At 46.1% G+C, this 249,628-nt stretch overlaps 5 protein-coding genes across 19 annotated transcripts; 1 reads left to right on the top strand and 4 right to left on the bottom strand.

The window, feature by feature from the left end:
* Positions 1 to 10,373: 10,373 nt before the first annotated feature.
* On the bottom strand, positions 10,374 to 143,577 carry TTLL5 (tubulin tyrosine ligase like 5). Of its 9 annotated transcripts, none has more exons than XM_055716167.1 (34): positions 143,445 to 143,577; positions 142,845 to 143,008; positions 140,122 to 140,231; positions 138,145 to 138,227; positions 137,212 to 137,318; positions 136,544 to 136,674; positions 135,898 to 135,980; positions 133,787 to 133,856; positions 133,410 to 133,494; positions 118,016 to 118,117; positions 117,797 to 117,888; positions 115,598 to 115,705; positions 106,049 to 106,130; positions 104,512 to 104,573; positions 103,677 to 103,768; positions 101,176 to 101,217; positions 97,873 to 97,986; positions 97,401 to 97,492; positions 96,721 to 96,783; positions 95,731 to 95,769; positions 94,833 to 94,978; positions 93,535 to 93,826; positions 89,997 to 90,117; positions 88,129 to 88,275; positions 85,766 to 85,866; positions 82,077 to 82,210; positions 81,360 to 81,473; positions 80,556 to 80,966; positions 79,703 to 79,893; positions 64,227 to 64,381; positions 34,883 to 35,060; positions 26,706 to 26,926; positions 19,571 to 19,656; positions 10,374 to 11,715 (listed from the first exon to the last, which is right to left on the bottom strand). In XM_055716167.1, the coding sequence occupies exons 2-34, from the start codon at positions 142,919 to 142,921 to the stop codon at positions 11,675 to 11,677; spliced, it is 3,972 nt and encodes a 1,323-aa protein (XP_055572142.1). In that variant the 5' UTR covers positions 142,922 to 143,008; positions 143,445 to 143,577; the 3' UTR covers positions 10,374 to 11,674. The 9 variants fall into 9 exon arrangements, 7 of the variants coding, with proteins under 7 accessions (XP_055572142.1, XP_055572141.1, XP_055572143.1 ...); XM_055716166.1 differs by having other exon boundaries at positions 142,845 to 142,992; positions 143,445 to 143,564; XM_055716168.1 differs by lacking the exon at positions 115,598 to 115,705 and having other exon boundaries at positions 142,845 to 142,992; positions 143,445 to 143,564.
* Positions 143,578 to 143,736: 159 nt separating this feature from the next.
* ERG28 (ergosterol biosynthesis 28 homolog) lies at positions 143,737 to 146,189 on the top strand. 2 transcript variants are annotated; one of them, XM_055717188.1, is made up of 5 exons: positions 143,737 to 143,971; positions 144,091 to 144,181; positions 145,373 to 145,491; positions 145,659 to 145,757; positions 145,897 to 146,189. In XM_055717188.1, exons 1-4 carry the CDS (start codon positions 143,839 to 143,841, stop codon positions 145,736 to 145,738), a joined length of 423 nt encoding a protein of 140 aa, XP_055573163.1. In that variant the 5' UTR covers positions 143,737 to 143,838; the 3' UTR covers positions 145,739 to 145,757; positions 145,897 to 146,189. The 2 variants fall into 2 exon arrangements, with proteins under 2 accessions (XP_055573163.1, XP_055573162.1); XM_055717187.1 differs by having other exon boundaries at positions 143,738 to 143,971; positions 145,659 to 146,189.
* A 549-nt stretch (positions 146,190 to 146,738) lies between these two features.
* FLVCR2 (FLVCR heme transporter 2) lies at positions 146,739 to 188,223 on the bottom strand. 5 transcript variants are annotated; one of them, XM_027812558.2, is made up of 12 exons: positions 187,613 to 188,223; positions 174,051 to 174,192; positions 172,689 to 172,829; positions 167,789 to 167,856; positions 166,925 to 167,028; positions 160,127 to 160,237; positions 159,389 to 159,494; positions 158,807 to 158,918; positions 158,294 to 158,349; positions 156,440 to 156,537; positions 149,373 to 149,438; positions 146,739 to 148,175 (listed from the first exon to the last, which is right to left on the bottom strand). In XM_027812558.2, exons 1-11 carry the CDS (start codon positions 188,105 to 188,107, stop codon positions 149,405 to 149,407), a joined length of 1,467 nt encoding a protein of 488 aa, XP_027668359.2. In that variant the 5' UTR covers positions 188,108 to 188,223; the 3' UTR covers positions 146,739 to 148,175; positions 149,373 to 149,404. The 5 variants fall into 5 exon arrangements, with proteins under 5 accessions (XP_027668359.2, XP_014139626.2, XP_027668361.2 ...); XM_014284151.3 differs by lacking the exon at positions 149,373 to 149,438; XM_027812560.2 differs by lacking the exon at positions 156,440 to 156,537.
* Positions 188,224 to 198,660: 10,437 nt separating this feature from the next.
* BATF (basic leucine zipper ATF-like transcription factor) lies at positions 198,661 to 204,280 on the bottom strand. The gene is made up of 3 exons (XM_005444176.4): positions 203,936 to 204,280; positions 202,046 to 202,150; positions 198,661 to 199,325 (listed from the first exon to the last, which is right to left on the bottom strand). The coding sequence occupies exons 1-3, from the start codon at positions 203,999 to 204,001 to the stop codon at positions 199,119 to 199,121; spliced, it is 378 nt and encodes a 125-aa protein (XP_005444233.2). The 5' UTR covers positions 204,002 to 204,280; the 3' UTR covers positions 198,661 to 199,118.
* Positions 204,281 to 220,432: 16,152 nt separating this feature from the next.
* JDP2 (Jun dimerization protein 2) lies at positions 220,433 to 240,139 on the bottom strand. 2 transcript variants are annotated; one of them, XM_055715573.1, is made up of 4 exons: positions 240,005 to 240,139; positions 227,156 to 227,379; positions 222,362 to 222,466; positions 220,433 to 221,485 (listed from the first exon to the last, which is right to left on the bottom strand). In XM_055715573.1, the coding sequence occupies exons 2-4, from the start codon at positions 227,354 to 227,356 to the stop codon at positions 221,300 to 221,302; spliced, it is 492 nt and encodes a 163-aa protein (XP_055571548.1). In that variant the 5' UTR covers positions 227,357 to 227,379; positions 240,005 to 240,139; the 3' UTR covers positions 220,433 to 221,299. The 2 variants fall into 2 exon arrangements, with proteins under 2 accessions (XP_055571548.1, XP_055571549.1); XM_055715574.1 differs by lacking the exon at positions 240,005 to 240,139 and adding an exon at positions 237,954 to 238,224.
* Positions 240,140 to 249,628: the final 9,489 nt, after the last annotated feature.

The raw sequence follows: 249,628 nt of genomic DNA, 5'->3' as shown, positions 1-249,628 counted from the left end.
TCCATTTGGATATATATGGTCTGCCAGTAACGTACATACAGGTAAATAACACACCCCTCCCCCCAATTTACCATGGACATTGCAGATGCTCATAAAAAGCTCACAGATACTGCCCAGGCAAGAAATCAATGTACTCTTTTTAAAAAAAGTATGGGCTTTTTCAGCTACAGATACTCCCGAGGGTAAAAATCTCCAGCACTTGCATGCCACGTGACGCTCACAAGGCTACCTCTCTGACTCTCCAAACCACGGCTACTTCAAAGTCATGCTCAGGAGACCACAGAGGTTCCTCCCTGTCCCCTCCCAATTCCTGGCCCCCAGTAACTGCGTGTAAAAGGACACCTCGCTGGTTAATCGCTTGTGGCCAGGGCTCTCCATGGGCAGCTCAGAATCCAGCTCCTCCTTCCAGCCCTTCACAGTAGCGGCTGCTTCCATATACCTCATGTGAGGCTGCCATGACATGTAATCTCAAACATCTTAATAAACTGTAAACAACCCTTCCTGCACCATCACCAGCTTGCTAGAGGTCAGCAAGGATGGGTCAGTGGAGCGAGCCTGCCGACCTGTGTAACCTGTGTTTTTGGCTGGGGCACGCACGTTCTGATAGAGGCACTCCCCAGCGCTTAGCTTTATCCGTTTCATCTCCCTGGGGCTCCTTGACCTGTCATGGGTGCCATGATGAAAGGTGCAGCTCTGATCAGTCCTGCAGCACTACTGCGTTCCTGAGCACTGGGCAGCTCTCCCTACCCGTGCTTCAGGAACAAATAAATGCATTATGACTGTACTACCATGCTGATAGATAGGCCAGAAATTTAGTGGCTGCAGTGGGGGGTGGGGGGAAATCCAGATGCCAATTGGCCTAGGAATTCTTTCTAATCTCCTTTTAGCAGCAGCCCCTGGGGAGGTTTTGGTTTACAAGCTGCAGTCTGTTCTTCGGTCGTTGTTCCTCCTGAGCCCTGGGCTGGCTCTGCTGCCCATCCAATTGAAGGGCTTCCTTGCTAGTAAAGGAGGGGGGGGGGGGGGGAACCACCATAAAAACCCAAACCAAGGAGGGGGAGCTGCAAAGGGCTGAGCTAGAACACTTGCACAGCTCACAGTCCTACGTGGCACTTGGAGCACGTCAAAACCACCCACGGATTAACCCTGGCAAGCCCCTTGAGGTGGGTCTGGTTTACTAGCCCTTGTTCACTGCTGCTCCTCAGTGGCAGGGTGGGTGGCAGAAGGACCAAACCATTTTGTCTCCTTTCCAAGGAGCAATGGAAAATCAGGGGAGAAGAGCCTTGGGGTGTCCAACCAGTAAGTACACCAGTAATCTCATGGGACACAGGTAATCTCATGGGTACAGTAATCCTCGAAGTCTAACAGGCACACTTCAGTTACTGCTTCTCTGTCCAGCCTTCTGTTTCCCTAGCAACATTTGATAATTAGATTTGTGAGATTCAAATTAAATAGGATTTGAATTCATTTTCTCACAATTAAAATAGCTTTTCTAGGGGTGTTTTCACTGTAATTCAGCAACAAACTACACTATCTACATGGGGTTAATAACAGATTGAACACAAACCTGGGTGCAGGCTTACCAAAACACTTCAGGGCTCTCGTATGAGAAGGCAGAGGGCAGTTCTCTATATGCTGTTACTAGCTGGCAAATTGAGGAAGACAATGGGAAAGAAAAAGTGGGATCTTCACTGCCAACACTGAATACAGCTCCCAACAGTTCCCTTTTGTTGTTTGCAGGAACAAACAAAAGCTGATGAAAACAATCGCAGCACACTTTCTGCCTCTAACAAAGATCAATGGTTAGAAGGAGTGAAAAAACCCTATTCTGCACTGCCGTAAGACAGACCCTACACAGATGATCAAATGACCGTCTGTGTAGTCCCTGCTGCTCTCTGGCATACTCTGTTGTAGCACGCAAGAGGCCTAGACCTTGACTTTGTTTTCCAGGCTGTAGTGCATTGTAAAGCTCTGCAAGGAACACTGCTTCAGCAGTACAGGAACAGACACTGGTATTTCAGCAAAGAACGGTCTTTGCAGACTAAGTCAGTCTCTCTTCCCTGGTCTTGGGTGCCCAGCTATCTCACCGCACTTACAAAAAGCAGTAGCACATCCCCATTACCACTGTGTGAACTGGAATATGCTGCTTTGTGTTTCACCTTTCCATAACCAACAGACATCAATACACACAGTAAACAAGATAGACCGTGTCCAAAAGTAATAAAAGATACAAAAGACAAACATACCTGTCCACTCCTCTGGCAACATCATAGCTCTGTTCTGCTCTGTCCTGTGATGTCTCACGTCTCTGTTATAGCTACCACATGTCTATTCTCTCAGTTGACATCCTTTCTTTATCTTTCTGTGCTGCTCTGAAGCTTTCCTTACCTGTCCTCATCAGACAGAAACGCAGGAGATCTCCAGGCTCAGACACATTTGTAAATGAAATCACTAGAGCCATCCCATGACAGAAAAGGATCTATTGCAACGTCTTAAGAGGCAGACGCCTTCAGTATGGCCTGAAGCCCAGTGCAGAGCAGGTTCAGCACCACACGGTGAGCAGGATGCAGCCCTAGGGCCAGCTCCATTGTGCAGAAGTTTCTTGCCCTCTACAAGTGCTTCTAGTGGCATGCAAAACATCAGCTCTGTAGTACTGGGGTGTCTTCTAGTAACAGGTGATTGAAAGGCAATGAAATACATCAAGAAAATACAGTTTTCAATACATATGGAGGTAACAGTGTGGTATCTACACACCTGCAAAACTATACTGATTTGTGGTAGTGCAAAATAATAGAAGGTTGTATGGGCTGCCTAAAACCTCCATTAATTGCGGTTTAGAGTAACAGCAGCAATTTGGATACAGTGCAAAGAGGAAAACGTGCCTTCTAAATCTTTAAAAATAAGACCTACTAATTATAATTTTTTTTACATTCAAATTCACGAGACTACATTGGTCAACAGCTGTACAAAACAAATAACTAACATGCACACTATGGGGTTTAGTAAAAGAACACCTGGACTTTCAGGTCTCTGCTTTACCAATATTTTTTTGTGTATACAGGGAGGTCATTTAAGCCCTGGTTCATTTTTGATGCAGCTCCAGAAGTGACAGATGGAAGGAACTAAGCTCAGTGTCTTTTGTCCTCTCTTGAAAGAGGCTTCAGATGCCCTGTACAAATGCAAGATCCTTTATCATGCAACAAGTCAACATAGAAGAGACGAAACAGTTTTACTCATTGGGAAATAGATTGTCTTCGAAATTAATTCAGATACATCAACAAGAAATACAGCAAATTAAAATTGCTGATTAACGGTTGCCATTCTCTTACTTCTCTAAGTGACAGTAAGGCATTTGAGATGCTACTTATGCCCATAATTTCAGAAAGAATATGGTACGGTACCTTGAATGTCACGTGGTGTTTCCAGAAAAGACTAATTTCAAAGATTACAGACCTCAGTTACTCGGCTGCTTTTAGAACATTCTTATCTAGGGCCAGGTTGCGTAGGGAAGATGGCAGAGATGGCCTGAAGGCATTCAGCCAAGCAACTGGGCCTTTTCCAGTACGGGGTTATGATTTCATGGAAAATACACTTAGGGATAAGGACTTTTATATCTAGTACAGAATAAAGCTTTCTTTCCAGCTATAGTTTGTGGCAAAAAAACCCCACATATTATTGGTTTCCCACATCCTTAGTGGGAAGCAGACTAGTGAACATCTTTCAGGCAGAAACTGTCCCCTGTGGTATGTGCTGGCACTGCTGAATTATACCAAGGAATACCAATCTTTCAAGTGGTATCTTCCAAAGACAAAGATTTATTTTTCCTCCTTTCAGAGGGGTAGTGGTCTTTGTGCAGGGTGATATTCTTCATCTCTCATTCCACTCAGTTGTCTAGGCAAGATGATACCTCACTGCTGTCCACAGAGACTGACAGAAGCAGTAATTACATGTAGGGGTTACACATGTTGCAGAAAGCAAAGGTGACTTCCTTTTCTGGTCTGCCAATGCTCAGACATTCCTCACTAGCTGTTTACAGATATTCATTCATCACATATAGAAATCAGCATGAGGCATTATCATAATATATCACGGCCAATGCATGTACATCACTTGATGAAAGAAGCCAGCTGGGTCATACCAAACCAAAGATTTGCTGACATTCTTCAGGAAGGATTTCTTTTTTCTCCTGTAGTTATTATCCTCTTCAGGAAGCAGACAAAACAAAGATTTGCTGTGCAGCCAGGGGCAAATCTTACAGGATTTGTTCAATACATGTAGAGTAATGACTGGGGAATGTCTTGGTAACCATGTTCTGGTTCTTTCTTGAAACAAAAACTTACTGTCTTGAAGTGTGGAAACCCTCTTGCAGGTAGACTAGATGCTTGGGAGATGTCCACTGTTTTAAAGAATTTGTAAGAAACTCCACTTGTGGGGGAATGCAGTAGCAGACAGTCTGACTCACAACAAGAGTCTCTGGAAGACATCCAGCTTGCAACAAGCTGCCTTGTGCCCCCTCAAAGAACACTTGCTATAGAAATCTCTACCTATACTTTAGGATCTGAAGATCTCACTTGGATACTACCAAGCTAAGTTCTCTATGATACTAACCTGAAGAACTGGAAACAAACAAACAGAACAAACAAAGAGGAACAAAATAAAGGAGATGGCAATAAAATCTCAGGAAAGTATGGTGTGGCAGCAGTTACAATGTGCTGCACACATTTTAAATTATCTTTCATTTTTATGAATTTCCCCTGCCCTCATTCAAAAGACCTAAGAAACGTGCAGAGCCACAATTTGGCAGGAGGATCCACCAATCTTTATTCTTAGATATTTTGCATAAGAAATTTTCAGTAGACATATGCAGACATGAGTTTTGTAGGTCTGTCGATAAGAAAAAAAATACTAGCTGATATCATAGACAAAATGTATTCTACATTGAATTTCTGGAATTAGAAATGGTGGAAAGAACACACTTTCAGGAGGGAACACAACCTTGATTTGAATGGGGGAAGAAGCATCATGCAACTGGAAGCATAAGTACTGTAACTAGTAGCACTGATGGGATGCCTACAACTTCATTTGCCCTCCCAGCAGATTCCCAGCTGTCCTTCTGCCCACCTTGAAGAATGGCACAGACATCCGAGATGTATTAAATACATCTGAGACAACATGACCTTTTCAGAAGCTCATACAAATAAGCCAAAACCCCTTGAAAAATGAGGTGAATCCTATGTAGTAATCGGAAACAAAATTCCTTGTCATTTTTCTTCCCCAATCTCAGAAAAAAATAATTTTATAGTAGAATAAGGGAGTGATGACAGTCAAACATTTGGACTTGCAAGTAGAGGAACTTTTCAAAGATCTCTTCCTGACTTTTGACATGGTAGTACTCAAGACATAAGGATTAGATCTATAACCCCGAAACATTTTTTTGAGGAGATTTTATGACTTTTGAACACAACTACGCTGATTACAGTAACTTGTCTCCTCTTAGTCTGGCAAGAAGGAGACTACAATTTAACATTGCTATAACTATGGTGAAATGAGATTTTCTAAAATACCATTGCAGGGACACCAAATTAAACTAATGTTCTGGAGTTGCCTTCTATTTCACATCCCAGAAGACCAGTAGGTAAAAGGCCAAATACAATGCTGAAACTGCTTTTAGAGAGAACAGCACCTCTTCCACCTGCCCCAAATGACAAAAATTCTGGTAATAAAAGATACACATTTAACAGCCCCCAAATTGTTGACAATTGCATCAAATATGTTTTAAGGCCAATTCAATCTTTTTGTCTGATAGGTCAGATAAAGAAGCCACTCCTTTTCAAAGAATATAAGATTTCTCAAGCTCATTGTGTACGGTGTAGGCATGGACTTGTAGAGAAGAGGCCCCATCAAGTCTACTCCTTTCCCTAGGGAACTGCTATGATTCACTGAATACCACTGGCAAAGGCTTCACACCAGGGTCTCCACAGTGATCAGCGATTCTTTCCTTTAAATTGGAAACAGCAGTGAAAACTGTTTTTCAATGAGGGCCAGTAAAATCCTTTTTTGGTAAGGTAACAGACAGAACAGACTCCTCAGGGCAGACTCGGTGTCTTGTTTGTCACCTTTAATTCAGTAGAGTTTGTCCTCTGTGTTAAAACAGCACAGACAAGCTCTTTCAAAAACTTGGAATCCAACAATTTAAGAGAAGATCAGCTTGTGTTTCCTAACTACTCATCTCCAAGGCAGCAGGGAAACTTAATGCCATTCTTTGGAAAAGGGCAGCAGGGTTCTGAAGTGGGAAGGAAAGCAGTTACCAGGTACTGTGGTTCTTTAAGATATGCTGTGGTTGTGCACATTCACCCTCAAGGTGCTCTGCACTCTAGCACTTTGGAAGACAAAGATGGTAAGAAGTGAAACGTGTATGAGTAAGATAACTTCAGAGCTTCAGTTAGTGGCAAGTATTTTCTTTCCCACATTTAAGCGATTAAGCATTTACAAACATAACATGGATGACTTCCATACAGCAACCTACTTCCTCCTCAAATCATAACTGGTGGATCTTGGTGTCCTTTATGCTCTTGCAAGAGCTTCATCATTCTGAGACCCTCTGCAATATATAGTGCCCACCCTGGTGAAGGTGTAGACAAGCCGCATGTGACAACCTGGCAGATGTCAGCAATGGAGAACCCAACACCACACAGTGAATTCTGGGGGAACATGCCACTGTCATGAAAGGCAGCTTTGCCTTGGCTATTCCAGTAGGCTGTGCTGCAACTGTCAAAATGAAACATCCATACAAAGTCAGACTACAAGAGCATCTAGCCCACCTCTCGTCTCTGACAGTGGTCAACAGCACATGACTGACAGACAAGCTAAAAATTGGAAAAGCCCATTGTGATTCTTCTCCAGAATAGTCACTTGAAAAGTCTTAGAAACTTCCTGCTTGTTTTCAGTTTTAGTATTTAATATGCCCTAACAGATTACTTTTTCATGGATTTGACTACTTGTCTTTCCAAATCACAAACACTGGTGACAAGGAGTTCCATAGTCAATTACATACTATGAAAAAAATTTGCATACACACATCCCCCCCTTTTTTTTTTTTCTTTTAATCAGATACCTGTTAGTTTCATTTGATGCTCCTGCTTCTTCTTGCGGGCAAGACTGTGAACAATTACTGCCCTTCCACCTTCTCCCTTACACTCCTCACCCATCTCTTTTCCAACTAACCACTTTCTGCATGCAGAGAACTATGAATATTAAGTTTTGTGCTCTTGGTATAACCGATCTCAAGGACTGTTTGACTGACTGGATTCTGTAAGGATAAAATAAGGTCCTCCTGATGTTTGGCATAAACAGAGATGTCTTAGCTCTAGAAAGAAAAAAAGGTGGTCAAGTCCCAGGTTTAAATAAAGCTCAGAAGCTTCTTTTGGAAGAAACTCTTGACAGATCCACAGGAAGAATGTGTCCAGGAAGGAAACAGTATGAAAAGGATCAATCAGCCAGTTACTGCAACCAAAAATATCTATTTAAACATCAACAAATAACCCATTCAGATTCAAACAACGAGCCCAGAATTATCATGAGCAGCAAAGGTAGGACTGACCGAGGAAAAAAGTCCTTGGCAATTTGATCAAATAAACCTTAACAAAAAAGTCAGGAGCCAGATGACTTTTGTTTCCAGCAAATAACCCAAAATGACTGGAACTGCTGTATTAGTACAAGATACGGACCTGAAAGGTGGCAAGCTGAGAATCCAGTCTGTTCTGTGAACTCATCTCTAAACTGACGATCTCCTTCACAGGTACAGAAGAGGAATGGTCCAGCACTTCCAGCCATTCCACTCCATGCACACCGAGACTATCCGTATTCCAGTATGAGGAAGAGGCACAGCATTAAGATTCCTACTAGTAAACAAAGGTCTCAATACCAAAACCTCCTGCCACAGTATGGAACCAGTACCAGAGATAGGTATGTTGACGTTCCAGGCACCGTAACAAGGAACATTTTCAACAAACCACGATTGTCCAAAAGCCCATCTAGTCTTGAGAATGAAACTTCAGTATGTCTCACTGACATCTAAGATTAAGCGTTCTATCTAGTTTCACATGATCTCCCACTGATGGTACTCACATGACTTGTGAAGCTGTTTTAAAGGCCAAGATGAGCCATGTGAAAGTGAACTTAATACTTCATGTACTGGGTACAACTCAGCTGCTTCTGGAGAGGGGAGAATCTAATCTCCTTCCCTTAATTTTTTACGTTGTGGTATACTCATCACCTAAATAGAGCACAAAATGCTTCTGTGAACTCTGCATTACCTCTGCCTCAGTGACTCTGATGTGCACCTTACTCCTTTCAAGACTAACAAAAGCCTGATTCTCTGTCATTGGAACAGGCTCCTTAACTTAGAAGTGATACAAACATCACTGTGTAGGAGAGAAGACAATGACCCCTTGGTTATATTATCTAGTCTCACTACTGAAGTAGATGCTAATGGATGTTGGGGCTCTCTCTTAGTAATTTTCTTTTCTCACAGTAAACAAAGGCACTTTTGATGAAACTCATTGATGAATAAAGGGAAGAAAATGTCATAAAAGCAGAGAAAACTAATCCCCACTTGAGGTGCATGTATATAATTGTACTTCCCTCACATGCAACTATGATAAATTCAAAATGGTTTGCTATTCTCCTGCCCTCCCTTCTACTAGAAAACACTTCCTGTAAAATGCCTTCTCTCAAAGATGTGTGGGAAACGCTTCTGTGCCTCCCCACTGAATCTCTTCACTGAAGCACTCTCTGAGAGGTTTTTGAAAAAGGGACAGACATGGAGGTAGCAGAGCTGCAAACAGACAACATAGATATGCTATCCTTCAGCACATAGTATCCACCATGCAAAAAGGCATACACGGTCCCCAGAGTTAGGAGTACAGGGAGGTGGAAAAAAATAAGATGCTGGAATCACAGAATTTGTTCCTGATTCTCTACTGCGTATGTTCCCAAGCATTTGTGCTCAGAGCTGGGACCAGCAGACGCCCAAGGCAAAGGAATACTGCTATTTCCTTGGATGCTCTGGCTGCCCTAATATATCCTGAGGCTGAACAGGACTTCAAGGTCTAGGTGTTTGGCTTGAGGTGAAGGACCAGCCTTGATATCTGGGTGGGTTTTTATTTGTTGGAGGCAGAAGAAAAATTTTCCAGGGACAAAGGATGCAAGACTTCACTGCTACTGAAGCTGAAAAAATTAATCCCTTTGAAATGAGGGCCTTAGATTAAAATGTGTATTTCTCTGAGTAATTCAAAAATCTTAAGAGACAAGATGTCTGACATACTGCTACTAAGTCAACACAGTTACAGATGTGGTGTTGGCTGTACCTAACATGCAATGCAAAGAAGTTCAGAAAACATGCTGGCTATAACTGAGTACAAATCATTATCCCAAAATGAGCAGGTGGGAGACTGGCAGAGCTGACAAAAGAATTAATTATGTTTATAATAAGCCAGCACTAGTTGGTAATTTGCCAGACAAAAATGTAAGAATGCTGTTTCTGCCAATAATCCTCTGAAGACAATCACCTTTCCTGGGCTAACTGTGCATTTAAATCTCTATCCTCCAAACTTCTTTATACTTTTCAGTGGTGGCTGTGACAACCTGAACAAAGAAACTAGAGAACAAAAGCAGAGATGAGAGTTCCACAAGAATGTATTTCCCATAGCTACTCAGTCCTGAACATGAAACCCAGTGGAATAAGGGTAACTCAGATCCTCTGGGAGGAAAAAAGGAATGGAATCCATTATTTACTGAAGCTAAATCTTACAGGGAAATAGCCCCTCCAACAGTTCTGGAACAGAGCTGGGTGCTACAGCCAATACCACATGTAGCAGAGCAGGCTATGAGAAGACAGACCCAAGGTCTTGAAGCCCACAGGTGCTGAGGACGTGCAGAAGTTTGAAGTAACAACTTCTGCAACTAAATTTTCTAATCATGAGCTGACAACTTGATACACCGGTAGAAACATGTCTGAGATACATGGGTGGAATTCAGTGATTACAGACAGCAGGGACATGATCTGAAAGTAACTTACAAGATTCTACAAATCTCTCGGTCACCGATATGTGACGGCAGCACAGGCAGCAGAAAAATGCTGTAGAGATTCTTGAAGAACAGCTGAAAAACGCAGAGAAAGTGAACAGGGTGATTATGACTATCTAGGAAATGAAAGATAAGCCGATGAAGAAAGGGAACAGCTACATCAGAGAACTGCATTTTGGACAACTGAAGCATTCAAAGTGTGTCATATGTGCACATGGAACTGCAACAGAAAAATGCATATTCTGTTCTATGAATTCATGCCTGGAGCAAGCAATAGCAAAACTACGAGGTATGAGCATAACTTTTTCATCTTCTCACAATTTATCTGGTCTTGAAAACCAGAAAATATGCACAATCCAAGAGTGAATATGAACACAATCATTTCAAGAAAAAACACTTTCCCCCTCTGACTCTGTTTCTTCTGTCAGCCATTTGGGTTGATCATTATCTACTTGCCAACACATAAGAACAACCTCTCAACACTGACTATACAGGCTAGAAATGACAGGGGAGCTGTGGAGCATGAAAACAGATCAATCAGTCTGTTAGAATCAAATTTCTGAGGGCTCTGATACAACCAACAGGAGATTTTGTGCCCTTTAAGAATTACAACCGTACCACTTGCTGTTTGACAAGGCAGGAGCTGCAAAATACTGAATTTTCCTTTAACCTGGCACCGACAAAGAGCCAGAGCTGAAGCTGCTTCCTGTTCGTTTTAAGGATGGGTGGATCTTCTCTCCAATACATTTCCCAGCTGCTGATGTTGTTTTCTAACACAAGCAAATTAATTTTCATAGCATTAGGCAAAATTTAACTGGAGTGCTTCACCAAGCCACTATTGCAAATGACAGGAGCCACCTGGGCCTTAGGGTTCATGCTTGGGTCTGAAAACATCAGCCAATTAAAAAAAGTTTATAAAGCCTAAACAAACAGAAATCAAAATACAAAAATAAGCCACACAGAACATAAGCATCCAACAGTGAAACATAAAGACTGATTTCAAATCCTGTCCAATATAATGACAGCAAATATTTTGGGGGTGTGAATTAATAACTGAAATTATAACCAAAACAAACAAATGAAATTACTTTATTAAAACCAATAATTTCTATGGCTCTGTGCCAAAATGCAAGATGGCAACCAACAAAGATGTCTCCAGTCATATGTTCTAATATTTTTCTCTGCTGATGGTTGCCATGCAATGACAGCAGAGAATCTTGGCTGTTAGCAGGCTGGGACAGACTGAAACGGCTGAGCAAATAAGACTACGTTCAAATTTGGACCTTAGGAAGAATAATACAGACAGCTAGAGAAGCTCCGTCTTACAGGAAGATCTCATGGTTTAGTGATCAGGAAGAGGTGGAAGGAAGGGACTCCAAGAGTCAGCAGCAGAAGCGCTCAGAGGCAATCATTCACCTCAGCTTGCAGGCGTATCACCAGCTTCCACAGATGTCCAGGTACTCCCCTCAGTGGGTTGTCCTCTTTCCAGGGCCTCCTTTCTACGCTTTCCTGGGTGTTACGGGAGCGTGGCAGTATGAAGTCACTGCTGCTTCTTCCTCTGCCCCACACTTGAAGCAACATTCTGGATTCCTCACCTGGTGTTCAGTGTCAGTCCTTCTCTACGAGCAGAGGCTGGAAAAAACACAAAGCAAAGAATCTGAGTAATCACAGGGGACTGTTTTGTGGGAAAACCTGCTGCACTACTCGGCAAATCTCAGTGATCACCAGAAATGTGGACCTCCCTATCACACAACCTCTCTCTGCCATAACAGATGAGATCACAGATGAGTATAACAAAATCTAACTTAACAAGCTACTGGGTGAAAAAGTACGCTTGGCATCTCTCTCAAGGCCTACAACACCTTCTTCACTCTTTGCCTCTGACTGATGTGACTCATCTCTTCACATGCTCCTCCAATAGCTCTAAATCCTTCCCCCATATCAGTATGCTTTGTCTCTTTCTTTGTCTCTTTTACTCATTTGCTTGCATAGGTGTCTACCTTCCTACTCCAAAACACGCTGAGGACCTTGGTGCAGGAGAGATGGGGGTGTGAAAAGGCTGATCTTTGAAAGAAACAAAACGGGCACAAGGGAAATTTTTTTTCTTCCTGTTACTATAGAGATAGATTTTAATTCCACATACTGTGACATTTTCCAACTTAGGCGTTATGGGAAAAAGTCAATGTCATCTTCATTTCTTTTACTTGAAGATCCGTAGACAGTCTTTTAAAAAGAAAAATCCAAAACACTTCGAAATGTACCAAGTTTATTTTGGACAGTTTGCATTTTACAGCTAATCTAGTAGGTAAAGCTTGTCCTGTGTATTTAGCACATCAGCTTGCTCCTAAATGTGACTGACATTTGTTGAGAGCCATTTATTAAAAATATTGCTATATTTTTAAAAATACACTCTCCTTGAAAGCCCAGCACAGAGCCAAACATCACACAGCAGAGAGGATCTGGAAAGATGTTTAGAAAGCGGGATTGCCAGCTATGTCACTGCACAGAGAGTTTGGAACCTGAATTAGGAACCAAAATGTCAACCATGTGTATTAAGATAGGGTACCAGTCCAGAAACCTATCCCTTGGCAAGATGCTGAAATTAAGGAAACAAAGGCACATGAGAGAGGCAGCCAACTTCAACCTCATCTTCCTGTTTTGAAGAGACTTTTGAGCCTTCCTTTTCCTACAGAAATGCACAGTACATTTTGCCTTTTCTCACAAACAAAGTAACTTTATGTGAGTTTCTCTTGTATGGCTACCCTGAGGACTCAACACAAAGAGCGGCGTTCTTACCTTTACAAGTAAATACATAGGTTTCTACCATGAACGCAGTTCATGGCCAATTTGATCATTTCATACATGTTCATGTATATCATTTATGAAGTTTTTTCTCATTTCAAAGCTGCTGGCAAGCATTCCACCTCCTTCTGGTTGAGTAGCACGGACAAAAACCCCCTCGTTCCTGCCAGCAGCCAACATTAAGGGCTGATTCTCCCCAGTGATAAGTCATTGCAGTGAATTACCACGTACAACAGAATGGATCTCCTTTATTCTCTGCCTGCCAGGAGATGTTAAAGTATCTGCCTGTACGTTCACATGCTTACATACTATTATGTCATCCATGACCGCACTTCAAAACCTTTAACGCTTTTGGACTTAGAACAGTTACACAGGGGGAAGAAAAAGAATTACCTCTATTTTACGGACATGATTCTGAGTCACAGGAAAATCACAGGAGCTGTGTAACATCACGTACGGGACACCTGCACGCTAAAATTCAGTGCCACATAGACATCCCAGCAGAGATGTACATAACCGTGGTCAGCCACCATCTACTCTGCTTCTAAGCTGCAGGAATGAGAGCAGAGCACTAAGCTAGATGACGGCACTGGGTCAGGGACCCATGCTAACATATTTAGAGCTAGTTTGGGCTGTTTCATCATACCCACAGCAAGAACTGAGAAGCACGTTGAAGCCTCCTGAATGTAGTGTTGAAAACTGGAACTTTCTTTCTCCCTGAAAAGCTCTGATAATCCTAGAAATTCAGGGGTTTTTATCCTAGAGCAGAGGGAATTTCTAATCCTAGAGTGATGCCCAGCATTCTCTTGATAATATATAGTGCAACTAAGGCAATAAATAGATGGGGTTTATTTATATCCATGTGTGAGTGACACTAGCAAGCCAGGACAGCTGACAACAGAAGGCCAGCCTTCCCTCCCCCATCTTTTAGGCACAATTTCAAGTTGGCTTGCTGGACCAGGAGGCAAGGGAAAGCAGCAGTTCTGAGTCATGAAAATTGAGTTAGGGGGGGACAGGGGATGAGATGACACACAAACAGTACACACAACTGTATTCAAATGAAGTCTCCCTGCATGGAAAGAGCAGTGGAGCCTCCTCATTAACAAGTGGAGCAATAACAGCGGAAGCCAACATGAGCCTTCCTGCTCCCCACGTTACAGAGAAGACACTGGGTGCGCTCCATAACCTGACTGATAATGCCTTTCTGTACATGACAGCCTTCATTCTGATTTCTCTTATTCAGCACCCTCCTCCCTGATTTGTTGTGGCTCTCTCTTCTCTGGCTCTTCCCCACATTTCATTTCATAACTTCAGACACTCCTTTACCCTATTCACACACATTTTGGCTTCTATTTTTAGTCTCAATAAAATAACGCCAGATTAAAACAAAATCCAATTTGGATGGGCAAAGTCATCTTCTCTATAGGTAGCTTAATGCCAAAGGGCCAGATGTGAGACAGAAGCAGCCAAGATATTATATAACCTCTCCCCAGTCTTTGCACACCTGATCTTGAATGACATTTCCAACACAGCAAGGAAATACAGGCAGCTCGCCATCACCTAACTACCGAGAACAAGCAATGCTCAGCCTCCAGTCAGGCAAAAATGCCAGCTGCCTGAACTCATTACTTAGCCTGCTTCGGAGTTTTCTTTGAGCCTGTCAGAAGTGAAGGCTCTTAAAATTCAAGCTGGGTTCTTAGTTCTTCAACAGGGAAGCCAATTTCTAGAGACCGTCCTTGCATTTTTTTCCTGCTTCCCCAGTGGTCTTGAGGCTTGGAACGTCCTTTCAGTGGCATGAGACCTGTAGCAACAGGAAAAAGCTCCTTCCTTTCATAAAACAAAGGGAAAAGGTTGACTGAAGATGTGAGAGGCAGACTGCTCTCACAAGTAAAGGAATAAATGTCATTTGTGAACATGAGAAGTGAACACTGACCCTCAGCTCTAGCTGAGAGGTGACGGCTGAGTTGGACATTATCTTCTTAATCATGTGAGAAGGGCCTGGAATGCTGCTTTTGGGAGAGCTTTACACTCCGCCAGGATTTAATGAGACTTACATACAGTTTTCTGATAACTGGATAAATTCAAACATAGTCATTCCCTGTTGATAACTTTTATCTATTTTAAAGGTATCCTTTAGACACACCAGTATCTGCTCATTGCTAGTCATACAGTAATGGTTCCCTGTTCCTTCAAACAGTACCAAGTAATATGGTAAGGAGGAAGTCTCTTTACCCTTCTTTCCCTTCTGGTCCATCTGACTGCTTGACACGCTGGAGGGAAGGGATGCCATCCAGAAAGACCCTGACAAGCTTGAAAGGTGGGCCTGTGTGAACCTCATGAAGTTCAACAAGGCCAACTGCAAGGTCCTGCATGTGGGTTGGGGCAGTCCCAAGCACAAATGCAGGCTGGGCTGAGAAGGGATTGAGAGCGGCCCTGAGGAGAAAAACTTGGGGCTGTTGGTGGTCCTGAAGCTCAACATGGCCCAGCAATGCGCACCTGCAGCCCAGAAAGCCAACCATATCCTGGGCTGCATCAAAGGAAGCGTGGCCAGCAGGTTGAGGGAGGTGGTTCTCCCCCTTCACTCTGCTCTCATGAGACCCCACCTGCAGTACTGCACTCAGCTCTGGGACCCTCAACATAAGAAGGACACGGACCTGTTGGAGTGAGTCCAGAGGTGGCCACGAAGATGATCAGAGGGCTGGAGCACCTTCCCTATGCAGACAGGCTGGGAGAGTTGGGGTGGTTCAGCCTGGAGAAGAGAAGGCTCCGGGGAGGCCTTATAGCAGCCTGCCCAGTACCTAAAGGCAGTCAACAAGAAAGCTGGAGAGGGGCTTTTTGTAAGGGCATGCAGTGCCAGCACAAGGGGGAACGGCTTTGAACTGACAGAGGGCAGATTTAGATTAGACGTTAGGAAGAAATTCTCTGCTGCAAGAGTGGCGAAACACTGGCACAGGTTGCCCAGAGAAGCTGTGGATGCCCCATCCCTGGCAGTGTCCAAGGCCAGGCTGGATGAGGCTTGGAGCAATCTGGTCTGGTGGAAGGCGCCCCTGCCTATGGCAGGGGGGTTGGAACTAGATGATCATTAAGGTCCTTTCCACCCCAAACCATTCGATAATTCCATGATCTGGTGCTAGGGGCTTGTCTGTCATTATCTGACCTGGAACAGATGCAACAACTGGAGCAGGGAAAGAAATTTCTTTCTCCCCTCTGCCTGCTTGCCCTCTTTATGAAACTGTGAAATTCAGCAGGGGAAAGAGAGAAAAGATCCAGGATGTTTTTGTGATGTGTGAAAGAAAGAACAATAGCTTTAGGATGATAAGTCTGAAAACAAATGTGAGACCAAATACCCTCCGTTCTAACTGATTCTTTGCCCTCCCAAAAAGGTAGGCACGATAGTAGGATTCACCTCAAGATCCACTGCTTTCCAAAACATGATAAAATGGACTGATTCCATTTCTTAATAACCCTTTCTCTGTATGGAGATGGCACTATAGAGAGAGATGCTGACAGGATGTTATTACTGCTGATGACAAAGGCTGTACGGCTGCACTGAAGAGGTTTGATGCCACGTGCTGGATATCACACTACTGTTCCCTTTCAGTGACCCACCCAGAGCTTCTCAGCCAGACGGTTGGTTCTGGAAGTATTTAATAGTGGAAGAGCTCATCATTACTCCATTCCTCGACCACGCTAAGTAATGAGGTGACATCAAAAGTTGCTCTTTTGCGTCATAAGATATCTTGTGCCTGTGTAACCAAAGTAGTCTGAGGCAGAGGTTACTCGAGGTGCCCATTTGAAGGTCACCTTTCCAAGTCAAGACCACTTGTGCAGTCAGTCACAGCAACAAGAGAGAACCAGGAGGGTGGCAAATGAAGACTGGAATTAACAGGATTAGCGGGAGGGAGGAGGCGTACCAGCAATGTGCTGTGCAGAAACCTGAGTGATTTCTTTTCCCAGCTGCTCCTGATGAAGGATTTGGACAGTGTGGTGAGACCAGCTGAAATCATAGCCACGGTTCCTCTTGAGAATGTGGTAACGACATAAAAATAAATACATTGGTGTTCAACAATCTTCTGCCTTCCGAGGCTGCAGAGGAGCCTGGCAGAAGCTGAGGAAGCCTGGACAAGGCTGGGCAGCTGGGAATTCCACCCTACTGTAGCAAACGGCTGCAAGTCTGACACAGGCCATGCAGAGTGGCAAAAGTACATACCCCATCCCCACCCTTTACGCTCCAAGAGAACTGAGAGACGCTGGCTGATAAAAGAATCTCCAAATCCTAGGCATTTTCTTTTTTTAGATCTGGCAAACAATACAAAGTGATTGTATGCATCTTGTTTAAATGCCTGTTGTGTTTACTTGCCTTCTTTTTTTATTTTCCCTTTTGCTGGTGCAGGACAATTTTGAAGCTTGTACTTTTGCATACCTGCTAAAACAATCTCTTCTATTCTTTCCTTAAGCTTATATAAAAGAGACTGCATTTCAGGAATAATGTTATTCAAGCAGCGGGTGGACAACAGCCAGTCACAGTTTAGCACCTCCAACTTTAACTCTATTTCAGGTCTCCAATAACAAGACATACATGACCTTAAGAAGGACCATACAATAATCTTGGACAGGAAAAGCTTTAGAAAAACACACTCTACTTGCAGATTTCCTGTGAAAAGAAAAAAAAAATCTGGAGCATGCTAGATGCAGAGAAGAGTAAGGGCATAATTGCTCCTTACTATCACTAGTTTGCATGCAGGTTCCATTCATTGCTCTATACTGGAGCACACCGCTTGCACATGCATCTTATTTGGATGGCGTTCAGACACTGCTCTCCACCTTAGCCTAAAGAAGGAAATCACTAGAAAACTAAGAACAGCAGCCTGCCTTCTACATGGATTAGATCCAAACCAGCTTATTAATCCTCATATTCTTCAACTAGTCTCTTAGAAGTTCAGGATTCTGTTTTAAGCCCTTACAGATAACGATAAACTTCATTCCAAAGAGTTGCGTACCTTCAGGACTTGGCATTCATGCAAATATGGGGGCCAGGTGAATGTCCAAAGTAAACAGACAACTGTGCATCATCCTGCAACTAAGCTTAGATACAAATCTGGGAATTACAGGGAATAAAATCAAGTCTATACCACCTAGTTCAAGAAGTTTCCTCCCTAGCTTCAGATTCAGTTTTGACATTTGTCCTATCAGGATGAGGGGGAATGGCTTTGAACTGACAGAGGGTAGATTTAGATTAGACGTTAGGAAGAAATTCTCTGCTGCAAGAGTGGTGAAACACCGGCACAGGTTGCCCAGAGGAGCTGTGGGTGCCCCGTCCCTGGTAGTGTCCAAGGCCAGGTGGGTGGGGCTTGGAGCAACCTGGTCTGGTGGGAGGTGGCCCTGCCCATGGCAGGGGGTTGAAATAGATGACCATTAAGGTCCTTTCCAACCCAAACCATTCGATAATTCCATTTTTACATTTACTTGTAAATTTATGTGTAACTTTGCTTTATATATCCCACAAAAAACACAACTTGAACTATACGGTTGATCAGAATCTTTGCCTCAACTATACATATACTACAGTGTTGACAATTTTATTTATTTTGATAATCCCATTATACTCCATTCCTACACTGTCACATTCCAGTGTGCTGTAAGGTCTTTTTTATGGACTATAGCTATTCACCCTATAAAATTTCTGGTAGGATAACTGGAGTTTTTGGCTTGTGGTAATGCGTAGGAGACAGTTTGGAACTGTAAAGTAAGTGCATTAGCTGAATGTGCTAGAGGATCAGCAATAAAATCACTGACATTAATAATGGAAATGTCATCTTTAAGTTTCAGAGCTAAACATCCAAGAGATGAATTGGGTAGTTCACCCCTGTGCAAATTTTTCTTTCATCCTGTGAAAACAGAGATCACTGCAGTAGCAATACTCAAGTCATGCTTTCATAGCAAAACAAAAGGTCAAAACTGTATTTTTTAAAGCATTCTAGACCATAATTTGTCCATAAATTCCATTACAGCACCATCACAAATTACTGTGGGCCATGGGTAATATGGGTTCATCAATACCACATTCTACCTGCTAATAGGTCTGCATCCATGAAAAATTGATTGGGTCCTCATTTACTGAGACCTTAACACCAAATAAACCTCTTTGAATTAATTAGCCACTAGGGAATGATGAAGATTTGATTCTGTAAGCCTCAGTGATTTCCCCTTGGGAACTTTCACCTCTACTGATTGACTTCACTAAGCAGCTGATTCACAAGTCTCAGCTATGTCTTTCTGAACTAAGGGGCTTTTCTGCAAGACTGAAGAAAAATGTAAAGAATGTTCTGGCCCTTTATTACAGGCCAAGCTTAAACAACAGAGCATCTTTGAGCCAAAGCCTAAAGCAAAGGAGCCATTTTAGCCAAGTTTTTTTTCCCAGCCACATTTTTAGGGATCTTCCTCTTCCAACTCTATGAAACTCAGCCTTTGCTCCCTTCTGTTTAGTCTTTTTAATCCCAGGAGAAATAAATTCCCTGCACAGCTGAACCCAGACTGTTACCTAGGAACCACTACATGGAGGTTAGGCAGCTGTGTTTCTTCTTCTTGCTGAGAAAGTTTTTTCCCTGCCAGTTCTTGAGAAAGATGAAAGCATCCCAGCATGCCCCCCCCCCCGACTTTCCTAGTCTTCATCACTGGCACTCACCTGTGGAATTTGTCCCTGGCTCACAGGATGCAGCACTGTGAAGGCTGTTCTGGAATCCGTTCAGTTGCCTTTCAGTGGAGGTCACCCTAACAGGTAAAAGCATCAAATCAGAGAGAGATAAGAAGGGATATACCAAGGAAGAATAAAAGTCTCAAACAAACAAACAAAAAAAAGTGAATTCTCCCAGTTCACGTAATCCAGCAGAATTGTACCTATGTAGCTGTGCCTGAGCATGGCATGAAAAAGGTAGTGACAGCAACTGACTCCAAAAAGGCAAAGCAAGACAGGTGAACACTCAAGCCACCAGCAAGACTTCGCTATGCCTAAAACACTTAATTGTCCCACGTGCCTTGGAAGCTGATTCTAGAGCATAAAGGAGATAGTAAACGGTATTAGACCACCAAAGCACAATTCAACTAGTAATGCTAGTGGTTATATTATTCCAATGATTTGAAGTAAAATGATTAAGCAACCTTAAAACAGAAATGCACATGCTGGCAAAAACACGCTACATTCAAAAGTTAAGTCCTTGCATCTTGTCTGCGCAGAGACAGCATTTAGGCAACATTTCTCACTTGTCTGGCAAACTGAGACTTACAGGATGCATTTAATCTCCAGCAGTCCAGTGCCAACCTTCAAGCAGATAGTTTATGCAAATCTTCCTGCATTTATCTTAGCATTTGAGTTACAGCAAAACTATATTCTGTGGAGGACAACTGCACTTCCTTTAACTGCCACGCAGATTCATTACCAAATGGAGACATGCCCTCCTATATAAAAAATGGGTCTACTCACAAGGTGAGTGCAAATTATCCAGCTGCAATGATCTATTCTGTCCTTAATATCTATATAATGGATCCATCCATTCCTGGTTTGTCCTCTCCTCCCTTATCCTCTCCTTGCCTTCTTTCCTGCCCAGCTCTACTGTGATTACTCCAGACTCGTCTCTGCCAGAGCTCTTCTCCTTCGCTCATCCAGTGTTACCCAGAGACCACTGTAATCGTCAATCCCCATCTGATGCCCTGATGACTAACAGACCCAGGTACATGCATGCAGTTTCTACAGTTTTGTCTGAAACCTTTTGCTTTTCAAGTCAGCAAGTTGCCAGTAATCCAGGTGCTCCTGGCAGCTAAAAGGCCAGTGAGGGACTCCTGTACTTTCTCTCCATTGGATTTTAGTGAAATAAATTGGAGCCCGTAGAGGAAGGGAGAGGGATGCAGATACAATACTTGCAAAACACAACCCCTTACTTCAGTCAGCCACAATTTGAAATGCTATTGTCAAACGAGGTGCCTGTTTCTATGTTTATTGTCTCTTGGAGATATTTTTGGATCTGTACTTATGGTTTCTTTTGTTGCTGATACTGCACAGTCCTTCTGGGAGCTGAGAATCCAGATGGATCTTCAGGCTTCTTAAATAGAGATTCCATGCTCCTAATTAGCTTGTCCGCTTTGCTAATACAGCACAACTGACAGCCAAATTCACCTCACCCTTCTGTAGGTAGAATACAAAACTAGTGATTGAAAATGTCAAGAATACCATTAAGTATAGCAACAACCTACCAACCCAAACAGACTATAGTCACATTTCTACCTTGAAGTGTGGTATATGTTTAGAGAATCTCTTTCTACAGACTTGCCCTTCTTTTCTGCCTACCCATTTCTTCTCTCCCACCACACTACGCTCACCCCTCAAGTTCCCTCTGCTGTCCTGAATGGAAGCTTCAGTGCCAGAACATACTCACTGACTAAACTTAATTAATCTCTTTCCACTTTCTTCCTCCTTGGGTTGGCTGAAACCCTACTGCCTTTCTCAGTTTCCTGCTTTTAGTATCTCCATTGGTTTTGCTTCCACTTCTCCAATGCAATCCATTGTTATGTTCTCCATTCCTTCTTCCTCAATACTAACAAAACCACTGCCCCCCTCCACTTAAGTATCTGTCATTGTCCTTTTCTATCTCTTACACAGCTAACTCCTCCTTGAAACCGATACAACTGCCTTCATTTAGGCACTAAACCAGCCCTAAGTTGCCCAGCCTTGGACTGCAAATTTGGAGGACGCTCTTGTCCCACAGGTGACAAAGGAATACCTTGACTAAATTTTGAACACCTTTGTTTTAACAACCTATTCCTGGGATGTTATGAAGGCATCTAATGATCGGGGGGACACACAGAACTGACACTAATAAATTCACATCACAAAAAGCCCAGGTTTGACGAGAGGACAGCAACAGATGTGAAGACCCAGAGCCAGGGAGGATTGTTCCAATTTGTTGCTCTTGGACAGGGTATCTCTGCATGTGTATCTGTGTGTATGATCTGAGGCTAGCCAAGGGCTAAGAGCTCTACAGGCCTAGTGAGTCCAGCTGTGTCAGGGTGTTAAATCAAGGCATGTCTCTCAGATGCACTACTTTTGCTGCCAAAAATGTCTAAGGGTCAGGCAGCCTGATTAACCCAGATGCTCAGGAGCTAAAAACACAAGCATGCCACAGCACAGCAGTAGCAAAAAAGTGAAAGGGGTTCCAGTAACAGTTACGTGCTTGCTCTCCTGCTGCCTGTCCTCTTTTCAGTGGGCACTCAATTTGTACGTGTGATGTACCCAGCTCACTTACAACACTTCACACATGCCTATGAATAAGCACACATGGACAAGACAGGATACAAACCAGAATCATAATGTTTTACAGGGCTCAATCTGTGGCCATCATTCTACTTTTGGCACATTTGCCAGGCTTGGCCAGCCTGTCTTAGAACAGCTGGCTACTGCTGTATCCAACTGCAGTCAGAACTCCACCCCGCTGTGGGATGGATTTCCTGAACCCTAGAGAAATGCATCACCTCTACCCTATTTCTGTGCTAGTTACAACAGAGCAGAACTTTGGCTCTTCTGCTGCTGGCACCATGCAAAACAAATATACAAAAGAAGAACAAGGTAGAAAGATTTTGTGCTGTGGTGTTGGGACTTGAAGGGAATATTCATTTCAAAAGGCCTCCTGAATAGAGTTGTTGGGAATGACATTTACAGACAAGTTCAGTACAAGAAATCATGCCACGTTGATCAACATCCCCAACATTTTGTGATGTTCCAGTGTATTGCTAGTAAACTTGGTGATCTTCTTGGGCTCTCTCCCTCCCCGATAACACCTTGAACCATACGCTCCTTTACCTGGCACTTCCTCTCTTCATATACAGTGGTCTAACATTGGCAACTGAATTTTTCTGACATCTTTCCTTTGACTGCTAGTTCTGTTCACAGCCTGTTCAAGGTCTTGCTCTACTTGGTGCTGTCATAGTTAGAGAGCATGTTTCTGAAAAGTTACTACTGGAATGACAGTGCAGAAATTTGTATTGGTTGTGCCTTAGTCATTCCTAAAAGCAGGAAGATTTTCTACCACCTGTATCAGTTCACTCTGGGTTCTGACAGTTGAGCTACTATATTTTTCTACTTTGCATGCTGTCATTTGTAATGTGAAGACTTGATACACCAAATGCTGCTTCCAGGGACATCTGCTTCATTCCACAGCTTACAAATACTACATCTGTGATCTCTATCTCAAAATGTTGCTCTCAGCTATCAGCAGGTCTCTTCGTGGTTCACAGACCTGACAACAGTAGTGGCAACACAAGCCCTGGAAAGGAGCCAGTCAGACTCTTAGAACAAAAGAAGAGCTTTTTGTGTTAGCTGTTCAAAAACTATCTTTCCACTTGTGATACAAGCACATTTAATCAAAACTATGGAGCCTCATGAGACCATTTTACGGGGCTACATTTCAGTGTAGAGCTACATATTAAACCATTTCTCCCAGTTAGTCTTTTTCCACACCTTAATATGGGCCCCCAGTTTTCCACTCTGTTAGCTTAAGCAAGGAGTCTGCTTTGGACACAATCCATTATAAAGTCAACCTACCACCTTTTACAAGTTGAGAGACTGAGAAAACAAGAGAGGCCAGGAACTGAAAAGACAAGACTGAATTGTCTGGCTGTTCCATTACTTTTTTCCTTTATGTTTTAACCAGGGAAGTGTCCAAGTTACTAGATAGTTTTTGAATTAGTCAGTAATGTTCATCTTTAGCATCTCATTCTGTTTGTAGTTAGTTTTCTACTTGGTACTGTCTTCTTCCTCTTCTGGAAGCCACGTGTGCTGGCTGGGAGAGAATTGATAACGCATGCAAGGAAGAGACAGGTCAAAGAGACAAAGTTGATTTTAGTTTGTCTTCACAATCCAATCTCTGGAGAAATCCTACATAGAAATTTTAGAAAGATGATCTTTATTAAGATGTTAAACAAAAGCCAGGTGGTGCAAGAGCAGACAGGGAAATAAGGTCTGGCTTACTGAAATATATGGGGGAGAGAGGGGAAGACACATGAGAGCTTTAACAACAGAATAGCAGTCATTTCAGTCAATCTTGTGGAAATAATATACAGCACTGAGATCTTCTTTGAGGAAAGAGATCAGGAAAATAGCCAACTCAACAACTGTTAGGGGGTGAGAGTGGGCACTGAATCAAAAATGACCTGACAGAAAAATGAAGCAGCCAAAAAGCCAAAATCATATTAGATGTTACGTAAAGGGGTATTTGCCATGTCATAACCTAAGAATATGGTAGTCCCACACTGAAAAAGTACAATTCTGTGTGCTACAATGCAAGCACCCTGACAAACTGAAGCAAATACAGTAAATTCAAGACAATTAAGGACTTGGCAGGTGGAAGTAATACCTGAAGTTAACAAAACCTCAACAAGTCTAAGCAACAATAGGAAACTCCAAGAAGTAGAAGGATATTCAAAAGATGGAAAGTATCTGCAAGGGAAAGTGTCTAGGGAAGTTCAAGAAGAAGGAATGAGATATAACAGGATGAAACAAAGGAAAAATTCAGATTGTGCATCAGGAGAAACTTTCTGATAATAAGATTGTCTAGATTCTTCTATAATAGTCTTCTATAGCACATGGTGGGGTTTCTGCCACTGGAGTTTTTCGAAAGCAGACTACACACAGTGTTTGAGAATACTTTGTGAAGAATAACTAGGGACCATAAGGAACGGGCTGAAGCATGCAAGACATCTTTTTCTTCTCTAATCTATAGTCCTTTGAGGCTTCTCTCCATTCACTCTCCTCTATCGATGCATCTCTGGTCTTTTCCTGACAAAAATGAATGGATTAAATTAGACTGAGACATAGAGTTTTTAAATTATCAGCTCACAGTATGCTGGAAATTTAGCCGGGCACTTCTGTTTTCCATGTAAGTGAAAAAATGTTCCTGCAAGATCCCATGAATGGCAAGAATGGGTTTGGAGCCTCATGTTGGAGACTGAAAGGCAACTTGGAAAGTATTTCCGGAGTGGCTCCTTGCAGCCTTCAATACTTGGATTAGTTTTCTGAAATTTTGAAGGAATCTTTTGCTTTTTTTCCCCCTTCTGTGCATTTTTGGTGCTGAACTTTTTCCGGTTTTCCCACACTCCTGCCTGTCACAGAGCAGAAACCACAAAAATGCAGCAAAGTAAAGTCTGTCCAAGGAGCTGCAATTCCATCTCACAAGAATAAACATTTCCTCTGCCAAGAAGTGAGCACAGCACACCGGCATCTTCAAATACACATCCCTGCTGCCCGGCAGAGAAACCCACTGACATAGCCTGTCACCTATACTAACATGAGCTACAAAACATAAAAGAAATCAGATAGCAAACCCACCAGCATATACCTGGCCAGACCTGATGCACACATCTGCATTTGCTGAGCTGACAAAGTCTACTAACATCTTGTTTTCTTTTTAAATAGTTTTGGGGGATTAATATAGTGTGCTATCTCTTAAGATAGCAAGAGCACAGGCAGGAAATACACAAGCTTCCCCAAAGCAGTTCTGTCCAAGCTCCTCAAATATGCCTTGCAGTTCTAGATTTGAGCTACACACACACTGACAGTGCCGTAGCATCTTCATAAGCTGTCTTTCATCAGTAATCTTCTACTAAAACTTCTCTCTCTAAACAGTTAGGGAACACAGACTCAGGAAACCTCACAGGAACCTGCTGTGAAAGCTTTACAACTCTTCTGGCTGTACAGTAAGTGTAAGGAAGGAAGTTACAAATGCAATTTTTACCCTTCAGTATTCAAGAATGAAATAAGTCTGAGGATATATGAGGAAAAATCTGATGAAGAATTTAGTCTAAAGCAGTTCTGCCATTTTAAAGGACATAAACAGAGTTAAGGAAGCTACCAAGAAAAGTAAAGGATAAGAAGAAAGCCCAGAAGTCTTGCTCACATTCTCTCATAATGCATGAAAGAGAAGACACACCAAGAAATGGAAAGGAAGGAAACTTACAACCAGTAAGAAACATTTCGTGATGATTTTTTTTGCTTTTAAAGGTAACATATGCCAAATCCATCTACCTTAGAACGGCAAGCACTGTATAACTAAAAGCTTAGTAAAAGTTAAAAGAAAGTTTTCTACAGGTAATAAGGAAAGCTATCATTACATTAGACACAACACAAACACTTTAAACAAAATAAACACCTGTGCTTGAAGATGTAAGTCAATCATTATGTGTTACATTTATGGAGAAACTCAGCTCAAGGGCAGATTAGCTTCTTAAGGATATTGTTGGGGTTTTTTTGGCAGCCTTTTCTGACCCACCAGATTCTAGCCCCCATCAAAGATTAAACATGGAAGGAGTGACTCAAGTGCCTAAATATAGATGTCTAGTACCATACTTGGTACTGTCAAGTTGAGACATCTGCACAGGAATGGCAGATACAACACAAGATCTGAAGAAGACTTGTGTCTCACCCGGAGATCAGGTGGAAGAGCCCTGGGCATCAAAACATCACTAGCAACCTGTATTTAGGTAAGTGAATCCCACCCTGGATCAGATGCTTCTCTAATTCAATCTGGCAGTTCCTATGTCCTTATGTTTGCCTGATGTTACAGTCTTACCTACCTTACCATTGTGAAACACGAAACTGCAACATAGCGCGCACCTACTTCAGTACACACTGCTCAAGTTGTTCTGCGATTTATCTTGGACAGCATCACCAAAAAGATCAATGTCAGTCTCACATGGAGACAGGTTCTTTTCCAATATTCCTTCTTGGGGGAACCAGTGCCAATTCCCTGTTATGGATGGGAACAGATCAAACTTACTTGGAAATCCTCTGGGCTGCAGCCTTTCCGACCACTGCCTGCCTGCTGTTTGGTGGAGGCTTTGGAACCAGCTGAGAAGGCGTACTCCGGGATGGCATCACTTTGTGCAAACTGGCTGCCTTCTGGATACTAGAAGTGGCACTAGATGTCTTGTGGGCATCAGAGCCAGCTGGCACAGATATATGGCTGGTACTGGACTGTGAGTAGTTGGCAAAGAGAGCCTGGGTAAAAAAAAAAAAGACAACAAAAATATTATAGTAGCTGGTTACTACCTCTCTGAATATTGCTGAGAAAGCTGATGGAAGTGGGTGACATTTTTGAGAGGGATATGCCTGGTAAAGGCACCCCAGAGCTCCAGGGTCAGTCCCAGCCATAAAAAGAAGAGTTAAGTGGTCAAGTCAGTGAAGCAGTTTTTAAAGCTGAATTTTATACCCTCGGAAGCTGGGACTAGCTTCTAGGTAGGCAGATGAGCTTATTACTGCCACAGAATGATACAATTCTGGGTTGAAAAACAAGAGGTCCTATCCACGGTCTGATCTTGCAGCGAGCAAAGTAGTAAAGCTTTTATCACTTTGACTTTCTGCGTGTATCTTGCTAAATTATTCTTTGTATGGGAGGTAGCATTGACATACAGTTCTAGGAAAGAAAAAGATTGTGGGATTGACATACAGTTCTAGGAAAGAAAAAGGTTATGGGGAAGATGTTACAATGCCAGTTCTTCGGTCTAACGCTGTAGGTGCTTGGAATAACAGAAAGGCTCTGGGGTCCCTTCTCTGAAAAAGGAACTTCAGATCAGCTGCTGAGAAAAAGGAAATCCCCAGTAATACCAGGGAACAGAAAATTCTATTCCTGTCGCAGGTGGGAGAGTAAGTAAGTTGGAGATTTGTCACAGGCAACAAAAGCATCTGCATGTTATGAGACACTGGAGAGCTGAGCAGTGGACTGGCAAAGCAAGGAGTGGGGAATGGCTCCCTACGGGAGCTCTGCAAACTGCTCAACTCTTTTCAGAAAGCAGCAACCTGCTGGGAGTTCTGCCTTTCCTCCAAGTCGGTCACATTCCCAGGGCAAAGAGGCCATACCGTAACCGTGTAGTCTGGCAGCTAGAGGTCAGCGATAGGAGACAGGGGAACAGCTGCGCACTCGCCAGTCACCTCAGCGTGACCCTGGGAGCAGTGCCCTTCACTGGGTTTGTCCTCAGTTCCTTCTCTGGTGCAAAACACCCAAAACCACAGCAAGTGGGCTCCAGGCTCCAGAGAAAACCACAGTCTGAGGGCTGGCTGAGTCTCAGCGCACAGACAGGAAAAGCCCCTCTCCCCCGCAATTCTCTGGCAAATGGCAGGGCAGTGGTGTGTGGGAAGGCGTTTCTGACAGGCAGAGCTCTAGGGAGAAAAGGAAGCGCAGGAGCCAGAACAGGCCTGTTTCCTAACTAGACCTCACTGACAAGATGCCCTTGAGCTCCCAATCCTTCTTAACCTCTCCCTTCCCCGAAGCTCTACCTTCACCGCAGCTTTCAGATTTTGAATAAGTAGCTGGTACAAGTGCAGAAGTCTGGAAAATAGCAGTCACACCCCCCTCCCCCAGCAAAATAAACTAAAATGGAACTTGGTTTAGTGTCTTGCATCTTAAGAGTCTGACAAATCATGAGGTTGGGATGGAGACCCTCAAGCCACTGCACCCCCTTCTTATTCAGAGTGACATGTCATTGTGCTCTCTTTGATGTTATGCGTATTTCCTGTAAGTTCTTTTTCTTGTTATTAAAATCACTAAGATCCTGGAGTCCACAAAACATAGTCTTAGCCCCTTCCCTGTGTTAATGTGCATAGTCAAGGAGGTCCGTGACTTTCAAGAAACAGCAAGCGTGGATGCTCTAACAAAGTCTGATCAGCAAAAGCTGGGCTGAGACCTGCCTAAAGAAAGGTCATGGATGTTTTTCTTGAGGAGGATAATGTACTTCCAAAAAGGCCTTTGTCTCCACACTGTGCTGACATTCTGGCTGCCTTCCAGGCAAGGATGGGGAGCCTGGAGGCTGACACAGACCATGGCTTCTGGATTCAGCTACCAAGTATATACTGCCCTGCTGTGAACTCCATGGGGACAGGACAGGAAACCAGGAGAAGCTACCATGCAAACGAAGAGGGCAGCTGGGGAGAGCAGCCCCTGACCACACAAAGGGAGGGCTGGGAAGAGGTTTCAGCACATCTAAGAAGCAGGAGACAGGCCTCATCACTCAGAATTCTGAAGGCTTAGGCTCTAAGCACAGCACAAGCCTAGACAAACGCTGACAGAGGCAGTCCTGAAGCAGGTAGCACCCTACAACTGTTGCTGCTGCACGTAAAAAAACTTTGAACCACACTTCACAGGCTGGCAGATTTAACTTTGGTGCTGAGGAGACATTTGCTTCCCTAACAAGTTCTTAGGGCTACAAATCTGAAAAATACTTAGAACACTATGAGACTTTTTTAGCTAAAAATCACGTAAAGCATTAATGAGTTACTTCTCTTACGTAATTCTCTGGGGAGGTAGGACAGCATTAACCCTGTCCCACACATGAACAATGTTAGCACTGGCAGAGAAACAGAATTTCCCTAAGACACAGGCTGAAGCAATATGAAAACCTAGGTTGAGAGCTCAGATAAGATTCTGACTCCCAATCCAATATTTGCCTCATTAGATCACACCTCTCCTTGCTTCCACATCTACACATGAACACCATACACAAAGTGTTATCTGTACAAAACCAGTAGTTTTTAATTAGAAAATCTCAACATGTACAGCTTGTCAGTAAATATGATGCACATCTAAGAGTATTAGCCAGTAGCTGCTGAACTTGGGCTGCTCATGATTAAAAGCAGGGAGGTACTGTAGTACTTTGAAGAAAAGCAGATATATTAAGATCTTCAAAAACAGAAAGAATGTTCCTGGCAGTTAACATCCCTGTATCTAACACCCATCCCTAGCACAGTAACGGAACAAATGTTGCAAGCAAAAACATGTTCATTCTGTGACCAGAGGAGGTAATGAAGCTCATTTCCTGTGAATCTGTCTTGGGGCTGAATCGTACAGTATCTAATATAAAGCATGCCCCAAATTCTGCCTCCTTTCATGGGTTTGGGGCATTCTTCTGTTGATTTTCTGCTGTCTAATTAGGAATGGCCCCCCTGCTGCAGCACCTTTGCCTTAACGGGAACAGCAGTTTAATCCCCTTTCCAGATACATAATCTTTATTTTTATGAAATTTACAAGAAACATAGCTTTGAGATTTTGAACCCATAGCCATTCAGTTTACATTGGACCAGCAAGTCTGAAAACAATGAGAGCCAGCAGTGCATGAGAACAGACAGACAGATGCACACACTCATCTGCTGCATAAAGATCTGTGCAGCGAGTTCCAAATCACTAGCACTGGAAACTGAGATGCTTCTAAGCAATAAAAAATGACAAAGATTTAAGTAAAAAAACAAAAAAAAAAAAAAGAAAAAAAAGAAAAAAGCAAACCAAACAAAATAAAACTTGCCACTTCTGAAAAGCAACTGCATTTCAGATGACATTGAAAAAACACAGATAATTAAAAGGCTTGGAAGACCTTTGGAGTCATATAAATTGTTTAGTGGAGATTCTTTCAAGCACGTATTAATGAATTCAGTTAAATTAGTTTGCATGCAATAATCAATTGAGTTGCAAATTCTCAAAGTGGCAAAAAAGAACAGGCTCAAAATGTACTATTCACAGTGTTAAACACTGCAGTAAGAGGAACATCTTGGGGTCATCAAAAAACTTAGGAAGAAAAGCAAATTCATGGTATGCAGAGACTGTCCTGAAGCATGTCTTCCTTGGTAAATTCTCCAGAATTAGACTAAAATATACTAAAATAAGTTGACTTGGTGCCACCTTCTTTGTCTCTCTTTTGGTACCGGGAGTTCTCGCTTTCGGTACTGGGAGTTCTCTGGGGCAAGGATTGGGCTATATCATTGTATTGGAAAGATACTTAATACATCTGGGAGTTACCATAATTCTAATAATAGTGACAGGATCAGAAACATGGGGACAAAATCTCAGCTGGTATAAACCAGCAGACTACTGCTTTCAGAACAGTTGTTCTGCTTTACTTAGACTGAGACTTTGACTCATCAGTATCACAAGACTCAAATAGGAAAAATGGTAGCACATTTAGTGGGAAAACAATCTGAGGGAGAAAGCTGCAAAACAAGAATGAACAAGAGACTTAAGGGGAAGAGAGACTGCAAATCTGACAGCAGTCCAATACATAATAGTTTAGAAAACCGTTTAATGATGTTTAAGCCCACAATCAAATAGGCCCTGTGTCCTCGGGCAGGAATAATGTTACTTCTAGCAATACTAGGAATATTGTTCTGAATACTCAGCATTCCCAGTCAGATCTAAACAAACTGTATGGAATTCAGAAGAGAGTCACATACATTCAAAGAAAAAATTTTGCTGAACTTCATGAACTGGAAAACATTTCACAGAACGTACAATTTTTAAATGATTGAGAGGAGAGTTATCTAAGATTAACTTAGCCCAATGTTTTATAACATAAAATCTAGTTAAACTTCTAATTGAAAATGTGATCATAACTGACCACACAAGTCATTAACATGATTTATGTCTTTTTTAACATGAGCTTTTTTTGATATAAGCAGGACTGATGAGGATCATTCCACTATATGACTGTACTTCTCTTGTTTTAGTTTAGTTTTTTTTCCCATGTGAAATGTTTGGCATAAAATTCTAAACCCAGTAGATGCTAGGCTAAGCAGACAGAACATAGCCACACAGAGAAGGAGGAACCTCCCTAACAGCTAATGGCATTTTTCCAGTACAGGAAACAATTAGAGAATAAACAATGATGGTATATTAACTGCCTTGCCAACTGTAGCAGTGATACTAACATCTAGGTCATAACGTGTCACATGAAGTCTCCTTTAAACATTAAAAATACTGCTATAAGCCTGTTTTTCTTGTCTTTGGTTTGATTTTGTAATTCTTGTTCCTTGATTTTGTTGATATTAGATTTAAGCTTCTTGTCTCCACTTTCAAACTCTGCCCCTTTCTATTTTTTTTCTCTCTTCTCAGGCTCTGTATTGCCTCTGTTCTTGGGCCCTACCACTGCATCCATTTGTTTGTTAGATTCTCATCCGGTCAGTTTGGTGTTTTTCTTTTTGTCCAGGGAATGAAGCACCTATTCTGGCACCAAAGCTCTGTTTCCACCATACTACACTGTGTGAACTAACTTCCACATACAATGAGTGAAAACTGTTGGTTATTATTCCTCTTCCTCTACATACACAGAAGAGAAACCATCATTCCTAAGTGTCTGGAAAATACTCAGCCAAGAGTGGGTGCTGCCACAAAGAAGTATGCAATAAGTCTTCATAATAAGACACATCCACTGCGTGGCAGATGGGGGTATTCCTATTACACAAACACCTGACTAGGAACTTCCATGCTTTCCAACGCATCCACCTCAACTCCAACATATCAAACTGTTTAATGTCCAGGCAGAAGCATTTGCCTATATTATTAATTACAGTGCTTCTGTTATTTGTTCACATGCTATCCATATACATATGACCAGTCCATTTTTCACAGAGAGAAGGAAGGACTGGCATCTAGTCTTGTTCTATGATCATGCTATATTCAGGATGTGCCTTTAGGTACATTAATAAATGCACTTCACCTACTGACAGATGGCTAGCCCGCCTTCCAACCGTAACAAGAACTTCAACCATCAGGTGAAACAGGCTTGGAGATATCCTTGCACGTGTTCTCCAAAGCAGAGAGGTCATGACACCCTTTCAAGTGATAGGCCTTTGGGTTTTAGGCATATATTTCTTCTGTTGAGAGAAGGTTGAGGGTCTTGAACACAGCAGGCAAGACAACAAAGGGTGGAGAAGATCTCAATGTGTGGGAAGGAACAGAAGGGAAAGAGCAGGTGACAGGAGATAGGTGGCTTACGTGACACTGACTAGGAAGTGTGGTAAAGCAATGCAGGCTAGGATAAGCTACATCAGCGTGGGGGAAAAGAAAGGACAAATGATGGCCCGCAGGAAGTTGTGGGATGGAAGCTGAAGCAGTTTGAGCGGAAAAGAGATGTAGGGCATGGAGTGTGTAAGCAGCAGCAAAGAGAAGGCAGTTGTTGGAAAGGCCAAGTTAAAGGACTGGAGTCTGAGAAGCTAACCAGCAGAAGGAATTGCTCGGTGACAGGAAATAAAGACAGAGCAAGGGATAGACAGATGAAGATGAGGGTAGTGCAGTGATTGGGAGGGGCATCAGAGGATCGGTGCAACTGTGACTGGAAGGGGAGGTCTGGCTGGCTCCATATAATGTCTAGTGGGAGAGGAAGCATCCAAGAGACAATAATTTTATTAAGACCTGATTTTCACTACAGAAAGTTTGAAAGCCCCCATGTCCAGCAAATACCTTTCTTCATTAACGGCAACTTTGGCACAGCCTGAGCCCTGCGGCATGGCAATGGCCTCAATACTGCAACTCCAAACTGCTTGGCTCAGAAGGAGAAGGGAGGGTGAGAAAGGAGGGGGACGTTGTGGGGGTTAGAGGAGGTTTAACAAAGAATCACTTTAACAGAAACTCCTGAGTAATGGCTCTGCCCCAGGCCAAGAATAACATCAGCTCAATGTCAGCAATTAGAAGAGGGCTCAGCCAGGCCCCATGGCCAGCTCCAGCCTCCTCACAGGCACAAGCCAGCTTACAGCCCTTTCCTGAGCTCATGAGCAGCCACAGCTGCCCACCCAGAGCCCCTTGGATAGAGATGAAAAGAAGACCTCCTGCTCAGAGCGGGAGCAAGACAACTGTAAGTGAGGGAATTTAAGGATGGAAACCGCATAGCTAAGTGAGGGCCTTGAAAGGAGGAGTGCAAGGAGCAAAGGCATAAGGGCCTCTTCGCTTCAAGATGCTCCCAGAAAAGGATGAGGGCAATCTGCCTATAACCTATTCTCAAGGATCCTGACTAGTGACTCATCTGCTTCACAGGAGGGAGCGTGGGTGTTCAGACCTCCACATGTTAGCTCTATTCACAGTTTTGTTGTGAGTCCAGTCCTGCCCCACTGCCCAGCAAACAGCTCCTTCTTAACAGAGACCAATCTCTTTTGAGTGAAGGTTTGTTCACCCAAAGACTTCTTGGACATCACTCAGAAGAACCAATACACATCTCTCATCATAACAAAGAACGGTAACGAGTGCATCGATGAACTCATTGTAACCTTGGAAGATTCCTCAGGCAGGATGGAAATGCTGTTCCAGCCACCGTGGTCCCCACCCTGGCATCTAGATGTTGTCCAGAACATCAATAATACAAACCCTTTTTCATATTTCCTCTAGCTCTTGGACAATTGGCCCATCCTTTCTCCTTGCAATTGTAACAAAGAAGTCATGTATCTTGTCAGACAGTTCTGTGCAAAGCACTGAAAGAAGATCTTAAATGTAGTAATAACAAAATGCGTAGGAGGCCTGGAGAAGATTTTCAGGGTTGCAGAGAAAATTTGCATCTGGCATCAGAGTCAGTGGCCATGCCTCCTGCACACCAAAGACTCTTAAAAAAAATATGTTTGCTCAAAAGAATGAAGATTTTCCTAAATAACTTTTGAGTCCCCTTAACATAGTGCTCTTTTGGTAGCTACATCATATGAGAAGACATCCAGGAGGAGGAGAATTTAGTCGACAAAGCCTTGATGGGGTCTATTTGCCACAGAGGACACAGCTGCAAACACAACCTCAAGACCCTATGTTTAGAAAGGCTGAAATACAACAGTGAGCCAGCTTGAAGCACCGCCCAGGAAGAACTCAAGTCAAAGCATCAGCGACGAGACTAAGTGACAATGAACTGTGCAAACCACAGACAGTTCCAAGGCTGTCTGAGGAACGATAAGGGGCTGCCCTGAACTGGTGCAGGAAAGCAAACAGCAGCATGCCAGTGGCCAAACAGAAGAGGATGCCAATGCAGTGAAAGAAGCCTTTGGGAACTACAGCATCAAAGTGCTATCAAAATCAGTGCACGTGATATCAGTTTTGTTGCAACCTACTTGAAGAGCTACTGCCTTCATAAGAGCTGTGCCATATGTACTGGCTCTGGGGTGGTTCTGCACATTTAAGACTCGCGCAGCGCTGCTGCATCCCAGGCAGGATTTTTTCTTAGTTACCTGGTGCCGGACTTGGCTTTGCTCCAACAGCTGTTGTGACTGAAGTTTCTGCTGCTGAAGCTGCTGCGCAGCAAAATGGAGCTGATAGTTGGGATGTGGCAGTGGACTTCGTGTCACCTTGTTGTAGACACTGTTCTCCATCTCTCCTTCCCGGGCAAAATGATGACTTTCTGGAGCCCTGAGAAAAGAAGAGCCATCATGCTTTCACCACTCTGCATATAAGGACTTCTGCTTACAAAGGCACTGCTGCTTCCTAAAATAATACTTAGCCAGCTACAAATTTGTATTAAGTGGCTCCAGCAAGCACAACACCTGCTACAGGTGTCATGTGCCAAATGCCATCTTTCTAAGGAGTTTCTTGAATTCCAGGCTGGCACTGTATTACTAGCCATAAAACCATGTTTGAGAAAAACAAAGGAAAAAACAAGAAAAAAATCTGAACTGGAGCATGTCTGTGGCTGATTAGCATTTAAGAGAGACAGAGTTGCAGCAGGAAAAGAGCTAAGGACTCCCATCACTAATGAGATAATTATTTATTTGGATTTGTAGAGATTTTGTTAATACACTAACACAAGGCTTACAGGAAGCATACACATGCTGCAGTGAGAATGGAAGAGAGACATTCAGTACAATATTCAAAGAGAGGATAAAGGACTGGTAGGGTGAGGTTGCAACTAGGGCACATACTGACTCTATACAGTTACAACCTAAAAGACCTGAGGGGACTGAAGATAGGCTCATTTCTTCATCGGAGTAATGCAAGCCATTCCCAGAGAAGAAAAGGCCTCCTGCAAAGAGGCAGGAGCTCTTACAACCCAGGCTTTTACAGTGGCAGTTCAGCTGTGGCCTGCAACATGATAAGTACCAACAGGAGCTCACTGGCATGCTTTAAAGTTTGTAAGCCTCGGTGAGAAGGCAGCACCAACACACTTCTACACAAGGCCGAGGGGCTTTGCACAGAGCAGGTGGCAGACTGACAGGACCACAAGGTGTCCTGAAGAGGTTACAGTGGCCCAGCAACGCACACGTCCTGTGCTCACAAGGCGGGATGCCATATGACCCACTGAATCCTGACACTCTGGCTAATAAAACCTTTGAGGCCCAAGTTTCTGCTGATCTCTGTCATGTTTCTCTCAGCCAGTCTTTACAAATATTTCCTTTGGATTTCAAGAGCAAACTTCCCTTGTATTTCCTACATATGTCCTTAGTAACTGGGATGTATAAGATATTTGGTATCTTTCACGCCACATTTTGGAATGCAGGGTCATGCTTTTGGCAAGGGAGTTCACTGCAATCTCTTGCTTCAGGGTCCTATCAAAACTTACAACCTAGATCCTTTGAACATGTCACAGCCTCTCTTGAATGTGTTGCACCTTCCCCCACAAGCTTCATCATCACAGCAAACCCTTAAAATATTCAGAAAGCTGTTTCAAACAAGACCAGAAGCAACTGCCAGCCCTATGCACTTTCCCTCAAAAATAACCTAATGCATCCCTTTCGAAGCAAATAAGAGGACAAGGACAAGGGTCACTCTCCATACTCAGCTCTTCAGCAACAGAAGAGTAAGACAACCCAGTGGAAAAGGAGTTCAGCTACCAGCACCTCCACCCAGCATCCTCTGGGCCTCCTCCTGCTTGGAGCATCACTACAACTTTCACTCTTACGGGCCACTAGCTGCAGGTAGATTTCCCTAGACTCTGTTCAAGGGATCTCACCCATGCTTCCTCAGTCCTTTGCTTTCACTGTACCACACTGCAACACTAACTAAATGACTCTCACCCCCTGCTCCCTTTTGCTACAAGAGTCTCAGTCTTTTAGCTCTTTCCCCTTTACCAGTGCTTGGAAAAGTGACAACCATAATGCTGCTAACAGTACTCAGGCCTTGAAACCCAAGTTGTATAGGTCTGAATCTGGTTTTGTGGTTAACCTTGGGAGAGCTCTTCCCTCTTCCAAACGTGCCTTCCCCCTTCTGCCCCCGTAACGAGGTCACCACCTTCTGCTGCTGTGGTTTTACCTGCAGTTGCTCAGCTCTCAACCCATGGATGCACATGTGCTGCTAGCCGACCGGCACTGTCACCTACTGGGCACAGGATGCCACAAAAAGCATTAACTTCAGAGGAGGACAAGACAAGACACAAGGAATCTTGGAAATGATCGCCAGCTGTCCTCTCTCCAATCCCACCAGCTCACCACACAGGTTATCAGCAGGTTGCTGTCACCTGGACTCAACTCCCATCCTAAGGGTAGTATCTGCTCCTTCCACTGCATAGATACAGGTTCCACCATCCATTCAGATGTTAAAGCTCACTAGACTTCTCCTTTGCACGAAGCAGCTGGAGTCTCTGTTACCCCTCCCAGTAAAGTCAAGTTATGCTGATAGCTGAAAAGCACAAAGGACTGTACTGGGAGTAGGATGCACCCTTCGGGAGATAGCTGGGGGACACTGCAGACCAGCCCTTGAAACAAACATCAACTGTACCAGATACAAAGCTGAAGAGCATTCAGGAGCTCCATCATAGTCATGTTGCTGCTTAGTAAACAGCCCGATTAATTCCTCATCAGTATTACTGAAAGATTATGATATTCAACACCTCTGTTTTGAACTAAACAATTGGATTTGTCCATTTGCCTAGACTAACTTTTTCACACCAGCAATTTCTCAGTTGAGGAAATTTGGTAAGTTCATTCAAAATGCTCCTAAATAGCATAAGCCAACATCGGTTAAAGGGGTTACGTCTCATAGATTTCATAACTAGTTAAAACACATGAAACCAGAGCTAGAATAAATGGAGAGTTTCCAATGGAGGCAAATTACCACTGGGGTCCCACAAGAATCTGTGCTACAGTCTCTGCCGTTTGAAACATTTGTAAGTGATCAAGGAGGGGGTAAGGAAATAAAGAAATAAAAATAAGTTTGCTGCTGAAAAGCTGAAAGTCACTGAGAAGTACGAATAAAAATAAACACATCACTGAATCATCAGACATTAAGGTGGCAGATAACATTCAATTTAATAACTATGAAGTCATGTACCCAGGGAAATGCAATCCTAGTTTTACGCAGTGATGGACTTTGAACTACTTATTTCTATTCAGGAAGGAGATCTTATAACTACAGCTATCAGAGATTTTTCTATGAAAACATGACTAAAATATTCTCAAAAGCAAACTCAAGTGTTAGAAATTATTAGGAAAGGTATAGGGGAAAAAAAACACTACTATGCTAACATATAAACCAAAATTGCATCCACCTCTTGCATACTGAGGATAGTTCTAATGCCTGTGCCTCCTCTCTTCTCAAAAAGCATACAGTAGAACTGGAAAAAGTACAAAGAAATGCTGTAAAGATGATCAAAGGTATGGAACAGCTTATATACTGAGGAATGACTAAATAAATAAGGACTCCAGCTTGGAAAAAGGACAACTGAAAGGAAATATGAAAAATATCTATAAAATCATGAGCTTCAAGGAGAAGGAGAATAGGGAACAATTACTCACCTCTCACGATATAAGACATAGGAAAAACCAAATGAAGTCATCAGGTGGGCAGGTTAAAACAAACAAAAGGAGGTAGTTTTTCTCATAACACATAATTAAACTGTGGATGCCTTCTTACTACGGGAAGCTAAGGATGCCAAAAATTTACAGGGGTTCAAAAATTATTAGACAAACTCACAGAAGCAAAAGCCACTAACACTGTTTATATACAAAGATACCATCTCCTGGCCAGAAAAATCACTGATTATTGAGTCCCAGAGAGTACTGGGGAAAGTATCACCATTCCGTAACATCACCTACTGCTCCTCCACGGGCCACTGTCTGAGCAGGACATTGAACCAGATAATCCATCTCGTCTGTGAAAATGCAACTAGTATCGTTTATGCATCAGGGGTTTGAAACTAAACTTGTCTCAGGTCTCAGTCAGAAGTCAGAGAATTCAGTCAAACACTCTTTAAAGTTTTTGAGTTACACAATTTATTCTAGAAACTAGTGTCTGTTCCAACTTCTCTTGTATCTACCTCCAGCTCAGAATCTATAAGGCAAAAAATTTATCCCTTGATCCAAAAGAATGCTTGGGAAGCTAAAGACTGAGTGATTTGTTCTAAAACAGAAGTAAGACAAAATGCAGGAGATAAAACTGATGTAAATGAAAACTCCACTAAAGTTGGGCCTGCTGATAGCCAAACTGGCTTTGTGCCACAGAGACGATGGACTGTGACTGCAGTCTGTAGTACTGTGACAGCCACTAACTGAATGGGAAAACTTCAGGATCATTTCCTTGATCCTCATTTCTTTTGTTTTGAGATATCTAGCAAAGGAATAACAATCATGGAAATACAAATACTGAAGACTGATGGTCCAATTTTTAAAAATGCACTGGGATTGCTGCCTTGCTCCAACCTTCATCCACTTAATTCTCAAATGCTTTCATTTTGTTTCTAACCCATTTTAATCTACTTTTTCTGTTTTAACCAATATATGATCTAGAGTCCAAAATAAATTCTTTAGTATATAATATTGCCCAGATAAGCTTGGTTTAAACTACCCAGGAAAACACTGTTGAAACTATGGTATTATATCTTTAGGAGGAACTAAATAAATAAATTTAAAAAAACAAAACCAAACACAAAGACTTTGGCTAACATCTTTCTGCAGCATAGACTGTCTTGTATACAACTCCCCGCAGTTCCAATACCTCCTCTCCACACAATGCAGCACAATAGAACTTACTTTTCTGTAGATACTATATTGAAAACACTGTTGCTTGCCTGAGTAGATTTTACTCTCACGGCCTGCAGAATCCTTCTGGACTGAGTATGCTTCCGTTAGCTTCCATACTTCTTTATAGATGGAAATCAATACAAATTCATTATACATCACTTCAACCTTTTCCAATATAAGCATTAAATATTTCACAACAGAAAGCCTGCATATTTACAAGTCTTAGGATCACTTTCACAGGAAGATGTTTCATCTGCAGTTTTGGAAAGTCCCCATGTAACATGTTATCAAGTTGCTGCTATTACATCTAACGTAAAGCTTGCCCTGGTACAGAACATGGCTCAGGATCTGAGACTCAATGTGCTGCTGCCAGAGACATACTCCAGCTCTCCATCTATTTGCCATGCTCACAGGAATGAATGCATCATGGTGCAGCTTCTATTCTCAGTCTCTGCCTGTTGGATGATTTATCCAAGGATGACAGCACCTTTGCTCCCTTCCTGAAGTTGGCTCTTCTGCTTAAGGAATTCTACAAGCAGCTCAGCATAGTAATGAAGGCTGGAAAAAAGCGGTAAAGGACCTCACACCTTAACAGATACTATAGAGTTCACATGGAACCGAGACTACATAAATACCCCAAACCAAAGGAAAAGCTTTTTCACAACTCGCACCATTTTAGGCAAAGCCAAAAATAACCAGAAAACCCCACACACCCCCAGTAGAAATGACGATTATAGAGTCAGCACTCACAGACCTGCTTGTTTTCATTTCAGTGCTTGAACACTAATGATTGACTCAATATTCATTTGCTCACATGTACAGATGACAGATATAGACATAGATGCACCTACATGTAAATGGGAAAGAGAAATTCCTGCCTGTGCCACCAGAAGAGATTGGGTTTTGTTCTGTCAGCCAGGCTGGTTGTGAGCAATCTTCTCACAGCTTGCTCAGGATTATTTATGAGTTGCTTAGTTTAGAGGACCTGGCCAGGATTCAGGCCTTCACTATGTACAGGAAATCTCAGCCTTGGCATTATGGCCCATCCTTTGTAAGCAAGACTCTGTCCTTCCAGCAGCTCTTAGGGCTACTCAGTATTTTTGGCAAGAAACCCACAGCGTTCCTTTCTTTCAACTGTAGCTTTCATAAAGCCTGGGCCAGAATTCCCTCTTCCTCTTCACCGACAGCATAGGACCTCTCTGCAGCATTTTGCATCACAAAAGACACAGGTTTGCTTCTGAGACAGACTTCAACAGATCTCTGTGCTATTACGATCACAGCCCAGCCTAAAAGTGCTAGAACACCATGCACTCATCTCCAGGTTTTCTGGTTCCAAATTCCCCTTCTGCTCTAGTTCTCTCTTCCAATTTATTAGCCCTTTTCTGATGTAAGCAACACTTATGCAATCAACTGCTTACCCTTTACTAGAAACTAATGCTAGTGCACTAAAATACTAAATGCTAATAAAATATTAATACTTTTGTTCGTTGACTACAGGGGAAAAAAAAGTCTTAATAAAATCCAGCCTCCATACAGAAGGGATGTGGTTATCACCTCTTACAGAAAGGAGAGAGCTGGTTTCCGTTCCCACTTCAAATGGATTTGAAGGCAATACCAGGGACCGAAGCTGTAGACAAGACCAGACCACAGAACACCACTCATAGAATTCTTTGTAACTATGAGATTCTATCTGACAATCAGCAAGTCTGTACTAAAAGACTGATGCTGGTAGCTACTAATGATATAGCTCACGCTTCTCCTAGCATCCATCATCCCTAAGTAACTCATTCAAACACCTGACAAAGCAAGGTCTACTACCACACCACCACCGCTGAGATGAATGATACCATACAATAAAAGACAGTATCAGAGGACAGGGAAACAAAAAATCCTTACTAAAGTGAAACTACAAGGAAATAATCGAGGGAAGGGACAGCAATGCAGGAGTAGAAGGGATCCAGAATATGTTTTCTTAATGTGTAATTTGGATATAAATTGGGTTTAAAGCTTCCACTGTTCCCCCCCCCAAAAAATTAAGGATTTTTTAATATCATAAATATTACACATAGGGCTTTCCTTTATATTTCAACTGAAGCCTTCTTCCAATGGCACAGCTGGGCACTTGTTTGATACCAACTCCTCTGTGGCAGGCAACAATACCAATTATGACGTATACTGACGTTCCTCGTATATTGCTCACTAAGCAGGCACTTTTGAAACATTTGAAATGTGCCTACATCCCATTGAAAGGCAATGCAAACTAGGCTCAAATTACCTGTCAAAATGATACTTCAGCATTCTTGAAGAATACTCATCTATGTTTAACCCTGCTTAGTTTGTGAGAACTGATAGGATCATAGCAGGAGTAAGTATAGCTGGAGGTCTAGCAAACTGAGAAAAGAATTATCCTCCTCTTAAATGAGGAAACAAGCTGACAGCGAAAGTACTTTGCATCCTTTCCTGTAAAGGCCAGAGCTAAGGATGAACAAGGGCTGTTACTGGCAATAAGTTGAACCCAGTACATTTATAAATCAGTGTTCCCACCTTGCCACGGAATGCAAGACAATCTTGGGCAACATTTTCTTTCCCACAGGGCATTCAGGCGGTATGACAAGTCCAGGAAGCTTTCAGTACAAAGTCTGGGCGAGCACCAGCTGCTAGAAAGTAGTTGGCATAGTAACTGATGATTCTGTCTAGTATGGCAGCTCCCAGTATCCTGCTGACTTATGTTCAGGCACTCAGAAAAACACAGAACATTTTCTTTGGCACACTACATGCTTCTACCATCCCTAACAATAGGCCCTAGATTGGGGCTGGCTATGGAGCAATGATAAACATAGTGGGACAAAGCCCAGGATGCTGGGGGCCTGGCTGGGATGCAGGACTGTCGGGCCTCTCACAGCGCCACTTGCCTCAAGGCCTTTCTTTGTCTTTTCTCCCTCTTTCCCTCCCCTCAGCTTCAAAAGCAATAAATTAAAAACTGAAAAACAGAGCAACAAGTCTTTGAGGATGGCTTGCTCCTGGCTTCTACTGTTATCAGGGGCATCTACAAAAGAGTGACTTTGCTGTAGATTAGTCAGCAAGAGTTTGCATTTTAGCATGGTCTGTAGTTCGGACTGCTGCAATGTGCAAGCCCGTAAAGCATCCAGCGGCAGCTATGTTACAAAGGTAAAGGTAGCTTTTCAAAAAACAGGGGGGAACAAAGCATTTTTAATATCCCTAAAAGAGCTCAGCCTAGGACTTGGGAGTCATCTGAGGCCCAGGGAGCTGTCCAGAACTCGCCACGGTGCAGGCACTTGAACAGGGAAAGGGCAGGCAGGAAGCAGCTGGCCTGTATAAAACAAGGATGCCATCACCTGGCCTGCAGTCTGCTTTTGAGCTCTGCAAGAGAAGTCAAGGAAAAGCTTTTAAAGTTAATGAGCAGCCTGTCAAGGCTGCACTGGCATAATAAACATGTGGAACTGCATTTTGGGTTCAAATCCAGTTCAAAGTGACAAACACAATCTCCTGTGGTGAAGGTGTTGCAGAGATGTAGGAGTTATTGTCCCAGACCATCAATCAAACTTTCCCTCCTTAGTGATCAGGCACAGATGCAGGCATCTTGTAATAGTTCCAGCCTTAGTTCTTCAGCTCCCTGCTTGCCCAGCAGCTCAAGCTACTATTACCTACACAGAGGCTCTTACCATCAGTATCTTTGTGCCATGAGACAACAGAAGATGTACAAGGTCCATAGGAAAAGCCTTGGGACTAAATTGGTTGAGGCAAAGAACACAAAAAGTTCCGTGGACTTAACTACAATCTCCAGATCCATTCACAGGTTAACTGTAACAGCTACCAGAGGCATCATTCAAGCATCCGAGGACGTTTTAATGTGCATAATTACTAGCAAATGCCAGGAGTCCCCTTCTGCTATTCTCACAATTCCCCCTTTCAACTGAAAGAATTGATGTTGTTACAAGAATTTTATTCAAAAACAAAAATGTGAACAAAAGCATCCAACTCATCTCCTTGTAGTGCAGGATTAGCACATGTTTCAGTGGCTGGAAGAGTTCATGTGTCACACTCTCAGCTGCATAACTCCACAGGCAGGTACAACAATTTTCCCTGAGATTCCTAATTAAACTTATATTTTCTGTGGTTTATTGCATGACCTTCCTCTTATTTCAGGTCTAAACCTTCACTGCTAGGGCTATGCCTCCCTTGAGCTTAGCCAGCCTTGGCACACTTACCTTCCTTCATCTTTTTCCTCATTTCAGTCCCTTCTGGCCTTTGCTTGTATATTGCCTTTCTCTGAACTTCTTCCACTTTATCAGTGTTTGGGGCTAGGCAAGTGCTCAAAACTGAGCACATTATTCCAGATGTGCATATACAATAGCTATACAGGGAAAGCCCACTGCCTTCTTGCTCCTTCACTTTATAAGTACTATCAAAGTTCATGGGCCTCCTTTTCTGGTATATGGTGCTGTATAATTTATTTCCTGCTCCCTGGCTTCTGAAAATTTTTCCTCCTATTTCCCTGCCATTGAGAAACCTGCCTTTTGGAGCAAAAAGATTTTCTTATAACAAAGGCAATGTAGTGCCTACCCAGTTCTGCAGATCAAGAATTAAGTGCATTTTAGGTCCTGGGTCCCCATATACAGGCACATTCATGAGTGTAGCAGGTTAGCAATGGGGTGCATCAAAGCAGCCTTTGACAGTCTAGGAGGGGAAGGGCAGGTGAGATTATGGAGCACTGGAGAACCTCTGCAGGCAAGGCCTAATCTACCTCAACTATTCCCAGATTTAGCTAGCATTATCAACCTTTTACTTCCAGGAGCACTAAACCTGCCAGTCTTAGCAAATGAATTATTTACCCTTCAGTGGAGCCAATTTCTGTTGGGCCCCTAGTAGCATCCTTGGCTCCATGTCAGTTACAAAATACTGTCAGTCTCTCTGATCTGGAGAATACTTGGCAGGTAAACACCACTGTATTTTTTTTCTTCTCTTTACATATGGCAGCTTTGAAATTCACTAGCAGAAAGGCTAAATCAAGAAAACTAACAGCCAGCTGGCTGCAGAGTTCAATGCCTTCGTCCTGTTGTGGCTCATCAGGTCACTGGAGAAGCAATGAAGGCATCTGAGCGTATCTCCTCCATGTAATCTAGATTACTGAGCACATCTCCATGTGATCGACATTAACAAAATCATATCACCCTTTCTACCCTCAATTAGTACAAACATAGGGGTGAACTTTACTGAAGTGGAAGGTGGTTCTGGCTTCATGTTTCCTGCACATATAGTGCAAAAGTATTTTAACAAGATATAGATACAATAAGATTGACACAGAAATCTGGTATCATTGTGGTCTCATAAGAAAACCTTGGGGAAGATTAGCTGCTTAAATCTGACATGCAACTGCCTGAACAGTGTCATGTGGTGTGTGTCCCCATCCCGCCAATTTTAAAGTATAATTAAAGTATTAATTAATGAAGTTCAGACAGAGCAGGAAGAGTCTGAGTGAGGTTACTTGACTGCACTGTCTAGCTGTGCTTTAAGATAAGTAATTCAGACTCAGACAACACGTTAAGTGCCACCTTGAATTTGATCATTTGTCTAGCCCAGGCAGAGTTTCTGGGGTGATTATACACAATCCACAGAACTCAAAGTACCAGAAACTTAAGATGGAATACTGCACCATTTACAGAGATGGGAAGGGTATTTCTTGCTGCACAGTTTCCACTGTAAAATGCTACCATGGATCAAGTGGATCAACAAAAAACATGACTTGTACTGACACTCTTCTACTTTTCTGCTATCAATGTAGGCAAGTCTATTGAAAATCAAACTGGAAAAGACTGATAGGCTCTATTTATTCCTAGCCATATATTTTTTTAGTGCTTTAGCCAAGCAGATTTTGCATTTTATGGGTGGATAGCAGCAGTAGCACATAAGGATGGAAACAGTAAATAGACACTGCTATCTGTCTAGAATAGGCTTATGACTGGGTCTGTAATTGAAGTCACTAATCTCTCCTGGAAACCGATATTCCCTACCTCTCTCCAGAGAGGCAAGGGTTAAGTCAGGACCAGTAAGTTAGCCCTGCACCCTGTAATGCCTCCTTTGAAAAGCCGATCACACAGTTTACAGGGAAGGAGTGAGAGTGCAGCTGCTGTCCCAGCCAACATTTGGTTCCTATTACAGTGAGTAAGTCTCCCTCTCCCCCTTTTCTACTCTTCCCCCCCCCCCCCCTTTTTATATTAAAAGTCCATCAAACACATTTTTTCTCCTTAATATTTTCCATGAAGTTTCCTCCTGCATAGGCTTTCCCAGAGTGTGGTGCTCTTTGCTATATGTGCTCAAGCAGCAGCTGCAAGATCCCACTTGAATAAGAGAATGGGGAATGAAGAAAGCAGCTCAGGCCCCCTGTTCAAGTCTCAAGAGGCAAGCAAGAAGTTACAGTTGGGCTAACCTGGTGAAATCTAGAGCATTTGAGAAGAATAAACAAACAAACAAACAAAAACCAGGCTGTTGAGTTTTGTAGGGTTAGGATTCATGAGACAGGGTAGAGTAGTCAAAGCACACTGGCCCAGCTCAGAGCTAAATGCTCCTGCCACCATCAGCCTCCCAGAAGACATAGCACAGGATGGTGTTAACACTACAGGGCCTTAAGGGTTCCTCCAGGGTTGTGCTGTCCAGGTGTCACACCACTTGAGGCCCAAATGAATTTTTCAATTGTGCTGTATGACCATGGAGTAGAGATGTCATATGCTCCTAGCTTCAGGTGTTTTGTTGTCCAGATATTTAATACCAAGCACATAAAGAAACCTCTGAAGAACGTGACAAGCCTCTAGGTTCCACAAAATTTCCACTGACGTTCGCTAAAGCAACCAGCTTTGCTTAGCATCCAGTACACCTATCATCTTGCTATGCAGTAGATGACCCTCCAACAAACATCTCAGAGAAGACTTGATAAATCTGAAAGCTTAAATGGTCTGTCTATGGGGATGAAGCATGCTGAAATATAAAGTTCCCTGGCATCGCAGAACTTCACAAGAGAAGTGACACTTCTACACTTGCAATCTATACCTAAATATACCTAAAGGGAAGGCCAGAATCTGTTCTGCACTTCCAGAGCAAAGATGTACAAATTCACCTAGTCGGGGACTGTGGAAAGTGTCACCTGGAAGCTAGCTAGGCCAGTCACGTTAGGAGAAATGCTCAAGGTAAGCAGCAGAGTAGCACGGCACCAGCAAGATGCATCTGCTGCTACCATGCGGTAACACAACTAAATCTGTATAACATCTAGCTGCTGAAATGCAGTAAAATAAGAAAAAAAAACAAAACAAAAAAACCAAGAACTAAAGGTCATTTCTCTGGGTCCTTGCCGTGAGGCTGTATGCTTGTGGTTAACAGACTCTTGGTTTTGGACAATTCCCCAAGCATCTGTACAACGGCAGAGTAAAGGTCCTCAAGAGATCTTTTCCCTTAAACAACTGAAACTTATCAACCTAGCTCCAATGTAATGAAGCTAAAGGAGTTTCCCAATAAACAGAAGGTAAACTTACGCAGCCTCCTAAGCCCAATGGCATTTATAAGCTGGCCAAAGAAGCATCTCTAGCACTCTTATCCTCCTGACGTTATAAACTTGATTCTGTATGCAGCTTCTGCTCTCCTTGTCCCTCAAGTGGGTTCAGATAAGGTAAGAACACGGGACAAGAAACAGACTGGATTCGAGAGTGATCTCCCACCTGTTACACAGAACATTTTTTTTCCTCCTCATGTTCCTTTTGCTGTTATGTTATGCTGGAATTAAGGGAGAAAATGTTTTTACCTCTACCTCCTGCACAAAGATAACTCACCTGCTGTGGCTCCCTGAACTTTTAACAATGGGATAGAGAAAGAATAGGAAGAGATGACTGTGCCTGTGTCAGCACACACTTTCTAAAGTCTGTAACAAAGTGAATACATAAAATGTAATTGGGGTAAGGGGGTGGGTGGAATACGCTCAGATCCACAAAGAAAGAATACTAGTATGAGTTACTACCTATTGCAGAAGCTGACTCAGGAGCTGTGTATGCTGCATAGACAAGACCATCCTATCACAAAACGTTGCAGAGAAAAAAAAAGCAAGCTACTGATAGAGAGAGACCACAGACAACATAAACCATGACATATAGACTTATGGCCAATGGCACATTGGCACCAAAGCAATCCCAGGGCTGTGGTGCTAGTTGTTTTACAGCTATCTTTTTTGGAATCCATGCAAGCCTCGTGATGGCCACACAATGCTGTATTTGTATTGTAAAAGTTAAATACTACTTTTCCCCTCTCTCCACTGGTCGCCCAACTTCCTTAGACATAACAGGAGATGCATTCTGGAATTGCTTATTTCAACCAAGACAGTGTAAGTTTCTAGCAATGGTCTTCAAACTAAAACAGACAGAAGTTTTCCAGGTCTGTAGTGTTCCTTCGCAGAATCCTCCAGATATTCCCTACTTGCAGCAAACTTCTTTTCAGAAAAGAATTCTGCCTTAAAAATCCACAAGGTATTTTTCGAACAAATTTGCTGTATTTTGTTGACAGCTGAAGCCTACAAAATACCTTCAGAACAGAATGACAGGTTCAATTTTCAATTACATGTTATAAATTTTAAATATGGAAAGAGAAAATATTTTAGAAAAATCCATAGCCAGCACCAGAACAACAACAAAAATACCCCCAGCGCATCTCCTTCCCAAAACTTCTTGTGTATCCATCCCTCACTACTGCCTCCAGAAAGCTGTGGTCACATACCAGGACTGGATTATAAAGAACTACAAGAAAAGAGTGGAAAGACTTTCTTTTTATAAAGACTCACCTGAGAAAGCAAGCTCTTCAAGTACTGCAGCGCAAGAATCTCCCCATTTATTGGCAGTCTGTCCTCAAAAGATTAATACCACAGAAGCATGTTGCCTTGCCAGAAGAGACTATTCAGTTTACAATTTTAGCCTCCTTGCTGGTCTTTTGTTTTAAGCTCTACAGAATACAGTCCCCATGCCACTCTAATACGTTGTTCCATAAATTCCCACCTCCTATTGGGATCAATCTACTTTACCTGAGAACAGAGCTCAGCTTGCAGCATTTCCAGTAACCCAATGTTTCAACAAGAAAAATCATGGAGGAGTTCACCTTATCCCAAAGGAGTTCAGTATTCAATGGAGTAAACCATGTTACAGCATCTTGTTTCTGGCAGAGAAGACTTAAGTGAGTAAAGGGGAAGCTCCCAGCTAACCAGTCTCCAGCAGATACGGCAGTGAGTAGCGTCTATTCCTGCTTTAATGAAGCTTTAGTTTAGCCACCACATTTCTCTCTCTCTCTCTCTTTCCTTATTGGAAAGATGATCTGGTCCCTCTAGTCTCCTCAAGAAGTTCTGGGGCATCAAGGATGTAAATCTCTGCCTATTTCATGTGGCCATTACAGAACAAAAGATTCAAATTACTATGATTATATTAGGAGGGGGCAAAGCAGAAGAACCATGAGGAAGCAGTAATTAGGAAGGCAGAGAAAATCGAAGTGAAATAAATTTATTACTCTAATAGGCCCAAGCAAGTGCAAGGTGCTTCACTGACACGTGGCACAAGGCACTATAACTCAAAGAGTAAAATATAATAAAGCAATACTATTGCTAATGCCCACATACTTGGTTTAATTAATTTAATTTTATTTCCCTCTCTCTATCCTGGCACTGTAAAGAAGAATGCAACACACGAAGGCTGGGGGAAGAAGTGCTGCACAGGGCTGAGGCGGCATACCTGGCAGCTGCTAAAACAGAACTTCAAAGTCTCAGCTCCTTTTGAAAACCCATCAGGCAAGAACCACTCCTCCCCTTCAGCTTCTTTAGGAGCTGGTACACTTAACCACTTCAGCATGTTTGGCAGCTCTACAGCCACTTCCAAAGCAGGTGGTGGAGTGGAAAATTGTGGGAGAGCCCCAAATCACTCAGTTGTCTCCCTCTTTCCCCAGCAGGCAGCGACACATGTGCTGACCAAGCAGGCCAGCTGACAAACCACAATTAAGCACAGAGAACAGGGATTTTGTGATTACACCTCTGAAACTACAGAAAAGGCCCAGACTTACTTCAGTAAGCTGGGTCAATGATATCTTTCCCCAAGAAACTGTAAATCTGATGACAGACAAAATCTGTCATTAGAGGAAGATGAGTAAAAGGATGTTCAGATAATTATACTGTATAGTACAAAGAGCTGGCACACTCTAAAGGCAGTTCCCAGACTTGCCTAAGATTTGTTAAAAGATCCCTCTCTGTCAGATCCCGTCTGCTGAAGATGCTCAAGTTGTACAAAACTTACTTGGATCACCCAGAGCTTGAAATCTTTTAAGTGAGATTTCTGCCTCCATCTACAACTACAGCTAGGAGGTAGAGACTGTAAGCACTGGTTTTATTTGCAGCACCTAGGAAAAAGCTTTTTGATTCTGTCCATTTGAACAGGCACCCATATTTGTGATGTTTCCTCCTCCGGTGTGACAGAAGAGTCTACGATGCAGTTGCACCAGCTCTGCTGGTCATCCCCACTGCACACTATATCCATCTTTTCCCCTTGGGATTTAAGAATAGGAATCTATGACAGTGCTGCTTCCTTAGGAACGCAACTTTGCTTGATTCCTTAATGACTGATTATGGGTAGGCCTTTCGATTGCTAGGTCTTCTGGACTGTATATGGGTGTTGAATATTTCTAATGACTCTGAAATCCAAAAGCCAAGAGTAGGTATCTTCAGAGGAAGTGCAATAGCTTTCACAGGAATTTGTGGTTAAAGATGAAAAAAAGTTATGCAATTCTATACTCCATTCCAACCCAATCCCTTTTTCTAGAGCCAAAATGGAATTGTTTCCTACAGTGTACAGAGAAAATTGTATAATTAGTCAGAAGCTCCCAGACTCAGGAACACAGATGGGAACCATGGAATCACTACCTCAGGAATTTCACCAAGTGATTGCACATAAAGCTAAGCATGAGCACATCAAAGATGCAGCTGCAGATACTAAACCCTTATAAGGACAGGCTAAAATATCCCAGCCACTTGGTAGAATAATGTCCTTTCAAGAGTCCCCTCCTAACATAGATAAGGCACATCAAGAGAGGACAATAACAATAGTGTCCACTGTTGGATCAAGACATCTCCATTATATGTCACTTTATACTTGATGCCTTTTCGTGATGATTCAGCAAACATTCTAAATAGAGTAGACTTTTCTCACAAAGGCCACAACTGATATATTTCACAGAAAATGAGTCTATAGTAAAGGCAAATATGAGTGCAAACATGGCCTCCCAGATGGCTTGAGCTGAACACAGGAACATTTACAAAGAGGTTAACCTTCACGTTGTGTACTGTTTATGGCTCTCTAGAGACTGGTTGGAGTATAAGACAATAAGCAAGCTCTTGCATAAAGGTGAATAACAGACATTAGAAAAAAGCTGAAAGTAAATGATGAGAGTAGTTGTTACCTGGTTTTGCTACCTAACAATATACACTATAAAAAGAGTGAGATTTTGATAAGCAAGATGCAAAGAACCATGCATTCTGCAGCAACAAGCAGAACAATTCAGTCTATGAAGTTACATGCTATCAGGAATTTAGATAATTTCAGAGTGAGACATGCAAACAACAAAATACCCAGCACCATAGTTCTCTTGCCTTTCACAGAAGTGCTCCTGTAACACAAGCCTAATGTATACACTCATATATTCAGGTTCTGCAATGCTTCAGAGGTTATAATATGTTAACAAAGATTTTGTTCTGTTTAGAAAATACCAACAAAGAAAACCACTGCACTACATGAATCTTACTCTGCCCCCTATGCCTCAAAATGACCTAGAAAGTCACGCATAGCTTCATAACTTCCCTTGTCTTCACATAGATAAGTAGAAGATACTTTAGTATTTATATAATTTAGGTTATCAGCAGCAGCAAGAAAGTGGAATTTCAGAAACAAATGAAAACATGACTCTGACCTTTGAAAAAACCAAAATCAGTTATGCAAACAATGTCCTGAACAGGACAAAACACTTAAATGACTAAAACTGGATTAGATCCAAGTTTCTTGAAATCTACCAGAATAATCCAATTATTAAAACTGGGCTTTCAAAACTATTTTAGCAGTATCTATTAAGCTATTTTATTTAAGAAATAATTTTAAAATGTTTGATACGCATTTAACTACATTAAAGTATTTGTGAACTTTAATAAATAACAAAGAAAGTTATTGTTCCTTTGGATTTTTAATGAAATTAATTCCACATTAAAACACAGCTCCTTCTTGAGGGTTTTCAAATTTGAAGAAAGATTAGTGAGTTCTCCATATTCAAAACCAAACTCTATGAAAGGCAGCTGTTCCAAAAAATCTTAATAGGCAGCTTTTGTTGGAACTGTTCATAAGGGATAGGCTCTAAACTTGCTTTTCTTTTTTTTTTCTTTTGTAAGGAAATTTGAAAACAGAAAGCTAGGGTGATCAGTGTCAATAGGAAACAAAATCTCACTCTCTTGGAGAATATTCTGGAGATATTATATGTGGTTCTTTATTAGAAAGAGGTATGTTTAGCAACACACCTAATTTTAAGAACAGCACCGTCTCTGAAGAATCACTTTCGGGGTGCTCAGAGTTTCAAGAGCCTGTGCTTAGACCTTACACATGGTTTTCTTTGCTGATTTCTTCACAACAGATGAGATTGTGTTCTCTTTGCCATGTTGACTGCCTGAGTTGGAAAACCTTTAACTGCTGTTCAAATTATCATCTACCAGAAGGTATTTACAGAGAAGCCAAAATCTGTAGCATCATGAGATTGGCAAAGATTCTTACACCCAAGTGTCTTCTAGTGGAGCTGCGATCAGAAATATATTGAACAGAACACTTTTTAACAAGTCATTTCAAGTTTTTTCTAACACCACAGTTTGAGATTTTAAGAAACAGCCATGGGAAATAGAAGTCAGTATGTTGTCTTTAATGAGTATTGGAAAGTTCTCATTTGAAATTCAGATTTTTTTGTAAGTGACAGAAGTCATAAATCCTAGATACTTATGTATCAGTACCATAGAAGACCAACATAGGTGTCAAACCCAAGCTTCTGACTAAAGAGTATTATTCCATTTATGCTGTTCTGTGGCTAAAATCTCAGGAAAGAAAATTCCCTTAAGATGCTGTATTAGTTGTAATAATAGATGTGGATCCGAAAGTTCAAACCGTTTCTAGGAATGCCAAGCCTTTGTTGGTATGACTGTTACCTCCTTGCAGATCTACACTCAGTCATCATAAGCAAGAAAGAAAATTCTTAAAACTTACTCATTTCAAGTCTTGGTATCTGCAGCTTTTTAAAACGCTAAGTGAAGAGAAGCTGACACCTTTTTACTCATCAGCATCTTTATCCCAATACCAAAAAAGAAACAGAAGGTCCAGACTTGAGGTTTCTTCCTCCTCTTCACATGGTCTACCAAACTGAACGTTTTCTGAGCTGAATTTTGCAGAAAACTCAGTTTTCAACACTGAAAATACTCACAGCCCAACTTGGCTTCATTCTTCACAGAGAAGATTATAATATTTTTTTTTCTCAGGAAGAAGCAAATAAAGAATTCTTTATGCATACAAAAGATTTAGACCACATAAACCACAGTCCTTTTGCTCCAAAGGGTGACTTGCCCAGGCTAAGCATCCATGACCGACAGCTGCCAAGTAGCGTGTGCAGCACTGCCAGATAACAATCTTCTTATACTAACTTTTCAGTCAAGTGCCATGTGCCAGACAGCAGAAAGATAGAAAGGGTAGTGGAAGACATTTACTGAGCCAGATGCAATCTGAAATTCAAGCAAAGCTGCCACGCAACATCATGAATGCCAGCAGTTGGAACATAAACAGAGTCTTTGATAAGGCTCTCACACTTTGAAATTCCTTCTACTAAAGGTTATTGTCCCAGAGCCAGTTTTCAGTAGACTTGGATCAGCCAGGCTGCCTTGGCCTCTCCCCACCTGGTTTGCTGTGGACAGTAATTGGATGAGAAATGTTAATAAGAGTTCAGTGAATACAACAGGAGAGTGTCTGGAAACTGTGGTATCTTTAAGCACTACCTATCATTCCCCCCCCACCCTCTTTTTTTTTTTTCTCTTTCAAAAGAGGATATCCATCTTTCAACTATTGTTACAGAATGAAGCCCTAGAAATAACTGCTTGTGGTAAAGGACTCTGGATACGTCGGTGTTTCCACCCTGACATTGCAGAGCCTACCTTTAACAGAGCACTTAAACTTTGTAGTTGGCACTGGTTATGGACAATCCAATAACCAGCTTTCTTGAGCCACCAAAACGCTTTCTTACTCATTACCAACCAAGCCCTCTCTTACTCAGAGCACTTTGTACTATCAGCCAGTGAGTAGTTTGACCAGTGTTGGGTAGACTAAGAAAGTACTACTGAGCACAAATGTTACTCATTATCGTAATTCAGACTATTCCCTAAACAAAAAGCTGGCATTCCACAGTGGCATTCTGGTTGCCCATCTTATATAATATATATACCCTTCAAAAGCCTATGAGCTAATCAACAGGATCACCAAGCAAAGCTGTCACCACATGCATAGGGAAGCTGAAATACTTGCTGCTTTACACTTTTTTTCCCCCCTCTCCCCTTTTTCAAAAGAGGTTTCTGTTAAATGCTGGAGCCTTGCAAGGCTCACAAACAGCTGCTGCTTGATACCTGCAGCCCAGGGAAGCCCTGGAGAATAACAGGCTGTCATAGAGCCAACAGCATACAATTCACAAACTCTTGTGTCAGCTACAAAACTCCCCCAGACTGAAAGGTGGGGAAAATTATGTGACAAAGGATCTTCATTGTAAAGGCTGACTAACACTTTCAGGGATAGAAAAGGGGTGTCTGTGCTTTTGGCAGGGAATTCCCATTTATATCACAAGATAAAACACCAAAAAGGGCACCATGCTCATTCTGAGCAAGCCAAGCTAAAGTGTGACCTCAGGCTGGATGGAAAATTTGAATATGCATTGGTGGTGGAAACTTCACTGTACAATGGAAGGTAGCCATGAAGCCTAGCAGGAAGGAAAACCTTTTGGCCCCTTTTGCAATGTCCTGCTCTGGCATTTGTACTTGGTCACTGAAACCCTTAACTCAGCATGACTTCAAGCCCTTTGGCTGCTGACTTCAGAGTTGTCCAGGGACTGCCCCACATGAGGGCTGCCTTCTAGAAAGGTTTTCCATGTGGATCTCAGATCACACTCTGCTCCCAACATCTGACAGGCTTACCGAGATAGCAAAATAATCCTAATTCAATTTCTCATTCTCAGCTGTACAACACCAGTGTCTTCAACTCAGCTGTTCAAGACCTTTACTCTCACCAGTAACCAAACCTCCTTTCTAACACAACCCTCTAGACACCTCCATTTTCCTGGAGTGAAAAGGTACATGGCAGGCTTGGAAATCTCCAGAATATTCACAATGAGTTCAACTTCAGGACAGCCCTGGACAACATGAGGCAAATGAAGGAAAAGTTGCAAACCTGCCTTGTCCTTCATAAGCCTGGCTTACAAAGGGGATTTCCATTTTTACAAAGCAGCATTCTGTTGTGTGTCTGGTAGGGAGGATACAGAACATGCAGCTCTGAGATTTCAAAGTGGTTCACTGTGACCCACAGGAATAGCACAGTTCAAAGATGGACCCATTCAATCCCTCTGTTCTTAGGCCAGATGGACCTGCCCTAAGATCAATGCCAGAAAGGACGCTCTTCTGGGAAGCTTCCCAATGCCCTTCTCAGCTGCACAACTGTGAACCAATTCCAACAGCTATGGCATGGAAGCCCAACTTTCATTTCTACCTCACTACCTGCAAGACCAATCAACGGACAAAACTTGAGGTCCTTGTGTGGGGAAGAGCCAGGGATAGATAAAAATACTGCTCAAAAAAATTAGGAAAGGGGAGAAACCAGACATTCGTGGGATTCCCTGACAGCTCTGTGCAGAAGGAAGGGCTGGGCTGGAAAAAACAGGGCCCCAGGTTCCTGCCAAGCTGTCTGAGGCCCGTTCTTTCCAAATAGCTCAAAGAAACAGCCAAGGCTTCCTCGTAACCCTTTCAGAACTCCTCTAGAGAGAAAGGCTGCTGTGGCCAGAGCTGTTCCCACAGAGCACCAGACTACAGGAGTCCCTGCATTCCTAGAAGGCTGTAAGCAGCAGAGTATCTCCTCCATGAGAGCTACTGAAGTGAGAGCTACAGCCACCTTAACCCTCTGAATACCACTCTGGAAAGCAGCTATTTTAATGGTGATCAAGAAGTTTAAATAAGAAGAAAGGGAGATCTGCCAGTCACTTTGCAATGTGAAATATCTGGAACCTACACAGGATATTTCAAACAGATTTAAGATCAGAGATGGCTGGGGAGAGGTTATGAGTCAAGTAGCGCAAGACATTAAAAAGATTTCAACTTGTTCTATACTGAATTAGATGCTTATTAGAAAACAGCATGTGACTTCCATCACAGCCAACAAAATCCACTGGTGGCACCTGAAAGTAGGAAGAGCAAAGTTCACCGGTGAGGGAAAAAGAATATACTGTATCAGCATGAACTTGTGTTAGCATGAGCTGCCTATACCTGTTCCCCAGTTTTACATTTACTGCAATAACCAAAGGAAAACAGCTGCATAATAATAAAAAATTCAGTGTTTAGCATGGTCAGAAGCCAGCAAGATATTAGCATATGTAAGTTATGAGTTAGAAAATACAGATACAATAGCTTTACTTACATAAAACCAATGTTTTACTCCTACTTGATGTACTGTTTTCATTTCTTGTCATCTCTATAAAGACAGCCAGACAATTAGAGGGCTGGGAAGATTTCCATTTAGAACTTGAAGGGGACTGTTTAGTTTAGGAGAGACAATTAAGAAGAATATGATAGAAACAGAGAATAAACAGTGCAGAAAATAAATCAAGCATTCCCGTTTGTCTTTAAGTAACAAGGGCGTAGAGACTTTTGTCAAATTTTGGGGAAAAATAAAAAAAAGGAAATTTTTGCATATTATGTAATTCACCTGTGGAACTCATTGCTACAGCTCAATGAGACTACAGTTTTTCCAGAATGTAAAGTTACATGACTAATGACAACATCCACACTAGACTATGCAGAACAGGGAGTATTGTGAGAACTACTAGCCAGCTCTTAAGAGTTGGAGGGTAAAAGCAAGCTTGCCCCCAGACAGGGAATTTCACCGCTGCTCATGGGAACGCTCTCTGTTTCTACTGAAGATGGTGGTGGTAGTTGCTCTGAAGCACAAGATGGGCAAACTAGACAGATCAGCAGTCCAGTCCGGGATGGCAAATCCTGTGTGTACATTAGGGTAGGGTCAGTTTATGCAGGGAGCTGAAAGGAGAAAACCCAAAACCGTTACACAGTATCAGCTTGGGGAAAGGTACGAAGCCCCTGCCACTCGCCTCCACCTACCAACATGGAGTGCTTGCTGGGAACAGCGGGAAAGATCCACTTATCTTCTCAGAAAGGAAGTCACACAAAGACAAAACACGTCCCCCTCAAATTTCAAGAGCTATTTGCAGAAACCGTAATTGCCCAAGGCCAGCAGACACATGTCATGCCGATGTTGTGACCCCTGGGCTCAGCTAGAGCCAGTCCATGGGAGACCCCAGGCTGCAGCTCTAGCAAAGCCTCCCAGACATAGCTGAGAGGCCATGCTTGCACAGGCCCGCTGGTGCCCCGCTCTGCCCTGCTGAGAGGCCCCAGCTCTCGCCTCCGGCTCACGGCCCCAGCACTGGCTCCTGCAGCCTCCCTGCACAGAGCCCAAACCCCCTTCGCCTCTGGAAAGGGTCCTGTGATTAATCTCACTTATTACCTCGGAAAAGTAACAGCGCAGCGGCTGCCAGCCAAGTCCGACTCAACAGCGTCTGGGGAGCTGAGGCTGCAGGGCCAGGCCTCAGACTGTCTGGGCAAGTCACGAGCTTTCCGCCTTTCCTTTCCTGGAGGCTCCAGGCAGACAGAGCCAAGGCCTAGCTGTGGGAAGCAGGGATCCTTCAGGACTGTGCCAACCCATGGTGCTGAGGCTCAGGGCGATTTCCAAGCAGGATGAAGAGTAATTGGACCTGCCATCACAAGTTTCTTTAGTGTGACTAAAATACATATAGGAAATAAAAAAAAAATATATAACAAACAAGGCAAGCCATGTATTTCTGAAGTTTAAGTCAGCCAGTTCACTTCCACAGTTAACAAGTTGTCACCAGTGATCCTGGGAGACGTGTTAAAAGAAAAAAAGAGGTAAGAGGTTGCCGGGGCAGGGGAAGGCTGTTACAGACACAAATATGCATGAGTAGAGAAGAACATGCACAAACTAGAGACAGGATGAGCTGCAAGAAAGTACAGCTACCCAGGCAGCACGACAATTTTTTGCTCACCCTTCTTAAACCTCCTCTGAGCAGAAGGTAGTGATAGACTCAAACACTGCTTCTCAGGGACCGCAGGCAGAATTAGCATGATAGAGTTGCCGAGGACCTGCAGACGGGATCAGTCATAGAAAAATCACCGTACCCACCATCAATCACTTCTCCGCCTCAAATAAAGAAACCGAATTAATTTAGGCATTAAGGTAGAGAGAAAAGAGAAGAGGACAAGCAGTATGAGGAGCAACGAGCAGACACGTGGCTACACTAGCACAGGGCCGGACTCAGTGCTGTTGGTCTGCTGCTGCTCTGGCACTTCTGTGCTGCTTAGCTAGGGAGGTGTTAAGGTCAACGCAGTTTGCTCAAACCAAACTGAAGGCCTATTGTGTAACCCTCTGTGCCTTCTGCTTTCTCCTGTCATTTCATCCAGAGCCATCAGCACAGCACAGTCTCCAAGTCAGCTTGCACCTAGATGCTGTTCAAACAAATAGGCTCCAACCACTTGGCAAGTGCGGCACGCGACAGCAGCCAGGCAGCCTCTACCTTGCAAGAGACTTCAGGGAGCTTGAAACAAATTATTTGGAAGAGAATAAAGTCACTGTCAACCCTTAAGATGCAGAACTACAAGGCAACACATACATAACAAAGACAAATAGATTTATTCTTATGAAAACTTGGTGTTAGCTACCAAGATCCCTGGAAATTCTCTCCTCGTCACTTCTACCTACAAACCCATATGTAATTAGCTCTTTCTGACAGCCCCTACTGCAACATCCTTGCTGCTTCTGCCATGCTAAGCCCACCCTGGCCTGGCTCATGAGCCTTGCAAAAAAGCGAGTGTGCCATCAACTGTTCACCCTTCTATCATTGTGAGAATCACCTTGCACGTTTAGCACATCCCTTCATTACTCTAGTATCACTCTTCTCATAGGTCTTCAGAGGCTGTCTAGTTACGGTCCAAGCCTGATTTCTTATTTTACATTCCACACCTGCAAAATTTAAAATAAAACTGAGGAAACAATGATACCACTTTCACCTTCCATTTACATCAAACACATCAAGCTGCCCCTTTGACATGAAGGATCAAGACCAGTGAATCACAACTAGCCTATGATGGTTGTCTGGAATCTTTTGGCAAAACTCAAAAGTTTCAGTGGAAATATAGAAGCCACTTAACACCTGCACAAAACAAACTCTCAAAAGAGGTCAGAGGCTCTTCCACATCCTCACAAGTCCAAAGGATATATACACACACTTAGTATGATCAGAGCAGAGCATCTGAAACCTAGAACACATAGTGCATCTAGTCCAGCAGTAAATGAAATGGCATGAAGCAGTAGCAGGCACTAGGTGAAGGAGGAAGATATTACGTATCCACTATCCAGCCAAGGCTAAGGAAGGCCAGTGATTAAAAAGAAGGTCCTGGTTTGGGAGACTGTTACAGCAGTGTAAGATTGTCAGGGGATGCAGTACAGGAGTCTTAACTTGCAAGCAGAGGTGTACAGGAGAGGAGTGTACAGTCATTTTCCTGTGTAGAATTTTTGGGATAAAACAGGCACAGGAAGCTAACATTTTAAGTGGTACTGGGTTTCCTGCACCCTATTGTTCAGTTGATTTGTACGTGAGCAGTAAATACACGCAATGTGACCCAGAAGCACCTACTATGTGAATGCTCTAACTATGCTGTGAATGGGCACAAAGTCCAAAATACCTGCAGGGTTCCTACACATTAGGTATTTCCAGAACTTCCAGACACGAGGCATACTGTTTGGGGTTTCTGAAAGCCTGAGATGGCAAATGTCTGGGCAGCATCTCCTAGTTTTCCATCCCATTCGATACATTCAGGCAAGGAAAAATAAAAACGAAAATACACAAAGCAGAGCCTGTTTGGGAACCTGAACATATGGCAGGTATGTGCACACAGCCCATGAAACCCTGAGCAGTTGCCACTGCTACTACCACTGAGAACGACACCAGAGCAAATTAAACTTAGAAACGCTTAGATCAGAAAATTGATTAGACAGCCTGCCAACAAAACATCATTTTTTGATGAACCTGAGCACCTTGGCTGAAATTATGAGCTAAGAAGTATTTCAGGCATGTCAAGTAATGAGAAGAGGAGAATCCCTTCTTTCTGATTGCAGTAGCCCTCCCAGGGTGTCTTATAATTTGGACTGCCATTCTACCCTCTGATTGATGACAGGGAAGCGTGCTTGCCTGCCTGTGCTAACAGAGTTAGATAAATCTGTCAGAAGATCCCAGGAAAAAAATACGCAGAGTACTTTAGAAGCACTAGGTTAGTCTTGTCTTCGGATTTGAGAAAGATGTTATGAAAGAACAAGCTAATGAAACAGAGGTCTGAGAAAACACTGTCCCTTTCACTGCTGAATTCTTGCCAACTGACTGTGCATGTGAGTTCTAAAAGATGAATCTGAGCAAGGTTGGCTGCTGCTGAATCCAAGGTGCCCACTGAGAACACAAAAATCTGTACCAGTGAGAAAGAAGTCTTTCTCACTAGCTTTGCTCCAGGTCTTGGAGACTAAGTGAACCACAGAGCCCAAGTTATTCTCTGAGGAGAAACTCACTTTTTTTTTTTTTTTTTGGGGGGTGGGGGGGGGTGGGGCAGGAGGGAAGGTAAAAAAAAAAAAAACCAAACCAACAAAGAAACAGCTGCACATTCCAGTGCCAGAAGAGAAGCTTCTAGGAACCTCTACCACCATAGGGATTATGCAACTATTTCCAACAGGTACTCAAAAGTTAGTTTAGGTTTGATTCAGCAGGCTTCATTCTCCTAAATGCCTGACTTTTTATCTTTATTATGCAGCTAAGAACACTTTCAAGAACAGTTCTAGTAAGGACTTGGCTTCAGTGATGAGAAATTAGTTTCACTGGATAATAAGGAATCACTTTCATATATGTTGTCCTTAGATTACAATACTAAAGTTGTGATTAAAATTATGTATGAGACTCTTAAATACTTCCACTATAAAATATGTAACCATGTTTAATGCCTTGACATCAGAACGTGAAAGGGTAACAATCCTGCATGATGGATAGGGTAAGAAGCTGAGACAGAACTGAAACAGGGCACTGAGACAAGATCAGAGTTAATGGAGGAGCCAGCAGATTTGGCACAGCCTCAATGAGCTTCAGAGGGCAACAAAGGCAGGGCTGCAGCAAACGTGGCAGAGGCCAACAGCTGACTGCCATGTTACAGTAGTCAGAAGGAAGCCCATATACAACTGGGAACATTTCACCTCTTGTGTAGCCCTGCAGGCTTCTTTGTCTGGGGCACAGTGAAAGCCTAAATCATCATTTAAGTGGGAATAACACTAATGCTTATAGAAAGTGACAAAAAAAATAAATCTCAAAAGGCACAGCAGTACAGATTAACACATCCAGAACTGTTCTCTGTCTCTATATTACGAACTCAAGATCTCCTTTGCTTTTTGGTGAGCAGACTACCAATTTGGCACCTCATCTCTTACAGCCAAAAATTCAGCAAAAGGGAAAACTTCTTTTGAGAAGCATTTAGAGAAGTCAGTACTGGGAGAGTGGGAACTAAAGAGGCACATTTGTCAGTAAGAATAGTCTGAATCCTATAGATTGCAAGCATCTAAACAAAAATTTTTCAAACCAACATCAGCACCACTAAAATGACTTAGGTTTACCACAGAGGCATACAAAAAACTGAGTTACAGAGGCAGATGTTTGAAGTGGAGCCAAGTGCAAGCCAGATAAGAGATCCATTTACAAAATATTTCCATCCTTGCCCAATTCTACAACTGATAGACCAGAACCTTAATGGAACAAAACAGGAAGCTTTTCTTCAGTCATCCAGCACTGAGCACAGGCTGACATCCATCAGATGACTCTCTATGAATTTCTTGCTCCAACACAGCAAAAAAGACATTTACAATACAAGATAGCCATCTCCATATATCATGACCCAGATATTCCTTTTGGAACCCTCTCATTAAATAAAAGTTCACAGCCTAAGTAATCCAGCACTGCCTCGAGAATCCCTTTTTTTCATTTCCAGATTTACATAAAACCTTTAACTCCTGGTATTCTGGCCATTTGATACAAACAGCCATGAAGATAAAGTCGTTCAACAAAGCGTCTTAATACATCTTTCTGTCTCTTGCTCTGAGGATAAAAATAGAGCAACTGAAGTACTAAAAGACTAAATGGTTCATAAAAGGTTTGAAGATGAAGTCTTACACCAGCTGTGGCCAGAGAATTCTGAAGTACTTTTGGACTGCTGTACAAAATAAAACAGAATTCTTAAAGGCACTGAACTATGCATACAATGCTAGATGAGCTACAGCCCTTGAAGTCATTCAGAGTAGAATTCTGGGCATTAAATGGAGGGTTCTTAGATCTACAGGTAACGTGTAACTGAAATGGTTTCAGAGCAACATGGTAATGTTACAGTGACATCTGCAGAGTTCTGCAACAGAAGATTTTGACCATGTGTAATCATTTTCCGCCTATTTTTGAGTGCAGGCAGAGGTGCAAACAGAGCTGAGAAAGGAACAGAGGCTCTAGGACAGCCTGCATTCTGCTGCTTTCTCAAGCTATGTTGGAGGGGAAGGCAGTTTACACCTGTTGGATAGGTTCTTTATTTGGATTAGGTAATAGCTCACCTGGCTGGGCTCCAACAGCAGAATCACCACCACCTCTCAATAACTCTAAACCCCAGAGGCAAACATTGCGCTGGAAGAGAAACAGGCCAGGAATTCATTTCTCACATTCCTCTTCTTCAGGCAGGATGAAAAGCAGTGACTGATGAAATAAGAACAATTTCACTTGAGCTTTCCAAATCCCATTCCAATTCTCCTACTGAAGGATCCATTTGGGAAATGATGACCACTCAGGTCACATGCCTTCTGCACTATGTGTCTGCCTCTCTCACCTCCCTCCATTTTCCAGTAGCTTTCAAGCACCACTGAAAAGAGTCAGTATTTTCATGTATACAGTGCCTCCCAGTCCTAAACTCATGTACTGGAGAAGCTCTGTCTCATTATTCTATTTGAAAAGACAAAAGTAAAGGCTTAGGCAAAGGAATAAATAATATTTACTGAAGTGGCAAAGGAAGAACTCAAACCCCTAGCAGTTCTGGGCCTGTATCCAGCCTAGGCTACTGCAGCAAGGTCGCCTTGCTCCCAGCTTCCAAGATCCAGAATCCTTAGGGTAAATCTTACTGCTCTTTCAATCGCAGGAAGAATGCTTTTACTGCAGAATCACAGTCCTCTGCCCTGAGTCCCATGAGTATAAAAGCCATAAATAGAAATTCCAATGTCCAAAGTTAATAGAGAGCATAAAGAAGCCATTTGAAAAAGAAACACTGCAAGATGATGCTCTATCTTTGAACAATCTAAACTTGATATTCAAGGAAAAAGCATTAAGATGAGGCCTTAGTGGAGGTTTCTGCAGTATCAGGTATAAGTTTGCATTCTACATATATGTCTCAACACCAACAAACCTAAACTTACAGATGCATGAATGAAAAATGATCAAAAAGAAACAGACATTTCCCTTCTATTCTACACACTCATTCATGCCCTTATTTCACTGTGAACCTGCCAGCTCTGGGAACACAGCTCTATTTTCACAGGCCTAGTTTCTAGGATAGGCCTAAGAAGAACCTGTACTAGGCCCTTAGATAGATTCATAGAATCATTTAGGTTAGAAAAGAACTTTGAGATCACCCAAGTCTGTTAACCCAACACTGCCAAGGCCACCAGTAAACCATGTCCCTAAGCACCACACCTGGATGTCTTTTAAATACCTCCAGGGATGGTGACACAACCACCTCCCTGGGCAGCCTGTTCCAGTGCCTGACCACCCTTTCAGTGAAGAAGTTTTTCCTAATACCCAATCTGAACCTCCCCTGGTGCAACTTGAAGCCACTTCATCTTGTTCTGTCATTTGTTGCTTGGAAGAAGAGACTGACCCCCACCTCGCTACAACCTCCTTTCAGGTAGTTGTCGAGAGCAACAAGGTCCCCCCACAGCCTCTTTTTCTCCAGGCTAAACAACCCCCCCTTCCTTCAACTGCTCTTCATAAGACTTGTGCTCTAGACCCTTCACCAACTCCATTGGCCTTCTTTGGATGTGCTCCAACACCTGAGCAAGAAGCTAAACACAAATGACAAATGAGCTCCTGAGCGCATTGCATTCTTCAAAAAGCCACAGCAGCAATTTAAACTTACCTGACTGATGAAGAGACAGATCGTTTGTCAGCTATATGAGCATCTGACTGAACAGCCCACAATGACCCTCTTTTGTTGAGTGGTGACCGGTAGCTCTGTGGGATGGCTGCATTCCCCTTGCTTATAGCTCCACTTCCCCAGGTCAGGTTTGTTAACTAAACGGGTAAAAAAAAAACCAAAACAATAAACCACTGTCAGAAACAATTAAAAGCCAAGAGAAGAGCAAAAGGTGTCATTAAGTAAACTGAACAGAGTATGTACTAAGAGAAGACTGCTAGAGAAGGGAAATCTTTAGATGCAGAAAAACCATGCCAGTTGCATAAAGCAGCAGGAGAGACGACACCAACAATTCAAATGCCAGCATTAAAACTACAACTCTCTGCCTGATCCCTGGAACATGAACTAACATTGCAACTGGCAACACAGTTGCCACTCCTTCCCCGGTTTAGTAGCCCAAGGCATCTAAGCATTTTTGTAAATTCAGTCTTAACTCCTACTTCAAGTTCTGGACAGGATTAAATTGTAGTGGTTATGCACTAGGCTTCTGCCCACTTCTCCAAAAGCAACTGGTTTTGTCTCATCACTTCTCAGCTCTGTCCCTTCCTGTTCTTATTCCTTGCCTGTGTGTCATTATTCTCACCCAGTCAGTCCCAGCTTCCACGTTTCAGGTGTTACTGTCTTTATTCCACCCATTCTAGTTTCATTCTTACAGACTGCTAGCACTGGCCCACCCACTACTTCTGGCCTGGAACTTCCCACAGAAGTAATCCGATTTGTCTTCCCACACCTCTCTTCTTAGTTCCTCTCCTGGTTGCTCACATGCCCTATGTCCAAATGGTTCTAGTTTTATTCCCCTCTCCAGCCCACTCCTTTTGCTAGCCTCTTTGCTCATCCAGTACCAGAATGTGGGCTCCTCACTGGACCACCACACTGCCATTCCTTCTATTTCTGCCCTTTCACCCAAATGGTTCCCAGTGTCCTCTCCCAAATTATGTCCAGGTCCAGTTTCACAACCTACTTATCCTAGCTGTTCTCCATGCTTTGGCAGAATGCAGAATAAGTGGGAATTCAAGTCAGATAGGCTCCCAAACCCAGCACACACCAGGTCACTGAGAACACAGAAGAACAGGGTCTCAAGCCTCAGTACTCTAGACATGCAAATACAGAGATATTTAGTTTAGCATCCTCAGTATGGAGGGAACCTCCAAGTAGCTGAGAAGCTCTAGTAGGCGTTGCGGAGTATATTTCACCTGAAGCTTTTCAGATAGTTACTGTGCAGTCAAGCTTGGACAGAATTTTAAATTCCAAAATGCTATTCTGAAGCATAGGAGATCCAGAGACTTAAAAGAAAAGGTTTACACATATTAAAACTCACAAAATATTATTTTTTTTATCCAGCCTTGGTTTTGGCTGGAACACTTCACCTTGCCTGAAGTGTTCCAAAAACTGAACATTAAACACAGAAAACATGCATCCAAATGGACAACGTTTCAGAACATTACAAGCAATTTAAAACAAGGTCTTACAGTGGACTTATCAGGCAAGCTTAGTAATGGGCAGTGCTGCCTACCTGATACGGAAAACAGCATTAGGTGTCACTTTGGAGCCTCTACCTCACCCTTAAAAATGTGTTGCCTTCTGTAGAATTTAATTAAAATGTAAAGCATTTTCATTGCAATAACAGAAAGCTTCTAATTACGTTTAGCTCTGACTGTGCCAGGCACTATACAAACACCTAACAATGACAGTTTCTGGCCACAACGAGTATATTGTCTGAAAAGAAGCAAGAATGGCAAATGAGGCAAACAGAGGCCAACATGGTAAATGAAACAGGATATACACAATTCTTAGCTTGTCAGCAACAGCGATCACAACTTTGTTAACACATCCAATGGTGAAATGAAGATGACTTCATCCAATTTTCTCTCCTCATCATCTTGATACCACGACCCACTTAGTCTGATGAATTACCACCTCACCCCTGCTCTATTAACACAATATGCTTTACTCTCTAATACTGTATCACTGTTTATTTGAAAGCTGTCTTTCTAAGCAAAGCAGGTGAGCAAATAGCTTAGCATGGGTAGTAGAGACATTTCACACATTCCAGATAGACAGGTGTTTAAACTACAGCAGGATTAAACACAAGCAAAGGATTCAGAATGAGGGAGAGAACACCAGCAAGAGTGTTAAGGTTTAGCTGCAGCCAGCCCACCCAGATGGGTGTTCCTGCTTGTTACTGTGCCATGTGCTGAGATATTTCAGCTGCTATAATTAGCTTGCCAGGATGTTGCCTTGGTAGATTGCCGGGGCACCCCCAACACATCTGTGCTGAGCCGAGTGGCTTCATTTTCTAGTGATTAGTCCTCCTGTGCACCTAATGAAACTCTATTCTTCCCTTCATACAGGCAAATACTTAGCAGCAAATCAGTTGCTACTTTGGTTTGAAAGAAGGTAACATACAACACCTGAACCAAAGCAGGTACCAAAATTTCCATAAAGAATAGCTTTTGCAGCCTCAGAAACTGCGGCAGTGGAAAAAAACCCAACCAACCAAAAAACCCAAAACACAAACCCCAAAACCCAGGTTAACCAAGACAGGTTAGTGGGGCTCAGCAGGGAAAGTGTTTCTTGGTGTGGATTTACTGGAATAAAGTTTTCACATTGATTTGTATCAAGACAGGTTCAAACTCTCCTGCTTGGTAAGGTTCCTGTTTCTCATTAGCAGTGAGGGACTTCAGAGTATTTTTTCCTGACACTGACAGTATGATAGGAGACATGTGTGCTGCACTGCACGCTTCAAGCATCCCTATTTTCAAACACCTCTCCTCACACCAATATGTTCTACGTGGAGCCTGTAAAAGGCAAAACAACACACAGCTAGTATCTTTCATGATAGAATGATTCATAAAGTTTTGCCCCATTTTTTGAACTGTTGGGGACAGCAAAAAGGTCACAAGCCGAAAGGAACATGCTGAGTAAAGAACACAATGGGATAGTAAATTCCAAAAAGCTCTCATGGAATAAGGAGAACCCACTTGATGTACTTCTATTTATTATATAACATCAAGAAATAGGGGAGGGAAGAACGCGTGAGTTGTCACAGCCATATCAGTAAACAGAGCCTTATCTTAGAAAACCTAACAGCATATATATGTACTGTTATAGTTAGTTCAATATAATGGCAATAACCAAAAGACAAATTATGGCATAATGCCATAATTTATTGATTTTTTTAAGCATTATAAGTTAAGTTTATGACTGCAATACACTTGCCTTCTTGACAGCAGAGACACATAAGCTTAAAAGAATTGGTCTCTATGGTCTTGCTTTGTTCAGAGAAATTTCTGAATAAATTTAAGATTGAAAACAAGGCCAAAACAAAGAATGATAACTGAAAGTGCTGGATATAAGAGCTGAGCGGTTTGTTTTTGTTAGTCTCCTTTATAATTTAAATAAGAAATATGAAATCTCCAAATACAGATAGGAAGAAAGTCAGTCCCAGGATAGAACTTGTTTCTAATGAATAGCACCCTACAGATAAAGACCCGTTGTATAGCAAGTTTAAGAAATCACAAGCAAGAGTCAGAAGAGGAGCATAATGTCTTTTCACATTCTGATCTACACTGTACTATCCTTTCAGTAGTTTCCCATTATCATATTCAAGAATCTTTTTTCTATAATAAAGTATTTTGATCTTGTCTAATGTTTCAAATAAGCTAAAGCATCAAATGTTAACAATGTCCAAAAATAAAAAGAATAACAATTAAAAAAAAAAAAATCAGTGCTGCAGATCAACCCTCATGAACTGAGGAAAAGCCTCCTAAAAGCCTGAGTATGTCTCTTGCTAGTTTGCAGGAGTCAACCAGGGTGAACAGGGACACATCATCGCTAGAAGTTGTTATTCTGCTCCTCTTGGCAGAGAGTGGAAAAGTGACTTAAGTTTTCACTAGCAACATCCTGAACAGCAGATCCTGAGTTTCACTGGTCAGTGTGTGACAACACTGGGGCAGCAACACAAAAAATAAAAAAAAAAATGCCTATTTCACACTCCCCAGCTGGAAGTTTTAGTATTTTTCTGCCAGAGGTCAGTCACATCCTGTCGCCTACAAAGCACTCAAGTTCAGTCTGAAACAGGAGAAGACCTAATGCCACAATGTTTTTGGCACAACATAACCTATCAACAACTTTCAAAGGTATATACGAACATAAACTGTTCACCAAGAAACCTTTTCATATAAAGAAAGATTGGACAGGGATCATATAAGACACACGTTAAGATCACTGCTCCTCTACCTTGTGAGCAGAGCAGAATCTTTAGGTTTTGATGCTTCACACAGGACAAGATGACACTGTATCATAAGCTCAAAAAAGGAAACATTCCACTAGAAAACCAACAATGTGCAAAATGTCTCAGCATTTGTAAGATCTTCTTTGCCTTTTGATCTATTTCTTCCTGTGTGCTGTTTGACTCCTTCAAGATCCTTCAGTCAATCCTTGGTTTTCCATTTTATTACTTACTGTTCATTCAGCAATGCCATCTTCATCCAATAGCTTGGAAAAGAAATGTTTCTTTTCTTCCATGACCTGGCTTCCACAGTCAATGTATTTTCAACCACCAAGCCTTCCTCAGACACATATACCCCTGAGGCTTTCGAGATCAGTAAAATATTTATATTCGCAGGAACAGAGAAGAGCAGCTAACAACTTGCCATGAAAAAAAAAAATAAAAAAATTTGCTGCATTCTTTCACTTATGTTTTTCTTCTTTCAACCTTCAGAGATCACTATGACTAGATACTACAACAATACAAATACTCACTGTTCATCTGCCCTCTCCTCAGTCTGTGTGCTGCATTTTCTGGGCTTCACCACAGAGCTCCCATGTACACCTGTGATCTAGCGCAGGCTAGCACGGCTTGGCCTAACAGAGAACCCAGGTCTTCCAGTACTATTGGAAACAGTCCACCTGCCTTGCCTGCCTTCATACACTGAGATACTGGGATGCAACAGGCCATGCTACTGTGGGAAACATCACGGGATCTTAAACTACCTCTTCCCTTAAGAGGCCAAGGAAATCCCAAACCACAAATCTCTAATACATACGCTTTCACTGTCTGAATAGTGGCACAAAGTATACCTAAAACAAATTCCTTGAAGAAAACATATAATACAAACAGATTTTTTTAGGGACATTTTTGTTACCCAGGCCAGCTCGCTAACCACACCCCATATTACAACACCTTCATTTTATGTACAGATTTGAATTTGCAGGAGCAACCAGACAGAAGAAGGGAAGAATTGGGGCTAACAGGCTGGGAAGTGTGAAAACTGTGTGTGCACCAAGGCTGATCTGGCCAAAGGCCTGTGACATTCCTTCTCTGCTCGTGGAGCTTACCAGCTTACAGGATATACATATGCATACAGAGCACAAGTGTTCCCGTCTCCAGAAAATGTTTCAAAGACCTGCCAGAGACATTCCTGGGAAACCTGACAAACTTGCAAATTCCTTTGTAGTGTCTCCAGCATATGCATCCATTTAACAATAACAAAAAAACCCCGAAAAACCCCACCAAGTTAGAGCTGCTGCTGTGGATGGCTGAACTCCTCTATTCCTTCTCCTGAAAAAGTCAGGCTTTCATTTAGACAATCTCTGCCTCAAAACTTCCCAGTGGGAGTAATTTTGATAAGGCACAGTCCTGCCAAATGTTTGATGATCAGGGCGTAATCTTTCCCATAACATGAGTTCTAGCTGCTCAGCCTGGCCCATTTGGTGACTCTCTGCAGATGTTGCTGCATCCTAACAAAAGCCTCTGCTCCCATTCCCTTTGGAGCCTCGGAGCAGAAGGGGCTCAATTTGAGTACTGCAGAAATTACACTGACATTTTCGCTTCCTACCACCTCTGCTGAGACCAGTTATATTCCTGCTGATGCCACAAATCAGTAGTGTTAAAAGTAATTCTAGATCCTGTGTGAACAGCATGGGGATGAGGAAGAGATGGGGCCCTTCAACAGTACAGAGCTATGTGAGAGAGGAAGGAAAACGTCACTCAAGACTTCACCTCCTGGCTTCTTGCTCCTCTTCCTAGTTACAGTGAGATGCTTTTTTCCCTTACACTTCCCTTCCTCTCCATCAGTGGAGAGGTAAAAGCCCACCAAACAGTAACATAAGGAAAATAAGTCTGATTAAGACTCGGATGAAGTGGGCTGAGTCAAGGTAAGGGACTAACACGGAAAAAAACCCTTTAGTGGGGAAAATATTCCCACCGAATTTCTGCAAATATCTGCTGTACCCTGAGTTTCATGGTCTTTCTGCAGCCACCATGTTGCACTGCTGAGGTCTCGAACTGAAAGAGTTGATACCCACTGGCCCACTGGGACTTGTACAGTGTGTTTTGGCACATGAGCAGTTCACTTTGTGGCACTTTTCCTCTGCTGAGGACAAGGCAGGCCAGAGTACCGCACCGTGTAATTGAGACGGGTAACTAAGGAGTGGTGTGGGTTTCCATATTGTTGTAGCTGATGTTAAGGTGAAGCTCACTGCTTTGGGATTCCTGTGGCATATTATCCCCACAAGGTCACTCTGGGGCACTGTAAAGTACCTGTTCCAATTCTTCCTCTCTCTCTGCCCTCATCCTAAGGTTTAGCAAACTTATCTACTTCTTGCTAATTTCCACCTTCTGTCCAAGTGAAAAATGTAGAATGAGAGAAGTACCCCATCCTCCTATGAATCTGTCCACATGTTTGCAGGAATCCTGGCTGCCTAATCTTGGGCACTGACTAGCTGCATAGCAGAGATGGAGGCAGCTCAGTATAGCCCTTGCCTGGGTGGTCTGATGTTATCCCTGTGATTAAACTCCCTGGCTAGAAGAATTGGAGCTGTTCCTAATGATAGCTGGGTCCTGAAATCTCACACTCTCCTTCACAGAGAGGGGCAGAGCTCCCACCAGGCCTCCCCTCCTCCACCTCTTCCTCCTCCTCCTCCTGGCGAAGCTGGCCAATTCAACCACATTCTTCAGCTCACTAGCATTAATAACTACAAAGTACTACAGCCTGGTACATATCAGCTGCAGCCCCATACACCAGCCAGTGATAGGGACCCCACACAGATCCAGCACTGCAGAAGAAAACCTTCTTTTTACCTTACAGCATATTTCAGAGAGAAGTAGCACGCTATTTACAAAGAAAAAAATGCATACATATCTAGGATCCTGCCACCTGGCTTCGGATCTACACACATGCTGTGCATTTTAATGCCCTGCCTGTAGAAAGTCCCACAACGCAAGTACAGAGAAATATTTTATGCTAAACATACATGAAATAAAGACTTCAGGATTAATGCCTGGTAAGGAACACAGCAGAGGGAAAAGAAGCCTGGATTATTTTGGTCACAGCCTTCATCCATCTATCCATTAGGATAAGCCAATGGCTAACAGTAGGTACAGGCAAAAAAACCCTCCTAGTTTATCTGTCCAGAAGTAAAATAGTAGCCAGCAAGGTCCCTATAGCACAAATCAAGACAAGAAAAACAATTAGTCCCTATACAATGATAGGAACTTAATTGAACTGCGTCTTCAGGCTTCATTCCCCAATTCATCACCAATGTATCTGCCTTGATTCTCCAATAGTACTGTTACTGTCTTAGGCTTATGCTAGGCAATGGACAAACAACACAAAAATCTCAGGACAATTGAAAAATTCAACTGAGTATTATTAACACACTGACAACACTGCAGGCAAACAATGACAGTACACATACTGACAGAGACATCACCACTTTCAAAAATAATTACCCATCATCTGCATGCCATAACTAAGGAAATTGCTAATTCTAGATATTGATTTCCTCACAAGTGTCTCAATAACCCACTTACCATAAAGGAAAAATTTAGCTTGACTACAGTAAAGCAATGTAGTAAAGAAGTCATAAATATGGAAGCAGCAGCATAGCACACGTTCCTTAATATTAAAGACAAAAGGTCAGTTCAGAGCAATGGCCCAGCAAACTTGCTATCCTGCCTGACATATTTCAGAAGATAGAAAAACTTCTACTTTCCATGCATCTAACTGAACATCTTATTGCTAAGGAAAATTAATTTGTTGTTTCTGTATGTTAAAAGCTAGGGATCTATCATTTGCAAAATGATCATTATTCTGTCTGAGGTAGCAATGGCCTGTTAAGCTTTCTGCCTTAATGGTACCTTGCTGTAGGAAGTTTCAGAAAGTATATTCTGTGAAAATAACTATTCACTTTTAGAACCAGTTTTTACTCTGATGTCCTTCTACTAAACTGAATATCCCCTTCTTATAAGAAACACTAATAAAGTGAGCTTTATTTACCTTGTCATCTGCTGCTCTGCATAATCCCTTCATACCTACTTCCTCCCTAAACCTACTTGGTATTTTTGCTTCCTTGTTAAAAATGCATTTTGCAGTTAATTGTTATAGTCATTCACCTGTGAATCCCAGTTATTCTTCTTACATTCACTTTAGGAATGGCAACCAGAACTGAAACCATTTTCCAAGGGAGGGCATGTAATTGCTGCTTACATAATTACATACTATTTCCTATCCTGTCCTTTAAACATGCTGATAATTTGTTTGTTGCCTTTACTGCTTGACTTAGAACACTTACCTTCATGGAGCTTTCTGGAACAAAACTCATTTTTAATTCCCTAAATTATTTATTTGAAGCTTATTACTTTAAATGGTTTAAATTATTGCTTGTCACATCATCAGTTATTTGTAAACACCGGACTTACTCTGGACAAGACGAAGGCAGAGAATGTAGTTAAATTTCTCTTTGTTAAATTAGCTTTTCTCATACTAATCAACAAAAGAATACAGATGTACTGACAAATAACCAGGAGGTAGGCTCAAGTTTAAGTTTACAGCACACGCATAGCTTGACACTGGTTGAACATCTGGACACTTGTAGCCCACATTGTACTGAAGGTAACAAGAAGTTACCTTATGTAGTGAACATGAGCTGCACAAGCATCTGTTCACACGGATGAATACTATGGAGTAGTTAATCTACTGTAAATTCACACCCCTTATTACCTTAAAATAACTTGCTTTTATATTCATTCTTTAGATAAAATTCGCCAGTCATTATGAACCTCCTCCTTGCAAATCTTTGATGTTACACTACAGCATGTGTATTCTGAGTTTTCAGTTATCCACTTGCTGGCCAGTTGTTGGTTTTGAGAGGGTTTCTTTGTTGTTGGCTGTGTGGTAGGGTTTTCTTTTTGGGGGGTGGTGTGGTGTTTGGGTGGTTTGTTTGTTTTCTTTTTTCTTTCTGTTTTTCATCTGTAACAAAACTTTACCTCCCACCTTTCAGAGACCTGGCTTGCTTAACAGTCCTTGCTGAAAGCTTGTCAAAAACTTTTTTGAAAGTTTGAACTCCACTTCTACTAGATGCTACTTTTTTCAGTTCCAATTCTAATAGATCAAGACACAGGTTGGGTAGTTTGGAGAGTTTTTTTGATCTGAATTATGTTTATCTGGGTGAACTAAAATTCCATTTTAACATCAATTTAATATATATCTGCTAGTGGAGCGAGATTCACTGCTTTAATTTACAGGAAACGTTAGGATCCTTATTACAGGTAAGTGCATTTATTGCCTTTCTGTCCTCTTACACCAGTTTTACCACACCTTTCAGTAGAAACTTTGTCACTTCGTGGTTTGTTTCTGAACCTACATGTACACTGTCCAGCCACAGAAGTCTCACAAAACATTTTTTTGCTCATCGTTGCTCCTAGGAGCTTAACTTCATTACCTGGAAAGAAAAATATTTCTCTTCTGTACATACTACAGTGAAAAATAATGCACAAGATATTTAGTATCTCTAATGCCCACATCCTCTAAAATTTGTTTCTACAAACCTAGACTATATCCCCCCTAAACGAGAAATTAACCTATCCATAGCATATTTAAGGAAATCTGATTTCCTGTGCCATTCCCACACATCTCCCTGGCTAATAACTACATTATTCACAAGTCTGTTGCATATTATATTTTGAAGATCTTTCCTCTCTATGTTCCCCCAACTCACAAGGAAGTAGCAGCACATGTTGCATCTAGATCCAAATTAGAAGCCTGTTCACTGCTAATTAATATATGCATTCTGACTGGCTAGGCAGCTGTCCAGCATGTTGAATTCCCCTTGATTTTAGCCCTCGACGGACACATTCTCATGGGCCTTGCACTTCTGTACACTTAACATTTTTCATAAAATGGAAAGATGTTACAGGTAAGATGTACTATCTTCAAGACGGATTTAGTTGAAACTTGGGGAATTTGGACAGGGGCTTTTTCTTCCTTACATGTTTTCTTAAGACCTTTTGAGCTCAGATACCTCCTTATTATCCTACTCAGCCATGAACTTATCAGGTTAATACTGGATCCTCAAAGATACACGTTTTCCATAGAGATCCCTGTGTTGCTAACTCCCAAATGTCCTGGGTAGTTAACTAGAGGAACACCTTGTTATTTTTGGATACTATGGAGTACTATAGTTAGATGGTGAGTACTGCAAAAATCAGACAGTGTTTGAAAGACCTCTTATGGACAGAGGTACATAACTCTCACTTTGTCACAAACTTAAAATCAGCTTTTTTATTGGACTTATGTAATCACAAAAACATTGTAAATTTGTGGTTTTAAGTAAATAAAATGGAATAAGATTCCTCAGAAGTAGAAACTAACATTCCTTCTTAACAGTTATATTTAAAGATTCTCCCTAGCAGCTTCACTGCATTTATTAATATGTAATGCTGAATATTTTATCTTTCTTATTTTGACTGCAGACTGTCATACTCCAGTGTGTCCTCAAGGCAACACCTTTCCTGCACTTACTATTAAAGACAGCTACAAAAGTTACCCAAACAGCTGCTCCTTTTCTAGTCTAAGATATAATACTGCTCCTCTTTTCTCTCTATTCATCTCTCTTTCATTCCTGCAACTGGGCAGTAAGGCATCATACAGTGAGGCAGGAGATTAAAGTAATGACTTACAGGTTTCAGACCAATATTTCTATTGTGTAACACTATGAAGGCACCTTTGTTTTTCCATCCATGTTATAAGCCTGTAGATGCACTGTGAAATTTTATAATGAAAAATATTTTTCAAAAATACAAATTAATGAAATGCCAAATGTTCTCACACACTTTTTGAGACAGCCTGTGAGGACTGAAAACTGTGTACAAGGGAATGAAATCGCACTTCAGTAAGGCTTTACCTTCCTACCGTCTCCACCTCCCACATTATAAGAACTGTTCATTTTATGAGTATCACTGTGAAGTTCCCATCTGGCATTTCAGAAGTGAATGAAGAGGACTGACAAGACAGAAAACTGATGTAATCACAAAAATCTTGTTTTCTTAAGATGACAGATTTTAAGTGTCTGGTTCAAAGCTTGGCAGATACTTACACATAAAATCTTCCCTTTGAACATTTGTCACTTCAGCGGTCAATTGGCTTAATAAATTAAACCATTCTAAATCAGAAGGTAGAATACAAGAGAGCAAGAGAGAAAATGTGAAACAGGTGCTTTGGGCATGGGTAGGAAACTGTGAAGAACAGCAGAAACTGGACAAAGACAGAGGTGGACTCCCAACCATAATGGCAACATCATTCCAAGCACAGCTGCTGAGGTTACATTGCTGGGAACCCCGGAGACCCATGCTAGTACACAGATACCAGAAGCAATTATCACAAGAATGGGAATAGAAAACAAGCTTCCCAGCTGCTCTTGGAAGGAGATAATGTATTCAGAGTGCCCCCGCCCCCAAGACACAGCTGGGCACAACACAGGGAGCCAAGGCACAGACAAAGGCATTCAACTCTCATAGATGTTCCTGCCCTTGGAAAAGAAACGCGGTCGACAGCAATAGTAGTATTTTCAAAAGTCTCTCTTTCATACACCCCCCCAAATCAATAGTCCTAATCTTGCCATTAAACATAATTAAATCCAAATATCAAGTCCCTTTCATACCAGCCAGGTACTTTCCAACAAGGTAGACTAACTACAAGTTTCTGGAGTGGCTTAATTGTACTATTTTTGTTATTTAGGTAAATGATGTTCTTTTCCAGGGGTCATCTTCATGCCAATTTATTTTAGAATGCTTTTAAAGTAAAAGGACTATTATATTTCAAGTGACTTAAACAGAGGGGTGAAAAGGGGGGAAATAACTCAGGCTCCTGTCTAGAAATGCATAGGGAAGTAGTGCCCTGATTAACTAAATCACCCTCATACAAGCTCTATCTCTAACCTCCTCTCAGCCTTCAATCCCTTACTTTTCCTGTCCCAAAGCCATCATTTTCATAACCCAGAGTTCTTAAACGCTCCCATACCAGGACTTTCGCCCTTTCAACACATACCAATGGCCTTTGACTTCTTACTTTTCTCCAGCTGTTTACTTCCACATGTTTCTCTACCTCCTCTGCCCCTCCTGGTTCAGACCAAATCCTTGTCTGCCCAAATCTATAACCATGCAGTGCTCAAAAATAACTTCACTAATATCTACCCTTCTGCAAATCACTTCCCAGGCTGCCAGCCTACTCCGTAAAGCCTGCACTTCTCCCGTTCATTCCATCCCCCTGCTTCAAATCAGCATCCACCCCTATTGGCTCAGTGCCAGGTGTTCAGGTTCCAGGTCCCTCAACAATCAGCCCAACACTTGCACGGCTCCTCCAGTTTTGCCTGTACAGGAATCTGCTGCCCTATTATGCTTTTATTGTATGCTGGTACCTCTTGTCACCCCTCATTGTCATACCAGCCTTGTCGTCCCCCAGAACTAAAAGCCTTGGTCCTTGTTGCCAGCAGGCTTTAAAAGCCAGTCTTGCATCAAAAAAAAAATAATCAGAATGACTTAGATGACAGAAGAGTAGAATATGTCTAGGGAAAAAAAAAACAACCAAAACTCAAGTAGCAGCCATATGCTTGAGCTGCATTCCTTTGGGCCTTGCAGTTACACCTGAACCTTCCAAAACATCACCGTTTCATGTATGATTAAAATAATAGTCTCAGCTTAGTAACTAGTGTGCCATAAATTCAGTATTGAAGAATCGGATTGCCTTAAAAGAAAAACTGTTCTCAACTACACCACCCAAATTTTCATACTTAGCAATCAGATTTCATCTCTCCAAAGGGATTATAGCATAAATATGGCCTGGAGAACCACAGCAGAGAGCAGATGTCTAGGGCTGAATGAATGCGGGCTCAGGAAGAAAATTCATTGTCAGATAGAGCTCCAGCTCTAAACTGTTCGTTGACTTGTGAATCCCTTTCTACACGGATCTTTTTCATGACAAGAGAAGACCACTAAGACACAACCCAACCCCTGTTTCTGTATTTCCCTAGAGAAGCAAAGCCTGTACAAACACTATGTAGCCAAATACAATATATATCAAGGTCACTCAGAAAATGTACGCTGTCTGCTAGGAGCTAAGGTCTTTATTGTTTGCTTGTCTTGAATAAGGGAATCGGCACCTTCATTCTCCTTCCATACATCTCCCACCTCTTCTATGGTAAAGTATCCTGGGAGAACCCAGAAGCAAAAAGCAATGCAGTCATATTTACCATGACCAACACATTTCCAGAGCTACCACAGCACTTCATATCCACTTTCAGACTTGAGTATACCTACCTACACTGACTGACTGACAGGTTTCAGCCTCCACCACCTACAATTACCGTTGTCACCCAACACAGCTGTGCTCAGGAAGCTGCACAGCCCTTCCCATGCAGATCTTTGTGAATTCCCTTCTGGACTCCCCCTTTTATACTTCCTAATTTAACTAAAAGTAACTAGCTATGGTAGGAATACCAAAGTTTAAAAATCATCTAATAGCTATATAAATGGCAGCAAGAGGACAACTTCGGTTCTCTAGACAGACCTAACAAACCACAACATTTGGAGCCAAGTGGGAAATGAGTGATTTTATGGAGAGAGTCTATGAATTTATTTTGAAAAGCTTTTTTCTGAAAAGACTGAAATAAATTAAGATTCATTTCAATTTTTTCCCCAAATATTTGTTTAGACACTAATTTTTATCCGTGGAAGCAGTTTCCACCATACGTTTAGCTTTCAACAAATCAGCATTTCCTAAATGAAAATGCTTCACTACCAAATCTCTTTGGAACAATTTTATTGACAAAGTTTAGCTTAAAAAAGCTGAATTCTGATTTCATTAAGCGAACCAGACTAACAGCTCTGAATATTACTGGACAAGCAAACAAGCTTCTCCCAATGTTCCCCATTCCACTTCAAGCTCTGAAAGATCAAATTCTCTAAGTACAGTCTGGCTTGATGCAAGATCAGGCCTCAGCATCACTGGTATATTCAGCGTTCACATTCTCTGCTGAGTCCATCATCAAGATGGTGGTTTGTTTTTGTGATTTAACCTTTAAAGTTCAAGACCTATCTGCAAAGATCAGAGTGCCAGTGTTAGTTTTGGAACTGCTCAGACTGAATCAAAGCCTTTAACTAGAATGTAGAAGGGTCCAAACATCTATTCAGCTTCCTAGAGTTATAAATGCACTCCACCTTTTGAAAAAGATGTACTGCCAGTCACGCAACCAGATATTCAAAATCCAAACATACAACAATAAAACTGAAAGAAGCAAAAAACAGTGAATAACAGTAGCTATTACAACTACTAAACATGCCTCAGAAAACTTAGCAAAGTATCACTGTTAAAACAATACTTCCAAAAATCAAAGTACCAGAGTGAAGATACTTAAACTGTTTGTCCCTAGCAAGTAAAGAGGGGAAAAATTTATTTCCAAGGTGAAGTGCCTACCTATCCTGGAGAACATCCAGTTGGCAGCTTAATTAACTGAGAAGCGTCCAACTTGAACACATCTGATGAACACAACTACAGCATATTTTAAAGAACAAAACATGACCACGTGTGTAGCCATTTAGGCCATAACAACTCAAACAGAATTACGAAACTAAGTGGAATTCTACCAGAAGCCAATGTAAATTTGATCTATACCACACGTTTAGCAGAAGGATTATCATATCCTACGCTAAGCACTTCATTCTGTCTTTAAGATGTTATTTGAATATAGGATTTACATCAGAACCCATCCTGCAGACTTCCATTCCCAGCACCGTGATGACACACTGGAGGAATGAGGAAGCAAATTGCACAAAAGCACAAATCTGAGAAGACTTAGGTTTATTGTTTAATGAGACCAAGCATAGATTTGGTTTTTTAGAACATATTTTCTAATCCAGTCTCACTTTCTTCTATACAAAGACTTTACCAACATTCTTGTCATCTCACAGAAAATCAAAATTCTGTTTGCTGTAAACACTTTAAAACAATAATATGACAGAAATTGATTTCATGAGATTTACTCCTTCCAGTATGTCTCAGCCCAGTGCTGACACAGAAGCCTGTGACAGACTGATGGCCTTTTCTGCTGTCACAGGGACTCCAGCTTTACTGCTTACATACCTGCTGTGTAAGGAGACTGATGTGGCTTGGTGGGGAATACTGACAGGCTGCTTGCTTTTCGGCCAGCTGCTGCAGTTCTGCTGCTACTACACTGGGGCTATAACGTTTGCCCTGGGAAGAAGTATCTTCTGCATCTTTGTGCATCCTGGCTGAGCCCACGCCCTGCCCACTTGGGCTGCGATGGCACAAACCTAGCAAACAAACATTTGGATATGCTTAGTGCGTGGTATGTCAGACTCTCAGCCTGCTGCTCACAGAGATTCAAAAGCACATATGATACTTTCTGCAGATTGTAAGGAGAATACAACCTTCTTTTCTGCATGGGTATTGCCTATATAAGCTTTCGTCAATTCCAAGCCTATATTCTCTTTATTATAATGTATCTAATGGCACCCAATTCAAGAGAATATTGGCTGCTGACACCTAAGATAAGTCTATAAAGTTTTTCCTTAAAAACAGATGCCCTTAAATAAGCTACTCAGTTGGAAAGTCAGATTTATTTTAATGCTAGAAAAGTTGTCAACAGCAACCCTAGTGAACATTTGCTGACCCTGATGTACAACCTAAAGCAAATGTACACCATCGTTAAAACAAAAATTAAAATATATGTATCAGGACCACAGCTATTAACCTGTGTGTTGTTCCCAAAACTTTCCTCATAGATTACAGTCTGCATCTATAAATCCTAGAGTTTCTTCTACCCTTCAGATTCCTTACAACCTAAAGCTGCATTGGTAAGCCATGTTCTACAAGACTCAATTCTGGAAATGTAAAATTTCTAGCTAATCCAGAACAGAGATTACACAGTCTCTATACCGAACTAACAGGTTATTACGCATCTCAGAATACTTACCTACTTTTGCAGAGGATGGTCGGCACAACCTTTGGCTGTAGATCTGAACAGCTCTCTGAAAAGATGAGAACGGGCCAATGGTGTAGCTACCAGAATGACAATGGCGTAACCCTGCAAGGCTAGAAGTATCACTGGACACTGGGTTTGTGGAAACAGAGCAGCTGTCAGGAGCTGTGCTCTGTGAGGAGGGCAGTGGGGATGAGGACTGAATCGGCCTGGAACCCACTGGAGGAGCCGGCAATGAATGGTGACCAGGCACCTGTGAATTTTCAGAGGCTGCAGGCGGAGATGGTATCCAGGATCTGGTACTTCTCTGGAACGTGGCACCAGAAACAGAGGAAGAAGCACTAGGAGCACTGCACCGAGGTGATTTCACTTCAGCATTTAAGGAGAAGGTGGATCCTTCTGGAACTACACAAAGATAATGAGCACACTTCATGAGAAAAACCTGCATTTCAGGTCTTTTAAATAATAACAACATACCAAAGATAACTCAAACACAGTGAAGCCAAAATGGCCTCATCTACCAGCAAACACAAGAAGAGGCTCTACATGATGCATATCCTCTTTCAAAGCTTGCCATATCTAGATCTTCCCTCACAGAAGAGCAGGTAACTTTCATACTGCTCACTCTACAGTATCTTCTCTTGAGTTTAAACAAAAAACCTGCAGAATCTTCCCCAGGACCGGGCATTTGAATCCTCAGTTTGAACCTGAAGGTTCCAACCTTTGTTTAAAGGACTATTAAAAAGAGTATGTGCAGTTGTTATTTTTCTTGATGATGATTTAAGCCAGTTCACTTACAGGTTGTTTTTACTTCTTTGGGTTTATAGCCTTTTAATGCTCCTTCTGCAGGCAGACCTGCAACTGAACTTTTGGGCTGATCACCTTTTATTTTTTTCACCACCTCAGGATGCTCTATAACAAAAATCAAGGAGTTAGAAAGTAGAACAATGCAACCGTGATATCTTTAGAATAGGACTGCAGAATTTAAAACTTGTTACAATGGACTTTCTTGCTAATATTTACTGTAGACCATGCAACTCTAATGATCACAATTGTACTGACATGGACTACTGGATATGTATAGCTGGCAATGAACTTCCTCCCATGGAACACCTAATTAGGGTCAAATATACAGACTCTGCATCCAATGGGTATGCTCACTGTAGGTAGTACAGTTTAACAGGCCTTGATTTCTCTCATCCCTTACTTTGAGTTCAGGATTCCCTGTTCATTTCAAATCTCAGTGCCTTCAGTCTGTTCATTCAACTTTTAGTCATGAGCCACCGTATCTATTTCTTTATAAACGCTAATCCAGATTCATCCCACTTTACTTCAGGCAAAGAAGGTATGATTACAGTTACTCTAGTCTTCCCAAAGTCAATGGAGGGGGCAGGGGGGAAGATATGCAACCTCAAGAAACCTTAGCAACATTCTGGGGGGCCTGTTCTCTTTCCATAGACTGAAGTTATACATTTGTCTGGGCGACATCATCTCAGAACTGCCTGTAAAACTTACCACCTTGAAGCTGTTTCTCTGACTGGTTACTGGTGTTGCTGGGGTTTGTGCTTGTGGAATTTGCTCCTAGGAAGACACTTGCTGACTTGTTTCTGTGTGTGTAAAATGTCAGCACTTCTTCCAGGTCACTTTCACTACAGTAAGGAAAGAAGAACAGATGTAAGTGAGGATTCCAAGCTTTCCTGCATTCACCTAACAATCAAAGACAAGAAATTATAAGGAGACTGAAGAAGGGAGTGTGGAAAAAAAGGTGAAAGTCAGACAAGGTGATGATTTGCAGTAATGATTTGCTCAGTTCTGCACGGTAGGACCAGAAGGAAAGGAACACGCCTTGGTTAAACCTGAGATTCCCACTGAAATGCCATTTTCTTATGCACTAGAAAATTCAAAGCATTCAGGAGCCTTCCCAAGATAAACAAAGAGTGAGTGAAAACACCGAACATATTTTTGGTGAGATCAACTCAACAGGAGAGATTCAGTTCACAGCTAAATTTGTGAATCTTCCCCATGTGTTCTCTAGAACAAGCAGCTATCTTGTTTATAACAGAACTCAGCTCAGCTTCTGTTTTATAGTCATTGTTAGTAATTTCAACTCAGCAGTGGGAGGAGGAGAAGAAAGAGAAGGGAAGAGCTTTTTAATTAGCCAAAACTGTAGGACAAACACACACAACAGTCCATATTTTTGTAAATCTCACGACACTTACATATGTTTCTTGTTTTCTTTACAAGAATAGAGTTTAACTGCCCCGACGTCCTAGGCATCTATGGGTCTCAAACTAGTATCAGTTACTTGGCCATTCATATTAGAGCTCGTGCAAGCTATAACTCTAATTGTTTTTATATCTAACATGCTTTCCTTTTGCTTTAGAGTGTTGCCTCAGCATTAGGTAGTGAGTATATGGCACAGCAAACACCAAAAGTGAGAAGTATAGTGCCAGTAACACTACAAGATGACATAGGAAGATAAATTTGCATAGCAGCAATTATAATCAATCCTTCAAAATGCCCTCTGCATATCACACTTGCACTAGTCTAAGCCTGCCTGAGCTTTGGTAAAAGCAATATCTAGAGCTGAAGCCACTGGCTTTTGGACCTTCTGCACGCTGCAGAGTTCACCTTTTCTTCCAAACCAGTGAGAATAGAGGTGAAGAGGAAATGTAAGAATCAAAAGTCGCTGGTGTAAGCTTGTAAGTGAATTTACCAGCATATACTTTCCACATTGCACTGAGAATGTTTAGAGGCAATAGCTGTAGCATGTGTATAACTAAACACAATGCCATCCATGTGATATCAAAGTTAGAGAGTCAATGAGACAATCCCAATTATTAAGTGGCAACAACAATTACCCATTTTCTCCAGTGTTGCGTTCACTGTACTGCAGAACAAACACTCAAAAGTGGAAATCTACACCCTTTGCTTGGCTCCAAATAACTAGCTCACTGATTTAAGCTTCAAGCACAATGCCAAGTAGTGTCAGGTATCAGGTTTCAAATGTACCTACTACTTCATAAGAAGCAAAAAATGATCGCTAGAAATTGTCTTAACGTTGGCAAACCGGCTTTTGCTATTTTTTATCGCTCAAGCAGGTGATCCAGAAAAAATTTCCAGCCCCTGCCTAGACTGTGCATCAGGCCATGATGGCACAGTAGCCCATAACACAGAAACAGAAGAGTATGCAGTTCTGCCCCAAACAGTCATCTCTTAGCTTTTCTGGCCAAAAGCAAAAAAATCCTGCCCCAAGAGGCAGCAGTCATTTTAGTGGCCAGAGATGTCAGAGAACCAAAAGCATGTTGTGGGCCCATGTAATCTACATTTCTAGTGACAGGAGTAGATGTTATGGTGTACGGTAGTCAGATGTCTTGAGTATGGTTTCTTTTATAGAACATTATCTGAAAAGCAGCGAGATTTTTCTTGGAGCCCATGAATCTGTCACAGTAATGACTCCATCAATTATATTAGCAAAATCTAAAACCCGTTTCCATGAGAATGTAGCATCAAAAGAGAGCGTGAAGCCTCCCGAACTTTAAGAAGCCTCAGCTATCATCCACTTCTAATCAGTCACTGAGAGTGGTATCCAAACAGAGAAAAAGAAAGAAGTTTTGTAACTGATTACAAATAAGCAGCAGTGACTGTCAACCTTCCCAGAGAAGGTAGAAGGGCATTAAAAAGGCCGGTGAACTCCAGCTGTCTTCAGATACTGATGGGGGTCCTTGCCCATATAGTCATGGCATATATGGGTCAAATAAAGGAGTGGAAAGGAATTGGATTTTGTGCTCAAGAGCTAGAGACTTTGAGGACATAATTCTGGTTTGCTGAATATTTTCAGATCTCTCCATAGTCAGATAGCTCTAATACCATTGTTTTTCATACAGTGCTTTATGCCATAAAGAGTATTTACCTATTTTGAAAGTACGTTTCCTATCAAACTCCTGTTAAGTTTAAGGCAGATAAAGTTCAGAGCATGCACTATTCGAAAATGCTGCTTTTTCATTGTGACAGTAATGGCTTGCACTGAACTGCCTTAGCAAACCAAACAAGAGGCTAGGACAAAGACAGGGAGTCTAAATCCCTTCCTTCCTCACCTCAAAGTCCAGACCTAGAGAGCTCCTGAGGAGAGGCAGCAAGCATGAGATTTGTTTCCGACAGCAGAAACTTGAGAGCCAGAGCCACAACTGTTCAACCACAGCACCTCAAGGCCATCTAAGCAGAAGCTTTGTTTTCATTCTCCTTCCAAAGTACTGCCACATTTGCTCCAGCATCACAGGAAAGGAGACCATTAGCTCACCAGCACCAGTCTGAAATTTACACAGACCAGGGCAACCACTGTGTCATGGTTTAACCCTGGCCAGCAGCCAAGTACCACACAGCTACTCACTCACTCCACTCCCCTCCCCTGCTGGGATGGGGAGGAGAAACAGAAAAAGTTAAAATCCATGGGTTCAGGTAAGAACAGCTTAACAATTGAAATAAAGTATAACAACAACAGTAATTGTAATGAAGAGGAGAGGGAGAGAGAGGAATGAAACCCAAGGGCGGGGGACACCAAAAAACAGGTGACGCATAATGCAATTGCTCACCACCCACTGACCAATGCCCAGCCAGTCCCTGAGCAGCAATCGGCAGCCTCTGCCCTGGCCAACTCCTCCCACTTTATATACTGAGCCTGCCTGACATTCTATGGTATGGAACATCCCTTTGGCTAGTTCAGGTCAGCTGTCCTGGCTCTGCTCCCTCCCAGCTTCTTGTGCCCTCCTCACTGGCAGAGCATGGGAAACTGAAAAGTCCTTGATTTAGGGTAAGCACTACTTAGCAACAACTAAAACATCAGTATGTTATCAACATTCTCATACTAAATCCAAAACACAGCAGCGTACCAGCTACTAAGAAGAAAATTAACTCTATCCCAGCTGAAATCAGGGTACACTGCTGTCCTTTGGGAATCTACTTAATGGTCAAAACATCCACTGTATATCCTCTATGCACCAGATGCTGATGCTACAAGTGTTTGGCTGCTGCAAGGGAGAAAAGAGAAAAGACAAGTTCTCTGTCCCCCAGCAAGAGCAGGAGCAGATGCTATGGTCAATAAAGGTATCTAGTGGCTTACAGATCAATCAGATCACCTTTAGAACAACTCCATCACATTCAGGGCTGGGACATCCTTTATCAAAGGGAATAAAATCCATTCCTACCTTGCTCTGGTAATAAAGTTCTGAAAACCTTCAGGATTCACTCCCTCCTCCTCCTCTTCCTGTTTCTTTTTTGATCGCTTCTGAACCATCTGCTCTGTTTCCTGTTAATAAGCGGTATCAGTAAGTGTCTCTACGTAGTCACTTTATGTTCCACAGCATAGCTACAACTCAGAGAAGACAAAAAAGCAATTTCATGGGATCTAAGAAAAAAACCCATCAAGTCCAAAGAGCCATATTATAAGCATTTCACTATGTGCAACAGAATGGATAAATATAGACAGCCCCAGAGACAGCATGCTAAGCATACACTAAACTCGTTCCTCCACCTGACATAACTTATTAGAATTGATTTGCTGAGAAGAGGTCAAGTCTTCACAAATACATGCTGCTCCTTCCAATATACTCTTTGCTGGGAAATAAGGAAGTATGGAGGGGAAAAAATAGAATCATTCTTTACAGATATTAGATCCTCTTTCTACTTTTGCTGTTTCTGTCACAAATACTGAGCTCTTCAAAATAGCTTTTATTTGAGCGTCTTTCCCAAAAGGAGATATTCAGGAAGAAAGGAAAACAAAAATATAAAATTACATTAAAAGAAACTCAATCAAGGAGGTATGCTGAGGGTATCCACATTTCCTACTGTAAACTAGGAGTTCTCATTTGAGTTAATTTCTCTTGTCACGCAGCAAATTGCCAAAGGCTTATCTACATACCAGAAATACACTGCTTTAGCAAAAGCAAAGAAAGTAAAACAGTATTGTGGCAAATATGGATTTACACACTAAAACATACTGGAATAAAGCATGCTAAGCCTTTGTGTGTGAGAATGGGAGCAAGCTCTCAGATAAGTGATCTTTCTATTTTACACAATAGAACTTGTTGACACTAGAAGTTGTATTGATACAAACATTTTTGTTAATTAAAAAAAACCCTACAGGCCTGTCTGAAATACCTATACCAGCATACAAACTTTATCTGACCAGACTTGACCTCCCCTTCATTGTTTCCTACTGGTAGTTTGAGCATTCCCAGGATGAAAGGGTCAGATAGACCTTTTGAAAGATAATTCAAGAGGGGGAAGAAAAAGCCACTGTGGGACATGTCTCTACCCTTCACTACTCATGTAAAAGTCAGGACAATGTGATCTGTTTTACTCAGTTTGCTGGAGGTATTATTTTTTTCTTCTGTGTCACTACAGAAGATACATAACTGCTAGTAGGAGTCCCCTACTAAATCTGAAGTTACAAGTCGGTTAAAGAAGTCTGTATGTTGGACTCTGACATCAAAAAACCTCATAGCCTAAGAGTCTCTCAATGGCTTAAAATGTGTACGTCTTAAAACCTCAAGTGATCTGTTCTCACTTGTTTTAACTGAGAAAATATGTTTATGCACTGATTTATTACCAGTTACACAGCTTTAGTTTGTGAATTTACTCAAGAGTTAGCAGAAAATCCTGATGCTTGAATACAATTTGAGTGGAAATTAGATCCAAAGCAGCTGCGTTCTTCACTCACCACAGAACCACCCAAGTGTTTTGTGGTTACTCCTAACAGAGTAATTCCATGAGCATTAGGCATACAAGGCACTCCCTGGAACAGATTTGGTTCAATACCAACCTTGCTTTGACAGATCAAGTTACTAGATGTCAGTTCTGACAAGGTAATGTAAGTGAACATCCTCTGCTAACTGTAGGAGCTTGGAGGCCTGTGGGCACAGCAGCCTCTGAAAGCAAAATTTAAACTACCCTTGTTCTAACACTAAAGAAATGCTAGAGGGCAAAGAAAAGGGGAAGCTGTTCTTGCAAAACAAGGATTAGCATGAAACCACTATGCTAAATACATCTTTTACATCTAAAGAGGTGAAAATTATTTAAATTAGGACCTACTTCTCCTTATCACTGCACATGCAGAGTCCCATACTACAGACAGGTAGCAGTCCCTCCATATACCAAACAAAGGTAAAATACATATTTCATACTGTTCTGTATTAAAAATGTAATCTCTAAAAGAAGCATCACAAAAATAGGGAGAAATGGGAAGAAGCATTACAAAGCACTAAAATCAAAGACAAACCAAAGAAAAAGCAAGCTGCCAGTTAAATTCCACTTCAAATCAACATTTCTTTTTACTTTTGTGTACATGATTACTGAACTGCATATATGATGTAGTAAAACCGTTGTCATTCTCACAATTTGAACAGACAAACTACCATTACTGGATGCGCAACTGTGAACAGACCACGTAAATTACAGAACAGAGCCTTAAAAACACTCTGCTTGACAGCAGCCAGCAGGAGATACTTTAGAAGATGACAACAGAAACCAGAAGAGCTACCAAAAGAAGAATCAAGAAAGAATTAATCACCTTGTTATAACAGATTATGAACTCGCCCAGCTGGTGAGCCAGGATACGACGACGATCATTTAGTCCTAAACGACGGCTGGGGAGCAGCATCCTCAAGGACTGCTGGAGATTGCTGGCAGCTCGTTTCAGAAAGCGCACCACAAGCTCCTGCAAGCAAGACAGATGGAGTTAACATCGGACCAGCTTCAAGATGCGGGTAGAAGAGAACAGAGCAGAGGTACTACAGCAGCTAATGACTGGCAAGAACTAAACACACTGTCCTGAGACGATGAGCTGACAACTGGCAAGGAAAAGCATTCTGCAATGTACATTTTTAATATAGCCCTACAAATCCAAGGTGGGGGGAGAAGACTGACGGCGTATCTTGCCTGAGGTGGGTCAGAATTGGGAACACTTGTGGAGTGTTTGTCTGAAAAGCATGGCAGATGAACAAACAAAACCATCAAGCAGCAAAAAGCAGCAACACAAAATAACCTGTGAAGTCCAATACCTTAGCAGAACAATTTCAAAAAACAACCTCCGATGTGTTAAAGAAAGCCTGTGGTGAAGTCTACTGACATAAAACCCTCTCAGCTCTATCACAGGGAAGGGGATCTTGGTCAGATATCTCCACTACAGAGATGAGCCCCATTTCATCACTTTTCATATATGTATACCAATTGCCACAGCCTCTCCACAGCAACAGATTACTGCATCTACAGCCATGTAATTCCAATCCCTCACCATGTCTGTTTGACCTCTGGTGGGGAAAACATACGGCAAGGCAAGATGCATCCTGTGGGTGTTTTGAACCCTTTCTGTCTCCCCTCTGGATTTGCTTTTGGTTAGGAGCTCTGCTAATGCATAAATGAGCAGTCTCACGGCCAAACTATTGGATTTCACAGCTCGCCTCTCACTGCCATTACTCCAGGCTGGTTTGATCTGTTATTTTAAACATTATTTTTCACAGTACAGCAGACAAAGTGACTCTCAAAAAGCCAGTTTTAATTTCCACTTGGAAAGAGCAGGGGTAACATTTTCCACTGAGTCGACTGATTATTCTTGACACACAATTTTATCTCTGAACTGCACTGGCTGCTTCCCTGCAACGTGCGTTCAGCAAGAATACGTTTGGATTTGCAGAAGGCTCAAGAGCCTACTGTATAAAGCTCTTTTTAGGAAGGTTTGTGAGGAGGTCTGGGCTTGCTGCACTCTAAAATGTATATACATCAAATATAGGGCCTCAAAATACTGCCTAGAAAAAATAATCACATTTAAAAAAACCAAACAAACCAACCAAAACACACAAAAAAATAAACAAAACCACACAACCACCTATGCTAGAAAGTAACTCTCTCTCCTCAGAAGCTTTTATTCCCCCCCCACCCCCCCTCTATCTAGAATGCAAAGAAGATTCCTAAGCACAGATGTCTGCAAAGAGTAAAACACTACATAGGAGAAAAGCAGGTACCTGTTTGAAAAAGCTTAACTAGGTACCCGTTTTATTTGAGTAGATGCATGCTTTCTTTAACACAGCGGAAACCAGATACTGCCAAGTAATCTTAAAGAATCTTAGAAAGAAGAATTCAAGAGTAGGTAAGCTCAGAGATCAGTAAAGGAGAACCAGAGAATCAGCAAAAGATCTGAGCAGCTTGGATGTCAACCACACTCTAGCCCTTAAAAGCTGCCTTCTTTATCGCTGCTCAGGTATCAGTCAGCAGCCTTTACCTTGTCTGTATATTAAGAAATACAGCACTGGCAGCTGGACAAAGATAGAAAACTATAATCTCAGTTGGACTTCAGTTCTTCCAAGGAAGGGAATTGGCCTCAAAACTCTCAAGGCAGATTTCAGCTCGGCTTCTCAGTCTGACCAACACAAAGTTTCTTACCATTTGCTCATCCTCTTTGGCAGCCCAGGCAGGATTCTGGATCTGGTCACCAGCCTCCTTCATCAGTCGCAACTGAACGTGCTGTAAATAGGCAGAGAAAGCCCTGCGAGCTTGCACTTTGCTGTGGACCAAAAGAACCAGTCAGCTATCTTCAGAGTATTAATGGGAAGAGTTACAGCAGTCAGGCATAGCTTATGAACCCAAGTACAGTCAGCAAGGACCTCCTAGGTGCACAAATGTTGAAGCTCAAGGCAAGAAAGACCCCTTCACCCCACCACTATTGTCAAGGAGACCTTCAGTTCACCAAGATGGGGTAGGTATTGCAGGAGATACAAAAGGCAGCAGACTAAGTTCTAAAACAGTCACCAAAAATGGAATGTTCTCCTTCCCTTTTCACATCCTTAACCACTCTCCTCCAAAAGCCAATAACATGAACATCAGCAAAACTGTGTATTTTTAAACCAAATTGAAGGCTCTCTTGGGCCTCTGTCTTCACAAGCATTTTGAACACCACAACAACAGACCGTAAAATAAATAAAGGGCTCTGTACTGGTGCCAGAGCTACAACAAAGGCCCTGCAATTCCTATTGGAAATGAAAGAATTAAATCTGTGAAAGTGAGCCCTTCCCCTGCTGGCCCAAGGACACAAGCCAAATTTCATTGAGCAAGGCACCACTGGAGAATGAAAGAACATCAGAAAAGTCTGCTGTGCAGCTGGCTGAACATGTTGGGAAGCTGTGTGCATGAACTGAGGAGAGGATTGGGGTAGGACTGGGAGGGACACGTTGCTTTTCATTCCCTCACAATGGAAGTCACTTTAGCATATGCATCTGTTGTGAGAGAAATTGCTGAAGGTTTTGCCTAAATCTGTTCATTGTCATCTTGGCCTAAACCCTCTCCTCCTGCTCCTCCTCCACTCTGCTCTACCAATCCCCACTCTTCCTCATAGTTTTTCCCACAGTCACTACAAGCTGTCCCTTGGATTGCCAAGCATGACTTCTTTCCTTTTCATAAGAATGTAGAAGCAGATGGGCTTTAGTGTCAGTAACAGATTCCCCTTTCATCACAGAAAATGTCATCTTTTCTATAAAATTATCAAGTTTCATCTTTTATTATTCCTATCCTCAAAGTCACCCAGTTCTTCCCATATTTATTCCACTACTTTTCTCTCCTATTAATGACTCAGAACTTTTTTTCAGCAGCAAATTTCATTAGCACATTTCTACATTTGACTTTATTATTAAGATCAGCTTCAGACTGATTCCTGAGGAACCTCACCATTTTTTCCTCTACTTGTTGTCTGATTTTTAGGAATATTCTCAGATACTTACACAGTCCTTATGACTCCAGGTACATGAGTCCCTGAAATGTCATTAAAAACTCAGTCCAGAAATATCTGTAAATTTCATGATCACTTTGTTAGGGTTACATAAAAATCATACAACATAGTAGCACTTACAGAGATCAACGCATCGATTTAATATATTTTAATTTTTCAGTTCTTACCTAAAAGTATCCATGCATCTGCTTAATCATTAGCTTTTGATGCTTCTGGAAGACTATGCCAGGCCCAAAGAGGGGCTAAACAAATGATGAGTTCACAAAAGTCTCAAAACTAACATCCTCTGTGGATAGCTGTACTAGTACTGCCAGAACTAAAACATGATAAAAACACCCAGTCACAATTCCTGTCTTCCAGTGAACTACAGAACGCACAGCAGGTCTTGTAACACCTTCGAGCTCTATATACTGCTAGCCACCACACCTACCTATGTTCCACATGTGTGGAACAACAGGAGAACATTCTAAACCCAGACTAAGAATTAATGCCATCATATATCAGAAAAGGCTCTCCCCTGAAGGCTCTCTAGGGCTGCCAGGTTTGTTTTAGGTGGAGCTCAAACAACTCATGACCAGAAGTTCAAGATTTGCACTAGCAGGAATTAAGGAGCCCCTGTTATCAACATCAGCACAGTAATACAGTTCTCTGCCTGCACCTGATAATTCCATGATTACAAAATGGGAAACTGGAGAAGGTCCTTGTTTAACACTGCCTCTCCTCTGGCGTGTGGAATATTGAAACCTGAGGCCCTAAATGCAGGAACTAGTAATTCCCTTTTCATTTTACTTCCCTAGGAATGGCACAGTTGGGGGAGCATGTTTCATTCAACTGTGACTTCTTCATGAGTAACACCCAGTGTGTGGAAGGCAGAGAGACTGCCTCATCAGGCCGACTAAAGGAGAGAGTAAAGTCCTACCACTTGAAAAAACAACTGACTACAACAAACCTGGTTTCTTTTGGATGAAAATTTCATTACCCCAGCTCCTCTGCCTGTTGATCCCACAAGCAAAGCTTTCATCAATGACAGATCAGACAGGGCCAAGCCTAGCACAATCCTGGAACATGAGGTCACCACACTTCTGTGGGGAATCCCAACAGGACTGGGTACTCAGCAAGATTCTGCCAGAACATCAGACAAAGCTCATGTTCTTGGCAGGAGTTGGTTCCATATATAGGTAGATGACAGCATTGCTATGTTCATCCTCGAAACAGGTTTCAGAATCTTCCCTGTCACGACAGTAAGCGTCCTTACCACAAGAATACCAGAACAATCCCCAAATCCATTTAATCATTCATAAATCCTCTCAGAAACTAAACTAAGACAGCAACAACAAGTAAAATTATTTTCTCTACCTTTGGACGTTTTTCCACAGAAAACATAATGTTGCTTCTTATCTAGATGTAAAATCCTCCTACACAGATATATATGATAACTCTTGTTGCCCTTCCTGTCCCTCTGCAGACAGACAGTTTTACTACACACATTTCACGGAAAGACCATGCTTCTAGACATCTAGTAGGACCCTGGTTGCTGTTATTCTATAGAATCTCCAGCACCTCTCTTTCTCAAGCAAGAGCCACACAGGAGAACGTACCCTGCTTCACACAGTCATACTCAACAGCAGGCAATGAGATGTTTCAGTAATTTGTCTCTGTCAAATGACCTCCTGCCTTGTTCTCAGGAGGTGATGACCTTGAGCAGAGATTATTATCAGAGATAAAAATTCTATCACCAAAAATGAGAAAACTAATTTTATGGAGGAGGCAACACTGAGGTATTCCTACCCAACCGTTCTTGGATAGTTTAACATATGTTTATACCCACTTTTTTGGAAGTGCAAAGAATGAAAAGACAAACTTTAGAATTCAATAGCAGGTATCCTGCATTAAGACAGAGGCATTTCAGAAGCCTGAGCTGACCAAGGAACAGCTTATATCACCAGACTAAAGAACAGCAATGGAAACTATGGGTTATGCTTTATACTAATCAAACAGGTCAGGTATTTAGGTAAACTGCCAGTCTTTGCAACTATCTCCCTTCTGTGCCAGCTACTTGCTATGGCAGCCCAGAGCTAAAACCAAAATCCAGGCCCCTTTCTCTAGGGTCCTCTTACCTCCTCACATTCATCATGTGGCACATTTTAACTGATACTAGTTGTTAGTCAAAACTCAATGCAACATGCAAAATTCTCTCACCTCAGGTTTCCATGCTTTTGAAGAATTTGCAGCAAGTTAAACTGAGATTCTGAGTCTTTTTTTTGAAGCAACGGCTCTCCTCCATCTTCAGTTTTCTTGTCAAGTTTTTTTGGCAACCTCTCCTTACGAGTAGTTTTCACCAAGTCAGAGAGCTTTGCTTTGCTTTTCACCTGGGTGTCCGAAAGAGAGCCCACAGTTCTATCCAGCTCTTCATCTGCATCTGCATCTACTGCCTCTTCCTCCTCACCTTCTGTGTCTGATTTGAGGGACAGTTTTGTTGTTTCTGATGTCCCTGTAGCAGAGGAGAAATTACCTAAGCTGGTTAAGAAGAAAAGAAGTGGGGAAGACTGCTCCGCTACTTATGCCCTTTGGTTTACTGCTAGGACAGAACACTACCATTTTAGAACATCATCTTCAGTATCACTACATTTTATTATTTTCTGTCTTTCTGCTTGTGTATCAGGCAGTTGAGAAGCCCATTTTCCCAGTATCAGAGAAAACAGACCAAGATTCTTGTCTTAACTCTACAAAACGGTGTGGGGAAGACACAGGACAACACCACAAAGGCATTTTCCTGACTCTTTATATATTTACACACACACATAGAGACTCATACTTAACATATATACATGAAAAAACAAAAAATGAGTATCAGAAAAAACACAACTATAAAATATAAACTTCCACATGTGCCAATAAACATCACGTATCTTCACACAGCACTAAAAATCACTTCATGACATACAATCTCTCCCATTGCAGTCAGTATCACATAGCTACTAGAAAGAATTTAGATAACGGCTTTGGGAACAGCCACTTGTGAGGACCATTCACCTCTGTACACCTTTTTAAGTTCTTCCCACATCAGTTTGGATAAGGATTTCTCTCTTTCCAACAGCTTAGAGTCACTGCTATGAAGAACCACCAGCCTGGAAGGTCTCAAGTTTTCATCTTTCTCTGAAAAGCTGGAGGACTAGAGAAGCACACATGCTGTTGAATTCTTGTGCCCAAAAATGCAACTGCAAGCTTGCCTTCAAGAAAATATTGACTATCTTTAGTCATATACATGGGGATGTGGAATGGTGGGAATGAAATACTAGGCTAAGAAGACAGGAAACTCAGAAGAGTAATGAAGTGAAAACTATTAACACTTGAAATGAAAACTATTAACTTCAACCTGCGAATCCCTTTAGGGACTACAAAGGCCAGAACAACCCCATTCACACACATTTCAAATGAGAAGAAGTTGCTTGCTTGCTCTTGACTAGCTGCTCATCTAAGACTCTAGCCATGCATACCTGATGATCTTGCCCGTGCTGCTCTAGTCTTGCCATGACATCGCCGGCGCTTCCGTAACTCCAGCGAAACAAGCTTTCTCTCATAAAAGAGAGCATGAGAGTCTACAGCTTCCAGCCTCATATCCAGCCTTCCATTAAGACCTGCTCTGGGAAGCATAATACAGAGACATCCTCAATCTCCCTCTCTCCTTCTCTCCCTGATGATACAAGAGACTTGGTAGATTAAACTTCTTCAAAGAAAGTTTCCCTGACACAGGGAAAAAATATTTATGATCAGTCTAACTTTGTTCTGTTTAAAGCCTGCAAATGTTTGAAGGGAGTCTTTACAAGACATCGTCTCTTAAAGCCCCAAAATGCACTTATCTAATATGTCATGCTTTCATGACTGAGCAGCATCTGTCCATTGTGTAGCAGCTCAAAAGCACAATTAACAGGGAAAACGGAATTGCAAGAGTACAAAACAACGGAGAGGAGCGGAAAGAGTGTACATGGACCTGAGTCCAGTCTTCTGAACCTTGTATGTAGACAGCTTGTTCTTCACTGTTTTGTCAAAGATAAGAACATTAACATAATCTGAGTGGAAAATTACAACCTTTCTACAAGTTCTGCCTAAACCAAGGGAGAAGGAACCCTGCCAGACTCCTTAAGAGAGACAAATCTGGGTGGTAGGAATGCCAAAGTAGGAAGCCTAAGAACAATTGTAAGGTCTACTCCTTAAAAATTAAGCTCTCCATGTGCTGGGATACTCTTTGCTCACCGTATTTACTTTTCTAAAATTATTTTGACAGATTTCAGGTAGCAAAGGTGTTAGCCCAGGACTTGGAATATGAAGCTGTGGAAATCTAAATTCAAAATAAATCCTACAAAGTATAAGTTATTTAATTAAGAAGCCATTTACCGGGATCTCCCAGTGACAAAGTCTCTTTTCATCTTGCTCCTGCAAAGAGAAAAACAGCAAAAATTACCTTCCATTCTGGGTCATCGACTGGATTAAAAAGCCTCCAAAGTCTTTCATGTGTACAATGAAAAGGCTTTTCATTGTACAGATGAAATTTACAGAATTCCTTGTGAGCTCTAACTTAAAGGAAAAAAAAAGGCTCCAAAAGAGGAAGTCTGAGCAGCTGTTCTATAACTGATGCTTGCATTTGTCTGGTGTAAATTGTAGAAGGTGTCATTTGGACCTACCCTCCAGACATATCCCAAAAGTGCACAGAAAAAAAAAAAAAATTGTACAGTGCTGATGCAGGAAGACTTTCTGTAAATACCATCTCCTCATTCAGCAACCTTACCCTTACTCGACGGTTACTTAATTGTAGATCTCAAATTTGGATAAGAAAAATCAAGAAGGAAGTACATACAGTGAAAGATACTGGATACAACTCTCAATGGAAGTTCAGCCGGTGGCATGAATTGTAATTTCCAACCAAGCACAACCCAGAGAAGGAGGCATCTAATCATACTTGCACAAACAGGAATACTAAACCTTTGACAAATAGGGATACTAAATCTTTGGAACAGATTTTAGTGCCTACTTTGCACGAGGACAAGCTCTAATGTGACTTTAGCTTTGAAACAAAAGGTAAGCAAGGACCACCTATAGTCTCTTCACAGAAGAGCCTAGGTGCTTGAAGGTTTTTCATATCTATAGTCATCTTTTTACTCCAGTGACTCCCATGCCCTTTGTGTATTGTCTGTTTTGCTCAGAAGCTCAACATGTAAAAAATGTGAGAAACCTCCACAGCCACTGGCACACTAGAGAAGATACAAACAAATATTATCACCCCTGTAAATCACAGGCTGGCGTTTACAATACCGGTTAAAGGAGGAATCAATCCTTTTCATTCTGTTTGTGCCCTTTGCCTCCCTCCCAAACGGAAAAGCTTTCTACCTGTCCTGAAACAGACGTGTAGCCAGCATGTAGTTCATTGATGTCTTGTGCTCTAAAAAGGATCTAGAAAAACAAAATACAGGATGTGCCAAGATAAAGCTTAACACAATGAAAGGCAGCATAATACAGAAATAAATGACCTATAAAAAGCATCCCAAAAGTAGTTTGACACAATATGCTGTACCATAACAGAAAAGAGGAAAAGAGAGCCATCACTTCTCAGCTGAAGTTCCTGGTGAGGCAAGAGACAGAGAAACAGTGCAGACTGGAAAAAAATTAGAAAAGTGTAATACAGTATCATTCACAGGATGAGTCCTATATTATGTTTATGGCCTAATGACAGAGTACACAGTATATACAGCTCTGGGATGTAAAAGCAGGTAGCAGGAATAGATTACATGAAGTGAAGAAATTTTTATTCTGACAGAAAAGCAACATCAGAAGCAATGCTTGGCAGCTTTTCATGCAGTGCAGTTAGGTGAAGCAGCAGCAGTTAAAAACAAGGATGCTTTTTTTTTTTTTTTCTGATCCCTTAACACTAAAATACCTCTACCAAATCCCTCAATATATGTCTATCTGATTGTTAAGCTGGTTGATCTACATATACCTAACACAGAATATCCCTCAACACAGAGCAATCAGTGCAACACTGAGCCATCCAATTGGGTTCATATTCTTACCCATAAAGGTCCCATGTTAATGGGGTGGGGAATATCCGGATGAAGCCTCCCCTCCGTTCATTCTCCTCTCTCACTCGACGAAGAACTTTTATCTTGGAATAAAAACAGGAAAAAGAAAACAGCCAGTAAAATAGATACAATAAAAAACAAACCTTAGAAAAATCTCTGTTTCAGAGGACAAGACTATTACTGCAGTCCTGGGAACAGACTGGGCACATATGATATTCTTAAGAAATTTTATCTTGCATTTAAATTCTAAAGGAGTTATTCCACTGCTTGGAGCACATATGTATGCCTGGCACGACTGAGGGCAAGGTCAGTACCAGCAGTAAAACTCAGCAGTTCCGTTTCAAAAATTATACTACTTCTGTCATGTTATTCATATACATCCACTTGCTCTTTCCTGAGCAAATAGCCCCACATATTGCATGAAAGCCAAGGTAAATAAAAAAATATTTAACAGTCTACTTACCTCCTCCATGGAGAGACCTAGCACAGAGCTGCCTTGCCTTCCTGTTGCTTTTTCCCTGCCTGAGGGCACTGGGTTTTTAATTTCAGCATCACTGGCAGACAGAGGACGAGTACGCTGTTGAGACAGTGTGAATCCAGATTTTCCCCTTTTCCTCTCTCAACTTACTTTAAGAAAAAAAGCAACATTCAAATTCCAGGACCCCATTCCCGGCAGAATTTACACTCCAGAGTACTACAGCCAGAATTCACAATTCCACACTCCAGCTGTTGAAAACTCCACACCCCAGCAGGCATTAAGTGTGAGTACTTACATTCCCAGTTTTTAGCACAGCAGGACTCAGAATTCAGGCATCAGTGCCAGTATTTACACCCCTGGCCCCTTCCGGAAGAAAACCAGATGCACCATTTCCAGGATTTCATACATGAAAATCCTCACCCAAGAGGCACTTAGAGCCAGCATTCACACTCACAGGCCCCACATACACTTGGATTCACACCCTAATGGTACCAGAACCTTGATTCTCTGTTCCAGTTCTGTTGCTGCACTAGAAAAACAGAGCTGTTAATTCACTGGTAAGAAAGTTGCAGGGAAAAAGTGAAAAATTCAGTTCACCACCTGTTAATTCTTTTGTTACTATACTGCTAGATCTCAGCTTGCTACTTAGTGCACTTAACGAACAGATCTCATATATGTACATAGGTATATCATGCAAATTTGTATGCATATGCAAATTTAAAAAGTAAAGAAAGAAATAATGTGCAGTCAGTCTCTCTAAGCTCCTTCTTAACCTGATGGGCAGTCCTGACCAATTCTAACAAAGAACAGGAATTCAAAGTGTCTTGAAGTTAGCAGGATTGTAAAAATCTTAAAATCCCAGCAAGACTGAAATCTTTGAATGTGTTCTCAAGTACATTTCAACTGGTCTTAGGCCCAGTTCAGATAAACTACCTCTGCAAAAATAACATTGAAAGGGCCTAACTGAGAAAGTCCCATGCCTTTATACAGAATTCAAATTCTCTATTAGCATTACACTGAGCAAAGAATGCACAGAGGCTTCTTAATCTAGAAAGAAGAGAAAAACATGACAGAAACCATAAGCTGGATAAGGCCAGGGGAATATTCCATATTGCTCAGATACAAAAAAACCAAACTCATGGCAAGATCAGGCTGTACCTTTATTTGTAAGGATTACTGGAATTGAATCCCATTCTCTGTTTCATTAGAAATTGCAAGTGGCTATTCAGAATCTGCAGATGAAGCGATTGCGAAAGGAACAGGCACTGCACTAGAATGGGTTACACTGCAGCGACTGGCACAGAAAGAGGAAAAAAAAAAAAACCAACCAAAACCAAAAGGAGACAGACATAGCAGGTGCCAGCTGAAACATTTTGTTAAGCCCAGTGAAAACTGATTAAATAAGCCAAGTGAAAACAAGACAATCTGAAAGAAGGTAGGAAACACAAGCATTTGCAGAAGAAATAAAAATGTCAGTAGTCAAACGGGTTTGCTTGATGCTGTAGATGGCATTAAGTTGAAAGGCTTTTAGTCTTTCTTCCTAAGCTTTCCTGCATTTCAAAAGCACAGCTCAACAACTTTTTTTAGTAACTTCTTCCAAAACCTCCTACTAGGTAACCTCCTACTAGGTAACCTCCTACTAGGTAACCTCCTACTAGGTAACCTCCTACTAGGTAACCTCCTACTAGGTAACCTCCTCTTAAAAACCATTTCCTGATGCTACGGTAACAATTATTGTGTGAGAACTGCTGCTCAAAGAGAGTATTACAGGAAATTTTTCATCATATCAGATCATCTCCTTCACTAAGGAAATACTTCAACGAAATCATCTCCAGTATTTCGATACAATGGAGATGATTTCATCGGTTACAAACAGAAAATGTATGCCTACATATTGGCAGTTCTGGCTCCTATGACTAGTGAAGCTCTGGCGCCTGAGAATAAAAAACTACACTACTGTCAAAATACTAGAGAAAAACTTTACTGAACTTCCTGCACAAACACTTTTTTTCAGTGTTTCACTACAGAATTCTCTCTGGCTGTACCATAGAAATATCTCCAGCTTCACAAAGATCTTGTTTCCTGTTTGACCCAGCTTATCTTTATAAGTATATATAAATCCAACCACTTTGTTTTATCTCCAAATTCTGAAAGCATCTCTGGTTCCCACATCATGATTCTAATTATACTAAGCACTGACAGCAGTTGGCACAAAGATCCTTCCTATTCTCTATGAAACCTCATTATTCGATAAGACTCATCTTAGCCTCAGCTAAACTTACGGAGAATGACATAAACGGCAGCGCACAGAATGAATTAGGTTCTCAAGCTGATTCCATCTGTCTTACCTTCCTTCCTGCTGGGAAATCTCAAAAAAAAAAATTAGAATCATTGCTATTATGTTCATGCAGGAAGCCCAGCAGCAAAATAATGCCTACCACGCCCGCAGCCAGCCAGGTGGTTAGACTTGTAAAACTAACATTGATTTCTCCATATGGCTTTGCAAGGAGGGTGCCAAATACAACATTTGGAAAGGTAGATCAGTCTGATTTATGCTAAAAATAGTTCTACATTTTTCTATTATCTTTAATAAACCCTTCTTATCTCTCTATCTATTTTGACCCAGTTCAGTCACATTTTTGCAGTTTCCTTCAGATGACTGTCTCACAGAAAATAATTACTTCTCTCATAGGGCCACCTGAATTTTATCAATACAAATTCACCTGTGCTATCCTTATCAGTCAGACTTATTCTAACCCCTGTAGTACACAAGAAAAAAACCTACTTATCTCCTTTTTGGTGGGACACTCCTATTTGCTGCTGCTTTCACCAGGTCTTCCTTTGTTTTTGCAATTTCCTTTTCAATCACCTACCAAATCCAAAACACTGTGCTGCCACTGTCTTCATTATTTGATGATCAGAGTGAAAACTTTATCTTTAAACATCTACATCCAATCTCTTTAAAATGCAGCTTGGAAATACTTGTAGGCTTAAAAACTTCAAGGCATATGATCAGCTGACCTTGACTCTCAGCACACCTCATCTACTCTGGTTTTAAGCTACTAGAACAGATGTAAATGTTTTACCAACCTTCTCTCTTGCCACATGGAAATGCATGCCAGTACCTATTCACCTCCTCTTTTCTTTTTGGCTACCCTCTCTCCCCGCCCCCCTCCAGCTATTTAGCTGCAAAATATATTTTGGGACCAGCTGCACCAGAAGTATTGTATCAGGTAACATCTGAAATTGCATCCTTTATATTGATGAAGGGAGCTGAAGGTTACTTACCAATCTGGCGTTTGCTGTTTGTGACTGCGCAGACACAGGACGCTGCAATAGACACAAAGATAATAAAAAACTTGTGTTTTCCAAGACACCATAATCCCTGCCCAAGATGCAGAGAAGTGGTGAGTACCCTAAAGCAAAAGGGTATAACTGAAGTCCAGAGATGTAACTACCAGCTCCTATCATCTCAGTTCAGATCTCCCATATATTCTCCACAAATGTATCCTGTCCCCATTCCAAACACAGCACTAATCCTAACCTCAGATGTGCTCAACTGTGCAGAATGCATCTGGACATACATGTAATTTTCAAAAGCACACAAAAGAGCTCTGCAGAATGGATGAATGAACTCATCTCTGATGAGCAAAATTCATATTTTTGTAAGATAAGACTTAGCCAGAGGAAAATATTTAATAGCTATGTATTAAGGAGAAACAGATGTTGTCAAGTAGAATTGTTCATAGAACAGAGGGTATAAAAAAAAAAGTAAAAATCCTGAAATTCCAGAAGCCATTTCGTTTAAATATCTCAAAAATATTCCAGTTCTTGTGGAGAAACATGATGCTGTTTAACATTCCAAAACAGTGTAGAAACAGCAGCAGAATGTCAAAAAGCACCCTGTATTACTTATCTGGCATCAGGCCTACAAGACAGACCAGTTTAATGGTAGGTTCAAAAGAAAATTACGACCTTAGGAGTTTAGATTTTTCTTGCCTTCAGTGATACTCAGGCTGCCTTCCTCCTCTCCAATGCCCCAGAGGAGCAAATGGTGTAAGAAAGAATTCTCAAGAGACCTATCTATCATTTCTAGCTGTACTACTGCCGATTTCTTCTCTACAGTTGGTCTATACAAAACATGTTCAAGGTCCCTTTATTATTTACAACTAGTTAAAAGAGCTTCAACCCAAATCAACAAGAAGTTACAAAGGAATCAGCTAAATTGTTCATTTCCCTAGAGGGAGAAATGCTCAGCATCAAACCAAAGAGATTGCACAAGGAACTTGCAGTACAGTCTGGTGAAACTCAAAAAACAGAGTAAGTATCTCATGATCAAGAATGCTCGTATCAGCATTTCTTTCCCAAGAAGCAACTTTTACAATAATTAAAGATGGCCTACATGAACAATCAAAACTTAACACATGAAGGAGTTAAGGAAAACAAACAAAAAAAAAAACCTCAGAGTACCCTTTGCAACTGAGAATGGGAACAGAAGTATCACAGATACAACAATCTAAGACAAAATGCATCAAGCAAAGAGCAGATCAAAACATTCTTGAACCATGGAAAGACCCATAAACCTATTTAGCCATGGGACTTCCATTTAGGTACTTAAAAACATGCCATAAAACGTTATCACTGGATTACAATCCTGTTCCTGGCAAGGGGGACACCTGTCCCAAAAGATAAGTTAATCCCCATCTCATAACCACTGCTCTGTCATATGAATCTTTGCACATTTCAGCTGGCTGCACCTTATACCCCTTTTCCAGTTTTTTAAACAAAACAAATGTGGAAGTTTAAAGTCTCCTTAAAACTCAAAGCTCCCCAACAATTCCATTTTCTGAAACTGTCCTGTGTAATTTTTTTTCAGATAAAAGACATCAAATAATCAGAATTTGATCACCTTACAATTGCAGAATCCGATCACAGAAGTTACTACTTCTGAAATGGTTCCTAATTTATCTGACACATCTAATGGTCAGAGGGATCTGTCTGAAACCCTATCTATTAAATTGGCCTTAGAAGCTTTGGACTCAGTCACACATCCTACAGATACTCAAATCTCACCTTACCAGCTATCCACTTCTCTCCCAGTAACTCAAGAGTTTTACAAGAAGCAAAATTGCTATTTCTGTGAGTGTTCCCTATACCAAAATGGAAAGTGTATTGGTACTCTGCCAATGAACAAAAATGACTTTTCATTTCCAAACTGAACTTGAGCTACACAGCCATGCTGCATGTCCCTCACAGGAGCATACGCATCAGCTGCAGAGAGTGCCAGGATGTACCATTTGCCTGAGGAGAAATGCGTCTGAGTGTCCAAATGACACAGGGGATCTCCCCGGCTTTTATGAGTGCTCCACTTCCACAGATATTCATGAAATCCATCTCATAACCAAAAAGAGATAGAGTGCTATCTCAGCGCAAAAGGTAATGGACAGTCACAGCAAACCACCAGGCCTCAGTCCAAGGATCCAGGGGAAAGGAAGTGAGAGATTCCAGGAGCAAGTGAATGCATTTGCAATGCAAAAAGCTCTTTCTGCCCAGAAAGTGGTCTTGAAGACATTCATAAAACTCTTGGGTTCTGGAAGCTTGTGGTCCGCACCAAAACAAAAGTGGCTGTACAGCCTATGGATCAGGTGCATCCCCCGAGTCTCTTCTGTAGTTATGCTAGAAATCCAGATCATCTCACTCATTCAATGGCTCTCTCACCAGTGAGCCAAAATCAGTAAGAATGACTTTCATGCTATCCTCGTCAGCTCTGGCTTGTTGACGTCACTTACCTGCAGCTTCTGGTACGGATTTCTCCTGACAGATTCAGATGAATGATAAATGGCCCGACTTGAGCGCTGGCCTGGATCCTGGCACACGAAGCCTATGGGCATCAGGAGCCACATGAGAACTTTAGGACAGGCAAACCCTGAAATACAAACCTAGCATTCCTGTTAATGATCTCAGTCTATATATGACCATCCTGTCCCTGCGCAAGAACCAAAAAGGATGCTTTCCTTTTTTATACCTTGCTTTGTTTAATGCCAAACTGTACATTGCCTTAGGGTTGTGTTTTGTTTTTTTAATAAAACTGGAACTTGCTTCAAAACCAAGTACTTAAATAAGATGGGTTACTGAATAGCAGCATAGTGACATTCTTGAACAGCTGAGCAAGCTACGTGAATTCTGCTTTTTTTAGTATTAGGGGTAAGTTGCATCAGGTAACTGAACTAAGATGTACTAGGGACACCTAAAAGGTGCTGTGCACTAGACATCACACAGCTTTCAGGATCATGACTCCATTTCTAACAGAGCCTAATCAGAACCAACATATTCAACCTAAAAAAATACATGAATACTGATTCTGAGGGCTAAACAGAAGTCACCTGCTAAAAAGTAGTGTCTTTAAATACCAAACTAGGGACTCTTAATACCACCTAAGCATCACAGCCAGATTATCCTGAAGCAGAGATGCCCACGTATAACTTCCCAGTGATAAATAGAGTTGCTCTCCTTAACTAGAGTTCTCCTCTATTACGTTCTTCTAATAACATGCAGCTCATAAACCTACTTTTTATTGCTTTTGAAAAGCAAGGAAAGATTGAAGGAGCTTTTTATTACACTCACCTACAAGAGTGAACATATCGGAGAGCATGCTAGCTTTGATCTTCAGGTCCAAAGGAGCATCACTATCCCCACATGCAACAGAGGACAAAAGGTATTATTTGTCTGGCATTAAATGAAAGGAAAGCATCAATATTTGAGATATCTTCCAATATAACTGCTTTGTCCTTAACACAGACATAACCAACATGGGAGGAAAACTAGATGATTTTCATACACAGAGGTAAAGACAAAACAGCAACAGATTAATCTGTTGATCTTTTTCACAGCTTTAGTCTTCTAATGCAGCAACATACAGCCTTGTTTTAGCTCTGCTTGGCTACAAACATTTTCTTTGAATGTATCTATGCTACATTTCATGGAGTAGATAGAGGTCTTTGTCATAGCATTCTTCAAACCCACAGTTACCTTTGCCTCTTCCACATAACATCATAAAATTGGATAGGTTAGCTCTAGTGGATAGGAACAAATTATATGGCAAGGTGATAGACAGGAAGAGGTCAGACAGTGGGGACAGATGGGAAGCATCCAGCAGGGAAAAAAAACCTAAAAAACCCATCCACACATACACAAAAATCAATTAATACAGTTCAGATCAGACAGGCAAAGTTTGATTCCTTACAACCAGAAAAGTCAGACATATCTACAGCACAGTGATAGATGCCAACAGCTTGGATAAAGAAAACTGCAATCATAACTGCATCCTTTGCTCTGCTTTAAGTAGTAAAGGATGGAAATAGTTCAGTGTGTATGTATATAAGCACAAACCACCAAACCAGGAAATTGAATGTTGTGGAAACATTCTAGTTGCACCCGAAAACAAAATAGGTACTGTGGACTCTAGAGTTACAAACAGTGTGTGAAAATATTTCAATGCAGGATAAAGACGCAGGGAGAGGGTGGGGGGGTGGGGGGTGTAAAAAAAAAAAAAAAAAAAAAAAAAAAAAAGGAGGAAGGTCAGATATGGCTATTCCAGGAACATATAACTTAAAGCTTATCTACACTGTCATGACTGAAATATTACTCACAGTATTACAAAAGTGTATTGTGCATCTGTGTCCTGTAAAGCTAAACAGTAGTCCAGAAAACACTCTTTAGATTTTAGCAAAAAATAGTACTAGACCAAAAATTTGAGCTCAAGCATACATCTACGTACTTAAGTTAAGCATAATGCCTGAACTCTGCTTGGACTCCAAAAATCTTCTGCTCAGCCAATCAGATTGAAACCCCACACAATAGTCTGGAGAGTTTCAAAATTTGCCTAAGATGGGAGATTATGAAGTGTTAACAATGATGACGGACTGTGGAGGAAAAAGAATTAAAAAGAAAATGGAATCCCAACTGGGTTCTTTCAAAACCTATTGCTGCAATAAGTTTGTTTACGCAAAGGGAAAAGCAAAGGACTGTCCTCTCTGTCAATAAGCAGTGGAACAAATACTCCGCAGGCATCATGAAATTATGCCCTCCTAGGACCACAAGTTTTAAGGACAACCATCTCTAGCAACACTCCCAGCCTCATATTAAACTGGGAATCACTTACCAAGCCAATGACGGGGATAGGTTCACTTCCAACAGCCAGGGCTTGAGAGTGTCGTCAATAAGGACATCAAAACCATACAGCTCTAAAAATACAGCAGACACTGTAAGTTTACCTTACTGCACCTTTAAACATTCAGGTAAGGTCCAACATTAGTCTCTGTCAAGTCATTTCTAGCTATATAATTTATATTAAATCCAGCAAACTCTCTAGGGCTGAACAAGTAACATTCCACAAGTGGGAAATTTCACTTCCTCAGAATCAAGGTTAAATATATTCTGTTTGTGGGGGGAAAATGGAAGCAGAAAATTAGTCTTAGGAAAGTATTATATAGAAAAATAAACTCTTTTGCTGACCCAACTGCAGTTAACGTAGAACTCTACTACTTATTTTCACAAAGAATTGACAGAAGCATAGCAGGTCCAATCTACTTCTTCCACTAGATGCTGGAAACCAAAGAATTTCATTCTCCTTTTAACTTTTTAATCTCTATATACATTGTTCCAGTCAGGTATAGAAAAATCAGCTTCTTTTCCATTATTCTTGTATGTTTTTCTGCAATAACCCCATGGGAGTACAAAAGTCTTACCCTCAGCAGCTCCATCTACATAGACAATGTCCCTTTTTTTTCTTTTTATCTTACTGACAGCTTGCCACTTTGCAGCAAACCACTACAGAAATATTTTTTTCCTTAGTTTCTAAAACATTCATAACATATTACATCTGCTAGATGTGTTCTGCTTTACACAGGTCAGACTGAAGCCAGCTTCCCATTCCAAGACTGATTCTACTATTTCAGTCTATACAACACGTTCTCTCTAGCTTGGAAGGAGTTGCAAGAAGGATGCTACACAAAGATGACTATAAATCACAAGTTGGCATTAATGCAATTCTCTCTTCCAGCATTAAGAAATACAGTTAATGATCATCAGGGCAACTCATGCACATTTTTTTAAAACACCGCAGAACAGGGTATTGGCAGGGAAGAAGGATTTCCATGGAATTAACCAGTTCCCTAGTGCCTGGAGTGAAAACAGGAGAATTTCTTTGCCATGCTGCTTTCCTTGAATTCTGGCCTTGGCCTTTTGTCACCTGCCTGACGTTGATGCTGGCTCCAGGGAGCTGGAGCGCTTGACAAGATCTTCCTATGCAGGCAGCTGTGCAAAAAGCTCATGTAGCTTATAATGGGAAGTAAATGAGCTGGGGGGAAGGGGCTTGGAAGGGGAGGAAATGGCAGCAGAGTGAGTATTGCCTGCTCACTTTTCTAGACTGTGTAGCCAGACACCAAGTGGTAAGTAAACCAGCACAGAGTTAGAGTTGGTTCACTCCAAAGAAATGAGGCTGAGTCTACATTTGGCTCTCTTGCTCCCCAGACTAGAAAGGCTGCGGTAGAGGGAAAAGGAAGAGGTGGGGATTACAAGTGTAAACATTAGCAAATCATTTTGACCAGGAGAAACCTCTGATTATTTTAAGACGTTATTTCAAAATACAATCTCAGGTTTGGTGAAGACTTGTGACTCTTAAAGGCACAGCAAACTCCACTGGGCAGGCAGCTGATGCCCGAGGCAGAGACGCAACCAGTAGACCTGTAGCAGCTGCTGGTTTGCAACCTCCCAGCCTCAGTCAGGAAGCAGAGCATTTTGTTTTGACTAGCTGCTACTTCTGTTGCTGCTGGCCATTCCCTCCCTCTGCCCCTTAAAGGACCTTTCCTAGTATTTTGGCTCTTCTGGCTTTGTCCTCCTCTCCCACACTTCTCTCCCTTCCAAACCACTTGCTCTTTAAACCTCCCTCTTTCCCACCCAGTTACTCACTTAGTCCATCCACTTTTACAAGTATACATGGGAAACCTGTTGACCATGCTGCTAGTGCTTTACACTCCCTTCCCTTGTAGTCTGCCTTGTTTTCTTAGGAGAGTAAACTCTTCAGGGTATCCCTGTTGAATCAATTCCATTGTTAGACGTCTAATGCCATCTGCAGTGCCTTAGGGTCTCCTAGGAAAACTCCACTGCTGCTGCATAATGTCCCAAGTCTCCTGTATTCTAGGTCATACCTACAACCCCTAGACAGATGTCACTCCCACCTCAGGGCATCAGGAGCTATGCAATAACCACGTTCTGGCAACAGAATCAAGCCTCACAGCTTGCCACACAGTGCTCAGCACAAAGGGATCGTCAAGTCCGTCTGGGATACCAGGGCACAAGCGTTAAGAGAAATTGCCTGTGGTTTCAACTACCCTAGAAATATCTCCTTGGCCCTCTTCCACATTTGGAAAATGCACTACCTAGATTAAACACTGAAGAGTATCCTTTCTACTGTGAAACTCCGCTATCATTTGTAAAAATAAATACATAGGCAGCACAAAGACAGAGTCACATGAGCATAGCAAGATCAGAACTATATCCTCTGCAATTACCAGCTTAAGCATGACTGCCATTTCCCTCTGTAGAGAGGGTAAAGAATACAGAATGACTGAAACACATGCCTTGAGCTGTAGCAATGCTAAGTTTATGACAACTCACCTTGCACTGCTAATATTAAGGCACAAACAGAAAAAACTAAGATACCAAGTTTCTGCAGTGCCTTCCCTTGCTCCCCTCCCCTTGCTACTACAATCCAGAAAGACATATTTCACGCTTGCAGTTTGTTAAACAGACTGGAATTGTATCAGGAGGTACCAGCTGCTGCCAACACACAGCAGGAACAGCCTGCCTCTCCACTCCGACTCCCATACAGAAGTCACTGCTGACCAAGCTTCCCATCCTCCCTAAGAGAAGGGCTAGCTTCAGACCAAAGTCTAACTGCAAACAGATCAGACACAGATTCTTTTGCCAATGAAATTATTTAAGACTAAGAGGAAGGCTAGAGACACAGTCTCAAGCTTTTTGGAATACGTGCAGTTTTCTAGAACCAAGTTTGGCTTATATTCCTGTTAAAGACTGCACTGGCACTCCCTTTTAGAAATTATCCCCAAAGAATTTGGTATTCTCTAAGTCTGGAAACTAAGTCACAAGCGATAGCCTGGTAGCACAAACAATGTTTTCATGATTTTGCATAGAATGAATAAGCTCAATTCCTAGAGGACTGCTGTAATTCTGGTCTTTGTTTTCAGCTTGTTCACTGGGGAAAAAGAAGCAGCTTTACTGCAGAGTACATGGTCTGCAATTGAATGGAGGCAACCTGAGGTTAAGGGACACATACACACCGAAAAAAGCTGCATAGTATGCAACTTTTGCAGTAACAACCAATTGTCTCATTTTAAGCAGGAGCATATTTACAGACATTCCTAATGCAAGGAACTACACCTGTGCCACTAAAATTGATCTTGCCCTCGTACTTCTTCTGTGCTTTATCTAAAGGTATCCTACAGACTGTGTTTAGAGATGAGGTGTACCAAGGAGCTTCAGTTAGAAAAGTTAACTGTGCTGCAATTTCATTCAAAGCAGCAACCAGCCAGTGCAGGAGAGGAAAAACTAAGAGTATAGCGATGGATGTATTGCTTTCTTGAACACACTGCCAAACTTGAGGCTTCAGAGACTAAACAGTATCTTGTGAATTAACTCCATCACTTTATCTAGTGATGGTACAGCACCTGCTTCAACTCTGGTAGACCACATCTTGACAGCTATGAGGACATGAACAGGTCTACATCTTGGGAGGGGTTATCAGAGTCAGGTCCCAAATCATTCCTGTTACCCTACAAAAGCCAGCATAACTGTTTAGGCTTTCATAAGCAAAAGACCACACTGTCATATCAAGTAATAGAGTCGAAGCCTCTACTCTGGACACTAAAGGCTTTGGGGAAAGTACTGGTGCTGTAGTCTCGTGCAAAAATTTGTATTGCACTCCAAATAATACAGCTTAACTCCTTTTTAGATAAAGCCTCTCCCTGTTACAATAAAGTTCTCTCTCAGTGGTATTACAGAAAAGGACCGAACAACAGAGGACAGACTTATTCCACACATTGGATGTTCTTGCCTACTTCATAAGATGCAGCCTGCACCTGCCAGAGTCTGTCATACTAGCTTGGCCAAATGTGTAATTGCATCACTTAGAGGCACTTTCTTCACAATAGGTAACCAGAGAAAGTCTATCGCTTCTAGGATTACTTCTCAACCTTTTTTCATTCTACTGAAGCCTGAAGGACACCTAGGCACATTCCAAATAAAAGTTTTCAGAAGCGGATTAATTTCAGAGTGCCTACATAGAATATCTTGAGTTGGAAGGGACCCATAAGGATGACCAAGTCCAAATCCCTGCTCCTCACAGGACAACCTAAAACTAAGTTATATGACTAAGAGTATTGTCCAGACACTCCTTGAACTCTGACAGGGTCGGTGCTGTGACCAGTTCCTTGAGGAACCTGTTCCAGTGACTGACTACCCTCTCAGTGAAGCATCTTTTCCTAATGTCCAATCTGAACTTCCCCTGACACAGCTCCATTCCATTTCCTCATATCCTATCAGTAGTCACTAGAAAGAGGGGATCAGCTCCGTCCACTGCTCCCTTGAGGAAGTTGTGGACTGCAATGAGGTTACCCCTCAGCCTTCTGTTCTCCAAGCTGAACAAGCCAAGTGACCTCAGCTGCTCCTCATAATTCTTGCTCTCAAGACCCTTCATCATCTTAATTGTCCTCCTTCTCTACATAAACCACTGGTTTTAGTGAAGAGAAGATTACAGTCAGGCTCATCACCTATACCAGACTCGGAATCACCCTTCTGCTCTGAAGTCAGAAATGCTAGTAAGGCCATATTCAAGGCTAACATCAAAGAGCAGGAATCTTGGTGCAAGTTGGGCTACTTTTATAATCCTAATCTTACAGGGTAAATAAATCATCAACCATGAAGGGGAAAGCTCTTCAACCCAGTGTGTGAAATCATAGTGAGCAAAGAGGTTAACATCCCAATAACCACCTTTGGCCATTACTTAGCTTCCCTTATGCCACTGAGGAACAGAAGAGTAGATAATGCTGCTGCTACTTCTTCAACAAACTTAGTGGCCAAATTAAGAAAATGGACTAGCAGGTAGATCAAAATAAAAGCCAGCTGACTCCATAGATACACCGATACATAAGGTGAAGGAGAAAGAACATGTTTCCTGCCTTCATTAGCCCAACTTCTGATTTCAAGGTCCTAACTCCAACAACTTCAGTCCCAAGCAAACTAGCAGACAAGAATAACTGCTGTTCCTGACTTCCATGTTCTCATCTATCTGCTAAAGACCTTAACATGACTACAAGAACCAATGACAGTAGAAGATGGAATGAGAAGCCATGATTGATTCAGACCTCGATAACACAAGTCCACTGATGATAAATTGACGATGCTGGTCATTTCATTATGGCTGGTTTGGGGAAAGTTAATGCTTCCCAGATCTGCTCAAGCACCCTGAGAAAGTAAACTGATGCTACCAAGCTGAGAACAGCTTCCTAAAGAAACCAGAAAGCTCCTGCAGCAACAGGGATCCTGACTCTTTTGCTGAGCTCTGGGTGCTAAATCATCAGCAATCAAATACCATTCAGAACTATCAAGTGATAAGCAAGGAAAACAGCGTACGATAGACCCCTACTCCTACAGGCTCTATCACTAGAAGACCTATGTCTTGAACTAGTTTTACTCTTCAGGCTCAACTGACAGTTGTGTTAAATTCTGAAGATCTAGTTATATTACAAAATCTACCTGGGCACACTGGAGCATCAAAAGACCTGTCCTGAAAGGCACAGGGTTCCTGAATCTGGTGCCAGAGGACTCCAAGGACAACCTTTTTCAGATTCAAAATAGCATCTTTACATACTGGCTTTAAAGCAAAGCCTGACAGTAAGGGTATAAAAATAGAATGGATTAAGCTTTGCAAAAAAAGATAAGCGGAGGGAATACCTGTTCTGCTTTTCCTTGACAGGTCACCTATGATACCAGAAAAAGATATAGGATCTGTGTATGGTACATGTATGGCTGACCTAAGTCTCCAAGTAGGGACTCACCTATACTCATGTCAAGCAACTCTGCATAGAAATTCCTAGTGTCCTGCAAAATTCATTATGGAGCAGGCCAGCACTGTTCAATACTACAAAAGGCTACCATTCCCCCAAACAGGTCAGCTGCTGCTACTAAGAAAATTAAATGCTTATGAAGAACAGCACCACAGATGGTTGAGAACTGGTGATTAAATACAAATGAAGACTTTTTTTAAGGATTTAGCTCCAGGTCAGCACCACTCAAGTAGTACAATAGTTTGTTTGCTCTATACCATCTTAATGTAGATGCGAGTAGAAACATAAACCTGACCAATTCAGCTTTAGGACACAGGAGCAGCTAAGTAAGAAACTCGTTGCTTTGGTGGGATCAACACATCTACTATATCCTATCCTAACCTGCCTTCTTGATTGCAGAAGAGCTCAACAGTGTCATGGCTGGGTGGACCAGAGCTGGAAATGAAGCAGGGGGACATAAATCTATTGCTTCTTCAGGCTCATGTTTCAGTGAGTACAGAAAATGGTGCTACACTGGATGCTGGCAAAAATACGTGCTGCACCCATTTCATCCCCTACTAAACAACGCTAGTTTTTCAGACTGTCTGACAGCAGGCCTCATTGCCTTTTTTAACCTACCCAGAAGTGCTTACTCCAGGAGTGAGAACTCCTCCACCTTTAATCAGCTCAGGTATATGTATTCCCATCATCTCCCCTGCTCCCACACTGAGATGTCATGTCCCTCAAAGTCAATGCAAAATCCAGCTTCTCTTAAATAAGGCTCCAGAGGCAACCAACTCCTGAGCTGGTGACCAGCTTCAGGACAACACAGTGGTTCAGAGTCCTGGAGCTCCTGGTTAAGGCAATTTTTACTTGCAGCTTAATTTTACATGAGGAATTATTAGCTAACCATAAAGAACAAAATAAAGGCTTGAGATCACATTGATAATAACAATGCATGAACAAGGCTGCAACAAATCGCGTAGTACTTACACTACTTTCTGCAATGCACTTCAGAGGAACAAGACTTCTGAGCATCCCAAATCCTCTGAGAGCTGATTATTACTAGAATGCAGCAGCTCACATGACATGGTCAAAAGGAGAATCACTACAATCTTTCCACAAGTTGTCAGCAGCACTCCACTTTGACATTAGAAAAAGAATCATCCTGACCTACCGCTCATTTTCTAGTCAAGCATGGGTAGATGGAACCATACAGACTGTTTCACTAGTCTTATTTTAAAACATGAAGCAGCCATGAATGGAGTCTCTTCCCTTAAATCCAGAAAACAAGTATACAACAAAAATACATTTACTTGGGAAAGGAATGAAGGACCACAACGGCGCTAAACTGTTAGAGGAATAAAGCTGGCAACCTAATCTAGACAAATAAGTACTTGTGATTTAATTTTTATCTAGATGGCCATTATGTTGAAGTTCTACTTCCTAGAACAGCATTACAAAGACCAGAGTAGAATACACACTAAGTTAGTTACATTTTTCTAGAAGCTTTCCAAGCAAGGCCTCTATATCTGAGTCTCAGATACAGGTTTGTGAAATCTGAGATAGTGATCATTTGAAAAGTTTCTCAGGACACACATGCGGTTTCATTGTTCACAGCCCAGAATTAAAAAAAAAAAAAAAAACACCACACACCACCACCAAAAAACAAAAAGTACAATGGGTCTTGGGAACCTATGCATGCTGCCTTGAAACCTTCATTCCCATTTTTCTCCATCATGTTAACAACTATGAATTCAGCCATTCTGAACATTTCCAGCTAGAAAAAAAAACCCTGTCTTTTTTTACAACAGAGTTAGAAGTAGCACAACCAGAAAGTGTCAGAACAAGACACACAGATTAAAAATGAGCCATACAGCACAACACGGGCAGTTCAAATCCTTGGGACAAGGACCATCACTTAATTGTGGGGGAAGGTGGCAGAAAGTATTGAACTCTGGAAATGCCTCAGGCTCCCTAGGGAAGCAGTATGGCTCCTACTTAAGCTCTTTTTCCTGGGAAGCTCTTAATTTATGTTTACACTGAAATAAATGGAACAAAACAGTTTATTTGTGGGGGAGCATCTGAGAGGGTGGTTAGTGCAGCCCTGGGGAGGCAGCAGGAAGTGGAATAACCTCAGAGCCAGGCCCAGCAGAAAGTACATGAGGAACATTAGTTTCCACATACACAGCTCAGAGGCATCTAGAGGCACAACTGAAGGAGGAAAAGGGAGAAGCCAAAAAAAAAAGCAGTTAAAAGTTTTTGGTGTGCCTTTTTTTTTTTTTTTCCAATCCAGTTGTTGATATTTCTAGAGTATCTAATAAACTGCTACTTCACTAAAACTATTCTCGAACTCATAAATCCCCATGTATGCCAAGGTTCTCCAACTTTGAACAAAGGCATCAGAGTCAGTCAGGAGAAGCTAAGGCCAGAGAGGCAGCTAGTTTGGCAGGTCACTAAACAAGACATCAGCCATGGCTCCTACTTGATTCTTGATTTTCTCATCACCCCAAATATCCAAAGATGACAGCCTTTACGGTAGTGTTGAGTATTGATAATTCTGCAGCTTTCAAGTGCAATACAAGGGCCATACAAATGGACCTACCTTCACAGCTAGTTTAAATATTAAGTCCCAATACCTAAACACAGGATAGCTTAAGCCAAGCTTGATCTTTAGTTTAAGCGCTGAATGAGACTAATTCTAGACTCATTTCCCCTGCCCTGAGACTCCATCTTCGTGTATATATCCACATGAGCAAAAGGCAGCTAAAGAGCAGGAGGAGGCCTCTTTAGGAAAGATTGGGAAGCAGCCACTGGAAAGCAGGAGAAGGCACACTGTGGTACCAGCCACTGCTTTCTGGACCTCATCCCAGCAACTGCTGCCAGCCAGTTCTCAAATCCTTTTGCCAGCACATAGCTCTGCATCAAGCTTCTGCCAGAAGCAGGCTTTGACGCCACCATGCGGTACTCTCGCACAAGCACAAGCCCAGAAGCATGTACCACCACCGGTCCTTCCAAGCGCGGCATTTGCGCTTTCGTCCCCAGTCCTCAGGCGCATGTAGAGCAATAACTCAGAACTACACTGGGCTAGATGGATCAACAGATAACATTAAGTGCTCTAAAGGGATGCTTAATAATCCACATCCATCCTTTGCAAGGGCACTAGTGGGTCAGTAACTTGAACTTCCCAGCACTTCCCAGTTCCCTTTCAAGTCCCTTTTCATCATCCCATTTTCTAGCATGACATTCTGATGAATGACGCTGGCAGAGGGACAACCGAGATTCAATGTCCCCTGCCCTCACAGAGATCTATACTGAGAAAAGAACCAGCATCCAGCCTCCTTGCAATAGGCAGCACATGCTTCTCTGTAGCATCAGATGCCTCATCCCTGGAAGTGTTCAAGGGCAGGCTGGATGTGGCTTTGAGCAACCTCGTCTAGTGGAAGGTGTCCCTGCCCATGGCAGGGAGGGTGGAACTATATGATCATTAAGGTCCCTTCCAACCCAAACCACTCCAAGATTCTATGAAAGCTGAAAGTTTCAAACAGTACTTGAGTCAATCAACAAAGATGCCCTCAGTGTCTTACCAAAGCAGCTGCCACGATGTGAAAGAAAGGTTTTACAAGCTGTGGCAATGGCCAGCTCAGCAGAAACTACAGTCTTGATAATCAGGTCCTCCACGCTGGCCATCAGTGCTGCAAGGGGGGAGGAAGAAGGAAAAAAAAAAAAAAGTAGATTGTGAAGTAACACACAATATCGAGAAAAGCATGAGAGTATGCATATGGACAGATACCTTTGTGAATCAAAGCACATGAGAGCCTATGGATGATAAAGCAATGACATTTAGAAATCCATGCAAGCATAAGCATATAGATACATGCATAAGTATCCTAGTGCAAAAATACTCACAAATGGGAATGACAGAAGTGAGTATACGTACAGTGCAAGTAAGCAGAAACATGTGGCAAGCACATCAGCACAAGTCAGCTGGAGCCTGATCATTGCCCACTCAGAGTAGTAGGAAGGATTAAACAAGAGTGGGTTAGTGAGATAAGCCCTTAAACTACAGAGAATAAGCCACAGCCACAGAGATACAGAAATTTTTCTTGTGGACTTTAAGAGAACTGTTCTGTGATGTTGCACCTTCCTCTAAAGCAGCTGTTCCCATACCATGATTCACAAATCATTTCAAAATGATATGACTGGTGACAACTTCCAGTCCTGCTGACCTACAGATAACCTGCAGTTTCAGTAACGAAGCTCTCTCCAACTCCTGTATGAGACTGTAAACAGAGCTCAGGACCACAAATCTGAGCTGACAGAGCAAAAGGCAAGAAAAGATCCACATTAGATGTAGACCTGGATTCTACACTGGGCTTGGAACAAGTCATGCAACAGAAAGAACACCACACTTAGTTTCTGTTTTCAAGTATAATTAATAAAGTGAGAGGAGGAGGGAATGAACAAACACTAGAATCCTAGTCTGAAAAGTTAGCAGGGATGATAGGACAGCCTTCCTCACCCCTCAAAGGGAGCACAAGCAAACAGCCAAGACCTCCAGCAAACCCACACAAACATTTGGTAATCCCTGTCCCAAAGAACATCTAGTACCAACCACTTGACTAAAGAGTCCGATTTAGGCCTACAATTACTATTTCTTATGTTCAGATAATGACATGCAGGAACCTGAATAATTACAGAGGAGCATGCAAGCAAATTCAGATGTGAATTTCTGTGCCAGAAGAAAACTAAGTGGAAGCAACTCAGCATGGGAATATCTAAGTGTATATAAACACCCCAGAGCACAAAAATCTTGCCAGCCCAGACAAGGCCAACACTTTCCAGCCAGCATTCTGCCTCCCTATGACCAGAACCAGATGCATCAGAGAAAGGTGCAAGAAGCCTTGTAACGGATAGTTAGAGAAACCTGCTTGCCTTGCTCAGCAGTTTACTTAATAATTAGGAGTGCAGTTTTATACTTTAGGTTTGCGTGTGGTGTGGAAATGTGTTGATATAAATAATTACGTGTGCACAGCTTACTGAGAACACATGGTGCATGTGACTGGACATCCATGCACATGTATGATGGGGAAAAGGTCTACTCCATCTGAAAGCCAGATTCAAACCCCTTCCTCCAATGTCTAAGTGTTCCCTCGCAACATTTGCAATATGGACATAGCTGCTATCAGTAGTGTTACTGATGCCTCAGTATCACAGGTAATTTATCCCTTAAAGGATATACCTGGATTGTGCTCTGCAGATGCATTTATTCCCAGCCGACCTGGCAAAGGTGTGGAAGAGGGAGCTATTTTATATGGAACACAGACTGAAATGAAAACACCCAGCAAAAACCTGAGCCATGGAAAGATGACACCACATCCAAGAGTCATTCAAACTGGCACAGCTCTCCAGAGGTTGGTCACTCATCAGACTGAACAGGCCATGGGAGCAGTAGAGGGAGGGAAGCTTTTAGAAGGAATGGAATGACCTTAAGAAACGGGAAATGTAGGTAAAATATTAAGAAACACACCCTGAGAAAGTCTCAGAATACTATTTGCAAAAGGGAAGGGGTAGGCCTCATCTCTGGGGATAGGACTCATCTCTGGGGATAGAGAATGAAAGCCACAGCTTTAGCGAGCAAGCTGTAAGGAACAATGAATGCTTCCCTCCACCCTGCTCTGGTGCTAAATGGGACTCACTGGGGCTCTTCCCTGACTTCTTAGGATTCACGCTAGTGAGATGGTTAAGATCCAACAAAGGAATAAAACAACAAGATCTGTACTGACCTGCAGTGTCTCTCCCCTCTTGTTTTAAGTACCTCAGCATTGCACTCATGCTCCACTTGTTTCCATAATCCTCTACTTCAGGATCATCACAGCTAAAAACAAATGAAAGCAGAAGGTTGACACCACTGGCCTACCTCTACAGATTTGCACCAGCCTTAGACCAACTTAGGTAAATTGACCCAACCTCTAGAGATCAAGTTCCAGTTTCCAGCCAAGTACCTGACATAATCTCCACTCTTCTTGTTGACGCTGTAATTGGTCAGATGCATGAACTGGTTTTTAATGTTCTTGGATGCCTGGTCATACCTCACTGTTGCGAATCTGTAAAGAGGGATAAAGATTCACAGTATTTCTTGGACAAGTGACATGCTTGTAATTATGACCTACTACACAGACGACTCAACAATAACAGCTAGGAGAGAATGCATGTAATGAGACTCCATCAAATGCAACCTCTCCTCACAAGAAATAGTTTATTCTCAAGGGCCACATCCAGGTGCATTTAGTCTCTTTTTCAGTGTCTTGGAACAGAGAGCTCCATTTGTTCTCCTGGGAGTTCTCACAGCCTAACAGTGTCCACATCATGGTAGGCACATTTTTTTTTTCTCAACTGCTTAGATTTGTGGCCCTCAGGCATTCTGGCAAAAGAGGCCACTTTGCCTTAGACAAATCAGTGTCACAGTCCCTTTGATTTCGCAATAGGACCCACCACAAATACGTTAAGATCCACCGGTCCTGGGAAAGGAACACATTCAGAGCAATCATATACAATATGCATACCACAGTCAATACTTCCTGAAGTCTCATACAAGCACAGCTCAGTTCTTACATACTCCAAGGATGCCTTCGGAAAGGTTGAGGGTGGGAAAAGATTTCTAGTGCCACCAGCTACACAGCCTACAACTGCCAATCCTCCTTCTCAAGAGGCATCCAGGAAAACAGGTACAACCTGCAGGCCAGATCAGTTTGTCCAACAAGGCAGCATCTGCTGCACTGTGCTGTCATTCTCAGGGACTACAAAGCCCTTCCATATCTCAAAAACGTCACTTAATTGTGTACAAGGAAAGAGACTGTAGGGAAGATCACAATCAGGAGCAAGACACTCTTACATGCTTATCTAGTCTCCATATGAACCCTGTTACAGCCAACAATACGACAGTTAAATCAGCCTGTTTATTATGGAAACAGTGGTAACCTCCTGATTAAAAGGCATTACTTGTCCTGTAACCACGTACCCCATCACCACTCCCTTAGCCATACACTACCATCACAAATGTTTGTGTTGGAATGAATCAAAGAATTGATCCAACTGAGAAACAGCCCGGTGTTTTGGTCCGTAAGGTGTCTGAGGGATTTTGGTGGTGGCGGTGTTGTCTTGGGAAGAGGCAGAGGGAACAGGATGTGAGAGGTAAAAAGGGGTGCATAAGGATAAAGGTAGATCAGCTCCCTGATCCAGCTACAAAGTTGTAACTTGATAAGCTTTTTCTTTTCCTCCTTTCCCCCTCTTCAGCAGCCACACAGACTTAAGCTACGTCTAACTCTATTTCCTCAGCTATCTGCCTTTATCTTACTTGCATAGTACTGGCACAAGAGCACCCTGCACAGCAAGCCATCTACAACCAGCCTTTTTTGCTAAGTTATTTATCAAATCAGATCAGTTCACTGCATGGGTCCAGAAATGCTTGTGGTGGCACAATACAATGGACACAAGCCCCTGAATGAGCACAGGAATACACGCAAAATTGCACTGAAGCCATTTGAACAGTACTCTTATCAATAGCACACCTCTTTGAGAAGAGGTTGAATGAATGCTGAAACAATACAAGCTTCTGGGGGAAGCAAAGTAGCTTCCTGCAACCAGGTGTTAGTACAATTGACCATGCTACTCCTCCATTCCAATTTGCACTGCGCAGTCAGGGAAACTGATCGTATACCTGTTCCAGGAAAGGAAAAGGTCAACATGAGAATGGGAACAGCAGCCAGGAAAGGTGCAGGACTGTTTCTCTTGATAGCCATGCCAATTTAAGATGCTTAAAACTACATCTTATGCAAAAGTTGCTTTCTAAAGATGTAGCTGCGTGATCAGCCTTTGTCAATCAAAGGATGCACAGCAGCTGAAAGCTCATTACCTGCTTGGTTGCATACTCAAGCCACTCTAGTTGATCTGCTCCACAAATTACATAGCCACCGGCAAGTCAGAACACTTCATAGATTTGACTGAACACCCACTTGAGCAAATATAGAAAGATTAACTTCCAATCAGATGCAGGTACACCCTCCTGCAGCCGTAACATAGGAGAGAGTTATAATGCAGAGTCAGGACAGGAAGAGGGCAGCACCTCCGTTTTAGGAGCAGGCCACAAAACAACTTTTAGAAATTATCAAATATTAAGCGGACAATACTACTATTTGTGGTGATATTTGAAAAATCTTACATCCAGACAAGGACACGCCATCAAGCTAAATACAATATAATAGAATAGTTCCAGATGGAAAGGACCCACAATGACCATGCAGTCCACATGCAATCATTTTCTTATTCTGCCTGTAATCAAATCCTGTTTTGAAATATATTTTAGGTCTCAGACTTCAGAGAAAAAGAAAACAAAAAACCAAGGGCAGAATCCAGGGCATCTGGTTGGCAGAATGACCAGTACGAGCCACTGCTAACCACCACAGCTTGTAACAACAAGCATGTTCTATCTAGTTCAAAACCAAAGTCAACAAGAGAAAACACACTTTCTTCTTCACTCTGACCATCCTCCCATACCACAATAGCTTAAGATGCTAATGTCTCGAAAGAGATGAAGGGGATTAAAAAAAGGGTAAAGGGGAAGTCAGACATACACTATCCTAAGAAGCTCTGGCAAGAGGGAAAGAAAGTACCAAGGAGAGCAGGGTTAGTTGCAAGAAGAGGCGAGTAGATTTGGGTGAAGCCTGAAAGAAGGAAAAGGGCAGCAATGCTCAAGAAAAACGGAAGAGAGAGAGGGAGGGGAATTTGGGACATCTGGCTGTGCAATGAAGTTAAAGTCCAGAAAAGAATGCATCCCCAATTTGCTTTATGAACAGTCATCTCTCTTCATCCTTCCCCTATTATTTTCCATAGTTCAGAAGCTGAACTATACAAGGACATCTAACAAGTTACACACACAAAAAAATCCTTCCTTTAGAAAGAACTGCCAAAAAAAACCCCAAATCTCATTTTTCAGTGAAAACAGAGCCACTACTGCCCTCACTTGGTAGCCATTTTGAGAAATATTTCTCTCTCCACAAGAACTGTACCAACAAATCCATGAAGATGCTCATCAGATTAAAGCTATCCTTAAATACCCAGGTGGGAGCAGGAAAAAAAAACCAACTCCATGATGTAACTAACTAAGTAGCAAGGTTAAAAAAAGTGAAAAAGATTTTGCAACGTATTTTTCTGAGCTTTAACTACATATGAAGTCAGAGCAGTTGGCAACAGAAAAGAGTTTGGAAGTTTGGATTCCCTTTCCACATATTTCCACAGCTTAAAGTATTTGAATTTCTTCTCAGTTTAACTATAAGTTTCCTGGATTTAGCACTTGTGTTTTGAAAATCGTGACAACAGCCCTATATATTTTGTTCTTAATTATGACTATCATCTCCACTTTAACGATAATTTATTGGCAGTGTACTGAAAACATTTGTTGATCATATACTTTCAGCTAGATCCTGGAAGATACTGAGCACAAGCAGCAAGCTATTTCACAAAGTCATGGCTCCCACAATACTTTGAAATACAGGGCAATTAAGTTCACCATGCCTATCAGCTTCTTATTGTTTTTAATTATGCACATAATCAGAAATATGAGGATATAAACCCCTGGCAGATGTAGACAATACTTCCAAGCAACAGTATTTCTTTACTTTGCAAATGCTTTCATTAGCTTTCTTCTACAGAGACCATCCTTAATTATTAAGTGGTCTAAGCTCCATGCCCATAGAATTTACATTTCCATGGCAACTGATTATTCAGAAGGGTTTCAATGTGCTCTACACCTCTCAGTACATAAACCTTTTCTTCTACTGGGATGCTGTCATCTTAAGGGATATCACAGGCCTGTTCAGCAATGCATCAAAAAAATACAAAACATTAAATTATTCAAATCTACTATCAAAAAGCCCCAAGCTTTAAACAACAGAATTGAGTCCCAGCTTTATATATCCTCCAAGACCTGGTTAGACAGTCTTACTAGCCTCATGCTAAGTTCAAGTCTGCAAAAGGAAAATCCAAGTTATTTCTAGAGCCTCTATCAATAGCCTCTGGATGTCAGAATGGTGACAGATCCAAGTACAATGCTCGCAATAGCCCACACCCCTTACGCTTGTTTTTCACACTTGCTTGGGATGGAAGAGCGTTACTACCACTGAAATACCAGTTACAATTACCTTCAGTACTATATAGTTCTACAGCTTTTCATACTGTATTTCACTGTATCTTTCTTCCACAGTAGTAACAAGGCCACTCATCCAGCATACTACTTCTCCCCAGGAAAGAGAAGAGACCTGCATGCTACAGAATGCCTTTCTTCAACAAAAATTTACAGGCTATTTTGAGAGACACCTAAGGTCATAGGAACAAGCCTTACAGTAAGAGTGGAAAGTAGGAAAACTTAAACGCTTGTAAAATACTCTGACCTCAGGTTAACACCTAGGAAAAAAAAAATCTTACAGTCTTCTAGATGATTATTTCATTTTGGGAGCCCCTTCTTTCCTGATTCCGGGCCACTTACCATAATAGAATAAATAAAGGCCAAGATCCTAAAAGCAATTTAGGAACTATATGGTAAGGTGGCACAGAAAATAAAGGGTGAGCCTGTTGTTTTCTCCCTAACACAATTTACCACAAGCATATGCTGCAACATTCTGCACGAGATATTTTCCCAAGCGCTAAAGGCTTCATGCCCAGGTATCTCATATTGCTATAATCCAGCCAAAGAGTGATGAAGGCACAAATAACTGAGGCCAGGTCATCATCTGCCAGGATAGGACTGTTTCCTAGCCAAAGCATTACTTGTGGATGCTGCTATGTGGGAACCTGCAATCAGCCAGGAATCCAAGAGTACTCCTAAACTGGGGGCTGGACTGTCCACACGCAGAGGTGCATCTTCAGCCAAAGGAGACTATTTTATCAAGTGAAACTCTTCAAAACACCATTTCCTGCTCACTAACGCCACCTCTTCCTTGCTCGGCTTCAAACAACTCTTGTTTTCCCCCACTGTGATCTGATCCTGTCCAAGTTCTAGACTACTCCATAGGCCTTGCAATGCAGAGACCCAACACACTTAGCACTGCCACATATCGCTGGTAGTTAAGTTTGTGTGGTCTGAATGGTTAAACAATTGGATCCACATTGCTTTGAATTCTTCCAAAGAATTTTTCTATAGGACTTATCAAGTAGAAAAAAAATATCTAGTAACAGGTGAAATTTTCCACCTCAGAAAAGGTTTCCTACTCTTCGGTGCATTCTTCTCACCACAACTCACCTAAACCAAGCAGTTCTTGTTACCAATGTGAAATATCATAGAGGTAACCAAGAAAGGAACGGATGTCTGTTCTGTATCCACCATTAGAAGGTTATCAACTATGTTTTGGTCTAAATTCAGATTTGCTTTCTCCGTTAACACAGGTTCTAACCACAAGTTTTCAAACTTGGATTTCTCCTGTGTTGACTGAATTCTCTGTCACCTGCCAATGGAATTGAGAGGTGGAGGGGAGGCAGGCAGAAGGTGCAGAAGGAATGGTCCCCTAACACACTATTAACCTGGGTCACCTCTGTGATATGTATTACACAGGGATAATAGAGCTCATAGCAGCAAGGACATAGGAAGCACCTTCCCCTGTCTTCATGTTACATACTGCTTGGATCTTCACTTTCATTCACTTGTTTCCCTGGCCTTACTGTACTCCCATTCTCTCAAAGATCGTCCCCTTCTAATGAATCTTGTCCTTTTAAAATCTGAGGAAAGAGATAAATTAAGGAAATCAAGGACACCTACTAACACGATTAGATTCCAAATCTAATCACGATCAAATAGATTAGATTCCAAAAGCATCTAAACAGAAGTATTTCAGGAAAGCTTCTACCCCAAAAATACAGTTGGAAATAGGAAAGGTTAAACCAAGGTTGACTGTGCTCTGTTCAGTTTCCACACAAAACTGCTGCCAGCAACGCAGCCTCCCAGGCAGAAGTAGCAGCAATCATATTGTGAACAGCCCTTGGCAGCCTTCCTCCCGTTCACTGCAGCTCCTCCTTCCTCTGCAGGACAGAGGAGATGCCCTTCATTCTGAATTCAAAACTTAGAATAGAGAAATTACACTCATACATTCAACTGTTCCAACACATCTGCCCATACCTTAGCTGGTCACAGCCAAGTCACGCGGACACAGCAGCTCGGACAAAGGCAACAACCAGTTCCCTTTACCAGGAACTACACGCCACTACAGAGCTCACCTTCAACAACAGCACATTTGCCTTCCCTCCATACTTTCTCTTGGATCAGACAGGGGCAAAGAGCATTCAAAAGCAATCAGTAGAGTGGCAGTAGCAGCAGCAGGAACAGAAAGTCAAGGGAGAAAACCTTAATAATCCCTTCAGACTCCAGAAGTACTCTCAGCCTCTAGACTAACAGTATATCACCTAGAGGCATCCAAGCTCTCTGCCTCCCTGTCATGCTTCAGACCTCCCCTCTTAAAAAATCACCTTTGACATTCCGATACAACAGATTACTGCCCTCCCTCCCCATCTTGTAACAGTTCACTATAAGCCTAATAGGCAAGCTTAAGCTTCACCTTCAATAGGCCACCTACTCCACAAGTGACGTGCAGCACTTTTCCCTGTTGACCTAACAATCTACAAAACACATCACAGAGCCCACACTTATCTCTAGAAATCCCCAAATCCACCACACCATGCCAAACATTGATCTGCCCTTAACACACGTTCCCCACACTGCCTTAACTCAAACAACTCACCCTTTTACTGCCACACATTCAAACAGAACACTACTCAAGAGGTTGTACACCACTTATCCCCAGCATTATTTCAGGAAACGAATTGACCACAAGGTAAAGTTTGTCATATGCAAGACATTTTGGAGATATGTAAACTGGATCATTAAATATTTACATAAGATGTTACATGGTTTTGCATGAAACTTGGTAGCTCTGGTATGCTTATTTGAGACATCTAGCCAGGGCCTGGGAAAGGAGGAAGAGAAAAGACCCTGGAGTGGGAAAAAGGAAAGAATAGTTAATCCTTTTTCTCTCAAACAAGTACTACAGAAAAAGCACACATTATGATAGTCTTTTCCATGACTGCACACAGAGCTCCTGCTTAAATGTCCTAGAAATAACTAGTGTAGTGTTTCTATAAGCACGTTCCTCACATTTTAAGCTTGGAGTCACTTTCTCAGTCCCTCATCCCTCTTCCCTCCCCTCCACACATGTTAGGCTTTGGCTTCACTGACAGTCTATTAGCTGCCGATTTGTTTATGAAACTAAGGCCACAGAGAGAGTTGTTTGCACCACTCAATTCTCTTTCTGGTTCCCATGAACTACTGTTAAAATCAGGATGAAAATACACAAGATGCCCTAAGGGAATTGTTCTATGGACTAGAACTGGTAGAGGAGAACTACAGATACTTCCACTTTAACATTATCAAGGTCAGGACTCCAAAATACCACCTGCGACCCAGTTCCCTTGCAGTACAGGACAGAAAACAGAAGTCTTGAAACCATCACAATCCCACTATCTCCAACATGAGTATTTTCCACAGCATCCACCTGGTATGTCAGTTAGCAACTGAGCATGAATAGGAGCCAAAGCTTGTAAGTGATTTACTAAACATAAAAAAAAGTTTTGGTGATATCTCTTATGATGGCAGTTTCTCTAACCAAAGCTGGATAAAATTATTCAAACAGTTCTATGTTAAAGAACAAGATCCAGGAGCAGTTTTACCAGATGTCTCCAGCAACAGGAAAAAAAATATTTTCCTTTTTTATCTTCTCATCACAGATTTGTAAATTTTCAGCTTATGCACTGCCATTAACAGTGCTTTGAACCTGCGATGCGTAAGAAAAGACCATGAAGGTGATCAAACACTAGCACATGCTGCCCATAGAAGTTGTAAAGTCTCCTTCCGGGAGATACTCAAAAGCAGTCTGGACACAGTCCCAGGCAACTAGCTCTGGCCCTGCTTGAGCGGGGGGGCCAGACTGGGTGACCTCCAGAGGTCCCTTCCAATCCCAGCCACTCTGCGATTCAGTGAACCTCTTCTGTTCTGTTTCTCACAGTACAGACTGTCACCAAGAGTTGCCCAGCCTCCCTGATTCTTTAGGACACCAATCATGTCTGCTATGTAGTGTCATGTAGTTATACCCAGAGACCCACTGTGCCTGGGCAGACCACCCTCTGCTACCCAAACAGATTCAGAGGACAGGGACAGGGCTGGGGGGGCGGGCTGTGGGCGTGTAGTTTGAAGTACATGGAAGATAGGGAGGGGGGAATCTATAGAAGATATCAAAAATGATTTTGCTAGTTAGTCTTTAGCTACCTTTCCTTCAGGATTTCCTAAAACATGCCCTCAAGAAGACAGGTTGCTGAAGGCAGCAAGACACTTTTTACTGGACAACAGTGACGTGCTATGTCAATATTGTAACTACACCCCTACAAGGTATACAAATAGTGCTCAAGGGGCCATTTTTCCCACTCCTTTTTTTTAACAACTCTTTCAACCAAAAGAGGAGATTTGATGATGCTCAACAGAAGTAGGTTATTCAAAATGAAACCCCTGTCCAAGGGCCCTAAGGGCCACTCCTACACCACAGACAAGTGTCTAGCTACCTGACACAGGAACAAGATTTAATACAGGGCATCAAGGGGCCTGACACATATAGTAAAAAATATTTTTAAATGCTTATATTACATATATATGAAAATACATATAGTAGGCTTCCTTGCAACCCTCAAACAGTAGCAGGCTGAAGCCAAATGATCCCATTTTACAGAAGACAATTCAAAGGAAAAACCACATTGTCTAAAAATCAGGTGTCTTTATAGGCAGCAAATGTCTATTAAAAGACATATATGGATAAACAGAGAGATCTGTCCCCTCAGTGACTCTGATCCTGCTTATCTTAATTAAGAAGCATGAAAGCAGCAGAAAGTCTCCCGGCTCGCTACACTACCCACTCGCCAAAAGTCCATTAGTGAAAAAGACAGTGAAGAATACTGCTCCGCAGCTTCTGCCGAGGCGATTCCCACCGGAGCGGCCGCAGCCGGAGCCCAGTGTCGGTGCAGACGCCAGTCACGCTCCCACTGAAGCGGAGGCTGGCCAGGCAGGGGGACAGGGCAGCTGCGGCCCAGCCGGCTCTGGCCTAAGCGCAGCCTGTGAGGTAATGTGAATTCCTTGGCTCCAAGCGAGCACCTGAATTCTTTGGAAACCACAGGAATCCAGCAGAGAAAAGGTAAATATCCCAGCGGAGCCAGGGCTAATTAGGAGGCCAGGCTTACAGAAGGAGGGGTCGATGTGAGGTGAGGGGGTGAGCTCAGGCAGCCCCGCCATTGTGGCATCTCCCCTGTCCCTCTGGAAAGCCTCCCCCAGCGGTGGGTCACTGGGGCCTTGGCAAGAACATTTGCATTTCAGCTCAGTTTTGCCTTTTTTTCTTTTTTTTTTTAAATCCATTTTTCAAATTCAGTGTAAACCTGACCATGAAACCTGCTGGGCTAGGCCCCTTCTGTTCAGGCTCAGAAATAAGGCTGCCTAAACACCCAGGTTTAGTAGACTATAGAGAATTCTCCCCAAAACAAGGAGCCATTTCATTATGAATTCCCCACAGTGTGTGTCAAGTCTCCATTACGTACGCAGGCACCAAACAAGATAGATCCACTAGGCTCCTTTCGGTCCTACAAGGAGGGACACAGGAAGGAAAATTTGGAAAAAAAAGAGAAGCATCTCAAGCTGTCAGAACGGGGAAGGCTCAACAACAGCAGAGGCTGTCCCTGGCCCCATTTCCTCTTCAGCAGTACTTCAGACACAAGTCAAGCTTGTTACTCTCTCCTTGCATGGATGCCCTTGCAAAAACCAGCATAATCCACCAATTCAACAGTTGGCTGTAACAGCAGCCATGGGACCTCCACGTAACTGGGCTTGGTGAGTCACTTTCAAAAACATTGCAAAGTCTGTTAATAAACTACGGGTTTAATTACAACGTACCTTTTATTCATAATAGGATATAAAAGGCATGTCAATATAGTCCATCACATATTTTGCAAGTCTCAGATAAAACTACGTAGATTTTTAACATATGATCAGATGACTGAGTTACACACTTTAAGCAAACCTGGACCAAGCTTGCCAAGACCATCTCATTCTCCAAAACTTTACCTTCGATGCAAAGGTCCCAGCTACAGTTCTCCGAGCTGTAAATCACAAATAGCCAATCTAGACAGTAACTTCCCTCTCCAGCACCAACTTACTTAATATCTGCCAATTTAACAGATGTACAGCAGCATGCTTTGTCTACTTTTTTTTTTAAGAGTATGTACTAGAAAAGTGTTTGACAACACATTTTTCAATGCAACAGACAAGGATCTTCAGTCACCCAGTGCTGCTTTATGCCTTAAGCACAGCTTCAGTCTTGTTTCAAGCCTCAAGAGAGAGGAAAAACCCTGCTCCACTCCCTCCAAACAGATCACTGAATATGCCCAAATGAATCTATTAGCAGCATTCCTTCTAGAGGTGGACCAGGCCCAAAATATGCAACAGAAGGTTTTACGGTCTGAGGGAGGCGAGACCAGAAAAGTACTGTTGTAAGATGAAAATATAGAGCACATTCACTGATACCTTTCTTGTTAACTCTCAAGAAGTCTGACACCTGGCTCTGCTGACCTAAGGCTCTGTCCCTACTAAATTCAGCTTATTCCATGGGGACTAGGGTGGAAATAGCTACAAAATGAACCTACTCAACATCAGCACTTCTTAAGTTGTACTCAATACACTTTTAGGGGGTAAGCAAAAAAAAAAAGCTTTGATGTCAGTTATGTGCCTTAAAAATTGCATTAGAAGAATGAAAAAAAAACACCCAAAAAAAGCCCCCAACTTTGGCCAGGGCAGCACAAATCAAGCAACAACAGGTAAAGGCTTTACTTGTTTTGTGGGGTATTTAGTTTTGGTTGAGTGGGTTTTTTTGGTTTTGGTTTTGGTTTTTTTACACACATCTCTGGGTACATACCCTTTACATCTTCCTCAAAGGAAACTTTTTCTTCACTCTTCCACATAGAAAGCAAAACACAGGTTGCACATGCTGGATCCATAATCCCTTTCTTCTCCTCAGCACTGAAGCTTCAAATTCTACTCTAGATCATGTCATGGCAAGTCTAGCTGTGCCAAGAGAAACCAGGCCTAAGGAAGTATCTAGTCAAACATCACAAATGTGTGTTATACCAGATCTGTTCCTTTTAAAGTTGATTACATCTTATGGTTTCCTGAAAGCACTCCTTTCCTGGTAGAGGTCACCAACTTCACTGAACAACCAGCTTTCTCTTCTACTTGGAATATGCAAAGCATAATACTGGAAAGGAACATTACCTTTCAGACAGACTAAGAAAAAGGGAAAAAAGAAAATTAAGAGAACATGAAAGAGGTCACCCTGACCACAGTTCAAAGATTACCTACCTTCAGAAAGCAAACTCAAAACATGGAAGTCACCATAGTGCACCACAAGCAATAGCGAAGGTCCCGAAAACAGATTCTTTTGTTCTGCTCGTGGGTTTCCTCTTAGACTGCTTCAATATCACCTTTGATTCCAGGTCCTGATCTTACCTCCCAGTCTCTGCTACAAATTGCTTCCACTCTTAAGCAGTGTGGGGTTTTTTTTCTTAAATGAAGAGTAAAAGATCTTCTACTCCCAAAGGTTAAAGCATTTCCCTCTCCCTGCACAGCTGAAGTTTTGTCCCAGCTTTAAACCAAAGCATTACACTGTGTGAGGCAATAAAAGGGTCTCTTCCAGCACTTAACTCACACTATTTAAATGGATGGCAAAAAAGCTAAATACGAAGCCAGAATCCAGTAGCTCCAGGTTCCTTACCTCTCTCAGACTGAAGCTGCAAATCCACGGTATGGGAAAAATCCAAATCGCCAACGCTAAAGACCACTAGTGCCATCTGGAGGCCATACAGAACAGCCCACCGAAAGTTTCCTGTCAACCTCTGCTCACGCTGGAGTGTTGTCACAGAATGGTCGAGGTTGGAAGGCACCTCTGGAGATCTTGTCAACCCCTTGCTCAAGCAGATTCACCTACAGCAGACTGCACAGTGTCGCATCCAAGCAGGTTTTGAACGTCTCCAGGGAAGAAGACTCGACGATCTCTCTGGGCAGCCTGTTCCTGGGCTCTGTCACCCTCAGAGTACAGGAGGTTCTCCCCATATTCAGAAGGAACTTCCCGAGTTGCACTTTGTGCCCGTTGCCCCTTGTCGCTGGGCACCACTGAAAAGAGCCTGGCCCCATCCTCTTGGCGCTCAACCTTAAAGATACTTGTATTCATTGATAAGATCCCCTCTCAGTCTTCTCTTCTCCAGGCTAAACAGACCCAGCTCTCTCAGTCTTTCCTCAAAAGGGAGATATTTCAGTCCCCTCATCATCTTTGTAGCCCTCCATTGGACCCCCTCCCAGCAGTTCCCTGTGTCTCTCGAACTGGGGAGCCCAGCACTGGACACAGCACTCCAGATGCACCTCCCCAGGGCAGAGCAGAGGGGCAGGATCACCTCCCTCAACCTGCTGGCCACGGTCCTCCTAATGCCCCCAGGGTCCCACTGGCCTTCTTGGCCACCAGGGCACACTGCTGGCTCGTGGGCAACTTGCTGCCCACCAGAGCTCCCAGGTCCTTCTCCGCAGAGCTGCCCCCCAGCAGGTCCCCCCCAGCCCGTACTGGTGCACGGGGCTGTCCCTCCCCAGGGGCAGGACCCTGCACTGGCCTCTGCTGAACTCCATCAGGTCCCTCTCTGCCCAGCTCTCCAGCCTGCCCAGGTCTCGCTGAATGGCAGCGCAGCCTCTGGGGTACCAGCCGCTCCTCCCAGTTCTGTATCATCAGCAAAGTGGCTGAGGGCACCCTCTGCCCCTTCATCCAGGCCACTGGTGAGTGAGTTGAATGAGACTGGACCCAGTACAGACTCCTGGGGATCACTGCCAGTTAGATGCCTCCAGCTAGACTGCGCTGCTGACCCTCTGAGAAGGGTCGCCCTCTGAGCTCTGCTATTCAGTCACTTTGCAATCCACCTCACTGTCCATCCACACTTCCTGTGCTTGCACCTGAAGGAATAACCCTGTTCAACAGTACGGGCTGGGTGGATAGAAAGCAGCTCCGCACAACAGGTAAGCAGTCCTGGTGGACAAGTTGAACACAAATTAGCAGTTTGCTTTTGCCACCATGAAGACTAACCATGTGCCACGCTGTATCAGCAAGAGTGTAGCCAGTAGGTTGAGGGAAGTGAACAGTACCTCTTATTTGTGAGTGCTTGGCAAACACTGGACACACATCTAGAACATCGTGTCCACTATGAACCCTCCCTGTACAAGCATCGACTAATAGGTGCAAGTCCAGCAGAGAGCTATTAAAATGGGCTGAAAAACACAGTGTGCAGTGAGAAGCTGGGTAGGAAACAATTGTTTTGCTAAGAATAGATCTGAACTGCTGTGTTCAACTCCTTAATGCATGGCTATAAAGACAGAGCCAGACTTTTTTCAAAGGCAAACAGCAGAAAGACAAGGGGCAAGTCTAACTACAGCCAGAGAAATTCTCATTAGATATAAGAAATACACACATTCACAGTAAGAGTGGTCTAATGTTGGAACAGGTTGTCAGGAAAGACTATGGAATCTCCATTCCTGGAAGACATTCAAAACTTTACAGTATAAGGCCATAAAGCACCTGCCCAAACTTTTAAGAAAGTCTTGAGAAGAAGGTTAGACTAAAAACCTCCAGACTTCCCTTCCCACTTAAATAATTAGATGAGTCTGTCTTAAGGGATTCACTAGAACTGTCTGACCAGTGTGTTTCAGTCAAAAGAATACACCTATTTCCTTCCTCATTTCCTTCCCTAGACCTAGAATTGTTAAAAGAAAAAGAAAGTATGCACTTCCGCACATACACTTTCCCCTCCAAGCAAAACATGTTACTGTACAGCCAGAGAAAAACGCTGTCTATCATGGAAATAGCACACGTGCCCCCAGAGTAGAACACTTTTCTCTTACACAGCTAGATATTTCTAGAAGTAAACTCTTTTGTTAAAGAGGATCAGCAGAACCACCCTTAAGAAATTAATGATGGTGCAAATCCTATTTTGGAGGCCTGCTGTGCACTGCCCATTTTCAGAACATCCTAGCAATCTCCTCATGTATTCACAATCGATGATCTTGTTTTCCCTCTTCACTTTCCAATAACATGCAATATTAGCAACTAATAATTTTATTGCCAATTTCCAAGAGAAAGTCTTGCATGCCAGGCATGCTTAACACTCCTTTTCTAAAGTGAATATAGTTGTTTTCCACTGATCAAGATGAGCTACCTTCTCCTGCCCTGTTTTAGGGAAACAGTTTGTTCACATTACCTTTGCAGATGGAGGCACACCACAACACACCTGAAAGGGATCTGTTAAACAATTTAAAGGATAATTTTTCTTGTATTAATGTATCTTTTTGGATTCATTATCTGCTCTTGATAAAGATAAGTTGGATTCAGTATCTGTATAATGCAAAGCTGTGCAGGCTTGAACCCCAGAGATACTCTTTCTGGGTGTGTCAGATGGGCTTCTAAGACATATTCAGCATTGTCTAAAACTGTTGCAGAAAACAGCCCTATGGTGCAGTCTTCTCAAACACCACTACAGTTAAGTTTCTGATCTGTTGGAAATTCAGTGATTATTTTAAATGTATTAGTTACTATAGAAAGGTATTTAGCTGAACTTCTGTGATGAAGAGAAACAGGTATTTTTAGTAGACAAGTGTTCCTCCTGGGAATCTTAAGTATCTTTCAAGACTCACGTGCAAAAGAAAACTGACACCTTGCAGGGTAAGAACAGTGAACTAGTCTAAACCCACTTGATACTGTGGAAAATAAAAATACTGACCTGAAATTTAGAAGAGCAGCTGAAAGTATTAACATAAAGGCCAACACACCCAACAACAGGTCTCCCAACTGCTTTTGTCTTGCGGATTAAACAGTAATTTAGTAAGTCTAGGTTCCCTTCTCCTTGGGAGGATGGAAAAGGGGCACAAAGGCACCAGAAGTCCAAAGAGATTTCAAGAACATGAACTTGAGAATGAACACACCAATGATGGCATGTGGTCATTGAAGCCTTAAGAGTTGAAAACTTGCTTTATTTATTACATATGTAATAAAGTGCCTCACTAAAGATCTTATAATCTATATAATGAAAACTGATGGGACACAGCACGATGAAGTATCATATATTTCAACTGCAGAACTCCCTAACTGGCACTTCCCTCATTTGTCATTGTGTCAGGAGGCAAGCCAAGACATCTTTGGTTCACCAAGTGCAGTACACTGAGAAATAAGAAACCTCCCCTACCTGGCCAATCCTTCCTCGTAGAGATAGATGACAAGTGGATCATAGGATGTAACCAGAACATAGAGGCGCACATCGAATTTGAAATCTGGAATACAGTTGTCATGAGTCAGTGACTGCAAATATCTTTCAGACATCATATCCAGTTGAGGAATTACAGCAGACCCTGAGAGCAATAAACTGTTATCTGCTGCTGATGTAGGTGCTTGAAGCTTTCATAGTTGAAAAGCTTCCAGATTTTAAGGAATTCTCTAGTTACATTTTTCAGGTACTAGAAGATGATAGACCACTCCATCATTCGACTAAATTCCTGCAAAGGTTGCAGAGATCCTCAGGTCTGGGGTTGGGGGAAGAGAAAAGCAATTCCTAAGCACACTCACCATCTATGAGCAGGGGGTTGCTGATGTAACGAGAAACCAGGATGTTGTCTTCCAGGACAATCTGGTTTGGCTACAGAAAAACAGAGAATCCAAGAGTGAAAAAATAGGAGGCTTAAAGAATAAGAAGAATGCTAGATCAAACCCACCATTTCTTCCAGCCTTTCCCTCCTAAAGCAACTCTGTAGCAACAACTATGTCTGGGGAGGGAAGAAACAAACACAAAATTAAAAAACACTGTCAGTCACAACATATTTAAGGTAATTATACCCTAACCAGAAGCCTGGGAATTATTACATTACCAAAAAACCTGCCCATTGAATCTTCCAGTTAAGTGCTCCTTAGAGTAGAATACAGACTTAACAGCCACATGGCAATGATGTAAGAAAATAGGCAGGAAAAAACCACATCTAAAGAAGTGACTGACATTCTGTTTACTTCTCAAATTTTTAACCAAAACACATGGAGTAGGGGTTTAGAAGACACTGAAAGGAGTCTGTAAGTATCATTGGTGAGGAAGTCACAAGTGAAGAAAATGACTCCTTAACTTGTGATCTTTATAGCTAGATCCTGGGCTGGTAGCCAACTTTTTTGCCTACACTGAGTAAGTACCACACCTTCTACTGAGGTTCAGTTCACAGCAGTGGTTACTGTACCAGGAAGACGCTATCCTTGTAGGTCAGAACAAAAAGCTCTATCTGTGACAAAGCAGCTCTATCTATGACAAATACACATCACAAAGTCATGGGATCTGTTGAAAAAGCCTTTACTTTTTGCTGCATGCAAGCCTCTCTCTTGTAACCAGTTCTAACTACTCATACAAACAGTTTCTTGCAAAACATTTTCTTGCCTTCAGTTTGAAAAAGAGCCAAGAGAACCAGTCATCCTGCCTTTATTTAATTTTGCATGTATTCAGCCACATCACCAGCATTGTGAGCAGGAAGCCTAGGCATATAAAGTGCATATATGCAATGTGAGGGAGCAACCTCAACGTCCCTCAGCACATCACACGAAAGCGACAGCCTGTTTTATTATGGATCAAAGAAATTCAAAGGTTTGCCATTTTGTTGCGGGTTTTGTTGTTGTTTTTAAACACTTCTGTAATGAGATTCTAGAAGACACTCCCTTAATGGCATCACACTGAAGGAAAGTGAAGTCTTTGGGCCAAACTAGCTAAAGTGTTTCTGGAACAGATATACACAAAGGGAGATTGGTCCCAGAAGGGTCTTTTCCCCAGTTCATGGCCAACTGCCACATAAGCCTGAGCTCGTTCCTCTCTTTCAAGCAAAGAAAAAGCTGAGTGCAGCTCTGGAAATACTTACCTCATACACTTGGCGAATTTCTCCCTTATTTTATGGGAAATGATCCAAGTAGAGAACAGATGAGGCAGCATGACCCCTTCAGTGCAGGGGAGGCTAAAGGGGTTTGAGTGAGTGAAAACAAAATGACTCACCAGTCAGTTTTGCTGCTGAGAATATTTATTGGAATCTTCTCATGTGTTTGGCTCCTGCCCAGATGTATTTGTTACCTATGACAACCTAACTCCCTGCGAAGCCCAAAAAGGGCAAAAGACACTATAAGCAGCACACTGAATACAAGAATCACCCCCATTACACTTCAGTAAGGGCACACTGGCATTTAGATAACAGCTCTGTGATGGATATACATCCTAACGCATCACATAAGGTTTCATTTTCATTTTAACTGGCCTTTTCAAGGGGGAAGAGGGAGACAAGACTGTTTGAGGACTGTTTAGGTCACATGGAGAAACAACTGAAGAAAGTTCTGGGAACCTTCCCAAAGCAGGCCTACTGTCAGCCACAAGGACAGCATGAGGCAGCACAGCTTCCCAAACTGTCTCAGGGAGCACAAACGTGCTCCTAATAAGCTGACTTGAAAGCAGGTTGCAAGATAAGCACAGCATACAAAGAAATAGATTGCTTTTGGTTACACAGCATAGGCCCAAGCAGGCCTTGTTGAACTGCTCACCAACATATGGTTGAAATCCAGAGCAGGGCCAGTGCCTGGTTAATATTTTCATGCCCCTTGCCTAGAAGCTGGCATAGTTTTGCAGACAGCGTTACTGAAGAGCAGTCCTTTTGCTGAACACTTACACTGTTTATCAGGTAGACACCTCGACCCCTGGAAGAGGCAACGGGCTTCACTATCCATGGGCCTCGGTCCTTAGAATAGGTATCTGGTTAGAAGAAAACAGCAGAAGTCTGAAATATCTTCAGTTTTGCTTGTTTACAGAAGAGCAGGAATCAAGAATGCTGCCTACCATAAAGGCTTTGGAGAGCTTCACAAGGAGATCAAAGTCTACTTGTTTGATGTCCTATTTTACCCCCTGGGACTCACAGCAATTATTATGGCCCCTCCCTGAAGCCCCTCCTGCTGCTCCAATAGATCCAGTTCTCTGCCCTGTGCCTCCTTTTGGTACTTCTTAGTGCTCCCAGACATTAGTCAATGATATTGTGAAATTGATCATCAACAAAACTGTGCACACAAAAAAAGCTCAATTCTGGAGCCTTAAGCCCACATCAGTTTCTTAAGGACTTAGGTAGGCATCGAGTAAACAGCAGAGTAGAAGCTGTATATATACAGAAACAATGTGGGCTTTTTCTACTGTCCTTCCAGCTTCCTCTAATTTTGTTGTTTTAACCATTGGCACAATCAACAGGCTAGGATATTAGAAGTAATTCCCTTCCCCCCCATCCAGTTATTTTGCTTTAGGTCTGGGCATCATCAGCCCAGACTTACTGCAGAAGTCCTGGTACTCCGTTGGGAGGATAAAGGTCTGAGGTAAGATATGGAACGTCTTGAATCCATGGGCCAACTGCATACGACTGACGTTCTTGTATAGTCTGTCCTTCCGTGTCAGTTCATATGACCTGAAGTCCCAAAACAAGAGACTGTATGTATTTTTTCCCCAGATAAAAACACACCACATTACAGCAACCCTTCATCCTAGTTACTAAAGCACCTGAAGCCCTATCAGAGGTCTAAACCCTAACCTGTAACTACTCTCCAGTTTTACTGTCTCTGTACTATGGCCGTACCAATACCCATCCTCACTTGTAGCACCTATTCCAATTCCCATTACAGACCAAAGCACAGCAAACTTACAATGTTTGTAAACTTTAGCAGGTGACACATCACTATCTCTAACTAAGAACCCAAAGCCCCAAATAAAGAAAAAAAAATTGTATTTGGGCTACAGAGAAGCACTTAACTCACACACTATCTCCCCAAAACACCAAAGACTGTTTAGAATGAAGACGGCATGTAGCACAGGCCCAGTGCATTGGGACTTTACAGTATCATGTATACGCTACTTTTTTCTTTTTTTTTTTTTAAAAGCTATCTATATTCATATTTTTGCAAACCATCACAAAGATGCTTAGAAAAACATGATATCAAGGCCTTACCTAGGGAAATGATTGACTTTCTGAATATCCGTAAGGGAACGCAGCAAGTAGGGCTTCAAGTGTGATCCTGTCCACATGAGATTATAATCGCTGCTATTAGGGTGCACCTAAAAAGCAACATAAAAACCCCACACAAAAGCATGGAACTAATGAAAAGCACCACTTACCCTACAGATCATGACCTTTTGTTTATGCGACCAAAGCAATCCTAGTTTAAGACAATCTCTCCTACCTATCTCTAATATTAGGACAACTCTAGCCAGGCTCCTGTTCTAAGCTACTGCACAGTAGTACTGGGAAATAACCATGTCATATTTTTCTAAACAAACTTGCTGTTTTGTTCTTTTTATAGACTGTTTAAACCCAATTTGTAAAGTGTTTCAGATTTCTCCAGGAAACTTGTCAGACCTTAACTTGATGTTATTCAGAAGAAAATCCACCATAGACACACATCTCTCAAACTGTCATTAGCTGCCCATAGGACATTTTTTAGAGCAAGACAGGTGCTAGAAGAGAAATGTGAAGCACTACATCAAATGCTTCTGTGAGCTTGCAAAGGCTAAGAAATTAAATCCTTCAGATCTTCCCATGGGTGTGAGATGACATTTTGAAAGAGAGAAGAGAAAAAACACATGACCTAATTTCAGCATCCGTTTTTCCTTACTTTTGCAGACTTAAGGCTAAAGGGTACTCCTTTGAGAGAGCAAAATCATGACATATTTCCTGTCTGACTGGCTGAGTATGTAAGAGAAAAAACAAAACAAAACAACTTACAGGGGTCCACAGCAACTTCTTCGTTCTAACTCTGCAGAGTGAAAAAAACCCACCAAAACAAACCAACCACAAAAAAAACCAAAAAACAAAAACCATAATAATAATCATCATCCCCTCCCAGACCAGTGCATAATCAGATCTGAAGCTCATTGTACTCACCTCATGGAATCCATGGGCAGTCAGAATGCTTCGAACCAGACGGCTGTCTGTTCGCACAATCTTATAGGATAAGTGGTAGCGCTCTGTTAAGAGGGCAAGAGACACAAAAATAAGAGTCTGCATCTAGAAGAATAAACTGAAGTTACCTCTGCTGCCAAAGACGAGAGCAGAACATGACAGGACTCACGACAGTACAGCTACACTTCATCCACAGCGGAGCACCCACACAGTAGTGGCACCTAACAGGCAAAAGATGGTAGGAAATGCCCGTCCATCTCCTGGGGCGTTAACTCCAATGATGGCATTGAACTGACTTACATCAATCCTTAGGTATAATATTGCTGCATCACTGAACTTATCATATCAATATACAGCACAGGACATCCTAAAAAATGCCCAGATTATTTTTTATTTTAAACAGCTTTTTATATAGACTGCTTTATAACACTCCAAACGATTTCAGCTCTTTATTCAAGATTGGTATTCCTAGCTAAAAGTAGTCACGCCATATGCTCCTCATTGACATGGCTAGCTTATATGATCGCTTTTTAGATCTCGAAAACCCAAAATAAAACACCAAATTTTTATTCACATCTCAGGCATCTGTACTGATCTTCCAATAAATAACTGCAAAAAACAGTAGGAAATAAAGCAAATGGGACAAGGTAAGAAAAAAAAATCACTATCCAAGTCATAAAAACCAAAAGCAGTAAGCAGCACTGAAGGTGTAAGATAAACAGCAAGCAGCAAGACCAGAGGCCGGTTGTCATATGGAAGGATGTGGCAATCCATAAAAGTGTTCAAAGAAAGCAGAGGCAGAAATTGTAATGCTAGAATGAAGAATCACTTGGAAAAGGCACTTCACAAATCGGTTCAAACTGAGAACAGAAACATGAAAATTAGACTAAACCTCAGAAAATATGTTCTACCAGTAAAAATAACTCTAAAGAAAAGAGTAAGAAGCATCATAATCTGGGACTGGACAAAGCTCAGAAGTTTAACAAGTTGTACTATTCAGCAGTAGACTTGTGAAACTATAAAAAGCCTCTACCTCCTGAGAAAAAGCAGAAGAGACACCACACTCCAGTTAGGATACAAGTTACTATTACCATCAGCTTCTGCCACCATTTAAGTATGTTTTTAACTCACATGAAAAGGATCAGGAGTTTCCACACACAAATCACCTTTTCCACCCCTTACCCCAATGAGCCAGAAGCATTTCTGCTTGGATAGGATATTAGAAATGAGGGCACCAATTACCTAAGAAAGGGAGAAGCAAGAGAAGAAAGAAGTGTCAGCATCTTCACAAAAAGCAGCTGAGTAGATTTTAGCTTTTCTCCAACTCAGCACATCCAGAATGAGCTCCCAGCTCTACATGCCCGCAAGCACTAACTCTCACAATCCAGAGTGACTGTTTATAACAGCTCTGCCTCTTATTTAGAGGCTTTCCCTTATATGACACTAGACAGGTTTGGTCTCCCAACTCAAGTGCTGCCAGAGCAGCAATCATTTTGCTTATGGCTTTACTCACAGTTGTGAGGCTGTAGACAGAGATTTGTTACTACAGCTTCCCGCTGTTCTTACCACTGTGGGGCTGACTGCTTTACTTCCCAGTGAAACCCTCTCAAAATTCACTGCAGTGACTGATTTTAAGTTCTTAGCTACAGAGTGGTGCATTTATATTCTGGTCGTAAGTTCTAGCACAGCCTCCAAGTCTGACTTGCAAGCAGACAGTCTCAACTCAAAACACATCAGGACCCAATGGAGGGACAAACAGACACTTGTCACAACCCAAAGCTGCGATAAACATTCACCAGCTGATCAAGTGTTTCTGAACATCTCTACTCAGAAACAAGAGAAGACTGTAATTTCCTTTCTACCATGTCCTCTTCCCCACCACAAAGAGAAGGGAACATCCAAGTAAGAGACTTCCACCTCATGCCTTCAGGCCAAAAGCTGACACGTAGCTGCACCCACCTCCAATTAGGCGGAGGTAGCTGTCGTTGGTCAGAATGGCTTCAGCGTGAAACACCAAGACAGGGATTCTCCTGCAGCCACCACCAGTCCACTTGATACACGGATGATCCCTGAAACGGCAAGACAGTCTGTATAAGCAACTGCCGAGCCTCACACACAGCAGTTACTTACAACGAGGACACACCAATTCTCCATGCTTGTCCACCTAGCCTGTGGGCAGGACACAGGTAAACACACTGTGGGAGAATAACGGAAGACTGGCAAGGAAGACTGCAAACATGCTCAAGTGATTTGAAGCTGGGGTGTAGCAAAATACAAGTATCTTTCTAATTGTTGTCTATCCTTATGGATTTGACTAGTAGAACGTCTGTGTTCAGATGACATAGGCCTGCGATAGATGTAGGGACACCCTACTGAACACGCTTTAGACTTCCTGCCTTGCTGTGGGAAGATCAAAGCACAGTGGTAAACTACATCTGTGTGAATCCCTGAAACACAGGCACAAACAGCAGGTTTGGTGATCCTCTGGCAAGGACCGAGCTCCACGGTCTGCATCCCCACTTGTGTACCTCTGCCGAGGTGCTGCTTTGGGGATCCCCATGTTGGCAAGGCAGGAAAAAGAAATTTAGTCTTTGCATTTTAGCTGCTGTTTTGTGGTTGTTTCTGTGCCCTGCCTATGCTGACTCACACATAACGCTAGACACACTTGGTATTCAGCTATACAGGGAATCTTCCAGATCATCCTCTTTTTAGGTTGGTCTCGCCAGTCTAAGTCGGAGTTCCATTTAATTTGTATTTATTTTGCTGAGTGTAATTTGGGAAAAACCCCATGAGTTTTCACAGCTACAGTTCTCTGGATTTATAGCCTGAAAACAAAAATCTATGATTCAGAATAAACCATAATGGCCAACATCCACACAACCAGACCTTACAACCCAGATTCCAGTCTCAAATTTAAGAACTGCAAATCAGTGCATGCCGCCTGGTTGTAATCCTGGACTCTGAAATGCACAAAAAGGCACTCATGCAGAGTTTGACAGATGAGAACAGGCTTGGCACAACACAACAGATAACTTGTGTGTTCTTCCTTTTTAATTTCTGCTAGATGCAGTGGAATGCAAGCCCAGAATTCAACAACGATGCCCCCAGTCAGTCACTGAAGCTACAGGTTACATACACAATCACTCCTGTCCAAAACAGTACAACTACATTGGGAACTATCACCTCCTCAGAGGAATTAAGGACACAAAAACCATTAAGATCTGTTATATAAAATGCTAAGATCACAGAAAGAAAACCTGTTGACCTTCCTAAGCAAATAAAGCTCAGACTGCTTACTTCTCACTGTGCAAGGAAATGGATCCATGGAAAAGTTAACAGAAAACAGAGACGGAGGAGTTACATAGACACAACTCTATCTACACAGAGAAAAAGAAATACAAAGATTGGCAGAGGTACACAGAAGCATTTGTCCATAAAATGTGCACAATCATTGTCTGCCAAAGGTTTGGAGAAACTACAAAAGACACTTAGAACACAAGAACAGAGATAAAAGGGCAACCTTCTGATGCTAGGACAAGTATTCTTAAGTGTAACCTTGGTCCTCTTACCCAAGTTATTACCATTACCACCCAGACAAATTAATTTTACAGCACTCCCACCATCTCCAAAGAAAAAAGCTTTAAAAAAAGAATGAGCTACTAGGGTGTAGTTAGCTGTTCAGGCTGGAAGGAACCTGAGAAGCTTCCAGAATTTACAGTACAGGCCAAAGCCTTATATAACAGGAAAATGAGCCGAGGCAACGGGAGTTTGTGTTAAGCCTGTCCTGAGGATTTGCAGTAAGGCTCAATCCTCCAGGTGACAGTCATTCATTCCTAGCATGACCCTTGGTCACATGATGCAGACACACTGTTACAAGTACATTCTAGGTGAAGTCATCCGGACCTTTCCATCCACAAGGCTCTGGCAAGTCTGAGCCAGCTACTTGGTATGAAGCAACATTCCTCTAAACATCAAAAAATTAAGATCTGTTATATAAAATCCTATGATCACAGAAAGAAAACCATTACTGCAGTTTGCAGCTGGGCACTCAGTCACAATATGAACCCAAAAGAAAACAAACAGGACATACTAAAGCAAGTCCAGGCAAAACAGAAAAGAGATTCCACTCGGGGAAATTTTTCTTTTTTCTTTAAAATTAATGGAGCGACCCCTTCACAAGCACAGATAAGTTCCTACACATAGACCGAACAAATGTTAGTAATAAGAAGTCCAGGAGTTGAGTTCTCACAAGACCGGTTTTTAAAAAGTTTTTAAAACACTGCACATCAGTCTACTGTACAGTCGATTTCCATTCTCTGCAGCAAAGTAAAAACTAAAACAAAACACTAAAGAAGCAAAAAGAAAGGATGCTCATATCCTTTGCTTTCTTAAACATCATCAGGAAAGTTCCCAGCTCAGGAACACAACCGAGAAAGACCAATGAAACTACGGACTTTAGAGGAGCCAAGGAAGAGCTGCACCTCCAACGCCGATAAATACAGTGGTCTTCTAGGCTACAAAGGCAGCTAGCCTGCTCACTGGCTCGAGGGCCAAACCAACCATCTTCCACTTTATAGATAAGTGGAGAGTAAGGAATGCAACTGTCTTTTCAGACGAGTAAAAATCCTGCAAGAAGCACAAGGAGATAGAAACAGTAGAGAAGTGAGGCTTTTCCTACTTACTCCAGTCCATTTAAAGCTTCCTCCTCCTCCGAGGATGAGCCAGTTTCCTCCAGGTCTCGAGCCATCCCAACTGACATCTCCTCTGAGAGCTTTCATACAGCCTGGCCACAGCAGCCTCTCCGACTCCTTCCTGCAGATTCAAGGGATCCTGCAAGGGCAGTTACCTGCGATAAGGATTAAAAGCACAGCTGAGCAGCGCAGCCGGAGAAACAGGGGAACCGAACTCCCAGCTCCTATCAATACTCATTTCCCACAGGACTATCCACAAGCTGTACATCGCCTCCCAGCCCGGGGAGCACAGGGAGAAGCATCACCTTCCAGCGGGCCATTCCCACCTTCCAGCGGGACATTCCCACAAGGCCGCGCCAGGCCCAGCCCCGGACCAACTCCTGCCTCTGCCCGGCGCCGAGCCTTCCACTCAGCCGGGCACTGCAAGGCCTCCACCGGCCCGGGTACAGCCCTCCGGCCCGGGCGCGCCCGCAGCACGGCCTACCCCGCGGCGGCCGGGCCCAGCGGCCTCAGGAAGAGAAAGAGCGGCGGAAAGCGCCGGAGAGGCCGCCAGCCAACCGCCCCTGGCACTAAGGCCGCAGCTCCACGTACCTGCTCCCGCATCGCCCGCCGCGGGCGGGACACGGCGGCCCGGCAGCCGCAGCCCCTCCCGCCGCTTCCCCGTTACTACAACAACCGGCGGGCGGCTGGCCCGCCTCGCCCGCGCACCCGCCCCGCCCCGCCCCGCCCCCCGCGCGGCGGCCTGGGCCTAGAGGCGGGACCGCCTCCCGGGCGCCCAGGGCTTCGATTGGCGGCGGAGGCCGTCGCGTCAGCGTGGCGCGTGGGTGCAGCGGCGCGCCGCGGCCAATGGGAGCGCTAGGCGGCGGGGCGTGCCGCGGGAGGCGGGCGCGGGAGGGGGCCGGTGGGGAGCGCGGCCCGTAATGGGCGGCGCCGGGCAGCGACGGCGGCCCGGTTCTTGCGGGCGGGTTGTGCGGCGGCCGTGAGGATGAGCCGGTTCCTGAGCGTGCTGCGCAGCTGGCTGGTGATGGTGTCGGTGATCGCCGCCGGCAACACCCTGCAGAGCTTCCGCGACCACAGCTTCCTCTCGGAGAAGCTGTACACCGCCAGCCCCGGCCTCGGTAAGCGGGGCCTGGGGGCCGCCTGCCAGCCGCGGGGGCGTGCGCCTCCCTGGCGGGTCTGGGGGGCGGCCGGCGCGGCGGTGCGTGGTCTCTAAGTGCATCCCCCCTTCTCTGCGCAGTGAACGGGCTGCAGGCTCGAAACTTCGGCGTCTGGACGCTGCTGTCATCGGTGATCCGCTGCCTCTGCGCCATCGACATCCGCAACAGGACGTACGTACGGGAGCGCCGGCGGGAGCCTGCGGTTTGCGGGCCGGTGGCCCCCCGAGCGGCTAGCTCCGAGGGAGCGGGGAGGGCGCTGGGCTGGGCTGAAAGGTGCCCTGAGACCGCGTAAATAGGGGGGTGGGGGGTGGCCACTGCTGCACCCTCCTGCCTCTGCAAAGGGAGCCTGCGCACCGGGGCTCCGGCTCTTTGCTCTGGCAGAAATCGGGAGAACTGGGAACTTGGGGCACACATTTCAGAGCTCCAGCTTGGAAAGCATCTCGCTGCTCTGTTGACATGGCACTGCTGCTCCGTTGACGTGAAGCACTGGCTACTGCTGTGGCCTGACGGATAGGCAGTGCTTCTTTTCCTGTGACAGCTCAGGTAAAGGCTGTGGCAGGGTGAGGAGCCCCTTACAGTGGTCTCAGCCCGCTGCCTTCTCCCATACATGCTCCTCTGGGGCTGAAGACCATGCTCGAGGTGCAGCCTGATGCTGCGGTGGGGGGCACGCCATTTCTCCCTGTGGTAGCAAGTATTTACGAGGGGGATTTCCAGGCAGCCTGATTCTGGGTCTGTGAACACCTGTGTTGGAAGTTGCTAGAACTCACCCTTTTGTCAGTGCCTCCCCCAGCCCCACAGCAGAACTCAGTGTTCACCTAGCCTGCGTGTCCTTGGATTGTCTGGGCTTGTCTGTGGTAGGGAGGTACAGATACTTGATTTTATCTGTTTTTAGGAGGTGGTGGCAATGCCAGTTACCGTGAAGCCAGTTGTTTCTTGCATTTTTTATCTTGCATCTCTTGGACCTGCTCCCTTTGAACAGCTGTGGCCCCTAGAGAGTAGCAGAACACAGGTGGGAACATGTGCTGGGTGATGCAGCCTGGGGGCTGCCAATTCCTGTCGCCCTAGTTCTTATCCAGGTCTCGCCCTCTTTTTGTGTGCGCACATGCTTCTCACTTCACCAGCACCCTACCCTTGCTCTCCCCTCTTCACCGGCTTCCAGGCCAAATAACGCCTGTGACTTTCAATGCACCACTGAACACGCCGCCAGTTCTCCTCTCAGCTGTCGCCCAGGGAGCTTTTGCACTCCACTAGGCAAGGGACGAAGTGCCCTCTGTGCTGCCACAGTGAGGACAGATGGGGCAGCAGCCGTGCTGGTGCACATGCTATGGGCTATATAACTGGCTTCTTTGTGCTCTCCAACAGCCTCTACTACATCACGCTCTTCACCTTCTTTTTGGCCCTTGTTCACTTCCTCTCCGAGGTCTTCATTTACCACACTGCAGCCTTGACAATTGGAATTATGGCACCCCTCATGGTAGCAAGTAAGTGGAACTCGCTCTGCATCCTCCCCCCACAAACTCCCCTTGGAGCTATGACCCATAGGAAAACTCTCCGTGGGGCTAAAAGCTAAGGGAAGGTGTGGTGGGAGGGAATGCCTCATCTCCTGTTTAGTATTTTCAACACAATTCATCCCCTGTCTCCACCACAGGTTTCTCTATCATGGGGATGTTGATTGGCCTGCAGTACCTGGAGGTAGAAGCACTGTCACAGAACAAGAAGAAAAACTGAAGCTGAGGGCCCTGTGTAGGTCAGCATTGTCTCCTAACTTCACTGCCAAACTTCCACTAAAGCTCGGCTGAACTTCTCCAGGACACCAGTTCCACTGGTGGATCATTGTTGGGACTCTGTCAATTGTTCTTCATTACCAAGTGTTTTCTCTTGCCCAGGCAACATTGCAACTGACTGAGCTCAAAGACCAAGCCCCAGAGGAGTCTGTGTCAAAGCTTGTCAGGGGGCGGTTGGTGACTGCCTCCCCGGATGGCCAGCAATGTCTCAGGCGTGCCCAGTGCACTAAGGAATTTTCTCCCAGTATACCTGTGGGGAGGAGGTGTAGAGCTACCCGGGATCCACTGAACGCTTCAGAACGGAAAGAACGAACGCGTGCTGCCCTGGCGCTGCTGTGTAACTTGCATGTCTGTGTTCCTCAGGGGCCATTTCTAATAAATGACAGAAAACTGCAGGGTGCTTTGTCTGTTTTTCTGCTACACTACAGCAGGCAGATGTACAATCTCAGAGCAAACAGCAGTTTGTCCTGTACGTTGCAGGATCGATCATCTCTCTTTACAGCAAACTCACCTTTCCCTGACCTTCCTGCAAAGTTCCAGGTCTGAGCGCTCACATCATGCACGCACACGAACAGAGTTGTTGCAGCTCTTGCTTCCACAACATACTGGTGACAGTAACCTGCATGCAGCATCTGTGAGCAAGGACTGAGCTACCTTTGCAGTGAGCTATAACTACAGAAGACAGAGAAAACAGGAACAGGTTGCTGAGACCTAGATGAAACAATGCCCAAAGCAGATGGGCAGCACACAAAGGTAGGAAGGAACCAGCAGGATCTCCTAGCTGGGAACACGATGTAATGCAGAAGAGAGGAAAAACACGGAAAGAAAAGAGCACAACAGTAGCAGAGCAGAAAGATGATTTTTTTTCCCTTCTGCAAAACATTTCAGGCCATTCAAAAAGCCAGATGCAGACACTTGGAGCTATTTAATATGAATATATCAGGTTTCATTGTACAGTTCAAATATTTTTATTTTATATAAAACCTTCTATTGAAAAGCCATTTTAGACCCCCATCCTCAATCCCAAGCTATCACAGATAGGAATTGAATTTTTTAATGTGTCAAAAGACTGTTCAATTTCACCCAGAAAATGATTTGTAAAAAATGGTGTGTCAGAGGACTACTTTTGTCCATTGCCACCTGGTTGTGGTTTTGGTGTCTGTCCCCTCAAATGACACACACATGATTTGAGGAGTACAAGGACACTTGCTGTATCCACCAGCGGAGGGATGCTAGAAAGGAAGAAGAAGGGATTTCAGGGTCTGTATTTGTGTTTAGAAGATAAACAGCAGCATACAGAGGGGCAGTGTCTATGAGACACAAATGCCAGTAAGAGGGCTTCTCCTGTTCTCTATTAAGCTTCCACAGTGGAGCCGATCTGGATTCCCATCATACTCAAACCCTGCTCTGTGGCTGTGAAGAACACCAGAGCCCTGGCCCAGTTATCTCAATATAACACTTCACAAAAAAATTTACGTAATATTGAAACACACAAAAGGCACTTCATCATTAAGGAGGAAAACACAGTCCTAAGCCCAGGGAGCTTGTGGTCTGACTCCTATTGCTGGTGTACCGAGGGGCTGGGCTTAGGCTGCAGCTTTGACATAAGCTAAAGAACTAGTCCATGCCTCTAGGCAGAAGGAAGCATATTGGTATCTCCCAATTACTCCTAATATATAGGAATATCAGGGCAACCTCAGTGAATTCTGAGCAGAGGTTTATCCAGAGACTAAGAGTGCTTCATCTGGGAAAGCCCCATAATAAAACCAGAGCTGGCAGTGGCAGATGCACTGCTTTGTACTTGCTGGTGATGTGCCGAGGCCTCTACCATCACGTGTGCAACAACAGAGCATCACGGGCACGAAGGCAGAAAGCCAGCTGAAAACTCTTCCAGGGCTGTTCACAGAGCAAGTGTGGTCCAGCTTCTGCATTTCATGTCACAGCTTGCCTGTGAGAGGAGACACAGCCACGTGCAGGGTGCCACCCTCATGCGCTCAAGGCTAGCCTGGAACTATGGCTTTTCCCAGCCTGTGCTCTTTCTCTTTTTCAAGTGTACATGGTGGGGTGGGGGGGGAAGCAGTGGATTTTCCCAACTTTTCCTCCCAAGCAGCGAAGTCTCCAAAACAGCAAGATGCAGAGGTAATAACTAAAGAGTGCAACTCTCTCCTTGTTTTGCTCTTTCACACCCTCCCTCCACAAGCAGTTCACTGGGCGCCTGTCCTGAGGCTGCCCCCTCTGCCATGGTGTGCATGTAACAGGACGGTGTAGGTAGCAAAGATGGGAATGAGGGGGCTTGCATCTCCCAGCTCTGCCGCCTCTCCATTTCATAGCTTTGATTCCTCAAGGACTATGGGATCAGTGTGTGCTTCTGGCATCACTTTCTGCAAGTCAGAGAGAGAAAAACAATATGGTTAGGATCCTGGCTAGCCAGACCCAGGCCTCAGAGAGACCAGCTGGTAATTTACAGCTCCTGCTAGTCTGCAGAAAAATCCCCAGACAAGAATCACCATCCTCAAGGAGTGCACCTGGTTCCCTTCTCCTCTAGACCATTCTAGACAAGGGCTGCTGGGCAGCAGGGCAGAGCAAGGGTCCCTCTTCCCTGAACCTACTTGCTGTAGTCCTCAGACCACAGTTAATTCACAGAAGCTGGGCCAGCCCAGCCAGGTATCAGCCCCACAGCCAGCTCACTGAAGATATTTCACTGTGACACAAGATCAGCCTCAAAGTGGTGAAGCTGCAGGGCCCGTTCCCTGGGCAAGGGAAAGAGCTGGGAGCTCCTCCGCCATGCCATGGGGCAGCGCAGTGTCCCTACAAGCACCAGAAAGAACCTGCATCCTATGCACCCTCAGGAGGCTCAGCACAGCTACTAGCTCCTCTCTGTCCTTACTCTAGTATATCTGAGGGCCTCATCAACTCCCAGACAGATTGCTGGTTCTGCTCATCTTCAAGTCTTTTCATCACCACCCCCCATTCAGGGCTGGCACCCTCTGCCCTGCTTCTTCCCTGTCCCCAGCTTGGACTTAACAGCTGGGATAATTCCACACAGTGGTACAGATAAGGCCTTTTCCAAAGTTCATTACTCATATCTTAAAAAGCCCTAAGAGGCAAACATTCACTTATTCATAAGACAAACAAACTTATGCAGAAATTTTCTGCATAAATCCTATAGAAGAACTAGTCTGATGCCTTGAACCCTCCTACAATTTCTTCCCTTAAGATGGAGGAAGCTGTAGAGTCATTTCCCACACATTTCCCAGAGGAAAAGCAAAGACAACCGAAAACTCCTGCCCAGTTACCACCCTATCCTGGGCTGTATGGAACTGCCAAAACTTTTGCAATTCCAGTTCAGCCTTCTTGGGTGGAGCTTGATGAGCTCCTCTGCTGAGCCTTTCTGGGGTGTGTTAGGATTAAACCCGAAGCTTCTCCTTCCCCCAGGGGATTTTGGATAACGTCTCTTCAAGTTCTGGCTCTGCTTACAATGAGACACCCCAGTTGTCACCGATTCAGAAGACAGCATCATGCAGGCTTGCAAGGGTAAACACGGAGCCTCCCACAGCCTGGGTTCTGAGTTAACTCACTGTGGGGCAAGACTTGACATCTGAGGCAGGAGTCAGAGGTACACAGGACAGAGGTTCACATCCCCACTGCAGTTCAGGAGAAGTTCAGGCAACATGGAAGCAAGAGATAGGAAACAGTTTCATTTTGAGTAGCCTCTTAGACAAACTGCCGGTGAAAACGTTTTACAGAGGTCAGCAGCAAGATCCCAAAGCTGAGGAGTGAGGTCAGGAAAGCTTCAGAGAGATGCCTGGAAGCACAAGCCAGGAAACGCAGAGAGGGAACTCCTACCAGCAGGAGGGGTAGCAGCGTGCATGAAGTAGTGCCAGCGGGAGGAGTAAGAGGAAAGCTGTATTTAGGCTTGGGAAACCCCACCAGAATGCAGCATGGAAGCACTCTGGCAACTCTGAACAGGCTGCCCAAGGACCTCCGGGGTCTAAACAGCTCTCGCCTGCCGTGGAGCTACAGGAACAAAGGTGTAGGAAATCAGGCAGCCTGCAAGGCTCCACCGCCTTGGGAAAGGAAGGCTGCTCTCACAGCCAGGAGTCATGGTACTGGAAAAGGGGATGCCGATGGCCTGCCCATGGCTTTGGAATAGGAGGGAAAGGTTGCTTGCCATACAGTAAGCACAGAAATGGAGCAGGGAAGTTTACGAAGCAGAGGATGGCGTGCACACTTTCTGCTTGCTACACAAGATTCCAGCAGGGGTTTTTTTTATTGGCAGTATTTCACTAGAGAGTAAGCATGCTACAGCTTGCAAGGGACTCCAGTAAGCTCCTGAGGGCTATTAGGGCTTGCCCTCATGCCCTAAGCCAGCCTCTAAATCACGCTGGCCTCGGGAGCAAAAAGCAACATGCTTTTGGGTATTGCACTGAGATCCGTCAGATTCGTCTTTACACCCAGGCAGATGTAAAACCAGCAAAAAAAGGTACTTGGCCCTGATCGAGTCCTGATTTATCCAGAATATGGTTTCAGGACACAGCAGAACTTCAGTCCTGTTTTAAACAAATCACTTACTGTGGCTGTACACCCAGAGCAGGTCCCTGGTCATCCAAATCATCCATTCACAAGTGCTCAGTTCTGCTGGTAGCATAATACTCCAGACAAAAGTTTTTAAATTTTATTACAATTCAAAAACTAGGTCAAAGTCTGAAACCACTTTGTTCCTTACTCTCTGCTATCAAGAATAGGTTCTTCGCAGAAACACACACACAAAAAACTTCAGTTTATCTACCACTGTATAAGAGCAGCACAGAGTAGTCTCAGGTGCCTTCAACACATTAATCACATTTGCAGGTTTCAAAGAGGCCTAGCAAAGCCAAATTTGAACAAAAAGACAGTCCTGCCACTTTGAAATCTTGCACTCTGTATGATAGCTGCTTTCTTAAAAACCTACACAAGCTTATAAGTATTTCCAAGATGCTGCCTAAGACTCTTCTTGAACAACAATACAGGAAGGTTTGCACAGACTGGAAACCAGGAGCAGATGAGCACACAGGCTGAGCACAGCATATTTGTCAGCGTCACATGCATGCTGAATCAACTGACAGACTAGGAAACCTAAAGGCACAATGTTGGAAGGGCTTCAGATGTACTTACAACAAAGGCAACCCACAAAGAGACTCATTATCGTGTAAAACGGGCATTTGATCCAAGCGTCTAGAGATGCAGAAAGCTAACCCTGCTGGCACTCTGGGAACTGAGGCAGACACAAGTGGGAGGATTGCTGGAACCACACTACAGCTTTCTTAATAGAGGACAAGGTGTCCGCGATGCCGTTAGGCTAATTTAGTTCCCACTACAAGTTCCACTAATTGCAACATCTGTTTGATTATAATCATAAGCAGATAAGGGCACTGATAGAAGACAAACTGCTCGTAAACACAAGGTAGGTCCTGCAGGAAGAAGGGAAAACATCCTGCAGTGTGGACACAGTAGCCAAGAGCTCTGACAGGTGCCTGTTGAGAGGCTGTGATTCCTGGACAGAAAGTCCAGGCTGATAAATGCTGATTCTTGCCACTGAAGCTACTGGCTTTAAGTATGGCTTTGCTCTTCTCCCTGCAAAGTCAACAGCTCAGCCAAATTCTAGGCTTTCCATTTTGTCACTGGAAGTCACTACCAGGTGAAAATGGAAGCCCTTTCCCTGTGAGATCAACATGTGGGTTTTTCCCTCGTGTGTTCTTTAATACACTGGGAAATCAGGCTGTTCCACAGTCCTACTCTCCACCAAAGCCACTCAACAGCTGAGCATCCAGCTAAAGATTTTGACAGTTTTCCAATCAGATCTTTTCTGCTTCTTCACCAGGAAGAATCACACCTTGTAGATCAATGCTCTGGATGATGAGCCCCCAGAGGAAACAGTAAGCCAGCTGCCTACCTCTACCGTGGGAGTGCACCTCCACTGGGTCAAGACAGGGGAAGACCCACTGTCATCAACTCCACAGCACTGCATCCTCTGGAAGCTCACATCTGACTCTGCATGTCAGCATTGTCCTTGCAGCAGCCACAGAATCACAGAATGGTTTCAGCTGGAAAAGACCTTTAAGATCACCCAGTCCAACCATTAACCCAGCACTGCCAAGGCCACCTCCAGGGATGGTGACACAACCACCTCCCTGGGCAGCCTGTCCCAATGCCTGACCACCCTTTCAGTGAAGATTTTTCCTAATATCCAATCTGAACCTCCCCTGGTGCAACTTGGGGCTGTTTCCTCTTGTCCTGTCACTTGTTACTTGGGAGAAGAGACGACCCCCACCTAACTGCAACCTCCTTTCAGGCAGCTGTAGAGAGTGACAAGATCCCCCTCAGCCTCCTGCTCTCCAGGCTACAACGACCCCAGTTCCCTCAGCCACCCCTCACAGGACTTGTGCCCCAGCCCCTTCCCCAGCCCCGCTGCCCATCTCTGGACACGCTCCGGCACCTCAATGTCCCTCTTGCAGTGAGGGGCCCAAAACCAAACACAGGATTCGAGGTGCAGCCTCACCAGTGCCGAGCACAGGGCGCCGAGCACTGCCCTGGTCCTGCTGGCCACACTGTTTCAAGCACAAGCCAGGACGCTGTTGGCCGCCTTGGCCACCTGGGCACACTGCTGGCTCCTGTTCAGTGGCTGTTGACCAGCACCCCCAGGTCCTTTCCCCCAGGCAGCTTTCCAGCCGCTCTGCCCCAGCCTGTAGCACTGTGTGGGGTTGCTGTGATCCCAGCGCAGGACCCGGTACTGAGCCTTGTTACACCTCAAACAGTTGGCATCAGCCCATCGGTCCAGCCCGCCCAGAGCCCCCTGCAGAGCCTTCCTGCCCTCCCGCAGGCAACTCGGTGTCATCTGCAAACTTGCTGAGGGTGCACTGGATCCCCTCACCCAGATCGTTGATAAAGATATTGAACAGAACTGGCCCCAACACTGAGCCCTGGGAAACACCACTTGTGACTGGCTGTCCCACAAGCCTTTGGGCCTGGCCACACAGCCACTTTTTTACCCAGTGAATGGTATGCCTGTCCAAGCCATGAGCAGCCAGTTTCTCCAGAAGAATGCCATGGGAAACTGTGTCAAAGGCCTTACAAAAGTCTGGGTAGACAACATCCACAGCCTTTCCCTCATCCGTTAAGCAGATCACCTTGTCACAGAAAGAGATTGGGTTTGCCAAGCAGGACCTGCCTTTCATAAACCCTGGCTGGTTGTCCTGGACAAGCTGTGTGATGGCATTCAAGATGATCTGCTCCATAACCTTCCCAGCCCCAAAGTCAGGCTGACAGGCCTGTAGCTCCCTGGATCCTCCTTCCAGCCCTTCTTGCACGTTTGCTGACTTCCAGTCAACTGGGGCCTCCCCAGTTAGCCAGGACTGGTAATAAATTTGATTGCAAGTGGCTTGGTGAGCTCTTCTGCCAGCTCCCTCAGTGCCCTTGGGTGGATCCCATCCAGCCCCTTGGCCTTGTGTGTGTCTAAGTGGTGCAGCAGGTTGCTAACAGTTTCCCCTTGGATTATGGGAGCTTCATTCTGCTCCCTGTCCCTGTCTTCCAGCTCAGGGGGCTGGGTATCCAGCAAACAACTGGTCTTACTGTTAATGCCTTCTTCGCCTGAGTCTTTATCCTTTGTCCTCATCCTTTGCCACTAGATTTCCACCCCCACCCCCCCCGCCATGTCTGATAAAGGATGGAGATCCTCCCTAGCCCCTCCTTTTGTATCAATGAATTTATAGAAACATTTTTTTATTGCTTTTACAGCAGTAGCCAGATTAAGTTCTAGTTGGGCTTTGGCCCTTCAAATTTCACGACATTGTTGTAGTCCTCTTGAGTTGCCTGCCCCTTCTTCCAAAGGTCATAAATTCGCCTTTTTTCCCTGAGTTCCAGCCAATGCTCTCTGTTCAGCCAGGCTGGCTTTCTTCCCCACCAGCTCCTCTTCCATCCATCATGAGGATGTCCTGCTCCTGCGCCTTTCAGATTTCCTTCTTGAAGCCTTCCTGGACCCTTCAGGACTGCCTCCCCAGGGACTCTGTCAGCCAATCTCCTAAACAGGCCAAAGCCTGCCCTCTGGAAGTCCAAGGCGACATTTCTGCTGACCCCCTCCTCCAGGAATCAAAAACTCTTATCATTTTGTGATCGCCGGGCCCAAGACAGCCTCCAACCACCAAATCACCCACAGGTCCTCCTCTGTTCACAAAAAGCAGGTCCAGCCGGGCACCTTCCCTAGTTGGCTCCCTCACCAGCTGTGCCAAGAATTTATCTTCCACACACTCCAGGAACCTCCTAGACTGTTTCTTCTCTCTGTACGGTATTTCCAGCAGACATCTGTTAAGTTGAAGTCCCCCGTGAGAACAAGGGCTGGTGACTGTGAGACTTCTCCCAGCTGCTTATTGAGTATTTCATCTGTCTCTTCTTCCCAGTTGGGTAGTCTACAGCAGACTGCCACCATGATATCTGCCTGGTTGGCCTTCCTCCTGATTCTCACCCATAAACATTCAACCCTAATGTCACCATCATTGAGCTCTCGACAATAAAAACACTTCCTGACATACAGGGCTACGCCACCATCTCTCCTTCCTCACCTATCCCTTCTGAAGAGTTTATAGCCATCCACTGCAACATTCCAGTTGTACAAGTCATCCCACCACGTTTCTTTGATGGCAACTATACCATAGTTTTCCTGCTGCACAAGGGTTTCCAGCTCCTCCTGTTTGTTGCTCGTGCCACATGCACTGGTGTAGACATTCACTTGGGCTATCTATCCCACCACCTTCATGGGGGGAGAAGCCCTAACTCCTACACAACCATTCTCAGGTGTTTCCACGGTTTCTAACACATCAATAACCCTTTGTGTCTCTGCTGCTGTGCGGATCTCCATCCTCTACCCCCACTGAAATGGCAGACCAAAGGACCTTGCTACCACACTGTCCCTCAAACATGGGGGCCGCACACCAAGGTTTACCTCTAGCAAGCCTGGTTTCATCCCTTTCCCCCTTCAAATCTAGTTTAAAGCTCTTTCAGTGAACCCTGCTAATGCCTGGGCAAAGATAGCTTTCCTACTTTGAGACAGGTACACCCCACCTGTTGCCAGCAGGCCTGGTGTCATGGAAACCAATCCATGACCAAAAGAACCAAAATTCTACCCGTGACACCAGGCTCGAAGCCAGGTATTGATCCGCTGGCTCTTTCTGTTTCTTCACCCATCATTCCCGGCAACTGGAAGGACAGAGGAGAACACTGCTTGTGCTCCTGATCCCTTAACCAGCCATCCCAAGGCCCTCAAGTCTCTTGATTGCCCTCAGACTTCTTGTTGCAACTTCGTCACTGCCTACCTGAAAAATCAGTAATGGGTAATAATCTGAGGGCCATACAAGGGCAGGAAGGTTTTTTTTCACATCTTTAACCTAGGCCTCAGGGAGGCAGCAGATTTCCCCAAGAATGGGCTTTCTGTTCCCTTCAGAAGGGACTCTCCTGTTACAACGACCTTTTTTTCTTTATGGAAGCAGTTTTGACACAGGGCATACGCAGCAATATGCCTGAGCCTCGCAGTGTCTATTTTGCAACTGGGATGTCAGTGGTAACACTGGCAACTGTACCAAACTAGGTCTGCTAACAAACGTGATGACATAAACTTCAGCCATCAAAAAAATACCAGCATACCCCAAGCAGGCTCGCCCAGCTCATGCAGCTACATCTTCTCAACTACTAACTCCCAAATCAAAACCACACGTGTACCCTGCTAAAATTGCCACAGACTGCAGCACGGAGACAGCTTCAGAAGCATTCAGCCTGGAGTCGGATCTTTCCCTGCCCATGGGACTTTTCCTCACATTTGCACAAAAGGGCCGCAGCTTCACGCTCCCTGTAACACACGCTCTAGTCTTAGCAGTATTAACGCTGTTTTTGCCAACAGACTCACTCTGCTTTTTCCTGTTAGTCCTGTTGGCTGTGGCCCTAAGTGATACACACACTCAATGAACACCTTGACAAGCAAAGGGTAATGTAGTTAACTTGGCAGATTAGCCAGTGAGTGCAAAGCAGAAGGCAGTGAGTAATAAAGCGTTACACCCTGAGCAACAGCTGAGAAAATGTCAAGTGCCATTGAGATTCACAGATCAGCAAGCACAGAGCTTTACGATTTTCAGGTATTCTTATACCAAAAGGCACCAACCCAATGACTCTGTTATTACTAGATGTTTTTAAACTTCCTTCTTGAAGCTGGCCATGCGCCCTGGCTGTAATCAAAGCCAGACTCTTCTATAGGGCTCCTGGTATCACTCCAGCTATGAATCTGGACTGTAAAAGTAATGTCAGAGAAGAGTCTCCAAACACCTGTAACTCCTCTCCTCAGTAACTCCCTGACAATTCCATTCTCCATCTGCTCCAGCGCCAGGCTTTGGCTTTGCCTTGCTGCACCTAATTGAATCCCTATGGCCCTGTCTGACATAAGTCTGGTGGGATCTCCACTCTGTTCTTGAAAGCTGTCTTGTCTTTCCTCTCAGATGGGCATCTGAGAAGGTCAGAAAGATTCTCAGTACTCTACAGCCATTGCTGTCACCCCAGAAGTGCCATTGGCTTGGTGCCTGCGCCACCTGTGAGTGTTCAGAGAAGCAGATTAGTGCGATTTTCCTACCTTTGTGTATGAGCTAGTGAGCAGGAATGGGAATTGATGGGGTTAGGGTTACAAGCTACAGTCCCGTAATCCGTGAGCTGATTGCTGCCTTGGAGTCTCTGTAACAACAGCCAGAAGTCACCATCCCAGAAAAGATGGAGGCAAGTAGGGAGGGAAATAAGAGGAACAGGCAAAGGAAGAAACCAGTAGTCACCCAAGCATGTGAGGCAGCTGTGCCATGCAGAAAAGCTCCAGTACCTGACTCTATCAGAGCTCTTCACGAAGGCAGCACATAATGCCCAAGCCCAGCTGGCTGCTCCCCTGATTGCATTAGCACAGGACATCAGGTTCAGCCCACCTTCAGCTGGCTGAGCACCCGGGGTTGTTTGTTGAGCTTGAGAAGTACCCAGGTGAGTTCAGCCACATGGAGGCCATGTTTGGGGGAGCGATGGGGTGTCCCTTATGCCCTCCTCAGAGAATGTATCAAAACGGACTAGTCTTTACCCCTGCTCAGCTTAGCTAAGTGTGTTCCAGTTACCCCCATTGACACCAGGATTCTGGGAGAGCAGCTGTCTTTAACTTGGTCCCGTAGAACATGATGCTCACCACTGCTAAAATCAGCCAAAGCTGTAAGCCTCAGAGCAGAAAAAAAAGCAGGAGTTCTTTTTAAGTTATGACAACGAGGGGAGCCTCCTTTACCCAAACTGAATACATTGTACAGCCTTTCCCCACCCACCCCCTCCCCTTCCCCCATCTAGTCTGGAATTATATATGCAAGAACTACTCAAGGCAGCATCAATTCCCTTTACTTCTCCTACCCTCTGCATCTGTGCTCAGACAGTTCAGTAAAAATAAATAAAAAATAAAAGCAAAATAAAAATAAAACCCCCCATATATTTTGTAATTGAAAATCCACCTTCCTGGGCAGCTGTTGGAGCAGAGCTGCTTCTTGGACCTTCTGGTCTCTCTCCAGATTGGACTGGTTAGATTATCTGGAGGAAGGCAGCACTGTCTTCTGAAAAGAACTGACTCGAGCCAGCAGAGAACCGAGCTTATGCACTTTGCTAGTCATGGTCGCTGATGGCTTCATGAACCTTGAGTGGATGTCTCTGCTAACATCCTAGAAGAGGAGCCCAGAGCAATAAGGAAGAGAGCCTCAACAACCATGCCCTTTCCCTGCAGGGAGAGGTTCTAAGAGTATCCACTGCAACTAGTTTACCAGAGGCCCTCTCCCACATGCAAACAGCTGCATTTATCGCACAGCGTGCCACAGGGACATCACACCCCAAGCTCTGGTGTGCACATATGCACTAGCAGCCTTGTCGGCAGCACTGCACAGTGTGGGGAGCCAGGCTGCTCAAGCCCTCATTTGGGCTTTGCCACCTAGCTTCCTCCAGGTCCATACACTGAACCCCACTTGGCGGCTGAGGACAGAGAATAAGAGGAACAACCCGCCTCCCTAGGGGCCTGGAAGAATAGTTACCCAGCTCTAAACAAGGGCAAAGCACTGGAGGGCTCAGTGCATTATCAGGGGAGAGAAGCAAGCACAGCACTGCCGTACATCTGTCCCTAGTCAAGACAAAGATGTGTGAAGCCCTGCGGACTCGCAAAGGACCAGAGCTTACAGATTCTGCATGACGTTAACAGAAAGCAAACAAAGGCCCTGGTGGCTGGCAGAGCTGGGACTACAGCCACCTGTCTGAAATGCCAACAAGGAGCTTCCCCACAGGCTGGGCAAGAAGTAGTGGGATAAGAGGGCCACAGCTGCAATCGTAACGGAAAGGGCCAGCCCTGTTCCTAGAAAGGAGAGAGGCTGGGTGTTGTCCTGAGCTAATATCAGGGGCACGGCAGGGATTCAAGACAGGGTTTACTCACCGTCTGTTCATTATCCAAATTGGCCTGCTGTCTTCGGAGATCAGCCTTAATGAATGCTGGGACAGAGGGAGGAACAGATATGTGAAGTCAGTTAAGTCACAGTGCAGAGCCCAAATCAATTTCACCAGGACTCAAAGGGGCAGCAGAAGCCCCAGAGGAGGTAGGAACACATTGTGGTGAGCAAGGGAAACCACTCTCCTGGATGAGGCAGACAGCACTTCTGAAACAGGCAGGACAGACTCCTTATATACCTCCAGCATGTAGAAGGTGTGTCTTTGAGACCTCGGCCAGCAGCCAGAGCAAGAAGTGTTAGATGTTCTTTGTAACACAGACTAGATGCTTGAAGAAGCACAGCAGCATTGCTATGGGACTACTGTGTGGGTCCTGCCCTCTCCTGCAGGTACCACTATGCACAAAAGACCGCCAATTCATATGCCAAACCCAAAGGGAAGAGTCACAGCAGAGGAACAATTTAATTTGTTGATTTTTGAATAAATTGAAAATTTTAATTACCTGTCATAATGGTCCCCAGGAACAGGAAGGAACAAAGAAGGAGGTTTCCTTCACTCGGCCCAAAGTGATCCATGATTTGCCCTTGGCCAATGGTGAAGGCAATACCAAAAATCTACAAACAAAGGCAATGTCAAGCTGTACTGTTATTATAAAGCAGCCTGAACAACTTCCCAGCTTTACCAAAGTATCAGAGCATTCAGGCAGGCCAAGCAGTTGGCCTAGCGAGGCTAAAGGGTGGTTATAACCACATCCAGAGGCACCTCCTTGCAGCTGATAGGAAGACATGTGACCCTTAAGGCTGGAATCCCATCTCTCAGTGGAGAAAAGCCAGGTCCCAGAGTGTTAGGAGCAACGTTGGAAAAGGCAAGGATGACTAGCATCCCGATAGATTTTCCTAAGCAGAAACTGAATGGGTGCCAGTAGAGAAATGCCATGAGGAACATCATTCAAAAAGCCAGGTCCCGGGGTGCATAGACCTGCAGTACATTACAATAGTCATGCACAAGACATAGGAGTTCAAGCCTGGGAACTATAGGCAGAGAGATTAAATCATAAAGAGGCAAGCAAAGTGAAAACACCTACCTGTGCTGAGACATTAAGGAGCCCTGATGATGTTCCTTCCGATTCTGGGTATGTCAACTCTGCAGCAAACTCAAAGCCCAGGGGAAGGTATCCTGTCATGAAAAACCTGTAAAGAAACACGGAGAAAGGAAGACTCAGCAACTGTCTGAAGGAAGACTGAAGAGGCACAGTATAGCCCATATCCTTTTTGGGATGCTTCACTGACTGCACAGGATGTGTCCCCTAGCATTGTCATAATCTGGGCAGTGGTCTGACTCCCTCACCATGGCACCCTCTCCTACCCAGAAATACTTTTGCCCACAGCCTCAAGGCACAGAGCCAGGCCAGCAGGGAGCTGCTGATTGCTGCAAGAACAAGGCATTAAAAGCAGCATCTTCCACAAGTAACTCTAAGGGGCATCAGCCCCAGCATGGTCAAACAGCCACCCAGGCCCACATGCTTTTTAGTCCTGCCCATTGGTCATCTCTGGGGCTTTGGTACCACTTGCCTTCCCAAATGCTTTCACTTGATTACCTGGAACATTTAGGGCAGCCGCAGCTGAGCAGGGCCATACTAATGTCCCTGACTAATGAAACACAAGAGGGAGATGGGAAGAGCAGGTCATTTTGTCCTTAAACCATGCAGGAGCCACACACAGGTTACAGCTCTCCCCAATCCTTCCTGCACCATGACCTCTGCCTCCCTGCTCACCCCCTAGCAGCTCGCATGTAGAGGAAAGCAGCCTGCATGTGAACTTACCCCAGTATGCCTGCAGTCACAAAGACCACCCAGAGGTGTCCTAAGCTCAGAGTGAAGGTGTAGACTATCATTCCCATGAAAGACATGATATAGACAACTAGCGTTGTCTGTCTGCAAGGAAAAGCAGAGTCAGGGTTTTATTTAGTCCAGTCCTCCTTTTTGCCCACAAATCTTGGTATAGTTTGCAGCACATGGTTTAAAGAAAAATAAAAACTAAAAAAAGCGGCACAGTGCTCTGACACCCTTACCCCAGACAGAGGAACTGGACTGACAGAGAGCACAGAAAGGCCTGCACACACAGCAGGGCAACAGGAGAAGCAGGAACAGGACCTAGGAGTTTTAACATCCCTACCTCATGACCGGGGCCTTTGCTCCCTGTGGGGTCAGGGCATCACATCTATAAGGAGGCACCTATGAGGCAGCCAAGAAGCTGAGATCCTACCATGGGCTGCATGTCCCTGGTCACATACTGTACATACCTCTTGAGGGGGAGAACAAGAGCCAAATAAAGAGATCACTAATCTTTCTTGGGCACTCTCTGTACTATAACCAGTTGAACACACTTACTTATAAGCAGGAGCCAAGGGGATTGAGCACTTCCAAGCAGGAAAGCAAAGGGAAGAAGTGCCAATGTTTCAGTGCTATCCAAAACACCTTTCATTGCTGCTCCTTTCTGTGTTTAAACTGCCTACTGTACTTAGAGAGGTGATTTGCAAGCCATGTTGCTCTCGCAGCCTCACACCCAAGCCACAGGAGCGTTGAGCAGGGCTAGTGCCAGTTCCATGGCCAACAGGAGCTGAGCCACGAGCTCTTGTCTCTGGGCAGAGGGGACAAAGAAATCCCATGCCCAGAAATCATGCCAGGCAAATCCTGGGAACTGACAGACCTGCAGTCTGGCCACAGTGAGGAACGTCAGTCAGCTCAGTACTGTGCAACACATGCAGCAGCCCAGGCCAACATTACCAGAACTGAAAAGTTAGCAGTTGTCATCCCTGAGTAGATGCCAAGAGAACCCTTGCCACATAGGAAGGAAGGAAAAGGTAAACACTTTACCTGACTGAAATTCCACCAGGATCTAAAAAGCAGAACAGTTACCAGAGCTGACAAAACTTTTTGGCCATCATCTTTTAGGAAGAAGTTAAATGTATAACCACAAGCTATTTGTGTACTTTCTACCGTATTTAATCTTAATCCATTAAAGAATGTGTTTCGTATCAGTTCCTAGAATGCTACTAAAGCAGCTAGACCTCAAATTTTTAACTTTGTTTCCTCCTTTTTAATGCAAGTGGCCACTGTCAAAAATCCAACCCCAAACAAGCAGCTAGTTTTATATTGTGTAATAAAATGTTTCCAGTACACTGAAATACTACAGATAAAACCAGAATGTTCCAGCTAAGGTTGTGTCCTCCCTCACTGCTGCAATGAAGTCAGCAAGGCTCATGCTCATATGTCAAGTCTTACCCAAATACAGGCTTAGCAGCTAATTTCAGACTTCAACTATCGATCCATGCTTGCAAAGGTTCACCAGACACATTTAAGGTATTGAAAGGCTAAACAACATTTTGCTGTAACAACTAATTTTGTTTTGTAATAAAGTGGTAGGCAAATTCCTTAACCTCCAATACTGTTACTTCTAGAATGTGTTCTTTCCAATGCTTTCATGGAGGAAAAAAGTCATCTGTGAAGGCAGCATAGAGAGGCTTTTATTTCTGCTATAACCCATTCTAGAGCTGCTACGTGGCCAACACGCAGCCTGGAGGCTGCAGAAGAAGAGATGAAAGACTGACAGAGGAGTTAAGGAACAGCCCCAGAAAGAGAAGCAGGTAAAAGCCTTTTTCTGCTCAATACAGGTTCCTCAGATATCTCTGATGAGTTCTTATGTCTCCCATCTCTTAACAAGTAGCTGTGGAGGAAAACTGCTGACTAGGTAAGGGGCTCAAGGCCAGAATTACAGCTCCCTGTGGGCTGCACAGACCAAGTTTAAACTGAGTGCTCCATCCATAAACAGGAGTCTCCAAACTACACGGCAGTCAGTGCTACAATAGTGCAGGCCTCCAGGAGGGGGCTGTGGCCCTAAAAAGCTTAGTCCCTGTCAGCAGGGACACCTGGCACATGGAAGGGGCTTATTATTTTTTCTCCCCATTGCCAATTTTGATCTCAGCGCAGAGCTCTAAGGATAGTCCCACAAAATCTCACCCTGCTTCCTAGGCTTATGGTTCAAGTATTCCAAGTAGTTTATATCCGATTCACTCTATCATTGCCAGCAGCTGCTCGTGGCCAGATGCGGTCAGGAATTTGCTTCACATTGATGCCATGTCATTAGTCAAGCTGCAAGAAAGGAGTTCCCAGAACATGCAGTCTCCCACTGAGAACTAGAGCAAGCAGGCTCATAGAAGCAGGCAGCTCTTGAAAGTGTTATTGGAACCGCAGAACTAAGTGGGAGACAAAATGGAGAAAAACATTTGGTCTTGCCGTGGGCACCTCATCTACCGCACATTAGCTGGCTCTAGGAGGCTACAAGCTTTCCTCACTGACCTCCCCAAATCATTAGGATCCAGCAGGACAAAACAAATCAACAGAGCCTTGCGAAAGAACAAGACAGCAGACTTGTGTGCTGTGGAACTCACACATCAGGAAGCACCCTGAAGCCACAGGCTGAGCAGCTACCTGCTCTCCACGGGACTGAACAGACTCCACTTGGACTTGACAGACAGCCCTGAACGCAACTCCTTCTGCAGGAAACAGCCTCAAGCACACAAGGAGACTTCTGCTAAACCAGACCTTAGCAAAACCCTGCTCTGCCAAGCTGACAACAGAAAAATAGAAATTTAGTGTCCAGCAGTCCAAGCAAGACCCAAAATTTTGAAAAGGGTTTAACTGGGACACAGGTAGGCACTGGTGCACAGGGAAACAAGGAAATCCCTGGGGAAAGACATTGAGGCAGTGTCACCAGTTTCTCAGAAAACCACCAGTTTTTCAGGAAGTGGCTTTTGTCACCATGCTCACTAGAGGACAAGAAGAATGCTCCATGGCCCTCGGGGCAAATGGACGTGGAAGAATGTACAGTTCTGCTTGATAAGCCTCTTATCATAGCCATAAATCTTACAGGAGACATATAAACACAAAAGAGGAGAAGCAGATTCACAGAGGACATGTGCACAGCGTTCTAGTGTTTTTAGCAACCTGTTCCCATGACGGCCCTCCAGGGACTGATAATTATCCTCGCCCGGAACAGGTACCGCCAGCCTCCTTCGTAGGCTCATTAGTGCAGTGACTGCAGGCTGAAGCTACATCACCTTAGGACAACGAGGGTCAACCCACCCCTGTGCGCTGGGGTGTGGGAAGGAAGCCCAGAGCATCAGTGCAGAAGCAGTGGTAAGAAGGCACCAGCTGCCAAGTAAGTCTCTGCAGCAGAGCCAGAGGCAGATTGGTGAAGGAGCCGACACGCTTGTCACTTAGGTGAACCTAAGCTGCCCCGACACTCATCTGCCCTCCCAGCCACATTCCCTACGCTCCTGAAGGGGTGGATTAAATAGTTCACACAAAGGGCTGTGAGAAAAGAGAGACCTTAGGGAAAAAAACCAGCCAGGGTCAGCACCAGCAGGGAACAGGACTGAAATGGAGAGTACAACTGCTGTTCAGCCAACTCCAGAGGAAGCCCTAGGGTGAGGAACGGGCATGGCCCAGCCCAGGAGTGTCTCACAAGGTCACTTGGACAAGGAAAGCCAAAGGCACAGGACCAGACTCACAGGGGACTGGCACTGCAAAAACACTAGTCAAGCAACATCTGAAGCAACAAATGAACAAGGGGTAGGGGGTAGGCCACAGCCAAGTGCCACGGCTTTAGCTGCTCACGGGGATGTTGTGTGCAGCTCCAGAGCGCTCTGCTGCATGGACTGGGATGACAGATGGCCTCCACAGGCTTTGCCATGAGGACGGCACATACCAGACTGAGCAAGACCCTGAACCTTGTCCCTATACTCCCAGAAGGATCTCACTGCTGAAGACATTGAGGTGTCAGATGCTGGAGAAGGGAAGAACTGAAGTGAGCTGGTTTGGTTTTCACCACCCCATTGTCCTTTGGCACTCAGTGTTACGCCACTCTCTTCCTGCATGAAGGTCACAAAAAAGGACAGCCTTGATAAGTTATTTACACAAAACATACAGCAGGGCAGGGTGAAGGCATATCCACCATACAAGTACTAACCTGGAAAAGGGCTACAAGATGACCCGAACAGCAGGCCAGGTAGGCTGATAGAGCATTCGCCTTCCAGCGGAAGAGACACAAGTGCCCCATTCTCCAACATCCAAGTCTTTCCTCCCTCGCCCAAATTTTAATGTGCTTTGGGCCTGTACAGACCTAAGTCTAAAACACCACTGGTGGTTCTCTGCTGAATCAATGGAGAGGGACGGTTATTTCTGACATCTTGCCTTACAGATACAGCAATGACAGTGGAAGTGCTGCCTGGAACCAGCTGGACTCGAGGCCATGTAAACACCGCCTTTAAAAGCAAAATGTGACCAAAGTGAAGTGCTGATTAATCCAGCCCCCAAACCCCTGATTCTGAGCCAGACTCCCCTACAAATACCAAAACAGTCAGCCGTCTACAGCTGTCACATCTCTCCTATGAGCCAGGAACTCGAAGGATGTACGTGAAGCCCCGTTTAACTTGATGTCAAAACATGTTCTCTCAAAGAGGTGGGCTGTTCTCAACAAACCGTCCCACCAGAGGCAGCTCCAGTTCAGGGACCGCTCGCTCATCACAACATATATCGCATATTTGTACAGGCCAAATCTGTGCCTGATAATTCCAAAAATAAAAACAGCACAGGGGCTGCTGCAGGGACTTGCCTGCCAAATAAAAGCAAGAATGCAAGGCCACTTGGTGCCTGAGCATGACAGATGGGGAAAGCCTGACTTAGCACAGCCTCACCCTTTCAAGGAACTGCTGATGGGACAGTAAAGATCAAACACACATACAGAACTCTGCAATTCCTTCTGTTATTAACCTCCCCCTGCTTCCCTCAGTCACAGCTGGATCCCATTCATTTGCTTCCCTCTCTCTCTCCAAGCTGACTAAAAAAAGGACTTGACATCTTTCCTTCCTGATTTTCATGTGCTTATGATTTCGTTCTTGACACTATCTGAGCAGCGGAGGGAAGGGGGAGGGTACCTACCTAGAACATCTGGCATCTTGACAGTTTTTTTAAAATAGACTTTTAAATGGAGCTAAATAAAGACTCTGTGGCACTCGGAAAAATTTTGCTAGTTCCACAGAAATCCACTTTGTGGGCTGCAACAGAGAACAAATTCTTAGCAGTGTTTTTCCTCAGCTAGGGCTAAATCTATCCCCAGATAGCCCCTGGGGTCTGTAGGACAAATTCCATGGCTGGCATAATCCTATTTTTCTGCACTCAGCCTGGGGAACAAATCCAGGATTTATACTTTTCCCCTCTCCCATTATGCTAAATTTTAAGTCCCAGTTCTGCCTGGTGAGCCACAGAAAGCTATTCAGCCATCGTGCTGCAACCTAGATCCACTCAGGGAGAATCAGGAAGACCATCTGCCCTTGCCCTAGCAGGGCCAGTTGAGGCTACCTTACCACTAGCCCCCAGGCTGGAAAGAGACACCAATTAGATTGCACAGTTAGCTAGTGCAGTTCATAACAGCTGTGTTTCCATCTCCCAGGACTGCCAAATGAGAACTGCTCAGTGGTACACAACAATCTAGAAACAGCAACATGCGACCTGCCAGTCTCTGTATTAGTCATCTGCTCTTCTTTCCAGCGCCCCCAGGAGTCCTCAGCTGCCATTCTTTCGTGTTAGAGAAGCCCATTTCCTCTCCATTTTTGATCCCTGTACTTGACAGCTAGGGACGCTTCAGAAGCTGGAAGTCCACAGCTAGCCAGATTCATCCAAGCTGCACGCAACGAGAACATGCTTTTCTGGCCCAAGATACCAGGTAGAATAATGGCAGTGGGACTCCCCAAGGTGAAAAGCTGTCGCAAAGAAAAGAACTCCAAATTGCCTCAGCTCACCACCAGTAAAGCTCCCTCTCACCCAACCTGATCAGACAACAGGTTATAACACAGTTCCCAAAGCCAGCAGGGCAACTGAAAAGCTGATTACATGGACCCCAACAAAAGACAGAAGAGGCATTCTCCATCCCCTCATCCCCTGGGACACCCTGCAGAGGTGTGACAGTGAGATTTGAGTTCCTGAGGACTGGGAGTTGCAGGGCACCCAAAGACTCTTAGCTGTCCCTTTGCAGGTGGCAGAACATGCTGGCCAGATCGGTCTCCCCAACCCATCAGGCAGTAAACTCTGAATCATCCACTTACAACCCCAATACTCCTTATGCCTGCCCTAAATACAGCAACGCGCCCTCACACAATGCCTCTGGGCACTGGATTCAATGTGCCTTTCATTAAGCTGGACAAAGATTCACAGAAGCTGATTTGTAAGGGCTGAGAAATGGTCTGGTACAGTCTTGATTCTGCTTGTGCCAAGAACTCTCTCATCCCTGATTAAGCAGCTGCTGGGCCATCTCATCCTCCCCCTGTGCCTCCCTAGGGGCCTCTAGAACCAGATCTTCTATGGGCCCAGTGCAGACTAACACACACTTCCAAATTTCACTTTAGACTAAATGGATTTTGAAAAACAATATTTTTTCCCCCGCAAACCCTCCCAACGATTCAGTCCCTGGACTGCCGACTTGCAACTGCACAGGGTTACTCCCTGCACAGTATGGGGGAAGAGCACAGTCACTAGGGACACAGAGGCAAACAAGGGACTTACTTGTAGGTTTTGGTTCTGTCCAACCAGATGCCGGAGATCAGAGCCCCAACCATCCCCGACAGTACAATGGTGAGTCCAATCCTGCCAGCATTCACCTCCTCCCCCTGTGGCGAGACACACACACACTCACACAAATGCGGGAGCCAAGTCACAACCAACAAGAAGCAAAGTGCAGAGAACCCAGAGAGGAAAAGACACCAAGGTTAGTGTCCATATGCCTCTTCTGCTGGTAACACGCTAACCAGAACTAGCCTTTGCAAGAACACTTTTGGGCCCACTATGAGCCAGTGCAGCATCCTATTCTGGCCCATGAAGAAAAGTGGTTTGACACTTCTCTCTGAGTCAACCCAGAAAAAAAGGAGAGCACTGGCCAGCACAGACAGGGTTTGTGCTGACTCCTCTGAGAGTGTCTATGAAGCTTGCTGTCTGGTGTTAGGATTTGAGCCAGTTCAACCCAGAAATATTAGGATCCACAATAAGGCAGCACGGAAAGGAGCTCTCTGGCACACAGCCCCAGCTACAGTAGCTCAGTTTCCGAGGCACCCGATCCTTCTGCCACCAGAGCACAAGTGTGGGCAGCCTCCTGGTACAGATGTCCCAGCAGAAATCACTATCAGGAACAGGGTGAAGGAAGAAAATGCTGTCATTTAGGGTGTAAAGGAGCTGTGTCTGCTAGAGCTTACCAGCTTTTGCATGGGGTGGTGTAAAGAACTAAAAGAAACCAACACTCTTCTGCCAGCCAGCCAACTTGTGCCAGCACCAGCCAGAAGTGCTATGACATTGCATTTCTCACAGACTTCCCTTTGGCAACCAGTGCTGGACAACAGCAAGTATCAGAGAGCCATGAGGGTTGGATACACTTACTGGGTAGTGATAGATCACCATGCTGTTCAGCAGAGTGGACAAGGCGTAGAAGCAACCTGTATTCAGACCTGAGAGGGGGATAAAAATGCAGTACATTCAGAGCCTGCTACTCTCCTGCTGGATAGTGAAAGGCTAGAAATGCAGAGAGAGATAGATTTGGGAGCAGCGATCTGTAACAAGGCTGCCAAGTCTCAGGAGAGCCAGCCAGACTGGCTAGACACAGGTTACTGAAAGAAATGCAGATCAAGGTCAGCCAGATCTCCGCATGCAGGAGGAAGCACCCTGCCATTTCAAGATGGTTCTTACCTTAGCAGCGAAAGGGCTGTGCGCATTTCTGGTACTGAAAGGTCTCAGAAGTCCTTCATAGGGTCTCAACCCTCCCTCACAGCCAAATCCACCTCTTACCACCCCAGCCAAGGTAAAATACTAGAAAAGCACCTGCCTCAGCATCACACATTAATAAGGACCTGGGATTCAATTAACACCAGTGCCATTGACCTGTGTGGTTTCTTCCCCAGAGGAGAGCCCGATAGCGCTCTCCCTGCTGAGAGCCAGTAAAAAACATCCTCTCCAAGCCAAGAAACACCAGAAGGCAAGCAGGAGCAGGGCTGATGATGAAGCACAGACAGCACTTCCCCAAGGCACCTGGTGTGTGTGTCTGCATGGGAAAAGTCTTGCATTTTAAAAGATATCACTGAAGCCTGAAAAAAAAGAAACAAACCCAACTGTGAAAGTAATTGTCTTTCTGAAAGGGAAGTTAGATTAACTGTTAGAGGCATCAGCCACCTGGTGAAGGTTTCTCAGTATCACCCAAGGTGAGAATGGAAACCGTTGGGGTGATACTGGTCAAGTCCCATTCAGACACTCTGCTCCAGCTTACGTGCAACTCTGGCTGAGTTAAACGCCTTCCCAAAGCGCACAAAACCCAAGAGCTTTGCTTATAGTCTACAAGAACATCCACATGGGCACTGGACCAGCAGTACTGCAACGGCTACACTCTCACCTTGGGCGATACTGAGAAACCTTCCCCAGGTGGATGAGGTCTGTAACAGTCAAAGCAACTTTCTTCTCAGAAAGTCATTTACATTTGCAGTTAGTTTCTCTTCAAGGCTTCGGTGATCCTGATGGGGGGAGGGATGGGGACACAGATTTCACCACTGCAGTTCATACATCTACAGGCTCCATAAGGAGGCATGGGTTTGAAAAACTCTGGCACAGATGCCTGTAATCCTGACAGAACGATAACACGTCAGGTTCCCAGTTCCTACTTTTCTTCTTTCAGCCTCAGCTAAAAGCAGAAACATCACAATACAGGATACAGAAGTGCAGTGTAGCAGGCACAGCTTTGACAAAAGAACAAAACCCGGAGCTCCCCTAACTCTGAAGTCCTCCAGCTCCCCTGACCCTGAAGTACTCGGCGATCCTGCACCTAGCCCACTCCTCCAATGCGACACTGGATACGCATTGCCCTACATAGCTCACGAAGCACTCTGAGGAGCCTCAAGATTGGCAGCTGAAGGGGGTATCACACTTCCTTCACATGCCATCTCTGACAACATTAAGCAGAGCTCACTCCACAGCTTCATGGCACAGAGAACAGATGAAGAATCTTATGCAAGCGATCCCAAACAACGGGATCACAATTGCCTGTGACAACATTCCCTGCTTCAAAAGCACGTGTCAGGTTACAGGAGAGGCTAGTAAGCAGAGCAACACGTTCTTTAGGCAGGAGGAATCCACCTAATACTTTCCAAAAGTTACTCAAAAAGGCTGGAAACCCAGAAGGGGCAGCAGCCAGAGAGAGAGGAGAGCAACTGGAGAGCCCACAGCAAGAGGGCACCCTCCAGTCTTGAAAGCTGGCTCTTTGCGACACTTGGCTATGGCAAAACAGCCCACAAGAGCCTAACTCAGCTTCATCCTATCTCCACCTCTGGAGCACCTTGCTCACTAGAGACACCAAAAACTGCAGTGCCGGAACATGGGAGTGTGGCAGATCAGCACCATCCCTCTACCCACTACGGCTTCACTTCAAAGCTGAGAATAAACATAGACCAGTCATTTGTGTACCTCTACTTCTTGCCGAGCCAAGAGGACAGCAGCCTTGTGAGGACAGCCAGACGCTGCTCTGGTAGCTGATACTGTCAGTACGCCAGCTTCACAGCAGCTCTCTGATGCACACGATTTCCAAGAGAGAGAAGGGCCCCTGCTCCCAAGCTGGGCAGAAAGCGATGCAGAGTTGGCAGCAACACTTGGCACCAGAGTCAGGCAAAATATTCTAAGAATCAAGACAATGTGCTGAATTTGCATTTGTGAGGGCTGGCAAAAGCTGTAGGCATTTCACATGTCACAGTTGCAGTGAAGTTTCTCTGTGAATTACAGCTGTTTCGATGCCCGTAAAACAGGCAACAGTTGCTTCCAGTGGGGCAGTGCCCATTGCCCATGCAGCTGAGGAAAACCAGTACTATTAGCTGGGAGCAGGACATCCGAAGGTCCAGCCCCACCTGATTCATTAGCTAGTTACCATGGTTTGCTTGTAACGTGCTGTAGAAGAACATTCTTGAGACCTCACAGTGTCTCCTCTATTTCACAGAGGCCAGAAAGGGAAAGTTTATTGCCTACAGCTCCAAAAGGAGCCCTTATTAAGCCTCAGAGTAGAACCCAAGTCTTCTATAGCTAAACAGCTCATTGCCTGCATGCCAGACTATTGGTCTTCCTCTTCTTCACCTTCATCATCCTCCTGCACAATGGTTCCTTATGCAGATCTCACTGCTCTGCCTCCTCCTCACTGCACCATCATCTTTCCAAATGATGATTCTTTGGGGCTGTCTCATCACTCCCACTTTAGCAGCCTTTCCCACCCTTTTCCTGGCTACTGCCTCCCAGTAGCAACATGCTCTCCAGTGTAGAGCCCAATCCAATAAACTCAGAATTTCTTATTGCCCATTCCATGTTATGCCTCAGCTTTATGGAAGCGTCTGCAGCCTTTGGGAAAAGGCTGGCTGAGGGTTTTCCTGACAAACAGTTCACTAACACTAACATAGCTGCAGCGCCACCGATTTTTCCAGCACTGCAAGTCTTACCACAGGAAAGGAGTTGGCAGCTGCTGGTAATATCAAGACCTCAGAGTCTGCAGACTCTGGCATCATGTAAGGACCCCCATTCTTTCTACAGCCAGGTGAGATGAACAAGCAGCAGGCTTCCCCCTCTCTCCCCTGACACACATATGCTAATACAAAAGCTAAGAGATGCTGCAGGTATCTCTGTGTTAGCTAGGGAGGATGACTCAGTTACACTCCTGTGGCTGCAGATGTCTTACATCTTGGCCAACATAACTTTTGACTTGAGTAGGAAAATCTTTCCCCATTTTAAAGCCAGACTAGTTTTTTTAAAAAAAAAAAAAAAGTTTCACAGCATAGTTCCCTCTCTGAGTAACAGTCACCACTGCAAATCAAGCTGGAGATTGACTTGAAGCTCACACAGAGAGGAACAGAATAAATGCACAGACCAGCAGGAAGGCAGACTGAATTGTGAGCCACTGAACAGCCTTTCCACACTGTTTGTGACCATCAGAAAGGGATTATCCCAGAGATGTCAGATTCTAAACATCCTCTTCGTACTCAGAGCCCTCCTCTCTGCTCTAGGACTTGTTCAGATCTATTGGAACAAATGCTTTCTTCTTTATTTTCCCTGAAGGTTAAGTGTGAACTAAAGTAGATGACAAAATCCAACTTCCATAGTCTGCCTGACAGTTTTTTCTATCTCCATCTTCTAAGAGGACATCATGTATTATCATAGAATCATAGAATGTTTTGGGTTGGAAGGGACTTCAAAGATCACCTAATATCAAACCCCCTGGAAAAAAAACAGAAAAAAAACCAAAAACAGCAGCCTCAATGCAAACCAAGAGCTTAAGGGCCATCTGAGAGGGGCATTTCCAGAAGACTACTGCACTGAGAAGGGAGCAGAGATTTCAGCAACTCCAAAGACCATTAGCACACTCAGCAGGTACAAAGCCACCATCTCACTTTCCATCCTGGCTACTCATCCACCAGGTCCTTTAGGCACAACTGCTGGCAGAACTTCCTGCACTATTTAACTTTGCCCCTGAGGAGCTTCCACAGCAAGCTGGCTGGAAGTGAGGACAGAAGTCCCTGCAGGCTAGCTGGCTACAGTATATCCTATTATGCAGCCAAGCATAGATCATGATGGCCTTTCTGTTGAACAGAAAAAACACTTTTCCATATGACAATTCAGCCTCAGGAACAGATTCAACACATTGCACTGCCCTCAGAGAAACAGACCAAGACTGCCAAAGAGCGGTAAGCAACAAACCCAGTGTGCAAGGACAGCTGGCAAGAGAAGATGTCCTCCAATCCTTCCTTCCATTTGCTTCATAGAGACTTCCAAGGAAGCTGATGCAGTCTGCACATCTGCATGCTCCACATGACCTCCACCGGGATCCTTGGCAGCCATACCCTTGCCTTGGGAAGTGACTTTTACTCATTGCTGTGACTTGCACTCAGACACAGCTCCATATATCTTAGGTAAGCACTTAGGTTAATTCATTGCAAGCAACTAAGTGACTAGGAAAAAAAAAAGACAACAGGCTAAGGGGATTTCCCTAAGCAGAAAACAGTCTAAGACTGGGAGAACAGTAGTGGGAGCATATTGTCCTCTGTGTACTTGCCTTGCTTTTGTTCTTCCCCAGGCATTTTCCTGTACCGCTGCTGGAGATTACTGGGCTAGAAGGACTCCTGGTATGTGTGGTAGCACAGTTATCCTTACGCTCCCCTAAAAAAAAACTCAGGCCAGCTACCTTCCCAGCAGAGGACAGAGAAGGAGGGAGAAGCTAAGCATGTCTAAGTGATGATAACTGCACACAAGAAAGGCTGGACCTTACCGTAAGTGACCATAAGCAGCAAAAAGTTGGCATTGCGGAGCAGACGGAGGATTGATTGCACGTAGGAATACTCCTCTGTTGGTCTTGACTGGATCAAGGCCTGAGTTCGGCTCGGAGGGTGTGGGGGTTTCTCCTTGAAGACTGAAACCAGACACAAAGCACACCTGTTTGTAGCAGTGCAATCAGGGAGCCTGAGCACACACTGTGGGTAGAGCCATTTGAGGGATGGCAGAGGGGCTAGTAAAACCGAGTCTACAAAACACACCGCCACCCTTAAGTTTTGGTCTCCATGCATGAACTTCTCCACAAACAGGAAGGAACGGGGTCTCTCCAAAAATAACTCCTGCTGCTGGGGAAACACTTGCCTTCAATTAGCTTTTTGTGTAGACAGTGTCTGGCAGCAACAAAGTTGCTGCAAAAATGTTGTGTGGAGTTACAAATGCAAAAGTGGAGTGGGAAAATCCAGCTTGCAAACACGGCCTGGTGCCCTGCAGTGCCCAGTGCCTAGGGAGCCATGACCTATGCCAGGTTTTATTTCAGGCCTGGCAGTTCTTAGGCTGGCCAAGCCATCTGCTGTCCCTAAGCAGCATTAAAGTGGCATGCAGAAATCCCAGTCAAAGGCGATACTGCTGTACCAGGTGCTAGACAGCCACTTCTGTAACTTGTCTATTCCCTGCCCCAGATTCTTTAAAGTCTACATCTGATTCAGCCACCAGGCAACATGAACAAGCTGCCAAGATGTGCCTATTAAAAAAAAAATAAATTACACAGAGTTCAACAGACAAGCTCAGCTCTCCAGTGAGCATGCCAGCATTTCATGTTAAAGATCTGGCTTCCACTTCACGTGTTAAGCAGAGGAACTGTACCTCTGGTGTCCGGCTACTGCTCTTAATGCTTCCTTCTCTCCCATTATAACTGGTAACCTTTTTTTTCTCCTGGGAACAGCTTGTTTCTATGATGCCATATAACCTGCCCATTTCTCCCTGCCCTTAAGAGTTAGTCAGATCCAAGACATAACCCAAAGCCCAGCACCCTGTTTGCAGGCAAGAGGACTGTGAACCTTTGAAAATTTCTGTTGGCTTTTAAAGGCCATATTCACACCAGTGTTTTATTATGCAGGTAAAGGATGAAATGAACACTTTGGCAGGCTCACTCACAATCTCTTGTACTCCCTTCTGCATTTGCTGTTCATCAAAGGCTTGAAGCAGCAATAAATGATATTGCATGACCCTGTCAGCTGCATGCTAGGAGACATCCCCAGATGACCTCCCCAGCCCATTTCCTAGGACACAGGCCCCTCACACACAGAGGCTGATTTTCTCAGTCCCACGTGGTTCCACGTGCATGCTCCCACCTCCTTACCTATAATGACCAGGATGAATAGGGCTGTGGCCACACCTGCGGTCATGAAGAACATGATGCTGATGTGGTAGGCCAGCTTCTCCACATCCTCCACATTGGGAACCAGAACTGGAGGGACCAGAAAGCCCACAGCAATGCCGAGCTGAGCAGGAGAGAAAGAGGACATGAAGAGGTGTGACATGGAACCACAACACTGCCACCAACCCACAGCCCAGCCCCCTGATGCCCAGTAAGGGCTCAACTGAGAGTAATCCAATTTCACAACCAAGTTGAAAGTCTTCTTTACCACCCAACAACTGAGAGATAAAAGCCAGCTACCCATTGCAATTACGTCAAAAGAAGCACCCCCTTGCACTTGCAACTGTCAGGATATTCAAGGCAACTGTCAGGATATTCATTCATATTACAATGGAATTGAGCAGAATGAATACCTGCCTCCACCAAGATGAAGGACTTGCTTCCCCTGTCCTCCCACACACATGTATGTTCCTGTCCATACACACATCCCACTCTACCTTGCACCTGCTCTGGTGCTGGCCTGATCAACTGGTAATCCAATTTTGCTCATCAAAAACGGCAGAAAACAAGACCATCAAAACTCACCACGATTCTTTGCTGGGTTAATGTGTTAATTTATTAATGGGTTAATTTATTTTCCAGCCAGACAAGCGCAACGGCGGAGACAGAAACCTGCTCACTCCTAATGAGGGAGATATTAATCTGGTTCAGCCACTTTATGACGCTGTTTCTTAATGAGCCCCCTCCCAAGACAAGGCTCACCCTGTGACCAATAGGTGAACCTAGAAAAACATCAAGGTTGAGAGCAAAGGAAGCACGACGGCATGTACCCTAAACATGAAGATTGTGTAATGGGGCTTGGCAACTGCACCCGGATAAAATGCTTGATCTGAAGGGCTGCACAATGAAACCCCTGCAGCTCTGGCCTCCACTGTGCTAAGAGCCCCACACGTCCAGCTGGGGAGCCCCTGCAGTGGCAGCTGACACTTTAGGGAGGACATTAAGGCTTTTAACTCCACAGCTATTTCTCTAGGATAGTGACAAGGAGCTGCAGCAGCACAGATTTTGCCACACTGATAAATGGGACTGACAGTGGCACAGACCTTCAATGCCACCCTCAAATGGGAGAGGTAACAAATAGCTACTTTGGTGCTTATGAGCACACCTCATAAAGTGAGTCCCAAAGTGCACTCAGCACATTCATGCATAATCTAAACACAAGGGGAGCCTAAAAAAAACCACTTCCCTCCACCCCGCTTTGTGTTCCACTGTTTGTGGCTGCATTTTAATCATCATTTGGTTCCCAAGCACCATGTATTTACCTGTTCCCTGGCCCTGCCCAGCAGTTGCAGCCCTCTCAGATATCAGAAGAAAAGCCATGCTCAAGCTCAGCTCTTGCTTGCTCTTAATGCTCTGCACACTCACCCCGGTTTAGGGCAAAAGCAATTTTTTGTTTCGCAACACCCTCATTTTTGCTATTTCCTGATTTAAGTCTATGTCCGCTGTTGTGGACAGTGACAAGGCACACACAACAGCCTCCAATAGATGGAAGGACTGAGAAAGCACCCAAGAGAGATACCAGATGACCATGCAGCCATTTTCATCCTTGCCTGAAAAGGAGATTTCCAATCTCTTTTGCAGACTGTACCATTTGCCTGGAGACAGAAAAGCATGAAGAGTACCAGAACAGCGCTAACTGAACCAGTACAGTCTAGCAGCATAGAAAAATCCCACCCACAGTAGTTATTCATGCTACACCAATACAGCCTCTATAGATCCGCTGCCCTCATCACACTAAGAGAGGTGGTAGGAGAATGCAAAACATGGAACTGAGGATATAGTCAAATTAAGCCCACTGCATTTACTACTTCCATGTAAGAAACATTAGATCAATAGGAATCAATTAGCACCACCACGACCTGTTGTCCCAAGATAATGGACTTGAGAGGATACTGTTTATGCCTCAGTGAGGACTGAACAGCAGCACGACAGCACCACTAACCAGCTGCTGCCCTACAGAAGGATTCTGCAGTGCTTGATGTCTTCGTAGTCCCTGGAAAGGGTCTATTACTCTACAGGTACGGAAAGCAAAGACTAAGAAAGGCAAGGAGCATGCTGCCCATGAACCACAGCCAAGCATGCCAGCATACAGAGTGGAACGACCCAGGAGCCCTGTAACCCAGGCACAAGTGCAGACACGTTGCCTGGGCTGCTTTCCAGCAAAAACTCCTTGTGCTTTCTGCATGCTTTCTCTGTCATATCTCCTCCATGTTTCTGGGATGCCGATGGACTTATTTTGGAAGGTCTACTCACTGGCCAGGATCAAGATCAAATACATTTCAGAACAAATACATTTCAGGTACCATATCTGGTAGTTGGGATAAAAATCAGCCCTGGAAAACTCTCCACAAATTCCCTCCCTTATACATCCAGCTGGTGGATTTTTGAGGCAGGAAGAATGCTTATGTTTCAAACAGAGCTATCTGCTAGACTCAGACACCCTATTTAGCTTATGAACAAGTAATTTTCAACCACGTCTGGCCAAACTTCTGTGTCAAACAGTGCCCTCCACTGGGACCTGGAACAGCCTGGGTCCGGATCAGCAACAGGCATCTGTGCCGAGTCCATTCTTTGTGCTGGGACATCAGAGGGAGCCGGTGGGAAGAGTCACCAGGAGATCACAGGTGTGCCCCACTAGTTCAGGGCACTGTCAGGAATGAGAACATTCAGGGGTTGGTTATATGGACTGAAGACAGACATAAGTTGTGCTGTCCCAGATAGCAAGTCAGGGACTGAAAGAGCTTAGGAGGAAATTTAAGAGACCATTAGAAGGCTGAACCTTCCTAACACCCACACAGCACAGGCAGCCTCTGACACAGGACTAAACTTGCCAGAGCTCAACTTTGTGCAGATGTGGCCTATCCCCAGCCTCTTGTCACAGTGAGTCACGTCTGCTCTCCTCTGCACTGCCCACTGATCTCTGAGGTTCACTGACTCCCAATAAGCACAACTATCAGCTAGCTTAGAGGCTTCAAGCCCTTATCTTCATTAAATTGCATGCCTCCTCCTCCTCTGCCCAAGGGAAAGAAGCCTGCAGCTGCACAGAAAAGGCAACTGCACCAAACAGATGTTCAGAGAGATCACCCCTAGAGGGTGGAAGCCGGTTTGTCTCTGCAGCATGTTTGTTTTGCCCTGCTTGTCACCAAAGTGCAAGCCTGTGGCTCTGGCATGCCTGCTTAGCCCAGGACACAGCCACACTGGGCTTCACTCCTATCTCTTTTTCATTCCCAAAGGTCAAGGGAAAGACTCTCAGCATTGCTCCTTTCCATTCAAGGGAAGAGTCCTACTGGGTCTTATATACCAGGTCTCACACATGCACCTCCACCTTTCACCAAATAAGGTCTATAAATACATACCTCCCTGGAAATTGCTCCTTTGTCTTACCAGCACTTCATTCTTGGAAGAACTGGGCAGGATTCCTGTCCTAGGTGCTTCTTGGCTTCCTGCACTCTGCAATCACATGCTAATTCCACAAGGTGCTGAACCATAGTGAAACAAGAATAAGAAAGGAGAGATTCAGGCTTTATTTAAGTTTCTCCAGGACCAAAGTAAGGATTCCCTTGATGTACCTAGCAGAGAGGGCATTGAGAATCTGTTTTGCAAATTGTTCAGAAATCCTTTACTGGGTAGTCACATAGTCATCACTTACCCAACAGGACACTAACTTACTCAAGCCTTCTTGGAAACTGCTGTTGTCTTTTCAGAAGATCTGAACTATTTCTCTAACCATAAATCAATGTTTTGTACTCTCCCTTCCCCTCCCAAAAAAGGAATCACTTTTATCCCTCAGGAGTTTGTTAAACCCTTGAGAAGGACTAGGTGATAGAGGGGAAAAAAACCCCAGCAGTCATAGCAATAGGAGCTACATTTTGTATTTCAGAGCAACTAATGTTACTCATCCTATGAAAATGAGGCTCCTCGACTTGACTAAAACTGAAGATTTCCTGGAGGATAATCACAGACCCTGGATTGATTATTCATACCATTTTTAGCAATGAAGCCAAGCTCTCAACAACACAATGAGTATTATACAGCGGGTACTTTACCTTTCCCAACGAGATCTTTAGCCTGGTTCTCAGCAGGCTAGTACCCACATCACCATCAGCCAAACAGACAGCACTGTAACCAGTTAACCAGAAAATTTAAAGATGTCTTAGCAAGGGAAAAATAACTTGTCTCCCTTCATACCTATCACATCATGGCTAGGAAAACATAGCAACGTGAAAACAAGGTTGGTGCTGTAACAGTGTGTGCTACCTTCCTCACAGAGACCATCCATCAGTCATTACAGTTCAGGGTGCAGTCCCTCTCACCAGCATACAAATTAGCATCTCCAACTTTTGTACAGGCAGAAAGGTTTCCAAGACCTATATAGATAAGCTCTAGTTCCCAAAATTTAGCACATCATTCAGCATCCCTACACCTAAAACACACAACACTGTCTTGATGTCCAAGAATCTGTCCTCAGGAGCCAGGCTGCTAGCACTTTATTTCAAGGTGACTTTGGGGTAATTTTTAAACATAATACCAGGGAAGTCAACAACTACAGCAGAGTGCACTGTTCAGATACCTTATTCTTTAAAGGCTGATAAAGAATTGAAGGAATGCATTTCCTACCTGAATTTTGTCAAGGACCAATCCCAACAACAACACCATATTCAAGATTCAAGCGCAAAACCAAGAGCAAGTGGCTAATAAGATGGTATAAACGTACCTGAAATCTTGAAATGGAAAATGGGATGTCTAATTTAAGTTTAGCTGTTTGAATACGAAGAGTCTGCTGCAGGAAGATAATCGGTGCAGTATCAGCATAAAAATAGTAAATGAATGATCAATGGAGGAGTGGGTCTCCACCTCAAAGAAAACTAAGAGTCAGCAACAGGAATACAGAAGCCCTATAAAAATCCATAAGTAAGCACAAATATTGACAGAAGAGACCACCAAACCCAGAAGGTCAATTAAAGTGTTAAAAGATAGAAAGAGAGAGGTACTGCAAAGGCAGAAAAATACTACAGTGAGAAATTTCGACAATGCCCTTGCAGGCTAAGTGACAGGGGTGATGCAGAGACTGCATTTTTTGATTCCATAAATACTCTTTTCTGAGGATAACCTATAAGAGGCAGCACAATTTGTGATTTAGACCTAGAACAGCACAGTGTGACCACAATCAATATTACAGAACAGTTCTGCACTGCACTCAAATTCAGCTTCCTTGCAGCAGCAACAAAAAAACACACCCTCCAAAGCACTATGGCAGTATTTAACTCGCAAGAGGGAGCTGCCTGAAAGGGAAAAAGCTTGTTAAAATGAAATTATTAAACAAAAAAAAAAGCCAAAGAAATTAAATGCTTGCAAGCACCATTAAGGCTGTAAAGACACTGCATCAGAGGCTCAGTGTAAGCCTAGAGAATATTAGCAAAAGATTTTAGAACAGACTAAAGGAACCACAGCTGGGAGAAAAAAAACAACCAACACACACACAAAAAAAAAAAAACAAAAAACCACCAAAATAAAAACACCAACCACCATCCAGTTCAAAACCCAGGCATTATTCCTTGAAGCAAAGAAAAAAAGAGAGCAAGCTGGACCAGACTAAAGTAAAACCATTATTAGGCAAAAAAAGGCAGGGGAACAACTTTACAAACTAAGTCAAAACACAGCAAAATCAGGAAGCCTGCCAGAAAGTCTGCAGGGCCAAAAGATGATCACTGTGGAAGGAGAACATTCAAGAAAAAGGGAGAACTATATGAAGTCTTGCACCCGTGTTCATGACACGATATTTATGGGAGATTTCTGCATCAACAGAATCTCTTCGCATGGCAAAAATCTGAAGTGCTATCAGTGGAAGATCTTAATCAATTTATTTCAACTGATTTCATCTATGAGGCGTCAGGACCAGAGGGTATTCATCCAGGAGTAAAACAGAACAACTCAACAGAAACCCCATGCTGCTCGCTCACAAACACACCAAACTGCTAACTCTGCTGTTACAAATACTGAAATCAGGAGGGAGGAAGGGAAATGTGATGCGAAGTTCCAAGAGGCCCGGCACAGGCACGAGTGCCAGGAAACCCTGGGGCCAGCAGCATACTAGTTTGGCCAAATGGACAGGAACTATAGCAATCAAAATATTGACGTTTACGCATCGATAAACACCATGCAACAGGCTTTTCAGACACTATGATTTCAACACAATCTCAGCAAGTTCCCAAGCCAAGACTTCAGAGAGTTAAGAGGACACACTCTTTTACTGTCCTTCCCTGAGCACTTTTCACCTGCTTTCAGCAAAGAGAGCCCATTGCTTTTGTCAACACACCATTGGAGCTCCTCTACCTTTCCACTCCCAGAAGAGCGTCTTTTAACACTCATTTTGACCTGGGAATTAAATCTTTCACACACACCACCACCACCCCAGATCAGCCTGGAGAACAGAAATAGAAGAATCTAAAGTACCCACTGCAGACCTCTCTTTGAAGGACATTTGTGAAACTCCACCAAATTCAATGTTTTAAAGCATGAATAAAAAAACAACGCTTCCCTCCTGGCAGCCCTACACTGAGCCACACACACAGTGCCACTGCCAGAAGTCTTCTGAGGGTCACACCAACCGTTTCCCTCCAGGGCCACCCCTCCATTTCTAACAGAGCCTCCTCCACTGCCTCCGAAAGCAGGGGAGCAGAAAGATTCACGTAACTGCTGGAGAGATGCAATACCAGTCTTGAACCATTTACTTACAGAACGCACAATGCTACCTCTAATCCTCAACACCCACATCAACCAAGGAACACAGAGATGAAGAATGCTCTAGAAAACCAGAGGGACTACCATGCTTTGGAAGATAATGACTGACATCATCATTTTAACAAGTCGGTCCTGCTGTACACACTGATGTCCGTGTTTTCTGACAGATACATCTAAGTCTACAGGGCTTCACATTTTCAAGTTGTTGTTCTCCAGACACAACAGTAAAAGTGGTTTGGGGTTTTGTTTTGTATTTTTTTAATTATACTTGGTTCTAAGATAAGTGGCTTCAGATACCAAGAGCTTAGAAACAAATCCTGTTGGGACTCCCCAAATGAACGATGAGAACTGACCCGACAATATTATCACCAGGGAAGATAAGGTTCTCAGTGAAGAGTAGGAAGCCTGCACACTGCAACTGCTGTCCTTCTAGAAACCTCCATCTCCGATCACCACTACCACAATAGTTTGTCTCTCCAAAAATCTTACAGACAAAATGCACAAGCCAAGTATAGCAACGTCTGTGCTGTTCAGTAACAGCTGAGACTAGATCAGGGTGTCACAAAGCCCACACCAGCTACCCTGTAACACAAACCAGTGCAAAGATGCAGAACATAACTGGTAGCGGCAAAAGGATACATCTGACAGGTGGGAGGAGGGGGAAGCTGCAGAGTTTGCTGGATCTGAACAATGCACCTCTTGTTGGAGTAAGAAAGCCCTTATGAAGGGGAACAGAAGGGCTCTCCTCACTGCATTGCTGTTACATGTATGAGAGGGGAACTCTGAACCAAGGTCAAAACACACAGGACCCATGCCAGATGCCTGTCCGACAGTTCTGCCAGCATAATTAAATGCAGCAGACCTGGATTTCCATTCACTCACGGAACCCCTCTGAGGAGGTACCTATTCCAAAGCCCTGGGCAACACAGCCTCTTCCTCTACTCTTGTCTGCAGGACAAAGCTCTGCCCTGTGGTGCGCCCTCCTTTTCTAACTGTAGGTGCCTCCCACGCTATAACCATGACGTTTTTACAGGAGCAGCTAAACTTTCTGACCCTACAATTCACGTATCGCAATCTGCAGAAAGCAGACAGCCACCCCCTTCTCACACCCTGACTCCTATCGTCAGCTTCCCAGTCCTTTGCTATCAGCACAGGTCCCAGCTGCCTTTCTATATAAAATGCTACAGTAGAATTGAAAATACTCAGATGAAGAGCTGTGTAAAGTAGAAGCTGACAGTTCCTACCCAGCGTATTTTTGTATGGATTGCTGTCCAGGATATGCTTCTTCCATACCACTGACAGCAAAACTAAAAGAACCTGTGAAATCCAAATAGTCAGAAAGTCAACATACATAAATGTTTGGGAACCAGTTTAGTCACCTTTCTTGCAGTGTTTTAAGAAGCAGAAAGGACCCAAGTTGTGAAAGGAAAAATTGTAGTCCAGGCCTTGTGACAAGATAAGATAGGGCTTAGGCTCTTTTTTACTCTCCCACTGATGTGGGAGATAATGTATTTTTTCAAACTGCACTTGCACAATTAAAGCTCTTCTGGAAGCAAGGCCAACTCCCTTCCTCAGCACACTTCTGCTTCTGTGGCGTCATCTCATACTGCTTAATATGATGAAAACTACTTCTTCATGCAAGTCATTCAGGGCCTCTCAGCCTTGAATGCACCTTCCCCCAGTTTACTGGGAAAAAAATGCAACGCAGCAAAACAACAGCAGTAGATAAAAGAGTAAAGCTGAAGGGAGGGGTTTCAGCTCTGACAGATACCTCAGCTGCTGCTGGAATCCTCAGTTGGGATGTAACACTTTGGTCAAGGACTTATTACAGTCATCAAACATAGCCATCCCCGAGGGGTCCTGCAGGGGCAAGTGCTGAGGGTGCCACAGAGCAGCCCCTCCCAGCAAAAACACTGCAGCCATTCATTTAACTCCCATGCAACTTCCACAGAACGTAACCCAGAAGCCTACTGCTTCTGTGAGGGAGAAGGGGGAGCTGCCTTTGCTGTACGGCTGGGAAAGGAGCACCAGATAAATGAGTATAAAAAGTTCATTTCAGGCTCCAGTGTCCATTTACAGAAAATTAGGCATTCCTGAGAAAGCCACGTTGCTATTTGGTCAGCACACCCTCCCACAGTAAGCCACATCCAGGATCTCGGAGAGCTGGCCACACAGCACTCCTTGTAATCCAACTGCTCTGATGCACCCTGCCCTTCTTTACAGGGGAAAGGATCCAGGGCTGGAGAATGTCAACCATTAACTACTGCCACTACCAGCTTCTTTTGGTTCCTTGCTAAAGTCTTCTCTATTCTAATAGCTAAAACCCTAGGAGATACAGGGCCAAGCTACAGAGGGATGTGAGGCAGACCACCACCTGCCCTATTTCTAACAGGGACCAAATCTCATCTGAAGACTTGGGGAACCTCCAGCAGGGACAGAACAGCCAAAGAGATCTAGAAGTCCACTCGAAGACAGGAAATCCACAGGTTGTGCTCCATTTCTACACCACTTCTTAGACTTTCAGATGCTGGCTTCCCTGAAGGGCAAAAGGTACAGAACAGTTAGCAGTGAGGCAAATAGCAGCACATGCTCAGCACAAACAGCACAAAACCAATGGCAATTCAGGTACTGCAGACCAGATTATTCAGCAACACCCTCCCACCCACTACCCCATGAAGACTCTTTCCCCCAGTTCACAAGAGGAAAGGACCCATCAGGAGGGAGCACATTTCAGGGTTTATAATCCAGTTTGTCCACTTTAAAAGCCATCATCTAATCACTGCCAGACTGATAGCCCCATCAGTCTGCAGATAGCACCTCAAAGCTCTGCCTCAGGCTGTCTGTTACGGAAGCCCTAAATGTCTGAAGTCACATGCCAGCTGCATCAGAACAAGGACCAGAACATCAGTACGGTGCTGCATCATTTTTCCCCCAGAGGCAAAGTTTCATATGAAGCTGAAGGCTTCTTTCCTCCCAAACCACACCAACACCCTTCATCAATCCCTGTCAAAAAGTGAAGAGGCAAAACTGCAGCAGAAAGATCATCTAACACACCTGCATCCTCACTCCCAAGCCCATCAGCTGCTTGTTTCTCTTTGTCAGAATGGCACAAGCCAGGAACAAGGTCTCTTTCAATCAAAAAAATTACCACCACTGGTGGCAATACAAGGTCACAAACACAGATGTTCTTTCATTGCCCCTGTGCAGCACAGTTACACACTCCCAGTTACTGCATGCCACCCATGTCCCTTGCCCACCAAGTGACAACAGGGAGATATAGCGGTAAGAATGACGCATGAAGACGCATGGCCCAAGCACAGCAGTCCAGCACACACCATGGAAGCTGAAACAGAGAGCTGGTTACCTGGCCACCCAGGCTCCAGTTTATAGATCTCAAAAAGCCATGAGAATTTAACTCGTTATCTAAACATCCCTCACCACCATGTTAGTGCTGTCATGCCACAGCACCGTGTTTCTTCATCTCCAAAAGACAGAAGAGCAAGTATGTCAAAGGAAGGGCAAGGCCTGCTGCTCCAGCAAGGACATACTCCTGCAAATGCTAATACGTCAGCATTTCTTCCCGCTTTGGTCCTGTCAGCAGAGAGGACAAGGGGACAGTTTCCCTCCAACACAGAAATCAGAAGCCCGTTTGCTCCAACCCGTCAGGTCTGAACCGTGGCCCTAAATAGGGAACAGCCTGATGAATCAATACACTAAATGTATGGCCTTACACAAACCGCTCTCTCCTGCCCACCTCTTGTGCATGGGAATCCATGTAGATGCCCGGCACCAAGCTCCTCCACAAGTGACACTACTGAGAATGTAGCGCACACGCTACTACTAACAGCTGTATTTCACAAGCGTGTCAGACATACTCAGCCCAATATTCAAAACACATCTGAAGGACATCAGTGAACTCTCCAAGACACTTCTGGTCCCTTACCCTAGACTTTCAGCCTGAGGAAAAGACCCCATGTAGATTTTTCCTAGTCTTTTAAGCAATGAGATGCTGGTAATATTTTAGTAACACTAACATTTTAATGCCAAATTATCCAACATGCAAGTAAACGTCATTCTACACCTCCCCATAGATGCACAATGAAAAAGAACAGAAAACCCTATGCATCTCCCTGTTAAAATGGGGAAAAGTAAAATGTCATAAAAACCAGCAGCAGGTAAACAAGAGAATGTGATCTCTTCTTCCACAGGTGTTGATGCTCTTCTCTTCTAGAAGCTCTCCAGCTTTGATTCAGGAGTGCTCAATCTAAGCCTTCTTTGCACTTCAGATACCACAGCCAGCACATGACCAGAAACAAGTGAGGAGAATCTGATAATCTGCTAGGGTTGGTTTGTTTTATAAAAGATATTTCATACCCAGTCTGACTGATTCAATGATTTACTCTCCAGGGCTAACTTTGAACCTGAAGGTTACCATCACTCAGCAAGCAGCAACGGCATCCTGAGGAGACATCACCCTGGCAGGTCCTCGTGAACCAGCAGGCAGGGTTCTCCTCGGGACAGTGCTGCTTAAGTGCTGCCTAAGGCTGAGAGGGTAGGAGCAGAAAGACAGCAAGTGTATCAGAGAAGCAGGGACACTGCCCCACTCCTCCATGTAGCTGGCTGCAGTTCTTGATGTAGAGGGACACTGGTGCTCGGCATTCAATAATCACCGTCATGGTAACAACTCACGACAGAGTTTTCCACCCTGATGATTTGTAACTGACGTGGCAAGGAAAGGAAAACTGTCATACAGCTGCAGAGGAATGAGCATAGGGAATAATTTGCCATACTGGCACACTGCAATTACAAACCCGCTATATTATATCCTTTGCTAACACTCCCTAAAACACAGTCTTTAACTGCAGAGTCAGGATAAAAGGATGCCTCTGTTTCTTCACCCCGCTCAACATCAACAGCAAACAAAACAGCTACTTTTCACTCACTGTGATTACGCACCTCAGGACCCTTGACTAAGGGAATTAATAGGTCCTTCCTATGGAGTACACCCTGCCTTAAGCCACTGCCATTTCTGACTTCTCCAATTCTCTAAAATGAAAGTCTGGGCTTACAAAGCAAAGACTATGTACTAAACTGAGGTCTCATTGCCATGTCATTTCAACCCCCAGGGCAGCGTGCAGAGCACCAGTGTAGCCAAAGTTTGCTTTTCACAACCATTATACTAACCCACTCCTTTTAGGACAATGAGGATACCACACAGGCATATAGCAGAGGCTGAAAACCTCATTGTTTGGATTTCTTACACATACGGTTGAGTTACTGCACCTAAACAATCAAAAAAAAAAAATCTGACAGCAAAATGCTCAGTTACTTATTTACTCCTAAATCAGCAGAGTGCTCATGCCAAGTTAAATGCCTTCCACACTAACTCATTTAAAACACATAAAAACCAGCCCACTAGGCTGGGTGATAAGAGCAAAGAGTAAAGTAGATTCACGCAGAGAAAGAGAAGTATGCTTCCTCTTTCCAAAAGATGTAAACCATGCTTCCTCTTTCCAAAAGATGTAAACCAGTCTCCTTAATTCCCTAGTGCTGTTCCACAAACTTCAGCTCTTCAAGTACCGTCTCCGAGTATTCACCTCTTTTTGCCTCAGCAGTATTTAAATAAATACAGAAACCCAGGAATGTGGGCAAAGGAGACCTCAAACCTACTGCACACAGTTATCTGTGAGGAAGGACCACACACTAGAAACTACCCAAATTGCAAAACATTGCAATCCGAATAGCAGCCACACACAGGCTGAATCAAGGATGGTCCAGGATGGTGCACAGATATATGCAGGGTAGTATATCGGGTCTCAAAGCAAGGGGCACAGGTCCAGCCTAGCAGCTAAGGCCAGGTTCTGCTTGCCTCATCTCTGCGTCAGCATTGCAGAGCCACACTTGCTTTGCTTACGCCCCATTGCATCACACTATTGGCCTGTCTGCTTCATGCAACAGGGATGAGTGGGTGTTCTGGTGCAAGGGTCAAGAAGCTCTTTTCCTGGTCCTTTCAAAATTGTGGAAAAAATTATCTCCTCTGAGCACTAGGTGGCTACAAGAAAAGCCCACCACAGCTTGAGCAACTGCGGGCTGCTGGCCTCCCTGACCCACCTTGATACAAGAGTGCTCGGGGAGCCTGCCTCGTCCTAACCTGATGGAAGGTTTGTTTCTTTCCAAAGCAACTGCTTGTGGAAACTCTGTACCTACTTTTTAGCAGGTATGATAGTGCTTAAGCTCTTTTTCCCCAAGGCTCAGTCACAAGAACTCTTTTCAGCAAACAGCTAACCTCCTTCGTCCCATCTTGTCGTCAGTGGGAGGATATTGCAGTGTCAAGTCCAGATGCCACCGCAGATGGGAGGTTTACAGGAATCTCTGCCTAAAGCCCATTGCCCAGCACCACACATTCCCCTCCAGTCCATCCATGGTTCCGCTGAACCAAAGCCCTGGCCTGGAGATTCCCACACGGAGGAGGAGAAGGGCAGCACTGGAGAAGACCCCCAGTCCACACACTCCCCAGAGCCAGAGCCGTACCCAGCACCCACGCTGCCCCCAGCCTCGCAGCCTGAGGCCCCGCTGCCCTCGGTGTGCCGGCCCACCGCCAGCCCCTGCTGCGTCCCTCCAGGTGCCGGAGGAGTTTCCCAAGGGGAATTTTGTGCCTGCGCCTCACGTCCCCGCTGCCGCCCTCCAGGCCCTGCCCGTCTCCTGCCGCCCTCCCCGCCTTGGCTGAGGCCAGCGGCCGTTACCTGGTTGCCGAAGACAGCAATGGAGCAGGCGGTGGAGACCTCGCGGGGGCCAAACCAGACGGAGGCGATGCGTGAGGGCATGCCCAGGATGAAGACCTGGGCCAGGGAGCAGATGACCTGCCCCAGGACGGTGACGGGGAAGAGGTGCGGCTTCAGGCTGCCCAGCTTCACCCAGGCGCCCAGGGCGTTGAGGGCCGAGCCGGCCAGGGCGATGAGGCGGAGGCCCCTCCTGTCCAGCAGCCAGGCAACGGGGAAGAGCAGGGGGATGTAGGTGAGCATGTAGCTCATGGAGAGCCAGTTGATGGCGAAGGCGCTCACATCGTAGAAGCGCACGAAGATGTTGTGGATGCTGCCGTACTGGATCCACTGGAAGGCGTTGCACAGGGAGTAGCTGCTGAAGAGCAGCAGCACGGCCCAGCGACGCCGGGACAGCCGCACCTCGGCGCTGACAGCGGCGGCCTCCCGCGCCGCCCCGGCAGGCTCCTGCCGCACCATGCCGCCAGCGCAGGCCCCCGGCCCGGCCCGGCTCAGCCCTTCCCGGCCCGGCTCCGCTCCTCGCCGGCACCCACCTGGCCGGGAAACCCCGCCCGGCCGCCCCCGCCGCGCTCACTGGCTGCCACCGCGCGGGGAGGCGCCGCCACCGCCCCCGGCCCGGCCCGGCCCGGCCCGGCCTGCCCTCCGCCCCGCCCCGCATGGGGGCGGGAAGCGCCTCCCACCGCCCGGGGGCACGGCCGGCCCCGCCGCCGCCGCACCTGTGGAGCGGGGGTAGCGGCCCCGTCCCCACGGCCGCCGCAGCCGGGCCTCGCCGAGCGGCCCCGGGGCGGGAGCGGTTGGCCCGGGGCGGGAGCGGTTGGCCCGGGGCGGGAGCGGGAGGCCCGGGGCGGGAGAGGCCGATGGACACAGCCGGCCCCAGCCCCGTGTCCTGGGTGCAGGCCGTGTGCCTGTGAGCAGTGCCTGACCCAGCCAGATGCCAGGGTGGGCACCCGGAGGATGAACCTGGGTTTCATTTGAGCTGGCTCCCGATTTTTTTATTACTTTTTTTTCATGGCATGGCACACTACAAAGTGAAAACATCCAGTGAAGTCAAAATCAAAACATCTCAATGCAACTGAAGCAAAAGCCAAAAGTGATGTTTGTTTTCATCCTCATGGGGATCTTGCGGTTAATGAGTCAGCTCTTGTTTTCCTCTTTAGCAATGTACCACACTGATGGATTCCTGCCTGGAGATCACTTATGACCTGCAGTTCATTTAATTAACATAGTGTTATCTGAATTGTACAATTACTCGGCATGAGCTTTAAAATGTGGGCTTGGTTACATGCTAGCGCTGTTCAGCTCTCTTCCAGCATTGAACATACAGCTCAAAGTTCACTTGGAAAAATGGGAGCAATGACCTGTCTTTGGGATGCGATACTCCTGAAACAAAGGCTGGGGTCAGAGAATGAAAAAGTGAAGTTTCTCAGGCTTGTATTTACTTTGTGGAACGCTGTCCTCAGCTATCCACCTGACTACGGCCAGGAGCAAAAGTAGACACTTTAGCTTTGGATAAATTATTCCCAGAGGAGCAAATTCAGTGGTTCTTGCTGTATATCCTCCCAGAGCTCACTTCTTGTCACCCCCTTGTGTTTCCTACTCCCAGCAGAGTGGCAAGGAGCACAGCTGGAGACAAGCAGAGCCAGCGCAGCCTTCCCTATGTGCTCTGCTGAAAGCACCGCAGGGCAGAGCTGCAAACCTTCCTACTCCCCCTCCTCAGGCCGCAGCTTTGCCAGCAAACCTCCAGCCTCACCTGGGACGCTTATGACAGTACAACATAACCATAATATGGTCCTTTTACATAATAAACAGGAAAGGCAAATTCAGAAGCAAAAGCCAGAAAAGAGGTTTTCAGTCCCACTTATTATTAGGTTAGGTATCCGAAGTTACTCCAAGTTCTGTCCTGAGACAACAGAAAGAACAGGAATTTGTTCTAATAGATTTGTGATTTAAATGTATCAGGAATGCAGTAAGCGATAGCAGTACAGAGAGTGCAGAGGTGAAATGGAGCAGGAAAAGGACTGTCATGGTTCAACAGCTGCTTAGTCTGAGAACTCTAAGGATATAACAGAAAAAGAAAAAGCAGAAAGAGTATGCAGAAAAAATAAAGGAGTTGAGGAGACATTGTCATACATCAGGAAAACTGGGAACAGTTAAATTTCTTTACATGTGACTTAAAAAAGCACACACATCGAAAAATCTTTAGATACATGGGAGAGGAATAAGAAACATACGCTGGGTCCTTTGCCTCCCACCAGCCCTGCTCCAAACTGGAGTCAGAAGCAGTTTGTCATCTTGAGCTGTGTTTTAGTCCCACCTTCAGCTCATAAATTTCTCTGGAAAATCCTCAGTTTTGCCCATCACCAACAAAAAGTCCATAGCAAGCCAGAGCCTGCCAAGCAAGGTGCATTTGTTCGCACTAAACCAATGTCTTAGTCCTATCAGAAAAGGCAAACGGTGAATCAAAAACAACTAAAACACAGACCCTGCTGAAATTACAGCTGAAAGTAGGTGGAAGAAGGTAGCTCCCAGCCCCTGGTGCCTGCAGCCTGTCAAGTGAACATGAGCCAGGTGGGAAAGCAAGCCTGGCTCCCCCAAAGCCAATTTAGTCAAGTATTTTTCCTACCTATAGGCCCACATTTCCCAGAACTCCTCTCATTTCAGGGCTGTTTTGTTTTGTTTCTGACTATGTGAACTGTTCAATCGCCCCTTTATATCCTTCGCCAGTTTCTGGACCGAAATAGAACTCCTGTGCTTTGCATTTCTTTCTTTCTTCATTGCTGCATCTGTTTCTACTCAGAAGAGCCTCTTTCCCTTCTTGAAGCAATACCACAGCTGCTTTTGGATTTCCCTCATCAGAGCGTCTTTATATAAAAATTTCTTAGCCATGAAAAATTATTTATATTTCAGGACAACCCCTTGAAGTGGATTTTAAAGCTAGAGGGAAATCTCCTTTACATGGAGACTGACACAAGTGCTTAAAAGGTTACAGGATCCTGTCGCCAGAAGTATCTGTGAGGTTGGAAGGCACTAAACCAGAGGCAGAAGCAGGGCCAAATGCTACAGTTTTTGTACATATGTACAAATGTACAATGTAATGCTACAGTCCATCAGATAGAGCCTAACATCTCTGGCTTCCTTACTGATCTCAAGAAATCCAACCTCTGACACTCTTGGAACATACTCCACCTTTATGACCAATGAGTACATGCAATTCCTTTATGTTCTATAAGGCCTGAAGAACATTCCTTGGAACAAGCTTGGTTTTCTGAAAGCACACCCAATAAATACAAACGCTAGGGATGATGCAGGCGATGGTAACCCAGCTTTCTGATTTCTAGTGGGTGGAAACAGGCCTCAATGACAAGCAAGGCAACAACAAATGGGGGCTGGGAACTGGCCTGGAAGGTGTGCAGGAGGCATATTAGAAAATTATTGTGAAAAGAATAATAACTTGATGCCTTTTCTCTCCCACACTGGACCAGAAGTTCAAGGAGTAGGTGGACAAAGGGTGAAAGTTGCCAGGGAAAAGCAGGTACTGGGGAATGTTACTGGATCTTCTGGCCACGCAGTTCCTGCAGAGACTTAAGAGGATGCTTAGGTTCCCTCTAAATGGGAAGTGTGTAAGCTGCCAGGGTCACAGGACGTCCCTTGCTCTCAAGCTCACAGCATTGTGTTTTGTGCTTCTAAATCTCACCATGGCACTTAGAAGGCCTAGCTAGTGCAGGTCTTCAGGTGGTCTATCCCATTTTGACTGATAGGATTAAGGTCTAGAAGAGGTGTCAGGAGACCTCCCAGTCTATCCCACACACAGACATCGCAGGGGAGATCACAAGGTCTTTGGTGGTGGAGGAAGAATGTTTTATACAGGGTTCAGCACCCAAACTGCTTTAGTGGAGATGTTCAGAAGTGAGATAGTTGTATCACTAGACCAAATGGCAAGACTAGCATAGCTGGCAGAGCCACCCAGTTGTTCTGGTCACACTGGATGCACAGCTGGGGACACTCGGTGCGGCATGGGCTGGCAAGGGCAGCCCGGTGGGACAAAGGCCACCTCGTTGCCACTGGAGCAGGGCGGGCTGCAAGTCCTCTGCTGGCACCTACAGCTTCTGCATCCCAGGAGCAGCCAGAACGCAGGACCCGGTGTAACGTTTATAAATGCAGCGGGTTAGTGTATTGCTGTGGGTTAGATACGTGATTCTTTTGATAGCCTAAACCCTCATGAATCTTTCCTGTTACTTTTCCTGTGTAAAGGTATGGGGCCACGCACAATGATGGACAACTACATTTATTGTGGTGCACCATGCAGCCTCTGACAGCATTCAAAATTTTGCAAGAATTACCTTCCTCTACGCAGAACGTGATGGCTTAGTTGCACCATCTAAAATCTCATCTAGAGAAGACTGCAGCCATCAGAACCACCAAAGCTGGGGTGTGGGGGGAGGATAACATTGAGCACCAAACCTAGCCTCTTCAAAGTGTAAGGCCTTTCAAAAGCATAACTCAAGGAAGGGAAATAATGTTTTGCATCCTTTCAGCATATCTCATGTGTAGGTCTCGGAGAACTTCACTGGGGATGCATCACTACATCTGTTTTACAGGGGAAACGGGGGCACACAAAGTTAAGGTGATTTGCCTGTGGCCCTGCCAGGGGCAGGACCATTGTCAATGCAACTGTCCTAACTACCTTCAAACCTTAGCTGCAAGGGCTTGCCCAACAGCAGCTTGAATTACCACCTCTTCACAGATCTTATTTCCTCGTTCAAAGCCTGGCTTTAACACAGCAATGGCTTTAATTTAACTCTGTCCAGTTGAATTTTAACGTTTGTATGGATGGATCATATAGGTCTGAACTGCAAAGAGTACATGGGATGGCATGGCTGAGGTGCTAATATTCTCAGCTGCCTTCTTGCAGCCAGAAAAGGCCGTAACAAAGGAGCATGCAGCATGGAAGAGCCATTGTACCCATGGTACCTCAGACGTGCCGTTGTTGGTTAGTACACAGCCCTCGAGAGACAGGGTGGTTATACTACCTCTGCGTGGCCTTCTGCAGACAGATATTAACTTACTCAACCCCGTGCTCTGATCTGGCCGGATGAGAACCAGCTCTAATCCAAAAGCTGTGTGACTGTGGTTAGCCTGCTGCACTGCTTGAGCATCTAAGCCCAGTTCTCAACCTTTGCTTATGAAAAGCTGCGGAGATACAGCTAGTTGTGAGGAGAGCCATGCATAGGCTCTGTTTGCTCTGCCATTGGAGCAAACCCAGCTCACTCCTCTGCTGCGCACCAGGCATGCACATGGGACACAAAGATCTCTTCACTCAGCTCAGAATAAAAGAAGTGAAAAAAAGAGCCAGCTAGACTCAAAACTCAGCCACAGTCTAGATTTACATCCCCAGACCAGATCAGGGTCACAGATTAACCCCAAATACCAAAAGCTCGAAGTATATATGCCCTTCTTACTCAGCATCCTCCAGCCTCCATCTCAATGAGTCATACCAGTTCATGCCAATGACACAAAAAAAGCTTTTCATCTCCTAATGCTTGCAGCTGGCATTAATTAATAATTAAAGAATGCTGGAAATGTGCATGGCTCACTGCTGAACATGGGCATGTTCCTCTTCTTTCTCCCACTCACCTTGCAGCAATAAAGACAAACCTGGGACAAGTCCTGGGGACCAGGGCACTATACCATCACTGTTGTGAGAGGAGAAAAGTTGATTGCATCTTAGGAAAGAGTGCAGAACTGGTACAGGAATTAGGAGGAACATGCATTCTCTGTTCGGATGTCTCTGAAGCCGTATGACTCTTAGCAGCTGGCATCTGCAACCTCAGCTGCAAGAAGAATTACAGTCTCGTGTAGTAACCTTAACGCACTGGTTGTAATCCTGCCCTGGCAAGAAATGAATATACATTCCCTACTGTTTAGTTAGGTAGATTTTTGATTAACCTAAAAAACTTTATGTATACACATATTGCTGCCTCACTGCTCAAATCCCCTCCAGATCATTAATCAATAAGGCAACAACAACACGGCAGAAGAAGAACCTGGACAAAGCAAGCACAGTGCTGTTTGCTAGGAGAAAGTCTCGCCATTTCATGCCATGCTTTGCATTTTCTCTTCTCTCCAGCTTTCGATTCATAAAAATACTCTGCCTGTTAGCAGTGATTCCTGATCTTCTTTGATCTCAGTGTGCTGAAATATTAGCATCCAGACAGCATTCTTGTAATGACAAGGGCTGCTTTGGACACTGTGATCATTGTAAGAGGCAGAGAGAGCGTCTCTTTTGTGGGCTGCTGCTTTGGTTCAGTATGCAGAAGATTATCCTCTGCTGATGCAGGGCTGGCAGCACTAACAGAAGTGACTTCTGAGACAGGATTTGCAAACAAGTGCATAAATATTTTGAAGCCACAGCAAAGGGGGAACAGAGCTGCTTAGTCTGTCCTTTGCCGAACTGAAGACATGCCTTTACTTCTCTTCTGGCTCTATGCATACTGTGTTTGAGTATTACCCCTTCTTCTGTCCCACAAGAAAGAAAACTCACATATGAATCAATTTAGAGGGAGGGCATCATAGCGATGACAGCTGGAATCATAACAGCCCAATTCAGTAGGATGAATGTACCTTCCCCTGGGTGGGCTCGCTCTGTGTCTCCACACCTTGGCACCTGTCACATCGGGAGCCTGCAGCTGAGCTGAGAAGGACAAAGCAGGAAGGGAATACCAGGCATAAAAGATTGCCCTGGGCTTCCCATCTGGGGAGATACGTTAAGCTTAAGTCAGCACCAAATGTCATATCTTTATTTATCTTACCATGGAAGCAGCCCTGAAATGCTGATGCTGAGTGCTTGTGAAGTGCTGAGCATGTCCTTTTAGGGGGATGGAAAGGGAGAAAATTACTGCACCCTCCATGTTTTGTGACTTGCTGTCCTTCTACACAGACTTGCCAGCTTCCCTTGATCCATAGGAGGTACTGAGATGCAGTGAAGGCCGTAAAGGAAAACGTAACTCTCATGTCCCCTGGTTCCCATTTCTACCTTCTGATCATATCAACAGATGTTTGCCACACACCTCTGTTTTGCCCTCACAGAAGACACCAGCCAGCAAGTAAATGTAAAAGCAACGGTCACTGAGGTTTGAAAAGTGCCCATGGCAGGTGCCCCCGCAGCGCCAAGTTCCACCCGCCCTCACTGCCCTCCCAGCCCCAGGCGACCGGGCTTTCGGCTGGCTTTGCCCAGGATACACCCACAGCAGAGCCCCTGTGACAAGACTGCCAGGCAGAAATCCAGCCCAAGTGCTTTTATAAAACCTTTCCTGGGTATCAAAATGCTGAAACCCACCGTTCTCATCACAGGTGTCCGTAAAGGCGATTACAGCTCACCAGGGCTGCGGCCAGGTCTGTGTTTATTTAACCCAGTGCTCGGTCCCCACATCCAGCCCGGCACCGCCAGCACCCAGCTCTGCAAGCCCCAAGGGAGCTGGGGAAGGTGGGGGACACCAAACCAAGCCCCCCCACACCCTCACGCAGCAATGCAAACGTGCCAGGACCACAAGGCACGACCGGCCCCTTGCCTAAGCTACACGGTCCTCGGCCAAGGGAGCTCGCCGCCCCACATCTGGGGTGGCTGGGACCCGGACAGCCCTTTCAGGCAGCTCTACCCAGCCCTTGCCGCCACGCACGTTAACCTTGAGGCTCCCGGTTCTTTTCCCAGCCCCTGGCAGCAGCCCGGCCACCGGGAGCGCGGAGCGGGGCGCTGCGGCTGCGGGAGCGGGAGCGGAGCCTTTGCCCAGCAGAGGCCAGCACAGGCGCAGTGTCGGCAGGCTGTGCTCGCAGGGAAGGGCTGCCTCGCCACCCGGCCTTCCCCAGCTCGGAAAGAGTCTCTCAGCCTCCTGCGAGCCCTCATCCCTTTACTGCTTTCAGGCGCTTTTCAGTGGGGGACCGTGCGGTGCGACAGAAAGCAGTGACACCCCGCGTGGGTAGGGACAAGCTGCCCCAGGCGCAGCCATCACCCCATTTCTCCACTTGCGTGTCCAGAAGCACCCCCTTCCCTTGAAGCAGCGAGCAGCACGGTGCTCCTGCAGGCTGGGCATGGCCAGATAATACTCACACAACATTTCAGAAATGCCCGATGCCGGGGGAATGAAGATCAAAGGGAAGTGCAAGTAGGAGAAGGCAATCGAAAGCAATCAGGGGTGATTGCCCTGGTACACCGCCCTGCCCTTTGCTCCTCGTTTGAGTTCATTAACAGTTCATTTGCTGACAACAGTGAGGGCCACACCAGAGGACAAGCACTTGGCTACTTAGAAATCAAAACTAGTTGCCTGGAGGAGTTTTGAGTGGGGGCCAGGAGCCTGGGAAAGGGAAGCAAGAGGCAGCACCTGCGTAGAAGTGCGGGAATCTCCCTGCATAGCCTGAACAGGCAGCTTGTGCAGCTCCGCAAACAGCCTCAGGAAAAGATCTCTTTCTCAGAGGCTGGATGAAAGGGGCTGATGGCCCTGAGAGGATATGTTGTCCCTTGTTGCTTGGGTGATAAAGACGGTCGCCCAGGGGAACCGTTCTTAAATAAAAGACACTGCATCTGAGACACCGAACAATCACCAGAAGCAACTGAGAGGTCAAAAACCGCTTGAAACATGCAGATCATCTTCTTTGATCAGGTTTTTGAGGGCAAGACTGGGGCAGAGAGGAGTAAGACTAGAAGATGCTTCCCTTAGCACCAACATACACCCAGTGCTTGGCCTAAACGGCTGACCACAACACTGCTTGGAGGCCTTCCAGCTCACAGCCAGCCATGCATCATGCAGAGGAAAGGCATCTTAACTGGTTGATGCCAAGAATATTGTTTAGGTTCTGGAGAGGATGTTTTTGCAAACCCGTCTCCCAGTCTCACCATTTACCACTTATTTTCATTCTGAGTCGCAGCTGAGACATTACCAGTGAGTAGTCTAGCAATTCTGTGGGCATTACACAGAACCCCACCCAGCCTGCAGGATCTCAGACTTCGATGGCTCTGCAACAAAAATAGTGGCTTTGTGTCTATGCAGGCGTAGCTGATACATACACATCAGGGTAGGACCTTCTCCGTCTGCAACTAAAACCAAGCTTACCATTTTGTAGCCGTGAGAAAACACAAAGGTCACAGCAAGGATGGAGATTTCTCATTATTGTGGGCAATGCTGTGTTTTAAGTCAGTGCAAGCTTTGCCGGGGCTCTGTTGCATCCTCCAGTGCGGAGCATGAGGCTGCAGTGTCCTGCACAGCAAACCCCAAGCAAGGCAGCAGTAGCTGGTTTTCTCTGATGCTGTGTAACCCAGGAAGCATGGGAGCATCAGAGCTTTAAGGAACAGCAAGTGAAAAAATCTGTGAGGAAACCCACCAGAAGCTGAAGGAGCAGAAGTGGAGCCTATGAAAACAAGCTTCTTTAGAGCTGCAGCAGGTTGTCTCTCCCAGGCTTAAAGGAACAAATCCCATAGAAAAGCAGTTTGGGAACGGCCTTTGTAGCCTGGGCTGAAAGCATGGCCTGTGTGGGGAATCTGCAGCACTGGTCATTGGACCAATGGATGAAGTGAAGCCTGGGTGTGAGATCTAGCAGAAAGGGGTGGTGTAAGATACACTGAAATTGTTCCTGCTGCTTTTTTGTGAATGTGCCTAGAACCATTTTGCTGCCCGTAGATGTATTCTGTATGTCCTATATGCAGAAACCCAGCTGCCCACCTGGAATAACCACTCTCCTCCCCTATGTGTGAGCATCCCTTTCGGGGCAGGGGGCAGAGCTGCATCACCCGTTGCCTCAGCGCTGCTTTTGTAGGGTGGTGACACCCAGGCCAACGTGCTAACACCAGGCATCCCTGGCCACGATGCTTCCCATGCTAGCGACAGGAGATTCACAAGCCTGTGGCAGGAGAAATGGCAGTGCTACCTGCGCCTCTCCCGAGGACAGCTTGCTGAGGCATGGCAGTGTTTGGTTATCATTCTGCTAGCGCGAACCAGAGAGAGAAAATGGGGACAGCACAGCACATCGCAGACTTTTCCCAGCTGGTTGAGGGCTATGATAATGGCCCAAAACCCATTTGGAAATACGCTACTTTATTGTGCCTGAAAGAAGGGTGTCTGCAAATTGGGCCCATTTAGCTCAGTTGTTGGCATGTTGCCCACGTTGGCGGCGCTGCTTGTGGTATCCTGTGCTGAAAAAATTGCAGCTGATGCTACTTGGAGATGGCAGCTGTCCTGACCCAGCATTAGCAACAGGACCTGCACTGGCCGGTGGGCTTCAGCCTTGTGCACAGAGGGAGAGTGACAGGCAGACTGCTGGCTGATGGGGTGTTAGTGACAGGCTGGCTGGTGGGGCATTAAATGCAGAGAAGGTCTGTTTGGACCAGCTTGTGCTTCCAAGTGACCAGACCCAGCAGAAATAATCTGCTCTTCACTGACCTTTCAGATTTCAGCTGCTTCGATGCATGAGGTAGTACAGCAGCCTTTTGTGGAGCTGCAACTGGTGGGGAAGAGGAAAAAGTGTAGGCTGCAGCTACATGCCTTACAGCAGGGTGCTTTGGAGCAATGGTCCCGCTAGGTCCTGCTTCCCCTGTGCACTCCAGCACAGCGTCACCACCCCCCTCCACGCTGTGATGCACCTTCCCAGCTGTGCTGCTGGTCAAGCTGAAGGCTCCAACAGCCCACCAAGACCCGGAGATGTGTGTAGCCATCGGCCACAGGAGCTAAGGGGGTCGGCAGGGAAGAGATCTGTGATGCTACATCAGACTCATTAGCCAGGTCCAGCCCTGCAGCAAGGAGGTACCCCAAGGACCCCATCACCTCACAAAACATTGCTCCTCAGCCTGCCCGCATGCACATGGGCCCCCCTTCTAAATGTGGGGCTCTAGCTGCTGGCCCTGGATTAGACACCAGCATATGCAGGGCTGTTCCCCGGACTCCAAGCTCTCCCCTCCTGCTGCCTGCATCCTCACTGTGTCACGCCAGGCCTCAGGAGCAGCTCAGGTCCTATTTTGGAAACAAAGAGTTAAGCATTTTCAATCTTTATTTTACAAAAATAAACCAGTTTTGCTCTGGTACTCTGTGGCCCCCAACCTTCCCCTCTGCCCCCACTCCCATTCCTTTCCCTGGAGCTCCAGCTGTTGCGTGCCGCAGCCAGTTGCTCGCACGGAGGCTGCCAGTGCCACACGCTCCTGTGAGCGTCCCCAAGCAAGCACCGGGGAAGGGGGTTGGTGCCCTTTGGCGAACGCCTCCTCTTCCCAGGATCCAAGCTGGAAACTGCCCAAAGATGCCTCCCGGTGGCTCTGCCATTTCTGCACAGGGAGCAAGTCTTTGGCAAGTGACTCAGAGTACACACTTTAAGAAGGGGTGTCCGTCCGTCCGCCCGTCCGTCCGTCTCTCTCCCTTGGATGGAAAAGCGAGCCCCACAGAATGTTGCTTCTGGCCATCAGTGGAGCTGGCAGGCTGCCGTCCTGCTGGCTGGCTCAGTGCTGGAAGCGTGGGGAGCTGATGTGAGGCTGGTGGAAGGAGTGTGTGGCGTAAAGCACTTCTGGAGGTGGTGGAGGGGACGTCAGGATGGAGCAGAGCGGTTCATGGGAGCTCAGCATCGAGGCAAAGTGCTTCATCTCCTCTGTCAGCTGCTTGATCTCCCGGCGCAGGGCAGCGTTCTGCCTCTCCAAGTCTTCGCTCTCCTGAGGAGACAAAACCACAGGGGGCTTCCTCAGCGCAGGAGCCACAGGGATGATCTGGGGACACAGGGCTCGCGGCGTCGCGCCTCTATGCCCCGCAGAGGTTCCAGAATGACATGTTTCTGGTAAATTCGGCACAGAGCCGCGCTTGGGCAAGCCCCCCCTCCCCCAGGCGGCCAGGCTGGGCGCGGGTGCGATGCTGGCAGGCCCAGCCGTGCACCCCAGCTTACGAGAAGTGACTGTGGCATGTGCTCCCGCCCAGGCTTTCTCGCTCCCTCTCACGCACACCGGGGCACGCTTCCCGGGCCACCCGGCCGGGGGGAGGGCGCGCTCAATAACTGCCGTCTTTAACCAGAAAACCACCTGCCACAGGAAACCTGTCATTGCCCTGGAAAGAAAAGACTCACTGCTTCCTGCTAGCAGCCGGGGAAACCAGCGGCACGGTGAGGAGGAGGGGAGATGCTTGAGTCAGAAGAGAAACCGAGGCCTCAGAAGAACTGAATTAATACTGTTATTAATGAGAATAACAACAAAGGTGTTGGTAACGACGCTCAGCCTTGTCTCGACGATCCTGAGCGTTGCAGCCTTTGCTGCTTCTACTGCTGCTGAAGTGCAGCCAGCTCTAGGCTGGAGCATCCCAGGCACCAGCTGACCATGGAGCCAGCAGCCTGGGCAGGACCAGAGGAGGGAGGGAGGATGTGGCAGCAGGCTCTGCAAAGTCAGCAAAGACAGCTAAAGTAGGACCCAGCGCTCTGAAGCGCTGAAAAGCGGCACTACTACCTTGGCAAAGCAAACTGCCACCCCTCTGCTGCAGCACTGACTTCTGACAGTGCCCGCTCTCCGTGCACCGGCTGAAACGCACCCAGCGGTGACAGCGGCTGTCAGAGAAGGAGTTTGCACAGCAAACGAGCATCTCTCAGAAGACGCTAAATGCTTTGGAAATTATGACTGCTGTTGAACTCGGGAGATGATGGGAATCACCAGGCACAGGGAGCCCCAGCCTCCCCATGACTCATTCCCCTCAAAACAAGAGCTACAAAGCCCTGGGGCAGATGGAACTGCAGGCTCCTTTTATACCACCATAGCTCAAGCTGAGCCATGCTCTTCTGAGCAGAACCACATCAGAGAAGCAAAGTCCACGGTGCAGAGCCAACAAGGAGCAGCCAGGGAATGAGCCCAGGAGCAGCAGGGGGTCACTGTCCGCCAGGAATTAGAAAGACATTAGCAAAAATTCACCATCCATCCTCCACTTGCCTGCCTGCATTTCTCCAGCTCCCTGCCACGATCCTCTCTGTCTGACCCAAACTGGGCTTAGCCCCCCTGCTCCCATCCCCATGGGAAGATAAGGAACGTGTGCTATCAATGCTAGCTGAGCAGCAGTAATCTGGTAAGCAAGTGGTTTGTCATCTGCTCTAAGAAGGGCAGCCCAGTTCTTCTCGGTGCACAGCTAGGCAGGATTTTCCTGGGGGAGGATCAGAGCTCCTCTCTACCTCTAGGATTACCTTGGAGAGAGCACTGTCCTCGAGGAAAGGGCGTCCTTTCACCCCTCTCATGCACAGTCGCCCAGAGCCATCGCTGCTGGCAGATGTAATGCAATCGGCCTAGAGCCATGTCAGCTCTAGAAGGATCATCAGCTACTGAGCAAAGAGTGAAATCTCTGTCTTCAACCCCAGCTCCAACCATGGACTGAGGGCATTATGTAAGGAAGGAGGGTTTAGGACTGGCTTCTCAAGAATTCTTCCCAAAAACAGGGATCCTGGGGAATATGAAGACTGTTAAATCAAAGGATGTTTTTTTCAAAAGCCTGACTACAACTTTCCAAAGGGCAGCCAAGCCCAGCGCAGGGATAAAGATGCTCTGTGCCCAGTGCAGGCTGCGTGTTCTGCATCCTGCCCACCAGTGGCCCAAAACACACGGGACTGCACTTACCAACACATGAAATGCCAAGGAGCCCAGTCCCTGTGCTCCGACACTGATCACACACTCCCGTCCAAACACATAGAGCCAGAAGTGACCATCCCTTCTGAAAAGCAGACGCCTAATTCTTCACACTGGGGAGAGCCTCAGGGGTGCCAATGGTGCCACAGGAGGAGATTGGGACAGCAGGGTGAAACCAAAAGGGGGAAAATCCATGCTAAACAACAGGAAAAGCCTCCAGGTGCTGTACAGTGTTTAAATGGAGAAAGAGATGCAAGGACTACCATGAAGACATTTAAAAATATTTAAAAATTATTAGTATTTATCTACACTGTGTAGCATCTCAGGGAACAAGCCAGAGGAGACGGCCCATTTCACTCTAGGTTGCACCATCATCCATACCAATTAATTCAAAGTACCGTCTCAGAAAAGCATCTGTGTATGCTTTTATGCCGCTGTGTAAGTGACAGCGAAGCACAAACCCAGGGAGAGCCAGCCTGGGTGAGCCTGTGCTTTCAAAGAGCTTCTGAGTGAGCTGGTCAGAAGAGGTTAGGAAAGGAAATCGGTACTGTCAGACTGAAAGATAACGATGGATTCAAAACTAGCTGCAAAACCGAATGTTTCACTGGCAGTTATCCTGGGCTGTGTGCTCTTGCTGTGAGCACAGACTCCTACATCCTGCCCTGTCCTCACTTTTCTTGTCCTGCCTCAACTGAGCATCTCCACTTCGAGTCCCCAGGGGAAAAGCACGTTGTCCTCTATGTGAGCCCTCAGCGCTGGGGACAGGGAAGGGTGGGAGTGCTCACCAAGTGCAGTGTGTCTGCTTTCTGGGTCTGCCTCAGGCGGCTCTTCTGGGCAGCAATGCGATTCTTCTCCCTCCTTTGGACTTTCCTCATGTCATCAGAAGAGTCCTAGGGAAACAAGGCATGGAAGTGCTGGGGCATCCCCTCCCTCACCCTGCCCCTGCAGAGCAGTAGGTGGGAAGGGGACACAGCAGATAACCCCACTGAGGCACAGGACATGGGATACGCACCCTCAGCACCAGGATAAAGCCATACCCCAGGGATGTGTGATGCTTTTGGCATCCCCGTTGCTATGAGGGGCCAGTCTGATACCCTTTGGCATCCCAGCGTGGCTGGGGAATGACCGCTCCCCCTTCACCAAGACACGGGCCTGGGATATGGCTTGAGGGACCAGAGTAAGGACCTCTCTCCAGAACAGAAACAGTTTAAATTCCTTGAACAGGAAAGCTTTCTCTTCCCCTTCTCTCCGCAGGCATACGGCACTGCAGAAATTCCAGCTCCTTGGCTAAACCATCTTTCCAGAGATTCAGCCTGTGTTTTCCTCCTTTCATCCCTTCCCCGTCTCCATCACCCCTGTCCCTCAGGCTTTATCTGTTGCAGGCCTTTACAGTGCAATGTGACCCCTGCTTAGTTTAACTAGACAGTCTTGGAGCTTTTGGGTTTTCCCCAGATCTCATTTGCTGCAGCTCCTGATCTCTGTGCTTGCTCTTTTCTGGAGTCCCTTGGTAGCAGCACCTGCAGTGCTGACTGCTACACTCCTGAGCCCCCTGGGCAGGGGAGAACACAGGTCTCCAAGGCTCCAGGTCACAAGCTTCATGCATCAGCCATTCTTTGCTGAGATCGGGTCCTGCTGCTGCCTTCTGACAGTTGAAACCGTCACGCAGACTCTTTCATCTTCTATTTTCATACTGCGCTGCCTCTTTTGTGGACTCTCTAACATTCACACCACCACTTCTCCACAGGACTACAAAACTCAGCCACAAAAGTTATCTTCCCAGCCCATCAGTCTGTCCACATCCTCTCCCTCCTCCACCCCGCCCAAGATCTTTTCTTTTCTTTGAACCTCTTTTATCCTTGCCTTCAATATCCTACAAATGTCTCAGAGACAGCAGCTCCCACATCCTGCACCAAGCCCAGACCCTATCCTGCAGCAACCCCTGTGCTTTATTCCCTTCTCTACCAGGATGCCTCCCCATCCCTGCTTGCAAGACAAAAATCATCTGCCCTGATCATCCCCAAGGTTTCTGAGCAAAGTCTCAGGTTGCCACCATTTCCAGCCCTAGAGAAATGGCAAGCGACGGATGTAATAAAGCTTAGCCAGAAAAGGCAGTGGAAATTCCTCAGACTCGTCTCGGTATCTGCCAGGGAAAGACCTACTATTAAGGTGCTCCATGCAGCAAAACAAAATCCCTCTGTTGAGCATTACTGAGACAAAAAACCTCTGAGGCTGAATGAGAAGAAGGCAGCCCCAAAGTGGCAGGGCTTTTCTGGGGGCTTTTTCCAAGGGCTGTCCACAGCAGGGGGAAGCAGGCCGGTTGCCCCTGAGCCATCCCGCTCCATGGCGAGGAGGTGGCTGCTCAGGCTCCTTCCCGGAGCACCGACATCCACGCCTGGCATGTATCACAAGGCCCACCGTGCCCGGGGTCCCGACCCCCCAGTTGCCCCTGGCATAGCCCAGGCAACCAGACCTCCTCTCTCCACCTGTAGCCAGCCTGGTGGCCAGGGCTCCTGGCGCTGGGCTCAGCCCTGCATTCCTCTCCCCACAGCCGTTCCTAGAAAGCCCTGCCATAGTGCACTGTGAAAATGCCAGTGGTGGCCTTCCTCCTGCCCACACATGGCCCACCCCAAAGGAGTCTCCGGCCAAGGGCAGCTGGGGAAGGGTCCCCGCTTTACCTGCTTGCTGGGGGGGGGAGACTGGCTGAAGCTGCTGGAGTCGCTGCTGTCAGAGCTGTGGGGCATGGCTCCCGTCTTTGGCTCCCAGGGCCTCTTCAGCTTCCTTTGCGCTCTTGGTGTGCCTGCCTTCTGTCTTGCTTGTCTTCCCTCTCCCCTGCCCTCCTCTGCCCCTCCGGAGATGGTCCTTGGCTTCCCGGCTCTTGCCCGTCCCGGAGGCACGCTGTCCTCCTTCCCCGCCTTCTGCCACTTTCTCTGCCTCTCCTCTCGGAGCCTCTGCACCTTCCCTTTAGGTCTCAGCCTCCTGTGGTTTCTCAGAACCTCGGGGATGTAAGCTGAAAGTCACGTGGCCGGAAACTTTAAGGCGAAGAAGAAAAGTTACAGAAGAAGAAAAAAGAAAAAAAAAAAAAAAAAGAAGAAGAAGAAAAAAAAAAGAGCACATCTGGGAAAAATGAGCTTCAAAATAGCCTGAAAAACCCCCGAAAAACACCTTCGGGCAGTTGAAAAACAGCAAGATGGGTTTTCTCCGAGACAAACAGCAGAGATGGAAAGGAAGAAAAGCCCCAGCTCTGGCTGTGAAACCTGGACCCTCAAAGGAGGGCAGTGCGGAGGAGGTGCTGCCGGGAGCCCCAGAAATTCCAGGGGCACCACGCGCCGTGCCAGCCCTGTGCAGGCAGGAGGTCGGTCCAGCTCCGAGCAACCTCTGTCACCCCAGCCCAGCCAGGGAAATTCCCAGGCAGCCACCCACCTCCCCACAAGCCATCCACCACCCCCAACCCCCCCGCCGCCCCCACCACCACTGACGCGGGTCCCAGGGAGGGGACGGGTACCTTCCGCAGGTGCCACGTAAACGCTGTTTGTACAGACGGCTCATGTGTGTGGTGAAGCACCAGTCCCACCTAAAAAGAAAGGCTCGGGAATGTAGAATGTTTGGACTGGTTTGGTAGGACTGGTGTTTTCCAAAATCTCTTTAGCACTTTAAATATTCATTAGTACCTGGCTGGTAAGGGGAAGATCAGCTCTGGCACACAAATTAAAGTGCTGTAAATGTAACGGTCGATGGACCCAGAAGCTAAACCTGAGACCTAATTCTCACACCGCGCCATGATGTTGACCTTGGCTACAGCCCAGGGGGTGCGACTGTTGTGCAGGGGTCCTGACTCCCTGCCTGCTCCCCTCCAGCCCGCTCTCACTGCAGCTGGCAGAAGATGTGAGACAGGACTACGGTGAGACAGGAGCATTATGGCACATTGGAGGTCATTTCCTTGCTCTTCTCTCTCTGCCAGCACCCAACGTGACCGTGGCCCATGCAGACAGCAGCAAAGAGAGGGTGCTTTGCATCCCCTTGTTTCTCCCCTGGTCTGTACTGTGTGGGACTGCTTCCATCCTTAGCACGAGCCTCAAGTAGACTGAAGATGTGCAAGCAGCCCTGGGACAGCAGTGCTTCAGGAGTGCCCTCAGGTACCCCATCCTAGTGGCTCTGGAGGTGTCAGTGCAGGAGCAGGGAGTGCCAAAGAAAGAGCCATTTGCTTTCTGACCTGCTCGTGTCGCCAGAGCCAGTGGGAAAAACCAGGGCCACGTGCCCAACAGGCTCTCCATCCATGCAGAATCACACATCTTCAGAGCAGCTAAGTTCTGTCATGTGCCCTGAGGAGCAGATACAGAAACAGGCATGAACCCATCCACAGTAACCCACTCCTGTGGAAAGCAGCAATTCCCAGTTCCCACTTACCGGTTTTTGTTGCATATCAGTATTTTGGTTGAGTTTCTCCTGCCTCAAGCAGGAGCAGAGAGCAAGTCTTAGGAGCAGGGCATCAGCAAGGGCACTCGAGATGCAGTTGTCATTAGGGCAAAAGTATTGGCAGCTTTGGGTTTGCCGCCTTCTTGCAGCACAGAAGGCACACACGCAGAGAAGCACATGCTTGGCGCACGGTGCAGACTTGTGTGGGCATTGCTGGCATTTCTTCCCAGCCCTGCCACTCGTAGAGCCAACACAGGGGCAAATGTGGCCAAAAGCAAGAACCACATGGGGCTGGCTGTGGGCTGGGCAGCTCCGGGAAGTCACCTAGCCTAGCTCCAGTTGCAAAACTGCTCTTTTTTGCCCCATTTCCCTCTTTAGAAACATGCTGTGATGCTGGTGCACTACCCTTGGCCTTATTATCTGAACATTTCACAGCCTTGAGAGAATGTTTCCTCCTGGTGTGCTGTAGGGAAACGCTAGGATCCTCCACACTTTCTAACATGGCTGCAAGTGTTTGCTTGCTCAGCATGAGGCACCCTGAGGGACCCCATGTCTCCTGGCAGCGCAGCCCCCCTGCAGCAGGCAGGGCTTCTCCACCGCAGCCAGCTCTGGGGAGGGAGCAGCCAAAGGCACTGGGGCCACAGGGGCTCATAGGGCATCGACTTCAGGCCCCCCAAGGCACCGGTGCTGGTGGCACAAGCATTGAAGCATCCCTTTGCTCGCTGCATCACTACGCTTCCTCTGAACTCTGCCACCCTGGGCGCCGCTTCCTTTCCGGGAAGCATGCCGCTGGATTCCTGCTCTCCCAAGGAAACCCACCACCACCTGGGCCCCCTGCTGTGCAGGCTGCTGTTGCTCAGGGCAGGACGGAGGGAAGCCCTTCCCCAGGGAAAAATATCCTTGTTCCATTATTGGGCAAACAGGCTGCATTCCCTCCTTCTGCACCCAAGCAGCTGAAGGCAGGCGATCGGGAAGGCGGCGGGTGCATGGGCAGGCGGCCATGCAGGGAAGCTGGGTGTCCTGGCAGGAGCTGGACGGTCAGTGCGAAACTGCCCAGAACCTGGCTATGGCAAAGGCTATTCTTTGATCCACAGAAAGAAAGTTTTGAGCTGTACCCCAGTTTGCCCAGAGCTGGGCTTTTATTAACAGCTGGTTGAGAAATCTCAGGAGAGCATGATGTTGGGAGAGGGTTTGGACACTTGGTCTTGCTGAGCAGGAGTAAGAGAGCGTCCTTCTTCCCTCCTTGACCAAACACACTCCTCGCCCTCAAGCTGGCTATGATGCTAATGAATTCCAGTCACTTATAAGCAATGAATAAGCATGCTGTAAATGAGACAGTATCTCCTGGTGGGAAGGAGGACAGAGCCTTCACCTCACTGCCCTGGGCTGGGCAGGACCCACATTGCCTCCTCACAGGCAGCGCCCTGTGCCATTCCTCCAAACAGAGCTACGACCCCGCAACCCAGAGCAGCAGAGACCACCGGTGTGGCTCCACCAGCATCGGCTCACAGCTCTTGGGGTGCTGCCCTGGGTGCCTGCTGCAGGCACAACATGGGGAGCTGATATCCTGCTGTCCCTCCCCAGGCTCTCCCTTTCCCCCGCTGTCAGGGGGAGCTTCAGGAGGCAGCCTCCTGGTCTCTGTGCTTGACTTAGGTGACTGAATTTACACCATGAATAAGGTCCCCTGATTTTGTCTCTGGGATCGTTTAGGTTTCTTGATCTTAATCGCAGTCACTGCGAAATTGCTGTCAGTGGCACTGGCTGAGCTCACGAGTGTTAGGCTACCACCATACCAGCAGCTTGATGGAGCCAGGATATTTCCAGAGGTTTTTAGGGGAAGGATGGGGCCATCCAATTCTGCATTTATCCCTTCTAAATAACAGCAGGCACTGCTGAAGGGAGTCCTGTTCTCTCTGGGACAGGGTGGCTGCAGGGACTCTAGAGGCTGGGCTTAGCATGATCTCGACTGCTGGAGAAATGGTTTGAAAGCAGCAAGACGCAGTTCAGCAAGAACAAATGCAAATGTAAAGCAAGGTGTAGGTAGAAGAACTGGGGAATCACTGACTGGGCAGCAGAATGGCAGGGAAAAATCCGGGGGTTGCAGAGCATCATAGACTGAAGCTTCAGCAGCAGTGCAGAGGTGTCGCAAAGGGGCCGGGTACTGGCCTGGGGTGCTGGGGGCCAGGCAGAGGAGAGGGCAGCCCTGCGCTGCCTCTGCAGGGCCAGGACCCCCCCCACAGTCCCAGGTCCAGAAGTGGAAAAGTCCAGAAGAAACCAGTACAAAGGAGAAGTACACAGAAACCTTGCTCTAAGAGAAAGGAGTGAAGAAGTTGGGTCTGTTTAGCCGAGAAAAGAGGAGTCTTGGGGGCGGAAGAAGGAGCAGTCTTTGATATGTTGTAATGGAAAGGGTGGTCAGCTGTTTTCGGTGGAAAGGTTCAGGTCTGAGGTTTGAAGCAAGATGAGGTTAGAGGGACTTTGGGATGGGCAGTTCAGGAAAGTTATTCAAGCCCCTTCATATGAAGTGGCTGGGAACAAACCTCTGTCAGAAAGGGTCCAGGTTGAATCCTGCCTCTGCAGGATGGATTAGAGTTATGTTCCCAAGGTTTAAAGAAGGAAAAATAAAATAAAATAAAATAAAATAAAATAAAATAAAATAAAATAAAGCTAGTAAGATCGGCTCCTCAGAGCCCAGAGAGCACATGGGGCATTTCTCAGCCTTAACTGCAGCCAGTCCCTTTGCCTCCAAAGCCCAGAAATATCCCTTCATCTCAGCAGAGGTGGTTGCTGGTTTCCTTGTAAACCCGCTGCTCCAGCCCTCTCACCTGCTGCAGGCTTATGGCAGCAACGCTCAAAACTGTGTCTCACCCCATCCATCTCAGCCCTCTTGTTTGCATGACCATTCAGTGCATAGTGCTATTTAAAAATCCAACCTAGAGCAGCTACCTACCACCTTCAGCCTCCTGTAAACCACTGAGGCTGTTTCTGCTTCACATGCAGCATTTTATGCAAATCATTTCTTACAATATTTGGACAATTGCAACAATTTGTTTACCATTCCCCCCATGAGTTTGAAGACTTTTGTGTGGCATTCGGTGCTGGCAGGCGGTGTTAAGTGAATGGTGGTGTTGATCAAAGTCCTTGCTCTCTACCAGACAAGCTTCTGCCACGTCCCACTCTGTCACACGTGTTGGTCCCATCTGCGATGCAGGCAGCTTCCCCAGCTGGCAGGATGGCTTGTCTCCATCACCAGGGCTATGCCATCTTGGCCGAGCTGAGCGAGTGTGAGAGCGAGGTTGGGGCAGGAGAGCTCAAGTATAGTCCCACCAAATTCGTCCCACCTAGCAGAGAGCAAACGCCCATCACACAAACGCTTTCAGTCCTTACTGGGGGCAGCCAGCCAACGTACAGGAAACGGGCCCTTTACACCCCAACCATCTGATAAATGACGAGGACTGCAAGTCAAGCACGCAGAAGTGTGGAAATCCCAGAATTAGCTCCCCTAAGCAGGCTGCATTTACACCCTCATGCCATATAACATGCTGTGCTGCGTAACTGCGTGATCCACAAAGGTTCCTTCCCTAGGATGGCTGCGTTACCTTCATTGCTGTCCTGCGGTCAGAGCCTGCTCAGACATTCTGCTGCTCCATTTCTCCACTGACTCGTTCCACTGCTCCTCACTTCAGCACTGAGTGCTTCAGGGATATTAATTAAGCTGTTTCCTCAGCCACCTTTTCAGGTGCGGGGGTGGAGTTACCCCTATTTAACAGTTGCAAAACAAGAGACAAAGAGAGATTTAGGTCATAAGTACTCATTCATTTTGGGGACACAGGCTGAACCAACTAGGATCTATTTTTTCAGTGTTTCTGGCTCTACATAGCGCTTTATTTAACCAAACCCCAGCTCCTGATACCTTGCAGCTGCAACCTTTTATCACTTTTGTAAATCAGCTCTGGCAAATGAGGAAGATGTGGCTGCTCCTGTGAAAGCTCTCGCTGGTGCGGCTCACCGACTTGGAGAGTAACTTCGAGGCAGGGGCAGGCACAGATCCAGCTTCCAGGAAGGTACCCAGCGCCTAGCCAGGATACCTTCCTTTCTTTCTGCACTCCCTTGCTTCTCCGACTGGGCAGGAGCTTCCCAGCCCTGCCAAGACAGGAGGCAGCCTAGCTGACCAGCTCACCGTTCCCTCTGGCTGAGGGAGCCTCTTGGGAAGAGGTGGCAATCCAGGGCAAAATGTTAAGAGGTGATGGCACGCACAAGACCGCTGAAGCTCAGCTGTGCAGGCAAACCCATTTCTGGCAATTTCCAGCTATTCAGTATTTGGCTTTGCCACTTCTATGGGTTTTTTTGAATGTCATTAGTAATGCTTTTTATGTCTAGGTTTGAAAAGAAGGAAGCTATAGAAAGGAAACCCCAGCTGTGCTAGCTTTCCAGATACGGACACAGAGCTCCAGGTAGCTGGGGGGGGTGACCCGCTGCAGGGGACAGTGAGCTTGGCCAGAGCCTCCCAGCTCAGGGGCTCTCGGGAAGGTGTCAGGGTCTGGCCTCCGAGACTTACGGGAGTTTCAAGGCACAGATAATTAGAGTTCATCCCAGGCTACTGAAGGGATGAACCACAGTCTCCACCTGTCCTGTCCTGTCTGTCTGTATCTACTGGTTGGGTAATTAGTTGAGCAACCTCTGATCTGCTCCTGGTGAGGACTTAGCAGCTGATGCGAGTACTCAAGACGTGCACCTACATGGCTTTGCAGGTCAGCAGATCCCAAATCCTGGTAGAGTACATCCATTTTAAGGCCAAACTTTCACTGCTGTCTTCACAGACCCTGTCTAGTTTCTGGGATCTGACCAGAAACAGGCCAGACCACCCCACCATGCTGGGTACATGAGGCCTGGGACACCAAAAAGGCTCTGCCACCCTCCCCCCCCCCCTCCCCAGGCTTCTTTGCATCCGCTGCCTGGGCTGAGCCCCCCAGCTGAACTATCCAAGCGCATGGACGGGGCGTGCAGAGGGTGCAGATGTTGTCTGACAGTTTGACTCATCTTGGTGGCAGTCTCGTTCAGTGATGATGGGGAAGGCCCAAAGAGGAAGGGCAATGACCCGTTTAACCAAAAAGGCTGATCCACCCAGGGGTAAACTTACCGGTGCTGGTAAGGGGCCACAGCCCCAGCTTCCTTCACGCTGGCCAGCGTGCGCCTTTCCAGGCTACGCGAGGGCAGGAGAGATGCATGGCTGTCCAGCCCTGCCACCGTGGCAGCAGGACCCAACCTTGGGCCTCTGCTAGTGCTACAGCGAATCCAACCACAGCAACCAAGCAGCAAGAATTGTGCTCCAGGGGATGACCACAACCTGGCGGGGCGTTTGATGTTCACTGGGCATTGGTTGCAGCCATGGCCTGTGGCACGGGGGCAGGGGCGCTGGATGCATTACTTATCTCTTAAATTGATACATGACTCTTGAGTGTATTATGTGGCTGCTCAATGATTCCATTCAAAGGAAGGTGTTCTTCGACATCACCCATCACCATAAGACACGTTCAAGCTTCCCAAGGACTGAGTACAGCTTGCTTAGGCCTTGTTCTTGCAGCCAGACTCCAAGACACTCATCTCAGCAGGAGACACCTGTGAACGGCACTCATGCTAGTAGTACTGTACCCCCACCCTAATGGGATCTGCTTTGGCTTAGGGGGATATATACACTGGTTCTGCCCCTCACCCCCTTTGGTGGGAACAAATGCTTCCCGAACCCTTCGGCTCATGCAGCGTGGTTGGAGGAAGCGTTCAGCACAAGTGCTGGTGGGCGCACGTGCAGTGAGCTGGCACCCAGGGCATGCGTGGTGCTTGTACAAGCGGTGCTGGAGCACAGCGTGTTGGAGGTGCGCAGGGGGACGGCAGGCTGTGTGGAGCAGACCAGCTGTGAAGGAGAGGGCAGAGGAGCTGTGCAGAAGGTGCACCTGGCACCCACGTAAGTAGCGCCGATGGGCAGTTCCACACTGGCAGAGTTACCAAAACACACCCAAATGCAGAGAAGCCCTGTCTGCCCGGGTGCTGCTTTGGCACGTGCCGGTGCACCCGCCGGCTGGCACGCATGGCTCTCGCCTGTTGGCAGCTCACCAGGAGACAGCCCGTCCCCAAGCGGGCTGCCAGGGCAGGCAGCAGCAGAGATGAGCCCCTGCCCTATGGCTGGTCCATCCCTCAGAGCCCCAGGCCGGCTCAGAGCTCCTCAATGCCTTTTTGAGAGAAACGCAAGGAGAGAGGTTCATGCTGCACTGCCCAGACACGAGGGAGGACCTGCTCAGTGCTGGCTACTTCAGAGGGCTTGCAACCCCCCCGCCAGGTTTCCCAGGGGGCTCACAGCAGCAGATGGATGGAGGGAGAGAGGGTAGTTTCTGATGACCACTGATCCTGTGCTTTCCACCCCTGCATCCTGGTGCCCTGGCATGACAGAGGTGCTCCTTAACCAGCCTCTTGGGTCATGGATGCTTCTCCTACGGCTTTGGCAGTGGCTGCCAGTGCTCAGACACAGCTGACCTGCAGGCTCTTGGCAGTGCCTCATCCCTGACGGTGCTTTGGATGTGGGACGAGGGAGAAGTGCTGCACCCTAAGCTGTGTCAGCAGTACTGCTGCAAGGCCCGGGCTTGAAGAGACAGTCCTCCTGCCATTACCAACAACCAGCAACACTGGCTTCAAAAAGGGGATGAAAAAAGACGTAAAGTCCTTCCCACTTTTCTTTACCTGAACCCCAAAGCAGATGTCTGAGAACCATGCCATCTTCTATCTTTTTTAAGCCAAACTTCTCGAGTTTTGGGTATCCTTGTTTTTCATATCAGTACCTGATGCCTTGTGAGCCCTCTGAAACTGCTGGCCAGCATGGCGTCTTGTCCACCTGCACAAACCAGTTTGCTGGCTCTGTGAGAAGTGTGTCAATTTACCAGTTTGAAATGAGTTGTCTTTCCATTTCTTTGAACATCTTGTGAGGGGGTGAGCAGAGGAACAGACTTATCTCTATGCCAGGCATTTCTCTGCACATCTCTATCACGCGGCATTTCACCAGTTTCCGCTCTAAACTAGTGGGACTTTTATTCTCCACATAGGGAAATTTTCCTGCAGCCCTAATTTAGGTCAGCACCCATCTTTGGATGTCTCCTGTTTTCACAGCAGGGCAACCAGAAGCAAACACAGCACCCCAGGGAAGCTGCCTGACAGCCATCTATGATGGTATTACAGTTATAAAGGATGGATGTGCTCTTCTTCACCCATTCCTCAGGAAGCCTGTCTCCTTTCCCCAATGCTGCACACTGAAAGGGACCCACTGGGTAGCTCTACCCTGAATTTAAAGCACAGCCGTGAACCCATTGGAACTTTCTTCTAAACCACCTGTGTACCAGCTGGTGCTTATGCACACTCCAGAGGGTGGCCGGGAGAAATGCTGAGGTGCTGCTACCCCAGCATATGCACCCAGCCAGCCAGCAGCCCCGGTCCTGGCCCCGGAGGGTGGTTGCTCTCAGGTGAAGAAACGTGCCCCAAAGCCCTGCCTGAACAAGGCTCCACGTTCCACACGCGGTGGCCCAGCACGGTACACTGGCAGCTTGCGTTGCTCCTAAAACTTGAGCACATGGGCCAGTGACCTGCAGGTATCCTACGGGCAGCGGAGCGGGTGCCTGCAGCCCAGTTGTGTCAGCTCTGCACCTCTCCCGCCCAGTCACAGCGAACACCTCACCTCTGCACCCGGGGGGGTTGTTTGGTTCTGCCAGCCTGTTATAGCTGGCAGCGTGAGGTGCCCTTGTCCTGCCTGGTCACACAGCAGTGCCATCGTCCTGCCGGGTCACACAGCAGTGCCAGCACGCACCAGCACCTTGACTAGCTTAGCCACTCACCCGTCATCTGCTGGCTGGAGCTGGCGAATGAATCAGGTCACTTTGCTCACAGGGAAGGTCTGCACAGAAGAAAAGGGATGCCTCGCTCAGCAAACATCTACGTCACGCAGCAGTGACTCTGCCCGGCACCCACGGAGTTTGCCTCTGCCACAGAAGCCGGTAGCCCACGTACTGAGAGGCACTTGCCGATACCCACACGTTAGCTCTGGCACAACCTCCCCCTTGCTGCTGTGTGGTCACCGGGGGAATACACAGCCTCACCTCGCCATGAGCTGTCAGTAGCCATTCTATCCTCAACCAGAAACTACACGCTAGCTTGCCTAAAGGCTCTGCTGGATTTGGAAGCCTGGGGGCCTGCAGCAGAGCCTTGCTCCCCACTTGGTCCTGACAACCCCGTGGCATTGCAACACAAGCAGGTGCTCGGTAAATCCAACCAGCCCGGATGATGCTGTTGGAATTGGGGCCATGGCAAAGCAGAGGCAGGAACTGCAGTGTCAGGAGCCAGGACTTCCCCTGACAGTGCCACAGATGACAACTCAGCAAGTTCATTCTGCAGAAACCAGATAACATCAGCACAAGGTGGTGGTTACTGACAAACGATCCTGTTCCTGAAGCTTCATCTGAGACGTGACAGGCTGCAGTGAAACCTTGCTGTCACACAGACCCAAAGTCTGCTTTTGCTGAGACCCGTACAGGCTTCTGGAAGTAGCTTCTTCTAGGAGCTCCTGCTCACCGTGCTGGGAGCCAGGGCTGGAAAATCCCGTCAGCTTGCTAACATGGGGGATTTTTGTCCAGCAGAGTCCCACCCTCGAGCTGGACAGGGATGTGGAGCTGTCAGTCCTACTGACAGTGACCCACCTCAAGCCTCAGGTGGCAAGAGGTGTGTCCTTGTCCTCCTTGTCCCCAGGGGTTAACCTTTCCCCAACCACACAGCCCCCTGTTCGAGCTCTGTGCACAGGCAGCTGGAGACAGGGCTGGAGAGAGGAAAGGCATTTCTTCACCGATGGGGAGCTGAGAGCCTGGATGTGCAGAAACATTTGAAATGGCTAAGCTATATGAAACTTGGAAGCGACTGAAGTGCAATAAACCCCTTGGCAGATGCTCTTATTCAGAATTCAAGTGGTCTTGGTACAACTGGGCTCACTCCCTGGGCAGGCTTTGCTCACAAAGAGCTGATCACCGTGGGCAGTCATAGCCACTGCCTGCTCTGCCGCACGCACCTTCTGGACTGGAGTCCACTTGGGTCGGTCACTCCACTTAAAAAAGCCAAACCAAAGTAAACCCACTTTAACGGGGCAGCAGGGCGTCTGGTGCAGGGTTTTACACTACGGCACTAGCCCACCACTCTAATTTTTCTTATGCTCTCTGACAGACAAACCCAAAGGCTCAGTGACTTTAAGCTCTCTCACCCCACAGCCACATACTGCACCTGCAGCCAAGCTCTGACCCAAACTGTCCCAGGCGATACCTGGGCTGCAGAGCCTGGTTTTGGCCGATGAAAGCTGCTCTGTGCCTCCCTGCCAGCCCCAGCTCCTCCTCTGCCCCCAGCCATGCTGTCACGGGTGCCAGCCCTCCCCAGCAGCCCTGCCCCACCAGAGCCAGGGAGACCTCCCAGCTGTGGGAAGGGTTTTTTCCTGGGACAGAAAGCTGCCAGTAAGCTACCTGCTGGTGGGGCTGGCTACACACTGATAGCACCCACTCTGTCTGCCCCCAAATCCCAGCTGGGAGACACCCCCGGCCACCCCAGCAGCCACACGGTGCATGGACACTCATGCCCTTAACCAGGGACAAGTGACCCACCCGGCTCTGCCCTCCAGGGACGTTTCCCAAGCCCAGAAGGAGCCTTGTGCCTCCATGGGGGCAGGGGATGCCCATGGTCACATTCCCATAGCCGGTGCCTGTCTCCCGCCGGCTCACCCCCACGCTCCAATTGCTGCCAACCAGTGATCACAAAATAAGCAAAAAATTCACAAAGGCATGGGGAGCCATGCAAAATTTCCAGGCTCAGGGAAGCAATGGTTGTTTTTTCTCATTTCTCTGCCATCATCCTGGCAGCACAGGAGTTTTCTCCAGCTCCAGTCCTGCTGCCCAGCCATAGGCCATGCTGGTGCCAGCATCGCTCTGCGCAGTCTGGCACCCATGGTAATCAAAGCAGTTTTCGTGTCTTTTGGTAAATATCAAGGCTGGGGATTTTTGGGGCTTGTTTTCCAGCAAGTTGTGTAGAAGAACCAATAAGGACAAAGATCAATGAATACCTGCTGCCCTTGGCTCAAAATGAAACAAGAGTGGCAGGTCACTGGCAAAGGTTAGTTAATACCTCTTACCACAGAGTCACGGAGTCACCCTCAGACCCTGCTCAGAAGGGCAGAGGAGGCAGTTTTTCAAACACAAAGTGAGAACGGTATTATAAAAAAACGCAAAGTAACGGCCTCCAAGCATCCCTTGCCCCTGACGGGCCAGTGGAGGCCGGATGCTCTTGGCCCCTGGCCAGCACACAGGGGCTGGTGCCTGCAGGGGGACAGGGCAGCAGGCAGGGAGAGAGTGAGAAGAGGAGGGAAAGAAGGGAGCCACAACTAAGTGCTTACTCCAACCTGCAGGAGCTGAACCCTCAGCCCATCACCCTAGCACTGCCTCAGGCCTGGTGCTTTGGGGCAAAGTGGCACCTACCTTTCCCTGGGGGAGAAGAGGTGAGAGTGGCTTTGCAGAGAGAACCGAGGGTAGTATGTGAAGGACACCAGGGAGCTGGGACAAGCAGCTAAGCAATGGGAAGGTGATGGGGCTCATCTGCCTGGGCTTTGGGAAAAATGTGGTGTCCTACCCTGTGGAAAACTCCTGCCTGAATTGCTGAGTGTGGGAAGGGGCACAAGGGTTCTTACCTCGCCGTGGATCTCATGGAACAAGAGACGGCGTGTGCTGGAGGGGGCTGCTGGCACCCCAGGAGCTACTGGTGGTGGCCACGGTTGTTGAACGACCTCAGGGATCTTGCAAGCAGAGGGGCCTGCAGGTGAAACGGCCGGGAAGCACCAGCGAGACCGAGCAAGCTCACATCTCTGACAAGCACATCTGGCACCATGGAACAGCACCACAAACCACAGAATCACAGAAAGCTTTGGGGTGGATGGGGCCTTCAAGGATCATCTGGTTCCACTCCCCTGGCCACGGGTAGGGCTACCTTCCATGGGCAGGGCCACCTTCCACCAGGCCAGGTTGCCCAAAGCCCCGTCCAGCCTGGCCTTGGACACTGCCAGGGCCGGGGCACCCACAGCTGCTCGAGGCAGCCCGTGCTGGTGTCTCGCCATTCTCATGAAACGTTTCTCCCTTATACCCAGGCTGAGCCCACCCTCCTTCAGTCCTTTGCCCCGTCAGTCACTCCAGGTGCTGGGAAGGGTTCCCTCCCCATCTTCCCGACAAGCTCCCTTCAAACGCTGCAAGGCTGCGGCCAGGTCTGCCCGGAGCCCCCCTTCCCAGAGCGAACAAGCCGGGGTCCCCGCTGCAGCCCCCCCCCCAGCAGCATCGTGTCCTGCGCTGGGGCTCCGGGGCTGGGGGCACGGCTCCGGGCGGGCTCTCGCAAAGCACCGGGGCATCCAACCCGCGCTCCGGGACAGGCACCGGCGCTCCCTGGCCCCGGTTGGCAGCGGCTGAGCCGGAGAAGGGCCGGGGGCAGCCTGGCTGCTGCTTGGCACCGAGGGGAGCCGCTGCTCCGTACCGGGTCGCGGCCCTGTGACGGCCCGGCCCTGCTCTGCCCTTTCCCGCTCCCGCCGGCAGGCGGCGTCCTGGTGCCCGCCCCGCCGGGCCCGCAGCCGCGCAGCGCCTCCTGCTGGCCGCCCGTGCTGCCGCCCCGTGCTGGGAGCATCGCGTCCCCCGGGGCCCCGCCGCCTCCTGCCCCCGGCAGCCCCGCTCGGCGCCCGCGGGGCCGGGGGGACAGCACCGGCCGAGGGGACGCACGCAAGCGGGAAGCGGCACGGCCGCGGTGGCCCCGAGAGGGACCAGCGGGGGGCGCGGGGCACAGCGGGAGCGGGGCCGGCCGGTGCCCGGGACGCGGCAGCAGGCGACCAGCCGCCTCCCGAAGGCCCCTGTGCAGCCGCCTCCGTGCAGGCGTGCGAGCACAAGCAACCGTCGGGCTGGAGCGGCCAGCGGAGAGCCCAGCGTGCAGGGGGCTGCGGTGCCCCGGGCCCTGCTGCCTGCCCTGCGGCGACCCTCTGACACCAGCTACGGCGGGGACCTGCAGGTCTGGGGGTGCCCGTGCGGCCAGCAGGGCCGGGGGTTCAGCCTGGCGACTGGCCGGAGCGGGGGGCATGGGGCTTGCAGCAGCCTCATGTCCATCAGGCTGCCTCAGCGCCACCAAGCCCTGCCGGCCACACCATCGCCTCTGCTCACCCACAGCATGCCCAGCACATGTGGGCTGCGATGGCCGGGGGGTGGTTGCCTGGCCTCTGAGAAGCAGCTCGTGTGTTTTCCAAGCAAATCCCCATTGCCAGACCTTGTGTGAAGGGGACCCAAGTAGGAGGACGTTGCCACAGGTACAGCCTCTGGGTTGGGGAGCTGGCATGCAGCGACACAGCGTGTGCCCGCTGCTCCTGCCCATGCCCAGGGGCTGCCCTGTAATGCACCAGCCTGACAGGGGTCCTGCCACAGCGCCTGGCCCATGGCAGCATTTGTACCTCTGCTAAGGGGGGTGGGTGGGTGGAGGGGACACATGCTGCCAGAGTGAGGAACATCAAATAGCCCATCTCCTACAGGGACCGGGAGGGGTTTTCAGCCCAGGGCTGAGCAGACAGAGCCTTTTCCATTCAACGCTCAGGATATGGCCCAAACCCTCTGCTCTGACCTCACTGGGTCACAGCCTAACCAAGTCCCCTAGAAAGAAATGCCCTAAACTGAGTGGCAAACTCCTCGGTACTGACTGAAATGCAGCAAAAGACTGGAGGATATACGGGAGACTGGGCAAAAACCTATCTGGGCTCTGCCAGGACTCAGCTCCTGCCTGAGCCTTGGCTGGAATAGCAGATCATTAAACTGATGTAGATCCATCACTCTTCTGGTGCTGCCTTTGCTAGCTGCTGCTGGCACGCTTGGTTTCAAAGGGCACCTTCTATTCCTCTTTCAAGCCGGCTGTTTTCCTAGCAGGACATTTTACTGCAGTGTGGCCATTTGCCAGAGAAGGGCCATCACCCGCACCTGCAGCACTGCCAGTGCTGCTGGAAGGTGTGTGGCAGGTGGGTAGGAGTCCCCCCACATGGAAAGGAGTGCACAGGCTCTCCAGGTGAGCAAAAAGCATGAGATGCCTGTGGCTGGATCATCTGATGTCCCACAGGCAGCTCCTGCTGACCGCTGAAGAGGAAACTGACACTCACAGGAGCCTGGAAATTCACTACCACGTACGTTCTGCAGAGGGAAATAAAGCCTGAAGAGAGAAGCAGCCCAGCAAGTGCTCTGTGTCCTTTCAGCAAAGCTTGATAAGAAGCATCTTGTTCCTCAAAGTATGAAGACTGGCTCCTGAGAGCAGCTGAGAAATGGGTCAGGTCTGAGCCACTGCTGCAGGGTCTGGGCAGAAGGACACGCAGAGGAACAGCTGCCCGGCTTCCAGGGCTGCACGGCAGGCAGTGGCAGCCAGGCCAGACACTGCTTTGTCCACCAGCTTTGTTTCAGGTCCTGTCCTTGTACATCCCTCTAGAGCACCTCAGCCAACAACTCCTCCCCAGACAAAAACTTTACCTGTAACAGATCCACCATGCTTCACAGTAAATAAGGCACCTGACAGCATTTTGGGAGGTCCCAAAGACAGAAGCTGTGGAAAGGGAGGGGAAATCCAGGAAGAACATACGAAATGGGAAAAGGACTAATGTCAGATATCCCTGGAGGTTAAGGGTTGGAAAAGGAGGCTACAGAAAAACATGCACTAGAGAAGCAGTCGTGCTCAGGGAAGACCTCCTCCTGCGCTGCTGTCACATTTAGGTCAAGCTCATCTTCTCCTCACCACTTCAGTGCTCCTGGCTGGAGCGTGCATCTGTACCAGATGCTGAAAGCTTCTTTCACTTGTAGTTTGCATCAAAGCGGCCTCATCCACACTGGTAACGGGTAGGACACCAAGTGGGCAAAGACTAGGCACACCACTGCTCCTCTGAGACAACACTCAGTGGTGCCCACACGTGAGATGGGTCTGCTCCAGTCCAGACCAAGGCACCTTCCCATTGCCTTCGTATCTAACGGAAACACAGCAATAGTGTCAGGGCTTGGTTAGTCGGCTGAGGATGCTAACTCTTTCAAGTCCTAGCTTCTGAAGCACACCTGGCTGATTATCTTCTCAACCTCCACACTCCTGTGCTCAAACACTGGCCAAAGCCCAGGGCAAGCTTTAGGCTCTCTTTCGGCTTTCCCAGCACATCAGTTAGGGGCAAGGCTAGGACCTGACAGAGACCCAAAGGAACAATTCTCCACCTTCTTCCACGAAGGCAGCATCACCACAAGGACATTGTGACAGCTCCCCCAACTCCTTCTCATCCCTGAAGTGAGTCCAAGCTACTGTACTGTAGTGCGAAACGAGAAGGACCAGGTAAGGGTGAGATAGATGTTCTCCCCGTCTCACATCTCTGCCTTTCCAGCTGGCAAGCCATGGCCTGCCTGCCCTCTGCAGTGCAGCACAGAGCTACTTCTTGCTCAGCAATGGTCAGAGCTGCCTCCGAGGGTCCCAGCTTCCCCAGGGTGAATTCCACTGGCCTACACCTGCTAACACAAAGAACCACCACAAACCAGCTCTGGGATCAACTCCACCACCCCACTCAGCCAGGAACGCAGCTGGCACGGTCAGACCTGGTGCATGCTGCCACGGTGCTGAGCACTGGCCAGAGCCCACCATGGCCTGACCCGGACAGAGCACAGAAGGGTGGCGTACGTAAAGGTAACATTTACTGAGAGATACAGAACTGAGTATTATGAAGGACATACATGGATGGAGAGGGTAGCGACACCACTGCGGAGGGCAGCTTGGACCCACTTCCCAGCACGCCAGGGAAGGAGCCAGACACTACCAGACAAGTAACACAATGGAGATAACTGTGGCATATGCGTTTGTAACAAACAGACCATCATAACATACATTTCTATGGGATCACATCTAGTGATTATATAAATCCATATAGAGATCGCTGTATAAAAACTTTGTAAAAAATACTTTAAAAAAAGTGTAAAAATGTGCATTCAAAAGCACGGCCGACACGGACAGCTGGGCTGTAAACATTATACTGAGAGTGTGCTTATGGGGGGCGCCTGCGCCACCAAGCCCCGACAGGCCTGCCCACCAGACGGGGCTGCGTCAAGTGTTTGCGGTTCTTGGGTTTGGGTTTCCCTCTGGAGCGTGCGCCAGGAGTGGCGGCAGCCTCCGGGCAGGGCACCACATGGCTGCTGCTCCTCTGCCTGCGGCCCCTGCTCCCCACGGGCGCGTGGTCCTCATGGGACGTGCTGCAGCATCGTAGGTCCCCGGGGCTGTGAGCGGGCTGAAGGGCCATGATGAGGTATCACAGGGAGGTTGCCCTCACCGGCACCACCAGCCCTGCTCCCGGGTTCAGCCTCAGAGTACATGGTTGACAGGTTCCTCATCTTCTCTGTCCCCATATTTGTTTGGTCCATAGTTCCCAAGGAAGCCCGCTGGGTCCTGGCTGCACCAGGCCTGGGTGCACAGTTCTTCATACAGTACATACATTAGAGACCCTGGAAGACCCTGCGCCACTGTCTCCTCCTCCTGGCCCAGTGCCACCTTCACTTCTTCTCTAGCTGCTCCAGCAGTGGGTTGGCTTCACTCTCTGGCGTCTTGATGCTGTCCGTCCGCACGATGCAGGTGGGACGGTGCCGGTTCAGCATCAGGATCAGCTGCTGCCTCTCCTGTTTCAGCTCTTCTATCTGGGCCTTCAACTCAGCATTCATGAGCTCTAGGCGCTCAGACTCCTAACAGGACAGAAACACAACCACATGGGACTTTACTCCAACAGCACAGGATACAAGGAGAAGCGATTTGGCCAACAAACCATCTCTGCTCAGCACTGCCACTCAGCCCCCGCAGCACAGAGGCAGCCCAAAGACATGCTGAGGCACCAGGTCTCTCCAGGCAGTTCATCCCCAGCCCTGCTGCCTTGCGTTACCTAGCGCCACAGCAAGGAAATACAGTGTCACCTCCTAGGACAGGTCTCTGCCGAGCCACAACAAAACCCCTGCCTGGCTGCGTTCCATGGTCTGGAAGGGTGTTTGGAAACAAACCCACATTTAAGTTTTCACCCTCCATCTGCAAGGATCTGGCCTTGTGAAATGGCTCCTTGTCTCCCACTGTGTCATTTGCCCATGTCCCACCACCCCTTGCAGAAAAGCAGCAAGGTGCCGTGAGAGTTCTTCTGCCTTGGGGTCACGGGTTGAGAGGGCATCTGGCCTCCCAATGGGGAAACCTTCAGGATTTGGGCAAGGGGCCAGCATGCTGTCAGCCCCTGTCGTGTGCCACACTCCCACGCGTGCTCTTGCTCCAGCACCGAGGCAGGGACACCATCAGCCCTCTCTCCCCCAAGCCCAGAGGCCGCTTCCAGCCCTCTCCATCCCTGGTACCACAGGCAAAAGGGATACCTGTGAGCTCTGCCTAGGCACACATGGCCACCACCTTCATCCCCTCACGGAAAGTGGGGCAACAGGCCAGTATTTTCCCAGATAAGGGCACAGGAGGAAGGGGAGGCAGAGGGGCAGATCTGGAAGGAGCACTGCCCACAGATGGGGCACCTTCCTAGGGAAGTGCCCCCACCAAGGTCCCCGCTGTGTCCTAGGACAGGTCAGGGCACCCACCCGCTGCAGGAACTCCGTCCTCTCCTTCTTCTTGTTACGACATCGTGCTGCTGCTACTTTGTTTTTCTCCCGGCGCCTTTTCCTCCTCTCCTCTTCCTCATCCAGCTGCAATGAGACGGAGAAGCCCAGATCAGAGCCGGCAGGTGTGGGGCAGGGTGAGAGGTAGGAATGAGCACCCGGCAGCCCCACTGGTGACAGGACAAGGAGAGGGGTGGCAGCCACCCGTGCCAGGGGCCACTAGCAACATGGTCTAATCCTCAGCAGGAACCAGGCATGCTGCTGCCACGACCTCTAACTCCACTCTGTGGGGACAGGGAGGGAGACCAGTGCAGTACCCACAGCCGGGGACCTGGCTGGCAGGGGACAGACTCTTTTCAGGGCTGCTCCCTCCTCGAGAGGGTGCAGGGACAAGGGGAATAAAGCTTCATCCTGCAAAGACAGGCACAGCTCGTCACGCAGCTCTGTGAGCGCAGTCATTCAAAGCATCAAACGTGCAGGGAAGAGCAAGAAGCAGAGGAACCTGAAAGCTCTCCCAGCTGGGCCTGGCTGTCCCCTCCTTCCAGTACACAGGACTGTCTGCTGCAGCTGCAGCACTCGCTGAGTCACAGGGCCACTGCAGTAAGGTGGGGACAGGTCCTGGTGAAGAAGCAGGACACGGCAGTGCCTGCGCTGTTCGCCATGACTCAGTTGCTCTGTGCTGTTTGACTCAAACCGCACAGGCCAGGCCAATAAGCCCTATGGTTTGGAAACCCATAATCAAAGTATTTAGGGATATTTACTACAAAGCCTGTGTAAATGGCCTATGGCATGCTTACATCTGAGAACCCAAACCAGCTCCTTCAAGAAAAATCTGAGTGCTGGAAAGCCCCATGAGGGCAGCATCCAGGTTACACGCTGTAGCATGGCTAGAGAAGACAGGTCCCCAGTGCCTTCATCCACATTTGGTCCTGGACTCTGAAATTTTGAGATGTCAGACCAAACTGCCTCATTCCTATCAAGTGACACCTGACAGCACACATCTTCTCAAATGCAGGGGCAGCAACATTTGCTTTATGAGCACTTCCACAGCTTTTTGCACCTTCTCTAAGGGCAGCTCCAGCTTGAGAAGGCAGCCACATCCCTCTCTTCGTACTTGAGTGTGGTTGAGGGACACATCTCCCAGATGAGCCTCTCGCAGCACATCATCTGAGCAGCCTTGTTGCTCTAGTACCTGGGCTTAGTCATCCCAAAAGGAAAGTCAGAGAACCCCAATGCCAAGGCCACAAAGCGGTGGTGGGAGCGTGGGGCCACCAGATTACCCCACACATAGGTACACCAGTGCTGCCTGCAAGAAACAAAAGCTGCAGGTTCCATCATCCACAGCAAACTGCACGCTGCTAACATTCACTGAGACCAAAGCCCGCTAAACAAAACATCTCAATGTGATGTCCAAGGACAGGATGAAGCATTGACTCAGCAGAGTGAAGGTGAACGGGGCACCTTAAGCTGCATGTCCAATATGCAACATGTCCAATATGCAGCATGTAGTATGCTTTAGAAGACCATGTCCAAGTCTTGTAGTGCTAATAGCTTTTGCATCTTCTCTAACTTACTTCCCAAGCATTATACCAGAGTTGCTACTTTAGCTGAAGCTAAAATATTAAGTCAAGTCACCCCAAGCTGCTACCGCTCCTTTGCCAAGGCCGCGCCATGGGGCATCCTGCGCTACATTCACAAGAACCAAGATGGGAACCGCACTGATGCCCCAAGCGCAGTTAGGCATGGCCAGCTCTCACTACATCCACATAGCTCAGATGTGGCAGGTGTTAGAAGTGACCAGGAAGGCTCTAACTCCACGCTCTGCTGCCTTTTCCTTCTGGCCGGACCAGGATACCCCATAGCAAAGGCACAAGCAGCCTTTACAAAATTTCCATGCAGAGTTTAAGAGGAGGTAGACATCAGGGTAGCCACCATTCCCCTCCGCATATTTACTAACCACTCATCTAACCCCCTTAGACAGCTTCTCAGCCTTTCAGTTCGATTATTTAGGAGGGTGTAGAGTGGGAACATACACTCACAGCTCCAAACCTCAAGAAACACACCCCAAAACTTTCCTGCAAAGTACATTGTGGGTTGTAACAGGAACTGGAAGAGCAAACAGACCACACAAGCCTCAGAGTATCCCTGGGAGCTACCTGACATTTCCAAGCTCTGTTGCTCCATTCGGTGAGAGTCAAAGATTAAGTGACCTGCCCACGTTCCCTTCAGCCTCCCCTCCACCCCACAGAGGGCCCAGCAAAGGGCAGTGACCTTTAGATGGGTACAGATGCTCAAGGAGGGTGGCTCAGCACAGACAGTGGCAGCTTGAACTGTTGGCTCTGTTTTTTGATCACAGATCCTGTAACTTCAAGATGACAGGTTTTCCCCTCTCCGCTTCTGCTTGATTTCAGTTCAGAAAGGTGACATGGCCCTGGTGTTGGGGGGGCTTAGGAGTCTACTCAGGGACAGTGATGGTGTACCACCCCACAGCATGTCTCAGCAGCCAGTCTCCAGGGGAGCCCTGCGGGCAGAAGGTCTGGGGTTGCCTCCTGAATCGCTTCAGTCAGCAGCATCAGGGACAGAGGTGGCCACCAGCCTGAGGGGCAGGGTTTGGTTCCAGAGGGAGCACCCCAGGTGGATTTAGGTGACAGAGGAACTCAGCCACACCTGCCTCCAGCTGCCCCAAGAGGAGGGTAGCCTGCCCACCACACTGCAGGAAAGCCAGCGCCCAGCACCCACGCCCAGGCACAAACACCCCACTACCAGGAGATGACGGTCCCCCCAGCACAGCCGAGAAAGCCGCCCGTGCCGCAGCTCGCGGGGAGCAGCCTGCCCTCCCAGGCGGTGCACAGAGCATGGCGTGCCAGTACCCAGCATCCTGGGCTCCGCTCCCCGCAAGAAGAAAGCAGCTGCAGGCTGCATTGCAAAATTATGCGTGGGCAGCTTCTTGGCTACTCATGGGATAAGCAGCTACTGCTTCACTCCCCCAGGCTTTCGCTGCAAAGCCTGTGCCAGGGGCAGCTCCATTTGCTGTCCTCAATTCCTCGGCTTCACAGGCCATGCAGGGGAGGAACTGGCTGCAGGAAAGGCAGCCGTGTGGGTGTGAGGGCTGCCAGTGGATTTCCCCTTATCTGTCCTCCACACGGTGTCTCAGCAACTGGCTCGCCACTTCCAGTACCTGCTGTGGGACAGAGTTGCCCCGTCCCTCTTATGCAGAGGCCAGTGAGACCACATCCCCCCACCCACCAAGCAAAAGCCGCTGTTGCAGGGCCAGCTCAGAGGTCCCCGAGACGTCCCAGGGAAGGAGCTGTGCCTGGGAAGATAGCACAGCTACAGACTCCCTCTTTCTTCCCCAGCCCAGGAAGCAAGGCAGGCACTGCACCCCATTTGCTGCGCGATACCCAGGCCAAGAGCCTGGGACAGCATTCGGCTTCAGCTGCCAACCCAGAACAGCTTTGCCTGTTGAAGGACCAAAGCCATTAGCATCCCTCAGGCCCTCCTGATGGCCCACCACAGCATCCTAGCCTCACCTCCTGCCACTGCAGAGCTGCGCAGTCCTTCCCCAGGGGATCTCCATGCAATGCTGCATGAGCCGACCGGAGACCCCCTTGGGCACCAGGCTCCTGTGCAAGGTGATCAGATGGACTCAACTCCATCATACCAGCTCTGCCTGCAGAAGTCCACCGCAAGGGGCTGGGGAGAAACAACAGGCACCCCCCCACAGGTGGACCTGGGTGCCGCTGAGCTTTTGCTCTAAGAGTTGGGCCAAATCAAGCATCAGCACCCTTTGGAGAGCGGCTGCTCCCTGGAACTGATGGTTTACGCCCTTCCATGCACAGCTCATCACAGGCAGCTTCTCACATCATCGACCACCTCCTCGTTGATGTTTTCAGAGAACGCACAGTCACCCTCACACGGCATCATCTGATGCCTCATGCAGGAGGACACCCTCACTGTTCAGAAGGGTTGTTTATTCGACTTTGACAGCAGCCACCACCCTCACCAAAGTGGAGCCTCTGAACTGGCATGTGGAGGTGCAAACACTCACCACCAATACAGCAATGGTCAAGGAGTCAAAGACTGGACAACCAACACACAAGTCAACCACACAAGGAAAATGCTGTGCAAGTGTCTCCCAAGTCCCTGCAGCCTGGTTCCAACATGCCAGCCTACGATACTGAGCAGAAGCCACCAACCTTCCCTGTCCCAGGAGCCCCGAGGTGAATCCAGCCCCCCCCCCAGGAGAGGGGCAGGGGCAGCCCCAGCTGATCTGAGTCACCACTACCGTTCAGCACTGCTCACCCACCTGGCTCAACCCGTGGGAAAAAGGCAACGCCAACACCAGCAGCACCAAAGACTCATTGGCAGCAGAGATGGGATGAAAATATCGCACAAGCCCTCTGACAGGCTGCTCGGCCTCTCCTTTGGGTGCATGCCCCAACCTAGGGACACGCTGGCTGCACCAGACCCCACTCCGCAGGCAGGGATTGAGTTCAGCCAGTTGCCAACAGCTGCGTGGGACCGGTCAGGTCTGGGACACAAAGGCCACTACTCCCAGCCCATGCTGCAGGGACACAAATTCAGACACGGGGAAGAGACAGCCAGCGGAGCAGCTGCCAACACATGTGCACATCACCAAACAGGTGGCGTGGCATCCTTATAGAACACCTTGCTGGCCACCCTGGCAGGAAACAAGCACAGGCAGGACAGAAACCCGGGCAGGTGCAGGCAATGGCCCCCCAGGGCCATCTGTAGCCAGCAGCCCCCGAGACTCACCTCACTTTTCACGGGCTGGGGTCTCTTCCCAAGTTTCACCTCCAGAAAGTGGAGCGGTGAGATCATGGCCCCGATGTTGCGGATGTCGGCGCACTTCAGCTCCTCGGCGGTCAGGGCTGTGCCAGGCAGTCCCGTCAAGGGGCCGAGCCCGGGCAGCGCGCCAGCCGTCAGGGACGGATCAGGGATCTGCCCTGGCATCATAGCAGGGGAAACAGCTTCGTAGGCTGGAGGGAGAGCAAGACACAGCCTGTTACAACCCAGCAACAGGGTCTCACGACAGCACAGGCCAATCCTGTTCTACAGTCCCATCACCTAACAAGAGTGCGAACCAGGGAAGAAGCCGCTCTCGCCCAGGGATGGCAAAGGAAAGAACTAAGTAGAACTTCTGTGAGAGAAACCAAAAATGTATGAATCCTGCTAGAAAGGATATGCTCCTGGTGTGTAAACCAGGAAGGGAAAAGACCTGAGAGGCAAAGCACCAGAACAGGAGCTGGCTGCAACAACAGTGATGTGGTCCCATGGACTACTGGTTTCAGCACACCTTTCTCTGGAGTGCAGAAGGTGAAGCTTTGCTCTTACCTGAGTTTTGATTAATGTGTATGTTATTAGGACAAGAAGAAAAATAGCACAAAGAGGAACATAATATGCCTTGGGCTGGATTTCTTCCGGGCAGGCTGAGCCTGCTGGTCAGGGCTGGGACACAGCGCACAGCAACCAGGGATAAAACCACGAGAGAAAAACTTGTCACTGAACAAACATCTCCCAGCACAGAAATGAGGAAGCAAAGGCTGGAGGGGAGGGGAAATGGAGCAAGGTGCAAAAGGTTGCTTCTATCAGGAAAGAGAAAAAATTGCAGCACAAAGTGAGAATAGGACAAACTTTGGCAAGTCACTTACAGGCAGAAGAAAGCAAGTTACCAGGAAATATGAAGAACAAGCAGCTAAGAGAGAAAGAAATACAGTTATATCTAAAATGGAAAGCCCACAGAGCAGAAGCTGTTGTATTAGCCAAAAAGCAAAGGGACAGGTGGTTGTTGGCTACAGCACAAGTACATACCTGCTTGTGCAACTGGCCTGGGACACTCACGAGTGACCCAGTTCCAACATGCAGGGTCAACTTCTGACCACACAGCAACCATTCCCACACACATGCAATACAACTCAGCCACCTGTCCCAGTGCTCGTGCACGGCTCTCCTTGCTCTGCCCAGCCAGACCAGTCCCAGCTGAGAGCTTCCAGGCATCCACCCCATCCTGCCCCTGGAAGCACCCACACAGCAGGCAGAAACAGGCTAATGGAGCGGACCCAAAATCTCATGGAGCAGCTTTCCATAACCACTACAGCCAGTCACAAGGCAGGGTTCAATGAGCAGCTGAATGAGAGTTGAACAAAGGCAAACTCATGGAAGAGGGGTCCACTAAGGACCATCAGTCACATTGGTCTGCACAAACTCCTGGAAGCTTTGACAGCACCATCTGCCAGAGTGAGGTGGTGCATTAAGCAAGGCATAACATGCACTTGCCCTGCTCTTTCCAAAGCATCCACTCTGAGCTGCTGAGAGACCAGGTGACAGGTGATGCAGACTTTTGGTCCAGGCAGTACAGCTGTGCACACACACGTTGTCAAGCCAGGTGCCACAGTTGCTCAGCACTTGCCATCCTGGGGTTACAAATCTATGTCAGTACCAGGCTGAAAATTTGCCTAAAGCTGCGTGTGAGACACGACTGCTGGATCATGGAGTCTCAGAACAGCTGAGGTGGGGAAGGAGCTCACCTGGTCCAACACACACACACACACACACCCCAAGCAGGGTCAGTGGGAGCAGGTTGAACATTGAACAGGGTTAATCATGACAAGCAGAGAGTTAAGGATTTCTTGGTGCTGGTATGTCTCTACCCAGGAGATTATTTGGTATATTTGTTAATGTGAGGGAACAGGAGATGAGCAGCAGAAGGGAAGGAAAGCCAATCATACAGGTTAGTCAAGGTTAGAGACGCTAATGCAAGCTCCACAGCTGCCAGTGCAGATGCTATGCAAGCCATCCTGGCATGATAGACAAGGGGATTTGCATCAGAGAGTGTCTATAAGCCCCAGTATGCTGAGCTGTCATACACTCTAATCTGCCACCAAAAAGGTCCAGGTGTCAGCATGAAATGTCCCCTGGCAGAGTTTGCTCAGCAGATGGCAGCGGTGACCAATGGGATTTGGGAAAGAGCATGGAAAGCAAATGCAGCAAGAGTGTGACCCTAAAGAGGTGGTGAGCAGGAATCAAGTCGTCTGCTTCCGTCACCCTTCAGGAGGAGACCAGAAAGGGGGGGAGCAGGCCAGTGCTCAGCAGTGCTGGGGTGTGTGGCAGAGGCTGGGCCCAGGGGAGGTGATCTGCACAAGGACATTAGAGCCTGAAAAGGAGAAGATGGGAAAGATAGCAGAGACAGTGACTTCTGAAGCAAAGTGGTACCACCCGATGAAGAGGACTCCTGCCCATCTGGTGCCAAAAGAGAAAGAGAAAATTCTTGGTAATGACATTTGACCTCCGAAAAGACTACACATCAACTTGTTGAGATTGTAAGGACCTAAACTGATCCAAACTACACATTCTTCCATAGCAATCTCTAAACAGACAGCTGTAATTCCACAGCTGCAGCAGTTGCCTTGTATGGTGTCCGGAGATGCCTGCTTGCAGCCAGGCTCTGAAGCTGCAGGCTGCCTCCCTCCCCTTCCCTTCAGGCTTACACATGGCTAAGATGCTTCACTCCTCCAGAAGCTGGGCACCATCCTACCCTAGGCTGCACTCCAGGCGGAAAAATGCAAAAAGTTATTTGGGGACTGTGTCCAAATCCTTACCATCCTCCTCACTGCCCCTCTCCAGCAGGAGAGCACGGTGGCATGGTAAAGGGAGATGACTCCAGAGGCTCTTCCCAGGACATACTGCCACAGGCCTCAGCTGCATGGAGTTAAATTCAGCCTACCATTCTGAGATGGCTTTATGCACTGCAGAGTTAGCCATTTCCCAGCCACTGCCACTAAGCCGACATGCTGCGGCACTGGGATGAAGCCTGCTAACAGCAGCACACCCCAGGCCAGCTGCTGCACACCTCCTCACCAGCAATCCCATAGAAGTCCATCCCCAGCTTGAACAGTTTGGACTTAAGTGAAAACAATAATTTAAAAAATAACAAAATCAGTAGCTAAAGTATATGAACACTGTCTTGAAGTCTCCCTCCTGCAAATACCGCACGTGAGCTGCGATGGCACACACTGGTTTGGGACCCCAACCCACCCTTTCACAGGCTTCAGGCTGTGACCTGACTTGAGCCCAGCACTGGATGCCTAAATCCATTTTGGACTTGGGGGACCTGGTTTTCATTTATTGTCTTCCATCACAAGATGCAGCTGACAGCACCCAAGCACTGGGCTGGCCAGTCCCAGTCCTCAGCTAGACCAAATTCAGGGTCACTGCGATTTATGAAAGGAGGAGGGAGGAGAAACCTGGCCACTGAGCATCCCATTGCACTCCTGAGCCTGGGGCAGCTCCCCAGGGACAACTGGCTAAAGATTTGAGAAAACATTGTGTTTTCTCTGGCCCACCTTTTCCCCTCTGCCTCTTTGATCAGATACCTTAATATCCCTTGAAAGAGCCCCTGTAGTAGTGTGACATGTGGCACAGGTCGGAATGAAGGAGCTGGCCCAGCTAACATGCTCTAAAAATTTATCCTGGATCCAGGGACTGCACTGCCAAAGCCCACATCACACCCGCATCGGTATAAACTAAATCTAAGGCTGTTCCAACCAAAGTGCCAGGAGCCACCTGGAAGAACATGAACCTGCACATTAAGATGAGCTGAGAGCTAGGTGGGAAGAGGGAATTAGCTTCTACAAGTGAGATCTTGCTCAGGGGTCACGAAGCTCAGGAGCACATTGAGACCTGCCAAGAGTCAAGCAGAGTTAGACCTTGGAGAGGTATGTAAAACCATTCCCAGCAGGACTATAACCATGGAAATAAGGATGGAACAAAGAGAGATGCCATCCCTCTTTGCAGAGCAGGGGTGCAGTGAGAGATCAGCCCACCTAGTGCTCGATGACCCTCAGCCCCAGGCACTGCCACTGCCTGCTGACCGGGGGGACTGTTGTTCTGCTTCTTTTGCCTCTTCTTCCTGTAAGAGAAGCTTTCCTTTCATCCCAAGTCCCACATACTTTCATTTTCTTTTCTGATTAACACTAGAGGCAAGACGTTGTACTACAATTGTGTCAAAAAAGCCAAAGCGTGTCATTCTATTAGATATTTTGGTCCTTTTCCTGAGGCCGTTAACCTGGAAGATGTCGACAAGCCTGCCTATAGCTCCACTATATTCCTACCATGTTTGCATCATAGGGCAGAAATAACTTCAAAGTTCAACACCTGAAAAAAATCTTTAATTTGCAATTTTTCAATACCCATATCATGCTGGATGGGATGAATAGGGCTGGCGCCTTGCCAATTCCCAATTTCTTTCTGGGTATTCCCTTGCAGTGTTTGTTATTTCTAAGGCACATGAACCAACTCACCTCTGTATTCCTTCACTTTCTAACACAGGGCTTTAGCTAGGATTCTTATTAGATTTTTTTTTCTTTCCAGATCTGATTATTAACACAGTCTTCTTTTCCCCTCAATGCCAGACAGTCTTTCAGTGTCTCCTTACATGAGCCGAGAAACATTGTGTCTTCAGTAAAACCTAGCTTTCTGGTGTCCTACGGCTGAACCACACAATTCCTGCATTGTACCAGCTATGCTTTTTCACATAATGAAGCCAACAGCAAAGCAAAGCAGTGAGGGGAAAGAGAATGTGTAGACTTACATCTGACACTGGGATCTGCATGACGCCAGCTGCTCAAGTTTACATTCGCTGTAGCCGTGCCTTCTGCACTGATGCTATTCATCATTCTGTGCCACAACATCAAGATGCTCCAGAGTAAATCAGGAGACAGAGAAGGCTTTCTTAAAACTTTAGTTCAGTGATGAGCAGCCTGTGTCATTCAATGCTCTCTTCAGCAACTATCCTTGCAGCAAAAATCTGGTCAACACGTGATTTCATGGGTCAAAATTCAGTTTGTATTTCCTTAGCTTTGCCTCTATGCTCCCCTTGTTCTGCTTAAAATGCTGTAACACAAGACTTGACCTCTTGCCGAAATGTCTGTAAACCCTCCTAATTATTGCAGTCACTTTTGCATCCTTGCTTTGGCACTGTTGTCGTTGTGGTCTCAGTCAGCCTCTGGTCAAGCTTGGTTATTTTATCAGCACCCTTATCCCCAGAGATGATAACAGTACCGCTTCCTTGGCTCACCTTGGTTTTGCTGCATCTTTCCCATCAGTGAAAAGCGTTTCTGTGCTTCATCCCCCCGTTATGTCCTTATGGTCAATGGTCTGTGACACTGGTTGGTTTATTATTTCTTAAAGGCAGTGCCCATTACTCCTAAGTTTTTCTCCTACTGCCAGGGTCTGTTATCTGCTGGAGCCTGCGACCTAGAGGGAGGAAGCTTTACCAAGTCCATACTGTCCCATACAGTTGCTCAGCTTCCTCGGTGACACCGTCCCTGCATACCCTCCTATTCTTTCTCCTGTAGTTCTAATCTTCATCTGCTCATGGTTTGGGGTTTTTTTCCTTCCCATACCAATTTCGTTGCTGCTTTTTTCTGGTGGCTGCTTAGGTTTTTTTTTGAAGGAGCTGATGTTTGCACAGCAGTTACGGCATAAATCTAACGTGCAGCATAAATCTAACGTGCGTAGGCATAATCCATGTAACCCAGTGCCTCCGGGGGCTTGTACTCTGGTTGCTAGCCTGTATTCACACCTCTCCTGCCACCTCTTCAGTGCTATTCTTACCCACAGACGAAAACTGGCACAGGAATGCCTATCTGTGTTAAAAGCATACATTCATTTCCTTGTGCAGAAACTGCCATAGTTTGTATCCACTGTTCCCCCAGGACCATCCTATGCATCCTCACTTACCCAGGGATGCTTTTTTATAAACCCAATACAGTTGCTGTATCAACAGCATTGTTGTGCAGATAGGACCATGCCACCCAAAAGCAGGCTCCAACAGTCACATTTCAATTTAAATTGCCATTACTGTCTTATCTCTGCTGTCAGCCTCCTTGGCAAGAGCGAGGGCTGTTTGCAACCTTATTTTCAATTTTGCTGTCTATAAATCACAGTTTCTTCCAACATAATCTATTTTACATGCTCTGACATCTGCAGTGGTTGATCCAAGTACCCTTCTGATGCTCAGAGAGCCAGTCTAGCACCTAATATTGCCAGCCAGCAGATTCTGACACTAAATACCGGCATGTTTCTTTTTTGTCCATGTTAAGCGCTACGCTAAGGCGAAGGCTGCCCTACCAGCCCTTCTCCACGCTGCCTACAGGACCAAGGCCATGCTTGCCTGCTGTTCTCTCACTCCAGGCTCAACCCGGGCGCCTGCCATTTCTTGTCAGCTGCCATGCATCAGAGCACTGCCAAAGTCTGCAAGACACCATACAAGCAATCTTTGATCTCTTCATTAGCATGTTAGCACTTAATGTACTATCACCATTTGTACCTACTGTCTTGGAGCACCTAAGTCACAGCAATCGGCCTTTCATCTGCTCCTGGCCAGCACACAATAATTCTGCTGCGGAGATCAGAAGTAGTGTTATCATCCATGAAAAGCAACTTCTGGTTCCTTGGATTTTACTATGGCTTTATTATAATTTTCTAGCTTTTTTTAGCTCCTGGTTATCAAGTTTGCTCAGCCTGTATATCACACATTGCAACTTTCTAGTTCCTTCTGTTAGCAGGATGATTTATAAGAAAGCCCTTTCCTGACATGCCCAACTTCTCATGCCCCAAGAATGTGACTTCCTAAACAAAGACAGGGCAGTTGGCTATCACTGCTCTGAGGCACGGAGCCGCTTGCTTTTTTTCCATCTGGACTCTTCGGGCTGGGGAGACTGCAGGATGCTGAGGGTCAACAGCCGACAACGGACTTTCTTCCACTTCAAGATGCAGCCCCCAGTGAATGCCAAATTAAGCATGACAAAGTTGAAGGCATAAAGTCACTACCCCATATTCCCAGTGCCACAAGTACCTAGCCATGCAATTAGTTTTCTTCTGTTGCCTAAATTGCGATAGTCTCCCATTCTCACACAACTGCTATCTGCTCTAGATGCATCTGGTTTTGACTAGTACCTTACAGCAGGTCACCCCGTCTCCTGTCTAGCTTCTTCTGGTCTGCATTGTTAGAAACAGTAACTTGCAGTGCCAGTGCCCACACCGATCAGTATCAGTTATTTGCCAACCATCAGAACACAGCAGCAGCCAAGCCCCTTGGCTGTAACCTGTCTTTTCAGTACCCATGCAGCAGCGCTGGCAAACATGGTCTCTAACAGCCACTGTGCCTTCATTCATCCCTCTGCCGAACCTGGCGATGCCAAGGAACCCTCCACCTGTAGCATACTGAAGAGCTGCAGTGACATGCACTGGGGTAAAACTGTGCATGCCCTCTCTTCACCAAGGACCTAACATTACTTAGCGTTTTATGGCATCAGGGAGATTCCCCTTCATTTAAAGGCCAGTTTAAGGCACAATCGCAGCATGGCTTACCAAGTGCACTGAGCGGCAGCATGCCACCTCAGTGTGCTAGACACCGTAGTACCTCACGGCCTCCACACCCCACTTCCAGGAGAGAGACAGCTCCTACATCAGGTCCTGAGCTTGCAAGGCCAAAGAAGCATCTGTACCCTTCCCCCCAGCTGCTGCCCTTGCTGTTCCCTTCCTCCTACAGGTAACCCCACACAGTGGGAGAAGAGCTGCAGGGTTTGTGAATGCCGGCACATGTGATGCACCATCCCAAACTCCCAAAGCTCCAAGGAGAGGATTACAGGGCCACAGTGCTAGAGAGGAAGGAGCTGTGAAGAACAGTTCCTCAGGAGATGGAAGTCTAAACCCATTTGTGCGCCAGAACAGTCTGGCTCAGTCCTGCACATCTAGTTTCACACAGATGGCAAGAGGAACATCCGAGTCATTCATGGACAGGCGGCTATGAAAAGCTTTCTGAAAACAGGAACGCAGAGAGCCTTGCTGCCTCCCTCCTCTTCTCCATCAGGGAGGCATGCATGGGGCAGCCTGGAGCAGACAGCCTCTCCTCAGCAGAAGTGCAATTTTGCAGCCCCCAATGCAACTGATTTCCATTGTCAGGCCCCCACATCTGCCTGTCTGATGCTTTGACTCCTTATATCCATTATGAGGAGGGGAAGACACTGGCCCTCCAGTCCTCAGCTTTAGAAATAACTCCCTCTTTGCCATTAGCAAAGCAGTCAGCTCACAGTCTTCTTTTCCCTGAGCATTTTCCTCCATACCTTCACAGGATAGTAAAAAGCTCTAGTTTAGCATTACACTGCCCCCACCACTGCAATGCAGCGATTGACTTGTAAGCAACCTGTGACAGCGGGGTTTTGTACAGCACCTAGCATAGCAAGGCTTCTCCATTGCAGTAATTCATTGTGATAACTGCAAAAAAATGCGATTAATTATCACAGTATACTATTAGCAATTGCCAGTTAATTATTTCTGGCAGACATTTAATAATGTTGCACCACCTGCTGGATGGCAGTACAGAGCAGGAGGGTAAAAGCTCTCCTGTTTCTACCTGAAGCAGCAAGAAGTGGTTTGAGGAAGGAGGAGTATCCTGGTCTGAGCTAGGCTGCAGCTCAGACACTGAGGTTAATGACCGACTTGTTGAAATCCCCCAGGACCTTCCATAACCACAAGTGGTCAGGGCTGGAATCTTCAAGACTACAACTCTACTCCGGCACAGAGCTCCTGAGAGGCCAAGAATGGACTCAAATCAGAGGGCCTCCCCCTACAAACTCCTCAAAATTATGCCCTGAATGTCAGGGTCATCCACAAAGACCTCTAACCCATATAGAGACGAGCTCTGGCTAGTTTGCAACAGTCTTGCTCAGCTGAGAGGACCATATGGACCCTCGGCTCCCTGGCTGCATGTTAAAATAGCCTGCAATGTTTGGATTGATACTCTGGACAGCCGAAGCAACTGAAAAATCCACGCAAGCAGCCAAAGACAGATGGCATCAGATTTGCTGTGCCCCCTCCTTGCCACACTGGCACTACGGGACACATGCAGGCTGGCAAGCGGTCCACACCACACACCATGAGCGTCTCCATTGCTCTTAGGGCCAGGTCCACCTGGAACAGCCTACTGCAGTGAAAAGACCCGCTCAACAGCTTCTCACTCGAGACACCGCGTGCTGCCAAGTACCTGGCCCAGGCAATGCAGCTGAAGCAGCAAACACTAGCACAGGGAAGGAGACCACAGAGCAGATGCTCAGCACTGTCCGCACTTGGGCGGCCTAGATGGACACGCTGCTCAGATGGAGAGGGCAGTAGGAGGTAAGAGGGAATATCTACTCTTCCTTGGCAAGGACCGCAGCACAGAGACCTTTGCATCCTGTGAGGAGGGAAATGCTCAATGCTCAGCCGTGAAGAAGAGCGAGAAGCATCCGTGGGTGTCTCAACGAGGCGACAGAGGCAGCAACCCTCACGGTAACTCTCAGCAGATCATGTCAATCCCCCAGATCCCAGGAACAACCAGTCGCTGCGTGACACAGGGATGGTTTAGATGGTGGCTCCTGCGCCCACCCACTCATCCCCAGACGGGCAAGGTTTTTCTTTTTTAAAATCACTACAAGCCTTACTAAGAGTCTGAACTCCAATGACTGGCATTCCCAGATGTCCCCATGCAAGCATTCCCCAGCAAATTCCCAGAGCAGGCTCCAGATAGAGTTTTTCATGAAAGTTTTTCTTGCAACTAGCTAAAAAATCTTAGTCTGAGCTGCAGAAGCATTTGTTTCTGCTGAGCTCTCGGAGTCCAAACACACACACACACACACACACTGTTTGGCAGTGGTTGTGTTCCAGGGCTGGTAATGCAAGCCATGGAGCAGGCTGCCAAGACAAGCACGAGAACGAGCCAGGCCCTGTTTCATTGGCCACCATACGCTGCATATGGCCCTGGAACCAGCCAGCACAGTGTTCTCACCCTCCTTGAAGGCATAGGAGACCCTGTGTTTTCAAATACACCTCCACAGGGCCTTCATTAAAAGGAAAATGGAAACATAACGTGGCTCTTGCTCTCTTGGTATTTCTCCCTTTCCCCTAATTTGCTCTCAAACCCGTTTCCCTCCCATGGAAAAAGCAAAGCGCCTCCCGGAGCAGACCGTGCAAAAGAATGCAACTTCCATTCAACTCCATGCCTCACTGCTAAAGCGGACTTGGGACCGCGCGGTGGGGGAGCCCCGGGGCCCCTTCCCTCCCCGGGCCCCGCGGGGCGGCCCGGCCGGCAGCGCCCCCCCCCCCCCCCCCCCCGGCAGCCCGGCCCCCACCTGCGGCCCGGCCGGCAGGTGAAGCGGCGGGAGGGCGGCACCGGGGCAGGGGGGGGGGCGCTCCCCGCCGGCCCTGCAGCGGGGCGGGTGCAGGGCCCGGGCCCGGGCACCCCCGCACGGCAGCCCCGGCCCCCGCGCAGCGCCGGGTGCGGGGGCAGCGCAGCCCCGCTCCCGGCCGGCTCTGCCCGCCCCCCACCCACGCACCCACCCCGGGGGTCTCCCCGCATCCCCGCGGCGCGCCCGGCCGCTGGCACCGGAGCCCCTCCCCGCCCGGAGGGCAGCACCCAGCACCCTGCACGCTGCCGCGGGGCGCCGGGATGCTCCGCGCATCCCCCCGCCCTGCCACAATCCCGGCGCTTCCCCCGCCCCGCGCCCGCACCCACCGTGCAGGGGGACCGGGCTGCCGGGGTGCCCGCGGGGCCCGGCCGCAGGGGCCGGGCTGCAGGCTCAGCCCCGCCGCCTCCGCCGCTGCCCCGACCCCCGGGCCCCGCCGGGCGCCGATGTCGGTGCCGATGTCGGTGCCGGCCGCCGCCGGGGCGCCTTGGCCCGCCGCCGCCCCCCGCCGCCCCGGTGCGCGCCTCCCGCAGGCTGTGGCAGGCGGCGGGGTGGGTTGCATCAGCCCCGGTTATATAGCGGCCCCTGGGCTGCGGGGAGGGGTCGGGAATGCGGAACCGGCCGGGCTGCCAGCGCCACACGTCAGGGAGGGCGGGGGAGCGGGGCCGCGGGGCGGGGAGCGCCGCGCAGGGGTGGGACCAGCCGGGACACCGGCACCCCGCATCCCGCACCCGGCACCCCGCATTCCGCACCCCACAGCCCGGCATCGCCGCATCCTGCACCCCGGCACCCACACACAGCACCCCGACATCCCGCACCCGGCACCCCACCATTTCGCATCTGACACCCTGCACCCCACAGCCCAGCGCCCCACATCCCGCAGCCCACAGCCTGGCATCCCGGCACCCCGCATTCCACAACAAGCACCCCGACACCCCACACCTGGCACCCCGACATCACACACACCATATCCCACACCCCACAGCCCAGCATACCCGCATCCCACACCCTGCACCCAGCACCTTGACATCCCACACCCGGCACCCCATCATTCTGCATCTGGCACCCCACAGCCTGGCATCCTTGCATGCCACACCCCACACCCCACACCAAGCACATCCTGCACCCGGCACCCCACACCCCATAGCTCAGCATCCCTACATCCTGCACCCCAGGACTCCATACCCACCACCCCTTGGCAAGCCCGTGCCCTCACAGCCAGCACCCCCGCACCATGGCACCTCGCACCCCTCCACCGGGTGCGGGCCCCCTCCCACACTCCTATTTGCGCTGCCCCCCCCCCCCCCCCCCCCCGCAACCCCTGGCTCTCTGCTCCGTGCCCCCCAGCCCTGCCAGGACCAGGTCCTGGGCAGCCCCGCTGATACCTGGTGCCGCCACAGCCCTGCCCGGGCCAGCCTGCAGCAGTAGCTCTGTGTGGAGCCCCCTGCTCCTCAGTCCTGCGCCTGGGAACAAGGAGGCAAAGGACCAGGGAGAGTGACACAGCTCCCCAGCGCCGACCCCATGTCACCCAGGGAAGCAGCGACACAGGGGCAGGGGGGGCAACGCCACTGCCCCATGGGAAGCCAGCTCCTTCTCAGCTCATCCCACCCCAGCCTGGCCTGCTCAGGCTCCCCCATACACCGGTCAAGGTCTGCCAGCCCCAGCTCTGCCAGCCCTTTGACTGGGATGGAGAGGAGCCAAGAGGGAGCAGAGGGGTTCAAGGCTCCCCTGCCCAGCTGCTTTGGTCTTCCCTTATCATCACTGGAATATCCCAGGAGGGCCGTTGCCCAAGGCACATGCACACTCATGGTGCCTGGTGCTCTAGCACCATGATGTCAGGAGGAGATGTGGGAGCAGATGGTGGACTGGAGTCTTCCTGATAACTTATTTGCATGGATTTGAATTGTCTCCTTCCTCTTTCTCTCTAACATTGGCTTCTTCCCACCTGCATCTGCCAAACTGCTCTGAGAAGCAAAGCTCTGCACACCCACAGGGCCACACTAGACCCGTCACAGGTACTGGATGCTCCAGGGCTGGGGCTCCTAAAGCATTTCAGGACAGAAATACACCTTTTAATTTGGAAAGAAAAAATACTAGAGTGGTTAGCAAAACCGTCGGGCTGAGCGGCACTACCCAGCTCCCTGTGCCTGAGCCCGTGCCCGAAGTAAATGGGGAAAGAGATGAGATGTGTCTCCCAAACAGGATGAACCACAGCAAGGACTCAGGACCAGCAAATTCCTCTGAGCTCTCCTGCATGCCCCTGGGCCCTGTGGGCAGGTCATTACAGACAAAAGGAATCTGTCACAGAGCAGAGCAATACCACCATCTCTTTGACCTATCCTCCCCCCTCAGCTGCACAGTGAGGCACCATACACCCTACCTTGTTTGCCTTCTCCTGGCTTGTCAGTCCTTGTTTCTTTTCTGAATTCACCAATTTCATTTCTTTTCACCGCTGATGATGCATGCCATTCATCATCCACGAGGTCTCACCACCAGCACTTCCAGCCTTGTCCTCTTCATCTCTGTGTCAGCAAGAGAAAGAGAATTCAGCTGGGGAGCTGGGACCGAGCAGGAGCAGGGGACTAGAAATGCTGCATTCAATATAGGATACACTTTGCCCAAGTTGTCCTACAGAAATAGGTAACAGCCTGGCTCAGCAGGACACGGCACATGTATCCTTATTCCTACTCTCCTCATGCCATCGTTCTTTCATCTTTTTGTTTTCAGCGAGGTAGAATACTTTCTATACACCTTTGCATACAAATCCAGTATTTCTTTACCCTTGGCATCTCATCTTGGGGAGAAGGGAGAAGTGTGAGCTGAGATGTATTTTTCCCGTATACATTCTTCCACCTTCCTATATCAGATAGGGCAGACTTTTCTAGTGCCTTAGGCTGGAGGGATCCCAATGTGGCTGATAAACAATATTTCTCTCTAGCAATTCACACAAGTTGCCTCCAGCGCATGGCAGCTCCCTCACACCTGCTGCCTCCTGAGGGGAGAGGGGAAAAACCGGGGGATTTCAGAGGAGGCCGATGACCTGGCTGAGCAAGGTCCAGTCCAGCACGTGGCTCCTCCTGCAGCCCTTCCCTGCCCTGAGGAAGGTGGGAAAGTGCCATTTCCCCTTCTCTGCTGGGGGCTGGAAGAGAGACAGCTCTCCCGGCTCTGCCTTCCACTGTTTTCCCCTTTTTCATTTCCCTTTCTCTAGTGGGCAGAGCTGGGAGATCTCACGGCAACACAGCCATCTACAGCCCCAGCCTTGAGTATGGACCTCTTCATGGATGCTCTCCCCTGCCAGCAAGCCCCCGCAGGGTGGGAACAGGGACCCCACACCTACCAGTCTGTATATGACCAGCACTTGCCGCATGTTTGCAGTGCACTGCTTTCGAAGCTGTGTACCTAAGGCTGTGCAGAAAAAGGTCAGGAAGCAGGAAGGAGAGGGTATAGCTGAACCCCGCTCTCTGGCCTAAGATGTCTTTCCTTCCCTAAGATGTCTTTCCTCCCCTAAGACATCTTTCCTTCAGGCTTCCCCTCTGCAGGTCCTGGGGACAGCTGAGCCTCCATTATTATGATAATCCAAGTTAGCCCTAACTGGAATTTGTTTGACTTAACTGTTGAAGAGCTAGTTCCAGGGAAGCATCCTTGTTCAGGACAGTGCTTACGCACATGTTTAAAGGGACAAACTTGCATCATTCCTTCTTGAGTTGGGAACTCTTGTCTCACAGGGGAATTTTCCTCCTTCTTGCAGCCTCCTGTGCTTGAGCTGTTCTTTTCCCAAGCTGGGTTTTGCCTCATGTAAACACCAAACATGTTTACTTTTCAGATAGTCTCATTTGGGTTAGAAAAGGCATAAGAATTCATCGAGAATTTGTGGCTTCAGTGGGTAAAAGTGAACAGAAAAGTCACCAACAACAGGCTGCTCGCCGAAGGACGCAGAATGGTCGGGTAAACACAACTGGCCCTACCAGGGCCGGTCAGTCTTGCCACTGCTGTGGAAACATGTGCTGACAAAGACAAATTAACCAAGTAGGAATGGCAGCATCTGAAACGGAGACAGGAGTAGCTAAGAAAAAAGCAAAAGTTCCGCTGCACAGAATATAAAAAGCTGTCAGTACCTCGCTGCCTGGAAATGGCTTTCTCCTCAGACGAAAGGGATGATTTGCATATTTTTGCCCAAAATAAAGCATGTGGAAGGTGAAGGTTCATGGATGTGGAAACACAGCCCCTGCAACACAACACATGGCCAGAAAGTTATCAGGAACAGAGCGAACTCTAAAGCAAAACAGAGCTGCACCAGCACAGGAGTTTGGTTGCAAAGGAGCTGCTCTCAGTCCTTTGCTTTGCCTGCCAGCACGCGTTTCTCTGCCTTCCACGTGTGGATGAATTGTGTGGCTCATCAGCGGGATTCAGGCCTAGGCCAGGACGCCACGTGACGGCACTGCAGCCATCCTTGTCCTTCTCACCCCTCTCTTCTGGATTGTCCGGTGGCCCTCTCACCGCAGGAGTGGTGCTGCCTGGGGCAGGCCCACATCTTCTGAAGGTGGGCGGGGGAGGCAGGGTCAGTACTGGTCCATCTTGCCAGGTTTCTCAGCATCACTCTTGCTGTCACAGCCCTGTCTGTGGCACAGCCAAGAGCCAGAGCACTGGCAAGGTTCCTAAGGGTCCCTGCCATCCAAGCGCAGCGAAAGCATGCTTAAGACCCCAGCAAGGATAGTCCTTTGCTTGACCTCTGTACCCTCCTGATGCCACAATCAGTGGAGATGAGCTCACAGTAACCTCCCTGGGACATTCTTGGCCAAGAAAGCCAATGATACGCTAGATCTAAATATCTCTGTTGCATGTCCATGCACAGTTTTATGTGCTTGATATTAATGAATATTCTAGGTCTAATCAGGATGTTAGCCACTCCAGTTCACCTCCCTTCTGTAACCTCTTCAGGGCTGACCAGTAAAAACAGTGTGTGCGTGGGACATGCCTGACAGACATAAAGGCACACTGACCTCCTACATGTAAAATTCCCTCCTGTGTTGCCTCTCAGCGCAGGCTCACAGGGTTAATGATTCCCCTCCCACCCACTGGGGCTCAAAGAACTGAGCTGTGGCTCTGCTTAACCAGGATTCCTCAGACCTGCCCCTTGCTCCCACACTTGCCATCTAACATTTGCTACCTGAAACAGTGCTTTTCATCTGCCACATGTCCACCTAAATCACCCAAATCCTCATGAATCTGCTTCCCTTTTTGCTGATGTTTGCCCTCAGTATTAGGATTATTCACAGTCCTGGTGGTCAATACTGAAAACCATCCACTGAAGGATGCAACCTAGGACATACACGTTCAAACTCCTGTAAGAGTACAGCACCTATTGGCAGCACGAAAGAGCTTCAGCCTGCAGGGGAGAGTGGCAGTGATGCAAGTCAAGATGTAGTTGCCCTTCAGCCACCTCTGGCTGCATCACACCATCCCCACCGGCCACGACTCAGTTCTGATTTAGCTGTTCCCTTCATGCAACCCTACCTCATTTCTAGTCCAATTTCTCTTTTTAAACAGTTATTTCCAGTTATTTTGCAAAACTGGGCTGGGGAGCAAAGAGACAAATGGTGCAAGCCGTAGGAGTGAGAGGATGGTAAATTGCCCCCAAGTCACTGGGGTAAAGCAGCTGGGTCTGGGCTGGTGGCAGTGCCGAGGCCACAGCAGTCACCGCCACAGCGGTCAGATGGCATCCTGATGGACACAGGCTGATGGGCTGATTGACCTCCAGGCTGCTTGTTTATAAAAACACAACTGATTAGATACCCAGGCTGGCAAATGCTGTGCAAAACCTTGTCTCTGACAGTGCTGCATCCTTAAGTTACATGATCTTTATGTTGGACAGTTGTGGAATAACCTCTCCTGGGGGGAATTTCTTTCTTATCTTTGTCAGTTAGGCATTGGCTTAGACTTTGAAATATATAGTCTTTCCTAAAAAAGTTATAGTCCTATCTAATTCATATCTCTTCCCCATGTATCTTCTCTGCAAACTGAACATGTTGTGCTCCTTGCAATCCCTGCTTATGTGGAAGGGGCTCCATCTTTTCAGTAACTTTCTTTATCCGCCTGTATCTCCCTTATTTTCTGCAGCAAGGGTGATAAGAAGCACACAGAGTATTCCGGCTAAAGGTCTATCCCAGACTCACTCATTGGCATTACAATATTCTCTGGATTAGTTTCCACCCTACTATAAAGCCATCCCTGCATGGGTCCCAGAGACAAACTCCTCTGAGTCTTCAGGGCCTATAGTTTCCACTTCTTTGCAGCATTTCAGCAATGCCAGCATAAATCACTTATGGCCGCTTAGCCTCGTCAAGAAGTTCCTGTGAAAGACACCAGTCCTGGCTTTTTGAAAATCCATGTCCTGCTGTTATTTCCTACAGCAGGAAATACTCCATAACTTCTAGCAGCTCCAGGAGCATGATTTTCCTTTGCAGAGGAAAGCGAGCTGCAGATTTCTTGCTGCAATGTAGTAGACCAGGCGAGTGTGCAGAAGGAACCTGCAGATCCTTAATAAACATCCCAGCAATTTTCCTGGGATCGATATAATACCAGTGTCCACAGTTCCTTGGCACTCTTTGCCCTCCTCTATTTCTGCACGCAGCTGCTGGTCTCTAGCACTCTGCTCCTCAGGTGCTGGTGCTGAGTCCTGGGGACTGTTGTTTTCTGAGGCACCAGTCTTTGCTTTCAGAAGTTCTCACTGCCTGAGGATGCCTTGTCTGTAGCAGCTGAGCTGCACTGTTGGGGGTGGGGGGGTGGGGCAGTATCTGGGGGGGGGGGGGTGGTATATGAATTACGTAGCTTCTCTGCAGTGCCCTAAGCTTCCTTTGCTGCTTTACTTTCTTCCCTGTTCCCACAAAACCTGCCAGCCCTCTCCCAGGCTTCCTACTTCCAACAGACTAAAAGAAGGTCCTGTGATTTTTTTCTGGGTCTTTGTGTTTCACATTTTCCCCTTACCTGCCAAATTCCCATCTAAAATTTTCCCTGCTGCAGCCTGTGCTCCTACCGGCTGTTCTAGGCTTGGATGTTCATTTTCTGAAGGATCTCTTTACCTTGAATAACCTCTCATGCCTTGTGTCCTAGACAGATGGGGGGTGTGGGTGTGGGGTAGAGGTGTCCTTCCCTTCCTCTGGATATTGCTGTCTGCTGCAATAGTGTTATTAGTAAAAGAACCATTGAAAAAGCTCTCCTTGATACTTACCCAAAACTCTTTCTCTCCACCATGCCCTCTCTCCTCCTTCCCCATTTCATTCCTCCACCATCTCTTCCTTACCCTGCTCCCCTACACACTTTTCTTTCCCACTTTCCTGGTTTTCTTCATCCCTCCCCTTGTACTCCCTCCTTCTTTCACTGCCTCCCTTCTTCCCTCCCTCTCCTTGGCTCAGTATTTGAAATCCCTGCCCATAGCGACGAAAGGAAAAACAACAACACAACACTCCAGCCTGAGGAGGCCAGAGCACGGGATTCCTTCCGAGAAAACTCAGAAACCAGGGAAAAGAGGGAAAGCAAACAGTGAGACCAGGAAGAAGTCTGAAGAGAGCAAGGATATTTCAAGGGAAAGGGATGAGCTGGTATCTCAGGGAAACTTGGTGGGGTCTGAGACAAATACAGAGGCGCAATCACGGGTCCAACCCAAACCCAGCAGAGCAAGTCCTGCTTTCTGAGGGCAGGAGCCAGGTCAGGAAACCCAGCTCCCGCAAAAGGAGCCCCAGCACAAAGTTCTGCAAAGGACCAAAGGACGGAGATAACTGTACAGATGGGGAGGAAAGAGAAAGCAGTGACTTGCTCTAGGGCGTGGATGGGCTAATGCCCTGGGCCACCAACAGAAGTCCCTGCAGCAGAGGGAGAAGGGCTGATTTGCCCCAGGGACGGTGGGGAATTCTCCATGCCAAACTGAGACTGTGGGCCCGGGGCTGAAGGGTTAATACCCCACAGGAGGGCCCTGGGGAATCCACTGTAAATAGGTGTGGTTTTCTCCGCAACTCCAAGAGGCATTTTCTCTCTGTACCAGTCTGGACAGGTGAGAAATCGGAAGAAGTTGGAGCCTGTGCTTCCCACTAACACAAAGCAGGGCTGTTAGTACAGGTCTCGATGTTTGTTTGCACACTCCAGCCTGGCTGCTTAACTCCGTAGTACCCGGTGCCAGGAATCTCTGGCAGTCAGCATGGTGGTCCCCCGGGTACAAGCACCTGCCTGTTAATAGAAAGCCACAGATTAATGGTGCAGCACAAGGAGCCTTAGTCAGTTACTCATTGCAGAAAGGATAAATCCAGTGATAAGCAAAAGAACCAGATGCAGTACGTGCAGGAAAGGCAACTCTCTTCCTTTCACCTCTTCCCGTACCTCATGGACCTGCACCCCGTACCCCAGTATTGCACTCAGCCCTCCTTCCTTGCCCCATCACTCATAATTGCCCTCCCCACACCACATCTCCATGCCAAACTACAGGAATCTTGTTTCTTTCCACAAGCCAACCTCCTCACTTACCCTGGCTTTGCAGCCTGCCTGCTGCTAGGCAAGGATAACCAAGAACCAAAGTTTTCAATCACCTCTGCTCCATTTTCCATTTTTAATTCAGAACATTTGAACCTTGAGGATAATTTTCCCATCTTCAAACAGATTTTAAATATAGCTGGCTCTCAGTAAGGTAGAACTGGAAGAGACACTGGGTCACTAAATTCAGCCACAAGCTCACAGCATCATTTATATAACCCCCTTCATAAACTAACCAGGCTCAATCTTGAAACCAGTTGGGGTTTTGCTCTCCCTGTTACAACTAGAAAGCTGCTCAAGGACCCTACTGCTATGAAAGGAAGAAATATTCTGTCTCCAGCCTAAATTTGCTCATTTCCATTTCCTCTGGCAATGAAAGACAGCACCCAAGCAGCAAAGTGCTGGGTAGAATACAAGTCTCAGAACAGAATTCAAACAAATCAGATTGAATCACAAAGAGTAACACCAAGGAATGAAAGCAGAACTGTTTGCAAAGCAATTAATCTCAGGCTTGGAAGTGCTGAATCCCCCAGCCATTTCAGACCCCAAAGGCTCCTCAGCCCTATGGAGTCCCCACATCTCTTTGATTCCCCAAGTACATATTGGAGTCATGACCCCGCTTCGTCTCTGTACCAACAGCTCTTCTGAAAACTGCTTCCCAGGAAAGCATTTGCATGAAGATTAAGCCCCCACCCAGTTCCCCAAGTCCTACCTAGCCTAGCTGCTGCCGAACTGCAGCTGAGCTTCAGCCCAGGAAAGCTGCAAGAAAGGAGAATACCAGTGTCTGCAGAGAGTACAAGGCACATATTGTCCCAATTCAGCCTATAAAACAACAAAAAGAGCTTGCACAGGGCTGAAAGCTTAAGGAGAGATACTACAAAGCCCTAGGAAACAGAAACTGCAGGTGCTGAACCTTTCTTCTGCCCACCGCACATAGACACCACTGAAGTCAGCACAAAGTTGTTTATTTCAGGCTTTTGGTCAAGTTCCATTTGCAAAAAGCCAAAATGGTGATGCTAGACACAAAGGCATGTCATATCCCAGCAGAAACGTGGCTCCCCAGCTTACATGGGTAGATACAGCCGGGCCACAGATACTTGCACTGAACCACAGATTCCTGTCATCCAACTGTGGGTGAGGATAATGGGATGGGGGAACAGAAGAGATGGGGGAAACCATCTGCTCCTCTCGCTTGATTGCGCTGTAAAACTGTAGGCTCTGTTTGGGATAAAACAGCACTTATTTCCAAGGCAACGAATTGCAGTATCATAAACAACAGAGGACCAGGAGATGCCTGCAGGTTGGAAGCTCAGAGAAAGAAAGTTCTTCACGGAGGCACAGGCGGACCGAGCAAAGACGAGGCAGGACTCTGAACTCTTGTCCAGAGCACCGGTTTTGCCAGTATCACCATTCAAGACCTCTCCCCTGCTCCTCTCAAGTACAAGGCACCCTTGTGGGAGGGCCCCAGCTAGTGACCCTGTAGTCCAGCTGGTGGTGTTACAGCCACAGAGGGGCTAAACTGCCTTCCAGCTTGGTGGGGGCATTTATCTGCAACCTGGCTGAAGGAACAGCCACAAAAACCACAGATGCAAAGGGTCTTTCTGGTGCCCAGTACCTAGAACTACAAGTGGTTGTGGCCAGGTCATAGCAGAGAAGTTGTTGGGACAAAACCCATGTACTCTGCTGCACCTCCCTGTGACAAGTGCTCAGACCAAAGCAGGGAATGGTAAAGCTGGCTCTGACAGCCTGACATGAAGGAGACAGAGCTGGACAACTGTAGGCTGAGCCGAGAGAGGCAGAAGGTAAGCATAAGCAGAATACATTATATTGCATGACCTGCTGTAGGATTGTCCTCCCTCCAGTGTGGTGACCCTTCTGGAGCATAGCTCCTGGGCTCATATAGAAAACAAAATGCAGCTGGACCTGGGAGAGACCAAGGTGGATAAAAGATGGAGGAATAAAGCTGCAGCAGAAAAAAGAAGCCTTCTTTAGGGGAGGAATGAGGCTGAGCAGGAGGAACAGGAGTGATAGGCACAAGTGACACTGATTTGGCTAAGCCACGAAGTGCTAAAGAGATAACGCCCTGCAGAAAAGCACCACCAGTTCAGGAGAAAAAGATAAAAAGGAGGAGAGCTGGGCTATTTACTGTGGATGGAGTATATTCTTGGTGGGGCAGGTGGACCAGCTAAGCACGTAAGTTCAATTAATGGGGCTAAATGCGGGGTGCAATGAAGAGAGAGGAAGTTATTGGGTGAAGAGAGGGAAGCCAAACCAAGAGGACGAGGTAAGAGTGGAACTCCAATAACAGAAGGCAGAAGCTGTAATCCCAGGAGATATGAGCTCCAGGGATTTTGACAGCTTAAGTGTCTGTTTAAAATACAGACTTGGGATCCGAAAGACCTGAGTACATCAGTCTCTGTATGTCCACCTGCAGAATGGGGATGCCTTAAATTCTGCATCATTTGCATCATTCCCAGGGAGCTTGAGGACTGGCGTGCCTCTCTCCCAGACCACCACTGCTGCAGTTCCTGAGATGCTCACCCCATGTCCTCCCAGCACTTCTGGGACTCTCAACCCTAACGTACAGCAGAGGCACTCCCACAGTGGGGCCAGGTGAGTTCTGCTCCTACACGGTGGAGAGCAGACCCCAGAGCTGAGGAAAGCCACTGGGCAGAGGGCAGGAAGAGAAGCAACAGCAGGGTAGGGAGCTGCTCTGGAAGGATGCTGAAGACCTGTATGTGAGAAGAGGGTTGTGTGTACGAATGGACGTGGGAAGTGTCAAGAGTGAAATGGAGAAGGGTAAGGGAAAAAGGTGCCAGAGCCGACCTGCTGGGACTGCAAAAGCAAACAGAAGAAACCCAAGAAACTGGAGGATGACAGAGAAAAGTGCAGGGCTTATGACTACCCACAGAGAAGGGAAGACAGCTGGCCAGGGAGAAGGTGCAGTTGCTCACAGGCGACTTTACCGAAGGCTCCTCTGAAAAAGTCATTAGTAGCAGAGTCTCAAGAGTGAGAACAGTTAATGAGTTACAGGAGAGATCCCAAGGCAGAATCACGATGGAGCAAGCAAAAGATCCTGTTGTGTGAGTTTCCAGTGGGGCAAACTACAACTTCTTGATGAGTTTGACAGTGGGACAAGGGGCAGAGAAGCAGAACATCATCCCTCGGGACGCTTCAGCGATCTGCATGCTCTGGAGTTAACAGGCTGCCAGTACGGCCCGCATGAGCCAGCACAGTTGTACAAGCTGGACTGGACTTTCCAGGAACCGAGGAAAACCACAAACCACCTTTGTGACATGGATGAAGCATGTGTGGAGTGGACAAATGTCTTGGCTCATTCCATTTGATAGCCATCAATAGCTTCCCCCAAAGGCTGGGGCAGAAACATCCCATGTGAGACTGGATTCTCCACTGCCACCAACACACACGAATTGCAAAACCAGTTTTAGCACGAAGGACTCAGCGGCCCCTTAAGGGTTTTTCC

This window comes from Falco cherrug, chromosome 7 (genome assembly GCF_023634085.1).
Source record: "Falco cherrug isolate bFalChe1 chromosome 7, bFalChe1.pri, whole genome shotgun sequence".
NCBI lineage: Eukaryota > Metazoa > Chordata > Aves > Falconiformes > Falconidae > Falco > Falco cherrug.
Note: the sequence above shows the minus strand (reverse complement) of the source record. Positions and strands in the feature narration are given on the sequence as shown.

What these genes read in the sequence shown, in the direction of transcription:
- BATF (XM_005444176.4), bottom strand. Translation starts at nt 204,001, where the DNA reads ATGCCCCACAGCTCTGACAGCAGCGACTCCAGCAGCTTCAGCCAGTCT. An exon ending in CTCCCCCCCCCAGCAAGCAG is followed by an intron (nt 202,151 to 203,935) that starts GTAAAGCGGGGA and finishes TTGTTTCCCTAG; the next exon opens with GACTCTTCTGATGACATGAG. An exon ending in AAGCAGACACACTGCACTTG is followed by an intron (nt 199,326 to 202,045) that starts GTGAGCACTCCC and finishes TTGTCTCCTCAG; the next exon opens with GAGAGCGAAGACTTGGAGAG.
- FLVCR2 (XM_027812558.2), bottom strand. Translation starts at nt 188,107, where the DNA reads ATGGTGCGGCAGGAGCCTGCCGGGGCGGCGCGGGAGGCCGCCGCTGTC. An exon ending in GCTGCTTATGGTCACTTACG is followed by an intron (nt 167,857 to 172,688) that starts GTAAGGTCCAGC and finishes TCCCCCTCTCAG; the next exon opens with GTCTGAATACAGGTTGCTTC. An exon ending in CCTGGGGACCATTATGACAG is followed by an intron (nt 158,350 to 158,806) that starts GTAATTAAAATT and finishes CCTCTGTCCCAG; the next exon opens with CATTCATTAAGGCTGATCTC.
- JDP2 (XM_055715573.1), bottom strand. Translation starts at nt 227,356, where the DNA reads ATGATGCCAGGGCAGATCCCTGATCCGTCCCTGACGGCTGGCGCGCTG. An exon ending in CCCAGCCCGTGAAAAGTGAG is followed by an intron (nt 222,467 to 227,155) that starts GTGAGTCTCGGG and finishes GTCTCATTGCAG; the next exon opens with CTGGATGAGGAAGAGGAGAG. An exon ending in GGACGGAGTTCCTGCAGCGG is followed by an intron (nt 221,486 to 222,361) that starts GTGGGTGCCCTG and finishes CTGTCCTGTTAG; the next exon opens with GAGTCTGAGCGCCTAGAGCT.
- TTLL5 (XM_055716167.1), bottom strand. Translation starts at nt 142,921, where the DNA reads ATGTCAGTTGGGATGGCTCGAGACCTGGAGGAAACTGGCTCATCCTCG. An exon ending in TTAACATGGGACCTTTATGG is followed by an intron (nt 96,784 to 97,400) that starts GTAAGAATATGA and finishes TTGTTTTTCTAG; the next exon opens with ATCCTTTTTAGAGCACAAGA. An exon ending in ACCATCCTCTGCAAAAGTAG is followed by an intron (nt 79,894 to 80,555) that starts GTAAGTATTCTG and finishes TTTGTTTGCTAG; the next exon opens with GTTTGTGCCATCGCAGCCCA.
- ERG28 (XM_055717188.1), top strand. Translation starts at nt 143,839, where the DNA reads ATGAGCCGGTTCCTGAGCGTGCTGCGCAGCTGGCTGGTGATGGTGTCG. An exon ending in ATCGACATCCGCAACAGGAC is followed by an intron (nt 144,182 to 145,372) that starts GTACGTACGGGA and finishes GCTCTCCAACAG; the next exon opens with CCTCTACTACATCACGCTCT. An exon ending in GGCACCCCTCATGGTAGCAA is followed by an intron (nt 145,492 to 145,658) that starts GTAAGTGGAACT and finishes TCTCCACCACAG; the next exon opens with GTTTCTCTATCATGGGGATG.